The 213,196-nt window shown below is 32.8% G+C and overlaps 4 protein-coding genes across 7 annotated transcripts; 3 read left to right on the top strand and 1 right to left on the bottom strand.

The window, feature by feature from the left end:
- Positions 1-6,208: 6,208 nt before the first annotated feature.
- LOC149900216 (uncharacterized) lies at positions 6,209-18,212 on the top strand. Of its 3 annotated transcripts, XM_090112842.1 has the most exons (8): positions 6,209-6,483; positions 8,771-8,898; positions 9,909-10,149; positions 10,276-10,322; positions 11,273-11,309; positions 12,289-13,647; positions 13,891-14,019; positions 15,124-18,212. In XM_090112842.1, exons 2-8 carry the CDS (start codon positions 8,893-8,895, stop codon positions 15,195-15,197), a joined length of 1,893 nt encoding a protein of 630 aa, XP_089968968.1. In that variant the 5' UTR covers positions 6,209-6,483; positions 8,771-8,892; the 3' UTR covers positions 15,198-18,212. The 3 variants fall into 3 exon arrangements, with proteins under 3 accessions (XP_089968968.1, XP_089968969.1, XP_089968967.1); XM_090112843.1 differs by lacking the exon at positions 8,771-8,898; XM_090112841.1 differs by lacking the exon at positions 6,209-6,483 and having other exon boundaries at positions 8,065-8,898.
- A 1,124-nt stretch (positions 18,213-19,336) lies between these two features.
- On the bottom strand, positions 19,337-128,880 carry LOC149900213 (elongation factor-like GTPase 1). The gene is made up of 11 exons (XM_090112832.1): positions 128,396-128,880; positions 127,937-128,176; positions 127,238-127,418; positions 126,237-127,122; positions 126,006-126,079; positions 125,633-125,788; positions 125,241-125,358; positions 124,096-124,820; positions 123,669-123,782; positions 22,715-22,899; positions 19,337-20,073 (listed from the first exon to the last, which is right to left on the bottom strand). The coding sequence occupies exons 1-11, from the start codon at positions 128,741-128,743 to the stop codon at positions 19,885-19,887; spliced, it is 3,216 nt and encodes a 1,071-aa protein (XP_089968958.1). The 5' UTR covers positions 128,744-128,880; the 3' UTR covers positions 19,337-19,884.
- Positions 40,317-57,440, top strand: aos (protein argos). Of its 2 annotated transcripts, none has more exons than XM_090113275.1 (4): positions 40,317-40,567; positions 54,065-54,189; positions 55,464-55,731; positions 56,044-57,440. In XM_090113275.1, exons 1-4 carry the CDS (start codon positions 40,379-40,381, stop codon positions 56,290-56,292), a joined length of 831 nt encoding a protein of 276 aa, XP_089969401.1. In that variant the 5' UTR covers positions 40,317-40,378; the 3' UTR covers positions 56,293-57,440. The 2 variants fall into 2 exon arrangements, with proteins under 2 accessions (XP_089969401.1, XP_089969400.1); XM_090113274.1 differs by having other exon boundaries at positions 40,317-40,576.
- On the top strand, positions 65,349-123,402 carry dsx-c73A (doublesex cognate 73A). The gene is made up of 6 exons (XM_090112831.1): positions 65,349-66,229; positions 118,931-119,041; positions 119,461-119,601; positions 120,522-120,684; positions 121,825-121,923; positions 122,151-123,402. Exons 1-6 carry the CDS (start codon positions 65,438-65,440, stop codon positions 122,390-122,392), a joined length of 1,548 nt encoding a protein of 515 aa, XP_089968957.1. The 5' UTR covers positions 65,349-65,437; the 3' UTR covers positions 122,393-123,402.
- Positions 128,881-213,196: the final 84,316 nt, after the last annotated feature.

Raw genomic sequence — 213,196 nt, 5'->3', positions numbered from 1 at the left:
ATCAATTATTGTCGTTGCGACGCATAAGGGTCATAGGTATTTACACGTATCAGCACTGCAGCGATGACCTTAATGTTTATGTTTTCTTATTTATATTATTAACTAGATTTCCGCCCGCGGCTTCGCCCGCACAGTCAAAGAAAAGCCCTCATAGTTCCCGTTCCTGTGGGATTTCCGGGATTGCGTCATTTTCTCGAGATGGCCTATGTCCTTCCTCGGGTATCAAATATCTCCATACCAAATTTCATGAAAATTGGTTCAGTAGTTTAGGCGTGATTGAGTAACAGACAGACAGACAGAGTTACTATCGCATTTATAATATTAGTATGGATAGTGATTGAGTCAACAATTGAATAACAAGTGTAAAGTACTATTTTATTCAATAATAATGAACAATTAATAAATATTTCTACTGTCAATCATCATCAAAGTATTGAATTGGTATTAATAATTGAATTTGAATTTCTGTTTACTATAAGAAAAATTAATATGCACTTTTTATTTCAGGGTGTGAAGGGATTCTGTCAAGGAGTTTTAAATTATTGAAGAGTGGTAATTATTTAGAAGTAGGGTTCGCGAAAAAAATTGAGCCCTACTTTTATATAATCACCTGAAAATTTTTCACTAGAGTATAATTAATAATTCTTTATAATTATATAAAGAATTATTTTTGACAATAGGTTTTACATAAAAATTTTACTTATTACATAAATTAATTATTGAGTTTCATCTAGCAAAAGTTGAAAGAAACAGATATTATTATGTATTTAAAATCATTCTTATCATAGGTATATTTATAAACATTTCCCTACCCATCCCTAAACTCGCATATTACGTTTATTCGTATTATTAAAACTTCAAGTAATTTTTAATTAATTTGTGTTTCAGTCGCTTGTTTCATCTTTCGGTGTCAAGTTGCTATCGTTTGCGGGAACTATGCGGGTTTTCCTTTGAAAACGCGGGCGAAGCGGCGGGCAGAAATCTAGTAAATAATATAAATAAGAAAACATAAACATTAAGGTCTACAGATATCGCTGCAGTGCTGATACATGTAAATATGGCCCTTATGCGTCGCAACAGCAATAATTGATGACGTCACAGCGCAGTAGTTTACTATGTAAACATAGTTTTTCAGTCAACTATTGTAAAAATTATCAAAATTAAATAATTTTTTTTTTGTAATTGATAGAGCAAATCGGGAGCAATTTTTTTGCAAAAAATTTTTTTATGAAAAGTGAATATTTTTCATTCTATAGGGAAATCAAGTTTTCAGTATTTGGATTTTTTTAAAAATTAATTATAAATAAACTAATAATTGTAGAAGTGGAGCAATTACAGATTCTGATGGAGCATTTAAGGAGCAATTTTTTGAGATATTAATAATTAAAAAAAATAAACTTTCCGCGCTAACTTCCTTCCGGTACAAATATATATTTATTTTTATAAATACTATATTTTTTTGCACTTCTTGCACTGTGTAACAGCTTTTTGTTTAAAATAAAAGTGTCAAGCTTTGTCACATTCAATTTTTAAATTAATATAAAGGAGATGTCCAAAAAATGACCCAGAATCGACAGGAATGAAATGTGTACCAATGGATTGATAATTAAATATAATATAATGTAGCAAAAGCGGTAATCTTGAAATCGTTATAGTATAGGAGCTAGGAGCAAAATAAAATAACTAAGAAATTCGTTTAAAAAATCAAAAAATAAGTTTACGTCATGTTGTAGCTTAATATGACGTTATAATAATGTTTTATCACTTGTAATATACATGATCATTATCATCAACACGTTTTAAAAGCAACAGCAACATAATAACATCATGTTCAATCACAACATAACTGACTAAAGATTTCGTTTTTAGTAGTTTTTATTTTGGTTCAAGATACTACAATTGCTATAGTACTGTGTGTATTATTGGTGCCTAATTCTGTGGCTAAGGATTGGAAATAAAAAATAATAATAGATATAGTATAGGAGTTAAAAGACAATAGAACTGAATAGAAAATCGTTTGAAAATTATTATGATGTGGATGAGATTATCGTTGTGATTATAATTTTAATTTTTAATAGATTAATTGCTTTTACTTGTACATTCATGTGTAACACAATTTGTTGTAGATTCGAATGTAGTTGTTATTATAGATAGGTAGATTATAATATCATTAAAACTTAACAAAATTAGACCTTATTATAAAAATAAATGAATAACAATGATATTCTAATACACAACATAACGAGTTTTTATTATTTTCAAACGATTTTTCACTTTGTTTTTTGGCTCTTAGCTCCTATACTATACAGTTTTTTTTTAATCTTTAGCCATAGAATTACCAATAATACATAATATAGTACTATATCAATCATAGTATCTATAAACTAAAAGAAAAAAACTACAAAATCGAGAGTTTTTGTTATGTTGTGCTTTAACGTTTTTGTTTCGTTGCTTGTAAAATATGATATTTATTATGTGTAACACAAGTGATAAAACATTATAACATCGTCATATTAAGCCACAACATAACTGAAACTTATGTATATTATATTTTTTAAGGAATTTCTTAGTTATTTTATTTTGCTTCTAGCTCCTATACTATAACGATTTCAGAGTTGCCCCCTTGGTAATATTATATTATACTTCAATGCCAATCCATAATTGGTACACGTTTCATTCCTGTCGATTCTGGGTTTTTGGTTCATACATTTTTGGACATGTCCTTTGATATAAATCAAAAGCTCATTTTTTATAAATGATACACTACTTCTGTTTCTTTCTTCTCGCCACTGGTATATGCGCAATAGGTTATAATATGACTTGGCCATCTTAACAATTAAAAGGCGCGTTCTTATTTTTTTTTAATGAAGGATTTGTTTGTAACATTTGTCGGTGTTGAAAATATAGTATTTTTGCGTACCTACTATATAATTATGTTTTCAACAGTATATAGTACGCAGACACGAAATATAGTACAATACTATATATTATAGTACGGTTGGCAACCCTAAGTGCAATAAAGGTTCATGATCATTATTAGATAATTTTAATAAGCATAATACTTTTTTTTGTTACTTTTATATAGCTTAAAAACGTCAGAGTCGTTTTCGCCCGCGATTTAATTCATTTGAACTCCGTGATGGATATGACAAAATTATTATTATTCAGGAATTATATTTATTTATTATCCAATAATAATTATTATCCTAAAGCAGCTGACAATGTGGATGTCGTAAGGTGTCACTGAAAATCAGTGTTAAGGTATTATGCCTCAGGTATCCTGAGTGGCTTCCTTTTTTAGCGCAAGCAACCATACATAAATTTATGTTTTCTATTACCTATTATTCATAATTTACAATGCTATTGTTGTGTGTTTGTGTGTATTGGAATAGATGGTTTCTTCCTTCTTTCTTTCTAAAAATAAAATGTCCCGTGTTCTCAACTAAAAACTACCGCTATTCGCATTCATATATTTTGAAAATAAAAGATAATATAGGTAATCATTGTAATTTTGAAACATTTTTTTTATGTAATTTATTTAATTAAAAATTTATCATTTATGTAACAAATGAATTTTTACAATATTATAAAAAATTATCTTATACAAGAATTTATATTAAAATTAAAACCTGACAGCTAATTAATTTATGTAGCCAACGTCACTTATACTACGGCCACACTACCGTGATATGCCAATAATTATTGCCAAATGCCACAACTTTAACAACACCTAGGTGTAACCACGACTTATGGCCATAATTCTACAATGCCAATCAATATGACAAATGGCGGTAGGCAATAGCTCCGGCGGCGGTATTCTTTCGCACATCAAAGAAGATTACAGCGGTAATTATTGCGTTTGCGGCCACACTACCGTTCGTCCAGTTTGCAATATGAGCTCACCGGCGACGCACGTATCGACCGACATGGAGTGGTCAAATGAAAAAGCGCTCGATGGCGCTAATTTTTGGAATTCTTGGAATTCTTCTCTTTGGGATATCCGACAGAAGAACTATAAATATCGCAATGTACACAATGATGCGTGGCGTCGGATCAAACAAAATTTATCATTTCCAAGTACAATAGATGATTTCAAAAAGAAAAAATCCTTTTGAAAACGAAAGAATCCTTGATGAATTATTACAGAAACCATATTATATATTAATTATTAACTAATATTTTTTTGCTGCGGTAAATGCCAATAATTACCGACATATCTAGGTAAACTCTAGTGTAACCACACCAGTTCATGCAGTAGTTTAGACGGTAATATAATGCCATAATTATTGCGGTAACAGCCCGGTAGACGGTAAGGTAGTGTGGCCGTAGCATAACACGACTACCATAATAATTCAGATGATTGCAATGTCACCTCATAAATCAAAATCGGTTCAGCGGTTTATACTGCAGGGCGAGCCTAATAAATATTATATGACCTATATACCAGAATCTGATGGCATATTTATATTTTAAAAATAAAAGATTTTCATGTGGCAACTTTATTTGACAACTATCAAATTGGTTGTCAAATTATTGTGTTGATGATTAATTTTTAGGCTCAGTTTTTAGGATTTTGTCTTCATAATCTTCGAAATGTCGATAAAACCGCTGCGACCACAAGCAAGAGGTGTTGTTTACAATGTGTATAGAAAAACATTCGATGAAGAAGGGTCAAACACATCACAATTTTCAATTTTAAAGCGCGTGAAAGATTTTATTGCTAAGTTGGACTTACCCGTTTTGATACTTTAAATTAAAAATGTTATAAATAGGTAACTATAATTTTGTTTGTTGATTAAAATATAATTTTATGAAAACTTATTACAGGAGTTTCCATTCTTGGCTATTTGTCAAGTCCAAGGTGTACAAGTCAATTTTATAATGTGTTAATACTTACGAAAATAAACATGTTTTATTTTATTATTGTTTTATTTTATAAAAAATTATAAACAATCGTTAATTAATATAGTAAATAAGTTTTGATCTGCATTATCATTACATCCATATTTTCACATGCCATAATGATATACATATATTCAAAATATATAGGTATGTGTAAATACATAATATTATGTATTACCTTTAGAAAAGTAATATGTATATTATACATGTAATAAGTACCTACATAATATTACGTGGATATCTCATTATTAAATACAGTATTATCCACTTGTTTAATGTGACTAATGATATTGAGGACAAAATAAAAATACGCAGTATCAAAATCGTTCAGTCCATTTTCCCTAGGGTTGCACACTCAAAATTTTGATTTCCCTAATTGCCATCAGATTCTGGTTTACCTATACATAAATACACTCGAAAAACATAACCCTCTTTCTTCCGTAGTCGGGGAAATTTTGGGAAAATTTTCAATATCTGGTAACATAACACCCCCATAGAAGCACCGTGTACGTATAGTGCAGCGGCGAAATGACAGCACACAGAGCTTTATGGAAATGACGATAGTCGATAAATTATTCGGTTTAGTTCGGCAACGCTCCATCTGTCTTTTATTTTGTAATCTGTCATTTATGATGAAATTTCTATGTTTAACAAACTAGAACCACAGCTAGAACACTGATATGTCTAATAAAACTCGAGAGTAGTTCCTTTTTGACTCAATAAGTGAGCTGTTGACAGAGAGCTTTCAATTGAAGCATCAATTTAATGATTAAATTACTTGTCTAGAAAAAGTGATAAATGACAAAGTATATTTGTCACGTACTTTACTTCTACAGCTGGAAGCACACGCATATATGACCTATAAATAATTGATGTAGTTTAGGTTGTTATCGTTTTGTGTGCAAGCTAATTAGAGCATTATTTTATTTTTGGTTGATAAAAAGGCCTGATTTAGTAGTCCTAATTAGAAAACGTAGTCATTAGTATGTAACAAGTTCCAGTTATGTTAATTAAGTAATTTCATAAACAGGAAAATCATTAATAGAAGAATCGTTGAACCATAATCAATTATAGTAAGCTACTATTTTCCTAGGAATTGTGCATTAACATTCAATTATAGTCTTAATGGATTCACTAAATGAATTGAATCAAGTGTGTTAGTTCATAATTCATAAACATCATGCAAACAACTATCAAATAAAAAGTTTAAATTTGTGGGCCTTTAACGTCAACAAATGTCGATTGCATCGTATTAATGACTAGCCCATTAGTATCGAATATCGATCGTACAGTCAGAGAGCGTGGACGTACCTATGACATTTTCCTAAGCATTTTCCCCCTCTTCCCGTCATGAGACGCACAGACATGTATCAAGATAGACTAAGCGAGTGTATGTACTTCCCGTGTCCAAACTAAGTTTATGAAACTTACTTGACGCTGGCCTACACTCAGTCCGCGCTTGCAGTTCGCCAAGGAAAGACGTGAAGCTGAATAAAGTAAAATGCCGAATTGCGCCGTTATAAACTGTAGAAACTCCACAGCTGTGAGTGGCCGAGTTAGCAGAGATGTTTCCTTCCACCCGTAAGTAATTTTCTAATCAGAATATGCACTATTTATTTTAAAATCAAATAAATAATATCTGTGGAAAACGATCGTGACAAACACGGATACCAAATCATACGAAATGATTCGGAATACATTGCGGCTTTTACTTGGTAAAGATCGCATCGTATGATAACAAGCAATGAATAGCGTCTTCTCATTTTTCTGTTCTCATTTTTCTGTCCAATTTTGTGGTTAGTGATGTTCATTTGATGCAACAGTTCTCGATTCTAATCGATTTTATAATCGAACAGAAAAATGATAATTTGAAGGAGCAATTTTTCAGAGAAAAAGGCATAGATTTTTTTTGTCATTTAATAGGACTTGACCTAGAACTTTTAAGTATTTTAATACAAAGGTACTAAAAATAAATATTATGACATGGACGCCATTAGTTAAAGTGTCATCTTGGGAGATTTTTAAGAAAACTCCTTATTGCTTAGACTATGTTTGTTTTTTCAGTTTTCTAAGTAACCCGAACATAAAAGAAAAATGGATCGATGCAACGGGACATAAAGATTGATTGATTGACAGTTTCATTACTTTCTTTCGATGGCCTCTCTAGTACGTAGTACATGGTAACTCAATGGGCATATGTAAGAAAAAGCTAAAACACATTAGTTTACTTGTTAGAATATTAAAAGGTTTATAACTTTATTTTATCATTCCTCTGTCTATGGTAATTATCATTTTTCGGTCTTGAATCGATTTATTAATCGATTACGATTCATTTATTTAACTCTTAGAAATAGATCTAGTTTGATCTGATTTCTTTCGATTTACTTCGATGGGATAGCCGATAGGACGATACTAGAATCGCCGCGCGAGTGGCGTCCTAATCGATTTAGCTTAAAATGAAATTACCATCACTAAAAAGCGCCCGTGACGTCATAACGCGTCAAGCCCAAGGTCAGAACAAAAAATATGACACGCTTGGTTTTCACTTTTCAATTTTTCATACAGATCGCGGTACTTGCGTTGTCTACATACATGTCTGTGCATGTTACTATAAATAAAAACGAACGGCGAAAATAGCTTGTAACTTGTTGTAAACATCACTCTGCCGATGTGGCAGACAAATGTGTCCTTTAAAAAATGAGTAAATTTACAAATACGACCAACGTAACTTGGCGGGCCTGAACATAGCCTCTACGAACTTTTGCGCATGTACACTCGTAAAAAAAAGTGTTATAGGCATTTATTTCTTTTAAACTGAAATTCGAATAAAAATTTCCTTATACAGAGACCAAGTACAAATAAAATAAATATCAAAACGCTATGAGACATAAAGCAATAAAAATAACCTAATGAATTCAGGATTCACTCAGCAACTCTTAAAAAAGCTTTGTCAACATTTTTTACGCCTTCTTCTTTTTCTTTTTTAAAATACTGCGTTAAATCGAATATTATTTTTCTCGCCTGGCGATTTAAAACCATATTATGCTTTGGTGGCATCTTTGTTCGCGAATAATACAAAATTCCAAGTAGAATATTCCAAATTATCACTAAAACAAACTTAAACACGAACAAATTTAAACTTAACACTCAACAATATAATAATAACAAATAATAACGATCAACTCAACGAAAACTTTTGTAACCGCCTGTACTCAAGACAGAGATAGCGATACGAACACGACACCAATGTTAACGTGTGACTGAGATACATAATTGCGTACCGAGAATTGCCGAATATGCACGAAGTTATACGACGTAAACAAAAAGGGATGTCCACTATGCGTGTCTGAGGATATTGATTAATCGATTTTTTTTTCAAATCGATTGAAATTGAATTGTGAAATATATTTATATTTAATTTTATAATAGGTTTCAAATATTCTCAATCAGTCCTTATTGTAGTGGTCGTTTATAAATAAATGATATTTAACTAAATCATGTCTTACAACCATGAAAATAAAATGTTATTAGTTTTTTTTTGCTATTAAACTCGAAATCTCTTTTACTAACGACAAAATTCAATAAGTTTGTAAAGCTATTTCGTTCAGTATCTCATATAAACAAAAATCAATAAATTTCAAATCGATAAAAATCGATTGCGATATTCGTTCAAATAAAAGGATGATTGTGTTTACATAGAGTCAATCCCTAGCCTAGATCTCCGCCCCGCGCACGCCGCCTCATGCCACCATTTCGTTCCTAAAAAACGTTCGTGCGCAGCCTTCTGCGCGAAGTTCAGGCCCGCCAAGTTACGTTGGCCGTAGTTGTAAATTCATTATCATTATTCATTTCATTCAAATATTTTCAGGAAGTTAAGTTGACATGTGTTGATTCATACTGCGTGTTATTGCCATCACAATAATTCACAGAGTACGTTATTATTACCTCCGAGATTATTACTGATTGCCAATAAGAGAAAGATACGATAAAATGGAGGTGAGAATTTCTTGTTTCCGTTGTAATAATCACATTTAATGTTTATCTAGCTGAGCGTTACTCAGAGGCCCTACAAAAAAGATAATTCAAGGCCATATAAATAAAGCAAACGTTGATGCGTAATTTGTTGGGACTCAATATGTTATTGATATTAAATACCTCTAAGTGTCATCAGTCATGTTGTCACATTTACTAATAAAGTAAACAGTATTAACTTTTCGTATCAAATTTCAAATATTATCGTAAGTCGTAAAGAATTCATACGAGATCTAGGGAAAGTTTATCATTTATCGATCATGTCGAATCTACTGTCAAAAAAGCCAATCAAAATTTAGGCTTTATATTACGAATCTTTTAAAAATAAAAATAGTGCCCTAATTCTTTATAAATCTCTGGTCCGTAGCACCCTTGAATATGGCTCCTCAGTGTGGTCTCCATTCTACAAACCACATAACGACAAGCTCGAATCGGTACAAAAACCATTTTTACGTTCTCTATGCAATCGTGAACACCTTAGAAGATCCTTGCCCACCTATGACATTCGAATAATTATTTCAATTTGGATTCTCTTGAAATGCGACGTAAATTCATTGATTTAACTTATATGTATTTCTTATAATAACCCAGTATATAGGTTATGCCGACTATATAACGAAATAGTTAATAGAGATAACACTATTAACATATTTTCAAATAGTCTAGCCAGTTTTCGTCGCTTAGTACTTACTGCTCTGCCTAGCACCTGAAGCATACGGATTTATGTCGAATCTTGTTAGCCTAAGTATATCTTTTATTGTATTTTTTTTTATTGCTGTGGTAACAGTATTTTTAATTGTTTTAACATCTTTCACACTCTAAACATTTGTGTATCCATAGAATAGGCTTATACATAGAACGTTATTAATTGTACTTGAATAATTTGTTTGTTATATTGTTGTATAAGCTGTTTGGAAACTAATAAAATAAAATAAAATAAAAATATTGTAAGGAGTATGTCCTTATTTTTCCAGGATGATATTGCCATTGGGTATCCATACGTAGTGGTCCAATTTTTGCAATTACCGTATGCAGATATTGACGACTACAGTTGTGTGCCTTACTCTTGGATACGAGGCCGCAGAGCAACAGATAGGAAGAGCCTAATTTTATATCCCGATGAACCTCCATCGATAACTAAAATGCGAATTATAAATAACGATAAACCTTCAGAAAAATGGAAACTCTACATGGCAATTATAAAACATGAATCACGTGAGTATTTTGTTAAATGGCCAACCGTAAATATATTGACTTATGAATAAATCACCATACTAAACTATAACATAGTTAGCAACTAGTTAATAGCCTGAATGAATAATAAAGTCGTATTTATTTTAGATTCATATGAGGATGCTTGTGAATTCATTATGGGAAAAATTCATAATAGACCGGACTCTCAGTGGAGTTTCGTTTGCAAAAATCGCGGACCTAAATCTGACTTCTGATATATATTGTATAGATCCCAGACATCCTATAGACAGATGTTGCCAACCAGTTTTGTGGTCCCCCTGCCCGCACCCCGGTAATTAAATATGGCATACAAAGAAAAAAAATAAAAATTTCCAAAACATGCCGTGTGGGGTATCAAATGAAAGAGCTTATTGAGTACATCACGAATATATAGCATACTATATACATTTCTTACACTTTCTCTAAGATTTTTTAGAAAATTTACGAAAATGGTCCATTTTTGAGTTAACTTTAAACCACTATAGATTGAAAACTCATGAATATATTTTTTAAATTATTATTTGAAATTATTAACAATAGTCCATTGTTTACGATTCAATATTTCGTACAGTGAAATAGTTGCATGGGGGAGTGGGAGGAGCATTCAAAGATGGCGAGTATATTTTCAAGTTCATATAGTATATAGTTATTTTCATCAAATCCACCACATAGCTCACTTATATTATATTACGAACTATTGAATCATAAACAATGGACTATTGCTAATTATTTAAAATAATAATTTAAAAAATATATTCATGAGTTTTCAATCTATAGTGGTTTAAAGTTAACTCAAAAATGGACCATTTTCGTAAATTTTCTAAAAAATCTTAGAGAAAGTGTAAGAAATGTATATAGTATGCTATATATTCGTGATCTACTCAATAAGCTCTTTCATTTGATACCGCACACGGCATGTTTTGGAAATTTTTATTTTTTTCTTTGTATGCCATATTTAATTACCGGGGTGCGGGCAGGGGGACCACAAAACTGGTTGGCAACATCTGTCTATAGGATGTCTGGGATCTATACAATATATATCAGAAGTCAGATTTAGGTCCGCGATTTTTGCAAACGAACATCTCCTTGGAGCCTGCTCTATAATGCTTCTAAGAATAGATATTCGGAGATAATGAGAATCGGTGAGTATTTGTACTGTTGGCAGGCGTATTTCCAAACTATACATAGCCAGAACGCAACCATAGGAAACTGCTCGTGTATACTTTGTAATGCTGTGTTTAAGTTTGTTATTACAATATATACACGAATTTTGCGTACTGATCGTGTATACTTTGTAACGCGGATGCTTGCTTCTTCGTTCCAAACTATACACGATCAGTACGCAAAATATAACTAAATATACCTAATACTGACTACACCACTTACGCTTGCGCGTAATAATAAATATATAGGTAATCAAAGACTTGTACAGCTATATCTATCTACTTTTATTCTTCTTCATTATTGATTCAGTAAAATATGGAATAAAAATATTATTAGGTAAGCTTAGGAAAATAAATAGGTAACAGATAAGGGTACCTATGGGTTCGGTTAGGTTCGTGTTTTTTTTTACTACACAAAAATAGGAGCCCCGCCTCGCGGGGCTCCGTCGCCTCGCAACCGTCTTCTTCTGGACTTATTAGATTCTTACATTTTAGCACTATTGTCAATTATTGTAAGTCGTGCTGCGTGCAGTATAGTCGGGAACGAAGACACAAGCATCCTCGATACAAAAAATATACGATCAGTACGCAACATTACATACACATGCATTGTAATAATAGATATTTTAAAAACAGCAATACAATAATATATAAACGCGAGCAATGGAAAGACGGCGCGCTTACTCCGAAACATACACGATTAGTCCGCATGTGTACTGGCGCTGTATATTTTGGAGCGCTATTCTTACTTACTTCACTACAAAGTATACACGAGTATTTGCGTACTACTGTTGTATAGATTGGAAGAACTTTGTAAAAAAGTTATTTCCAAACTATACGTGATTAGTTTCACACCGTTGCGTGCTGGCCTTGTATAGTTTGGAAAGACGCTGTTGGCAGCCATTCAAGTTTACTCTAATGATTTGCATCGGTAATGACAGTTAAACTATTTTTTCAGATTATAATCTTTCACCACCTACAACAACTAAACGATACAGTCCCCTACTGAGAACAAACAAGCTGTCAGACCCTCAATCTTTACTAGAACTGCCAGGCTTTGTTTCTTCTGAAAACACTGTCATTAAGGAAAATTGTGAAAAAGAACATCAAGATCAGACATTCTGTGATTTTCGATCAAGTTCTGATCACCTCTTACTCAGATATCCCTGTATCCAGCGGAAACCGGAAAAGAATAAAGGAATCCAAGTTAATAGTCCGGGGGCCGGCTATCGAAGCGCGGGAAAAACCCTTCATGCTTTAAAGTGCCCTCTAACACTTGTAAACCAAATCTGTGATTATCCGCTGAAACCAGAAGAAAACCAACTATTATCAATTCATCGTGAACATTTACATCAAATTGCATTGACTCAAGGAATACAAGACAGCAGGATTCCAAATCTACGAACCTTTACTCTTGATTTTCCAGAACCTCTGATCCAGGACCCACATATCGGATCAAATACTTCGTTTATCATTCAAAACCCTACTAACGAAGCTAACCAGTTCAGTCAACTAGAGATCCCAGAGTCATCGCTAGTTACTCAAGAGCATCCACTAGTTTTGCCGAAACAGAAGACACATGACCAATTCTCAGAAGTAGAGTGTGCTACTTCTGAACCTGCCGCCCATAGTAAGATGACGAGTGCTTCACATGCATCGCTCACCTGTACAAATTCATCAGAGCATCATGAGGCGAGCTGTATTGGGAATATCGTTTCTGGAACTAGTGCCGATAATGAATGCTCTGCTAATCCAAAAGCCCTGAAAGAGGCAAATTATTTAGGGCAGACCATAGACAGTTCTATGGAGGAAGGATCGCCGATGGTTGAAGCAGTTACGTCAAGTGGAATATCGTCGACGCAAGAGGTTCATAATGATAAGCAAAGTAACTCTTCAGATTTAACTTCAGACGAAATTATAATTACTAGTTCAAACTCTAAAGAACAAGAAAACCAATCAATTATTTCTGTATTGAACCAGGTAGATGTCTGGGCGGATCAATTATATGATCTTTTTCAAAAAATGAAAAGCAACTTTTCGGAAATCTGTCAGTTCGCTCATGATCTGCACGAATCATTAGTTCAGACCCAGAAAGTGATCGAATGTATAGCGAATGCATCAGAAAATTTGCGGACATTGAAGAAGAGCAAAGTTGCTGTAGTAACGTCTAAAGAGGTTACGGCAGAGATTCAACAAATAGCTGAAGTAAATCAAGCTGAGAAAAAAGGGGGAGGAAATCTTGATGTCAGTATGGAGGAAGACGAAAAGGAAAATAACGATGTGGACTCTAAAAGTAGCGGAAATAATGATGATTGTGGTGAGGACATCAAAGATGTGAAAGATCAGGATAGAGATAATGAGGTTCCGAAAACGATTCGTAGCCACATTCGAACCTTTATATTACCTCCGGAATACGATCCTCGGCGGCCTCCCGCCTCGTTCATTCGTTTTTTGAAATGTTTGATTTCGATATTGGTTGTTTTATAATCGGCGATACCGATATATCGACGTGACGACTATAGCGGGTGATATATCGGTAACGGTAACACGCCGGTTGCAGGACGCTACTGGGGGGCTGTCGGGCGAGGAGCTGTACGGCGAGCTGGTGCGGTGGCGCGCGAGGCTGCACGGCCGCGCGGCCAACGAGCTGCACGCCTTCCTCACCACCAACCTGCTGCTGCTCACCAAGGTATATCCTAAGGAATTCATTTTAAAGTAATATGACCGCCTCCTTGGTACAGTGGTTGACGCGTGAGCACAGAATACATCTGCTAAACGCTACAGAACGGACACTCTCCGCCTCCCGCCAAAATTAAACACTTACCTCACCCCGCACGATCAGTCTAAAAATGGTCCACATTTTTCTACAGGGACGATACGCAACGAAGATTGACAACATTAATCAAATTGACTTAAAGTAATTTTATTATTTTGGATTTGTGATTATCGTTTTTTTTCGTAGGAAATGGTTAGATATTGTGCTGTTTACGGATGTATTTCATCAGAAAAACGCCATTTTTTTTTACGCTAGTCACAAATGTGCCAACCATAAAGCGTTAACACACACATTTGCTGTCTCTACAGTGTGACTGTCAAAACGATAATTTTGTATGGAGTGTCCGGGGTGTGGCGTCAGGCGTGAGCATAACACCGAGGCGTCATGGGTTCGATTCCCGGTGGAGACGATGAAAAAAAAAATGTCTCGGTCTGGCAGGACATAGAAGGCTGATCACCTACTTGTCCCTAAAGAAAATCGATCAGTGAATCAGATGTATAATTCATCTGCCCCTTACCCCACTAGGGGACATGGGACTTCATTTTTTTCACTAAAGACTAATATAGGACTAACATTCGAATGACACAATTCGACTGACATTAAAAAAGGTTCAAAGTTAATTAAAACTAAAGTTATACCACTAACATTCCAATGATACAATTCTACTACGATTAAGAATGGTTAAAACCCAGCCGTATAACATTAACATTCGAGGAATACAATTTAACTGATATTAATAATAGTTCACATACTAACGTAATACCACTCACATTCTATTGACACTATTTATCCGACCCTAAACAATTATAACAGTAACTCAAACCAATAGTATACCACTACACACCGACTGACATTAATAAAAGTTCAAACTCATAACAAGATAGTATTCCTGCTACACAATTCGACTGACATTAATAACGTCAAACTCAAACCCCTATATAACTTTTACAAAAGTATGAGCAGTTAGTTATTTATGTTACTTTTATTTTTACTCATTCATATTTTATTATTTTTCAGGTCAGAGAATCCTTAGAAGCGCTGTCCGGTGTAATACTAACAGATATGGCGGAAGGCGGGGCCAACGTCAATGATGTGCCCAACGAGACGCTGTTCAGTTAGCGAGTGAGTGAGTGAGTGAGTGGGTGAGTGAATTAGTCAGTGAATGAGTGATTGACGGCCAGTGAGTGAGTGATCAGTGAGATTTAGTGATATTGAACGTACGACTCGATTCGTTTGGAGCTGATGGTACCTTTGAGTAAGTTTTTAAAAGCGTTAAGAAGTTTTAAAAGCGTCTAAGAAGTTTTTATATTATGTATATTATGATGGTTCAATATCTTTTGAACATGTTGTAAAAAATATTAAAATATGTTTTTAATTAAATATTTTTATTTTACATTAATGTTGCAGTTATAAGTCTACTAAATTACAAGTGTTTTTTTTATGTATTTATATTAATCGCTTATAATCAAAGGTATCAGCAGTGCACAGTTGAATTGCTGTGATCCAACAAGTTACATAGATTTCTATATTAGAATTTCATTTGATAACATTTATTTTTGTTTTAGCGTATCCAAAGAGCGGCTTTTGTGATTACTTTGTATATACCAGTTGATGCCTATGAGGCGATGCTAGGTCACAGTGTCAGACACGTATTAGTTAAGCGTTAAATAATATCAGTCTTTGAGAAATATTGCAATTTCTAACATTACTGAACAAAGGAAAAAGCACCCATAAGTCTATGTGTAAGGGTCGGTTTTAGTTTGACTCTTCGTTAAAATCCTCTATAAGATACAGTAAAATTAACGTACTTTTCATAACTATTAGTTTTAAAGAAATCATTAAAATAAGACGGTATCACATCATTTTTAATTTAGTAAAATTTGGATACATTGTAATTTAAAAGAGATTATGTAGCCAATGTGTAGTTAATACAATATTATAATTGCTTGCTTAATTTATTACGCATTTCCAAAAGTAGTTATAATTTTGTAGTTTCGTTTACATTCACGTGGAGTGATGTTGTGTGATAATTTCTAAATTGGTGCTAGTTGTTGTTAAGATCACGGAAACATTCCTCTGTTGAGATAGTACATGTTGAAGGTACATTTATTTTTATTGTAATCTGCGCAATGAAATAGAGATGAGATGTACTAAAATTGATTAAAACTGTTTGTGAAAGGGTTTGAAAAATGAAAATGCTTATAAATATTTTTACTATACTTCTAAATCAAATAACAATGACATACTAACATTATAACACATAGAGCGGGACTCTTTGATATATCTACATGAACTCGTAAATTTTCTGGCATCAATTATTGATTGTATGGAAAATAATAAAATCAATTATAGTGTTTATTTCATCTCTATTTCTTTGCAAAGAGAATGTTTTGTAGCAATGTACCTTAAGAGAGGATAAAATAAATATATCAACATTAATAAAGGTACGTCGCTACAATAAGGTACTTGCCAAAAACTTGATTTTATTTCAAGGCACTCAACATTTTCAATATTTCTGTTACACATAAAGTATCGCTAATAAATAACTATATTATGTTTTTTCGTGTATGTTGTAATTTATTATTCTAGTCTTTAGTAAAGCTCAAGTTGTCAATATGAAGTTATTTTGTGTACTTACACGTAAGTGGAGCTTTGATTAGTGAATAAAAAGTATCCGGCTACCTTATTTCAATTTGTTATAGTGCTATCTTTGTCTGATATTCTCTATTCGTAATATGTGCGACAGAGAGAACGCTAAAGATGGCCGATTTTATTTGTCAAAATATGTCGGATATTATTACCAAACTATATTTTTGGATTGAAGTAAGTTTTTATCGTATATTTCCTGGAGTGTTAGGATCCTCACTCTATGGATGTTGAATTATTATGTTTTAGTACAAATTGATATGGTATTAGCTATTCATTTTTAGCCCTCTTTCGACCTAATCTTATCATACCCTTCAAGGTTGTTTGATTAGGTTTATGTTTTAAACCTAAGTAAAAATACACCTTAATGTAATCCTATATAAATTAAAAAATATATATTAAATCACTGAAGTTGTAGGACTTAGAGTTTAGACCATATCAGTTTGAAGCTATCAAATGAGCAAAGTTTTATCCGAAAATAAGTTTGGTTAGTTTTACATTATAAGTGGGCTTTAAGGGAAATAAATATTCAGAGCTAGATTTATTTTTCAATGAACATAATGTTTATTTTTCTTTCGATAGTATATTTTTGTTGCAGAGTAAAATAATATATTTTTTGTTGGTTTTCATGAAATTGTGATGTGTATAATATGATTGTGTACAATTTTATAATCGCAATTTATGTAATGTGACAGTAACTGCATTTAGATAATATTCCAACGAGAGTTAGGTAAAAATTCACTTAGGGCAACGTTTTAAGAAATGTACATTAATTTGAGGCCAGTTTTAAGTCTCATGTGCTTTAGTTTTTCCATGTATTCAAATAGTTTATTTAAAATTGTAATGATTTAGGTATATTACACTGTTATTCTTGTGTTACTGTGACAACTATATATTGCTATGACCACGTTACCACTAGTGCCAAAGTGGTATTTATTTAGCTAGGCTGTGTAAACTATTTCCTAAGAACACAATAAATGTTATTGCCAAAGACAGCTAGACTATCATACTAGTTGATACATTCATCTTATATTTGGTGGATATTTAGCGCTATTTTGGTAAAATGTATATAAAACGGCATTCGTAAACTAAATGAAAACGTGTTTTATGTAAATGTTTGTATATCTTTTGTATACTTATTACAATGGCTGTAATCATGTGGAATCAACTGTACAATTATGTATTATATGGATTGTTGCATGTTTTTTGTTGAACAATTTTGAGAAACCCATTGTAGATGTGTATTGGGATCGATGAGTTTTTGTTTAGTTCACGATTGCCAATATTCGCTTAAGCCTGTTTTCGGTAATTGTAATTAAGGCGAATCGCGATGTATATTGGTCGGAGGATTTTTCTACAAATTGTTATGGGTTTTGTTGTAAATCGGTCATTTGTATATACGATTCAAAGGGTTCTGTTGTTATTTGATGTAAATAATAGATAGCGGATTTTATTGAAAACTGTGTTTTTATTTCATTACCTACCCCTGTAGCTCCATCTATACTATAATAAACTTGAAACAGGTCTTTAAATTAGAGATAAGGAAATCTTATACATATTATATTTCACCCGCCTAAAGAATTTTTCAAATCGGACCTGTTTCTGAGATTAGCGCGTTCAAACAAAGTCTTCAGCTTTATAATATTAGTACATATAGATTAAATAATAATACATTTTTAGATGGTACTCTACAATAAAAAATTCCATTTAAAAAATCTTTCTCTGATTTTCATTAAATCAATTATTTTCTCTAACTTCGAGATCATACTCGTGCAGTCAAAGAAAACTAACAGAAAGTATCACATTTTTAAAACAGCGCCATCTATTTATTCTATTGGAATTTATAAAGTTCGGAGTGTTTCAAAATTCAAATGCATATGCATAAATCTTTCAATGGTAAATGAGTATGGATATTTTGAGTGTGGAGACAATCGGTTCTACGACATAGTTGTTTGATATAGTTTCAATACAAAAAATCTTGTTTCTCTTAAGGCTTGTTGTGACTTATATTTCGAAGAAAAAGATCAGTATCTGTGATAGAATAATGAATGTAATGTGAATACGTAGAGAATAACTACAATATACTTGAGTGATAAAAGTATTTTTTAAATATCAATATTGCTGACACTAGCAACGTATGTATGTTTGTACTGCTTATCTGGTAATTGTACGATAATAAAAAAGGATTTTTGATATTGCAGAAGATAAGGTCAGCCCCCCTAGTCAAGTGGCTTTCTGTTAGCGTAGCGTTCAATAGAATAGACTACGAATGTATCAATCTCATACATTCGTACCTAGTCTATTCTATTGAACGCTACGCTAACAGAAAGCCACTTGACCAGGGGGGCTGGTCTTTAAAGACTCAGTAGTTGTGTCGGTCTTATATTTTATACATACAAATGTACGTAAAAATTATATTCTAAATATTGTTAGTGACAGAGGTAAAGTTTTGTTATAAGACATGGTGATTACGAGTTTTTATGAATCTGAATGAAGACGATAATTTAATATGTGTGACTTGTCTGATATTTTGCAATAATTAGGTGTAAATGATAGCAGTGGGAAACGAAATAAAATACAAAAATGTTGGAACAAATATATTTTATTGAACAATTACACATTTATACATTTAATAAATAATTAAATAAAATACTTTTCAGTATAAAATTTTAACCTCATAAAAAAGCTTGAATTATGATTCTCATTACGTTTATGCTATAAAAATCAAGTGGAAGTACACTGACAGTAATGGCTTTAATTCATCAATAATTTTGGGGGTTACTGCAACGATATTATTAATAAAAAGGTGTAGATAGGTTACCAACATAACATTCGATCTTCAAGAACGGCAAACTAACGAACACACAATAAGACGTCCAACTAAGATGGCATAATTCAACTATCGTGAGCGAAAAAGAGACAACTTGCTATTTTATTTATTTATTCTGGCTAATTAGCTACATTTCGACAGGAGCACAACCTATCTAAACCTTTTTTCTTATTCTTAGTTTACTGTTCGAGTTACTTCTTGACAATGTTCTTTTTCTCATAATTAGTTTTCCATCATTGGGTTCTCTTCGAGTTCACTTTTCAGACAATGCTTTCTATTCAGAATCACTTCTAACTTCGAGATTACTTCTTCTTAGACAAGGTCCTCTGTTTCTCCGCGTGTGTGACCAGCTGTCTGTCTGTGGCGAGTCCCTTGCGAGTGCGCACGGCGTCCATGTAAGCTTTGGCTCGGTTCACGCCATCCCACTTCTCGCCCCAGTGTAGGTACTCCTCTTCTGTGCGGGGACGCCAGAACGGGTCTATGTCTATCACCTGGAAATTAAATGTTTTGCGTTTAGATTACATTTGATATTACAATACAAATTATGTGTAGGATCGTCACTTCGGTACTTTCAATTAAATTTAGTACATATATTAACTTCCTAATTAGATACACAGGCAGACATCATCATACATCTTATAAGATTACTTTAATATTTAATTTTTATTTATTCTCTCATATAGAAACATGTTTGATGTTTTAGGCGCACCATTTAATAGATGACTGATAATAGGATAGGAAACCATAATACAATATTCTTATAAGACTTCTGTTTTATTTGGCACAACAAGACGCTAAGTTTAAACTCAGTATAAACTAAAAAAAAAACCCCAGCACACAGCTCTGGAAACCGACATATAGATGTCGGTTTTCATATACAGGGTGTAATCAATCGTTAAGTGCAGTGCACAGGCGATTATTCCGTTACTATTGCAGATATAAAAAAACTTTAAACTGATATCGAAAGCCCTTTACCTAATGAGTAAAATGACAACAATAACTTTTTAAAAATAAAACGGGAAATATCCAAAAAAATTACATCAAACACGCCCATACATTTGGTATGAGATATGGGTCATTTTCAAAATATTTGTACATCACGAAATTGTCAGTAAACTGTTTCGTTAGGAAATGTCAGGAAGTTGTAAAAGTAAGGCTGTATTCAGAATAAGGTAATATTACATATAAAAAAGTAAGAAGTCACTAGTTAAAAAAAAATATATTTTTAGTTACAAAATAATCAAGAAACAATCAATTTTTATAATTCTCTGTTTGGTTTTCCTTTTATTTTCTTCTATCATTAGCTTCTTTCCATTTTTGTCTTCGAGCTTCTTTTTCACTGTCATTAAGATCTGATATTTTTCTTTGTCTTTGTTTCACTTTCTCGAGGTGTTTTTTCCTTTTCTTTTCATATTTTTCAGGGATTTGCTTTTTTAGTTTTTCAATGTATTTTTTTGCCGTTCGGCACCGGTTAGCGGCATTCTGAAACTAAAAAAAGCTGTTGGATATATGTATTTTGAATAAAAATAAAAACAAAAGTAAGCATCACTCGTGTGGGTGGAAAAGCGATCAACACTAAATGCAATAAGGCAAGCGTTATCCCATCAGAAACCACTTGTAAAATTGGAGGCCAAGACTCACTGATCCGCTTTCACTATAAAAAAGTTATCAGATCCCAGGAAAAGTCAAGTCCCTAAGCCCGACTTTACTAACCCTACATCATGGTTTAAAAAAGTATGGCCTGTAGTTACAAAAAAATAATCTTGAGAGATTTATTGTTTTTCTCCTTTATTTTTATTCGTTACATTAATTTAACACACATTTTAATATCTTATTTTCATACTTTACACATGAGACCACAGCTTTACCGTCTACAATTTACTGACGTCAGTAAATGTCAAGAAATTGTTCGTCAGTAACATGTAAAAAATAACCTAAGAAATACTTTTACACAAAACATAATCACATTTACCATTAGATTGAAAGTGTAATCTATTACTCTAGTCATAATTTAAGTATATTACAATTGCGGTAGGTGAATTCTTCAAAATGTACTTACTTTTGTTGAGAATACGTCGTTAGGAAAATGTAACTAAATTTTTTGCACAGCACACTACAGGACTTCTTCCATGTCTGGACGACGAACAAAATGGCGGCGCGTTAATGTGACCTTACTTTTCGTGATATGACCAGTTTTGCCAATGATTAGAGTTAGATTCCTCTTCTTTGTGATACAAGAAGTTGGTTAATTATGTCAATAAATCAGTGTCACGAAATTGTAACGATTGATAGGGACATTTTATAATATGTCATTCTTCGTTTATTTAAGGTAATTTAAATAGTTTAATCTATCAGATATAACACTTCAAACATTGCTTTTTAATTATGATACAAAAAAATAGGAAGTTTCATACAAAAATTCTGATAAAAATATTGGTTTTCATTGTCGTCCACATAGGGGACAATAAAAAAATGTATGGAGCTTTTTTTGTTACTTTATTTTCACATTAAATTTATGTAAGAATTTGAATCGCAATTCATTGCTTTTCATCAGAAATGATATGCAGTATGCTTAAGTTTAGTCTGTAAAACGTTAACAATGATTTATTTCAGTCGTAACCATATTTTTTTCGAAGATTTTTTAGGGGGACAAACATTTTGTAGTAATGTACAATTATTTTGAAAACGACCCATATGACAATCCCCAACATGTAATATGAAAGGTTTTGGTTGTTTTTTTGGTTTTGTGCTTAAATTACTTCGCAAATTTTAATGAAAATTCATTAAGAAACTGTAAATGGAACTCGAGGTGGAATACAATGGTATTCCAAAACGAGGATGTCACTCCGAACATTTGCTTTGAATACAAAATGTATGGGAAATTAAATGTATGTGATTGATGTAATTTTTTGGATATTTCCCGTTTTATTTAAAAAAAGTTAGGTATTATTGTCATTTTACTCATTAGGCTTTCGATATCAATTTAAAGTTTTTTGATATCTGCAATAGTTACGGAATAATCGCCTATGCACACATAACGATTACACCCTGTATGATTTTCTTTGTCTAACGCTAACGCTCTCTAGCTAACGCTCCTATTTGACGAGAAAAAATACAAACCGAGATACATACCTCCCAATGACTGAACATCATTTGTGGCGCGGCCAGCCCCGAGGTGTGCGTGCGCAGCTCGAGCGCGAACCGAAAGCTCTCCGCGACGGGCATGAGCGCGCGCACGCGGAACGACGCCGAGCCGCTCTGCAGGTCGCTGGCTACCACGCGCCCGCTGCGCTTCCCTAGCGCTGCGTACAGCTTGCCTGGAAAATAATGTATACTTTTATAAAATCTCATAGAAGCAGTTTATAGAAAGGGTGACGCACCCTTTCTTCCCTAGCATTTAGGTAGTTTATAGAAAGGGTGCGTCGCCCTAGCGCTGCGTACAGCATGCCTGGAAATATAATATGTACATATAATAAACTAGCTATGACCTGTTAACAAACATACTTTCATATCGTCAACCAATATCAATCTTATATGGGCTCAATAAACGTCTATAAAAATAGTTTTTAAATCTTATTGAGAGAAAATTAACATGATTTTGATGGACAGAATATTGTTGAATATGAACACGTCATATTCAAACCCAATTAGTTTAAATGGGTCTCCATTAGTTTACTTTTGCTTCTTTTTATGTTCATTCTTATTGATAGTAGGTTTAAATTAAAACAAAAAGAGATAAAATATGCCTGTCTGACGAAACAGGTCACCTGAGTCTCGTTTTATAGATTTTAATCGCTAATAACATGCAAAATCTTGCTCTTATCAGCTTTATGTGGGCGTGTCTGTATTCTAAATAAGAATTGAGATCCTAAATTAGATCTTTGGTTGAGATAAAAGCAGACACTTATAGAAGGTTAACTAGTTGCCCACATTAATAATCATAATTGATTTCTGATTCATCAATGAGAGCCAAATATTGCAGAAAATATTTGTAATTATTCACTGCGCAGTAAAACTGTTAATCAATAGGTAGGAGTAGTCATTTTACCGTATACTACTAACATTGTTTGAATACTTTTATTATACTTCAATACAAATTATAATTTCATTTAATAAACATGACACCACACAAAACTCCCTAAAAACGCTCGCGCGCTTTGCTAAGCGCTCGATCTGCTGATCGTGTCTCATACGTTTTTGCGCCGAAGCAAGTCATCCGCTACGAGCGAATTCCCCGCGCAATGCCATAAGTTGACAAAATATTAAACGCCCAGTGACGTAGACACATTCCTCCAGTTTAACCTGATTCGATGTGGCCATTTCGATGTCTTCCGGTCGGCGGCGTGCGTCCGGTCCGCGCCGGCATTCGTCACGAGATGCAGCCTCCTTTACTAGTTTTTACTTGAATACTAGTTTTCGTTGTCTAGCGATGCTTTATATCCTTTAGAGGTTAAGATGTCAAAGTTTTAATATGATGTCGTGTGAAATTACGGATGACGAAAATTTCACGGCTATATAAGTGTCGTTAAAAACACAATGTTAGGATTTTTTGATAGTTCTGATTTAGAGGTATATTGTAGAAGGTTTTATAAGTGTTATAACTAATGATAATAATATATAGTATGTAGTTACTACTTGGTTAAATATAAATTGATATTGTTGCTTAAAAGCTTATATATTATTAGCTTATAAGCTTATATCAATGTATATTTAACCAAGTAAAAAAGTAAATAAAAATAAGCTTTAGAAATTTTTAAAAACAATCTTGTAATAGTATGCTGTACCTACCTATGACTATACTGAAGAAAGTATTGACTAAAGCTTCCTAAGTTCCAAAAACCTTTTCAACGATTTTTAATGCGTAGCAAAAACTGTTTTAAATTTAGGCACGCATGTTTGAGGTTTGACAAAACAAATGATTGGCCTATCAGTAGTTTAATGGACCACATTAAAGCTGGAACACAATAGTCTATTCATTGGAATATTTAAATATTTAAAACCTTTAACAATAATAAATAAAATAAGAATTAAAGATTAGAGTCTCATACTTGTGTATTTTGTTTACTTTTTAGTTTTATAGTTATATTCATACAAATTTCAGCATACAACGTAAAACTAATTAAATATATAGTAACGAATTAATTGAAAGTATATTAAAACAATTATTTTATTGTAAATGGAGCGGTCTACTATATTTTCAAATTTCAATATTACATTTCACGCAATCTACAAATCAGTAATTTGGATTTGGATCGGAAGTGTACATTTTATAGATAGAATAAAGTCATTTGAATATTACATTTAATATTTATTTTTCAAATGTGGAGATACGTGACCGTTGTCTGTGTCCGAATTCTACAGATATTATTTTGATTATGAATACCCCGTACCATGATTGTGCTTGTCATATTTTTATTTCAACAGAATCTTTATGATACAAGCAGTGCTTTAAAACTCTAGATCTCGATAGGCAACAAATTCTCCTATTCACCAGAAGCAAAGCAAGGCTGTATAGCTAAATTACAATAAAACTGCAGTAATGCTTATTGCTTTTATAGTGTAAACTAAGCATTTCTCCACTGTAATGACGCTGACGTAAGCTGCAATTCGACTCGGAAGACCATTACCTGTGGTTTCATTCGGTAAATTATAATTATACGTAGATATGGCTAGCCACGAACCGCGGTTTTTAATGAACACCGTGAAAGGAGATATTTTTTCCATTTTTAAACAGAAAATTTATTTTATTACGACTAGGGGGAGGGTGTTTCACAAAATGAGATACTTTATTATAAAAGTATATGTACTAACGGATACGTTTAAATATGTCATTTTCTGTGCTGACTTCTCTAGCTTATTGTAACGTATGAGTGGCGTGTATTGGTTTTGTTATCGATTCTGATAAAGGCGAATCCCATACAGACATAAACAGACCTTTCCAATAGCATGGAAATATATAATATATTGTATATAGTTTTATAATAAATACCTACAACGGTATACAATAAACAACGAGGAATGCGTTAAAAATGTGGCATGCCATAAAAAGTGGTTATACAATACATTCGCATACTACACCACGTTTCCGTAAAGTATTCCTTGCGAAACTAGTTTATCAATGAAGTTGACATTTATATTTACGACACCGTGCCCAGTTTCTGACTCTCCTATGATCGCAGCATGTTTGCTAAAACCATATTGGTCCATACTATAGCCGGTAGATATTTATATTATAAGTACCTATGTTTAAATATTAGGTACACAGAGATCAGACAAATAGACAAATAGTATGTCGTTTTGTAAATTGTAGTAATTGAGAATTAAGACGATACACAAAAAAAAATCCACTGCTTGGCGGGCGGAGTCTAATAGTTCGCTATCGCGAACGCGGGTGTGCACGAAGTCATTCTTGCAAACTCGACGCGCTGCCGCTGGCCGACTCGGGACAAACATGTATGGAGTCGTCATACAGTTATAATATTGTTATACATTTATTTAATTGTTGATTTATTGGTTTTATTTTCTTGCTTATAAACAAATAATCTTCTTTTTAACAACTACTTAGACATTATTAATAATTACATATTATTATTTCGTAACTAATGTTTACTTTATTACAAAATAATACAGGTTATAAATAATCTTTAAAATAACAAAAAATATTGTTACTCTGAAATAATGAAATGGTACTCAATAACGCGGACTACTGAATTGATTTAGATAGAATTTGATGCTGACGTAGATATTACATTATGCCCAGAAATGAAAGGTACTATTTCTGAAAGAAGTTATAAACCCTATTTCTTCTCAGTCAAAGTCAAGAGTGGAAGATATCACTAATACAGTAAAACTGATGCGAAACTTTGGATGTTAATTTGTATATTTTTTCCAATTGTAAGCAATCTTTTTCCTCCAACCTTTATGTTTCTTCTTCTTATTTTCTTTATTGTCCCCATTTGTCTCATTTTGTCTTATCGTGTTGTCACCCTTTTTTACGATTGCGCGAGCGACACAGGTTCCCCGTGTGACGGCCGTAGCGGGAATGACTCGTGCAGCGATCGGGGTAGGAAGGTACAGGGCGGCTCTCGCTATATTGGCTGGTCGCGCGCTAATTTCAAGTATTTCTTGTTTATTTCAAAACCATCGCATATTTCAAAATTCTAAATCGGTAGACGTATAGGTTGTATATTTTATAGTTAATATCCAAAAAGTCGTAACTTTACGTTTGTTATTTTGAAGATGCCAGAGATTAAAAAAAAATAACAATGACAACTTTGTATTTTTTTTCTATCGAGAAAATATCATGGAATCATGTTTCTAAAACGGTAAACGTATTGTGTTACTATTGAACTTTCTTGTCAAGAATTTTCATCACGATAACTTTAATAATATAAAAATTACGAAGGTTTAAAAAGGGCCGTAAATGTTAGAAAAATTAATTCATCACCTTAAAGCGAAAATTATCTTTATATGAAAATATATTAGCGTAATTTGTAATCAATCTTGTAAATCATCGTACCCTACATATAGGTTCTTACGCGATAAATGAATGAATGGAATACTCTAATTTATTACTAAACCTCTAGAGAGAGCCTCATTTAATGCTTCCTTATAGCTTCAATCATTACAGAATCTTCAATAACCTCCAAAAAATGATATCTAACTTCAAAAGTATCAAGTCCAAGACATTACGCGCCTACAAGAAACGCGGATATCAAAATATCACGACACGCGCGCACCGTTGTGTCCCATATCCCTATCCGTTAATAACGGAGATATGTTGTTCAGAGGACACCCGTCCCTCAGACACTGGATGTCAGACGAGCGAAGGCTGTGCGCTGTATATGGCATGGAATTCATACTCATCCGACGTGCCATGTCTTTATTTTTAACTAGCTTTCCGCCCGTGGATGCGCCCACTTTGTCTTAAACCTAATAAATTGTATACTAAAATATTCCTCTAGAATCACTCTATGTAGTAAAAAAACCGCATCAAAATCCGTTGCGTAGTTTTAAAGCATTAAGCATTCATAAGGGACATAGGGATATAGGGACAGAGATAGTGACTTTGTTTTATATTATGTAGTGATAGCATGTGATAGTTCGTAGTTGATCCATATAATTATGAGTGGTGTATATCCTGATGGTGAGACGAGTAACCCTAGTGGGTCACCTTCTACACAAATAATATAAAGCTTATAGTTTTTTGTTTGATTGTTTGGACGCATGAATCTTAGGAACTACTGTTGGGTATATACCCACACGATCACGTACATATGTACGTGATCCCTGAGTATTATATGCCCCTATCGTGTGGTCTGTATGTCAAGCCAGGTCTTAATCCGAACGGATTTTGAATTGTTATTAATATTTATAATATGTCAAATACTTTTTAAGGTAGTCGTGTTAATTAAGCAAGAAAATGTAGGTAAGAGGAGTCCAGTTTATTATGATAATATTGTAAGCAACAAATAATTTTCAGGTTATTTAAGAAATATGTAAATACTTCCGTACCTGTAATATTAAGTTACACCGTAAACTTAATAGCGTGATATTACGCAGTGTAATTTAAGACCTCCGTTTAATAAAATGTTTAAGTATGTAAAATATTGTATATTTAACGAAACAATTTTATTATTGTTTAATAAATTTTAAAGTAAAAGTAATGTAAAACATTAAAAAGAAAATTAATACAGATATCAATGTGAGGTGCTTCTTTTGTTTTTTAAAATGCAGTATTTATGTTTTTATGCATTCAAATTAAAACTTCTTATTGGACTGATGGACTCCTTATTATGGTGAAGTCGTAATTCTTACTGGAATCTTTATTATGGAGTAAACCATGTCACACGTGACACAATTAATTCCTTGTCACTGCTCAAAAAAATTCCTTAATAGTTTATTTGATTTGGATCAGATGAAACGTAATAAGTTCATTCAACTCATCAAAGTATTAATATTATATGTTATCTATCAAATAAGTTATAAAGAACTTTCCTCCATTCATATTTATACTACGCAGTAATTGATAGTAACAACTAACAATTTCAAGTAGGTTGTAGATTTATAGCCATATATTTAATTACAAGTCAACCATTTAAACGTTACATAAACATACCAGTTACTAAGCAATATCCTCGTTGAAAAGCCATTATAACTCATATTGTAACTTATTTACCGTATAATATTAAACTGATGGTGTTTATGAGATTGGTCACGTAATCAATTCACATTTTTATGGTAGGACAATTTATTACTATTTCCTATACAAACGTCTTTAAATGACGAATTTTCATTCATCAATAAGGCAAGTGGAATATTCTTAGCAGCTGACTAAAATCATCTGTGTTATGTTCGAGATCGAAAAATAAAATAGTATGTAACGCGCTCTTATCGTTTTGATTATGTACCCGGTACATAATCAAAACAATACCACGATACCGGGAGAGTGTGAAACTTTTCAAATAGTGTTCTGTTTCTATAATAAAATAGTTTAAAAAATAACAAACTATTATTTAACAACGCGCGAAGAGTTTGAACGTATCTTCTTAAATATATTTCTATTTCCAAGCGAACCAAACCTCCTTCTTTCTATCAGTAAAGTAAAGTGAAGTAATCCTACTAGAAATGCGTAAACCTAGATATTAAATAAGCAATAATTATATAAACTTGATTATCACACATATTTGGTAAGGGAATGCAACCCACGATACTTCGCACAGCTGACAGGGTCACTACCCACTGCGATAGTGCGTAAAGCTAAAAGCAATAAGTAATGAATCCCACTACAAATCGAACAGTTTGTAATAATTCAAAGATTTTACGATATGCATATTATTATTATGTTTATAGGAACATCATGCAATTTGAAACAATAATTTGCTAGACGTTAGAATACAATCTCTTCAATCAAACTCAAACATTTATTTATTCAATTAAAAGCACTTTTGAATCGTCTTTAACATTTACCACCAATTGAATATGATTTAGCAGCTAATAAAATAATAATATGTAGAATGCTTTTTAATTCAACACTTGAAAGTACGAGCAGTTCAACTTAAAAATATCAATATATCGTAACAAAAATGTTGCATTCCAAATAAATATTTATTATCATTCAGCTGGCATTCATTAATAGATTTCAACAAGTTTAAACAACAACCTTATTTAAAGTGGGGATATAATCTTAATCAAAACCCATCTCAACCAAACTACTCAACTTATAACAAGAAGTACACATATACACCAAAGGGATATCCATAATCCAGTAGGTATTAGCACAAAATAATTGTCCAACACAAAAAGCTTGGACCGCACGAAGGACGCGGGGCATTAGCCATAATTACCGGCCCATTTCTCCGCTTGATAACGCTCGCATCCGTTATCAAGAAAAACCAGCACAGATTATATACAACACATAATCGATGTAGCTCTATGACATTTGTCTGTGGCTGAAGAGAATCATTCCGAAATAAAGATACTCCAAAGCACACACTTACAGAATGCTAATTAATGCTTTCAACAACAGCCTATCGATAATAAGATGTTCATCAAAATAATAATCTTTATTTAAAAAAAAAATTGCATGTTGTTTTAATTAAATTATACATTTATGTTAATTCTTAGAAGCTAATTGTAAACTGAAAACTTTGAAAACAGAGTAAAAGGAAGTAGGTACGTATACGATTTACATCGAAACGTATGACGAACTTACTTATGTACTATTCTTAATTACAACAATATTGACTTCTGATTATAAACAGGAAGTTATATTGACAAATTACTGATTACTGTGAATTAATTCCTTCTAAGATTTCATTGGGCACCATGAAGCACGTGTACTTACACGTGCCGGGTTGCCGGCCACATTAGTAGGTACAATGAATTATTATTAGTAAACATGTTAAAAATACATACAGACGAACATAGAACCTCCTCCGTTTCGTGGAAATCGGTTAAAATAATTATTTTATTCCAATACAGGTTGTAAGTAAGAATGAATAAAACAGGCTTAGTTAATACTATCTATTTTAGTTTGCAGACACGACTAGGTCCTGAAGAAAACAAGTGTGAAAGAAAAATATACTCAAAAGCTAAATAAAAAATAATTTATAAACTCCAAGATATCATTTTGAAGATAGATTTATACCAGTAAAACATGGGAAATCAGGGCAATCATTAATGTTTATAGAAATCAAAAAATAAAGGATAACAGTGCTCCAAAATAAACAACATAATAAGCTCTCTTCCTTCCCCGATACATATAATAATAGGTTGTAATATAACAACAACAACAGGTTATAATAAATTTTACGAACGGTAGCAGTTCCGGTGTGAATCTTACATTTAAACAGTGTTTTTCAGCGGAAGTGCGCGCCTTGGGCTGTTATTATTGAACCATGGGTCTAATCTCAAATTTATATTCAGGGTTCCCTACGTAAATATACATTAGAACCTTTATTAAGGGACGATGAAGTTTAAAAAAACATTTTAGCTGATTTTGTACACAAATTACAAAATGTTTTAATATATTTACGCTTTAAACAAAGGGAGGATTTTGTATTGGCACGTACCTAATCGTTTTAATGTGTATAGATATAAGCTAGATAGGGATAATTTATGACTCTAGTTGCAATAATCATAACATAAGAAGGTACATCAGTGAACAATAAATGTATGTACATAATTCAAAATTCAATTTCAAAATTCTTTATTTGGAACAATAAAAACACAGATACAAAAACTTTATGAACGATGGCACCTATAAAAGCTTAAAAAAGCTGTGGCACAGGTGGAAACGCCCGCCTCCATACATTAGAAGTTCCAGTGACTAACATTTTTACATTAATATGTAATTCCAAAAGAAAAACACAAGAAAACAATAAAAGTAAGTAAGACGATTACACAAATTTAAAAAGACATAAATGTGCAGGTGTGTATATGTATGTGTGAGAGTGTGAGATAATAATAATATATAAATTTAAAGTTAGAAGGGTTAGCGAAGGAAGCAATTAAATAATTTTAAATTATACGGAACCTACGCTGTACGCGTTGACTGTCGCTATTAGGGGAAAATTACAAATGGATGCAGATTACCAACAGTTTCTAATTGCGACGGAAACAGATAATTTATCCATAAGCTTTTACAGCTAAATACAAGACATTATAATTTATAATATTATCATTATCATGTAAATACAATATTTATTATTTAGTTATTCACGGAAGTTGTTCAAACACATATTAGATTTTTACTATAATATGTCTAAGATCATTTATGTAACGTGACACTATGATTAATAGCAATAATGTATTGATGATTCGAAATATTTAGAGAGAAACGGACAGACAAGCAGATATTATCAAAGCTTTCTCACAAGTAAATCGATTTCGTATGCTTTCCTCTTGAAAACTTACCATGTGACAGCCTTGTGCAATGACTCATACATAATACGCTGAATTTCGACCATGGCGGTCAATTTTTACGAGAAACTAGCCAACTGTGAAAGAACATGTCAGATGGGACAGAAGGACCAATCTTGATTTCAAAAATTGCAGATTTTATTCAAATTTAGATAGCTATTCTCCTGCCAAAATTGGGACCTCGTGATCTGAGTAGAAACATACCCACCACAGGAACTACGAGAACTACATTAATTATTTAGCTGACTTACTAGATCTCGACATAAACGTATAGGTATGTAAAATTATTTTCCCAAATTATACTTGAAAATTACTTATTGAAGAAAGGATGAGGGACAGCTTACGTTTTAATAAATTAAATTTAAGTAGTCTTGACTATTAATAGCCTTTTCAAAATATTATTGCAGTGATGACAAATCCAATAAATCTAAATATAGGATAGCATCTAGTCACTGGTTTGACGCAAATAAAAAATTCTTATGATAATCTTAGGCGCGGGTCAAACACAAGCGGTGCGGGCGCGGGCGTGCCATAAGCGCGCCTCTTCAATCTGTTTTGCACCACATCCTTCTTATACATTTTGTATGAAAGAATTTTGGACAGGCGTCGAGGCGGCACGTCACCGTTGCGCCGCGGGCGTACCGCAGGCGTACCGCAGGCGCGCTTCCCCCATCGCATCCAAATAGAGGTCAATTCACGGTCATACACAATCAAAAACAAATCGGGTGGTAGGAGACGGTAGCCTGTCAGTCAAAAATGTGTTCTCTCTGTGTGGAATTATATAGAGCTGCTATTACATACCCTTCTTCGTTTTGTTTTTAAAGGTGAATTGAATTAATCGATGAAATGATTTACACAGGTGATGGCAGTAGGGAAAGTGAAAATGAAGAAGAGCATAATGAAAGTTCCCATGTATTTACAATGTCAGAAATAAAGATAATCCTGATTTTGATTGTGTTTTTTATTTATTTGTAATTGTAATAATATTGTGGAATGATCAGTACTGTAAATACTTTTGAACTGAGATTTTAATGATAAGATTTATATGGTTTAAATGTAAACCTGTGTTTGAAAACCATATTTTATCTATACTAATATTATAAAGAGGAAAGGTTTGTATGTATGTATGTATGTATGTATGTATGTATGTATGTATGTATGTATGTATGGTTTTCACGCATAAACTAGGTACTGGACCGATTTTGATGAAATTTGGCACAGATAATCTTTAGACCCTGAGAAAGAACATAGGCTACCTTTTATTGCGAAATATGTACCACGGGCGAAGCCGGGGCGGACCGCTAGTACAATATAAATTTTGTGTTATTTTAACCTTCTTTTCTTCCATCATTATACCAGTACTACTTTAAAATTACCTTAAAAGTACTATAAAATTTTCCAAGTAAATTCCAACATTTCCAACAAAGATATATTTGCAATCGTGGGGTTATCCTCGCTATTTACTTACAAGGAATTATCAAAACAAAATCGTTACTTTCAAATTAACGTTACTTTCAAATCTCTTTTAGCACAAAAAACATAATTTTACTAAATTATGCATGAAGAAAATGCATTTAACCACTCTATATAAATATCATTTTCGGACGCCAACAGCGCGCCGGCTGGCGCGCCCGCGGCGCGCCGGCTGGCGCGCCCGCGGTGCGCCCGATGCGCGCCGCGCCGCTTGTATATGTCCCGCGCCTTAGACAGCGGGAAGGCGCCATCGCCCATCATATAATATTATTGCAAGTTACATAAAGTTGTAAGCAATTATATACTAGGAAATGTTGGAAAAGGGAATTACAGATATGACACGCATAAAATAACTACATATATTTATTTTAAGTTAAAACATTATTTAATACCATAGGTACAGGATTTTAATAATGAACTGGCCTATATCTGGCTACCTTCTGCTATACGGGAACGAACTAAGAAAATCATTCAACATTCTTCCGCAAGCTCCATTCAAGACTATTCTCTAGCCATTGTTTAGTGTGATTTAGTAATGTCGTGAGCACAAATAAGTCGTGTTCGTGAGAGTAAAAAGTGTACAGCATCCGGTGTTCTCGCACTGCTAAGAACTTATATCCTGTGTCATTCGACACGCCCTGTACGTGGGAGTAGACCCGAAACTTCACTTGCAATCTGTTAATTGGTTTTGTTTTACTTTTAACCTTTCGTTTACGCTGTCGGCCTCTCGTGCGGTTGCGACGTCCGCCATTTTTTCGAACGCGTTTCAAGTGTGTAAGGTTTGGAGATAAGACGGATTTTATTATGGGTAGAATGCTGTTAGGTACTTTAAAATATTGCTATATATAGTCAGGATTTTTTTGTACCAATTGAGTTATGATAGAAATAATCTTAGAATTATATACGGAACGACAATATGCCTTTAAATGAATAGCGGTAATTGTTAATCAGTTACAGCAGGGTAGCAAAACATCACATACCTACCAGTTACACAATATATTACATAGTAAAGTATATTAAAATGTGCAACAATTTCCTTACACGTGTCCCATGCATTACAAATCAATTTCCTTTCATCGTTACACGCATTCATTACCCATAATACGAACATTTCAATGTCAATCAAGATACACATGTCTTCGTTAAAAATAAGTAAATTGCCGTGACCTTATGAACTAGAGTCGTAGGCGTTGTGGCGACTCGATTGCAATAAATAAATATATATTATATCTACTGTATTATGCACGGTACCAACGTCATCATGGAAAGTACGGGGCCTGTGGAGTACAGGGCAAGATACCTGGGGTCTCCCGGGTCCCCTGAAGCTTTGGGCAGCCCTCATAAGCTGCTCTGCTTCATGAGAAACTGAACAGTCTTAGGTAACTGGTTTCCCCACCTCTTTTTCTCTCTCTAGCTGATCCGACCTTCACGCAAACTGTTAAACGCGTGACGTTTAAATATTCGTTATGTTTTCTTAATTTTTATGCCTGACGCCAATTTCTTGAGTTTTTCTTTCATAAGATCATTCTCCTAACAAAACGAACAGATCAAAAAAAAAAAATTCGAAATCGAACCGCCCACGCGTAATGCCATGACCAAGGGAAATAGGGATTTTTATATATAGAAAGGTATTAATATATTATTTTGTATTGCAGCGGTTGGCAGTGTCATTACGTATCATTGTGTATCTATATTCGTTCGAATGGCGCCCTGCGACATTACAGGCTCCGCTCGTTGGGGCGGAGGCCTCCCGTGGGCAGGAGTGTTGCACGTGTATATGACCACGTATGCTATACAATTTGACAATATTTGTTTTAATTTTTTAAAGGACGAATATAGTTTCTTATTGCATAGTAGGTTACAAAAAGTAAACTACTTCATAATCTGACAATAATTGTACTCTAAAGAGATGAAATATAACGATATATTATATATAAGTAATGCTTAGGCAGAGCAGTCAGTTTTAAGGTTACCTACTTGGAAATATATCATGAATCTAAAACAGAAATATACATTACATAATTTTTTTGAAGTCATAAAGACAGATTTATAGAGCATCATAGCACGTAGGAACTGAACGAATGAATAATGAGAAGTGATTTGTGTTTCATTTTCATTTTCAACTTTCAAGTTTATATACCTACCTACAGTTAGTAATTCTTTATACGATATGTAACAAGTTTATTTAAATATAAAATACGTATAAAACTCTACTAAATGTTTTCTTAAAGAAACGATCCAGCTTATTAGGTTTATGAGTTTCTATTAGAAAATAAAACAAACTAGGTTTTTCAAATCACTTAACAAAATTGTCTGAAGTCCACGTACTACGTAGTATCTAAATGTGAAATGTCGATCGTGGGAATTTATATGAATAGCACAAAATTGCTCTTCACTAACCCTTACACGTGGTTTCGTATTTTACGTTCAAGTGCCTACTCGATGAAGAAATTTGATAAGCGAATAATGTACATTTATTCTCGAATTAATTCGATATTTTATTAAATATGATTTTTATGAAATTGTTGACTCGGCGACATTGTAAACATCCGGTAGTATAAATTAATTAATATAGATATTAAAATAGGCTGGCTAGTTAAATTGAATATCACTTTTATTTAACAAAACTATAAAACCTTTCATGCACTAATATACTTATAGAGGTACGTTTAAATATATGAATGAATGATTTTTAGGTAAAGGTATTTGTGAAACTTGCTTCTTTCCAATAGCTATTTATAGATTTCATATTTATTGAAAGTTAATCAAATATAAATACTTGCGTCTTTTCAAATTAAACTACTTACTTCTTAACTATACCTATATAAAATATACTGAATTGAATTTTAATATACTTCGTGTTTATATTTATAAAACTATCACAAAAATATTACATTAAAAGACCATAAAAGTCCCGCAAATGATGTCTATATAAATCATTTTACGGTTAGAGCTTAACTTAAGGGCTGGTCGTGCTATTTAATACGCAATTTAAATTCTGGTTTGTATAATATTTTTATATTTTACAAATAGAGGGCAACACGAGAAAGGCAAATTTGTAATAAATTACTTACACCTACCTAATTAATATCGCTGGCTATAAAACATTGTTTTTATTATTTTAACACTAATGGAAACATATTTCTTTTTTTGTGATTAAATTACATAAAGTAAAGTACTTTTTTATCGCATTTGGACCTTTAAAATGTTCAAATAATTAATGTATATTTCAAACTCAAGGTCAAGGAGGTTATGGTTAAAATTACCACACTATCAGATAGCAAAAGTTTTGTCGGCTTTAACATAGCGTGTGTCGAGCTATTAGAATACGAGCTAAAGTTATAACGATCTTTTTATCGTCCAAACTCTGCTTAATGAGTTTAACTTTGTTAATGCTTCTACAAAAGCTCTCTGAAATTTTGACACAAAATAGTGAAAGTTTATGATAGGTCTGTTACGTTAATTTACTGTATAAGTACATTGTTAAAAACAATTTATAGTTTTAAAACCTTTTCCTTTATTCTTTATGAGAATATTCACTAGTTTATATTCACCTCTTAAAACTTGCTTTAAATGCTTTAATATGTTTCCCATATATTTTATTTTACTCTTGTAATTAAGGCTTATGATCATGCAATATCGCGAAAATAATTCACCGTCTTATACATGGTTAAACAATCTTCATACATTGACAGCAGTAATCAGTTATTTTGTAGCACTATAGTAAGAAGTTTTAGATGCGTAATTTATCTTATATACGAATAATATAACGCGATCGCGTGCTATAAACTAATATATCTGATCAAGATAGGAGCGACAAAAATGTGTTAGCAAAGTGAGAACATTAATTATGCAAATTCGACTCTGGTTAACAAAACTCGTTTTGGTAAATAAATCTAGCTGAACGTTAGCGGTTAAAAACTTCCTTAATCATTTGTTACTGGAAATTGGAATATTATCTATATTTTTTATAATTCATTTTACAAGTATGGTTTCCTTTTAAACGGTTTTTGAAATTTAAGTTTAATAGCCTTCCTATAAACTGTTGAATTTTGACATTAACCAAAAAGCGAAGTTAAAGGCTTACAAGCTGAGGCTAATTGCAGATCATAGAATAATGTTTGAGACCAAATAAAAAGTAAATTTCTTCATTTTTGTGCTATAAAGATGAAACTATTGATATATTCATGACCTGATTTATAAAACTGGTCCATTTAATTTTCTCACGCATTCCGGGCGACATTTTAACAATATGCAACGGTAAGGCTTCATTGGAACAAAAAATCAGCACGCCTTACATTCCTAAAATGTAACTTGAAGCATATTCTTATAATACGGCAAATACGTTTTATTATTAAATAGCAGTGTTACGTTTTTTACTAAGATGCATCTTCTTAATATAATCATCTTAAAAAATACTACAACTCGCCACTATCTATTACAACTCTTATCTCATAAGCATATTAACATTGGCGATAAAGGAATTCGGCTAAGCCCGGATGTTTCACTTCTAAGTAAACCCGATACAAAGGGCTTCGAGTGCGCGTGCCAATAACGATTCTCTCAGAGACAATAAACAAAACAAAACAAAAAAAGAAAAAAAAAATACGTTACGGAGAGAAGCACCGTCGTTTTTGGGAATGTCGGTTAAAACTGACCACTCGAAGTCGAGTACCATTGTCCGGGACGAGGTACAAAACCGCTTTTACAGCTCTTTATCAGCTTAACACTTTATTTATTGGTACTTGAGAGTTTCCTCTAGAGATGACTTTGTATAAACACCAATAAATATGTTCGCATGCCAATCACGTTGGCCTTATTATTTTGTTATTGAAATATCTTCTATAGAGATGACGATCGCTATAAAATTTCTAACACGTTTGGCAGTGATAAGCTTACTTGACCAGAGACGAGTAAAAATTTGCATTCCTTTTTATTTATTTACTCGCAAGTAATAAAAATTCGTCCTAAATAAATCTTGAGTCTAATGAACTGATTGAATTAAACGTATTTATTGAAATTATTCCTAATACTACCTCCATTCAATTGATAGATACTTTTATTATCTCTATCTATTCTTGCATTACTTTTGCGGTTTTATTCTCAGTTTCTCGTATTCTTTATAGATATCAACTCATATATTGAATAAAGGAATAAAAGATAATCACATTATTATAAAGTGCTTCTCTTTATTTAAATATTTCATTACTTATAGAGATTTGTAAACTTTATTAAATACCAGTTAAACTGACAGAATTTGTAAGTATCTGTATAAAAGAAATATCGAAATCAATGGCTGATTAACTGACGGCAGTGAATAATTTAATAACTGCCAAAATCGATTCGATATTAATTTCATAATAAAACTGCCATCAGCCTTGTTACCTTATTCGAGCATACATTACTTAACCATCCATCCATACCTATACCTTACCTACCTACATAATTGTATAAACATGTAATCATTCATAACCGTTACGAAAAAGACGAAATACCATCGGACCACGTGCCGAACCTACCTACATAATATAATACGAAGCGATGACCACTTGAGACATATATATATATAGTACTAGTCCATTCATAAGAAACAGTTCATTCATGCGGGCTCGCTACTCGTGAATGGGAGCGAGCGGGACGGAAGATACCTAAGCTCGCGTTACAATGGTGAAACAATACATTCCTTGGAACTGCTCGGAACATGTTCCAGGAAATTCCGTTGTTTTTGGCCGATTGTACGGTGGCGTTCCCTTCAAGTGGTCATTGATCGAGGAGTGGGTTTAAGTGGAATTATCATAGATTTATTGTTCGTTACAATGGGGAATACTATGGATTGAAAACAATAGGTTTTTTCTTACTATCGATAATAAGGTTGTATTTAAGGCAGTTGTTTGAATCTGTCCGAATTTATAATAACATGTGCCATCATTACAATAATACCTGATAACCTTAATCATATAGGTAGGTATTGGTGTAGATTATATGTAAAACTAAAAAGTGGAATTTTAAAATAACCCGAAAGAAATACATTCTCATAACAAATTGTATGTTTTTGGGATTGAAATGATATTATTTTTTAAACGTTATTTTTTATGATCAAAAGTAAGTAAGAATTTGTCATTCTACGTCGTACCAATTACAATTTAACTTAAGGCGAAATTAAGTTTAATTATTATTATTACTTTGGATTAAGTGAAAACAACTTAACTTATTAAGTTAGCAGCTTTATAAACGCAGCTTTATGCTCAAGCAACAAGATTGTGTAAAAAAACATCGTCGGTGGAAGTCAAGCTTAGAGCGACACAACTATCTTGATACTCGAATGATTATTTATTTTTGTTTTTTTTCGATATTATGAATAAATTTGTGTGTTAAAATGGTTTCGTTAATTGTTAGACAAGGAAAAAATTTAAAGATTTTGTAACAAGACAGATTAATAATAATTCTAACTTCATTAAACAAAATAAACAAACTATACTTTTGAATTTGAATCAAATATAATTTTAATGATCTAAACATCAATTGTACTTCCAGCTTAAATAATATAAAGTTAGGGATAATATTTTAGCAGTCATATTATATCGTTAAACATTTTAATATAACGATAGATTTCATATTATTTTACCCTCCTTTTACACCGTGAACCAGCAGGTACGGTACAACTTGTTAACTTAAACTTTGCAATTGTACTAAAAAAGCTGACAGCTTTTAAAAAAACAGCCGCGCACTTCACAGCATTAAACATAAAAGCCTGCAAGTATCAAGACACTCCAATCGCGCGAAGGCGGCTACACTCGGCGCGTAGGCCAAGTCGTACCTGCGTTAGTCCGCCGTCCTCAGTGCTCGGCGACCCGACCTGCGAACAACCCGCACGCGCCCTTACACAGTGTGCCAGTGACCATGCATGTGCTAGCCACCATACTCCTAGCTTACCTCGCGAACGAGGTGCGAGCCGTCATACGGACGCCCCTGGAAGCCTTCCGACCTTCGGGAGAGATCCACATACGCAGACCCGACAAACTACCCTTCCTGCCGCACAGAAGAACTATGCAGCAGAAAAGCGGCCTGAGGATTCTGTATCAGACAGGCGTAAGTATTGTATGTGACACGAATTTAACATTATTATATTGTGAAGCTCAATTTTGGACACTTTCCAACGTCACTTGATCTACGTTTTCACTCTTAGTGAATATGCATGATACTAGAACGATCTTTCCTTGATTGCCTGTATCTCGACGGATGTTTAAGTTTATCGCAGTTTTCTAATACAGTGTATCATTTGTATAATAATAATTAAATGCATTAACGTGTCGCATGGTGAAAAATTTTCAAAATTAAGTACTTAAAAATTCTTAGCAAGATTGCTTTCTAATTCATTAACATATACTTTTACGAAAATGAAATCAGTGTGTGTGTTTTTGCAAATGCATCATATTGAAATATACCTCAGTGAAAATAATTAATTTATTAGGTATGTGACAGAAAACATAAACTATGTTTTCGACAGTATAACATAAATTGGCGGGAAAAGAACAAATCATAGTTTGATAGTAAGTTTTTATTAGTTAGGCTAATTTTCTGTACGTAAAACTATATAAAAACACTATACCTATTCAAAAGTTGAAACTTATTTTAAAGCCTTTATAGTTCTCTGAATTCACTATCCTAATTTACCGAATACTTATGTAGTTGAAAAGCTTAAAGGAAATTTAAAATGTAGACAGCTTACACGCGAATAACAAATTAACTAAACCAAAATAGAAAACTAAAAATAATCTAGGTTCTACATTACCTTAAGGGCGTTTGTCCACTACAAGGAATTTTACGGTCCGGCATTCCGATTTTTTACGGTCCGGTATGGCACGCAATGAATCTAAATACTAGCTTGTACACTATACGTAATTTTACTGTCCGACATTTTACTTTTCCCTATTCCGGATGGTTTTTTGAGTTTACGAGTCGCTGTAGGTATAATTATTGTTTTCGAGTGCCCACTTGCTTGGATTTTACTCTTTTTATTGCATATGCCAATTGAAAGCAAGCTCTTGTTTTACTTTCTTTTAGCTGGCAATGAGATTTGAGAAGTCGGTATCGTTATTAAAGTGAAACTTTTATTACATCGTCTCAAACTTTTTGGTCTGTGTAGCGCATGTCGCATGTATCGCGGCTAGCCGACCGACACGCGACATGCGCTACACAAAGCAGTGTTCGGAACCGTTCGAACAATTTCACTTTTACCGTGGTTTCATAAACCACACAACATTTTTTTATATATACATTGACCAAGCATTGACCTATAATTATTATCTAAGTACTTAAGTGTTGGTAAGTTAAAGTTCAAGTGAGAATAGATTTAGCTCCTCGTCACCGATTAAAATAAATTTAAGTGAAACACGCATTTTAAATCTCTTACGGAACTTTACTTTTTATTATAACGAAGTAATATAATATTTCACCTTCTATATTTTTACCCGTTTCTTGTAAAATGCAAAAACAATCATTTATGATAGCATTATACCGCCATACTTCCTTGAACTGTACCGCACTGATCCGAGTAAAGACGGACAGGTGCACAAGCAATTCATCGTTTTTTTCATGCCACACCGGACCGTAAAAAATCGGAATGCCGGACAGTAAAATTCCTTGTAGTGCACAAGCGCCCTAATGTCTTTAGGCGCTATTTAAGTAAATTGAAGGCGTTTTATTTGCAATGTTATTTTTGGATCTTGTTCTAACTTCTGTCGACATTTTTTGACATGTTTATTTATTTTAAAGAATGTTTAAATATATCGCATTTATAATTATTTTACAGTAGGTATTTATCAAGTTGATTGAGAAATGAACTGTAATTACTATTAAATAATTAAAAGTAAATTATTATCGTCTAATGTCCTCCATATCTGTAATAAAAGCTTTTACAATCCTCATTTATAACGCTATATTCTGTATTAGCATCAATAAATCTCACACAAATAATCTATTAAACATTCCACTCCATTCTAGTAGTAACTATCGCGATCGTTTTATCTTACTCAGAAGTCCACTCTATAAAGCCTCTTGGAAATAAACTAAAGGAAATTCTTCAAATTCGTACGAGCTTCTTCCAAGAGTTTGAGGAAACATCTGCTGCTCTTTGGGATACGTGGATTCGTCATGCGATGGTGTATGTGAGATTCCAGGAATACGCCTACAATTAGACCAATTAAAACCTCTATTGACCTTGCAAACGCCAAGCCCCGTATAATTGAACGGCAAGGAAAACGATTATCATACGAAATACACCAAATTAAATTAGAAACATTTACATTGAACCGAATTATAAAACGAAATTAAACTGTCACCAATTTCCCTCGAGCGGCCATGCGATCGACCGCAATAATTACATTGACTTTAATAAAAATAGAAAAGGAGTCACGGATATCAAGTTTTGTAAGTCATATTTTAAAAACAACGTTAATCATATTATTATGCCTAATTTTAAAGTCGATTCAAGAAGATAATCGTTCTAAGCTGTAAGTAATTACGTGTATTCGAAAAGCGATGTAGCTTTGGTTGTGTTCGTGGTGTAAAATGAGCTGTGTTATTTGTGCATTAGAATTGATAATGGGTTGAAGTTTTGTGCGTTTTTAAGGATGAATTTAAAGATAGTGTATCGTGCACGCTTGCGTAGGAGCATGCGTAACGCCGGTAGCGGCAGGTGTTCATTCACTCATTCTTATCTTGACAGCTTTGATGACTTACGATCGAGACTCCGACCAGTGTGTGCTATTTGAAAAAAAAAAACGTATCTTTTTCCCTTTTTATGTCACTGGCTATAAGCCCATTCGTAACGGTAACCTTTTCGGTCGTACGTCTCATTGTGGAATGGAATTCAAGAGATATCTCGTTGTTAATTCATATGCAATTCGTGTTTAAATCTTGACAGGCATGAATGGATTGGAAGGTCATATTATGTTGACTTTCATTTATTTTTGTGTACACTTAAATCGAGATATATTTTGCCCTTACGTGATATTAAGTTTAAGACATTGTTAACGTACTTCTTACATGATTGGTAAACTTTTTTAACTTGTCTTGTTAAAATGATGATAGAATTTACTAAAACTGAAAGCTCTTTTCATTCAAAATACATATAGATCGTTTTATTGAGAACAACTATCCTCCGAGGATTGAACAAATACTTCATTTAGTTAGAAGGAGGAAACCCGCGGCTCATTGCTTGTTCCTACAAACAAAAGAGTAACATTTGTATGACAAAACCGCAGGAGGGTGGATGGTACTGATCATCCGTTTTGTAACAGAAAACAATTGTGCATTTTGAAGAGTAGCGGCGAGCTTTTTCAAATGTACCGAATACCATTGATATAATCAAAGAAAAGATACGCTGGATTATAGCAACACACTGAAAGCATTGTTAATTGATTGTTTTCACGTTGTCATGGTAACGAAAACGATTTTCAAGATCTACTGTATACCTAGTGCAAACTACAAATAAAAAGACGGGGATATATACTCTTATCACAAGAATGAAATGTCTATACATAGATAGAAAATACAAGTAGGTAGGTAAGCAGCATCAACGTATAACGTACCTACGTCCTACATCTATATATATATATATATAAAACTCAAAGGTGCGACTGATATAGTGATCTATCAACGCACAGCCCAAACCACTGGACGTCGTCGTCGTCGTCGTCGTGTCAGCCGTGGGACGTCCACTGCTGGACAAAGGCCTCCCTCAGGGTTTTCCACTGGACGTATCGGGCTGAAATTTGGCATGCAGGTAGATGTTAGGACGTAGGCAATAGGCATCCGCTAAGAAATGATTTCCCAAAATTCTTGCGGGAACGGGGAAAAACGGGGATGTACGTACAAAGTCGTGGGCGGAAGCTAGTTCATATAATAAATTAGACAAATCTTTTCTATTGAGCCAGAGTGTCAATGTCACATCCTTTTTGGCAGGTGGCGACAGCTTAAATAGGATAATGGATAAGCAATTTTACCATTACCATGATAACAAGCATGTTTGATTGACTAGAGGCCATTCTGTACCGAAATTTAATACTATAATAGACTAGATTTTATTCTTATCCTTGTATAAAATACTATTATTCTTGTACAAGGATGTATAAGATTTATTTCGTTACACTCAAATGGTTTCTATTTTCGTAGATACATTTGTATTTTCAATAGGTATAATTAACATTCTAACTTATATTTATAACTTTTATAACGATTGAAACCAAGAAGGAAATACTACAGAGTCTCCAGAATATACATAGTGTCATATAACACTGCTAGGTAATAACACCTAAAACTATTCTCCAATCCAAAGTCAAATCAAACATCACTTAAATCATAGCCAAGTCACATCGCACATCAATTAAAGTCGTTTAATTAGTCGAAATGAAATCGTAATTTCCATGTGTCGTATAAATATCCGATAGGATGACAAGAAAGACGGAGGCGGACATAACGGCGGTCGCGCAAACACCCGCCGGACGCAGTGGAAAAAATATTTAATGCATAAAATTATCGCTTTCCACACAAATCGACGCATTTATATATTAATACATAAGCCTGATGATACGTTGGCTGATGCCATTCGAAACATACGGATACTCGTAACAGTAGACATGTATTTTGCATTAATAAACCTGAATGAAATGCCTAGTTTCCGATACATCTGAATGTAGCTCTTTTTGTAGTCGACATTAATACCTATCAATGCTGTTGTTTCAACTTAAACATGCTATTATTTGGAGCTTCATTATAATATTTAAAATGGTTTTCACGTTTTTATATTATTTTTAAGTTTATTTATATCATTTAATTTTTATGGGCTAGTATAAGGAAATTGAAAAATTATTTTCGACACAAACACGTATGAGATAGCAGGCAAAGCTATAGAAGAAGTAGGTATACATGCGTTTTCCGTAGTCTATTTATATTTGTATTTGAAAAACAATGCAACTCAAGTACAAATCAGCCATTTAGAGCACGTGATATTGACACTAAAATGTTATTTAAGACGAAATTGGAAGTCACAATAAATAAACGCAACCGTATAAAATGTCGTGCGTTTGAACACACTCAGTTAACTTATGCAATGAACCGAATAGCCATTGCTGCCTTCGTGATTGAATCTATGGGGAAAACGCCTTATTTGGCACCACCGCACATTACGGAAGCCACAGTATGTTTAATATTGTGTTCCAACTATTTACATAACATTTACATCCTAGCGGGGGAGGGAACGCGAATCAATGGTACCTACTGCGTGGACTGCGCTCCCAATATAGAAGTTGTAATGATAAGAATTTACTCAGAGATACGTTTGTCCTCTGCTTTTAAACTTTGAAATTCACACAACATATCTATACTCTACTCGAGTTTATCGAGAAATGCGACCAGCTTTCTTCAATGAAATAATTCCTTACTGCGTTAACTTTTACGTTCGTAACTGCCCTTGATATATTTACAAGTACGAGTTCTTACACAATAACTGGAAGCGGTTATGCGACATTTCATTCACTATTCGCGGAACGAATTGCGAGATTGTGTTAAATAAATTGTAGGTATAATAGTATAACAATTAAGGCTTCTTCATGGATGGAGAGATTCAAAGACACGAGTCAACAAAGAAAAGTGAAGGTAAAAAGCGACCTCAAGGGCGAGATCGAGCCACGTAAGGCGGGGATACAATGCTAGGAATGTTGTCCAAATGTTAGCCGCCTTGCTAACATAGATAATCATTTGTATACACCTATACTATTCGTTGGTATACTTTTATGTGCGTGGTTTTGTTTTATGGAACGCGTGCAGAAACATTTCACGAAAGGGAAGGGCAGAAAATTTTATTTAATAAAGTCAAATTTATTACAAACGTGAGTAAAGGATGAAACAATTATTAAACAAACATTTAACATACAAATTCATGCCTTTCTTTCGTGACCTATTAAAATCAGAATTGTAAAAGCTCATTTTAAATTTACGATAAAATATTTCAACTATATTCTCATACTATTGGATGTTCAATAGAAATATTAATTTTACCGATGCAGCTTAGTGAACTGTCCTTATGAACACAGTATAAGAAAATGTAAAGAAAAAGATCCAATAAGAGAACTGAGGTCGGGCACCTGCGTTACGCGACAAAAAATCTAATCTTTTTTGTTATCACAGTTCGAAAATAAACAAATCGACACGAGGGACCGGAAAGTTTTGATTTAATACGTTTTTACGTCCTATTATGTTTATTCGTTCTGGTTTTATAATTTCTTTTTTGGAATCGTCTCGTATATGAGGGATTGGAAATGCGGTTTGGTTATTTTGTTTTTTTACGTAGCTCTAATACATAATAGTATTTACGAATTCGTAATTGAAGTAGCGTGTTCAATTGTGATTTGTGACGTGCCTACAGCGCAAGCTTAACAACCCATATTTCATACACTACTATAATGTAAGTCCTTACAAATTCATATCAATAACTGAAGACATATCTCCGTGCTGCCGTCAACAAAATTTCGTCGTCTTTATGCTCATCCCTTTCAATGTGGCACACTTGAGCGTCGGAATGGGGTCCCCGTCTAAAGAGACACGTGCGTTATCAATACCCTCCGGATGCCGGCACAATAGTGTACGATGGCACCTTTGAAAGCCCGTCTGTACTGCGGGTTCTGTCTAGTGTTACTACTGTACTCTTCGAAGATTCTTAATATCTATATGTGTATATGTGCACGTTTACATTGTAAGGAGATTTAATTTTAAAAACAGACTATCCTCACTAACTTCTCACTAAGCTTTTGAAATTTGTTACAAGAGTTGTTATATTCTTTCTAAGTGGTATGGGTTGTATTTTATTTTTTAATTTTACTCCTACGGATGCATAGTATTAATTGGAATTAGTTCGTAATAACGATCTTCCCGGTCCAATCACCAATGTTAACGTAAATATTTAGACATAGTGGTATAAAATGCCCATATCTAAAACTAAAACTTTCTTTAGGTACTGTCGCAAGATTGTCAGTGATATTTTCTTATGTACGTTGGTTTAGAAGTCTTTAATTCGTTTTACACATCACTCATAATCAAATCCAATAAACCTTGCATAGCATGAATAAATCCCACAAATAATTCAACTGATTAATCAACCTACGGCCGTTTTAATCATTGTAATTAAAACGCAGGGCGTACTGACTACACAAGCTCACGTATACGTTAGTATACTAAGTATCGATGTTATTCCTGGTTATTGGACACCTAGCGCATACAATGAGGCTACGCGAGACGCTAATGCGAGCTAATTGAGGCGCGTGTGTGCGTTGCGCGCTTCCGGCGCCGTTGATGTCTTTTCAACGAACGTTGCTTGTGCGTGTTATATGCCAATGCAAAAGCTTTTATTTGTTAATTGTTTTGTAATTGCTTGGCTTTCATTACAATAACGTGTACTCGTTAAGGTTCAAATCAAAACGCTAATTTAGTCCTTATAATCCGTAGCAGTTACAATTTTCATGTGAACAGAAATTTGAAAGCGAGTAAAAGTCGGCTAAAATAATCAAAAAATGCATCGTTCTATTTGCTTAATAATTTTAGAGCAAGAATATTTGTATTAAACAGAGCAGAAGGCGGTAAATTATCCATAACATTGTTCCATAATTTTTAGGTAAGTTGCAATATTATTCGTTCATATAAAGTAAAATAGATGTGGAAAATATCTGTGCCATGGACTGCAACGTGACTCACTGTTTTATAATCAATACTCTTAACATTTAATATAATACTCTTTTTGCATGTTTACAATTAACATAACTCCTTTTATGTTAATTCTATTTTGTATTATTTGTTTAAATGATCATAATATGTTTTGAGTAAGCTTAATATATGTATACTACTAACCGCTCATGCTATATGTATATTATCTGTTTATTTTGTGTTTTCTAGTTTTCTTGCGACTGTATAATAATATCTAAACAAAATATCACAATCATCACATAAGTACAGTCAGAAGCATAAATATATTACCATTTGCAGATTAGCAATAATATCTGTCATAAGAACGGGTTCAATAATATCTGTCTGCCCGTATACAGCAAAAATATCTGACATTAGTAGGCAGCATAATAAAGTGGCATCAAAATTATGTGACGAAAATGTTACAGCAAATAATTGTGACAACCTCTCGAAGCATAAATATGTGACGTCACCTAGGAGGCAATAATATCTGACACAATTTTATATTTCTATATTGTAAAATATAATTGATTCCTCACAAAAAGCATAAATATGTGACACTAGCTTTCCGCCCGCGGCTTCGCTTGCGTTTTCACAGAAATACCGCATAGTTCCCGATCCCGTGGGAATTTTGGGATAAAACCTATCCTAAGTGTTAACCCAAGTTACCCTTTATTTGTCTGCTAAATTTTATTGTAATCGGTTCAGTAGTATTTGCGTGAAAGAGTAACAAACACACACACACACATACACATCCTCACAAACTTTCGCATTAATAATACTAGATTAGTAGGATAGGAAGTAGGATTATAGTAGGACTAGTAGGATAAGATAGGATAGGATTTTAAAAAGGCAAAACGTTATTTATTGAATTAGTGTTATGTAAGGTGTTATGTATTTTGCTGGGGTAAGAATATGAACAAAAGACACATTATATTTTGTAAATATTTTTTTTTAATAAAATTACGATAATATGATAACTTGCCATAATTTTCGATACTCAATAAAATAATAGCAATATTATAGGCTAATTATTATAGGTAAATGAAAATGAATAACGGAGCAATCGTGTCAAACGCCGCTAACGTCAAATATAACAAAACATGTGACAAAACAATTTCTAAATATGTAATACATGAAGGTTACACTGAACCTTCAAATAAAATAAATCTACCCAAGTGGGCATTCATATAAGTATATGAATACTTTAATTTTGTCATGATATGATATCCTTCTAATATTATAAATGCGAAAGTTCGTGAGTATCATGTAAGGATGTTTGTTACTCTTTCACACAAATAAAAGAGAAAATGAAATTTAGCACACACATAGAAGGTAACTTGGATTAACGCTTATGAGAGCTTTTATCCTGGAAATCCCACAGGAACGGAAACTATGCGGGTTTTTCTTTGAAAACGCGGGCGAAGCCGCGGGTGTTAAACTAGTAGGATATATGTAATATCTAGACATACAATATGTAGTACCTATACAACGACGGCACATATTAATTAATATGGTAATAATTAGACATCGGATTATATGCACTAACAAAATGCCAAAATATGCATGCAAATATGCACTAAAAAAGGCCGAAATATGCACTAAAAACGACTGATTTGCCTAAAATATGCACAATAGAAAATCGAAAAACCTTTATTATTTCTATATATTTTAATCAAAGATTGTACAAAAACAGCGAAATTTTCTTAAAATTAAATATAGTTTGTCACCCGCGAGCCCAGTGTTGCCACCTTAGACTATTACGGGCTAAATCTAGCCCTTTTTTGGAATTTAACCCGTGTTTTAAATTTTAAGCCCCAAAAGGGTAATCTAGCCCTATTTTGATGGCTCAAAATTAACTTAAAATGGAGCCCATTTTGTAATTTTTTGCCATTTTACCATGCCAAAATAGGGTTTGTTTACTTGCTGAGCGTTCTGATTGGCTAATAAAGGTTAGTCAACCAATCAAAACTCCCACTACTTAACGAAATATGCACGATTGGGGAAAAAGGCTAAAATATGCACTAACGCCGTAAATAGAGAGTTTTATGCATTTGCATATGCAAACATGCAAATGCATATAATCCGATGTCTAGTAATAATGTTTTAAAACAACGTAAGTAGTTAAAATAAAATTTACTTATTTTGTATTAATTCAATATTAAATTAAAAATAAAATTGTGTCAGATATTATTGCTTCCTAGTTGATGTCACATATTTATGCTTTTAGTGTGGAATCAACGCAAAATACAGAAATATAAAATTGTGTCAGATATTATTGCCACCTAGTCGGTGTCACATATTTATGCTTTGTGTGAGGAATCGATGCAAAATACAGAAATATGAAATTGTGTCAGATATTATTGCTTCCTAGTTGATGTCACATATTTATGCTTTTTGTGAGGAATCGATGCAAAATATAGAAATATGAAATTGTGTCAGATATTATTGCTTCCTAGTTGATGTCACATATTTATGCTTTTTGTGAGGAATCTATGCAAAATATAGAAATATGAAATTGTGTCAGATATTATTGCCACCTAGTTGATATCACATATTTTTTATTTGTATGAGGAATCTATGCAAAATACAGAAATATGAAATTGTGTCAGATATTATTGCTTCCTAGTTGATGTCACATATTTATGCCGTGAGAGGTTGTCACAATTATTTGCTGTAACATTTTCGTCACATAATTTTGATGCCACTTTATTATGCTGCCTACAAATGTCAGATATTTTTGCTGTATACGGGCAGACAGATATTATTGAATTAGTTCTAGTGACAGATATTTTTGCACATCGCCCCCTAGGCATATATTATTGCTCGTGACTGTACGCTTATATACAATACACCAACAGTTCTCTGCCTCATCGTCCAAAATTAAAAAAAAACCTACTCTATATTAATTCGCGCTCAAGGCGATGAGGCAACAAAAAGTCGATCTTTGACTAATTATAAATGTAATAAATAAAATATAGCTGCGGGGTTTTTGTCGTTTATTTGTAATACATATCAGCTACCTGAGTTCCCGCGTCCGGCGCCGCGGGCATCGCATACAATTATTGTACTTGATCGATTAATTACAACGTCTAAACAATGTTGTCGTATAATGATACGTATTCATATTTAGTGGAGATAGATCCGGCTATCACGGCTTAATCTCTTCCTATAAAAGATTTCTATCTGGGCTTTCAAAGTTGTTTCTATTTTCGCGTGTTGAACAAGGATTATAAGGTTTTCATATTAACCATTTAACCATTAGAAACGAAGATGTGCAATCGTTTCTATTTATAATATAAGAAATACATTTATAAACAAAAAGGGAAATCTAAACAGTTCTGCAGTTTAAAGAAACCTAAGGTACTTGGAACTCAGTCCCATCTAAAAGAAGGTAGATTAGTAGGAGGCATTACGCAAATCTCAAAAGTGAAACCTATTGTATTTTATGCATAGGTATGCATATGGGCAGTGTTGTTCGACCTTAAAGAAATGTAAATAAATAGAACGTTAAAACAACACTGATTGTTCAGCCTACCACACAAAAAATGGAAGACGGCGGAGGCGTGTGCCCACATAGGGCCGGTACTACAAAGGTTGCAGAAGGTCGTTTGGGCATAGATTAGTATAAGGTTATTTACACACTTGCGACTCAACATATAGTACTATCATATGAACGAAATTTAAATAAAATTTAATGAAATATAACAAAAATTGAACGTAGTGGAAGATAAATTAATTTATATCCTTTATATAAAAGTTAGAACATGATTAATAACACAGCAATAACTAAGCAATATCGAGCAACGTCGCATCTTGTATGAACAATCTCTTATAATAGGTGCGTCTCGCCACCTGTTCACACCGGATACCTCGCCCCGCGACCCCACAGCTCAATACTTAAGAAAAACACGAACATCTCCAGCGCTGCGCCACTGGAAAAGAAAACCTATTACATTTCACGAAAGCTCATTTTCATCACCGCACAGGTTTAAACGTAAACCTAAACTTCTTAACTGCTCCGAGATTTGCGCTTTGAGAAATGATCTCAATATACGCTTTATGCCTCTGTATTACGGTTCAAATCTTTATGATCGAAAATTTAATTTTCCTTACTAAAAGGACGAAATTTATACATGCTTAAAACTGTTGCTCGCGGCCAACGGTCAAGTCACGGGCGCTTCAAACAAATAATACAAAACGTTAAAAAACCTAACAGGCCTACACAAAAACTAATGTAAAACAGTTTAGTGAGACACGCGATAAAATATAATTTGATAACATCATATTATAATGAGTTACAAGCCCCATTATTTGATACCATTTGAATATCTGCTAAATTTGAATAAGTTCTCATCAAATGTATTATTTCGTATAAAACTATTATTAGTTTTACACAAGGAAACGGTATACCGCTAATAGAAAGCAATAAAAATAAAACAATGTTTCGCCCATCTAATTGAATATTCTACGTCGTCTAAATGGTGATTTTCTTACAAACTGCATTAGCATTCCGGCCGACGTGCAAGATCCGTTAAATAAAATTATGTTCACGGCACTACACGAGTAGGTACATAACAATTTGTCGTCTATAATTGATTTGTTTATGTTACGTCCGTTCGTATAGGCTGTCTATTGTTTTGCATTTTAATCCATTAAACGTTGAATTGGCAGGTGGTTGGGGCGAGTCAACAACCCAACAAAACCATACATTGTACACGGCCCGTAAGCTTTTTTTGTTGGCCGTACAAAAGGGCTATATCCGGCTTTTGTAAGATCCATCCAAGGCAGTTTCCGCGAAACACATCGCAATAGAGAAGAAACGGGAAGTGTATCCGGAACAAGTAAAAAAATGTTTTCACGCCTCTAATTTCTGTATAGGGCTGTCTAAACCTACAAAATGAAGAATAATAGTTTCGTTCATAAAAGCTCACATTAATTTTACGTGCTAGATAAAAAATAAAATTCACATCATTTATTAACATATGAATCCATATGTCAAACAGCGAACAATAAAAACTAATTTATGACGGTACTTAAAATGCCTATCAAAAATACGTCGAGACAAAAAACACAACAACCATTAAAAGTTATAATAAAGATCTATAATTATTATAAATGGCGTCCGCTCGAACTAGCCCTGAGATATGTTTGCGCAGAAAAAATGTTCCCACAGCCAACAGGTTGCCGAATGGAATGTCTTCCGGACGGAAGTAAGCCTAAGACCGATGGTCCTTAACCACGAAAAAAACCTGAATGGATTCGGAGAGCACATGTTCGTATGTGCCCAGTGAATAATTAAGATTACCATCTTTCGGACGTCATTATAACGATCTCCCGTCTCCCGTCCAGCCAGCGTTCCTTCAAAGGACGGCAGGTGCAGGACTGCGGGGCGAACACATTTCGAATCTCCCACGCGTTTGAAGACACAGTTTCCTTTGTATTTCAACCTTACAATTCGCCCCGTGCAAAATGTTTACTGCCGCGAGGATTTGCCGATGTATCAATGCAAAACTGATGGATGCGCGTTGAATTTATAAAATGTGTCGAATTGATTGTATATGCATGTCGATTGGGAAGTTTCTTGAATGACCCGCGTTGTGTGCCTTGCGAAATATTCAATTTGATACGTGTTATTCATGAATGAAATATGCGATTTTTTTATTTTTATTTATGGTGCTGATAGCGATGAACTTTCATAGTGTCTTAATCCGTTGAATATAGAATTTTAAAGCTTTTTTATAGTTATAACTTATACAAGGAAAGATCGTTCAAAATCGCAAATAATTATTAATATTCTTTGTTTATTATTTAAATATTAGTATTAATGAAATAATCCGTTAATTCCAGGTATCAGAGGAGGATCTACCGGACTGTAGAGCGCGGCAAGTGTGCAGTAAAGTGGATCTATACGATACAACGCAGCCCTGGATCGAGAGGAAATGCCGCTGTTTGGGACACAGGCCGTGTTCTAGGTGAATATCTTATTAAAAAAACCTTAATTTTTACTTAGATGTAATTACTAGCATAAATATAAAGTTTAATCTACTAACACAACAGTGACAATAGAGCAATAGCTCATTTGATTGAATTAAAAAACTTAAGCGTTATTCTAATCGCATCGATACCTTTCTAGAAATATTTTAGAATCAGTCTAATTATTATTGGTATTGTTAATATGACTATTAAGTAATTCTACGTTCAAAGATAAATTTTCATGTTAGTAAGGCAAAGTTCATTCTTTTCAAAATAATTAATTATTTTTTACAAATGTCTTTTAGTAATAGCATGTCAATCACAATAAATGTATTCTTTATTTTAAATTAGAATAATCAAAAGCTATTCATATTCAATTCATATGTGGTTTTTAAAAAGATCCGGAAAGCATTATATTACGATTATGTGGCCAACAATATAACGGTGTTAAAGTGGACATTTTACATTTCTAGCCATTACTTATGAGACTAACTACTCCATTAGCGAGTACCGGTATGACAATAAATATAATGAGATAAAATAAGTGAAATAACCCAGTTTTAGATCGGCTTGTCATACCTCCATCCTTGTGCGGACATTCAGTTGCATATTTGGACGACGGCTTTATTTTACAGATTTTATGATAGTTGTTTTATTTTATTTTATATTATGTTGCATAATACCGATCAGGGAAATATGTTAAGGACAGCATCGATTACCCAGTGCATTTAATTCAACAATAATATACGAATAATTTGGAAAATCCAAAAGTGCACGCCTCATAATTTTTTTTTAATAAATATTTATTAATTATTATTTTTGTTTATTTAATAACAATTAAACCACATCGAATCAGACCCTGAAAAATGAAAGGGTTCTATTCCTGAGCATACTCAAGCGTAAGAGAAAAAAAAAAGACTCGATTAATAAAGTATTTCGGTCGCTATCGTGTTAACAAGAAAAAGGATCCGCACATACAGACACACGGACGTCCAAGACAGAACTTTTTTAAACTGTTTTTTAACTAGTTTAAATAACAAAAATGACATCAAAAATATCATGAACGTTAAAAATAGTGTTTTTTCTTAATATGTGTGTGTATGTATTATCTTACAAGTGCAATGTATGATACATAAAGACATTTTAAGTTTGAAAAATCAGATGTTTTGCGCGAAGTGACAGTAGTACCCACCTCAACGCTTCGCTTATGAGGCGTGCAATAATTTAAAAATAAACATAAAACATTATCTAATTAATTTATTTTTAATTTCAGCGACCTATCAGCGGACGACAGCCACACGCTGGCCGACAAGACCACGCTTTACAAAACGTGCGAGCCCGTGAAGCGGTTACCCAAATGCCGATACTTCAAAGACGCCGCATGGACCATATTCTCTTTACCAGACAGTAACGCCACGCAGCAGATTGTCAATTGTCACTGCCCCAAGTCGTCCGTCACGTATCTGTTGAAGAAGCTGCCGTACACGACACCTAGCGGCGAACAGGGGAATCAGTACCAGTTCGCGTGCTCGCCGCAAAGCGTGAGTATTGAGCTTTTATAATTCCACTATACGCCGCTAGATGGCGCTGATATTTTGCGCTTAAATTTTGTTGTAGGTATGTTTATTAAAATATTTTTTGCTGATTTATAATGCATTTATTTAATCAAATAAAAATAAATATTTATTAGTACCAATTTAAATTTATAAACAGCTTACTAAGAACAAAAAATATCGAGAACTTGACTTAGATATTAATTTGAAATTTCATAATTCCTGAATTAGTTCTGTAACAATAACTTTAAACTTTCTAGTGACTTCAAACTTATTCTAATCATAATTTATATATTACAGAGGCTGAGGTGTTCCCGAAAAGAGCCTTGCCGGCTATTCAGTGCGCGCCGTCGCCACGAACAAATCGACGAAGTGAACGCAAGTACGATATGCCAATGTCCAAGAGATCACACGTGTCCCAAACACCACACAGAGCCTGGTGTACTGCCCGGCGTCACCTACGTAGCAGAGGACATCCGCACGTACCACGGCTACTGCATGCTCGAACCACCGCCCGACACCTACCGATTCGTAGGCGACAAAGACTGAAACGCGCCCCAAACGACTTGTCTTGTGATCACCTTACAACTTCGCGCTTTCTCACACCTGTTCAGTACAAAATTTTAGGCTATCGCGAAGACGCGTGTATCCTGCTTCTAGTTAGCGATTTCGAACGTTGACTGTTCGGAATATATGGTATTAACAAACGATAACAGGTAACGTTACTAATGAGAGCTAACCTCGTATATTTCTGGCCAGTTTACACGGACCCATAGACACTATGATGACCTCAGTGTAAATATAAACTTAGTCTCGATATCGGTATTACTTAGGTATTGTTTCTGTTATGTTTTGTAAATAATAATTTTAAGTGTAAGTAATCATTCCAAACGTTTAGTTTAAATTATTTTTTTCATATTTTAATACTTGCCATACTTACATAGTTGTTGCGAATTTGGTTAGTTAAAATATTTCATGAGGGCGAGGCAGGAATTTTATGTCCTACTAATATTAGATTTAATCTAGATACATTGTTCATTTTAAAATTTAACTTAATCAAACAGTTGAGATTTTAATAAAAAATACTATTAGGTATTTATACAATTCTCTTTTTTATTCGTTAATGTTTGCTTGTGAATTGTGATATACCATGACACGGTTATTTTAACATTTTGAATGCGAGTCATGAATATAAGTAATTTTATTTTTGTGACAACATCTATGAAAATGGGCATGAAATGTATCATCTCGCGTATAAAATTTCGTGAATGATATTTATATTTGTGTTAATATTCTGCCCGCCTCTGTGAGATAATATAACTTTACTCGTAATAAGACTGTTGCTGTGTTTCCATGTCTTCCAAACAAAGACAAATTTGTTTATTGTGTTTATTTGCGATTGTATGCTGTTTGTGTTAAAGAAAGCCATACTTTGGTTATATTTAAAATGCGATTATACACTAGGCATTTTAAAGAATATACTTATATGAATATAGATTGTTCGGTTGTTTTTTATTGAATAAATTTGTGTATGTATGCAATCTTGGCTAGAATCGCATTTATCATGTATTTATGTAAATATGAGAAAAGTGTTAATAAATGTATAATACCGACGGGCGGTATGTCTTCCTTGTTTTATGTATAGAGTATAAGTTAAATTATTGACACAAAAAAGATTAAATGTTTCAATATCATAACTATGTTTTTTATTAATATGTATTAAATAGGTTTATCTTCATAGAATTGAACTTGTGTTGTGAAATCAGTTATAAATGAATTTATTTAATTGACATGGAGTCATTAGTGTCTAGCTGAATGTAGGTAGTTCAGATTGCATTATTCATTAATTGAATGCACTACAATGTCGCAACATCCGTTCAATCGTTAGATTGAATCAACCGATTCAGAAGATACAGAAAAAACAATAATTAAATAAACAGACTAACATTTTTAAGTACTTTTCAAAAGGTACTAAGTTTAAATATTATACAGGCTAATATGATGGTTGTTGTGCAAACATTGTGCCCGTGCCACCCAATAGAATCAAACCTCGACTTTTCGGATTTTCGCTTACGCATAGACTCTACCACGACTCTACAAGACGAACGAAGTTATATTTACCCTCTGTTAGTTGATACATTTTACTCATATCGTTATAGCTTCAGTCCTTACAATATTCACAGTTCAACGACACTCCTTTAGTAGTCCTGGTCATGTAGTACAATGTTTATCCCACGGTTCGCGCTATTCATATAAATCTTTGCATCGAGTAGTTCGATGTTAGTAACAGCGGATCTCGGGTTTCAAGTCTATTCCCATAGGAAGTGCAATTTAAACGTTTAAAGGAGGTGCAGTAAAGTTTAAGTTGGGCAACAATGTAACAAATTAGTTATTTCGTCTTCCATTTTATGTTTATTTGAGGATGTTAAACTACAAGCTTTAACTGACAATAAATAAATGCCAATGATTTATTTATTCGTAGAAAGGTGTTGGATCCTCCCGTTTACTATTTTAGTAACAATGTTTTAAGCACTTAAATCGTACAAACATTCAAGCAATAAGATTATTAGATCAAAGAGAAACAACCGTTATTAATGTATTGACTAGTGAAAGGAAAACTGTCTAACAAATCGTTCTATCTAACTTGCGATCAAAAATACGAGCGATTCTTCTTCACATTATGTAACATACACTCTCAGTGCACGCAGGCCTTAGCTCACCTGGATTGCCTTGACTTTTAAACCAATTACAATTGCGCTGCGCGTCCATTTCCCGCAAAGAAAGGACATGCCCTGCTCCCGCGCATTACTCCCCGTGGCCAATCATTGATTGCAATCTAATAACGAGGGAAGGGCGAAAAAACTATTCGCTTTCCGTTAATACACGGCCGTAATAGAGTGGTTTGTAATCATCTGTTCATAAAAACGCACTTTTCTACACTACTGTACCGTGCGCTACAATTTACGTAAAGTTCGCTTTGTGCTGTATAATAAAGCTATTTATTTCTTTGTTGCTTTGATGTAATTACGTATTAAGTGCTTAATTATAAAATTTACTTACAAATTCACTGCGCTAAAAAGCTCTTATGAAATACGAGGTTAAAGGCGCAGGTGCGTATAGTTATAAAACCGTAGCGACAAATGAGCCGTAAAGTACAATAATAATTTTCAGAAGTCACAAACCTCGGTGAATGAACCCGAGAAGACATTAATAATTTCAGGTGGCAATTTACCAAAATCCGATATTCTCATCGAAGTACTGAATACTTCAAATAGTTACGACGAAATATTTTAGTTTAAGGTACATACATCGTACATACATCGCCTTAAAATTGCGAATGCATTATTTTATTATTACGTCGGGGTATTTTTTTATTATATTGTGTTTGTACATTGAAAATATTCATCACTTTGCGAAACATATTTAAACTCTGGAAGAAAGAAAAATACCCCAAAAACATATTTATAAAAATAGTGCATACGTATTTACGTTCAATCATTTTCCAAAAAGCTTGTTATACTGCTATATTAAAAATAATCAACGGTCCTGTTACTACAAGATATAATTCACAGCGACTCACGTTCAACAGCTCTTACAGACGAAATATTACAGTATTATTATAATATCTAGGTTTCTGGCGACGTTCGTAACAATCGGTACAGTTAGGACACCACGACTTTACTGAATTAAACTGTAATCCCACTAGCATCATTTCAATATTTCGTGATTTTCGTATCAAAACGCCACAGTCGTTATCATTTAACATTCTATAATGGCTCTTATGTCGAACGGGTCAAGAGTTAGTTACGATTAGTGTTTTTATTGAAATTTCAAGCCGTGTTTTCCTCGAAAGCAACATTTTATATTTCCTTATTAAAAAAATATTGTTGTAATGCATCTACATCGGGTCAATATTTATGAATGATGGAATTCGAATAATGAAATAATCATAAAGGATAAAGGAAGAAACCAATCAATCTAATAGAATTAAAAACATACCTATACATTCATAGCATTAAAGTTATTTTCTAACGGAAAAGTAACAAAACGAAGCTTCTCCATTAACAGAACAAATATTTGTTTCCCATGACCATACCTACTCTTATAATTTTAATTATAAGTAGGTACTATTTTAGTTATATCTATTTTTCAATAAATTTATTATCCGATTCTTATTAGAAGGTCAAATAATTGAATTAATTTGATCTATTAATAACTAACTGTAAGTCGTGTCCCTCGGTGTTACTTAAGTGAAAAGGTTTGTAAATACCCGGCGAGATTATATCCGGTAAACCGGAAAATGCACCTCGTTTACTCTTTAGAGTAAAGTGTTTATTAATCAGGGTTTAACTTATGTTTGTTTTAATAAAATCATTTCAGTACATTATATTCTGTCTGATCACGTTTTAAACGAGTGTCGAATGTGTGTGGAATAAATAGTTTAAATTGTAATAACACACAACTAAAATCATACAAGAAATTATAAAACTGCATCACAGTAGAGAAAATAAAAAAGTCATCTAACTTTGCTACTAACTTATACAATCTCGTACAATAACGCACGGTCAACCAATAAACTACATATACACATTATGCCGCGCCAAACAAAGACATCAACGGGTTAATTTTCAAGACGTTTGATGGTTTCTACGAAACGGATACGCCGTAAGCAATATGTTTGTGGTGAGAACTGTACGAGTGGAGCGGATTGCGGTTCAAAACTGGGATTCGTTAGCCGAGATTAATATTTAACCCAATTTCTCTTTGATTATTCAAATTCAGTTCCATAGTGCTTGCTCACGTGGAGATTTGTTTTCGTGCATTTTAAATATGAAATGTTTTACTAAAGAGGGCGAAATTTCTTGCTAAATAAGAGCGAGTAGTCCAGAATTCTTGTCCGAGATACAATCGCAACTAAGCACCAACGTTATTTTTTTATGCATTGCACTATAAAATGTTTTTAATTTACTTTACTAATTCGAATGTTTCACTATATTTATTATCAGTTCAGTAAGAACAAAAATTTCAACACATTTATGTAAATGGTTATAAGTTATAACTGCAACTACCGGATAGAACTGTCGCTTCCACGGACAAGCCTTCTCGCATAATGTCATCCGTAATAATTTGGACAAAAAAATCTTATCATTTCTCTTTGTAGAGGTAACGCATCCGCAGCATTGTCACCGGTCGAAGCTGTTCACAATGTTCCCACGTATATAAAAAAACACATTTACAGTCATATAACCTCAACGTTTTGAGTAAATTAAATGCACTTCGAGGAATCCATAAGAACGGAGGCTAGACAACGCAATAAACACGTAGGTAATGCAATCCTTGAAGCTTTGAAATATAAAGTGATTACGGGAATGAAATAAAAAAGTATTCCATTAAACGGCAGGCTATGGAGATTGTTTTCTCCGTCTATTTGCTGATCCACTGATTGAATCCTTAATTGGGACCACCCGGGAATCAATTTTGCCGTAGAAGCAACGCTACCGTGTTATAATATTGAAAAACTACTTTTTACCACCTTCTTAGTACTGGGCAAACAGGAATGTTAATTAAATTACGGGAAATATAGCATTACATCATAGTTGGCTGACAAATTGAGTGTGAATTAAACATCTTCTGTATATTCTCTTACATCAATCTCGTGACATGATGTTGGATGTCAGTCACACGGAAACTATGCAACTTATCGTCATAAAATCTGCGCTTGTCTGTTTGTTTGTTTACTACAATTTAACTCACAAAATCTCGACCGATTTTAATACACTTGAATTCCGAGTTCAAGTATCAGTAATTAGTCTATGCTTATTTTAATACGTATTTTAATACTTTTTGAATGAGATTAATCTTGCATATCAATAATAGAACAACAAAAAACGAAAACACAGGAATCCATCACACATTCAAATTTACTTTGTAATATTAATTGCTAAAAGCTCGAACGTACCACGCAACATATAGAAAATTAAATGATTTGCCTAACTTTACTCTTCACAAATAAGAAGCATAAAATAAACTAAACTAAAGCCATAGAGGAAACAATCTAAGTTTGTCCTTATATCCTGCCACATTGTGTCCCGAAATAGAGTGGGGTTAATTGGGTAATCAGCTTATCGCGAGTAAGCTCATTAATACAATATTGCAACTACGGGATTTGATTTTATGATTCATTTGCACAGTGAAGTTTCAAAGTGATAGTTTGTGTATTGCTTTTTATATTAATATTCATTTAAGTATAAGAGTTAATAACAATAAAAACAAATTACATAATTTGAAAGCTAGATGTGTGAATGAGCTTTCACAGATGTATAAGTTTTTAAATATTTTTGTTAGTTGTTATGATAAACAAAATACTTAACTATCACTACTATTTGCTAACTACCGGGCAATTCATATTTTTACATCTTAATTGTGTATATTCATTTTGTAATTCAATTTCTCATGGTCATCGAACCCTCAATTCCTACTCATCATTAATTCAGAAATAGATTTCCCCGACCTTATTGCACATTGAAAACTCATAATGCGATTTGATCAGCAATCACTTGATAATGACGGCACAGGAGAGGGTCAAGGGACTCAGACCATAAGGACAGAGGAACGAAATGATGTGTAAAAGTGTTTGCAGCATTCGCACGATTATCCCGGTACTGTAGAGCCTGTTATTAAGTTCAGTTATTCCTTGAGCTTCGCTATGAGAATCGGCCACGCTATACAAATAAATACGTACAATAAAATCTGCTGAGACCTGAAAGCGTCGGTTCAAATACGTGTCACAGTTGAAACCACATTGCTGATAAATAGATATTATATTAAACAATTTATTGTACAATAATCAAAAGAAATATTAAACGAATTTGATGTAATACAAGAAAAAGGTTACGTTAGGAAGAAAATATGCATGCTACCTATTGGTTATTCAAAAATTTGCGGTTGGCCTGAGTGCAAAATTTTATAATTGATCTGAGTATATTATGTGTTTCGTTTCTATTGTATAGTAACTGAAGATAATATAATGGTTCAAAAATTTCCGATACAGTTACAAAAAAACAAACATCCTATTGAGATATATACATTATACACACCGGTGCAGATGTATGTGCGAATAAAAACGCTAATTGAAAAATGCGATTCAATTGAATAAAGTTCAACATTCGGCCATTAACATTGGATAATATTATTTGTTGATAATAGTGTTCAGTAAAAAGCGCTCATAGATCGGTGGGAAATATTCAAGAGAATTTGCAAACAATACTCTCTTATTATGCATTGGTTTTAAAATCGTGCCTATGTTTATTCAATGCAAGGAGTCGTGATTAGTTCTATGACTTTAGCTAACCATCCTACAATGTATATGATCTTTTATACTAAAAGTCTGATTCTCGGAAACTATTTTCACCCACTAACACAAAAATACATAAGCAATTGACAGTTGAGTAAAATTCACATAATGCTTAAAGTGGACCTAAATTTCTAACTGATTGTCTTTTAAATCATTACTTTTGTCCTAACTCGAACCTCTCACAAGTCACAGTTGTCCAATTCTTTGGCCTTTTTGTCACGAAGCCACTTTTGCTTTTAACGATCATTCAATTACCTAAGAGAAACTGTGATTATAATACGATATATAGAGAAGATAATGGGATTCTTTTATGTTTGCCACTCGACGGCAATTGTGTGAATTCGACGTCTAATACTAATTTGCTGTACGTATATAATACAGTACTTTAATAGCAAATTAGCAATCATCCCATTTTTTTGGTAGAATAGCATTTGTAAAGATCTAATGTGATTGTTAAAATGTAATCAATATCGAACGGATAAAGTTATTTTTTAACTGAGTAAATATACATGATTTAGTTACTTGTTTTTATTGAAAACTATGGGTTCGGCCCGGTTTAAGTTTTCCCTCCATAAGAACCATCTTCGTACTTCAAGGCTTTTTATAAAAGCAAAATTAACGAAATCGGTTCATCCATTCTGGATTTTGGAATGTTTTAATTTTTTTTTTAACATGTATGTTATCGCGTACGACACAATAATAAAAAAATATGTTTACAAAGCTGGGAATAATAAAATGGAATGTTTGTATGTATCTATATCGTACTAGTGACATCTTAGTACAGTTTGTATGTCAATGTCAATGCATCGTATGTGGGTGGGTGTGGGAACAACTTACTGCTGTTGTTCTAACCGACTTCCGAAAAGAAGGTTGTTCTTTAGTGTTTTGTATGCCCTCCCACTGTTTAAATTGACTTCCGAAAATGTTTTCCATTATAAAGTATAAGTTTGATTGATTTGGAGTGTTACAAGTGCCCATTTTCTTATGTTAACAAGTAATACATGATTCGTTTCGTGTCTGATTAAATCATTAATATTAAATAAGATGCCATAAAATATACCATAGCTTCCTTTGGGCCAAGTTAAATTCGTATTATCTTGTATTTTGTATTCGTGTTGTATTCATCAATCATAATCATACGACTAATTTGATGGAAGATTAAAGCTTGACCCTTAAACTGCTCTCAGCTGATTCGGTTGAAATATATAATTTTACGTTACCTTTATGCATCTTATCCAAATAATTACAAAATTATAAGCAAAATATTTTCAGTTTCAATAACAAACATCCGTCCATAAGATACTTCATCCTACTCCGATGTGCATACAGAATCCCTAGCACAAACAGTTCGACTTTCACAGCAATATCCCTCTGTATTAACTCGTCATACGAAGTTCACATTTTCTCACCAGATAACTCTCTTATCGGATCCGAAACAATGCGACACACCAGTAGTGAATGCTTGTGGATCATTATCTGCCTACCTACTTAACTTTTTCTTCCGTTTCAGATTTAAACTAGCGTAGAGAATAGCATATAATTGACGCGTTCTACACGTTAATACCTGCTTGAAAAACTGATGATAAATTCATAAATAAAACGTATAGATTTTCAATACTGAGTTGAAAAATAAAGAAGGTTCAATACGTTATGCTATTTATTTTTCTAGTGCACACAAATGCTTAAATTCATTTAATTCATTAAGCATCTTAAACGTTACATCCACAAAATCTGGGACACGATAATGCATCGTGGGAGTTAAAAAAATGTAAATATAAATAAAGAGTTTAAATAGAGCGTGCAGAAGTGATCTGTGAACATTACACGGTTTGCGGTGACTCCGTTGGATTTTTATCAATTTTAGGTGGCAGACGTGGTTCAGCTCGGGCGTTTGGAAAATTAAACGCCTATGATTGGATAGCGGTAAAGTCATCATCTCTCATGAAATGCATTAGAATGTAATATATGTGATTCAACGTGCCCATGTTCTCATTCTTAGCATTATCAAAAATAAGTGTTAGGAAAATGCTGATTATTGAAATATAAACAAATTAAAATTGGAATGTTATAAATGCATTACCAAAGAAACAAGTTTAAATAGCTTCTTAGTTTTTGTTGAAGAAATCACATTCAACTATAATCACGCTGACTTTATTTCACATGTGACGTCCACTATCCTATTACCGAAAGGATTGCATTAACTTTCACGCGTATGCAATGCCCGCGTGCATTTGCAACGCGACCCCATGAAATGAGCCGGGTGAACGGTGGTGCGTTCGCTTGCCGTGCGCAGGCGCAGTCCCGCTCCGATCGTCACCGCGGCCGCACGCACGCCGCGACATGACTCGCCCACTGTACGTACTCATTGCGCTCGCCGCTCTCGCATCGGCCGTCGAACCGCCCAGGCCGCGGCTCATCGACTTCAACCCTTGGTCATGGATCCCGAACAACCGAAACAAATCTCCATCGATCATGGACTACTTCTTCCCACCGTCCCGAACCCCTAAACAATCTAATTTAGACCCACCCGCCGATAGACAGCCCCCGACCGTACAAACTACCATGGATGACGCGGCCACCATGACCACAATGAACGAACGTCCCACAACTATGGCTAGAAAATCGCATAACAGAATAAAAACCACCCTCCCAGCCCCTCGTCCTACCGCAACCATTCCGCCGAAGACAAAAAAGACATCGCACAGAACCACCCCAACGGAGACTGTCCCAACTGTTGAAACTAAAATAACGCAAACCATCAAAACCGAGTCTACAACCACCAAAGCGCCGGCTACCGTTCGGCCGACCAAACATTACTCTATCCGGCCAGTGCGAACGACAGAAACGCCAACAGTTCAGGATACAGCATCGACGTTGAACACGAATAGCGATAGCACAGAAACGATTGCTGTTGAGACGGCCGGGACTACCAATGAGGTTATGAAAGAAACGGTAGTTCCGACTCTCAGCACAGACCAGCATTCCACAGACGGACCTTCCACAATATCTATGGAATCTACGACGTTGACGGAGAGCACGACGGAACCAGCGGACAGCCGCGAGGGATATCTACCACTGCGAGACAAACCGCAACAGACGCATGTGAAGATCAACGATCAGACGAAAAAAGAGGTGAGTACTAAATCGATTTCTAGACAATTCTTAAAAACTCCATTTCACTTTGAAAAAAGAAAGATAAATTATGTCATTTAAAAGTAAAGTATGAAATAGAAGTTATTCCCTTTTCTACGTTTCAAGATAATATGTCGAAGGAAAGGTGTATCGTATTAATTACTTCATTTTATCGCGATGATTTGACTACAATAACACTTAGCTAATTACTCGATGCATTCCGCCGCTGCTAGTTGTTTAATTTTCAGTTTTTTATAAAGCATTGTGGCTTGCATAAGTGATCTGTATATAAAAGGTCAAATGTAATTACTGAAATAAATTAGCGAGTATTTTCAAGTGGACAGTACTCATATAAATTATTAATGCGTTGAATTCTATATTCTACAAGTTATATATCTATGTATAACTATCAATTATTGGTATAATGTTTAAAATGAATGCCACGCCAGTATTAAATAGAAATGCGTATACTTTGTAAACTTTTAGCATATTTAGAACGGTTCAATACAAACTGATTTGCATTTTCACATGGCTCTCGTTAAACAGAAGCTGCTATTGTCAGGAAGTTAAAAATCTCACTATACTCAATAAATATTCATTATTGGCAAGTTTTACACACATACAATTTCCGTGATTGAAACAAAAACTCGATGCTTCAGTGAGAATGGACTCCATTAGTTAAGTGCTATAAAAAGCGGAGTAATTATCGGTAAAATTTATCCACATTCAATCATTAACTGAAGCACATTTGCAAGCGCTGGACAAAAAGCGTGGAGCCTCACGAGAAATATTAATTTTCCGTGCAAGAAAAATGATAGATGAATACTTTTAAACAAGCACTTTCACTGTTATGACGAAATTAATAAAAGCTTTATTTAATTACGCTTTTAATTTCTCTCATATGTAAATGTCTTTTATTTTTACTTTTATAGCCCGTGATGATGATAGTTATAACTGAAATTAGTGCAGTAGTTACTCGAGCGAAAAACAATGGATTTAGGTGTGTGAATAATGTGTATCTTTATTTTATTACCCTGATAATGAAAAAGTAAGTTTTTTTTTTATTTCTATTTTATACACAAATTGGTATCATCAATTAAGCATGCTATTTAATGAAGATAATTTGAGATTAATAAGAAATTATGTGAATTTGATATGTACATCCTGATAAGCATAACATAATATGATCCTGAATTAAAATAATACAGATTATTCTACAATATAACGATGACTGAATTTTCTTGAATAAGTTTAGTTTTCTCTTGTCCGTAGATGTCACTGAATTATGACATTTGCGGTGTTAGTTTATGATTTCAAACATTTGCTCTTGAACTTTGTTTAGTTTACTCGACTACCGCGGTCTAGTTAGGAGCTTAACGGTTAGCTTGGGTTTAATTTTTTAAATTGTAGTACTATTATTTTAAATTGTGATAAGTTTGCAAAAGTTTTTTTCAATCTAGACTTATAAAATTATCATTAGAAATCTCGAGAATAACAAAAAGAGCTATTATTAAATATGATTTTTCTAAATTTATCCTGAATATTTGTCGTCAACTTTTAGAATTAAAACTTAAAAGGAAACTATCACAAATAGACACGAAATTGAAAAACCAAAGTCCAAGTAATAATAATTTGAGATGTCATTAATTTATATAACCCTACTTAACTGAAAACGAAAGAGCACCAGTAGCGAACAAAAGGTCAAAAAGCAAAGAAACGCAAGCCAAGCCAAGCGTCCAAGCCCCAACTTTCATCTCATTAACGCCAAGCCGCTTTACGGAACTCCAACTTAGGACAGAAAAATTTTACTTGGGAACAATATTCTTTTCACTTTCACCCGCATGAAACACACGATCATATTAAGCTTTTCTAAATGCCGATCATTCAAAACGCAACGTCACTAATACGTTTTAAATATACCATCGTTAGTTCTTTGCATTGTTAACGCGAGAAAGGCTTCAGTTCAAACAGTTTCATTTCGTTCGGATCGTAAAATTTTATGCGCAAATCTACATCATCGGATAATGTCCGACTGAGAATGTTAACTGCAAAAGCAAATATTAAAACATTAATAGTAAAGAATAAGTACGATATGGCTTTAGCGATTTGTGTGTAATGGTTTGGTTATGTTTATTTGGCGTTAAATGTTGGACTGTAAACGACAATGTCTATGAAAAGAGTTGGCAGCGAAGCGCTTCTACTAGATTATTTACTAAAAAGTAAAATAAATATCAAATTAAAATAAAATTTAAAACAAGTATCCTTACGTCATATCAGATATTTAAAATTTTCACCAAAAAGGCTAAAGATCCGATTTCACCAACATTCTTACGGTATCATTTAAGAATTTTGAAAACCAAAGTTGCGAGTGAAATTTGACTTTAAAGTATGAAAAAATCAAGTAGTATACGAGATTCTTAATCTACATAGGATATAATATCACAGTAATTACCAACTAAATGTAACCACAACATGATTGTAGATAATAGATACTTTAAACAGCTTATAAACTAGAATAAAGTTACAATAGTTCTTTAAAATGATAATTGATCGAAATGGTACGAATCGCAAAGATAATAGATTTAAAAATACTAATCGTAACTAATTAATCAGTACGCATTACGGATAGAAAGTCGATAGCCGTGTTTATATTACAGTTTGCAAGAGAAAGGGCGTACTTTAGTACTTTAGGTACGAAAGCAAATAACTAGGTTGTGAGCCGCGACCGAGTGTAAAGTGTTTTGTTAAATGTTCGATAAAATACTACAAGTGTAACTTTGAGAATGTCTGGTTACAATAGTTGTCAGTTATTTGAGTTTAAATGGTGGTTAAGGCTCCGCGGTTCGTGGATAAGATTTATAAGAAAAGTAGATCTTTATTTTACTTTACAAAATTCGTATAAAAATTAAACTTTCAAGCCCCGTAATATTTCAATTAATTAAAGATGGTTTTGTCATTTTGAAATTTTAACCTGATATGCACATATACCGTTGTGTTGAGTTAAATCAATTTTGTGTTGTGAATTAAATATTGATAAAAAAGAAAACAAAATTATTACAGATATATTAGCTACTGTAAAGACGTGCGTAACAAAACAATTAATTTTTGTGACATTGTCCAAATCAATTATAAGTTCTCAGCTTTCGTTTATGGTTTTTAAATGAATTGAATAATGTTTGCATAACTAACGATTCGAAATGGTATTATTTTACACTTTAAATGCATTAAAACTTTCTCATTTTAAAGAGTAGCATTTGGTCAATATTTCGCGTAACCATAAATATTATTAACTTAATATTTTTATTTGCTGTTTGTGAATATATTTAAGTTTCACTCATAAAAAAGGTGCTCATTGTAAAGCAGTCTTATCTGTTTTTAATTTAATACACTTTGTATACATGTACTATCCGATAACATTCAAATTACTGTAATCTATCAAACTGTATCTACTCTAGTTAAATCTTAACTACCATTTCAGCAAACTTCACGTCAATTTAACTGCACCAAGTTCTAATTACCCACTGACATTGGAATGGCCCGATAAAATTCCGCATCTAATAACGTTAGAGAATAATTTTTATAAACATTATCTTGCCAATTACATCGTGTACATGGCAATTTCGCGACATCCAGCCAAAGTTACGGTTATACGCTACGTGAGGAATTCTGGGACAGTATATGTATGTCTATAGATCAGGACAAAATGTGCTATCATAACCTGATTTACATTAGCTGTATCATTAAAGAAACGGTCGTATTGATATATGCATTTATGAATTAATTAAGGCTGTACGGATGCTCAAGTCTGGTATTAAGTGATGATTCTAGGATTAAGATTATATGGAGGATCTATTGACAACTTGATAATACAGTAGAACTCCAATTATCCGAACTCCGACTATCCGAATCGCCGATTATCCGAATCACAAAAATTGTTCATAAAAAGTCAAAGTGCGCTATTATTCTTCCCCCCGCGAAGCCAGTGTTTGCGCGTCAAGTCTTGACTTGACTTGTTGTGCTTACACTGACTTGAGATGTTTAAAAAACAATGATTTTTATTTCTAATCTTGTACATAAGTAGACCGTACATTTTATTTATATATTTAAAACATGTGAAAATTTCATGTTTCTTTCATTTAATTCAATAAAAATATAGTGCAATATCAAAACGTAGCTTTTATTCTATCCAATTGCAAATTTAAAAAAAAATCCGATTATCCGAATATTTGATTATCCGAATGGGTCCCGGTCCCCATTAATTCGGATAATTGGAGTTCTACTGTATATGTGTACATTGAAGGAAGGTCTGCTAAATTTGAGTGCTTTTATTACATGCTTTTCTACAGTAACACTATTTATTTATTTATTTAAAAAAGGCTTACCAACTAGATACATAATTTTTTGTTCAAACAATTCAAAATTAACTTAAAATAAACATAAGTATTTACGTATCTAAATTACAGGTAGGCACCGCTTTATAAGCCATGTAAATTTTGTGAGTTTATAGAATGTATGTAGATGCCCAAAATCTTTTGAAAAGTAGGAGCGTTATTTCAAATGGACGTTCTTATTGTTTGCTTTGCTTATGCCTCAATCAATAACAATTACTAGATCATAAAGATTTCATCACAGGATAAGATAAAACAATAATGAATAATTTACAAACAGACAATTAGTCAACCTAAAAAAGGAGAAATTCAAGAAGCCGCTACGACATCTATAACAACGTATATTAATTAAACGTTACCGATAGTAATGTGGATGTAAGCTAGCAACTAGTAATGACGGACGGGTTTCGTGCTCCACGCAATTTGTGCATCCGCCGCGTGCGACGACCGACTTTGACTTCTCAATTATTCGTTCAAGGCCATCTGTTATTGCATTATTGCATAATATCATTCGTTGCCACGTGGCCTATTGATATACATATATGTAGTACTAAGTGTAGTACTGTATAGTGATTTGGTATATGAGCCTTTTTAACACATTAGGTCTACTACTTATTATAAATGACTTGACTTAAAATTTAAGACGGTTGTAAGAGAATAATTCAAAGGTGAAGTAGGTAAAAACCTAAGATATAAAATAAGGATTGGATATTATTAGACTTTAACGAGAAGTTGTTAAGAGTAACAGAATATGTAATAATTTAGATGGGACAGTCATTACGCTATGATGAAGTTAATAAAGGGATAACGATGCAGCAATTCTTTAGTCATTTATTATTTTGTAATGGCGATGTTATTTTCGTATTTGTCATTTATAACTTTGTATTAAGCAATTTTAACGTTCACACCATAATTTCTCTATAACACTCAGGTTTAATGAAAATACTGCGTAATAATAAACTGTTATAAAATTACTATTACGCTATATGTGTCAATTAAATTATTCTGCAGAACAAGATTTATTTATGACTAGTGGTCCGCCCCGGCTTCGCCCGTGGTACATATTTCGCAATAAAAGGTAGCCTATGTCCTTTCTCGGGTATCAAAATATCTCCATACCAAATTTCATGCAAATTGGTTCAGTAGTTTAGGCGTGATTGAGTAACAGACAGACAGACAGACAGAGTTACTTTCGCATTTATAATATTAGTATGGATTTCAATCTGCAGATGTACGATGAGAAAACTTTTATTGCACGCCTCATAAGCGAAGCGTTGAGGTGGGTACTACTGTCACTTCGCGCAAAACATCTGATTTTTCAAACTTAAAATGTCTTTATGTATCATACATTGCACTTGTAAGATAATACATACACATACATATGCAGAAAAAACACTATTTTTAACATTCATGATATTTTTGATGTCATTTTTGTTATTTAAACTAGTTAAAAAACAGTTTAAAAAAGTTCTGTCTTGGACGTCCGTGTGTCTGTATGTGCGGAGGATTTTCTTGTTAACACGATAGCGACTGAAATACTTTACTAATCGAGTCTTTTTTTTTCTCTTACGCTTGAGTATGCTCAGGAATAGAACCCTTTCATTTTTCAGGGTCTGATTCGATGTGGTTTAATTGTTAAATAAACAAAAATAATAAACAAAAATAATAATTAATAAATAATTATTTAAAAAAAATTATGAGGCGTGCACTTTTGGATTTTCCAAACTATTTCATTTTATGCTCGGTTAATGTCATGTAATTTGTATGTCACGATCAGTCCGTCATTTATTCGCTTTTTACGTACATTCGTAATCGAGTTTTATAATTGTAAAATGTAATAAAAGTAGTGAAATAGAGTTCAATGGACGGAATCTATAAATATATTTGCGATTAAAATATGGATAATTTTCCTCTACCATTACTTCGAAAGTAGATTATTATTTTCTTGTCTTTATTTTACTGTCCTAACTTGATCGTATTTTGGTCGCAAATTGAATACAACTTTTCTCATATTTATACAAGTGTGTTATCTAAGACACATACACTTATCTGCTATTAAAATTCTAGATATTTCAAGCGTCTCTTAACAGAGCTCATTTATTATGTAACTTAACTGTTCTAGAATGCAAGAAATCTCACATTCCTAGTGTTAGTTAACTCCCACTAAGGGCGTATGAAAAACCTTTTGAATTGATGCACTCCATAAATATACCTTACGGTACTGAGGATGACACTAACAGGTTTGTATGAAACTCGTTGACACATATTTTTTCAAGCAAATACATAATCTAAGATAGATTTGTAGCGGCACAAGTCAGTGCGGAAACGGTTAAATAATGCGCATATATATCATCGCTGTACTGCAAACAAGTTCAGTTTTTATATAACGGTCACTCGTATATAAGCCAGATTATAAGAAAGCATTCTTCCTATATAAGGTAAAAAAAGTATTATGATTCCATCGGATAAAGACATGTGTATTGTGGAGCAAAAAGCTTAAATGCATTCTTCTTGTTAAGATCAGTAGTAACATTTTTGTATTATTTTAAACATTTATAGCGAATTTAAACTCCCAAATTATTGGCCTAATAACTTACATTTTAAATAACAGCAAGATATTATCTATTATAAGCAATTTTATTTTTGATTCATTTTTTTTAATAAATGGCTATATTTTATTTATTGGCTATGTATTTATTTTTATCACCGGGTCAAACTGAGCGGAACCGCAACACCAAGCCGCAAGTATATTAAACTTAGTTCATAAATACCAATTGTATATGAAGTTTTTTGCAATAAAAAATCAAGATACATTAAACAAATATGTTTCAAGAAAGCGAAACAAACAAATTAATTGTAGAAAGTGTACAGAATCAATTCATCTGCGTAATTCTCGATGAACTAAATAATCTATGGTGTTTGCTGTCTTACCGAAAGAATTTAAGTTCTTTTTGTTTACCACGGAATTAGACGAAACAGTTATAAGGTCAGCGCTTGAGTAGTTTAAAAGGTAAAAAGATTTCATTTAGCTATTATTTATTTAGCCAATGAACATTATTACTGTCACTTATTATACAAAAACGACATATATGAATGTAACCTGTGTTCCGTTTCTTTCACTAACAAGTTAATATACGTACGACACAAACAAATAAAGTAGTGAGAAAAGAGATAATTAAGATTTCACAACGGTTTCAAAACCCGAATTATTATTCTTATAATAATTTGATGACATGCGTCTTAGTCTTTAATATTAAACTACAAAAAACATAAAGTAAATATAAAATATTCAGGACCTTTCAACTTAAATATGAACCAAAAAGGTACAATAATTTTAAAAGAAATCGTATCTGACATAAAATTCCCATACGAGAACCGAGAGATTCACTAGAGAGCGGTGAAAAAAGAATAAACATGTTTTTGCTATTAAGATATCTTCACGATCGCTCCTGCGATCATGTCTCTACGTCTTACATAATGTTATTACGCACTGTAGACAAATTGCTGAAGACAGTTTAAGAAATGATTATGATTTTATTAAAATTCAGCTAGATTAAAGTTAAAGATAAACAATTAATTGCAACGTGCGTCGGACAAATTTGTTTATTTTTGACGTTTTTATTAATTTAAGCCAAAATCACGTACTTTAAGTCAGTTAGTAGTTCAGTAGATTTTTGATAAAATAAAGCCATGTTCCAACGATTTCTTTCGCTCGAAGACATCGTCATGTCAACATGTCAATACAAGCCTTACTCTATGCCTACAAATAGTCTAGACATAATGAAAAGTCAATTACCATTACATCGAAATCGTGACTCCTTGTAGTTAACGAAGCAAAACTAATCCAATTAAATAACAACTAGAAGGACAGGACTAAAACATTTTATGATGAGTCAGTGATACAGATTGAGCGGGACTCAGCCCGCTTCAGTAAAATTGTCCGTGATTGAGCGGTTTTTAATAATTACCTACGAGCCATGCTTGAATACTCTTTGTAATTGCCTAGCCATGAATGACAGGTAATTAAAGCCGAATGGGCTCCACATTGATACGACCGCAATGTTTGGAAGTTTACAACTCAATACAAATATCGATGCTATGACAGCTTTATTAGATAATGCTGGCGTGTGTTTAATGTTACATAATTTGTAAAGTGCGATCTCCAGTGATTTAATAATGAATTCGTTTTGGACATGGGTTTCTTTTAGCCATTAATTAGAATAAAGTAAGCTAAATCCTGTGATGGTCCTACGCTTTGAAAAGTGAGAGCAAAAAACAAATGAAATGACTGCCTTTAATATTTTAAATATTAAAGCAAAAAAATAATTCCTGTATTTAAAAAAAAAGCTAATCTACTTACGCACAGTTTATTGAAGTTTATATTTTATGACAATGTTAAAAAGGCTAGCACGGCAATTTATTATAAAATCAACATAAAACTGATAACCCTCACCGTTGTCTAATAATTGTATTAAAACTTCAAGGCTGCAGCCAGCTATTATATATCAATTTCAATAGCTAGAAAGTACACTCAACTATGTTAATTGAACGGCCGGAGTTAGAAAACATTTTCACTCTCGGCAAATTGTGAACAGTACCATTACCCATGTATTTGGAGCACCATAAAGCACTTGTGACAAACAGCTCGAATAAATGTTTACCGAATGTCCGTTACATTAACATTGTCAAGCCTCTGCTTTGAAAGGCTCTCGTACAGCGAAAAGACTAAAGACTTCGCCTAATATTTGAAGTATGAACGGATTCTGAATGGTTGTTCTTTTGTTCAAACAAATTGCGGCATTAAGCTTCTTGCGTTTTAATTAAATGCGATTATGTTCGGTGATAAAGTTTTAATTACAAGGATAGGAGTAGCTTATAAATGGTAGGAGCTATTTTTTAAATTATGTTCCGTGCCAAATTCAACATATTACTTTGGCTTATAAAGGCGATGTAATATTTACCTCGTTAATTTTACCTGACCATGTAATAATTTCATTGTAATTAAACAATTTGAAAAAATATTACACACGATGAACAAAGTTATGTAATCGTAAGCGATGGTTTAACATGGCAGCTCTCTTCTTATTTTAATTTGAACATCTCGAACGATCAATAAAAATAAATTAAATCAAAATTTACTATACATATGCTTATTCCCATTTACTTTCACGTGAGACGTATCTTGCTATGCATTTAACTTTCAGAAACACGGATCTGTCAAAAACGATCATTAGTGTAGCCCTTAGCGTCTTTTATAAGCTGGAAAATTATAGCAGGTGAAAGTAATAGGTATGTGTATTACGACAAGTGTCAATTTTGAATGATATTAATTGACCCGCGGTACGAAGCTTTTATACGAATATTAAAAATCAATGTTTTTTTAATAGAAACTGCAACTGCTTGTTAATATAAAAATGCCATCTAAATGATAACGAATAAAGAATATAGTCGGATAAATCTACCTTACCATATACATCACAGTAGGTACGTCCACTTTTTTTTTAAAACAGCCTTACCTGCAACAGAAAGGAACAATCAAATGACGTATTCAGAACATAATTCACAATAGAGTCATTACATTAATCAAAACTTCACATGCATCATTAGGTAATGTGGGCCTCGAGCAAAAAATATATTAGACCACCTGACCTCTTCATTCATTATAATCGAAAGTGAAATTAATTCACTGCTGAGATTGTTTGTTAGTCTCTCAACACATGTATTGACTATCTACTGTTAATTGATCTAACCAATCGATAGCTTGGTTACGTTACAAAGGTAATTAATGTTAAGTAACAAATTAACCATTTACTCTCGATCTTTGATAAGAGAAACGGGCATTTTCAATGAAGAATGTAACTCCCATTTTGACTAGGAAGATATCATATTCCCAGACTGATTGTGAAGTTGAAGGATTACTAACAATTAAGAAAAAGAGCCCGAGCCTTATAATAAGCTGCGTTTTAAAAATAAACGAAGTGCTCTTCGTTATGTCAATTACCTTGGAGCGATTACATAAAACTTTGTACCTACATACGTTATAATTACTTTTCCTGCATCCGGTAGCCTGGAGCACATCTCTTAGAGCCAATTTTAAACGCGTTTAGTTACAATTAAAATATATGAAGTGTGTGTTAAATGAAGCATCAACTAGTAGTAAGACGAGAGATGGAAAGTGTTCAATGATAGTCATCTTCATCATCATCTAGATTACTGAAGATGAAATAACGAGATGATTATTTTAAGTAGCGTAAATAAAACTTCTTTGAATGTGCTAATTTTACTTTGTATTTTTACAAAATAGCTTTATCTATCTATATACATATATAAAACTCAAAGGTGACTGATATAGTGATCTATCAACGCACAGCCCAAACCACTGGACGTATCGGGCTGAAATTTGGCATGCAGGTAGATGTTAGAACGTAGGCATCCGCTATGAAAGGATTTCCCGAAATTCTTGCGGGAACGGGGAAAAACGGGGATGCACGTACAAAGTCGTGGGCGGAAGCTAGTTGAAAATAAACATGAATAGATGTTAGCATGAGCAAAACAGGAAGTTGCAACTCGTATATATTATGACGTATAAAATTTGTAACAAACTTCAAGTTAGCATAAACAAACAACTGCTATAAGAGTATCTGTAACATTGCGAGCGCAAGCTTTCTGCGGAAGTGAGAGAAACGTAATATAAATCTTAATGGATTCAATGATGTCAGTACGCGCGATAGCTACGGTACATATACACGGACTGTGCGAATCTCCCTTTTACGGATGTCAAACGGGAAAAATTACATAAATGTCTAGTGGAGAAATTCTAGACCGATGGACTTATGGTTGTTCTAGGAAACTGAGAAGAGAAGGAGGTTAATGTTAGCCTGCAGTTGATATTTTTGGCACATCTAATGCGGTGTACTGCTACCTTTCTTGTATAACCGTTATGTTACAGTAAAGTACTTGAACCAGGGTCACATCGCGGATCATCTAAAGCTGTTTGAACTGCGATAACATCTATAGGCATTAGGCAGTGAACCGTCATAACACGCTTAGCAGAAATTCACAAACGCAATCTCTGGTTACGCATTGTAAAATTACAGAAAAGGATTGTATTGATATGAAAGGTGATATGACGTGAAGTGAAACTGGACTTTCTCTCAGTGATATCAGTAAAAGTGGATTAAGGATTTTATTGTCGTTGGTTAACGAATGACAAGTATGCAATAAAATGTTACGTTTTCGCTGAATTATGCTTAAAACAAATTTATTCGTTCTGAAAGTTAAATACTGCAAATGTTTCCAAGTAAATATATTTGAATCGTTGAACTCTCTAAAACGTTTTACATGTAACGTGTAACAGTAAATACTTTCAGTGTTACATTTTTATAAGGGCTTTATTTTCAGTTACACATTGTGTGTAAAGAGGTGTCACGTAAATTTAAACTTTAAAGATATTTCGCCTGCATAAGTAAAGTGGAGCTAAACCGTTAGCTATTTATGCTCGTATATAAAGTCATTATACGAGTTTAAACTGAATTTTCGAGTGTTATTCGTTTAGAGACGATTGCGCCGACCATTTTTGTATGCAAATATGTTAAAATTGAAAAGTAAATTACGGTAAGTAAAGTTGGTAAAAATAGCACAATGTCAAGTAAAATGGACAAACGTCAAACACATTGAAAGACAAATAGAGTGAATAATTATAAATTTCTAGCGACAATGACAAGGCATAACTTCTGCCGTCAAAGCTTGCAAAGTCACGCGCAATGTTAGTTTATATTTATTGTATATTTGTTTGGTCTGGGTCCTGGGACAAATCCTCCAAGATGAATGACTTTTGAAGCATTTATTATGTAAAATTGTTATTGTTAATTGTGCAAAGTAATCATGTCATGGCAATTTTTTTTTTATGTTTTGTAAATACAGGTTTGCAACTTTTTTTACTTTATCATAATTAGTTTATCTAAGCTTGTGTATGCAGTCAATATAAAAGATTTATTTAAATTGTCTGGTTTATGTTATGGGCGGAAAATAATCTGATTTAGAGGCGGCAAAACATTGTTTATACTTTAAAATGATTGAAATCTCAAGACATCAAAAAAAAAATCAATAGTCCAATAGTTATTATATGAATTGATATTTGAATGGAGTACAAATGTTTATTTTCAAGTCTATTTAGCCTGACACTGCGGCATCCAACGGAATAATGTTCAATAAACCACTGTGTCAACTAGCGGTATGCGCTTTTTTCCCTTTTCACGTCCAAACTGGCGTACTCTGATTCGTGATTCGATAAGCCTTTCTTAATCGAGATTAATAGATTCGGATCGTAACGAGTTTTTTTCGACATAATTAAAGGAATCTTCAAGAGCTGTGGGAACATTTTCGTACTGCAAATAAAATTTAGAAAGCAAGAGTAACAAAGTAGGATTACATGTACGTTGTAAAAAATCGAGATCACTTTTCGTTTCGTAGCTATAATGGTAGTGTCGGTGATAAATAGTGCGATCGGCCATCACAAAAAGTGGATGGTAGGCGCGTACTTAAATGGGCAGATCGCCTCTCACTACCGACTAACTGTGCTGAGGCGATTCCGGAGATGAAACAACACGCAAATTGTTGTAGCCCATCTCGAGGCGGATGTTTTATGCTTTTTGCAACATAAATATTTACTGCCCGATTTTCGTATGCAAATGCACTGCCCCACATATAATAAATTTGCATAAATAGACACAATGCCACTAAATTATCCGCCTCCGTTCCTGCTATATAACATCTACACGCCGAACGCTAACTAGAAAGTTCATTATTAAGTTGTAAATACATATATTGTAATACTCAATATAACGAAGAATCACGTCCGATTCAATGGAAACCTGCGATTAAATTCGAATGAAAGTTTCGCCAGAATTTGGAACAGATGACCGTGGGAAGGCGGTGGTTTCACGTACCTACATAATTAATATAACAAATGAAAAATTTGAATCTCGCAATATGGCTCCGGTTTCTATTACCGCAAATAATTATTGGGATGATCACGAAATCACGATACGAATGATCCGTGTTCCACATTTCCGGCTGATATCGGAAACGTGACCGTTGTTCTTATTTGCGTTGCGGTCTGAAATGAGAAGCCAACCCGCACCGGATCGAGCACGCGTGTATCGTTTGACTGACAATTTCCATGGTCCAATATCGTGTACAAATTACATCATGTCCAGTACGGATAATCAGGTGAAGTTTCCACCGATCGGAGATTGAATAGGGTCAATGTCGAGAAAGTAATCGCTATAGACGAGGAATAGTTTTCCATAATATTTGAAGACTATCCATGCCAGTGTGTTGTGGCCCGGAATGAATGTAAAGTTTGTCCGCGAATCGTTCGCTCTGCACGCCGATCACGTTTGGCGAAATTCGCACAATACCGACGCGTGCTATCGAGATCTTCGGCATGGTAATTGTTTGTTTATCTATCCGGAAAGGAAACACAATTACATCTTCGATGAGAACTTATTGTTTATTCTATGCTAACAAGAAATGTGTAATGAGAATGTGGATATTTGCATTGTATCTCGAGTGCTGACAAGCCACACTGAACGTAACATTTGTTTCCACATTGTATTCAATGAAGCGAACAACACACTCCTAACTATCCCAAGTGCAAACATTGAAAATGTAGCTATATGAATGAGCATTTTGTGAAGGAAGATTGATTTATGAATTTTTAATGATTAAAAAATATACCTAAGCAATTGTATATTTTTTAACACTTAACTAAAAGAAACTAACATTTTTAAAAGGTAATAATTAATAAAATATGCTCTAATGAAAGTTTAATTCCTATGTTTATCTTTATTATCTTTTCATATTAATGGTTTAAATACACTCACAGTACTCATAAAGTTAGCTATTTATAGGTTGTAATTTGCCATAATCACAGAAACCATTTATTTAATGAAACGAGAATAAACAATTAAACAGACAAAGGCAATGAGATCTTAAACTATTATTATGAGCAATAAAACCGTATTACTTAGCTAGCTAATTTTATTTATTTTATTTTCTATTCAAATGACTAGTAAATTGCAGAATGGTTGTAATTACTAAGGTATAAGTTATGTAGGAAGAAATGAACAAGATTGTATCTAAAATCTATGATCCATGTTACATATTCCTTGAGACAGGTCTATAAAATATATCTTGACTCTTGCCACTTGTATGATAGAAGCAACTATCGTTTACTTTATTTTGCTAAGTGATTAAAACAATTGAAACGATTCACTTATAATATTAGTAAGACAATTAAAAATCGTTTTTTTAGATATTCTCACAGTTTATTACCGCAAAAGTGAAATTATGTAAATGATCTTTGTTTTATGAGCATAGTTAGAGAAAAAATAAATTAATACAACTGTTTAACAATAAAATTTACCACACCTAATTATCTATGTAATAGTAGGTACAGTAGAAAAATAGTGTAGTATAGCTTGCATTTAAAAACATCTAATCTGCGAGAATAATAGATAAGTTTCTCCTATAGTGCGCAATGAACACGTAGCAGTATAAGTATAATTTAGTTCTTTTATACAAATATCAAGCATTATCTCCGTCCACTTAAGACAAATTATTATATCAAAAACACATTTCATAACCATATTAATATCCAATAATAATGAGTGAAAGCGAGCCATCATTCTGATAACCTTTGAAGCTGAACCGATCCGTCGCTTACAAAAATACAGACGAGATATGGTCTTCATTTGTCCAAATGAGTTAGCACTTGTAAAACATATTATGCTAGTAGCTTGATATTACAATTTGATGAGTCTCACACAATACACTTTCTCGCCTTTTGTATTCAACAAATACATGTACAATATCATTATGAGAGGATATTATTTGTCGTACTCTCATCAATTTTCTATGCATAATTGGGAATAATTTTGCGTTCGTTTAACGAGATTTCACCGAGCGCATCTAATTCTAACCGTTGTTTTTGTGGCTTATGATGCTCCGGGTTATTGATGTTACTGAAATTTATCCACCGAGTTTACATGTACGCTCAATTTCACGCGATTTATTGCGATCCTGTTTCAAAAACTTCGTCGAGAATAATTGCTGCAAAGTCCGGCTATGGATAGGAATATCGATCGTGCATAATTCAATCGAATATCACGTGCTATTAACCTTAACTATATTAGACTTCTATTCTTAATTAATGAGTATCAGTGATAGAAAATAATACTACTATACTTAACATATTTGAACTTTGTAATAACACAACCATGTAATCTTTACAGCATATCAATATATGCCAACTAGAACTTTCTTCGCAAAGGTCGAACCAGGATAAAGATATATGTGTTATCTACGGAATAAACCATGTGCTAAGTCCCGAAATTTAGTCCATAATTGCATAATTCAGCACATATATCTAAATATAAAACAGCCAACCGTTCAAACTTTCACAATAATATTAGCGGGAATAAAAGGAAACATAGTCTGTCACGATTCATTATATTATAACGCTAAGTCACGCTCTTACATAGCATCTGCAAGTCCTCACCTTAGACCCCATAAGCAAATACATACAATCACTACCCAGCTACTCTAATATGAATACATTAAATGTACTTTCTAAGTACTTCCACGTAACATTAACAGTTTTTATGTAAATTGTTCGCGGTTTCATTGCGGCTCCACAATCGAGGGTGAAGTAATTTCGATTTGAATGTCCAAGTACAATAAACCACAATAGAAATCATACAGAAAGTTTTATGGAATGAAGGCATTATATAAATATGCGCAATTTAAGAATATTAACTTTAACAAACAAAGTTAAAGTAGTAAGATCTATATAGCTTCCATACTTGCGAATTTAGAAATATTTAGCATTCATCCATCCACATTAACTCACAAAGAATCCCCAAAACAATATATAACATGATTTCTTAAAAAAACTAAGTGCAGGTCATCCGGTCCAGTTTGTGCGTGAAAACAGTAGAAAAGCACAAAAGTATTTTATTTTACAATATTAATTTAGATAGATATATTATTTTATAGATTTTATTATTAACCTGTTGTGTTGTCCCGAAGCCGGTGGAAGCGAGGTTTGACTAACAGCACGTTATAACCTTAGGTCGTGGGTTTAGAACGTGACGAGCGTGCAAATTAACTTTGTTATTTTACAATTTATACCCCACTATATATCAATATTGTTTATTAAGAAAAACGACAGAAACGCACCATAGTAAATAGAGCTGTGCTATATTTTATGGAACCAGTTATTAATTTAATTACACCCACCATAATATAATCCGTATTAGGTTCTGAACGCGTTGAACTTAAGGGTGTTAATAGAATGCACTTGTATGAAGTTATAGTATACAATTACTATGCATGTACCTATACTATTTGAACAATCCATACTAATATTATAAATGCGAAAGTAACTCTGTCTGTCCGTCTGTTACTCAATCACGCCTAAACTACTGAACCAATTTGCATGAAATTTGGTATGGAGATATTTTGATACCCGAGAAAGGACATAGGCTACCTTTTATTGCGAAATATGTACCACGGGCGAAGGCGGGGCGGACCTCTAGTAAATAATAAGTCACGATTGAGGGTGAACTATATTTTTTTTACAACTTATCGGAAGTTAAAACATTTACAATATCTAAAATTCAAATGTTCTCAATTTTTTTATATAAATGCATCATACACGATTCATTTGTCATGCAACTTAACAACATGTATTAATAACATTTTATTGGGTTAATGTTTTTCATAGTAAATAAAATGAATTTTAAATTTCTCAAAGAGATATTGATGTTTGAACTTATCCGTGAATAATTGATAGTCATTAATATTTATACGCATCTTACGTATTTACTGAATAAAAATGATACGTAATTAAAGAGGCATCATTAATATTGAGATTCATTCTTCGAGATTCTTTCATTCTTCATCCGAACCGCGAGGGACTGGAACATGCTTCCTGAGTATGTGTTCCCCGACGAGTACAATATGGGGGTCTTCAAGCGAAGAGTGAACGGGTACCTTCTAGGGAAGCGCGCTCCATCATAGGCCACATCTCAGCTTACCATCAGGCGAGATCGTGGTCAAGCGCTTCCCTATCACACAAAAAAAAAAAAAAAATATTGAGAGCATATATAATTAATTTTTTCACGTTTTTATGAATAAACATGTAGGTATATAAATGTGGTTAGGTATCTATTTTAAATACATCTATGGACAATCCAGTGTGCGTTTTCTAGATATTAACAGCGAGGATGAGTCACGATGAAGTTGAACGGAAGAAAATTAAATTAAATTAAATGGAATAATAATAATTTAATTCACAAATACATTTTTTTTAAATAAACTTCCGATTTAAAATACACAGTTAATTAACTTAAATCCAGCACAAAATTATAAATTTACTGCACATTACCGCTATCTCAGACCACATATCCACAAGTTTAAAGCCACGCTATGCCCCGTGTGCCCACGAACACCCAAGAATATATTCTTCATTTTATTTTCAAGAAATAGAAGAGCATCTCCCGTTAGCAATTTCGAATACAATAGAGCGCTGCATCGTAGAATTTCAATATTTATCAACGAAGGGCCCGTGTAAAAGCGCTGCAATGAGCGGACACTAACCTCGGCTTAATTGAAACCAGGTAAAAAGTGTAGGCAGGTGAAATGAACGAAATCGGTTACACTTTTTGTGTAAAGAAAACTACATTCCGGCAAGAATTGTTTGTATTACATGCGAGTTAGTCTATTAATGACCGTTTTATTATTGTGCTGTGATGCAATTTATCTGTAGCGAAGATGTTGTACGGAGCTCCCTTTTGATAGCGCGCGCTCAAACGTAAATAATGACACCACGTAATAAATAACAGATGAAAATGTCTAAAGTAAAATTAGAGTCTTAACTCGTCTGTCATACAAAATCTCGATGTATTTTATTACTATTCAATACGAATACACTCATTATTCCATGTACAATTGCGAAAGTATTGAGTGCGATTTATAATTTATTTCAGTCGCGTAATCTAAATAAAGTGTAAATCGCGGTATTGTTTTATCTTGAACATCTCCACTTGTAAGTGAATCGTGATAAGAAACGAAATGCGAACAAAAGAAATCGAAAATATCTACGAGTAGCTCGGAAAATCGATTTATTTTCTCGTCGATTCCTGCTGGCGGTTCCTTTTGTATAATTTTTTACTTAGAATTTTTAGATTATTTCTATTCGCCTACCTTTTCTGTATTGTTTTGAATGTAAAGAATGTTGAATGCGAGTTATTAACACGTAGAAGTTCCCTATTATTGTAAAAAGCATGAATAAAAAGGCGTTTATACGGGAAGAATACGCAAGGCGCTGCCTTAGAATGTTAACAGCGTGCTTGCATTATTATAGCGTCATCTTTATATACTATAACGGATTGTTTTTTAGGTACAACTGAGGCTAGAACCGTGGAAGATAAAAAATGTAGCCTAGTATGGCACAAATAGTTGTGAAGCTAATTTAAATTACGGAAGAAGTTTAGAAATATAGAAAAGAAAGAAAAGGTAAGGTTTCATCATCGTTATTTAAAGAGTAGCTTTTTCTAATATGTTCTGGTTAATAATTCGTAAGCAATAAGTTGATTGCAATCAATCTATTGCAAATTCGTATAGTATACGCGGAAATTAAGCGAAATACAAAACCATAACTATGAGCTTGAAGAATCACAATTTCCGCATAATTTCCTTCAAACAGTCCCTCAATATGATGATGATATTCCAGGCATGTAAATCATTGTAATAATGCAAGTCTAGGCGGACATGGGAACCGCCCGGGGCCCGCTTAATAACCCCGTCAGTCGTCACGAATGAACGCCCATCACTTAGTAAATGAATTTCGCACAATCTAAACTCTTATAGCGACAGCCAAGATAGGTGTTAATTGAATGTGTCAGTTATATGTGCCAAATACCTCGGGGAATGAAAGGGATCAGCTTTACACGCAACAAACAACTCTGAGGTACCTTTTGTACGATTAATGGACCATAATGGTGTATGTTTCTATTCAACTGTAGATGTGTGATCTTAGTTTGTGTCCATAAAGTTATTGAATGATAAAATGAAAGTAATAAATATTGCATAGAATAACATTTGCGCAGTTAAATTGATTAATTTTTAAATTCCCATTATTTTTCAATTTTTACCTTACTCAATTAAAATATACAAAAATTGTCTATTCTATAAGAGAAAAGCATCAAAAAAAGTTCGCCAACATCATCAATCAATTGGCTTTTAACTTTTAAGTAACCCCTTAACCCTTAAAACAAACCGTCTACATTAGTTGATGTACCATTAATTACAACAGAAAAAAAGATTCAGCACTGTTTCTATATTCAGCTATGACTCAATTCCTTACAATTAACGTTTATACCAGCACGTAAAGAACAGGACCAAGCATCATATAACTGAAACGCAATTACAATTAAAGTAAATATCTAGACACCACAGGTCAATTGCCACAAAGGGTCTGTAGGGAATCAATTTGGCACAGAAATCACAGTAACTATGTCAGAAGGTTATAGTAATCCGTTACTCGCGGTTCACGCGGCACCGTGAGATTACAAACCAATCACCGGCGGTTTCATCTCGACCTTATATGGCTGGAAATACAGTGGAAACTGTTATTGTGCACCTAATGACATCGGCTAGAGTGAAAACTTCGTCTGTTTCACGGAATATGATAGCAATTTGCATTGCATTTGACGCTGCTGGTGCAAAATGCAGATGTTAAAACTGACCTTTGTATTGTGCACGACGCTGTTCGCTTGTTTAGATAATACGATAAACTAATTTTGAATATCTTGCTGAAAATTGTAACCATTATTTTCATAATATTTTTAAAGATGAAATTGTGTTTAGCAATAATACCTACGGCTGCTTATGCGTATGAATATGCATGCGTATGCGGCAAACTATTCCATGCTAAAACGATTTTTAATATCAAAGATGCCAAGCGATGATTTCCAATATTATTAGCAGATAATGTTAATCATTGATACGTAGGGAATGCAAATCCGTTTACTTTACAAAATCCGGATTTTGAAAAACGGTTTTATACAATAATCCGGAGAATCCGGATTTAGCGGATTTTTAATGAAAAATTTAACTTTTCCGTTTGAAACGTTTATTATTATGTAAAATCAATAAAAAAACATGAATCTTAGTTAAATCAAATGTATTTATATTTTTCAATACCTAGAAATTAACTAGACAAACTCTAAAATTCTAATAAAATAAAAACTTTTACTTTTACTTCACTTTGGTAAAGAAAAAACATAAAGCAGACTCCTTGTCACATCCATCAGACATAAACATTATAACAAAACATTTAATATTTTCTTAGATAATAGAAACAACATAAATTGCAAACATATAAAACGAAACAGCTTCAATTTTCTAAATCAGTAAGCAAAATCCTATTTTGCTTTTTCATTCTTTATTAGTAATGATGACAGTCTTTCCATCAGAGTTCTTATTTTTATCAAAATCAGTAATAACAAAATTCAAATTTTCATGAACACAACGAGCAAACAGATTATTACTAAGAGCTAGCGCGCACGAGCAACTTTGTCTCCGCAACTATTTTGTCTCTCCCATCAATTGTATGGGGAGTTGCGATCCTACGTGCGCGCACTTTCATACTAGCCCATGGGTTGAGAGACAAAATAGTTGCGGAGACAAAGTTGCTCGTGCGCGCTAGCTTAAAATATAATCTAAAATTACTTTTGTTTTTGAGACATAAAATGAGACCTCAAAAATGACAATGCGTCTAATGTAGTGTCATTTAACCGGCTGCAAATTCGGTTACAGATGATTCCTGCTGCGGAAAAAGCTCGCTCTGATTCAACGCTTGTTGGTGGGATGCATAAAAGATGTTTGTAGGCGGCCTCCAAGTATCGGCCTCGCGAACCACTTTCCTCAAATAATGCCATTTCTACCCGCACTAAGCTGAGTATGTCAGTTTCTGGCTGCCGTCTGGGTACATTTTCTTCCCCAACTCCAATCATTTTTATTTTTGTTAATTCCAGATCCAATTTGTCTCTATAACTAAGATGCTGAGATTCAGTCAATTCGCGTTGTCTCGATGTTGTTGTCGACGATTCGACTGTATTAGCCTCAGACTCAGACACTTGAAGATTATTTCGGCTTTCCAAGTCCACAGTTTTACAAATTACTTCTTCTATTTCTCAGCGTAAGCTGAAATACGTTCCAGTCGACGCTTCAAATGGTGATAAATTGTTGTAAACAAAAGTCAACAGTAATGCAATGTGATAAGATCTAAATTCAAACGTATTATTTCTAGGCCCGCTTCGCGATGTGTCGCGATTCGCGCCAAATTCGACTGCTTGCGCGGGAACGGGATGCACTTACAGTGCCATCTATCGTCTAACGCAAGAAACATTAGAACCTATAAATATTGTAATACTGTGCTAATATGTTCGAAAAATCCGGATTCCATTCTTTAAATCCGGATTTAAAAGCCTATTTAAATTCGAGCAACATCCGGATTTATCGGATTTCGGGTAATCCGGATTGCATTCCCTATTGATACGTACTGAACGTCGTCCATTAATGTGGAAAAGTCAATTATAATAAAATATAACATCGCATGATCAGGTGCACTGATATCTCTGATTTTGCAGTATCTATCTCCATTTATCACAATTTATGGTCATTAAATAATATTACAAATGTCAGATATTAATGGCACTTACATGAATCTGAGCCAAATGAGAAACGATAGTAAAAAGTTAAACAGTAGTTAGATTTTCAAAGGCAATCACCAATAGTCCTTAGTCATTATTGCATCATACAAAAAGCGCATGTAATGATCGTCATTATTGTCATTCCCTATGCAATATAGCTTGTGTTCAGTTATATGTTATATTTATACATAATATAGAGTAAATGCAATCGGTTTAGAAGATAATCTCGTAACGGGACGCGGCAGGTGAGGACATCAACCATCCGTGTCGGAAACACGGAAAGCTATTTTAGACGGGGAGCTTGGCTATACAATTTTCCTATAATTTGTACCGGTTAGTGAAGAAAAATATCAACGTGCAATTAGGAGGTAAACAGATCCGGTGCGGTTAAAGAATAATCTTGAAATGCATATTTTAAAATCGATTGAAATAATCATTGCGTCTGGAGAGTTGTAATTATTGATCAGTTGGAAAAAAGCTTCCTGGCTTTTCTACTTTCTTGTGTATTGAAGCTTATCAATTAAGACGCATATTTTTTTTAAAATATAGAACTTAGAACTTCAAGTTTATAAATGCCGTAGATTATAATAAACCACGTGTCGGTAAATTTAAAGCTCTTATTTCAGATAGCGTTTTTAGTAGTCAACATGTCCGAAACTTAGGGCGAAATAATGAATCATTTTATCTTTGTACATGTCCTTAATTTGATTTACAACGACAAGTACATTCGCCTAAAACCGTAATTGCGATTCCCCTAATCCTGCTAACAACTCCCTTTCCCATCGACCTTTAGCTCTCCGTCTACCAAACACGACACGGCTCACACCGGTGATTCTGCGGTGCAGCTTTGACACCGAACGCTAACGGCCAGCTCAGCCCACTTCAAATTTGTACGCAACCGCAACATTTCGCACTTGACTCAGTCGCCGGGTTTATTGGCCGTTAACTCAATACTGCACCGACTGAACCGACTGAACTTTACGATCTCTTCATAGCCAACAACTTTGTAACGTACTTGAGACGTGATCGGCGAATGCTAAACGTTAATTAAACGTTTACGTGACCGCCTGATACCTTTTGTGTTGGGTGCCGATGGAACATTGGCTGATTTCCAATGTGGCCACAAGGCGATACTTAAACTTTTTATGCTATATTTGCTAACTAATTGTATGCATCGATGAGTATTAATACATGCACAGATAATCTTAAATATTTTGTATCAATAGTCTATACCAGATACACTTACTAATTCAACGGATAAAAAATAATATTAACGTGACAGACAAATAAAGCAAACTGCGGCGACCTTGCATTTAGGTCAGTGTCGTGTCACAAAAATCCTACTTTACTCACAAATCCATTACATCGCTTCTGGTAATACCGTTTCGAGTACCGTCATTATAAAGAAAAAATAAAAAAATCGCAAGATACCAATTCACTATAACTGCCCATTGTCAAAGTGCGACAGTTGAAAATTTCGTGAATGATATCTTAATATCTCGCAGTCGAGTTTTTGATTCGTTATGGGTCTTTAGTATTGAGTTTGAAGACTTTATTATATTGTTTAGGTTGTAATAAAAAATAATAAACCGGATCTACACATAGAACATTAGTGTATAAGTGTATTGATTTAGATTTCATTTTGGAATGAAGTTCTATATTGTATATAGGTATTGTCCACTCGAGGTAAATGTGCTTTACCTATGTGTCTTTGTGTGGCAAGCGTAAGTAAAATTATTATGCATTTGTAGAATATATTTGTAAAATTATTTTATCGAGTATTCAAAGCGCCCTCTTATTCTTTTGTTTTATGATCTAATCAGTACCAATTTTCTCATCAGCATCTTCGATTACAAAGCCAATTTATTCTAGGATTTAATTCTCTATTCTGAACCAATTGTAAATAATTTGCGTTAGATTTGCTCTAGGCCCCAAACGAGCCTATTATTCTTTGAAAAACAATTGGAAGATAACGGGAACTTAAATTTGAATATAACCGTGAACTTTACGTAATACCCATAGGCTTGAAATTGTTTTTTACCATCAAACGATAGTGATAAAAAATGAATCACATTAATTGTCTACGGAAAAATAAATACAAAAAGCAAACTAAATAAGAACTCGATAATAGAATCAGCTTTGTAAATTTGCATGTTTGAAGTAGTTATTTACTTTTAGTTTATTTGCTTCATAGTCAGTAGGTACCTAAGTTATTAAACGAAAACACAGGTTTATTGATGCAGACTAAACACACGACATGTTTGACAAATGCAGCTATAAAATCAATTAATACACTTCCACGCTTGGCTTGGCTTCCACTATGATAGAAATCGAATGACGTAACAGATATAAGTTTACATGCACGTGGAAAGCCCTTACTTTCCCTAGAAAATGAGAAGTTGAAACTAAAGGTTAGACGGATATTGCGAAGCATGTAGACCGTATCGCCAGAGCAGCCGACAAAACGGCCCGTCATGCCCAAGTACGCTACCGAACATTGAAAATATAAGGACAATTTTGTTAATACAATATATTAATATAAAAAAAAACTACCCGCAATACCGTAATCCGAATAATAAAATATTATTTATAATATTTACTATTTTACTATTTTATTATTATATTTATTTATAACTAGCGGTCCGCCCCGGCTTCGCCCGTGGTACATATTTACGTTTTCTCTACATAAAAACCATCCTCGTACTTCAAGGAATATAATAAAAAAAGAATTATCGAAATCGGTTCAGCCGTTCTCGAGTTATGCGCTTACCAACACATTTTGCGATTCATTTTTATATATAAGAGAAGATAATAAAATAGTAGATACTATTCATACGTGGAAAGGAAAGGAAGATTTTTGACAGAGAGCTATGGAAATTTTAACGTAGAGGGCGTTTTTATTCGTCCGCTACCATTCTCCTGCCTAATCTTATCCTCCGAAGTCAATAACACTGCCACATAGACCTTCTATTACAATAGCCGATAGACCAATCCACATTTTCCGGGTAACAATAATTCGGCTAAGACGCGCGGTAGTGACCCAGTTACCTCACTATCCATTTGCTGACCGCGTCTGTTGAACCGTGACTACCTTTGTTCCGATTTACGAATCTATATAATACTTTTCTTTATCCAATACAAAGAGTTGCTTGGCTTTGTTTTGTTTATCATTTGCTTGTATCGGGTCATCAATCATACGAGCGCCATTTCAAAAACTTTCTGTGGCGAAGGTAATGTAATTCATTGCAGGTTATTTTGCTTTATGGTAAACTATAAAAGCTGATTGTATAGAAGTGTACACACTTGGTTGGCGTGGCTGGTTGAGTGGTTGTATAAAACGCAAGGCTTTGCATATACATAAGAATTGCGAAGATATCTATTCATTAATGACATTCGTTTAATGAATAAATGAAGTAGAAAATAGATTAATAAATGAAGTAGAAATTGTCTAAATTTCATGTTTATAAATCGACGTACAAAAAATTATTTTCATCACGAATAGAAAGAGACACTGCGCCACAAACAAAAGCAAAAGATGAAAGTAAGACTATCACCGTAATCGCAATTCGAATTAGAGAGCAATAAATCAGATGTTAGTAAATGATGAGAAAACAATACCTCCGATATCTATCGACGTGCAAATGTAACTAAACAGCTGACAAGAGAGCTCGATCCAATCTCAATGGTATCGCAAATACAGGGTAATTACTCTTTAAATACAATGGACATAATAGCGTCGTAGAATAAGATTGAAAGAAAACGTCACATTATATAAACGTGCAATCGATAAAGTTATAATTATAAGCCTATCTGTACAATGTAGCTTAAGTATATAATTAGAATGTCCTTGTGTCTTTTGTATCATCAGGGGCCGTAATATGAACATTTCCAGACAGATTACGCCGCGCCGTCAATTGAACTGACTGTCAAATTCAAATTATGATCGCAATAACCAGCCATGGTTAATTAAATTATTATATGAATTATAGTCCGGGATCCATCGCCCATTTTTGCAAGTGATTACTATCAAGCTAATTTTTCGTGAGTAGCTTAATTATTTTGATGAGATGCCCAATAATTTCATGTACGAAACTCTCGATTGTGGTAGGTAACAGAGGAAACAAGGATAAAATATTTTGATTTGATGGTTCTCAAATATTAATTACTAACTGAATGTTTTTTTTTGTTCAATCTCAAGATAATTATCTAAATTATTCGAAAAAATATTTGTCCTACAAAATCTATGGTTTGATCAAAGAGTCCCCCTTTCCAATGTGTATCGATAACGAGGTCATCATAAGTGATTACTAACCAGCTGATTTTTTTATTTTCACTTATTTAATACTTATATAATTCAACAGACATATTGTCCTACAAATTGCGTAATAAATATTTGAGAACCGTCAAATCAAAAATTTTTATCCGTGTTACCTCTGTAAGCTACCACAATCGAGAGTTTCGTACATGAAATTATTGGGCATCTCATCAAAATAAAGCTACTCACGAAAAATTAGCTTGATAGTAATCACTTGCAAAAATGGGCGATGGATCCCGGACTATTAGCCAGTCAGTTCAATTCATGGCGTAAACTGACTGGAAATAAGAGGTATATATTCATAATACGGCCCCTGCATATAATTTCACTAAAAAATCAATCAAGATAAAGATAAAATAAAATGCATCTATACAACTTATTTGTGCTACGTGCTTTTATTTTGCCTTTTACAGTAATAGCGTACAGAACATGTGAATACTTCTAATTGCGATTATAAATAAGAAGTATACGTTAATAGTCAATAATTAATAAAGCAAACACGGCATGCATATAAATAGTTCATTGCAGTTATTAAGGATTTAAATAAACGTTAAATTACGTGTTTTCAGAGACCCAACTAACGTGACTTGTGAATATTTTATAAATAGTAGATATTAATTTCTAGTGCAAATAATTCTTTGAAATAAAAAAAAAAAAACATTTATTTATCGAAGTACTTACATATTAACAATAGATTCATTTTAACAATAGATAATCATATAATTTCGACATCAAAACCACCTCAAAGTAATCCACACGTATCATAATTTGATTAGAATGTAATCCCATTGAAACACCAAATGACTATAGGTTATAATGTGTAACAGTAGTAATAATTCGAGTTCCAATTGTGAACAGAAAGGTGAGAATTGTGAAGTACAAATTATCTTATCTGTAATCTATAATTTCAATGGTCGAGATGTGGAAAATCTTCGCAACGGCATCGTGTTCAGAATCTTTGTTCTCACAGCCGAGATCGTTGGTTATAATTACTAGATATTTGCTGAGATGCTCTGATAAAATATAAATCTAATGGATCATAGCGAATTGTATCGCGGTAACAAGGGTAAGCAATTTACTTAAATCGTGTATCAGCTTCCGTATTTGTGCCATTAAATGTAATAATTAATAAACGTGAAACAAGATATCATGAACTAAGATGTCGCAGAAAGTATTGTTAATTTAATAAATAATAAATCGTTCTTAATAAAAGTGGTTAAATAAATAAAAAATATAATCTTCTTCAACTTTCAAGGCCTATAAAGTCTTCTCATTAATATCGTTTAAAATATCGCAATTATAGTGCTTGTATACCTAATTAAGGTTCTTAATTAAGGCTCTTCAGTGTTGATTAAATACAATTAGATCGTTCTATTTCCCAAACATTATTCATACAAAACAATACACGCTGTTACTCTGACGTTAGCGATAATATAATAAACCTTTTCTTATTAAGTGAGATCTTATAAAAATCCTTTATCCAGCGCAAGCATATTATCAGTGCCTAATCAGTAAACGGAACAATTATTAAAATTCCAATTAGCTTCAATTAGCGGGACATCATCAAAGGGTAAAATTCGCAATTAAGTGAACATCAAAGCGAGGAAATATTAAATTCGCCAATCATTTTGATTATTATATTCATGTTTCGTCCCCGTTGATTTATTTACAATCAGTATTTTATTTGATAACGTATTTTAATTTATTGCGCTGTTTCAGAGATCTGCGAAACGGTTGCACGCAATGAGCAATGCTTTATAAGTACACAATATACTTAATGGTCTCATTTATGACTCTTAATTGTTTAAAGAAAGTTTCATTTGGATATTTAATAATGCCACTTAAAGAAGGAATGTTTAAATTTCTTCTAATGAATTCATAAAAGCAACAAATCAAGCGAACAACTTTTAAAATTGATTAAAATAAACATTATTCAAAAGACCCCTTGTAAAATGTTTGTAAATATTAGATTCCACGTCATAATACATTCCCGATATTACACACTAGCCGCTTAAAATAATTTATTATTGAATACACAAACCAATCATCTCCGCTGAGACAAATGCATGAAAGTGCAACGATGCACCGTCCCATTAACCTACAACACCGACCCACATGACAGAAACTCACTTTACTCACTACGAGTCCCAACTTCGTTGATGACCTTTACGATATATGCAAATGTGTTTAAGTAGCTTGGGAAAATATATAAGGGTCAATTAGGTGACAATGACGGAACATTGCACGTTGTTGCGTCGTTAATTTGGCGTTAAATGAATTGTTTAAATGGGATGTGTCGCGTGTGGAATATAATTAATGGATTATGAAGACTTAGGATGGGTAGTTTTGTTTACGTATTGTTTTTTTAGATCTTAATACATAACACTTTTACGACTACTACTTTCAGTACCATTTTGAAAAGTATACATTTAAATATTGCACGACTCTATATATCTCTCTTTAAACACTCTTTGGAGTAAATCCAAAAATAAAAAAAAATATTTAAGAAAAGTAATAAGAAATAGTACAAATCTTCAGTATTGACTTACTAAACAATTTCTTATAACTTTTCTATTACAATCTTTTTGTTTTTGCGAAAATTGTTCGTAATAGGGTCAGCGAAGCAAAAAGCGCTGGATGCCAAGCGGATAATTGCGATAATATGCAGAAAGTTTACAAAAAGACGATAATAGAAGCGCGAAAACCGCGTTATTTAACTACAAAAGAAAAGTATTGTAATATGTATCTTAAAGATCTTCATATAGATGTATTATAAATATAAGACAGTTATAAAAGAGTAAAGAGTATAATTTTAGACGAATGTTGCATATAATATTACGCTCATTATCTGATGGTAACAATTATTTTCAAAGGGGGCTTGTAAACAAAACACATATGAACTATATTCATACGTTCGACTATTATTGCTTTGACCGCAACATAATAGTAGTATGTTAGTATCATAAAGAAACATGCATCATAAAATTGGCGATGCAGCTAGTATTCCGCACTACTTCATGTATAAAAACGGACAATTTCATAGAATCTATATATAACCACATATAACCATGCAGTACACACAGAAAATTACTACGCAAAGACCATAATATTCATATTATGTTATTAACCGATTGCAAATTGAGCAAAACGAAATTACCTCTCATGTAAATTGGTTAAGAAAAAGTCGTCGCACAGCGTTGCCGTGTAAAAACCAAGTTCATTGTACTAGGTCTAGCTTCCCACAAGTCCCTATAATAAATACTTAGTTACAATGAGCATTCAATAATAACTTTATAGTGTTTGAGCACGAAATCAAACGGTAAATGATGGAGACTTTAGTGCAAGTGTTTATCGCTTGAAGCCTGTAGATTTATAATGTCGCGATTCGCGAATAACTGTAGTTACATTGCGAGAATTCTATAAAATATCTTTATCTATTTAATTTAGATCGACACTAAATGTCTGTTGATTGAATAATAAAGCATTTGATTGGAACTTAATCACGACATTTTTTAATTCGTAGAAGTATACTTCGACTAATATTACAGATTCAATGTTATACAGTTTACTCAATTCATAACTTTTTCTGGATCACGATTGTCCTAGAAATAGATTGCCGATCGTGATTCGTAATAAAGCAAATTATATAACAATGAATGAAACAATTAAATAAAACTACGCCTCACTAATTTATTGGACGTATTTGTTTGTTCTCTACTATATCTAGTTTTGATCCATCATAAACTAAAATATTCTTGCAGAAATAATAATGAATATTATCTTTAGCTTTTAATAATGGTGAAGACTGAAGATCAAAATAAAAATTTAACTATAGCTACTCTACTACGCCTACTATAGGGTGTCTCAGCGCCGATTTTAAATTTGGAGCAGTTGAAGACTAAAATAACGACAGAAGTGAGAGCCATTTCAGCGGACATCCTTCGGCGCGTCTCGGCAAATTTGCGTGTCCGATTTGAAGAGTGCATTCACCATGATGGAAGACATCTTGACCGTGTAATATTCTGTACATAAAATCCGCACTAATACACTTTAATTTACTACAGTAAAAATATTATGAATACAATTTGTTTTTTTTATACAAATTTTCAAAGTTTAAAATCGGCGCTGAGACACCCTGTATAATGTTTCGTCGATTAAATATTATGTTTGTTCCGCCCATTTCTAATATGCCCATCTCATTTTAATAATAACCTGTTTAGATGTTTCTACACAACATAACTATCCTAACAAAAAGTAAATTAATACGATAAACTTTAAAACTTAATGGAAAAAGCTAATGTTTGATATGTCCTGCAAAAGAGGACATAAGAAATAGACACTAATTTCTCCTTTTAAAGCATTTATTCATACAAATACTGCTTTCCGAATTGGTGGTAATTGTTAAAAATATGTAATGACGATTCAAAAGTGTTTCTAAAAGAAGTCTAATTGAATAAATAAAGGTTTGAGTTTGAAAATGATTTCTGAGTTTGCAAAAAAAAGCTTCAAGAATTGAGAGTGCTTATACAGAGGCAGTAACAATTACGCTATAGTTAGCGTGAATCGTGATATCTTTAATCATAGAAAATTATTGTCTTGTACATGCAAATTGAAAAGCTAAAACACAAAAGTGAATATTATTTTTAAAACGATTCGTGTTTAGGCTTGGAAAGGTGATGATTAAACTGCTTTCTACAACAAGTGTGGTAAAATTAAATGATCTTGATTTCATTCTAATAGGTCGACTTAAAGATAATAATAGTGGTTGGGGACGAACTACATGTTTAAAGAACACAAAATTGATTCTTAAGTGTAGAAAAACGCGCAGGATACTAAAGAAGTACCTAATATTATATTTTAAATAGATAAACCCTAACAATATTTTCTATATAGTTTTATAATGTCGACGATACATATTTTAAATACTAGATGCAAAATTTCCCACACTCACATAATTTCTGTAAAAACTACGCAAAAACCACAAACGGTAAATTAAACACATTAGCATATAACTCAAAAGGGAAACTTTTTTAAGCAGCCATCAATTAAGCTCCATTATAAAGCAATTTGTCATAAATTATTATTGATGACAACTGCCATTCAAAGTTTTGAGGATTAACGCGCGGACTCCTGGACTGAAATAATAATTAATTATTTTCTGAATTAAAATCAATGTATAATTAAATTTGGAAATGTAAATAAAGATTTACTTTATTAATTCGTTCTTTCTGATTTTTTTATAATATTGTATACTTTGTAAATACAATTAGGTACATGCTTTACAATGTTAAACTTTCAAATTTAGCACTACCGTCAAATACTCATGTCAAATAATAATGCCACTATTAAAACTTCGCAACAAAATAATAAATAATACGTTAGTATACGTTGTGTGTTTTAAGAAATATACTGTATAATTTTCAAAGCCCATAATTTAAATTCGAAATCATAGAAAATTGTGCGAGCTGTTACGATCGACCACGTTTTTCAACTTATTGTATCAATTCAGTAATTTTAAACTGCCCTTTCTCCGCCAACTTTCCTTTGTAGTTTCGGTTTTTGATTCTATGATTACCGTATTTCTTTTGGTGTTTGTCTATTGTTTTTATGTTGGTATAAGTTCCGTTGTGGTTCAATCATAAAATCAACAAATTCAATTTGGTTTTTTGGCACCAACATTTCACTAGTCCATTACAAACACTCTATTTGCACAACATGACATACCTACATAAAAACAAATATAATGCATATTAAAGCAGTAGTTGAATCAACCAAATAGTGAGTCACAAAGCTCCGTATTCGTTCAATAATTCACGTTTGTGTATTCAAGTCTAGAACCAAAAAATGCTTTTAAATCTAGAACGAATTCCGCCACGTCACGGCCGCGGTATACAAGTGGGTCAGCCGAAACTGCCGAGCGCCTGATAGAGTACACCAACGTAAACACGTACGAGCTACGTGCCGCAGTCTCCATTATAAGGGATAGAAAGATACTTAGAAAGTAAACATTCCCTTTTAATAGCAATTAACTTTTGTAAAAACGTTATTTACACAATTGAAACACCATTGTAGCCAGCTAATCGAAACGATGAAAGTGTTGTGCATGCAATAAAACCAAATCAACGATCGTTGTTTACATTAAATTATGGTTATGATGGTAAACAAAAAGTCTTGAGCTTTTCTTGTTGGAATGATATTGTGTTTCGTATTTTCGTCAGATACGATAAGTAGGTACTCTATTTACGCCAGCTTGTAGTGTCAATAGTAATAAAAAACTGTATATATTTACATTACGATTGCGAAACTTCCTCACGTGCCTACTTGCGGAAAGCGCTTAAGAAGGAGATACGTCTTGCCTTTTGAGGCGAACGTCTGCAAATCGTGCGCCTACATTGCCTCCTAAGGCACCCTCGCAATGTCGGTTCACCGTTATTACTATTGTACCTCTTTATGTACTATAATAGTCTTAGAAAAAAATGATACACATATTCGTTCCAAGTAATATAAAATCGATAGATGGAGTTTAACGGCTGTCGGGATTTAAAAGTAAATCATTAAAACTGCAAAAATAAAAAACTATTACATTTAAATTTTTCATTAACATCCATAATAATCAACAACAGCGCAGTTGAGCATCTTTAATTGGAATCAAGGAACAAGATCGAGATAGGAGCTAAAATATCTCCGTACACAGAATGCATTTTAGCGCCAATTTCCTCATCTATTAGAAACTAATTGGGCTTTTGTTCTCGTACTAAAGCCGAGTCTAATTCTATAAACATTCGGTCCAGAAGAAATAATTAAATTAAAACGTTCGCAATGGAAAAGAAACAAAATGGCGTATTTCCGCGCTCACTGGGACCTCGTTACCGATAAGGCTGTCTTTATAAAGTCTCTTCCCGATACAATCAACAAGTACGGCTTAATTTAATAACGAAGACGCCAGCAGATACGAGATTACAGTGTGAATTACAGCTGGAAAGTCTCTGCATAAACACATCTACTGAATCTTGATTTTAAGTATTAGAATATGCGTCGAGGATAGGATGCGTATAGTTTCTGCGCTCACTAAGGGCGTGGAAGGACGCGACGCCTACCATCGTAACCACATAGGTATAATTGTACGGTGTTCATACCGTAGCATAGGATTATAATCATAGTAATAAGATAAGGCCTTTTTAATTCATTTAATCACACGCTAATAAAATAAATTTAACACGTTACGGTTTTGTTAAGACGCCACACACGCCGCGCAAAAACTCTAATACATTGTCGAGGCAATTAGTCTTTACTCCGCAGATGGCCGTACAATTATAGAATTATCATTAAACGACATCCATTTATTGTCTGCTTGTTTTTACCAGCAGCTTTGAACAAGTTATCTATATTTAATTTGATTTATATCTAAATGCTAACGCAAAAAACGAATAAGTGTAAATTACCAGTCTATGCTGCAACTATGATACAACGTTAGATTAACATTATCCTGGCGAGTAAGCTCGTAACAACAACAATTTTATAAGTAACCGCCTACTAATAAATCAATTTAGACAGCTCCACGGAAGGCTGCCGAGAAAATAGTTATAGGCACAAATGACTGAGACAGAGAAGGTACTGGACTCGTTAATCACAAGGAGGCAAGCACGAAAGTATCAATTGTCTTAAAAATATTTCTTTGGGCCGATGCGGAAGCCGTGGTAGTATTATTTCAACAGACATTAGCCGCGGTAATCATTGATAGCCATAATTTCATAGACTTTGCTAACTTTAAGCACGAGATGAGCCAGGAATTAGAAATTGCGAGGGAAAAGTTGCGGTCTTGGTCGATGCTAACAACTAAATAAATCAACGCTGCCATGTTTATGGTTACGTGTGCATTCTGTTTGTTTTGGAGGCTTGAATTACAGCGTAATTAGTTAAACTGCACAGTCGTGATAGGGAATTGCAAATGACTCACATTTTGGGTTAGAAGTACATTTATCAGAACAAATTGTTTATGCGCATTTGTTGGTATTTAAATGCGACATGATAACGAAATCATTTCATTTTAGAATAAGCAGACGGTAAGAATGCCACAAGTTAGTTAAATGTATCAATTATAAAAATACATAAGGAGATAAGAGAAGTGAGGTAAAATATATCTTTGTAAATAATGAGGCTCCGTTAGATAAATAAAAAAGTTCGTAAAAGAATAATTTCTTGCAATGCCAATCGATCCACCGGGAGCTATGATACTCGCAAAGTATTTTATTATAGCAATATATTATCAAGAAACGGTTGTTCGCTTTCCTACCATCAATTAATAAGGGCGTTTGCACTAAATGTCCAATGAAAATGGTTTAACCACCTATTAAAGACGAAACAGGTACTATTGCAATCGTTATACAATAGTACAGTTATCGAAGAAATATTACATACAGAGAAATCATTAAATTTGAGATAATAAATGCTTCCGGAGCTAAGCTCGGTCTTAGTCTAACGGACTTCTGTATTGGTAATTCAATGAAACAGTTTATGTGGGATGATGCAATTTTATGTATATGGATTTATAGTCATAATAAAGTATAGTAGTAATGATTAATAGAAAATATATGCCTATCATAAATCTTATAAGTCAGGACTTTTATTTCATTAAGTGTTTTATTGATGACAAGTTAATGCCTTAAGGCTGCAGTCTAGCAAAATTGCGTTTTCAACAAGTTATTTGACAATTTTTTCCCGGCTAATGAAATGATAAACTGAATTTTTTTTTTCTTGTTTATCAATTAGTGTTATATACGCAATGCGCGTGAATTTTTTCACATTTATAAAGTTACTTTATGTTACCTTAATCAGGCCTTCAAGATAAGTCTCTTTCCCCCAAAATCATTTCGAGCTAAGTTTGTGCACTCACTACGTTGCAACCGATTACAATTTACACAATCTGATCAGCGCATTATTATCCTTATATAGTCGTTATTAAAAACTGCTGAATACAATTGCCGAAAAACTTATGATTTTCTTAATTAGAGCGTTATAAATTCATTAAATTTCCCATTTTTTGCCTTACAAAATCGATTGATAAATACTGCTAAAAGTTATTTTTTCCATTAATTTATTCGAGTTGGTTGAAGACCAATGAGTATTAATCCTTTAAAATTTTTTTTTTTGAATTTTGATAATTCTTTAAATATTAAAAAAATATTTAAAATAATAAGGAAAAATCCTAGCGAATTTCTTTAGTCGCGCTCCTTGGGCCGGAGCGTTCTGACGTGTGCTCTACGCTCGATTTTCCTTCATACCGAAGTGAAAGTTGCTCTACTTCATTAAATTTAATATTTTTGTTAATTGATTATTTTTATCTTAGTTTTGTGCAAATATTCGTATTTTTAAACATTTGATTTCGATATGGAAAATAAACGAAAAAAATACGTGTGTAACTACTAGAAAAAAAATTATCTTCGAACATAAAGTTAATGAAACCAAATAGATTGCAAAGGTGATTGGCAACAATTTCTTTATTTTACGGGGTGTCAGTAAAGGGATGTATATTTCTTTAAAACTAAAGTAAGCTCATAAATTTTCTTATAATAAGTATAATTTTTTTGAAGTTCCAAAAATGTTTATTTTTCGTTTGAGAAATACGAAATATAATATAAACTTGTATTGAGAACTTGAACTTCCCAAGTTCATCCGGGGAAATCCCCATACGGGGAAAATGATTTGTTTACTCCAAAATTGATCCGAGGTGTTTTAATTTTTTCTTCTAGTCATTTTCAACGTAGCGGCATGTTGTTTGATTATTAATTTTGTAACTTAAATACAGGATGTTGGTTTTATATTCTGATCTTACAGACGCGCTGACAAATTTAGTCCACCATTTCTAGTTTAGTCTACCAACTCTAAGTACCAATATTAAAACGAATGGATTATCATCACATCATCAAAATTCAGTGGGGTTGAGAACTAAACAAACAGAAGTAACAGAGACGCGAAGAATAAAAAAAGAGGACGAAAACGATAATTCGTTGATGCTTTCCCTTTTCGTTAGGGTACATCACCAATCTGCAAAAAACAAAACTGATGATTCCCAATTGCTGATTAAAAATGAAAAACAAATAATCGACAACAGTGGTGAAAATTTGCTGATCACAATGAAACATCCTTCAGTGGTAGCAGATTTACTCATTTAAAATGTATCGGTGAACAGCGTAAAGGAGAGGAGGACAGGAAAACATTATGAATGTGGATGGTGGATTGTATACAGGGTGTAATCGATAAGTATGTGCAGGCGATTATGACGTTATTATTGCAGGTATCAAAAAACTTAAAACTGATATCGAAATTACTTTACCTAATGAGCAAAATGACAATGATAACTTTTTAAAAGTATAACGAGAAATATCTAAAAAATTTACTTTATACACTCCCATATCAAAAAGGGAAAATGGGACTAGTAGAAGTTAAATGTCTAATTCCGGCAAATGACATGAATGCGGAAGATGCGGTTAAAAAAAATTTAATATTTGAAATACAATGCAAAAAATAACACTTTTGTCATAGATAAGAATCATGACTATTTTTTCCAAATTCAGGGACAACTAAACGTTGCAGAAGCAGAAGTCTGCTTATTTGCTGTTTGGACTGGAGTGAATCATTCGTTAAAAATAGAATATATAAAATAGAATATATAAAAAAGTATGTAACGTTTAGGCAAAATAAAATGATGGACCATTATTGGATTTTACATAAATTGCCTACTGTCAGAATTGATTGATTCGAGACTTCAGCATTCGATGCCCATCAAGGACCCATCCTATATCATTCAAGCGATTGAAAAAAGAGAGATAAATCCAGTGCAACCGATAAAGCATCAGAATGCTAGCAAAAGATTTATTAGGTTTATCAATATAAATCTATATATTATACATAATATAATAAATCTGTAGAAGACGCGAAGACTGACATCCGCGCGGACGGAGTCGCGGGCGGAAGCTAGTCAGAAATAAATATCTTTTGTTTTCATTTGCGTATTTTTCTATTTTATAATTTTTTAACACAAACATTACATTTTTTTTATTAAATACAAAATTTGTTTATCCGTTTTATTAGTTAAACTGAACAACTTTCACTAAGAAACTTAGGTCGAAAAAAATGTATAGAGTTATGAATTTTGTATGAAAAGCTTATTTTTTTTTATATTTCGTCCAAATTTCTTTGTAAAAGTTGATCAGTTATATAAACATGAAGTTGAAGATATCAATAGAAAGTATTCGCAAATTTTGTGTACTGATAAAAAAAAATCACCCGGTGTAATTTTCACGAAAATTGTTTCAAATTGTCATTTTTGGTAGGGGAGCAAGGGGCTAGTTGTAACAGGGGTAAGTAGTAACAGACCTTTTTCAATAGCAATGTAAACCTTATTGACGTCTTTTTTTACTGAATCTTACGATTATAGCTGGCCACACCGCTTCATCACAGCCAGTGTCCTGCCAGCCAGATGATTAGCTAGATGTGAGCAAGGGCTTCATGGGCGCCAGTTAACGTATTATTTCACTTTCGTAATTTTTTGGTTGGCTTTACTATTTACGACTAATTAGAGTTGTATATATTTTATTTGATGATAGAATATAACTATAAATGATGTTCTGTAATTGTTTTTAAAATTACTAAGTTGATTTAATAGTTATCTTGATAAATATTAAAAATTATACCTAGGGGCTAGTTGTAACAAAATCTCGGGGTTAGTAGTAACATGTTACAACTTGCCCCCAGATTGCTGTGAGTTCCACCATACAGGACATACCATACAGGACATACCATATTTGTTTTGATTTAGAATGAAAGAGTATAAGAGAAAGACAGAGCGGGCAATACTAAGAAGAAGAAGAGCAATGAAAGTCCAAAAGTAGGTTATGTCAAGCCTAAAATGTATACTTAAGTGTGCCGAAATATACTTTGGATTACTTCCTATCGAAATAAGGAAACTAGCTTACTAGTTAAAAACTTAAATCGTTAATTTGTTGATTAAGTATATAAAAAGTATGTTTCAGTTAATTATTTAATGAGAAAATACATATTTTAGAAGTACTTAGTTAGTTATTGTTATAAACAAAGCAAAATAATTAGATATGTGAAAAAAATAAATGATTGAAGGTGTCACATTTTTGTTTTTAATTGATGTTACTACTTGCCCTAATAGATGTTACAACTAACCCCAAGCACGGGGTACGTTGTAACACTTCCCTTTTTTAAATAAAACAGTAATTGCGGAAAAGTTATCTGGATTTTTGATATTTTTTCGATTAAACATAATAGAAGAATAGTTATAGTTTCAATCAAAGTTTAGTTGATGATAAGTTAGCCAAGATATCGCGAGATATAAAAGTATTTTTGAAAATTGTTACAACTAGCCCCTCGCTCCCCTACTTATTACGAATATTAAATTATACGAATGATTTAATTTTTAAAAATTAAGTGGAGCAACTTTCCCTTAGTACATTTGTATTATTTACATATAGGATGACAGGATGCATTTGTTTGCACTACTAGACCAAGCCCTTAACGCCGGTTTTACCGCTTGCTGATAGGCTTGTACCTGCTGAGTGTCTCCAATAGCCTGTTGACGCTATTTAACTGTATATATTTCTACACATATTTGTCATTTTAACTGACAGATAGCGAAACCGGCCATTAATGTTAAAAAATATTTTTCTTATCTACAATCTGAGACATTTTATCCTCGTATTAAAACCCGACATTTTAAAAGAATTAACGACAATTACATCAATTCTTCGAAACTGCACAATCGTAAAGCTCTCTGCCTTTCCATTTCAAACCCAACTCATTGTTGGGGCACTTCTAAGTAATCAGATGGAACAGTTATCCAGAAATCACGATGTTTCGAGACGCACACGAGCATGTAACCCGAGACAGACGTCGAGACACTCGCCTATCCTTAGAATCTCGGGACTTGCCTTGACTTACCCTACAATACACCGCCACCCACATATCGCAGGATTCATACTGGAATTGTTAGATAGTAATCTCGTCCAATCATTACATATTATGGAAGCCGGCAATAGAATAAATACTTGTACGTGCGAGCATTCTCCGTAACGATGCGCGTTGTAAAATGTTCGAGATGTGGCGTTAAATAATAACGAATAAATCGCGTGTTATTCATTTGTCGATGCCAAATTATCTTGTACACGTCCAAGAAAAACAGTGTATAGCATAATGTTATTATGTCTTTTCACGCATCTAAAGTATTTAATGAAAAAAATGTTCTTATTACTAGTTAGTGAGGAAGTTGGAAATTCTAACAGCTATATGTCTTATTTTGTAAGCATGTTTCGTGTTATCACTTACGTTATCCCTTTATCGTATATTGAACAAGCTAATGGCCTTCTCAGCTATTTATAAATTTAAAGTGTGCGAGGCTGAGGTGTGGCCCATCATTTAGAATATCTTTAATGCCAAGTGATAACATCACTAACTGCAGCTATGCCGTATAAAATCCTATTGGACGCTGGCAAAACATGAATATGATTGATTGTGGAGTCCGCAACTATAAATAATATTTAATAGAATGTCTGGTTTTATGGAACCTACGTTAACCGTGAAGAAACGAACGTCCTTGTTTATTTATGCTTCACGCAATATTTCCAATTAAGATATATTGTGTAAGCTTAGGATTCCATTTATAAATAGAAAGGATTATTTAGGGCATTCATTCTATTATAGTAAGGTTTTAAAAACAGTGCTAAAAATATATTCTAAAAGTACCAACATACGCGTATAAGCATCTTACAATTGCAAAAGTAGGTAAGAAATGGGTCTTCTTTATCAAGAAGCAACCAAAGTATAAATTAACAGCAAACTATCAGTGAACAGCACGTGTGAAACCTCGACGTATCCAGCCTTCAATTACGTGAGCGCGAGTTATCGACAACACTTTATGGGCCAACTCCAGTCCACATTAGATAGGGTTCGCTACGCACGATCTCCCATTAGAGCCTTACACGTGCCATACTGATCAGTTCGAGATACGCAGATCGAAGGAAGTGCGGTAATAGCCGAGATACGAACGGTTATTGCAATTAAGGCGTTACCCGGCAATTCCCGGCAATTTCGACTATGTTCAACCTCTATAAAGTCTGGTACAACATAAAGCACAATACCGAAAAAAATATATAAAATAGGATGGTCTTTGATCTTTAATTGCTCGCGAGGACTTTTTTCCAAAGTTAATAGATTTCTAGAAAAAAAATGTGCCGTGGTCATCGATTTTTCCGCAAATACTCTATAAACTTCGTAACCTACTGACTTAGAGCTCTGAAAATTTTATGTTTAATAAATTATCAGTTACACAACAGTCCCTGACGAGGATTTTTTGTTTCACTGATTGGTATCTTTTTAAATACAAAATGCGAGGAAAAAAGAAGGTGCAGCGGGAGAGGTTTGAGATCCGTCAAGTATGGTCAAGGTTATTAGCGCATGTATAAGCCTTAATGACACGTTGACGTTGAGTTACACCGTGAAAGGCAAGGATACCGAGCCGCTAAACCGTTATGTTTTGTATGTATCTGGATTTATAATCAGCGGGACTTCCTTCATTAAAGTTTCTTGCGCCTATGTTTAGTGCTCGCACTTCCAACTAATACATCCTTGACACATTAATTATTTATTGGAGATAGATACAAAAGAGAGGCATAGGTAACTTTATAATTTGTACTGGCCAAAACAAACAATTTTAAACAGTACTACGACTAACAATAGCAATAAATAACTTGCATCACTGCAACGTTTCAACAAAATGCACGTTTCGCGACATATCTATACATATATAATATATGCAGAATTACATCAAGTGAAATTCAAAGGAAATAAAGTACCTTGAAAATACTTTCTAACAATACACGACTGTTGCCAAGATGCGCGCACCATTATAGAAGTTGAATGAGAGAAATTCCATACTAAGATCCGATGGCAATGTAAAAACAATGCTTACTATCGCGAAATGTTCGTTCAGACAATTTATGGGAGCGACTGCGATGAGAGGAAAGTAAATGTAAATTCCAATGACTATTTTGCCTAGAAATCTATTTAAAGCTTAGGCACGATATGGAACTGATTAAAGATATATTCTCGAAATATACGTGGAACGTGACGATTTCTATCGATATTATTCTCACAACGATTGTCATAGCGTTGAAATATGTTGGGTTCGTTCGCTCGGAGCTATAGTTGTTATTGCATTCTTAGATAAACTTATTTCGCTCATGTCGTTTATCAAAAGATCTTCATAATATTAATGCATAATATTTTAAGCTACAAGACGATGAAGATGTTTATCAAGTAAAGGAGCCCCAAAAAATGTAAAAGCAAAAACATGCCTACTTACTTTTAAACTAAGTACATAAAAAAGTTGCGTTCTTGTAAACTTTTTTCCAGCTTTTAATTATTGGCATCAAAGTAAATATCAAAAAACGCCTAATTGAGGCTATCTAAGTACCGAGACGAGCATAACGACACCGATTACGGTAAGACTTGTTAAAACGGGACCGTTTTATATCTACCCTATTCGACCTACAGCAAATACGGCATCGATTGAAGCCGACGCAAAAAAATACAACGCGGTATTCTGTAGGCATTATTTTTTATACAATAAATACCTCGACGCTCTTAATTTACTAAAATGAGAACAAAAAATGTTTAATCCAACATTTACAATACAAATACAGTTTGCATTACGGTCATTTTCAAAAATAATTTAATATTAAATGCGCCAAAGACGTAGCTAAAAATATAAACCATACATTCATAACAATAGGACTATGAGCTGCTTCGGCAAATATGTTTAAAATAGAAATGAAAGACCTTTGATTTTAGATAAACTCGCTGAAGCCTTAACGATATATTCTCTACAAAGCTAAGCAATAAAATATCCTAACCATAACCTTTGAGTAATGATTTATGTGAAAATACATGATCTTTTCACACCAGAGAATTCATTTTCAATGATAGATTTGTATAGAATTTACAACAAAAGCATTGAATTCCATTACGCTTGGAACTCGAGGATTTATAATTGTCTATCGTATCGCTAGAGACCTACGGAGGTATTCCAGGAAGGCAATTGATCGTATTCATAACATAGGGGAATCCGAGCACAATCTGAAGGTGCGGCGAATCTAAGCGTGACATAGGATCAGTTCTGCCTTATCGAACCCGCCATACCACACGCGCCCGCATACTCGGATGATCCAAGATATCGGAGAAGTTAGAACAAACCAGATACACATTCTTACTTAATGTTATAATTTGAGGGACAAATAAAAATTTGTTTGTATTTTTTAATACGAAATTTTGTTCTTAGGTTTGTTTGTCTTTCTTTCACGTCGCAAGTGCCGTACCCGAGCGATCTTTTGAGGCTGCTTTTTACTGTGGTGAAAAATTTCATTCCCATGGGAATTGCTTCAGACTACACAGGCGAAGCGCGAGCGGAATGCTAGTAAGGCTATATGGATACTGCATAGTTGATCTCTGCTCAGTTTCACTGCCCCTCATTGTTTTGTTTTAATATATACAATTGAATCGAATTTCACTGACTTTCAATCTTGATGTATTGGTTTTAACAATAGCACATCATCTGCATATTACGTTTTGCAGAGCAGATTGGCTATAAAATACTAATTGTTTGGCAGTTATTAATTTAATATAACAGCGCACATGCCGCACATGACTTCAAAGATCTATGTTGGACTTTATTCTTAAACAGGATATACACAAACATTTTTGAAAGAAAGACTAGCGTGAAACGAATTCAAACAATCGACCATAAAATGGTTATTTATTGTTTATCTTCCCATAGTTTTGTATTACCTTTCGCTCGATCTAAAATTAAAACGTTTACAAGAAATCCATATTACATGACTACATTCTAGGAGGACAAATACCATCTCAAGTGGAAGAAGTTTTTGTATAATTTTATACGTTTTGTAACATTGCTTCCAGTAAGTTTGTATTCCTTACACTGCACACGACTGCACCTTTTTGCAAAGCCGATTAGTAAACAATAGAATATCTTAGCTTTAGTACGGCATTATCGGATTATAATTTATGGCTAAACCTTATGGCGTTCATAGATTTAGTATATCGGGTATAATCTATCTTATTAGAGTCCATTTATTGAGGGAGATGTAATGTCGTCCACGCGTGGGACGCTCTTTGGTCGCAGTATGTAGTTTTGGTCCTATCTATTCACCTACGCATTGAATTATAGGCACGGCCTGATATAAGAACATTTGTTTGTAAATTCAAACATATTTTATGGACGCGGATGTATCAAGGGTTAACATCGATCTTGATATTTTGTATCGCTATTGTTCTGTACAAAATTTTCATCCAGTGAATTTACATCTACTAAGGTCAGGTGGGGTAAGAGGGTCACTGGGGGAAGAGGGCCTAGAGACCATAACTAGTAAACCGAAGCGTTTATGACTATGTACTTTCCGTCGATAAAAAAGTGAAGGCGAATTAGTTTGAGCGGTTTTGAGTAGATGTCGCTACGTAGCACAGACATCACAAAAAATGTAAACAAATTTGACAGTTGCGAATTCGGCTAACACCAAGTTGGCTCGTTTTTTTGCGAACCCATATTTTAGTGATAAAAGTGTGCTAGAAATATTTTAAATACCCTGATACACGGAGAAAACTGTAAGTATTTCTTTTATTAATCATTTTAGTTAAGAAACAACTAAATATTGTGAGTTTCTTTCGCTTGAAAATCCTAGACTTCAAAAACAATAGCTGGGGTAAGAGGCTCACTATTGACGGTGAAAGAGGAACATATGTTTCTCTTCCCCCGTGTGAGGGGTGACCAACATTTTGATTAATTTATAATTATATGTGGATAAAATGAAAAGAAGTGACTGACTGTTCTGTACCTATTACAATTTTAAATTATAACTAAAAATTTCTCGCTCATGTGTTTTTTTTATATTTTTTTATTTATTTAATAGGCGGGCAAACGAGCATACGGATCACCTGATGTTAAGCGATTTCCGCCGCCCATGGACATTCGCAACTCCAGAGGAGTCACAAGTGCGTTGCTGGCCTAAAGGATTATGCCTCCTGTGCCAGTAATTACTTCAGGGCCTCATTTCACCACAAAACCGGAACACAGTGATGCAAGCACCACTATTCGCCAAGTTTCGCTAAGTTCGCCTGTCTCAAAATTCCAGAAATTCCAAAGAATTTCTTTTGGATCAAGAAGATCATTTATATTTTTAACTGACTTCTTAAAAAGGAGAAGGTTCTTAATAGATGAATTAAAATACTGATTCGCAATATTGATCTCATCACATAGTGCCATTGTTATTTTTAAAGAGTAACTAACTAGGAAAACTAGTTAGGGACAGACTGTTTACCATTACTATGTATGATTAAATAAAAATAGAATTATAACTAGTCGACTTCTTTTTAGTTTGCCACCCCTGATCGAACCTGTATGTCCCTCTTACCCCGAATTGATGTATTCTTGTTTTTTATTCCAAATTATACCTTATTTCATCGACATTAAGATCTAATATTGACCAAAGACATTCTATCTACAAATTAACGAACATTTAGCAACGAATATTTTAATTCAAACTCCAATCTTAGGAAATACAATGACTGTCCCTCTTACCCCTTGTAAGGGGGAAGAGGAACGATTACTCAATCTTGACAGTAATGTCAATATCTTCGTAAGAACTGTTATTAGAGTAATGACATTTAGCCTACGGGAAGCTAATACATAAAGGTAAGTTCTGTGTGTTTCAAAGATCTTAAAAAGCTATAAATGTTGTTCCTAGCAGTCAAAATATTTTACTGAAAATGAAATATGTTCCTCTTACCCCACCTGACCTTAGTAAATTTATTTATAATCTGAACTTTTACTGTAATCCCTTTCCCAACTTTTACAACAAATCTATTGGCTGACCTTAATTAAATAAATAAATAAACTTTGGTTTTGTTTTTACTATAGATTAGATATTAATAATTACAAGGTGTGTATGTAATTTAATTCTACAATATTCTATTCGATGCAGTAAATAATAATAAGTAATTAATGTACACGGATCATAAATTGATCTCTAAATAAAGGAGAGGTTTGGATACAGAAAATTTAAAATTTAATAATAATCTATGTTTAATATAAAATACTTGTAAGTATAAATAAAATGTATAATGTGTATACCTGTATATCTTAATGTTGAATTTATTTCTTATTTTTCTGTTCGATTAATTTATAATTAATCTATTGTATTAAATATTTTGATACAAAATCAGTAAGAACAAAAAGATATAAATTTCTTATATTGAATTGGTCTCCGTAACAAATAACAATCCAATCAAAGGCAGCACTGTTAGTAATATATAAGATCAATATCTAGATTTCACAAACAATCACGACAAACGAACTTTTCCCTGGCTTAATCGATATAACAATATTCCTGAACACAATAAACGTAATTGAATAAAATAAAAGTATAAGAAGTAATTTATTTGAATCACAATACAATTAAACTGTTTCAATAAAAACTTAGACTTCGACGATAGAAATATTAAAGTTTTCTTTCAAGAAAAGAATATAAATATTCAAAGCGTTATACTTAAGAATAAGTACCTGTAGTAAATAGGTATGCATTGTCTTTATATTAGTTATTTTATGCTAGTGAGATAATATTACGGTAGAAAGCAACATGCTAAAATCCAAAGTTGAAAATTTATGGTCTCCGTAGATGTTAACCACACATATTTTCATTAGTATTTTATGTTTCTAAATTAAACGCAGTGGATAATGTTAAATTTACAACTTCGGTGAACCTAGTATAATTTATATTCCATATTGAGGACTAAAATAACGTATGAAAGCTCATTACATTCTGGCATTGCCGGTAAATGAGCATGGGTTTTGAACATTTCACCGTTAACCAAACACGCATATAAGGTATTTAACGAGCAAGTCACATCACAATAACCGTTCCCTTTGTATGTGAAACGGCATTATTAGGAACCCTGCCGGTCAGAGGCTACAAGTCGTGACCAGATAGATATCAAAGCCTTAAGAGGACTGCTTCTATTACCGGACACAATTACTAGGTATCGGAGCTATGTGAATGCAAAGTGAATGTGTATTGCTTTTTAGTAGCAAGCGAACTTCCTAACTCAGATTACGTATTATTCTGAGTTGATGCACTTAGCGTGATGTAACGATCGAGTGTTTGCATCACTTATCGTCTTGTTATATGTGTTGGATGCCTCTTTAAACTTTGTCATAGAATACCAGACATCAAAGATTTAAATGTACCACAATTATTGTTTAATTGAAAATTTTAAAGCATATTATAATTATAATTTGTGTCATTATATCTTCCTACAATGCTTATAATTTCCTTGTCAATAACTCGCGCCTTTTATTCAACTCACTCGAATATTATAGTCCACAATGCAGTGCGTTTGAAACTATAGTACACAAATTACACAAACAAATTATATTACAAATTATATTTTCAGATTTGCAAAAGCACGCAACACACACTCATTACAATCACTGTCACTTGTAAACGCTTGGCATTCGAACATTAGTCGCAATTTCCTGACTTCATTAGGATTCCCACAAGTTCTATCAGTTAATAATTAATTGGCGCGATTCAACGGTAGTCACAATCTTGACTAACTTCGGCGTCTCGTTTAAATCATTTACGGTAGAGCTATCTGTTTTAATTACGGTAGGAATTGGGTTATGTTAATGTTTCATTTTCCTATTTGGTGATATCAGATATGCTAGATACATGTTGCTTATCTAAATATTTTCTGCTTATGTAGTTAACATAGTGCAATGTAATTCCAACTTGTCTTAAACTACATTTTCTCAAGCAACTACTTTTATTACGGTTTAAGACATTTCAATTAATTTAATCTACGAGTACATCAATATAATTTAAAATCAATATGGCACATACTCTATGAGGATCGAATGAAAATAATTCATTTCAATTGCATTGTATTCGCAACTTTATTCTAAATATAGAAACATTTAGAATCAGAAGTAGTGTCGTAGAATAAGAGAGCATTGAAGCATTAACAAAACTATTAGTCCGAATAGTCAAACCAAAGTAAGCAAGTTTCGTTTCTTAGTCTCACTGAAACTAGAATAGAATTAAAACAATTAACAGATAGCATTGTTAAGTCCCTAATCCTTTAAATGCTACTAATTAGGGGAAAGAACACAGAGCAATTATTATCAGAGGCATCAGCTAAACCGTAGTTGTGTATTTCCTCGTCCAGTATAGAGTTCAACAGGTTTCTCTATAGCGGTTCTGTAATTCAATAGTGCAGGATCTTGTTCCGGACTATTTGTAATACTTTCATCGCGTAAAATTTGTTATATATATAGCTATGAGGTTATAGTACCTACGTGAGTTTGTTGGAGACAATTATAGTGTACCTATGTAATAATTGATAATTATTTTTTTTTAATAGAGCGATTATATTGAACGATAAACATTATTGTCTTACTTTAGTACTTTTTCCGTCAATATGGATTTACACCATCTCACGAATTTATGAAGCTATTTAATAATAAAAATAATGAAAAATGTCAATAGCGCGATGGCATAATTACCGTCAGTGAATAAGAGAATTCTCGCACACATTTTTCGTTTCGAAGGAATTTCTGATGATGCTAAAATATTAATACCAGGAAGAGGGCTATCACGTATCACCGGTTATTACGCAAAAGGAGTATACACGGTGCCTTCCGTACAAGGAACTTGTACCGTCGCCTAAACAACTGGTTTTTGATGCATAAATCTAATATTTCGACACGTGCATTCTGTTCGAGATTACTGTAGTATTGTTTATGTGCTTTGAGTCAAAATACAAATATACAAAATACTAAAACGTAAATATTTGTAATACATTTAAAAGATCTCTTTAAGAAGGAATATGTTAATTTTAATATTCCTTCTTATACAGATATATAAGATATTAAGATCGAAACATAATAAAGAAGATAAGGTGAATGACATGCAAAAAAATCAATAGATGCAGATAGATGCCGTCACGCAGCTTATAACTATTATAACACCAGTCCAACTAAAAACAATCACCATACAATTATCTTCACAAATCACAATACTTCTATTTCCCATCAAACTAGCATACCTGCATACCTGCATAGCATGCGATGTAATTACTGCACAAATGTCGGAAGCAATCATCCGGTTATCGCAAACCTGAACTTGCGTGTGCGCAACCAAACGCTTGTTTATGTGCTGTGTTGTATTAGTGTCAACTGGCTTCATAATTCATTGGATTCGCAATTTCATAATATTTTTTAATTACGATTTATAATACGCACTGCATGCACTGTTAAAGACTGCATTATTTTGTGTTAAATGAGATTTTAGGCATTTTTATTATTACACCCTGCTCGCATTTGACCGCCTATTCGCCTGATGTAAGCGTAGATGCGGTCTTTCGGGTTAGAAACCAAATTTGATGAAAAAAAATTAGAAATCTTATTCATCTTTATAGCGTTTATTACTATGTTTTTAACCTGATACAATCGCAATTTTATATTTATTTATATTCAAATTATGAATGAATTTATTGAAAATTTATTTGTTAAAAACACACATAATATTTGTATCTATATTTATGCAGCTGCATTCCATAAAATAAGTATGAAAATGATCCTAAAGCCAAGCTCTGTGCTTGCCTATTAACCTCAACGATTATTAACACCTATTACTGATACGCAAGTAAATGCTTATAATTGCTTGGTTAAATAATAAATCTTAGATTTTTCTAATGACATAACGTTACAACTTTTTATTAAATACTTAACGGTGATGCAAGCATAAAACACCCGTATCATTTTATTAAGTAATAAACTTGTTTAAAAGTATTATACAGCCTGCTATTAACATCGACGATTATAATTCGTCTCGTATAATTAGTTGTAAATAAATTATTTACGTCATATCACAATTCACATAGCTAATATTGATGTTATCATATATCTAAACTTGTTGATGATGCTTTCAAAAAACTCGATGGTAATGATCCTATGAAACATAGTAAAAAACACAAGTTTGTAAGGTGAGAAAAGCCATTAAAAAGCTCTAATATAATATCCACTTTACCTATTCTTCATTCTATGGATAACAGTGATACATATATTATCAAGACAATTAACATTAAAACGGGTTCACACTATAAAACACACAAAAACAGCTTCACATATAACAATGACGAGAACGCGTACAAAACACATTACTACTGTATGCCATAGGATGATATATGACTTGACCAGTATCGTATGCAAATACATCAACATGTCGGAAGTGATTATAGTGTATAAATAAGTTTGAACTTGAGGTAGGTCCGGTTAGACATGCCGCATAGTGAACATGCTAATATACATAATAATAGATGGATCGAATATGTTGTACGGAAGGTGTTGAAGATTTTTGAAGTGAAACTTTTTTAGGCGCGTTGAGAGTATTTATTATTTAAGTAAGTGTTTAAATCAAAAAATGCTAACCCATTTTTTAATTCATGTTCTTTGGATTACTGAAGCGCGTGCTCTTAATTCTGATGGTGATGAATCTTCTCTAAAATACATACCTGCTTAGATAATAAAAACTTTTGGTGTTGGCATTCTTTGAATTAGTTACATAATATGTTTGGAATATTGAAGTGTCTACTCTTGATTTTGATTGGATTCAAAAATCTTCTCTAAACTACATGAATTATGAAATAACAATCTTTATCCCTATTATGCTACTTAATATTACGCATCAAAAAATCGAACCAAAAAATATTTTAAAAACAGTTTTATTTTTAATACGTAGGTACTAATTATCCATTGAGGTGTTTCTTTTTGAAAATAACTAACCTATCTATTTAAAACATTATAAAAAATGTGGGAAGTTTATTTACGCCGATCGAAGAAGATTGCACTCGTTAATTAGCATTCACTCGTTAGATTATAATTAAACTCGATCGAGATCTTTTCAGGTTCATTGAATATAACTATGGTGTTTTGGTTTATTTCTGTTTCTAAAATGATCGTTAAAATAACTACAGCGTAAATTATAACCAGATAATTAATTTTATCAAGAATACTTATAAGCGAGGCTATGAAAATACCTGGTAATTAATATAATTAATACCGATTCTCATACATAATAAATACTCATTTCATTTATCTCAAAGAGCACCTTAAGAGACAATATTTAGCGTTAGTGATAACTTTTATTCAATTGTTCAGAAAATTTTAATAAGCACTTAGAGCATTAAAATCAATCACAATCAGTTTATATCGTTAAAAGGATAATAAATGCTATTAGAAAACAATTTCGCATACCAATTCAATATTACCATCATTGAAGCTGCATACAATATCAGCGTCTGTCTAATTTAATAAGTAAAATTAAAAATTCAATTTCAATCTATAAAGAGTTATCATCAAACGCCATCAACCGCATAAAAGTACTAATAAATAGTTAGTTAGGCAGACAATACAGTACAATGAACCTTGTTATCGCGATTTACTATTGCAGGTTGCACGAAGTTCAAATCATGTCAAGATCGCGATTCGAGATTAACATTTTAGGTAAACATATCGTGCGATCTGACTCCATCCCGGTTGACCTTGCTTTACGTAACGGGTCTCGTGGCGAATCGATTTATATCGATCTATAGTTAGAACAAAAACTCATAATTGTAAACATGCCGTGTTACGATACGCATTCAAATCATGTTACGAGGCGTCGATCAAATTGTCCAATCGATTACCTAAATCACCGAGTCGACATCGATCATTCAACTCGATGGAACGTGACGTCCGGTGGCCTCCCTTGTCCTCCTATTTCTTCGCCCTTATTTTGTCTCAATGAACAAAATAAAACTACAAGAACCGTAATCGAAAAAAGCCAACGTCGACGCTATCACTTTAATTGTAAAATTTTTAATACTAACTCACCGTCAACTGTTCCAGTTTAAGCTCGATTTACTAAATTAATTGCTATGCGAAGTAATAAATTAATAAGCGTCGGATGTTGATTAAAATATAACTCGGACGCTGCGGGGAAAATCATAAGCATCGCGTTGTCTATAGCTATAAGTTTAATAGTAAAAGTTAATCAGAACAAGCAATGACAAAAAAAAAACAATTCAATGAGGCGATTTGCAGATGCGAGCGAAATAAAAATGGAATAAAACTATCATTGTCATAGGTAACGGTCGTGTTTCTCGGAAACAACTATTCCCAAATACTAAGTAATCTACGGCAATTGTGTTTAAGCAGGGTTTTACAAACTAGATTTGATTATCACTTTCCAAATTCATTACTCGCCTCGTATAGGCGTATTAAAAAGTCGTTCGGAAAAAAATAGCGGAGCACGTACAATGAGGTCTTTGTTGTGAACGAGCAAGGCGTCAAGATACGGGTCACTAGAGCAGATGCTGCGATGGCAAGACGTAGATAGATTTTTATCAAAATTAAACATCGCAGCGGGTAAACGCAGTAATTGCTGCACAATGTAAACCGACTAGAGAGTTGTTATATCCGTTACGCTTCACTCCCTCGACGACATTCTGCAGTGCTGGCATTAACACGTGCAGCGATTGTATTCAACATCTATGGAGATAGTGATCGTAAATTGTAATTGCGTGATGGTGATTTATCTGCTATTTTAAGAACGCTATTTCTACTTTACCGTATGAATATTCAACGACATCAGATTATCTTATTGGTTGCTTACAAACATTTGGATAGTATGTAGCCAATTAAAATTGTTGTCCATAACGTGTTTTGACGTAAATCGTTCCAAATTAACATTTGACCTTTTATTGCACCAATATGTTATCACTGATACGTATTGCAAATTGCACGCAACAAGACATAAGTTGTCAAGCGCAGCACATCAAAGAGATAAAGTTCAATAGGAGGACATACTTCGGAACATTCTCAGAGGGGAGATGAATGGGACCTTGTTCGGAGCCGACCTCACGTCTTTCTCATCATTGTGTCAGTAATTAATAACACGGCTCGAGCTTCCGATGACTCTATACATTTTTCCAACATCATTTACTATACCGACAAAAGCAACGATGTTATTTCTTAGAATAAATTATCCCTAAGTGATATTAATCATTCAAACGTTCGTTTCAGACGGTGCCTTTGCCAGCCGGCTCCACTTCTGTATTGGCGAAACCGACGAAGTACCACTATTATCCTCACAATCAACACATTTATTTGCTTCCCGAATGTGCCATTCAACAGGTAAGCTTATTCAAATGTTTCCTGATTTGTTTCTGGCGCAATTGACATTTAGTGAGATGCTAAAGTCAGTACGTGAAATGTCAATTGATTTCCAATGCTCTAAATACGTTTGTATTTCCTCAGCAATATTTTAATTAAATATAAGAAATACGACAAAAAGGATTCTTCATTGAATAAAAGAAAAGCTTTCCAGTCTGTTTAATTAATTAATTATTTACCTTTCATAACGAGAGCAGCATCTGGGTTCCTAGAATTTTCCGGTTCAATTATTGTTTCAAAATCGCGAGCACAAAACCAAATAAGTAAAAGCGATATTCGTTTATCTTCGATTAGCCAACCGTGCAGCAAATAAACATTAGAACTAACTAACGTAGACTATGTTTATTTGTGAGATCAGTGTACATATTGCAATTTTCCAGGTGTGTAATGCGGTGTACGTCCGTTTAAATTACACCCAACCGCTGTGTGCGTGCCCGGCGCGTTACCGAGACCCCTGTTCTGCGAGCCTCAACGCCGACGACCTGCATACCACGCGGCTCACCACAGATTCCAAAAAGAAGGTAAATTATCCATAGCTTTTCTATTCAAAAACGATAAGCAAAGATTGCTGTACGTGCCCGTGTACGTTTTTTGGAATAAGATAGATTTGAAAAGCGAACGTTTACGAAGAAGTCTATAAACATAGGTACAGAGATTTAGATAGCTACGACCAGTCCTACGCTAAACTGGGTATGTGAGATTACGTTATCGACTGCAGGCAATTTATAAGGATGGCCGTTGCGATATATAACCCGTAGGCACGCTTCTAAAACATGCGAAATACATTTACAATCTTTAGGTCACCCGACTTCATGAGATGGCATCACAACTATATGCTTTTATAACGGTTTCTTTTGAAGCATCGTTCCATAACATTGTAAACTTGTCTAACAGTTATAAATGCATCACCGAGTAACGTATTTGCTGCAACGATTTTTCATCGTTATAGAATTGATGTTGTGGGATCATGACATCGATTTCACCATGTTGTTACCTATCGGAAAACTGTTACCTCATTTAACCTTATTTCCAATAAAGATATTAATTATATGCTTCGTGATTCTTGTACCATATTTCATAATCACGAATAGAGGTATATTTTTGCTCTTGAATTAAATTACGTGGTGCAGTCTACAGAAATGGCACGGTAATATGAAACATCAGCTCTTATTAACGCTCACAAGATTGTAACTATATTGGTTAAGCTGAAAATAAAATATTTTACTGTGTGGATCAATAATTTTTTATAAGAAGCCCCTCACTTTTACGATGACAATTCTACGATGTGAGAGTGCTTTTTTGTATCATAATACATCGTAGAGCGTAAAAAATAAAAATATAGACATTGTCATACCCTCTATACATAATTTTACTTACTTTTGACTATATAACATAGTATATAGCATACAATATACATAAATTTAATACATATTTGTTGCAGTACGCAAAGAAAGCGGTGACACTAGTGAAAACTTGCGAAGCTGTCTCCGAGATGAGAGAGTGCAGAGCGCCGCGGGATTGGTCGTTATTGGCCTTACAGAACATAAGGACTGGCAAATCGCACTATTTGGTTATCTGTAGATGCCCTGATACGCATATATTAGGTAAATATAGTTATTTATTTGAATACTCCTAAATAGGTAAAAATTGGTGTTAAAGATTTCGTGCTCAAATATAAATCAAATATACAATAAGAACAATAATTTTATTGTGTAGAATTATAGATATTTAACTTTACGGTATTTAACAATTAATAAATTTACAAAAAAATATTATTTCAATATACTTCGGGTAGTTGTTTTATACGAAACATATCTATTTCGATGTGTCGTCCTAAACAATAGCGTGCCTTTGCATTAATTCCCTAATCATTGTTTGTTTTGATCGTCATATAGAGATAATCACTACTGTATGCTATAATGTGCGTATGGCGTTAGTTTTTTTTTATGTTAAACACGTGGAAGAATAAAATAAGAAAATTGGGAATGAATTGAACTTGTATTTTTTGCAATTCAATTCACTTTTGAAAAATGACAATTCCTATTTTTTTAATTCTGAATTGTTTCATTTGAATTCATAAAATAGATAAATTATAACAAGGCAATTAAAGTATCAAGATTTATGTGCCCAAGTTCACGTTCAGTTCAATCCTCATATACCTTTAATCTCATTACATCGAATGGCACATAAATTATGAACAACCGTTACGAATAGATTATGCAAGGTTATGTATCCTTCTTAACTAAACTATAATTAGTCAGGAAGTGATAGCAGAATGTAAGATGCTAATACAACGGTTAAGTTATCAACGATTGAACGAGATTGTAACCGGATCCTTGGTTATCAAATTGATTTTCATAAACCATCATTTTCAATTACGGAGGCTATGATATGAGGATAAAAATTTAAACGTTTATTAATTTATTTATGGATGTTATAATTTTTGCTCAGTTGTAAATTCAAATTTATGTGTACTTTGAAACTGTTTCGATCGTTGAACTGTTTTACCTTTCAAAAAGCGTAGAATAACATAATGCATGATACATGTATATAGAATAATGAAATGAAACATTTTTATTTTGATTTTTTTTATAAACTCGACTATCGGAAGGTTCTCTTATTTTTTATGTAATCAAGCTGTGATCTATATCTTTATCTAGATCGCAGCTTTCCACAACACGAAATATTTAGCGAATTAAACTAATTTGCATATTATTATAATGTTATTTTATTCACGCTTACAGAAGGGCCTATGTCTCACGACCAACCGACGTACGCTTCCGTACCGGGCATCAGGGTGTATGGAATGATGTGCGTTCGGCCTACTACTGCTTATCATTCCAGTAAGTATATTTATTGACGTCTTTTTTACTTAATATGTAAAATATTGGAACAGTAAATGTTGTGCATTGTTATTGTTAAACAAGTACAAAATCTATCTTGTAAATTATAGTGCTTAAAATATAATGTTTTATTTCCAAATTAACACTTAATTCACTGTATTACGAAGCAACATAAAAATTTTTATTAGGATAAAAAAATCTAATAATAAATATCTTGTGTTTTGCAGCGTTCACCAACCGATTCCCAGGCGGAGTACAAAGCACGACCAGCTCGTACAAGGTGGACTATTCTCAAGCGCACTCGTACGACAAGCCGGTGTACAACCGATATCACACGAACAGCTACCTAGACAACTTCTACAACCGGCGAACCAGGGCCGCTCGCGTGAGGCGAACGACCACAGAATACCCCCCGTTCCCATGGTACAAAGTCATAGAATTGGCGCGATCGTTACATTGGATCAATTAAGAGAAAACTATTGTTTCAAAAGTATGTTGGGTTCAAGTAGGCCTTGTTATCGTATAAGTGAAATCCGCCTCATTGAATTCAACGAAAACTTTAGTTAGTGTAATGTATTATCTCATTAAGGCGGATGAATTGTGGTTTTCATAACAATGCTACACTATTGTAATGTGTAGTTAATTATTTGTCTCGCTAACAGATTGCAATCTATGTGAGCATCTTTTTTCCATTTCTTTTATTCGTTTCAGTAACTTAAAACAATACCTAAAGGTGAAAGTTACATTCAAAAAGGTGAAAAATGAAATTTTACATAACACATATTATGTGTTCAAATGAAAAAATCCTGTATTCAATATTTCGGGTTCTTATTTGCTTTACAAATAGATTTATTAAAACTACAGTTCAACCGTCTACATGAGACAGGAATACGATATATAATATCAAAACGCTTCAGCTTTCATGTACCAGTATAAAGTAGACATTAATCTGAGTATTACTTTAATTCTGTGAATACTCAATCCTGTACTGCATTTAATAGTACTTAATATTATCTATCTTAATCAGTACTTAAAGTATTATCGCAAGTTGATAATATACATAGCATACCTACAGTAGTTATGTTTTAATTCTAAAACAAGGTCTATGTATATTTTCAATTAAATAAGTATTTACTGTTTGCCAGAATATTAGAAATAACTGGACCTAATTTAAGTAAATTCAATTCACGAGATTGCCAATTAAAAAAATAATCGATTTAATTATAAGATTAAAAATGTACACAAAACAATGTGATAAGTGTTCAGTGCATTTCAGTGTAATTCGATGCATTTATAGACTTCTAAGTTAGTTATAAAATTATTTATATTAATCGTAATATGATATGATGTAGACAATTGCCGTGTAAATAGTAGTGATAATTACAATATTTGTAATTACGGACGATTAAAATTTATAACAAAATTTTAAAGTGTGTTTTTGTTTAGCAATCGATAAATTCTGACTTCGATGCTTGATAGATGCTACCTCTGGTGCATTAATAAATAATAGAAATCGTAAATTAATTAATTAATTTATCATTTTACAAGTAAGTGGCATTTAAATCAAAGTTCTGCCACATAACAACGCGTGTAATATGCGCATGCCTTAAGTTTCACACATGCAATTTGCAAGTTAAACGATTAAAAATTTACATCCTAATATTAATATTTTTTAATATTATTAATCCAAATATATCAAATATTTTATTACCTTTAAAATAAAGCATATTTAATAAATAATTTACCTAACACTTTCTGGTCGACGACGATATCGCAAGAGTACATAGCCGCCATGAGCCTCTGCGGCTGCACTTGGAAGGCTCTCCTGCAACCTTCTTTCACCGCTGACATTATTTGACCTGAGTGAATTAATAAATAATTAAATACTGAGGAATGTTATTAAAAATAGGCATTTAATACAGGGAAATTTATATGCAAGGAAAGTTTGTGTGAAATGTTCTAAATAATAAGAGAAATGTTTCACTATTGAAGTAATATAATAAAGTAAATAGAAATAGACGCTTCATAAATACCAAGACATTTTGATTTAACTGGGGAAAGAATCTTCTTTAAAAACGGTTTTCTGAATGGTATAAATTAGAAAATAAATAAAAATAAAACTAGTACATGTGTGTTATTTAATTATTTGCACTAACATTTAATGTGACATACCTGACAAAGGTCCAAAGGAATGCGTCGAATCATCACTCTCATTCTTTTCCAAGGTCCATTCTTCCACACAAAACGCTACACCCATCATTGGCTCCTCGCACAACGGACCAGCCAAAGTCGCCAATTGAAAACCATTCACGAAACTACTCTCATATTCAAACCTTGCATCTTCCAAAATAACCTTCTGATGATGTAAAAACTTAGTCTCATAATCTGCCGTTTGATTCAACAGCAAATTTGGCCCACAATTCCTTGGACCTACAGACCAAATTTGCTTGACCACATCCTGCCACTCCGGTCCTAACTTCGTGCATATACTCTGCAATTCATTTATAAATGTTTCTACCAATTTCAGCATTCTGTCCGATAGCTGATATTTCGTTTCGCCATTGATTTGTAGATCATCTAATTTATTTTCTAATCTCTCATTTGATATGCCTTGCAGCGTTTTAATATGCTGTGAAATTGCTTTTAGTAAGTCGGACGATTTTTCTAAAAGATCTGTAATTTCATTTGGCAAGGGTTTGGCTCTGATTTTGATTCGACTTTGTTTGTTATTCGTATAGATAGTGATGACGGGGTCTTGCTCGTTATCATTTCCTTTATCTAAATTTTGTGAGTCTATTTCTTCGTTCGCCATGTCAATTTTGGGCGGTTCTATTATCGTTTCCTTGAATGGTACTATAGGTTCAGACACTGATATTGGTATTTTTGCGTAAATATTTCTGTAAGAAAGAATAGTATTAAACGACCGCACTCTTTTAAATTAAAAAAAATGTGTGCGTGTACTAGTGTACACACGCAAGAAGTGAAACTTCTTTATGACATTATTTTTCAAAAAATAATTTACTAATAAAAAATAATATGCAACTTTACAGAAATAAGTCGAATCACGCGTGGTAGGGATAAGAAAAAGATGGCGCGTAACGGAAAAATGTCACGCGTAACGAAAAATAACACTAAATTTTTTTCCAACCCCGATAAAGAAGTTTCACTTCAATTATAAGCTATAAAAAAGGCCAAGGGATAATAAATTAACTTTTTAATTTAATTACATATTAAAAATCATTGGGCAATATTTAAATACAAAATTACATTAAAGAACTGTTTATATGGTTACTGATTATAATTAAATATAGACTTACTTAAGATCTTCAAGACACCTCTGCAAGTGGACCTCACCTGCAGTCACCAGCACATGTTCTCCAGTTTCTTGTAACAATACTTGGACACAAGAATCTGATTGATTTAATAGTTTTAATCCTGCAAAACAGTAAATATATCAATAAATAAAATAAATTGAATGTACAGAAAATACATATTGTTCACTTTACTTGATTATTCTCAATTTAACTATTTAACCAATATAACACAGAACTTGTTTTAAAACACTGAGAGACATTGTAACTACCCTCAATAATTGATAAATTAAATATTTAATATTACCAATTTAATATTTCTTATTACTTCATAATAATTTTAAATGTATCTACTCGATTAACTATTAGATAAACATATATATCACATAAAATATTACCTTTAACTAATTGAGACAAATCCGAGGGATGCGTTGGTTCAACAGCTACCCTTAATATGGGAACTGCGGCATACTGAATCTCGCTAAAGGGTGGACAAGCGAGGGTACTACTTAAGATAGCCGTTTTAAGTACATACTCTTCTAAACCTCCAATACCTGGAAACAAAATAAATAAATAAATGTAAACAAAGAATCACAAATACAAATACTCCTTGAATTTTCGCAGTCTAAATACTTGACTATTCTATAAAAAAAATTACTTTCAATTTAGAAACTTTTTCGCTGAATTTCTTTTAGATTATATTTCACTACAAATTATACAAGTAAAGTTTATTAATTACAGATAATTATCATACAATAGTATGTCACTCACCAATTATATTTCCACTGACTGCTTCATCAATCTCTTCTAGTTCTCTGCCCATTAAAATGTACAAAGATTTTATCCTGAAAAGAAACATGATTATTGATCAAATATAGCCAGAAGCTGTTTTTTTTTAATATAAAATTATTCTGCAGTAACAATTTTTGAATTGAAAAACTATTTTGCAATGAAGAAGTTCAGTGTCTCAAAAAAGATAAAATTATAAAAAGTGTAACTTACTCTGTACAAGTAATGTGTTCATTACTAAGTAAGTCCTTTAGTTTCTTATTAGGATCCACTTTAAAATCTGGTATACTCAGAGCTTGCGATGGATCATGTTTAGGTCCTAATACATAAACTTTATCCCCTTTTCTTACTTTACCACTAAATATTCTGGCAAAGGCAATGAATGCTGTCTCGCTCTGTTCTTCCTTTTCTTCATCTTCCTTCCCTTTCTCGTCTTCCGTACATTTTTCTGGACTATCACTAGCCATTTCTTTAGTCATTGGAATGGCTTCTGTATTCGTACTATTTTTTAATTCTTCACGCATCTGTCTTGCTTTTTCTCTCCTTAAAGCCATTTCTTCAGCTGTCAATGCCTTTGGCTTATTCTCCGGTAGAGAGCTTCGTTCAATACTAAACATTTTAGATATAAAAATAATTAACGGTCTATTGTTGCTACTATCACAGGCTAGGAAGTCATCTTTAAGTTTCTTAGTTTCATCGAGATAAGACTCAAAATCGCGTATACGAGAGCACATGAGTTTTTCAACTTTTTCTGGCAAAATATCTTTTGGCGAAGGTAGTTTTACACACACCATATCAAGAACTGTTTGTGACAACGGTAGCCATTGCATCATAAGTGATTGCAATTGAACTCTACTATCCGTATGTCGTAAATCTCTCGCTGTTAATTTTATACCAAGTTTCTCACAAATAACTGGCACTTTCTCTTTATCATTCCTCAAGATGATAGTTTCATAAATATTCCATAGATTATCAAAAATAACTTGTACAAAAAGTGGTTTTTTGGCCTTCTCTTGAGCACCTTTCATGAATCTTTTTGTTTTGGAGTTCAAATAAAAATCACCCCATAAAACTTTTTTTAATAATTCTTCTTTAACACCTGTAAAACAATTTGCGTATTAATATACATAGTGTGTGATTCAAACTCAAATCATTTTTTTTTTGCAAAAAATACTGACAATATTTAACTTAATAATAAATAAAAGACAAATTACCTAATTTTGCAGAGAAAAGTTTGGCAAAAGTATGAGTTGTAAAACCCCAACCATCAATTGCACTCGCAAACACAACATTCCCTTGATCCGGGGAAAAATAAAGATTTGAATCATCTGCGTCTTCTAATGCTGAAGTCCAATCATAGAAGTTTTGATCTTCTTTATGTGGAGGCTTTTGTTGCTACCGTAAAAATGTTATATTAAAAAAGTTGGATTAATAAGTATTAATATGATATTTGAAAACTTAATAGATGTTTGAAAACATTACATAATACATGAAAACATGTGTATTTTTAAATCACTACATAGTATAAAACAAAGGCGCTTTCTCTGTCCCTATTTTCCTTTGTATGCTTTAATCTTTAAAATTACGCAACAGATTTTGATGCGTTTTTTTTAATAGATAGAGTGATTCAAGAGGAAGGTTTTAGTATATAATTTATTAGGTTTTAGACAATGCGGGCGAAGCCGCGGGCGGTAAGATAGTGAGCGATAAACCTAAAACCATATTAAATATATTATCATATCAAATGTTTTTATAGATATTTTACTTTGGAATTATATCTTAATACAGAAATATATTACTATCACGGGTTAGCACATGCTTGTTCATTGAACTTTCTCTGTTACACAATTTATTGCAATCAATATTACTCAACCGAATTTTGAAATTAAATAACAGTAAAATAATCATTAAACCTGCTTATCAATAGTGTTTTCTTCATTTTCCAATACTCCAGAAGCAAACAGCTCACCCATTACTGCATTAATTTGCTCTAGCACTTGGTTTATATGAACATATGCATCCAGCGCTGTCATTTTCATTTCAACAATGAGTCTGTCAATTTTATTAAGAACCAATACTGGGTGAATATTCTCTGAATATGCTTGCTTTAATACCAATCTTGTTTGTGGGCATACTCCTTCAACAACATCTACCTAGAATCATAATATATATTGAGTCATGTATTTAATAGGTGTTTAGTTTTTGCAGATAATTATAAATTCTAATAAGAAAATTTTTACATTTAAGTATTTGGTATTAAAGGCATGTAAATATTAATAGCACATAGAACTTTTTCAATGTTATGAAATATTCAGTAGTCATGAATCATGTTTTTAATAATATTTATTTTATGTTTATAAGAAATGACTTACAACTACAATGGCGCCATCGCATAATCTGACTGCCGTAGACACTTCGCTTGAGAAATCAATGTGCCCTGGAGAGTCGATTAAGTTTACAAGATATTCTGCCTGATCCACAGCATGATACAACGCTATACTGCTGCTTTTCATAGTAATTCCTCTCTCTTGTTCGTCTGGCCTGCTGTCCATGTAACGAAGCTTTCCTGACATCCTCTGGGAAATAATGCCATTGCTGGATATTAAGGCATCAGCTAAAGTTGTTTTCCCATGGTCCACGTGTGCCACAATACAAATATTTCGAATATTTGTAGGTTTGTTCTGAAGTTCAAATAACTTCTTTGAATCTACCAAACGCATGTTGGATAAGATTACGCACACACCCTGGATGAAATTTTACTTTGAAAGTACAGCGTATAAATTTGAAATTAATATACAAAACACGTAATTTATCGAATAAATTCTCTAAAGAAAAATTGCACAATGTGAGCGAAACATTGAATGTTGACAAATTTGACATTCATGACAATTGACATTCATCGCATTGACATTTACAGTGACAGTTTCGTTCAGGAATATAATTTTTGATGAGTTTAAAGGTATTAATAATAGCTCTATTTAACTTTAATATTTTAATTATTATAACAGTAATTAAAGCTCTATTTAACTATATATTATAGATAACTTAATACACAAAGCTAATTATTATCTCCAAAAATTCAATGATACTATTATTAATAATTATTATTGTATTTTTTTTTAATTACTGAACAGGTTACAGGAGTCAGGAAATGTAAGAGGAATCAGGAAATGAGAAGTGTCATGTTGACGTCAGTTGTACTTATTTTTTTGTTCATTTTTTTTCTGTTTTTAGGAGGCAACGGAGGCAATTTTTTTTAACGAGCTAAGTACATATTCATTGAAAGAATGAAAGTATCATCGTTGGTTGAATATTTGAGTCAATGGCCTCGAACTACCCTCCAACCTTTACTAGCCATCTACTTCTCTGCAAGTGAGTAATTTTAATGCTAATTATCTTGTAGACCATTTAATAATCCTGGCGTAGTTATAAGATTATTATTTTATTTAGGTTATCATTAAAAAAAAAGTTATTTGAAAATATATATAAATCATTTGGACGTCAGTTAGACTGTATGGATGTAAACATGATATCTTACGAAAAACTCAACTTATTACTTTGATTTTTATATTGGAGGTAACTATTAGTTTTTAAGGGGAGGTAGTCGGTAGAGTCAAGGTGACCGAGGAAGAGCAAATCAATTATAGTGTCGCTTAAATAGGTAGGTCTAATTTTAATTAAAACATGTAAACAGAAATGGTTTCAGGTATTGACTGCCTTTACGATGTGGTGCCTTCATAATGCATCGAGTTTGTGATGTGAAGACAGAAACCAGAACCACACGCGGACGGAACAAGCTTTTTTGGACACGCGTCGCGGTCCCGCAATTCACAACTTTTTCTCAAAGTATAAAGATCATATTATTATTGAAATAAATGTTTATTTTTACTTAAAGTTGGTAACTAACTAAATAATAATATTACGCGATTAAGGCAAATCGTCAGTGTTCTTGTTTATATTTTAATAGACTTTAATAGATACCTACTACCCTTAAAATTGGCCTTGTTGCTGTAATAATATTAAAATTGTTACCTAATTTATTTATCGTGTATAAAGTTAATACATAACTTGAAAATGTCAAATTAAGGGACGCGTTCTCGAACTTTGTCCGATACGCCATAATTTATTTAGTTATGTGCGCTCATGGTCATGGTGGACTGAGAAGTAATAGCTGTAGTAATAGTTTAATGAATTTTAATCCCTCGGTAAACAAAATATTTGCGACAAGCTTTTAGGAAATGTTTCGGGAAAGTGAGATAAGTTATACCTACGTAGCAAAATACCTACTTGTATTAGGAAACTACTTAATTAGTATGTTTTTTTTTGAGTTTGTTCTTCCTTCAATTCGGCTATTTATATATTTATCAGTTGATAAAAGGTAATTTTGCATTCTAAGAAGCTTTGTCTCTGTACAGCTTTTCTACTCATCTGATTTATAATATTATGTTTCTCTCTGTACCTATCTCATAAAATAAATAAATATAAATAAAATAAAAAAGGTGGAGAAAATTACTGTTTACCATTATTAATGTTTACTGCGTAAAAGTTTATATTAGAAGTATCTCTGATATAGAATAACAGTATCGAGCCACAGCGCTATACGATGCTGCATCATTACGAAGTTTTGCACAACTCTTTTCTTGCTGCATGAATATTCATCGGGGCGTCGTTAATGTCGGATACTTGAGAGTTGGCTGGTTTCCCTCTTAACTAACTCGTAGTTGTGCTTCAATAAAAAGCGTAATTTCGCAGGGCTTTAAAAACTTAACCTTGACCCGAGACTCGAGTTCCATTATAATTAACGGTCTATGAATCGAAATTGCAGTCTCGACATTAATTGGTTCTTTTAGCTGGCCGACTTTTCTGTGGTGTATTAAGTGATTTATCGTTGTACGTACAAAGATTTACATCGTGGCGATAAAACTACATTATCAAACACTAGCAAGGCGGTAAAATAAACAAGTGAAGTGGAAGGGGAGGAAGCAATTTTTCCAAGGAATACCATTATTCTTACCACGTCTGGCACGCAATTAGTTCAGGCGTTGAGTTCGCATTACGGCGCATATAAATCTGGCCACATTGCCGAACACGAAACCGAATACGAGCTCGCGAATTTAGATGTTCATAAATACGTTTAAATTATTAATTAAATAAAGAAGCTGTTATAAACTCTAATAAAGATAACGTTCGAACGTAACGAAGTCCATTACGTAAATGGTCAAAAGGAGAATAATTCAATGAGTAAATTGAAAAAAGCAAAGAAAATGTAGAACGGTAATAAGTAGGTACAATCATAAACCAATCAATAACGATTAAACTTAATATAATTTAATGCATGACATTAAAAAAGTACCTTCTTTAGGAATTATTGTGGCACGTATGATTGAGTTCATACTACTTTGAATATTACCAGGTTTTCATTTACCACCGTCTAGCCACTACCGCCGCGGTTTTCTTCATACCGCTTAATGCAGAAGGCGTGTCTAATTCAACATCAAGTGTTTTCTAAAAGCTTTTACCTTTTCAATACCATAGGGAATTAAATGGCTATCAAGATCGTCAATACTGATTAGCCATTCCCTTTTGCTTGGACAAACGGCGACCCTCGACCATCAGGTACAAGTTCGTTTAAATTAATGTTGTGGACATTAAATTTCCGTCTCATTGCGAAATCCAACATCATAATATTATTTCAAAGTTATTTCAGTTATTAATTTTAGTTGTCAACGCTGTGAATACCAGTATGGATGGAACTGTGGATGGAACAATGCGTCCCGTTTTTATAGCGCTATTGTCAAATTAAACAAAATATTGTGAGAGCGAACGTGCCAGCATTTTGATATTTTTGTATCCTTATTGAAGTTAGAATTTCGTTGTTTCGGTAATTATTCATTCAAGTCAAATGTAATAAGAGTTAATTAGTTATCGTCCATAACATCTATCTATCATCAATAAATAAATCTAATTTTTTTTTTATTATGTGTGTGGTGTTAAATAAACTTTTCTTTCTTTCTTACTTTCTTTCTTTAATTCCCATTGCTTAGCTGGCCAAGTAACTACGGATTGAAAGCTGAGGCTTGTCGAGTTATGTTAAAAGTAATTACTTTAATGAAATCAAGCGATGTTTTTTTTAAATATTATTTTAGTTACATCATTTTATTTTACAGAAATTCAATTCAAAATATTTCAGAACGTACACAGAAATGAATTCCTCATATTAATATTGCACTAATATTTGCCACATTGAAAATCGGAATGTACCTACGTCATCGCTTATTTCCACGGAAATCTGTGATATTAAATGTTACCAATGTGAAGGTATTTGTTACACTTCCGAATTGCTTTAATTTCTTGTATATTTGTTTTTTCTGTCTCAGTTTATCAATAAATTCTAGAATATTTCATACTTCTCAAATATAAAGTTCGACGATTAATTAGAAATACACTGATGGTTTAAAAATATAGTTTATTAAAACGAAGCAATTAACCTTGTCCAACATGTTGGGATGTAGGTGTCAACTATGTAAAGTATTTCTAAATATTCTGACCATTTTTTACTGTTATTACAACCTTAGTAGTAATAATACCTATCTGGTTTCTGTCTTTAAAAAAAAAACACATTACATTACAAAGTTTTTATGGATTTCATTGACTCACGAATTGGGAAAAGTTCAAATTTTTCCATAGGCAGTTTAATAAGTCGTGTATTTGACAGGCTATCCATATTTAAATCATAATAATATGATTTTCTGGAAATTTCTCCATCTACTTACACTAATCACAAAGTTAGAAGTGGACTGAAGTTGATGAATGTACGAGCGCAGTTTTTCTTCAGCTACGAAGAATTACAGCTTTCAAAAGTTCGTGGTAATAATTACCCTTCAGACGCAAAAGTTATTCATATAATGCATAGAATTTAATTGCAAACTGTATAAAACCAGAGATTGTTTATAAATGTCATGTGCAATCGATGTATTTCATTATTTGAGATACCTACTCGAACAAAGAATACTTAAAATAACATTATTCATTTTATTTCATGCAAGTCACATTTTAAGCTCGATCTAAAGAGAATATACAAAGAAATAGGTAAACAAAATTCAACATCAACAAATAGGTATTCCTAAAGTTAAACAATAAACATGTTACTGTTCTCTCTTGCTGTTGCTGACTTGTCTATCATTTTTTTTTCAATTTGTACTACGTGAACATGAACCGGATAATTCTTCTATTTCCAAAAAGTTCAACTTGTTTATTAAAAAAGATCATCAAATTTGTAAGAATTTCCATTTAAAAAATATTGTAATGAAGTTTTTTTGTTAAGCTTTTGTAATTCTTTATATCAAGAATTTCGTAATCCTATAAACCGCAATAAATAAGTTTTATGATTATATTTTAAAAATGTTGATATAAGAAACATGGAAAGTAAAATATTTTACAATATTTTACGTTGAATTTAAAACGTTATTACAATTTGTTCAAGTCATAAAACCTTACCCTCCTCACTATAATGAAGCAGTATCACTTTAAAAATGAGGTGTTCAATAAAACATACAAGAAGAAGTTTCTTTAAAATCTTGCGTTGAATTTCCACAACTTATTTGTAGTGTTAACTAAGTGGCAACATGAGAAACAAGTGTAGCAACACTTGGTACAAAAAGATAATTCCATGGTCGTTAGATCCACGCTTGATAAAAAGCTCTGAGTTTCCGCAGGCTGCCGCATCGTTACCGCATGACCTACAATCTAGAATCTAAGCAAATTAACTATTTTTGGTAGTAATTAAACTATTTTGGGCTTTAGTTACAATACGAAGTAGCGGGCTGAAGTACTCTCGGCTTGTGAATATTTAATGACTTCCTGACCTTAGAATCTTGCTCTACCAGATGTTAGTAATCTTTAAACTATTGTTTCCAAATACTAATTGAAGAAATAGCTGAATGATCGAATCGTTATCATACCAATTGTATGAATGCTTCATAGAGACTTAAATAATGAATTTCATTAATGTATAAATCACTTTATGGAAATTTCTGAGGTAAACCGTAATCCATACCTCATATTGAGCAAGTAAACGAATTAAATGGAAAATACCTAGTGATTCATTTTTTTTTGTATAAAAAGTTTAGTTTGCGAATTAATAATTCGAATAAGATGTTTATATTTCAGCAAGTATTTTTTTTGGTAATATTAGACATGTTAAATATACCTAACCTATTATATTTTATTGATACTGACTTATAAAACAATTATGATATTTGCTTTTTATACCAATGTTTTAAAGATAATTTTAATAAAACACGCGATCTTTCTAAAAAAGAGCCAAAACTCTATTAAAAAGGCTTATTTTATAATAAGGTTAAGATTAACTCATAATTACTACGTAGAGGAAAGTAACCAAATATGGAATACCATTTTGTTTTTGGGATATAAAAATAAAACTTTGCATAAATTAAATCAGTTTATTGTTTTTACTGGTCAGTCATACATCTATAAGTAATAATTAATAGCATTTAACGAAATATATCAGTAATCAAATTAAAATTTTACACAAAAAACAAAATCCCAAATGAGTAACCAAATATGGAATAGGTACCCATATATGGAATATAAGCATAAATCAACATAACAATAACAAAAATGTAATGAATATCTTTGAGATCAATTAAATGAATGTAACATATTGTGATAAATGGAAGAAGTTACGTAATTACTTGCAAAAGTCACAAATCCAGATCCATCTGGACCAGCACATCATAATGTGTTCAGAGCCCATACATCAAGCATTTAATTCAACTTTCTCCACTTTCATCCATGGAAAAAAGTCTTGAACAGAACCTCCTGATCCTCTGCTGATGCATGCATGTTACATTCTGCATCTGCAGAGTCAGAAGGCACTTGGTCCATCAACTCATCATGTTCCACTTCCTTCATCAAACTGGATAGCGTCTAGTTACTAGACTCTAGTTCCTCAGAGTCTTTCTTCTCCACTATCATCCTTATTTTTCTTCGATTGTTTGTTTCTCTTAATAAAGTTAATAACGTTGAAAGAAGAAATAGAAATATAATGATGAAATAAAGTTGTCCTAGGGACTTGGAGATCCTGTGCCGCTTTCAAATACCCCATTTTCTTTTCTCGGACGAATTTTATAGATTGTGCCGTTTTTTCTTCATCCCAGATTTTTCGTTAGGTTGATTGTGAACCGGACATTCTAAAAACAAACATTACATACAGTTTTTAAAAAAATAATAGCAAGTTTATAGTATTCCATAATTAGACACCGACGACTGTCCATATTTGGATTTTTATACTCGTTCAAACTCTTCTAAATATTTTTTCAATTCACAGTATTTTAAAGACAAAAGATCACAAAATGGTGAAATAAACATAATACCGATATACTAAATAGTATAACACTTATGTAAACAAACATAATAGCCGGTAAATACTCATTTATTACTTACCTTAAAAAATTTCTGCATGGCAACAAAACAAAACACCCCTGCCACACGGAAACCGTTCACGCAACTAACTCGATGGTGTTAGTGCGATAATTAGTACACCAAATGAAACAGAAGATGGTCGAATGTTGCGATTCATACTTATAGTATTAGAGAAAAGAAGGAATTCCATATTAGGATACTATTCCATATTTGGTGACTTTCCTCTAACAATTAAACGAATTTAAACACCGGATCGTATTTCAATTGACATTGAGACTAAGGATTTGCCCGACCTTTGCTGTAAATTCAACGTAAACATAATTTCAAATATCTATTTGCTCAAACGTTGCTTCATTTAGTTTTGACTTTTGAATCAAGTTCTGTTCAAAATACATCAAATATTCTTCCAATGGCTGCTTCAAGTTTGTAATCAAATACAAATTAAACGCGTCACACTTCTATGGAACAATTGTTTGAAAGTTTATTGAGAAATGTTTTAGTGTTAGAACTAATACCTCTTATAAAATGGCATGAAAGGTCACATGACTTTAATGATAAAGACTTTTGGTGTTTCTTATAGTATGTAATGGATGAAGATTGAAGATTAAAACTTAATTAGAAGTAAGCTCGCTCTGTGATACTTCTAAGAAATACTTAATATTATTTGTGCCGTTCAGAATCACTAGCATACATTTGTCGTACCTAGACAGATAGGTAGTTATCGTTGTAATTGCAAGCTATTAAAATGTTGTATTATCATATTAATTCAAATAAAATACATAACATGCATATAGTAGTATTCTTTTATGCTTTTTTCTTTTGTGCTATCCCATAAACTTCTTACATTTCCTTTCCTACCAGGTAGCCTGGCAGAGATTGCTGTCTAGCAATAAGGCCGCTTTTGTAGAAAATATTTGTAGATATTTAATTTATTTGTAAAGGTTTACTTATATAAAGTACATATTATAGATAAATTAATTAATAAATAAACCATAATATAATCTAATCATAAAAAGGTATCATATGTTCATTCAAGGCTATGTTCTTACTCTTACTATAGAGAGTCACTCATGCCATCAAAGGTTGTTAGAACATCATTGACAGGCAAGATTCATAATTAATTCTATGACATTCTATTATATTCAATACTTATATTCAATAATCAAGGGCATTTCTGGGAAACGAAAATATGTAAATTAGGAAGCTTATGAACGAAAATTTGTACCGGATAGTGTGATTGCAAAATAATACAGAACTATCTAGTATAGAATTTATTGTCCGTGAAATAATGTAACATCTGTATATAAAATGAAACGATGTCTTACTTCGCTTAAAACTGAAGATTAAGTCGTTATTATACGTCCAGAGTCGAGACAGATCTGATTCAGTTTTGAAGTAGAACTTTTCACTCGTCTTTTCTTAAGTAATTCAATTTACAAATGACTTTTCGTCTGCTCCAGGGCTATTATTGAGAATTGTTTCTATTTTGGAGCAAAATATAATATTCGGGAATTGACTACTAATATCTGTATATTTGTAATTCCCTATGATATGTGAATGCAATATATTTTTTTTCGATACCTATACTTTATATACTAGAGTAGATAATTTTTGAAACAAAAAAAAATCGCAGTCGGATGAAACCCATTAGAAAAGGAGGGGAATACGATAAAAATGTAAGGAAAAATAAATTACGGTCAATCCGAGTTCGGGAAGCGGGAGGGGGGAGCTTTTAAGAGAAAAAAATGGTTTCTCTCAATTTCCGACAAAACTACAAGTCCTGTAGAAAAAAGTTCAATGGCAAAGCTGTAGGTAATTAAAAGTTCTACAACTTTTGTATTCACAATTTTTTCACATAACCTAAAAATTTAGGTGAAAAATTCAAAAAACCAAGTTTTTGGTCTTTTATTTCTATTTACTTCAAAATATATTTTTTTTCTACGAAATTTGGTGGAAACTTACTTTATTATGTCCCAAATACACTGTAATTTATTTGATTGAAAATATTTATTTTTTCGCCTTATTTTGAATTAATACCAAAAAAACAACCTAATTTTCAATCGAAAAGTCACCCGTCAAAATATCAGTTTTTTTCAAAAACTTGGGGTGCCTTTTATTCATTGAAATTTCTACTTTCATATGGTGTAAAAAAAATAAACACCACCATAGTAAATGTTCTCAGGAAATGCATACAAACAGTGTGAAAATTAGCTTTTACTAAATCAGGCACACTTCTCGAACTACCTGAAATGTTTTTATCGACATCATTTTGCTTTTGAATATGCTGTAAAATATTAAACTTAGAACAGATAATTATTTTTCTTTTGAAATATTACCGAAAAGCCGATACAAGAGAAGATATAGAGTTCAAGAATTGTGCCTGATTTAGTAAAAGCTAATTTTCAGACTGTTTGTATGCATTTCCTGAGAACATTTACTATGGTGGTGTTTATTTTTTTTACACCATATGAAAGTAGAGATTTCAATGAATAAAAGGCACCCCAAGTTTTTGAAAAAAGCTGATATTTTGACGGGTGACTTTTCGATTGAAAATTAGGTTGTTTTTTTGGTATTAATTCAAAATAAGGCGAAAAAATAAATATTTTCAATCAAATAAATTACAGTGTATTTGGGACATAATAAAGTAAGTTTCCACCAAATTTCGTAGAAAAAAAATAAATTTTGAAGTAGATAGAAATAAAAGACCAAAAACTTGGTTTTTTGAATTTTTCACCTAAATTTTTAGGTTATGTGAAAAAATTGTGAATACAAAAGTTGTAGAACTTTTAATTACCTACAACTTTGCCATTGAACTTTTTTCTATAGGACTTGTAGTTTTGTCGGAAATTGAGAGAAACCATTTTTTTCTCTTAAAAGCTCCCCCCTCCCGCTTCCCGAACTCGGATTGACCGTAATTTATTTTTCCTTACATTTTTATCATATTCCCCTCCTTCTCTAATGGGTTTCATCCGACTGCGATTTTTTTTATCTTTTCATTATTTTCAAAGGCTTCTACCCCAGTCTATTATGGTTGAAGTTATATATTTTCTAATTAATGTAATTAAAAATATAACATGCTCTTTAGTCTATATATACTGTTGTGCACTCTGTCAATACTTTGAAGCTAATTGCATCCAAGTTTTATCACAAAGCACTCAAATCTACCACTTACATTACCTTAGTATTATTATAGAGCTAATACTAACATTTGCGATAGCATCTGTATTGTGTTTATATTAAAACATTCTATTCAAAATTTACACTGGTTCACCTTCTATGACAGTCTGACAGTGTCCCTTATCACTCATAGGGCTTCGCAGCCAGATGTGATTAGGAACTTCACAATTTTGTTATAGTATTCGTAATAGATATAAATGTCTGAAACAGAGGCACTTTTGAAATTCAATTTTTACGCATTTGTTGTTGTGTATCACACACATGAAAACAACACTTTTTCGCCTGTTGTTTTTACTAATCTGTTTAGGTATCAGGTAAGTATAAATGGTGTGAAAATTTTGTGAATTGTGAAAAATGTGAATAATGCTTATTTATTTTTAAGACGTTCTTAAATAATGTTATTGAATTATGTTGAAGTATTCAATTGTATAAATACAATGTAATATGTCATAAACTACTGAATTTTCAGGAGATTCTTAATTCTTAGGGCCCTAAATTACCTAGGTATAGAACACAGTGTTTATTCGTAAACCAAAATCTAATACGTAAAATCTGATAACAGCTTTCTACAAAGTGCTAATCTTACCTATTATCGAGTGAGCTCCAAAACAAGATTTTAAAACGTAAAGGGCGCGACATAAAACGCGGGCATCCAGGCATGAAATTAAACAGCTTGCACTAAGTTGTTAATCGTCTGGAGTTTTGCCAACGCCCAATTTGAAGAAAATGCTGACGATTCGGCCAAGTTTCACCAGACTCAACTAATTGAATATGGCGCCCACGGCTAACAATCCGCGAACTGAAAAATAATCGCTGTTAAATATTGATGTTGACTTTATTGTAAAGTTTCACCCTCTTAAATATTATACGGCTGGGTTGTTGATAGAAACGACGTTGGTAGCAACGTTTATATTTTAAAATATCGGGTTTTAATAGACTTGTAAAATATATTATTGTTTTCATATTAAAGCCGAGAGAGTTTGCGCATGTTACAAGTTTTATATTATGAGACTTAACACTGCATATAGTGCAGTATACGAAAAATTACACGCGCATTGGTTTTTACATTGAAATGTACTTTTAATAAAATCTTCTATAAGAAATACCTATGCAATTCCTACTTGAAAAAATTAACTAGAGGTAAAAACAGACAAAATAAAAAGCACCTAGTGCTGACCGAGGTAAGGTATGAGGCATTTCCCATCTACAATTTTCATTTAGAACGTTAACATTTGACTTATATTTATCTATTTATTCATCTACTGATTAGTCAACTGCAGTCATGATTCCTTGGGACATTTTTTTTATTCTTATTTAAACTCAAACATTCATAAAAAATAATGAAATAACGTACAAAATATATGGATACTGACTGTTATCCCTATATTTCACAGTATTTAGCCCAAGAACAATGTCTACAGGACAATGCGTTCAGATTTGTCAGTCAATCACTGCGCCGGGAACACAATATGTCGTCAGCATGTCGTGATCCCGTCGTATCATTCATTGCTTTAAGAGCTTTGGCTACTGTATAGCCATAGTACATGAACATAGTTTGCTCGTTTATGGAATTATTCATTTATTCAAAGATAGACTTATCAACTAAAAAATAAACAAACAATAACATAAAAAATAACATATAAAATTAAAATGAAATAATCATTAATACTCACCCATCCAAATTACAATTACAGCTTTAAAAATACAAATAACCTCATAATATTATGTGAAACATATTATGTACATAATAATTGATAAATTATCTAGAATTAATAACAAAATACAAAGCGCGCATGGAAGGAAGATAAGTAATTAATATTTATAACTAGTAAATGCAAAATATTTTAATTCACAATTTTACAAATAACCAAAAGAAATTACTGATCTTGGACCTAATAGCAATATTTTTTTATTGAGATACTTCCAAGAATTTGTTGCTTATTTCACTATTGAATGATTATATCAAAAGAAATCCATTTGTGTAGTATTATACAGATATTGATAGTAGATGGATTTAATATTAAAATAAATATTTGTTCTTGACTGTTATTGGAATGAACTGTTGAATTTTCAGAAAAAGGATGTAAGTAGGTACTTGATGTTATTTTGTTTACAGCTTTTCGTTATTTAATGTTGACAAAGACAACATTTTCTTTAATAAACTTGCAATATGCTCGTACAATAGCAACCCATTAAAAATACTTTATATTAATAATTATAGAAATAGAACATCTTTTAATCTAAAAATTATAATACTATATTCAAGATTACATTACTTAGCTCTCAGCAGTTATGAATAAACAAAGGTGTTCAGAGCTCTGCACAATGTTTTAATAATTCAAGTCATTTCACAAACACATTTGTTTGTCAAGCCCTCGTCCACTTCCTCGGCATGTAGTTGGTATGAATGAAAATAACATTCCAACTAAATCCTTCGTAGCATACAGACGTCCAAATGTTTGTGCTGTGGCATGGCTCGCCTCTCCTTAAGTTATGTGTTACACAAATGTCCAACTATGCTGACATATTTCCTACGCATGCCATAAGCCGTGAATGTATAGGGCATGCAGCCGCTTTCATAAATGATATTGCTTGTGCCAAATACAATGGATCAAAAATGGCGCCAAATATATTTCCCGCGTTCTGTTTAGTGTGTTTATTAATTGATGAAACTCACACCCTATTATAATTTTCACACTATAATGTTACATAATTAACGAACTACGCTTTGATAAATTAAACATTAGTGAATTTTGGTTATTTTTATAGTTATGGCACAGAATGTGAGGCTGAAAGTGAAACTGCTTTTCTAGGAAAGTATGATTAATCAACTAGTCTTACATATAGATTATGCGCTGTATAAAATTATTCGTGGAACGTGTTCGACTCTTCACTCTGCTGATCGAATAGTTTTTGAACATTCGATATCTTTACTGAGACGTTATTACAGTTCGTCTTGCTCTAGCAACCACTTTAGCTCTTACACAAAACTAATTTTCCACTTATCAAAAACTTACCAAATTATATTTAAAACTGTACTTCAAGAAGCACACTCCATCCATTGGTGAAAATCTACTAAAAATGTGTGTAGTAGTTTTTTGTGTTAATCGTAATCAAACGGGCAAACAGACACACGGATGTTACTTTTAGAATATTTAGTAATAAAAAAAATCTTTAAAAATTTATTTATGTCATTTAGAAATTTAACACGTGGTCACGGGAGACCCCGGGAGACCCCGTGACCACGCTCGCTGTAAAGTGTTCGAAACGTCGTCGGGAAAATAATATAATGAATAAATCGCGTTTAAAATTTTATTTACCGTTAAAAAGTCTTTATTTTCTAAATGTATAGTATAATACTCGCGTAAAATCAAACACTAGAAAATTTATTTATGTCATATTTCATCACGCCGTAGCATCACGCCGTAGCATCACGCCGTAGCATCATGCCGTAGTGTCATGCCGTAGCATCATGCCATAGCATCATGCAGTAGCATCACGCCGTGCCGTAGCATCACGCCGTAGCATCACGCCGTAGGATCACGCAGTAACATTACGCTGTAGCATCATGCCGTAGCATCATTACGGTGTAGCATCATGCCATAGCATCATTACGGTGTAGCATCATGCCGTAGCATCATGCCGTAGCATCATGCCGTAGCATCATGCCGTAGCATAACGTCGTAGCATCACGTCGTAGCATCACGTCGTAGCATCACGTCGTAGCATTATGTCTTAGCATCACGTTAAGCCGGGTCCACATTTGTATCAAGTAATCGTATCCGTATCAGGCGTATCGTATCGAGTATGCGTATCCTAAGTGTGGACGCCCATTTTGACCATACCGTACCTTTTATCGCGTGAGCCATGGTTCGGCCAATAACCACGTCCACACTTACTTGATCACGTATCCTCTCGCCGATCATCGTATCGATCTCATGATTCACACACACGGGAATGCAAACTTGTCTAATCACGCACACACGGGAATGAAAACTTGTCATGTGTTGGCATTGCGTATCGCTTTTGATGATCGGGGAAAAACCGCCTTGAGATGGATCGCGGCGTATCACGTATCAAATGACATACGCGTATCCGATACGACGTATCAGATACGCGGTTAATAGCGATCGGGGTGTATCATGATACGAAGTGCATCACGATCGCGATAATTTTGCGTCCACACTAGCAAATATAATACGCGTCGATGCTACGCGACGGAGATGTGATACGCGAAAATGATCAAGTGTGGACCCACCTTAACATTGCTACGGCGTCAAGTGTGTTTTTCAGTTTCTTTTATTATTTAATCCATTTTAAAAACTTTTTTGTAATAAAAATATAATAATGCTTACTATATTGCTATTATTTATTACTAGATTTCCGCCCGCGGCTTCGCCCGCGTTTTCAAAGGAAACCCCGCATAGTTCCCGTTCCCGTGGGATTTCCGGGATAAAACCTATCCTATGTGTTAATCCAAGTTACCATCTATATGTGTGCTAAATTTCATTGTAATCGGTTCAGTAGTTTTTACGTGAAAGAGTAACAAACATCAATACATCCATACATCTATACAAACTTTCGCATTTATAATAGTATTAAGATTACGATATTAATACTACATAAAATTATGTAGTATTACAATAGTGACACGCGGCGACAAAACTTACCTCAAGATGATTATAACTGCTTCACACGTAACATAGAGAAATGTTTTAAATTTAAAGTACAAATACGAGCGTTGTTCTAAGTTTCTACAAAAGAAGGTAATCCGAAATGTGCACATACCGCTTGTTACGTAAAATACGAAAGACCCGTCTGGACTTTGCGGAAGCTCCGTTTAATTTTTTTTCATTCACATTAGCTACTTATTTTTATGCAGTTATAAATTTTGTTAATTATAAATTTTCGGTATGAAGTTGGATTTTAAACTTAAACTAAACATGTAATAAGTAGTTATAGGTATATAGGTATTTGCAATGAAATAACTTAAACTTGATTGTATTAGAACAAATTATAGTTATTTCAATTCGGACTAGTCTCATTTCCAATAATTAATTATTATTAGTTAAGTGACCTCTGTTTATAATGAAGCTAATTGAATAGTAATTAATTCAATCATGTTTAAGAGATTAGGACCCGTTTAACTTGGGTAATTAAAAAAAATGCTTATAATAGTAATTATATTTATGAGGAACCCATGTTGCATAATTAATACGAGGCTTCAGCAATCTTGTTGAGGTCTATTGCACGCCTCATAAGCGAAGCGTTGAGGTGGGTACTACTGTCACTTCGCGCAAAACATCTGATTTTTCAAACTTAAAATGTCTTTATGTATCATACATTGCACTTGTAAGATAATTTGGAAAATCCAAAAGTGCACGCCTCATAATTTTTTTTTAATAAATATTTATTAATTATTATTTTTGTTTATTTAATAACAATTAAACCACATCGAATCAGACCCTGAAAAATGAAAGGGTTCTATTCCTGAGCATACTCAAGCGTAAGAGAAAAAAAAAGACTCGATTAGTAAAGTATTTCGGTCGCTATCGTGTTAACAAGAAAAAGGATCCGCACATACAGACACACGGACGTCCAAGACAGAACTTTTTTAAACTGTTTTTTAACTAGTTTAAATAACAAAAATGACATCAAAAATATCATGAACGTTAAAAATAGTGTTTTTTCTTAATATGTGTGTGTATGTATTATCTTACAAGTGCAATGTATGATACATAAAGACATTTTAAGTTTGAAAAATCAGATGTTTTGCGCGAAGTGACAGTAGTACCCACCTCAACGCTTCGCTTATGAGGCGTGCAATAATACATACACACACATATTAAGAAAAAACACTATTTTTAACGTTCATGATATTTTTGATGTCATTTTTGTTATTTAAACTAGTTAAAAAACAGTTTAAAAAAGTTCTGTCTTGGACGTCCGTGTGTCTGTATGTGCGGATCCTTTTTCTTGTTAACACGATAGCGACCGAAATACTTTACTAATCGAGTCTTTTTTTTTCTCTTACGCTTGAGTATGCTCAGGAATAGAACCCTTTCATTTTTCAGGGTCTGATTCGATGTGGTTTAATTGTTATTAAATAAACAAAAATAATAATTAATAAATATTTATTAAAAAAAATTATGAGGCGTGCACTTTTGGATTTTCCAAATTATTTTTAAATATTCTTTTCATCATAAAAGAATTGCTTTTCACATTTTTATTTCATACCGCAATATCATGCAGTGGTTTAATCGGGAATGGACATGGTTAAATTTGATACTAAAATGTAGATATATTTATACCTATGTATCTATTGTAAAAACTTGATTGAAAGGATGGGAATTTCATTTTGATGGAAATGATATTTATAATATCTTTATTAAGTTAAAAGAATAAATATTTAATGTGCACGCATATTATATTTACACATCTACTGCATTCCATTTGTTTAAGCACGCGTATTATAATTAAGTGGTGATTGCGCATTGCATATCTAGGCCCTTGTAAATTTAGGCTATATACCAAGAGCTCTATAAGCAATGTAGAGTAAGTTTTGTGGCTCTTTGAACAGGTCTAATATTATTGTGGAAGGGCAGTCAGGTATTGGGATATACACAAGAAAAAGAGAAGAAGCCCCAAATTATTAAGTGCTATGTATGTGTGTATGTGAAAAATTCCACACGGTCTCAAAAGTGTGAAAAAAGTAAGTCAAATATACTTGAATGTCAAATTGAAGCGCTCTAACAGCGCTCAAACGTTAACACGGAATCAAATTTAACGATTTACAATGTTGTCGGGAGCGCGCCGTTCGGAACTCGATTACAGGGGTTGTCAAAGCAAACAAGACTGACCTTCCAAATTAATTGAATGTTTCTCCTTGTCCTACCAATTGAACGCAAACGAAAGTTTTTTATTAGTTCCGACTTACCCAATAGTCGACAAAGCTATCAGCCCATAGCCGTTTCGTTGATCTCATCTATTTTGAATTCTCTAATTTTGTTTTACCGAAAGATTCCTTCCTTTCGTTTATTGTTTGAGTTTTAGCTTGTCAATTTTCTCGTTCTTGGAAACGTAGTTAGTAGCAAGTTTAATATAACAAAACATTGAATGTTTCCGTTTGCTCGAGAATGACTTGTTATTCTTTATGTTATTATAGAAATATTATTGCTTCTTTTAACTATTATAATTAATAGTTCGTATTCATTGCGCAGTAGGTGTATTATGTGTACAGATAATGTCCTAAGCGATAGCTATTTTAATTGGGAGCGCCAAAAACATTTCATTAATCGCGAAGACTGGACGTGACACTCAGAAAACTTCAACTGATTGAGTGCTCCTTAAGATATTTCTGGCGGAACCACGATCGGGTTACTTATAAGTCTTGAGGAGTTTACTTAATTGCTAATGACACTTGTATTATTTGTGCAAGAATTTTAGAAAGCATGATATTTAGGTATAAATAGATTAAAATTTTCCTACATTCCAATGAAGGTATAGTTATGTCAATATAATTTTCAATACGGTATATTTTCTTTGGATTTTCAAGAATTTATGAAATAGGATCGGCGATCCCCATCATAATATTATATTTTTAAGGCTTTGCAAATGCTGGTGTCATAAATAAGCTATTGCTCGTTTGGCTCGTACTTATAATATTATGCTGTCAAAGCCTATTCCTTCTTTATAATCGCCCATGGGACCAAGTACTTTCTAGTGTTTTCTTTGAATGGTATTTTTAATCTATATTATTATATTATCGGTATGAAAAGGATCACATGAGTTATTTGAAAAAATATACCATTGGTTGCAAAATATTTGTTAATTGAAAAGCATATCATGAAATTACATCATATTTTATAAGTAAGTATTAATTAAATTAATTAATTATTGCAAAATAGTTTAAAATTTATGTTTTATAAACTAATAAATTTCTCCAAAATAGATAAATTTTAACAAAATGTTTGTAATTCACGACGCTTACTTTTCCAAAGGGCTTTTCAAAGTTTTGATGAAAATTTCGGAGTAAATCGAATTTACTTCATTAATTATGATTTTGTTTGAATTAGTTCTTTGCGGTTGAAGTATGGCAGATAATTACTCTCGGCATTTTTATTTTTATTCTGATACAACTAAGAGCTAATTATTACTACAAAACAAGTTAAGCGTGTAATAATATAATACAATTTCAAACTCAGCTGAAACTATCTATAGGTACTTATGACATGACATCAAAGTATCTAAATATACCAAAGATGGAACGTGAAACAATTCCGCGCTTATTTTTCACACCTTGTAATAATAGCACTGCCATTTCTTTCAGTGAGAATATTTGCAATTTAAAGAAACTATAAAGCTATATTTCAGCCGTTTGATAGCGGAGCGCAAAAGCACAATTTACAAGAATTAAAATGATTGAAGTGAAAACACCAATTGGCTCGCTCTTTTGTTCGCTATTCACATTACGCGTATTTCGAGAGATATTTTAAACGAAGGCTCAAGAATAAAATATTAAATTCTCTGTGGGTGGAACAATATTGACGTCGCAACGCACGGCCAGTCCGATCATAATCCGCAATGCGGGTAGATTTAGAAAACGGGACATGATAGTTACACATGCATGAAGCCATAAATTAATTTCCCGAGTACTTCAGCCTGTGTCAGACATTATAAAACTAGATTGCATTTTCGGTTTCCCGGCAAATGACTTGCTGCGGTAGATATTCGGGGAACTGGTTAATTAAAACGTTAACATTGTAATTTTATAGTCGTTTCCACTTCCAAGTATGGCGACAAGCTGATTTTGATGTATTTTAAAATGAACCCGATTCTTGTGTTAATTATCCATCTGACATTTCTTCGTATTACTCATCTGCCACCTTGATGTGAAATGCTAACGGAGCTTGTACGAGTAGTTCTAAGAATTCCAATATGAGATTATCATTCATTTATTAAAATATCGTTTTCTTTACATTCGTATTTGTAAACTATTAATTAATTTGGTTCTAGAACCGTGGAAGCAAATTAATTAATTTGCTTCTTTGGTTTGTTTTTCTTCTTTTCTAAAAAAAAAGAATTAGAATAGAAGTCCTTCTTAACCGCATATTATAGTTTGAGGATCTCTAATTATTCCGAAACCACCAATTATAATTGAATATCTACTACTCGAAACTCGAAATGTCAACGACACTGTACGTTTAAATTATAATAATTTTAAACCGTTCAATGGAAATAGTTCTATTATTTATAGACGCGTCGCATAGATAAGTGAGATTATACAGATTTAAAATAACGATCGGAAATTGAATGAGATTACTATTCAGAATGAAGTCTGTAAACAGAGCGCTTGCAACCCTTTAAATGTGATATCGTACTTAGTAAGAGGCACGATACGTGACCGGCATAATTTTGCTTCGCGCTTATTTTAAAAGGATTTTTGCATTTCGGAGGCTGGCGTGTATGCAAAACGCATTCTGTACAAAAACTAGTCTCGTGGTGTTTGTGTTTTATTAGAGGGAAATGTTTTTAATGTTATATGATTTTATAGCATGAATTTTAATGACGTTAACGTGACTATTATATTAAGAAGTTCTGCGAATTTATGTTTTGCTGCATTTTAAATTTTCTCGTGTTTATAATTAAGTTGATTATTGTATTCGAGGCATACGGTTTTTCTGCTTTTAGTGTAGTCTGTATTATAAAATATTGTTAATGAGCAAGCATTGTCAATGTTTACACTTTTAGTATTTTAAATCATATTTTTACTTGATTTAGTATATGCTCGTAAAAAGATGTATTGCTTGGCATCAGGTTGAGCTGATGTTTAAATTTATTAAGAAAATCAAGGATGATTGCAAATCGCTTCATATAGAGTTATTCGTAAAAGCACTTGTCGGGCTAAGTGCCAAGGTGACGTTACCTTGGCACAGGTAATAAGGTGTAGTATTATTAATTATACATCCGGGATAAAAACATAAAAAAATATATCCTATGTCACCAAGGCATCACGTTGTATGTCTTTTTGCTTGTGTTTGCATTGTTTTAATTGGTACAGTCAGTAGCTTTGAGTTAGTCGTTAAAAAAATGAGAAACCCCACTCTTTACAACATAAAAGATCTCATGCCACAATACTTTAGTACAATTTTGTTTTTTTTTTTATTTGATCTAACAAAGCGTACATTTTCAGTAATGAAATCAGTAAGCAGATAACTTCGGAAGTGGATAAGAGGACCCACGTCATAGGAACCTAATCTCTAACATATAAATCACATGGCTCGTTTTCTATAATTACCTTCTGGCCGGTTGATTCGCGGCTATCGCTGTTTTTGATGATAGTATTTTTTCCGTAATGGAACTTATCTAGATTAGTTATCTTTTAATTTATTATCGAACGTAACGATTAATGTATGGTTTACCAGGTTGTTTTTGGATTGTCTCTTTATTTAGTAAAAATACAGGGAGGTTAATAAAAGTTTTCTAAAGTTTTTTAATCTTAGAATTTATTAGTTTCTGAGTTGTCTAGGGCCACACTGTTCAACACTATTTTTTTCGATCTACCTACATCTGTTTTACTAATAGATTATTCTTTATGGAATACTTTATGATGTTCACTAGTTCCCTGCACTGGAACCGGGCCTTTTTATTAGTCTTATGGGAACAGATCCTCTCTCCATGCTTGCCTATCTAATGGAAATACAATTTCAAAAGTAAAAACAAATGCATAAACTTACATACAATTCTAGTTAGTGATATTCTAGAACCAAGCAATACTTGTACAACCTACAGAAGTAATTTTTGTAAAATAACACTCAAAAACTAGAATAATACATAATTATTATACATCTAGAGGTTAGGTATATATTTTAATAGCGAGGTCATTAATACCATCGCCATTAAGATCATAACAATGCTGGAATAAATAAATTTGAACTATGAATTGTAATAATTGTGTATGAATAAGTAAGTATAATTAATAATATTATGTGATAATATAGCGTAGCTGCGTAGGTACGTGTCTAGACTTATCGTAGGACAAAAATATTTTAAGACAGTCGTCTGCAACTAGTTACATCTCAATCTGAGATAAAGTATTAAAATATCCTTCTACGAATAAATAATACGATAAATAAAGCTAATGTAATTTGCTATTTTAATCCGTAGTAAAATTGGAATTGAAATGGCGAATGAATTATTATTTTATTTAAATCCTTTTACGATGAAATATAAATAAACAAAAAGTGTGTAACCTTTTAATATGCGGCAAACGATAGAATAAATACGGAATTTAAGATGTGATATCAATTTTAGCTATAATCGACTGTGTCACGAGCAGCTGACCGTAAGTTTTGTTCTGTGAGCCGATCAATTCGCTTTGGCGGTGTTTTGGACTTAAAATATTAACAAGGCATTTTTGCGGCCTTTATAGTATTAATGTGAAAAATTTTCTCTACACTGATGATTTTGGCACTGATTTTAATGAAATTTGGAATTAAATTAGCAAGATTTTGTAGTCAAATATAACGATAGACGTTTTTCTACGACGATGTGACGTTACGACGAAACTTTTTTTTTTTAATCAATCCAGCTTGCATTTATCTACTCACTAGCTGTGCCCCGCGGTTTTACCAGCATTGCTCCGCTCCTGTTGGTCTTAGCGTGATGTGAAAAAACAAACAAACTCTTCAACAAGCTTTATAATATTAGTTTTGACTAACCGTGAAACAGCGTATAATAATAAACTTAAGTATAATTTTAATTTGGGTCAGAAGCTATGAAGTATGACCTTGATTACAGACATAAATGATTTTAGTACTCCTCAGAAACCAATTTAAATTTTACGAGCTTGTCCTCCAACTAATAAAAGTCATGAAGTTTTATTATTAATACTTTTGATTTATATTTTATTTGATACAATTCTTTGGAATTCAATTATATTATTTTCCTACTAAACTATAAAATTAGCCAGCAGCGCAAAAATGCGTACCTACTGAAAGTAGATCTAGGTGTCTATTCTTTAATTTTTATTATGTTCTTATATTATCTTGTCGCATATTCAGTCATTTGTTGTCCAAACAAATATCCGCCTATTTCAACCACCGGTTCTATCTCTATACATACCTAACAAAAATTAATAATTATATAAAAATCTGTTTAAACGATTCGATTAATAAAGTAGGAAAACAAGACGATACAATCTTTATAAAGATAGAATATAGTATGGATCGACAATATAATTATGGAAGTCGTAGGTGTAATAAAATATTAATCTTCCTAGATTGATTTGATGTTCGGAATAAAAAATGATATAAGTCACGCAAAACAAAATGCATAACAGAAATATTTTAATAGAGCTCCAGCTATGTTAAAATATTTCAGAACATACGTCCAAATATCATTTTTGATTTTTCGATGCGAGAGCTGCTGCTGCTTTATTTGTCATTTTTGATAGAATCGTTTTGATATGAATAATTATTATGTTGTAGCCAATTCTTTTATAAGTATTTTACTACAAGTACATTTATTGAATATAAACGAAACGAGAATCAAAACAAAGAAAAGAAAAACCAAAGAAATATTGTTACAGATTTTAAATGAATAAATATGAAAAAAAATAACTCTATATTTTAATTCATAAATAAATAACAACACATTTAGTTTAGCCGTTCATCAAATATCGTCATACCATACATTTGCAGAGAATGACCAAGATATTCTTGCAAAGGGGGACATCATAAAAATGTATTGCATGAACCGTGGGATTAAACGCGCGTAACGAGGGGTTACCTTAATGCGGCGAATATTTACCCGTACTATAAATTAAAGGGGATTCTGATATTTGTGAACGTATTTCCTTTGTTAATAGCTATTGTAAAAAGATATAGCTTCAATAGATAGTTTTTGGAGATGTTAGAGTTTAATTTTGATGTAATTTAATGAAAACAAATTAATGATATTTTATTATAGATTTTATGATGTAGTACACACGGATAATATTCTTACTTTGTGCTATTATGTAATTGTAGAGTCTTTATCTCTGTTAAAAATGTTTCCCCCTATGAAATTATAACATGACCAAATTCTTTATTGCAGTAGAATTAAATAGGTACACGAAAGGTAATACAGAACTAAGTAAACTTATGTAAAACCAATAATACTATCACACACGTAAACTCTCAAATACAAACATTTTAATTTTGACTCGGAGATTTTTTACATTTGTAGAATGGTATTGTTAATCGTAGTTCCTGAACATAATATAATCGGAAAATAACATTCAGCAAAGATTGTTATAATTGATAATATAACTTGTTTATTAAATATTATTATTCCCATTTTAGTTTCAGCACGTTGTAACTAAGACACTTATCCTAATAAATAAAAATGAGTAGTTATGTTGTTAATTGAATTTCGGTAGTTCGGTAGAAACATTCGTTTTATCGATGTTGTTAATAGCCAATAAATTTACCATTAGGGATCTATACGCCTATCAGCGAGGGTTCGTAGGGAGTGAGTTTATAGGAAAAGCAGTTTTCGTATTATTAAGCGTGTAAAGGATCGCTGTTTTTATCTGGGTTAATTTCTTTAAGGATGAATTCATTCGTTAATTTATAAATTAAAAGAAGATGTCAACTGTCTTTCTAAGTAGGGAATTCTTGCATAGATAGACACCCACGGACCCCTGTAAAGATGTCACCTGTAAAATGTCGAAAATCGGGTAATAGAAGCAAAGATTTTCGCTTTAAACATAAGTTGAGAAAACATTTTTGAAGTGGTAGATAAAAATATACATTCGATGCGTAAATCAAGGAAGAAAAATAACCCCCGAGTATTTTGCCCGTTCTCCTATAAAAAATATTATAATAATAGAGTAAGTATATTATCGGTAACCTTTTTGGGAGCCCATCGACCGAACTGGCGAGTCACCGTCTGCCATAATTTTCAATTTTTAATATTGAAAAGGCAGACGTCCATAGTCCCCATAGAACCAATATACCAGTCCATCTAACACCCCCTTCCATAACCCAGTTTTATTCATTCCATTTTTCTGCAATAGTCCTACATTGGCCGCGGACTGCCCAGGGCTGTATCTCTATAGTGCAGTCATGGGCAGGCTGCGGCTGGTGTCCCACAACACAGTAAAATTCTCTAAAGGGCCTCTGCGTGTTGGACCTGTGTCCCCACGTAAGCCTTCCAAAGGACCGGGTATCTTCCTTCTGGTGGTACCCGTGTATTATGGAGAGAGTAAGTATATTATAGTAATAGAATAAGTATGCCACTAAAATGATCTGGAAAAATAAAACATTTATAAGCACATTGGATGATACTTGGAAATCAATGGTGAGCTTATTTCGAAATTAATGAATTCATCCTTGCTTCTGAAAACAGGTAGGTTCGAAGAATTTGTCAAAAGGTGAGGTAATTTTGTATTTATTCGTAAATGCTGTATGTGTGACATATACTATTTAGTCGTTATTTTTTTTTCTAAGAAATAAAAGTGTTATAAATATGCTAATTATAATATTCCGTCCCAAGAACGGACACTTCCAAACGGATATGTGATATGAGATATCCTTTATTATAATTTATATATACACAAAAAGTTGAAAACAATTTTTTGTGTATATTCAGTAGGTCTAATAATATTTCGAAAACTATTTTTTTAACCTAGCGATTAGGGTATCCTATCAGAATTACGTTTCCCATCTAGGTTTTAACTATGTTTTTGTTTTCTATTCAATCACAGACACATAAACAACATACGAGTAGCCACGCCAAGTTTCCATTATTACGGCTTACGAGAATTAAATTGTTGTTCCAACCACAAGTTTCCAAAATAGTTATTGTAACATGAGGGTCTATTTACTTAATCATATAGTGTGAACTCCGACCCTCAACACGCCCTTCTAGTATTTGTGCTCGACCTTTGTTAGTCTTAGTTAAATACGATTCGGTAATTGCTAACTTTTTATACCATTGCGTGTACGATTTAGTTCCCAGTTTTGTTATAAGCCACATGCTATTTCTACCGTAAACTTGTTAAACCTAGTTTAAGTTTAATTCGGGTTAGAATTTGTTGGAATACTTTTGTAGGTTTTTGTGTGCCGTGTTTACTTTTATTGGAGCTTAAATGCGCTGCGCTTAGAAAGTTTTTTCTGTTGCTAGACGTTAGTACATAATGCTGTATTTAAGGAATAAATTATTCAAGGTTTATGTTTCCTGTGTCATATAGGTACATTCTGGTACATTATACAGTATTCCATTATCCTTTTGATTCACATTTTATTTTCACAGCACAAATTGAATACCGTAATAAATTATGTTTATTTGTTCTCAATACATTATATCGATACGCTTTACATTGTATTCAGCGATCAATCGCAAAATCAATCAGGAGTAAAACATGTCACGGGCTGACGAGGAAATACGTCCCCGTTTTAGATTTATGAGCACTTCGTATTGAAATGGAAGTATTTGTATTGCGGACCTCACAAAGTGGGACAATATGAACCACTATATTTTGTGTAAAAACGCCCATCCAATGTGAATTTATTTCGCGAGATGGATTTGTCACGTCATGTGTCATCCCCTCGTCGCGCCCACCGGCTCGGCATTGTGTGAAAGTTACAATTTGTACCGAGTGCTTTATATGAACAAATGCTTCCGAGAGCCGTATTCAAGCTGCAGCTTTTTATTAATTGTTCGCGAAATAATCTCTCCAAAACGAATTTTTCATGAACAAAAACAACGGTGTGAAAGCGTTTTGACCAAGAAATTGTTAATTACATTGTGACGACACAATCACAATGTAATCATGGTTTTGAAGCTTTTATGTCTCTTTGTTTGAAGTATTTTGAAGTAAATGAGACAGCAATATTGTGTGATAGCTGAATTTTATGTCAAAGTGATGTTTAATAATTTTATGTCTGCGCTATCGGATATTAAATAGCGGAGATGAATCGGACAGTGGTAATTTACATCAAAGTAGTAAAGATGGCTTTGTACGAAAAGTACTTAAGAATGCCCTAAATAGGAGTAGATTTATTTCGTGTTACAGAATGAATCACAATAATTCAACTTTATATCACTAGCTTTTCACCCGCAGCTTCATAGACTAGAGTAGATAATTTTTGAAACAAAAGAAAATCGCAGTCGGATGAAACCCATTAGAAAAGGAGGGGAATATGATAAAAATGTAAGGAAAAATAAATTACGGTCAATCCGAGTTCGGGAAGCTGGAGGGGGGAGCTTTTAAGAGAAAAAAATGGTTTCTCTCGATTTCCGACAAAACTACAAGTCCTATAGAAAAAAGTTCAATGGCAAAGTTGTAGGTAATTAAAAGTTCTACAACTTTTGTATTCACAATTTTTTCACATAACCTCAAAATTTAGGTGAAAAATTTAAAAAACCAAGATTTTAGTCTTTTATTTTTATCTACTTCAAAATTTATTTTTTTTTCTACGAAATTTGGTGGAAACTTACTTTATTATATCCCAAATACACTGTAATTTATTTGATTGAAAATATTTATTTTTTCGCCTTATTTTGAATTAATACCAAAAAAACAACCTAATTTTCAATCGAAAAGTCACCCGTCAAAATATCAGCTTTTTTCAAAAACTTGGGGTGCCTTTTATTCACTGAAATCTCTACTTTCATATGGTGTAAAAAAAATAAACACCACCATAGTAAATGTTCTCAGGAAATGCATACAAACAGTGTGAAATGTGCTTTTACTAAATCAGGCACACTTCTCGAACTACCTGAAATGTTTTTATCGACATCATTTTGCTTTTAAATATGCTGTAAAATATTAAACTTAGACAAGATAATTATTTTTCTTTTGAAATATTACCGAAAAGCCGATACAAGAGAAGATATAGAGTTCAAGAAGTGTGCCTGATTTAGTAAAAGCTAATTTTCACACTGTTTGTATGCATTTCCTGAGAACATTTACTATGGTGGTGTTTATTTTTTTTTACACCATATGAAAGTAGAGATTTCAATGAATAAAAGGCACCCCAAGTTTTTGAAAAAAGCTGATATTTTGACGGGTGACTTTTCGATTGAAAATTAGGTTGTTTTTTTGGTAATAATTCAAAATAAGGCGAAAAAATAAATATTTTCAATCAAATAAATTACAGTGTATTTGGGACATAATAAAGTAAGTTTCCACCAAATTTCGTAGAAAAAAAATAAATTTTGAAGTAGATAAAAATAAAAGACCAAAAACTTGGTTTTTTGAATTTTTCACCTAAATTTTGAGGTTATGTGAAAAAATTGTGAATACAAAAGTTGTAGAACTTTTAATTACCTACAACTTTGCCATTGAACTTTTTTCTATAGGACTTGTAGTTTTGTCGGAAATCGAGAGAAACCATTTTTTTCTCTTAAAAGCTCCCCCCTCCCGCTTCCCGAACTCGGATTGACCGTAATTTATTTTTCCTTACATTTTTATCATATTCCCCTCCTTTTCTAATGGGTTTCATCCGACTGCGATTTTTTTATCTTTTCATTATTTTTAAAGGCTTCTACCCCAGTCTATCACCCGCGTAGTCAAAGAAAAACCCGCATAGCAAACATACCGCATTTAATATTATAAATGCGGTATGTTTGCTATAGTAGGATAACATGGAATTCATATTATTCAATTGATATTAACAACTTAGCATCATATTGGCCTATATTATTTTTAAGTCTTTTGCGAACCGCGGAATGGCTTCACATGAGAGTAAGAGGCTTAACTTCATCAAAGGTTAATCAAATCGATCAATCTTCGTGTCATTGGAATAATAATGTGAGGGTTGTACTTGATTCTACTGACTTATTTTTAGACGAAGACTTTTTATAACTCGTGTATGCGTTATTTGCTGACCATAAAAAATGTGTGCGTGTACTAATGTACACACGTAAGAAGTCAAACTTCTTTGTGACCTTATTTAAAAAAAAATAATTTACTATATATGCAAACTTTACAGAAATACGTCGAATCACGAGTGGTAGGAGAAAAAGATGGCGCGTAACGGAAAATGTCACGCGTATCGAAAAAATGTTACACTACATTTTATTCCAACCCCGATAAAGAAGATTCACTTTAAAAATGCAAATTTTGAATTCATCCTAATTATCCAAATACGTTGGTAAAACGAACACACAAATTTCAATATAATTTAATTAAGCAAGTTAGATAACTCTGTGAATATTTTCCCTGACTGACGGATTAACCATAACAGATGACGATAACAAGACTTAAAATGCTTGAAAAATGTATTTCGGATAAATTATTTCATATTCGTATGAGAGTAATAAATCACAACGATCACCGATAAAGGAACATTAACTTTTATTAATAGATGTTCCCACAGCCTTAAGTGTATTAAATCGAAAGAAAATGGAGAGGAAAATCAAAGTCGTCCTTTGTTTAGTATCGATCTGTTGGTTGTGAATAAATTCAATTAGATTCTCTCTAGACGTTGACTCCAGAGGGTCCATCAAAGCGTATTATACCTAGCTATCTTCTAATCCGTTCCTATTTGCTCATTCCACAGTTTGTTTAAAAAATCTACACGCAAATGGAAATGTTTTTATTTTTTTGCCGGTTTACGAAGTTTTGAGACAAATGACGATAATAAAGAATGACAAAAGTTTCGAACGGTTCTCTGAACTTAAACATTTTGACACTGAATATCTCCTAAGGGATAGACCGGGAATTTTATCATTCTTTCATAATGGAAGAATATTTTTATTATGGCCTATTTATCCTTGCTATGGAAGAGGCAGCGCAATTTATTTCAATTATATGATATCACTTTAAGCTGATTTATGAACGTGATATCAAATTTTGAATATGAAAATTATCTTGTTTATGTTATAAGTTAAACATTAGGTATTATAACTGCTAGCGCCTAAAAGAAAATTAACTAGTTAAGTATTTTATTAAATTAACATTTTGTTTAGCCGTTGGGATGAAATTTGTTTGTTGGCTGAGTATTTTAATAAAGGGAGAATAATAGAATTTATAAATATTTCGAATTTGTCTTTCGTTAAAGGAAATAATTTACTAAATTGGTTACTATATATACAGAAATGTTAGGCATATGTAGAGCCTTTCTCAGTGAGTTGGTTAAAGTCTATTGCGATTATTAAATTAATGTTATGAGCTTACTTTATTCTTTTTAATTATTTGCCACTGTCAAGATTTATATTTTTTTATATTTTTAACTTTTTATACATTTAAGATTTTATTTCAGAAATTACAAGACAACGGATTTAAAGAAATATATAAATATTAATTTACTTTAATTGATACGCTATTTACCATCACAGTAATTAATAATAATCTAACTCACCATACCTCAAAGATGCTTCGCAAGTTTAGCACTTTTTCAAACTAACATACGCTGTTAATCCAATACATTTTAATTGAAACATATACGCCCCAGTTAAACCTATTAAAATCAGTGTCATTGAATTTGAAATTCGTCAATATAATCCTGAATATGCTTTTGAATTCGCAGATTCAGAGGATTGAGATTTTATTTATATATTCATCACTTGTGAATTCAATTCATTGTAATAATTCATTAATAAATGTTTTAATATTCAAGAAAGCTTTTAGAACAAGCTTTAACACGTTCACTGCGGCATGTCCAGTATCGGGCCATCAGCGACTACACCACAGTGCGGCGCCCAAAATCGCAGTTTTCACCGTGGTGCGGCGAGGTTTTTTATATGTTAATCAATGACTAGAAAAGAGACAAATATATTTTTGTGATCACAGTTTGAAGTAGGACTCAATTTCGTTTAAAAATCGTATGGCAAAATATTGGACACACGCATAGAAAAGAAACCGTTTCTTTTGTGTGCGGCATGTCAAATATTTTGCCATGGACAAGCACCTCATGCCGCACTGTACTGCGAGCGCGCCGCGTGTCAATCTCGCATAGTGATGTACCAGGACCGCACGCGTCGTTATCAAATTTTTAAATGACAATGATAGGTACCTTAGAGGCTTTAGTTTTTTTACTTTCTTTTATTTCGTAGCATAAATGCAAAAATGTGATGACAGTTGTGAAAATAATATAAAACATTAAAACAAAAGTTACTGAACAAATTAAAACAAAAGTTACTGAACAATTTCCTGATAGTACTCTATCAAGTACCTTGTTTTATATGTGTTTTTTTTTGTATCGACGATCTCGTTATCTGTTAACAAACAGACTGAAATATACAAAATTGATTTATATCGATATCGATGTTTTATTTTACAGTGTTTCCCATCGCTATTACTGTAAACATGCCGTATCAACGCAGTGCGGGATGGCAAATAATTTTTCACAAAATCAGGGGTTTACATTTTCCCTCATATCTTTTAAACTATTGAGTCAAACTAAAAGCTATTTATGCGGTATATACAAGACTATATATACTATTATCCGAAAAATAATTTTTTGAAATATCTTGAAATTTCATGAAATTATTAACCTTCAAAGTCAGTAGGTGCGATGTGATAAAAATGGCTCATGACGCACAGTGGTGAACTTGCCGATGTGAAGTATTGAAGACATGCCGCAACAACGGTAAGTTTGGCATTTTAGGTGCCGCAGTGAACGTGTTAAACAAGAAAATCGATTTATAAACTCCAAATTTGATAAATATGTTTTACAATCTACATTTATTTTGTTGTTCTGAACTTCCTCTTCCAATTAGAACCTGATGAGAAATGAATTTAATAACGTTTTTGTTAACAAAATGTTTATTACAATTATAAAGACAATATTGTTTCTTATTTAATTTAAGACGTTTTATTAGAATAGAAACACGAGTTATAGTCCGGGATACATCGCCCATTTTTGCAAGTGATTACTATCAAGCTAATTTTTCGTGAGTAGCTTTATTTTGATGAGATGCCCAATAATTTCATGTACGAAACTCTCGATTGTGGTAGCTTACAGAGGTAACAAAGATTAAAATTTTTTGATTTGACGGTCCTCAAATATTTATTACGCAATTTGTAGGACAATATGTCTGTTGAATTATATAAGTATTAAATAAGTGAAAATAAAAAAATCAGCTGGTTAGTAATCATTTATGATGACTTCGTTATCGATACAAATTGGAAAGGGGGACTCTTTGATCAAACCATAGATTTTGTAGGACAAATATTTTTTCGAATAATTTAGATAATTATCTTGAGATTGAACAAAAAAAAACATTCAGTTAGTAATTAATATTTGAGAACCATCAAATCAAAATATTTTATTCTTGTTTCCTCTGGTAGCTACCACAATCGAGAGTTTCGTACATGAATTTATTGGGCATCTCATCAAAATAAAGCTACTCACGAAAAATTACCTTGATAGTAATCACTTGCAAAAATGGGCGATGTATCTCGGACTATTACGAAGTTTCATTAAAATACAAACTTGAGCATTTAGACAAACTGAATTCATAAACAGATGAAAATTAATACTTAGACGTTCACTTGATCAAAGTAACGGCATTCATTTATACAGGTAAGTTATGAACCAATCTAATATGTTAGTAGTACATAGTTCTGCATGCATTGGAATAAAAAAAAATTGAATACCATATAAATAAAACCTATAAAAGCGGAATACGTATCATAAAGATTGGATAAATAGTTCCGGAGTTACAATTCTCGCACAATGCCAAACAGCATTCTATATAGCACCTACTTTTGGATGTTCCACTTTCCTTCATTGTTTGGTCTTATTGTTTACTAGTCAATACAAATGATCACATGAATGTTAACACGAGATTCGTATGAATACATTTTTCACTTTTAATACTTCCGCAAGTTATAATACAATGTGTTGGCACCAGTAATAACATTGGACTGTTTGTTTTAACGACCGCCGTTATTTTGATTCACGAAACAGATATATAGGTATTTTATTTCTGAACGGTTTATTGAAAACACAGAATGAATGAAATGTGAATAAATAAATAGAATTATTTTTAAACAGACATTTCAAACTTCATCGAACTCCCCGACACAATTTTACAACTATCAGAAAAAGTTTTTGTACCGGTGAAGCTTGCACTTCATAAAATAATACTTTCCATAAATACATCAAGTCTAGTTAGTAGTTACTGATAAGTACGTTATTTAGTTCTAAAAGGAATAGATTGTATGAGGAAAAACAAAACATCAGTTTATAATATATTATTTTCATGACAGGCTTCTTTGAGCAGGGTCTTTTCCCATTTCTCTAGATATGAAACAAGAGTAACTATTATAAAAATGATTCTGCATTTTGCGTGCTTTATTTGCATATACCATTATCTGTCATAATTGGCTGGTACTTTCTCATTATTTGTTATTCATTATAAGTTAAATTTGCTATGATTATTAGAACTATACATACACAATATTTTAGCAGACCTATGATTACGGTGTCTCCCTATAAAACTTCAAAATGCTTTCTTTCTACATGAAGATTTTAGTTACTTCCATGTTATATGTTAAACGTGGGCCAGTAAATTTGCATTATCTGATTAATACAAGCCACAATAAACACGTAGTTAGCGTAACTCGAGAATGTTTTACATAAATATTTTCATTATACTTATTTAACTTTCATATTTAGATTTTAGGTAATGTGCAGTGTTTGCACAGCGTGTTTAGATTAAAATACACATTTTAAGAGGAATAATGATAATTATTACGGTCACATATATTTAATATTATAAAGCCGAAGAGTTTGTTTGCTTGTTTGAACGAGCTAATCTTAGGAACTACTGGTCCGATTTGAAAAATTCTTTCAGTGTTAGATAGCCCATTTAACGAGGAATATAATAATAAATATCATCACGCTAAGACCAACAGGAGTGGAGTACTGCGTGTAAAACCGCAGTGCACAGCTAGTTTTTTATAAAAGGCGAGAAAGCATAAGTTATTATAAGCACGAACGTTATTTATCAGTAAAATGTATCTTACAGTTCTCTGAATGTATTAAAAATATATGTAAAAATCGATAAAATATGTACATACAAGGTAATTGTGGTGTTAAGCTTATTAGAATCGTGTGTGACATTTATGTGCGTGTGTTGAATAATGACCCCTACAGATGAATATTCTAAGACATTACATGTAACAATCGTTAACTTAAAGCTCGTGCTTAAGAGTCGGTTATTGTTGGCAACTTGTTAAGAAACTTTACACTTGTCTACAAATTCAACATCACTTTACTGTCTTCGGCAATTGAAACAGGTGTCTTATATGGCTTAGTACATGAAGCCTTGAGATTACTGATATTATCAAAGGGATTCTGATTATAGTTACGTATAATTACTTTACCAACATATTGTGCAAATTGAGAATTTAATTTCACGCTTAAATAAATTTTAAAATTGTTGGATCCTTTAACGTTGACTTGATTTAATTACCTACACGCTATAAACATATTCTATGAACATATTTGCGATGTATAAGTTTAAAAAGCATTTTGGACAGAACTGAAAGAAGTGTGTGAATTAAATCTTGAAATATACTCGAATATCTCATTTTATATGCGTTGAACTTTAAGTGGTATATACGTTTTCCCTCTTGTATCTATTTTTATTTGGGAACGCCACAGATGGCGAATCCAAGCCTTATGTATGAATGTTACTAAAAATCTAAATGAGGTAGAGTGTGTTATATAGGGTTGTAAATGCCAGAGCATTCAAATAAAGTGAATATATGTATGTTCATTTGTACACTAGAGTGATTTTATTATATTGAAGTGGCCTAACCCACGTGTTATATTAACTGTGTTATTAATACGATTATACATTATTAACGCTTTAAACGTTACGCAATCGAGTAAATAAGAAATTTCTCATATGTATATATTTATAAGAGTGTCTTGGTATATCCCTAATTCTGTTCTATTACTATAGAACGGTATATTCTTCGAACTTTGACACTCTATAATTTGAAAGTGCACAAAACAAAAACGTTAATATCGAACGATAATTGAGAACATCCCATCAATTCCCGTCCTACGATTTTCCGGTATCCATTGTTAGCGGCATCATTCATGTTATCCGTTTCACACTTCATTGAATCACTCTACGACAAATATTCCTATTGTAGACGCAGATAACTGGAAGTGGCATTAGGCATTCTGTGGAAGTGGTTTATGTATGTTGCTGATTTGTTTTGTATGGGTTAGAAAACTTGTGCAGCAAAGACGTTACAATTTTTTATGCGTCCTCGGTGCTAGGTACTGTTTATGTATGAAACGGGTGTGATTATAGCTTTTAAGGAGGGAAGTGATTTTCAATATTATAATCTAATTTTGATAATATAAAATAAAATATCTGTACTACTTTTTCTTGCAGCGTTGCCATCGTGAATTAGTGTTTGTAGTCAATTCTTTGTACTGAAATCTGAAAGAAAAAAAAAGCGTATCGTTTATTCAACAGCCCGCTTCTCCAAAAGGATATAACTGAACAGAAGTTTGCAGTCTGGAAATCAGCGGTAACAAGGGTCATAGATTATTATCAAACATGCATTTAAAAGTTTTCATGTATGGATTTAAAAATAAAATATTTAAATATAAAAATATTTCGTACTTCAAAACGACCCGTGTACAACGAGCCTGTTGTGGGAGAGAGTATTATAAATCACCCTATATGCAGCCCGTGCTTTTAGTCTACGTAAAAATAAGCCCCGAAAAATTGTTCACTTAATTTTTATATTGGAGGATCTTATCTTATTGGTTTTCGGCGTTAATGATATGTAAATATTGTATAATGAAGAAGACTGAATGAAGATCGTAAAACAAATATATATTTCGTGTACCAAGGCAAGATTAGGAAAGTAGGCATGTTCGAAAGAGTTCATAATTATTAAGTTTTAAATTATTAGAAATGTTTGGTTATATTTTGTAATCCGACTACATGCGACCCAAAGCAAAATAATTAGTCGTTTAATTTTTTTTAATTTTCCAAAAATAATTTGAAGAAATTCCTAACGTTTATTTTCACAATAGAAATATTTTTTCATACCGAATTTTCGGCGTTAGTTTTTATACCGTACCTACGTAGTCCCAACCCTTGTTACGTGTTTTTCACGTACGAAATAAGCTCTCTTTTCAGGCTCTACATGTCAAAATGTTACACGACTAGCCTGACATGGCTACGTACTCTTGAAAAAGATTTACCTACTATGTACATCCGCATAAATGCACCTTTGTAACATAGCATGAAATATAATAACTGTAGATATAATATGTGATTGTTTAAAGCCCTATGAGAGATGATATTTTTAAATAACTGCATCATTTATTATGCGTATAGTGACTAGGTGTATTGTAGGGTATCGTAGGATTCCAAGCAATGAATCTATTGTAGTTGAAAGTTATGTTGAGGTATTATATTATTTTCTATTATTCAGCTGTGTTATGCATTTCTTACGTTTATAATTTTTATAATTTCTTTGACAAATTTTTATCTAATTATAGATTTATTTGAATCATAATGATTTAATATCTATGTGAATAGTTATACTATCTCATTGTAACTTTCAATACCGATAATAATTTATTATTTAGCTCGATGAAGTTGGATCATAACATTATAGGTACATCCATAAATCGAAGATTAAATTTACACCATATGCTGCACCCTTTTAATATAATACGCATGTTCAATTAGATAGGTTTAATAGGATTTGTGTATCGGACTAAACTATCATGAAATCGGTTTTTGGGGTTGAATCGACTAAATTATACATACATTGTTTGTTGATTGAATTTAGAAATACTGTAAATTGCTTTTACGCAGTGCAGGTCGCTATGTTTGAGTTAATTTATAAGCTTAGCTTTTGTTCAATACAATGGTTTTGCTATGCTAATTATCACCTGAAATTCAGATTTATAAAAGTATAATAGGATACTGAAGTTTTATTTGCTTTCTTCCTCAAGTTGTTATTTTTCCTTCCTTAGCTATTTCTAAAAATGAGAAGGTTATACTCAAACGCAAAAAAAAAACTTTTGCGCACAGTTGTCCCAATGAACAAGGAACAGTGTTAAAATTTGTTTATTTCATCTTGTGTAAATTTACGTTATGTGTATATGTCTAACAATGTGTATATGTCTATTTAGCCACCATTACTCACTCGTATTTATACGAAACATTTTATTCAAAATATACTATTGTGTACTTGAAGTACTCGAGAGAGTAAGTAAATGGATTTGTGACACAAAAAATAATTGTTACACATGCAGATGTTGAAGATAAATGGAAACGAGGAACGTGTTTGTAAATTGTTTCCATCCGAGTGGAGGGCTGTTGTAAGCTTGCTACAATTTTACTAACGATATTTGAGATTTTTGTTTATTGTGTCTGATAAGAGTATGTGATAAGACGGGTATTGACTATTGAGTTGCTCAAATTAGAAAAAAAGTGAGTTCTTTTGAGTAATTTTATGTGATGTGAAATTTGGTAAGTTTTATATATTTTGTTTCATGTGACCAATTATAAACGAGGAACGAACGAGAAACGAGGAACGTGTTTGTAAATTGTTTCCAAGTGAAGGGCTGTTGTATGCTTGCTACAATTTTCCTAACAATATCTGAGATTTTTATTCATATGCCTGATTGGAGTATGCGATAGGAAGGGTATTGAGTTACTCAAATTAGGGTAAATGGTACTTTTGGTAATTTAATGTGATGTGAAATTTGGTAAGTTTTGTATATTTTATTGTATGTGACCAATTATAGCATAGAGAGTATCTTATAAAATTTGTATTTGCAGTATGTAAAGATAGAAAATAAAAAGAATAACATAAATATTATAGTGTAATAAAACAAAAAGTAAATACAATAAAAGTTCCGTATAATGTAAATCTTTCTCTAAAAACATCATTGAAACAATTACACCTCTGGGATTAGAATTGCGGTACTTTAGAGGTAAATATTTCTAGGAATACGATATGAAATTACAGTATCGAAGTTAAATCGGGTTGGATACTGATGTCCAAAATTGTACTGTGTTAGCTGAAATCTTGTTAACTAAATCTATAAATATATTGTATGTAAAGCTTGCTTAATCACAAGGCTTCGCTCGCCTTGTAACCGGGAAAAAGTACCGTACGTGTTAATCAAGACTGAAACCTATCTTTCAATCTAACTACTTTTCCTTATGCTATTTTTTCATGATAAATACATTCTGCTTAAATATTGACATAGATTTTTATAATTACCTCTATTATTTTTATGTTTTTCCGGAAAAACAACTGACCATAAATAATTCAATTTAGGAAATATAAAATATTTGTGTTTCAGGTATATTTCCTTGAAACCAGAGTTTTGTTGGAATGCCAAATAGCTGTTTTATTTTTCCAATTTGTTCACAACACTTCAACTTATATGGCCACTTGGGAAATATGCAAACGACATTAAAAGTACTTACCGTGAAAGCGGACTGGAAAAAGCTGGACGAGCTTTTGGTCATACATCCAAATGTACTAAGCTGGAGTGGTCTCCGCAGAGGCCAGTCTCCAACTTCCTATTTCGTTAAAACAAATCAAGCGCGAAAACTCTAAACTAAAAAGTGGTTAGTAGTACATCGTTTAAATCCGAGCGAGTGAACTTCCAACTAATAGAAATAACTCCTTTTTCAAGTGGGATTCATCGGATCAGTTCGCCGAGTACTTTTTCTAGTTGACTTTCCTGCGGCGCTCCATTTTGAGCTTAAGTTTTTATAACAATTTAAATGAGGAGAGCTGTTTGCTGTGCAAATTTGTTTGAGAAATAATGCTTTAGATAAATATTTTTCTTTAATCCGCGTTGATAGTGAGGAGAGTGTTTATAGAAGTTAATTAACAGTGTTTTTAATCTCCTAGATATTAGATAAATAAATAGTTATGAAACTATGTATATGAAGTTCTAAACAAATTGGCGAATATTTATAGCGAGAAAACGAATAATATTAGTTAATTGTGGGAAAGTGACTAACATTTATCAAAATTTGGTTCAATGAAACAATAGGATAATTAATTAACTAAATAAATTATTATGGTATTTTAATAATGGCACAACTTCACTCAACATTCTTCAAAACAAATGTGTATGCAACTAACAGACTTACTAACGAGGTAAAATCCAAGTACATATGTACAAACCTTTTGTCATAAAATAAATAGAATTTCCCAGACATATCGAAATACATTGTTATGCTAGCCATTATTCGTCCAAGAAAATGCAAAACCTAAAGCCAATTGCCCTCAGAACTATGTGGCTGTATGAACAGCCGTACCATATCTTAAAGCAGTATTCTTTCCAGAGTGGGAAAACGACAGCGCTATATAGGTCGTCTAGCGCCATCACGCTCGCACACTAGAAATAATACTGCTATAAGACGTCATTGTTCCAGATCGTAGAATAAACGAGTGCTATAGTAACGTTAACAACGGATCCGGCTTGACTTTCCTATGTGTACTTAAGCATTAACTCGCCAGACCGACCGCAGGTCACGTAGGGGAAATGGGAAAAGCGACTTTTCTAGCATTTATTTTCCCTTGTCTAACGAAGGCATCTATCGGACAGATAAACAATGTCCAAGCTTATTCGTTAATGATGACGCAGTTTGTATAAGAATTCACTGCATTGTATGGATTATCTGTATCTGTTAATATTATTATATAATTATTATACTTAGTTAATAATATAATTATAGGAAGTAGGAATATATATGCATGAAATGTTAATTTGTGTCAATTATGAGTGAATTTAATAGAGTTGTGTATGAGTAATTAGTATATTAAATAAAAAAAAAAAAAAACTTTTAGCTTTTTTTGAACAATACAAACACCATAATTAAATCGATTTATTCATATCTTTACAAAGAAATACCTTAATATTTTTAAAATTCCTTTTAAGAATTTGCAATGGTGAGTATTTTGAGTCCTGCAAGCGTCGGGCTCGCCAATTACCCTATCAGCAGCAGATAATAAAGTTGCCGAACTAGAAAACACATTAAATCCATTAACCAGCAAGCAATATGAACTTTTGCTTTTGCCTCCGCTCTAGCAATTTCTCAGAATAGCTAAAGTGTATTTATTACAAACATTTAACTAAATTTTAATAAAATGTATATAAGTTTATTAAAACTAGTTATTCTGTTTAGTTTTGTATCATGATAATTTAGTTCAGACTTTGTTAATTTTAAATAAATTTATGAAGCGTAAAGTGTTAATATCTAATCGTTTTAACATGAATTCATTGCATATTATAAATGTCTATAACAGTTATAAAATTAACAATAGCAACAATAAAGGCAATTAAATTCAAAACAAATATTATAAGCCTTTTTCGAGCAAATAACATTACTTCAACAGTTTTAAAACTGTACCAATATTTTTGGACAGCACGACCTCATTCTGTCAGATAGATTCAAGTTATTCATTCAATTCTTGCATCGTTTGAAATCAATTGGAGTCTAAAACCGAAAAGTCATTAAGTCTAGCAATTTCATACCAAAACTGAATTTACGATTACGTTCCCAGCGCTTGTGTCCACTTCCTATATGGATTTACCATATACTACACTATTCTGCTTGTTTAAAGAACTAGTTTTGCTCGCGGTTTGACTCGCGAAAACCATGCAAAAACTTTTATTTCATATTAAGAGTTTTTGTGGATGATTTATAGTAAGTAGGTACTGAAGGTAGGCCCTTCTCTGTAGACACTGCTTTTCGAACCGATGATGCTTCTAGAACATGTCCCATAAAATAAATTAATGTTCGAGTTTGAGTAGAGGTAGTAACCTATGTAGTAAGTAGTAGCAGTAGGTGTAGCATTTGTAAAGTAACTGTTTTGTAGTAGGTATCGATGTTTTGATATTACGAAAATATGTTTTATAAGGACTTGTTTGACTTGGTATTACAGTTGTTACAGGCAAATAAAGTTCAGAAACATGTTGCCAAGAGATAAATAATTTTACGAACAGCCCACGCTTCATTTATTATAGGCGTTACATCCTCATACATCCTATAAAGCTTTTACGTAAAGTATCTTTATCAGCAATTATTATAATGGATTTCTTTTAGAGATTTTAGCTAATGCTAAATAAATAGTATTAAACACTTGACCGTAATTTGAAGCTTACTTCATTGAGAAGGTACCTAGCTTTTTCCGCCTATTTTTCCCTCTCTTTCCGTTGTATATATGCTATCTCTCTCGCACACCTCTCCACCAGGTGGCGGGGCGCACGATAATGTCGGGCGCTGGATGTTTTTCATTGGCGTCTAGCTTCCGCCGCGAGAAGGTTGTCTACAAGACTACAACCTTGGTGCTATTAAGTATTAAGTATTGCTTAAAGCAAGTGCTAAAAGTGTTAAAAAGTGTATCCCGTCGGATCGGTACAGTGAGTTATTTTTACATCTATTCTAATAATATTTTACTTAAAAATGAGTAAAAATCTTTAAAGTCAACGGTATAATCGTTGGACTTTATTTAAAATGCTGAGGTTTTTAATGAATCCTTCAGCAATAGTTTATTTTTCAATATGCTTAAATACTTAATAGCATGAATAAAGATATTTAAAATTAACGATACAACCATTTTACTTGAAATAGTAACTTTTCTTTTGAAATATTTCATTATGCAATATGTACTAATTAATATTTGAATTTTTAATACTGTGAGTAAAGCTATTTTAACGGTGTTACCGTTCGGCTTTACTCGAATCGTTAATATTACTTTTGTGATTATTTGATATTACTAGATATATCAAATACCCTCTCTTGTATATAGATATTTTTAATATTTTATTTCATTTTTAATAATGTGTTTTTATTACAAGGGTACAAGTGAATTTTTCGTGGAAAAATTACAATTAATACTTAGTATGGATATGAGCCAACTCAAAGCTTTACAGGCATACAATCCATTGCTACGACTTTATTACATTGTCGTTATCGCTAGGAACGGTTCGGAATTCCTATCATAGTTTATTACTAAAAATTATCGTACGAGATGAGTCAGCTCCAAGAAGTCACGACATGTCAGAACATGTTGTGATATTATTTTATAAATCGTACGGGAGTTACCGCTCAACTGAATAATGATGGAATTCGCTCATGTATAGTAGATACGTACCATGAATGTTCCACACATTCAAAACTATCCGTAGTCTATACGTGTCCTTTTATGAGTATTATTCTGATCCGTTTTTATGTGAAAATAGACATATTACACACGGCTAATTTGATTGAAAATTACGTTTCCTATGTTCAAATGATGCAACTTTTTTGTTAAAACGAGTAAGTACCAAAATTTTACAATTAAATTCTTTGGTTTACTGAACTTGTGCTGAAAGGGTTATCGTATAATAATTATCGAGATATCTTAATATAAATTAGATTTAGATACACTTATTTCAAAGGATTTACAATTCACTTCTAACGTTTTAGAATAATATTATAAATTTGTACACCTTGACAAAAAGTAAAAAATTGCGGGTGAGTGGAGATTATTTTGTGTAATTAAATATAACGTCCTACGACGGTATGTATGGTTGCGTTCGTAAGGAATGTTAACGGATATAAAGCAACTAAATGTTACATCGATTGCATGAACAAAAATAAATATGAATCGAAGTTCATTTTAAAATTTAGTGAATTGATTTGAATTATGCATTTATTAAATGTCGCTAACATTGGAAAATAAGTTAAAGGACCTTGTTAATTGCTATATTATTTAAATGATTATTTACTGCTATTTTTATATTAGCACTAAGGTGTATTCTTGCTCGAAGCAGAATACATAAATGTGGCCACTACTCCTCGCAGGGGTTAGCCAGGTCAAATTCACCCTCGCAGGGTGTCTCTTAAGCATTTTTTGGCAGGCCCTACTTATTTCTAGTTACAAACATCCCTCACGCAGCTGTCGCTCGCAGGGAAATGGTGCAAATATATATCGGCCCTCGCGGGGCTTTGATTACAATCGTCCCTCACGGAAAAGATGGTGCGAATATATATCAGACCTCGCGGGGCTTTGATTACAACCGTCCCTCATGGAGAAATGGTGCAAATATATATCAGCCCTCGCGGGGCTTTGATTACAACAGTACCTCACGGAGACATGGTGCAAATATATATCAGCCTTCGCGGGGCTTTGATAACAACCGTCCCCACGGGGAAATGGTGCAAATATATATCAGCCCTCGCGGGGCTTTAATGGCGATTGGTGCAAATATACAAAGGATTGATCATTAAAATGATCATAGATATTTGCTTTTGTCAACGAGGACCCACGAAAGAAGTTTTGGATATGACCGTATCGGATCTTCACTCTTCTAAGGTAGGTAGAAAAAGGTTTTGAAATCTACTTCACAGTGGGCAGTATAGTAAATGACCTAATAAATACAATAAAGGTTAGATACGTCAAATAATAAGCGCATGAAATTGATACTTCGTATCCTAAAAGTTTACGCTTCAGGAATCAGGAAACCACCATTGGTTTACCAATTATGGAAATTGGAATTGAACAAATTGTATTTACCAATGCAAAGCCTAATCACAACAAAGGAAGGCGAGTCGGATCAAATATCATCTCGCAGATGATTTGTGGCGGTGGTTTCGAGGATTGTCACCAAGCCTTGTGTCAACGGTATGTTTGGTATCGTAATTAAATAGCACTAGCCGACCAATTTTCATATACAAACATCGGAAGAGATGTTAGATTTCGCAAAGCGATTGAATGTAACAAATGACGATTGATTACGTATAGTTGACCTCTCATAGGCCTATTTTAGTTGCCCGGTCTTGTAGGCAATTTATTTGACTCGTTTTTCAACCCATTTGACCTCATTATTGCACCCATGAGATTTTTCTTCGGGGCTCAAACAATAAATCGCTGAGGGATTAGGATAATCGTTTGTTAGACAAGTTTTTTGTCATCCCACCAGGATTATTATATTGTATAATAAAGTTATATACAACTATTAACGTAAAACGTTTAAGTACTCAACGAATGCTGAGAATACTGACTGTTGAGTTACATGGGATAGAGGATAAATAACGGAAAGTCAATCTTTCCAAACAAAAGCCTCTTATCATTAGATATTACTTGGAACCCCTACCCTTAACGAGAAAGCTCTGCCAAATGACTTCTCATTTCTTTGCTTTGAGGGGGGAGGGGCAATAAATGAAATGTACAGGCTATACGGCTTTTAAAATATAAGTCTGGTAAGCGAACTAAACTTTGCTGGTTTAGTTCTTGCTATATCGCTATCCGTGCCTGCTTCTCGTGTTTACGGGTGAATTAAGTTTATTAATAGTCATAAATGCAATGCTATTCAGAGGATATACTGCATTTAAAACATGACAAAGTCTGGTAAGCGAACTAAACTTTGCTAGTTTAGTTCTTGCTATATCGCTGTCCGTGGCTGCCTCGCGTGTTTACGGATGAATAAAGTAATGTCCTGTCTTCGCATCCACAGCTAACTGTCCTATACTGTCATAATCTTAACACAGATTCATTCGACATAGCTCCCCACGAGCTCAGTTCTTCATTTTTGCACTCGCACAACTGCGGACAACACAAGAGCAATGCCTCCATTGGTAGCAGTTACAATCAAGGGATAACTAACCTTAGGCTAGCCATATTACGGATGTTGGAACAACCGACTATATTCAGGGCAATTTTTCTTTGTTCAGTGTAACGTTTAGACTGTCGTAGCATTCCTACGGAACAAAGATGGGATCAGATCTGCATCCTTAATGCAGTTAATCGAAAGGAGATACTTTCAGACGACGATAGTATTCAAAACCCACCATATTCCTTAACATAATAATGCATAGTTAAGCTTATAATCTCTCTTGCCATTATCCTGCAGCAGAATTCCTTGGCGATAATTTATCCTCGTTAGAACGAGCGAGGGTTGTTACGATAATATGAGAAATCCTAGTCAGTTAGAGACCTGAACGACGCGATAGAGTACCGCTATTTCAGTAGTAGTAACACCTAGTGAAGGTATTCTGGAAAGCGGAACTGAAGGCCCGGTCAGCAGCATCAGCCACCTAATAGACAGTGTTCAGTGCTGCACCACTATAATCTGCAAAATGACTCTGACGGTATGAAAATGTGGAGTACATTTTCAAAATATCAAATGATATAGTTGGAATAAAAATCCTATTTGCCTCCGTCTATCCAAAAGACATACAGAGTAGCTAGTAGTAGTTGGTTGAATTAGAATAAAGTAACTATAGTTAAAATCCTTTGTTACTGACTGGATAAATTTGGCTCTTTTCCTATCTGACGTTCATATAGCTGTTGACTGCCTAGTGTTGTGCACAAACACTATTATTATAAACTAGCGGTCCGCCCCGGCTTCGCTCGTGGTACTTACGTTTTCTCTACATAAAAACCATCCTCGTACTTCAAGGAATAGAATTATCGAAATCGGTTCAGCCGTTCTCGAGTTATGCGCTTACCAACACTTTTTGCGATTCATTTTTATATATAAGAAGATAAGTCACGTTATGTAGTCCCGAGGCTTTCGGTATATAAGTTCTGATGTAAATCATAATTATATCTTAAAACCGAATTGATTAAAAGTAACGTACTTGGCTGTAGTAATTGCAGTTTTGGGACACAGATAAGCTCCTTATCATTTTAGTCTCTTAAGTTCAGTATATTTGTTTCCAGTACAGAGTTTATGACCTATCAGTTTTAAATAAATAATTCATGCATTGTACTGAAAGTACTAGCCATGTTTAGATTATGATTGGTGGCGTTGGCTCTAAACATTAATAGATACCGCACGGTTTGGTTGGATGTTAAAAATCTGTATTATAATTAAAACCGTTTACCTGTTTTGATATTTTATTGCCTTATTCAAGGGGTGACCTTTTAAATTTATTTCTGACCCCAAAAGTAAGGACCAAGTTCTCTTCTTGTCCGCTTGTAGCAGGTTGGGTTAAAACTGTGTGAGTTGAGACAGGTGGTAATTCTATGTTAAGATGATTCAATTGTGCTTCTACAGAGTTCTAATTGAATAAATAAAGGTTTGAGTTTGAGGTATTTTTGCCTCGTCGGGATCAGCTGTTGCTTCATTTTGTAAGTAACATCTAAATGCGTAATTGAAAGTCGTTACTGGCGCTTTCGCAGATTTACGCTAAAGATAGTGAAAATTGTAGTAACTTTAACTTTTCAAGCCCTAAGGTACGCTTGAACCAATCTCATAAGTTCTAATACTTTTAATCATTATGATTAACTTTTTGGTTCTTATTTGATTAACTTTTCATCTGGGATTGTTAATATATTATATAATATAAAAATTTGTGTGATTTATTGGTAGGTATACTATCTGCACACCTTACTCTTTCAAATAAAGAAATAAGTAATTACTTATGTATTCAAATTCACATTGGCGTCCATATATTGTACACCAGGTGGGTAACAAACGGGTCTCAATGAAGTAAGCTTCAAATTACGGTCAAGTGTTTAATAGCTGTGTTTTACCTGAAAATAAAACACATATTAAATACTTACCTATATTTGAAGCTTACACTTAACGTCCACCTGTTGTGGATTTCGACTCAATGAAAAACATCCAGCGCCCGACATTATCGTGCGCCCCGCCACCTGGTGGAGAGGTGTGCGAGAGAGATAGCATATATACAACGGAAAGAGAGGGAAAAATAGGCGGAAAAAGCTAGGTACCTTCTCAATGAAGTAAGCTTCAAATATAGGTAAGTATTTAATATGTGTTTTATTTTCAGGTAAAACACAGCTATTAAACAACTTTCAATTAAATTAATTAATTTTCAAGATCGAAACGGGGCTTTAGAACTAGAGTTAAACAAAAACTAAAAGATAGCATTAGGAATAGGTTCGTAATTGAAAATATTGGTTCTATCACATCTTCTCATTTCTCATTCAGATTGTGATACTCTTTATTCGGTCATAATCGTTTTGTAATAATGAGCTTTAAGCTTAGCACTTGCATATTGGTAAAGAAACTCAAACAAAATGTTTCTTTTAAATATTAAAAATGCAAAAAACAGTTACATAAAATATATTCACAATGCCTTAACAAAACCAACGAAAATTGGGTTAAGAATAATGGATGAACAAATGTCACTTTTTATTTAAATAAGGATATAACGCTGCGAGCACGTGAATGGAAACTGTCAATACAATTATTACATTGAAATTAACCAAGCATATTCGATGATTACATTTCGAATCAATGCACAGTCGAATATCGACTCTACAGTTACTGAATATTATTTTATTGTGTATGAGATGTTCTTATAAGGCTGTAAATTCTTAGGAAAAAATATAAAAAGATTAACGCAATTCAAGAGAAATATTCTATTTTGGGTGTTAAGATGTCATTACATTTTTTTTGTAATGAGATTTGCTTGCCTTAAATCTTGTTAAACTTAAATCTAGATCTTATCTTTATGAGATTTTTTTTGCGAAATATTTGCTCAGGCCAGATCACGATTCACGGGTGAGATTACGCCCCGGAATGGCAGAAAGACGTAGGTTCGAATCCTGCCTCTATAATTCAAGCAATTGCATTTGAATGTTATAAAACTAAATATAAAATTCAACAAAAATGTTAACAATGTTGTTACAGCAAGAAACAAAAAGCAAAAATATCAGAAAACATAAAGTAACTGTCAATAATTATTGGAGTTGAAAAGTGAGAAATTGTTGAACTAGCTTCGAGTTAAACCAAAATTGGATTTCGATTATCGAAAAGCACACAAAATGCACGTACGCAAAACACCCTCTGATTGAATTAGTCTCTGTCGCGTGAACTCTGCGAATAAGGTTTATTCAGAATTAAGTTATTAGCTACGATACATTGTATCTATTGAGATAAGATTTAATACGTTTTTAGTACGATTTTATTATGCGATCTTTTAACATTTTGTTATAAAATTGTGTTCTTGCCAATAACCATTAGTTTTCTAGTCTGATGAAAAAGTTATTTTTAGTATTTTTCAAAATGAAAATGCAGTTTTATATTAGTGTATTGAGAAATGTCTGTCAGAATAAATAAAATGATTACATAATATGTTTTTTCTCAATTAACTTAAAAGTACTAAACTATTTAATTACACGAAGAAAGTTTCGTTTCTTGACTTTAGCTTAATTTTGGGAGTCGAGATCTATATACTTTGTGAATTCGTACTAAGTAATGCTTAAAAGCTCCGAGTAAGAATATGAATAGCGATGTGAAGTTAAACAAAATTGAAAATTATTGTTTCATGATCAAATGTTTAATTTCTTATAAAATTATACCACATTATATTATCTTAGTAACTATTTCTTTAAATGTGTTTTATCATTTTTTCGCACATATACAGTTACATATACACTTTTTGTTACATAGCTAACTAAGAGATAGTTGGCTGCTTTATTGATATCTACTTTTTAACCCAACTTATGTTGTGTACATAGGAAATAGAAACTGCTCGAGCGGTCCGTGTACGGCCGCCCTAATTGCTAGATATAAATAATATAAATCATTTTCTATGCCTAGAAAAGCAAATGACACCCAACTATACGTTCCAATATTCTAAGCATTGATTCCAGTTTTTCTATTAATAGATCTATCATCAGACTTACAACCTTACAAAAGTCTATAACACAGAGAGAACAACCAGCTATCAACGTTTGGAAAAGCCTTTGACAAATCACAGCACGCGGCTCCAATAAGGAGGATTGCGGCCGCATGTCCCCTCGAACCAATATACGAGATAACAAAACAAACATGAAAAACTATTATGAAACGCTATAAAGCGCAATACATTCTGATAGAGATGTTTTACGTTGACTCAGTTGTAAAGAGAGATTGTTTCTAATATGGTACCGCACGCGTAGAGTTTGTATGATCAGACATTTGATATATTTTTTTCATTATAAGGTAGGTAATTTAAATTAATCAGATTAATAAAAAAAAAACATCAAATACTAACAAATAAAAATTATTATTTTGATACAATTAAGAAACTGTAACCTTTTTCACAAATTGTGATTGCGTTAAAACAAAAACCTTTAATTTCACACATAGTTATGATATTAGGTTATTTCAAATGTCAAGGAATTTATAAGCATAAATCCAAAACGTACCTCTAGTTACCATAATACAAAATTTATGTTTATTTACCATTACCTAATTACAATTCCAATTTAGTACCAATGTTTGCGTTTCATTAAACGCCTAATTAGAAGCGGGAAGTCAAATTCATTTTGCCCTGTAAAAATTTTCAAGAAAATTTGTTTCTCAACGAGCACCGTTTACTATACTATAGCATCAAATTCACTTTGGAGGGCAATAAAATGTTCTCTTAAAGAAATACCACGAAAGTGGTTTGCGCTCAGCGGGAAGCCTTGGAAGTGTTGAATGGAAACAGAAAATGAAAAAGCACACGGTTTAACACGTGATTTCCTCGATCTTAACTTAGTTTTAATTTGTTTTTAGTGTCATCCGTAATCATGCTTTTGTTTTGAGAACTAAGTCATGGCTCGGCTAAGTAATGATTTATTGATTTTTAAACAATAACTTAAAATAAACGCGTAATATTACCTAAATGGTCAGGAGCGCATCTATATAACGATCGACATATTAACGTCATTAATTTACGACGCAATTTAATGACGTAATCGCTGTTCAGTCTACACAAAACGAACAAACGTAAATGATCATAAATTTAATGTAAGCGCAACCGTCCCCGGCCGTTAGGGCGCTTGTGCACTACAAGGAATTTTACTGTCCGGCATTCCGATTTTTTACGGTCCGGTGTGGCATAAAAAAACCGATGAATTGCTTGTGCACCTGTCCGTCTTTACTCGGATCAGTGCGGTACAGTTCAAGGAAGTATGGCGATATAATGCTATCATAAATGATTGTTTTCGCATTTTACAAGAAACGAGTAAAAATATAGAAGGTGAAATATTATATTACTTCGTTATAATAAAAAGTAAAGTTCCGTAAGAGATTTAAAATGCGTGTTTCACTTATTTATTTTAATCGGTGACGAGGAGCTAAATCTATTCCCACCTGAACTTTAACTTACCAACACTTACTTAGATAATAATTATAGGTCAATGCTTGGTCAATGTATATAAAATAACAATACCGACTTCTCAAATCTCATTGCCAGCTAAAAGAAAGTAAAACAAGAGCTTGCTTTCAATTGGCATATTATGCAATAAAAAGAGTAAAATCCAAGCAAGTGGGCACTCGAAAACAATTATACCTACAGTGACTCGTAAACTCAAAAAACCATCCGGAATAGGGAAAAGTAAAATGTCGGACAGTAAAATTACGTATAGTGCACAAGCTAGTATTTAGATTAATTGCGTGCCATACCGGACCGTAAAAAATCGGAATGCCGGACCGTAAAATTCCTTGTAGTGGACAAACGCCCTTACTCGTTTGCCGCTCATTAAATGTTTCATAAACGTGCTTAATGTCAAACCAAGTTTATTCGCATAAGTCCGAGCGCATACCGAATATAAAATATAGCTCATAATTTGGCACTGCGGTTAGGAGTCGAACAACTGTGCTGTGTTTTAAGTAGTATAAACTTGGTTTGTTATAAATCGCAGAATTAGAATGTTTATGTGAGTTCATTCAGTTTGGGGTCAGTTTTTTGGGTCAAGCTCGTACTAGATACCGAAATTATGATGTTAAAACCGTTGTATGTTCAATGTAGCTTTAGGTTTATACTTTGGTTGTTGGAATCGGCCCTTCCGAGAGGAAACCTATCAAGTAATCAAATACAAAAGCTCAATACGTGATGTGACTCGCTAATAAGCGACAAATTCCTAGTAGGATTATCAGAGAATATGCATTATAATCCCCATCCCCATAATTTATAATCCCCTCCTACCTACAGGAATATATAGGTATAACTAAAAATAACTTTATGTCAGATAAATTCACAATAACCCAACTATCAACAAACATCCTATATCTATAGATATTAATTCAAAGAAATCATCTCCGACAAAAGATTATAATGTTACATACACAATAACAAACTATGATCTTTCAAATAAGGCTACTAAAGCCAGGATGAAAGAACCTTATAAGTCAACTCACGCTTTACTTTACATAAGCACTTTTAGCTAGAACTAGCATCGAGATAACCTTGTAGAAGGTCGTTCTTTCCTGCGATTACAAGAATAACAAGAAAGGCTATTATGCAATAGGGTCACCACAGAATATTTTCTTACCCTGTTTGTCCAACCCTACACAACAACTTACCGTAAAATCAAAGAAAAATTCACAGTAAATGCGTCAACACATCTCGTTTCCGCTCCCATTCGGGTGCCCGTACAAATGTTTGCAAATTCAACTTCTAGTCCTAACAAATCACAAAGCCGGTAGCAGTTTTGAAGTTTCCATTTTAACGTAAACATTCAACAAATGTACGTAATGCGAAAAGAAAATGTTTGTGGGATACAAGTGCAACAAAACTGGGATGGAATTGGAGAGGTGCCAGTGTGCACGGCAATCAAACTTGCAAACATTACATCCCCATGCATACACCGATGTAAGCTGTCATACACGATAGGCTTATATTATTTTATGTGACAATTAGCTCATGAATTAAAAAAAAGTATAATAATATGGTTAGTGGACATTGACATTGGACATGCCTAAATTGCTAGGCGTTATCGCGTGAAAACAGATCAGATTTAAAAAAATATTTTGACAATTCCAGACAATTATTAACAAATAAAAATAGTTTATCTAAGAGTTTATCTACTGTATCTCCGTCTCCGGGGCCAACTCGCAACTTCCCAGGCTATCCAAAATTGTAAATAAATACAGTGATAAAATCGACATCTTCTTCCATACACCGAACAAGCTCTATATTATAGTGAAGGATATACAAAAATTAAAACCTTAAATTGTTGTCATCATCATAATTAAATAATTATTCTTATTCTTTTAATAATAACAATAACAAGTATCCTACTTTTAAGAAATAGCTCTGTATAATTGGCGCATGCTGTGTTAACCTCTAATTATTTGTTACTTTATCGCAAGAACTATATGTTATGTAATATTTATATTTAAGAATCATTGTAACCAAATGTTGGTTGACCAAAAAAAAAAGTATGTATTTACTAAAAATGCAAACAAAATCCGACAATGCAATGAAAATCCGATATCGTGAAGTAAACGGAGTTTATAGAAAATCATTGTTTTTTAGATACCCTGAAAGTGGAGGATAACGAGAGGATTGAACTCCTTTTATTATCAATGAAATCCTTGCATTTCATTAAAATATAAGCAAAAAAGATGCTCTAGATTCTCTTTCGAAAAATGTTTGTTCCGCAAATTAATTAAACGATGAAAAAATAACCGTACCGGAAAATATAGGTATTTAATATTTTAATCAGAACCTACTATTAAGTTTGAGCTGAATATATTTTCATTCTCCGAGATATAGTGAACGGGAATTTTAATAATTAAATTTGTAGAAGGTAATTTTGAAGTTGTTGATTTTGTTTTTCGTTTCTGCGAATAAAGCGTAAAGCGCGTCACACACGGTGAAGATACTATAATATTTACCCACAAAATTTCGGGTCATTTGTAACAGGATGGCGGTTCTACAGGGGTCTAAGTACGCAATGACAAAAATAAAAATGATGGTCAGAATGCTGATACGGGATACCTTAAGATACTGTGATATAAAATATTACAGTATCTTAAGATAAAATATTATAGTATCTTCACCGTGTGTGACGCACTTAATACATAGACAGCATAATTATATAAGAACTAGGAAAAATACACTAATGAAGTAATCTAATCTACACTAGCTGCTTTATAAACATGAAAGATTTCTGTTTTAAACTTAATGAATAACCTCAAAAATTACTTTTTAAAATGTACCATTAACATACTACATAAATGGTTTACATAAAGGATTTCGGGCTATTATAATTTAACATAGAATCGAAACAAAATATCCACATTGCCAAGTTTGAGACTCAAACAATTATTCTAACGTGAGAAACAAACCAATCGAACCGCTTTGCGCTAAACACTTTATACAATGAAAACAATGCGAGCTAATCGAAGTATAAACCGGCCACTCGATATGACGCCCCAGATAGCTTCCACGACCTTAATTAAAGAGGGCACTTCACAGCGGACGTGTTATACTCGGGAAGACAACGTCAAGAGAGCAAATTGTCAAAGCGAGTGGAATAAAAAGAGGAGAGAGTGCACTGAAGTATACGCGCCTGTGATTTGTGAAACATTTTTCGGTGGAAGCACAAATTACATAGCGGAGGCATTCATTTCGATTTCGTTTTGCTTGAAGAAATTAGTGCTGAACAATTTTTATAGGCAATTGGGCGCAATTTAACTAGATGTTCTTTTTCTATTTTTAAATGTAATGTTCAATGGGCTTGTAATGAATTGAAACAATAACGATGTTAATAAGGAGATGTTTTAATAATGATTGTTGACTATTTGCAATAGCTTTACAAAAAGAAATTGATAAATGTGTAACTATTTTCATATAAAACGTAAATAATATTTACAAAGAAGGAAAATCTTTATCGTGAGGCGATATTCGGGCCCGCGTCTTTCGCTTTCTTTAACGACGCCTAAGCCACTAGGCCACTCTCACAAACGTAGTCGCCTCAGTGATCGAATTTATTCTAATCTTTCTATTGCACGCCTCATAAGCGAAGCGTTGAGGTGGGTACTACTGTCACTTCGCGCAAAACATCTGATTTTTCAAACTTAAAATGTCTTTATGTATCATACATTGCACTTGTAAGATAATACATACACACACATATTAAGAAAAAACACTATTTTTAACGTTCATGATATTTTTGATGTCATTTTTGTTATTTAAACTAGTTAAAAAACAGTTTAAAAAAGTTCTGTCTTGGACGTCCGTGTGTCTGTATGTGCGGATCCTTTTTCTTGTTAACACGATAGCGACCGAAATACTTTACTAATCGAGTGTTTTTTTTTCTCTTACGCTTGAGTATGCTCAGGAATAGAACCCTTTCATTTTTCAGGGTCTGATTCGATGTGGTTTAATTGTTATTAAATAAACAAAAATAATAATTATTAAATATTTATTAAAAAAAAATTATGAGGCGTGCACTTTTGGATTTTCCAAATTATTTTGAGAATCGTTTGTATTTTTTATTATCTAGAGTTTGGTGAAACTTTCTAAATATAATATGGTGATGATATGATGAAAGATGCATTAAATTAGTACTATTAGTTAGCCACTAGTTATTATTCTTTGGTACTATGAAATAAAAACTTTATTACTTAGCTCAACCTATAAAAAGTTTGGTACAGAAATACTGACTTCAATGTGATAACATGTCAAGTTGTGATGGCATTCAAAGCAGAAACTGCTGTATTAACATTATCATAAGCATTCTATGTAAGGTTTATGATGATATTTGTACAAACAGTTTTCTATTTGAACATTCAGACAACTAAATCCATCTTCTTCCAGCAAAGAAATGTATCCATCGCAGTTTAGAAAAAACAAATTTATCTAGTACGTGATAGCTTCTAAATCTCGAATGTATTCTACATAAGTCAGATACGTAAATGGAAGGTAGAAGAAATGCAGATGTAAAAAATAAAGGCGCACAGCATTCTAAATACAATGCGTACGTGACACAGTTCTAGAAATAATTCTCTTTTGCTTGGGAAGGGAACTATGCGTGTTCTGGACTTTTCCTTGTTTGAGGATTGCTTTTATGTACTGGTACTGACACTAGAAGTATTTATGATGCTGGAGAAACTAATTGTTTTGATGTTTGACTCAAATTGATAGACATTGTTGTATTGACCTTTTTTGGTAGATATTATATAAATTTATAAACTTTTTTGGTACATTTATACTGATTATTTACTACGTGTATTTTAATATAAACTTTTGAAGCTCTTTAACGAGATGTTATTTTTGATAACTTTATTAGGTCTTTGCTTCAGAATATTTTTATTTTATCAAATTTTGATGAAAATTTTATTATACTAAATATTTATATGGAATTACGTAAATAAAATAAAATGGGCCAATGATATTATTAAAATTCAAAGTACTTATCATATTAACTTAAAATAATAAAATAGTATATTAGAGGAAGAGTAGAAAAAATTAAAGAGAGGACTTCGATATGCTTCAATAGAATAATATGTGAGATTCATTTCATTAAAACAGTGGATTTAATTTAAAAGAAATCGTACATATTTGGTTAACATTGATGATGCATATTCATGAAATTTTACCAAAATTATTTCATAGTTTAAGATTTAATCGAAATAAAGTTAATTTTGGGATAATGATTTATAAAATGTGAATTAATTGACATGTTGACCATTTTATTTTTTTTTTTTTTTTTTTTTTTTTTTTTTATGTCAGAGCAAGCAAAGGAGCAGATGGGCCACCTGATGTTAAGTGGTCACCACCGCCCATAAACACTTGTAACACTAGGAGTGTTACAGGTGCTTTGCCGGCCTTTTATGGACAAATAAGCTCTTTTCTTGAAGGCCCCAATGTCGTAGTTGTTCGGGAACACCGCAGGTGGCAAATCGTTCCACAGTTTCACCGTACGCGGAAGGAAGTTGCGGGTGAAGCGGACAGTGGTGGAGCGCCAACCATCCAGATGGTGCGGATGGAACTGGTTTTTACGGCGTGTGGTCCGGTGGTGGAACTGTGCGGCTGGTAGTAGGTGGAACAATTCCTCAGAGCACTCCCCATAGTAGATTCTGTACAGTATACAGAGAGACGCAACGTCTCTTCGCACTGACAGAGGATCGAGCCTATCGGAAAGCCTACGGTCATCGACAATTCGAGCTGCTCGACGTTGGATGCGGTCAAGAGGAAGGAGTTGATACTGTGGGGCTCCGGCCCAGAGATGAGAACAGTACTCCATATGCGGTCGCACCTGAGCCTTGTACAGCTGAAGTCGGTGGGCCGGCTTGAAGTACTGTCTCGATCTACTGAGCACACCAAGTTTTTTAGAGGCTAATTTAGCCTTCGCTTCCAAATGACTGCGGAATTGAACGTCACTCGAGATTTCGACTCCGAGGATTCCGATTTTCGGCGATATACTAAGGGGAGTACTCTTAAACCGAGGTTCTACGACAAATGGGGTCTTTTTAGCGGTGAACGCGCAAACCTGTGTCTTTAGAGGATTGAACTCGACAAGATTAAGTTCGCCCCAATCCGAGACTTCTTGGAGAGAAGACTCGACTTCAGACACAAGTTTGTTTCGACTCTCATTGAGGCTTTCCTTTGAGGTGTTTGCACGGCCGGGATAAAGAGCATCCCCCGTACTGTCGTCTGCATAGCAATGAATATTACTGATTTGTAACAAATCATTGATATGCAGAAGAAACAGTGTAGGAGATAGCACGCAGCCTTGTGGGACACCAGCATTCACATGAAGAGGCTTAGAGCAAGAACCGTCGATAACGACCTTAATGCTCCTCTCTTCCAGGAAGCTGGCAACCCAATCGCATAACCTCGCAGGAAGTCCGAAAGATGGTAATTTCGCTAGAAGTGCCTTGTGCCAGACCCGATCGAAGGCTTTCGCTACATCCAAACTTACAGCCAATGCCTCCCCTTTACTCTCAACCGCCTCCGCCCATCTGTGAGTGAGGTACACCAGAAGATCACCAGTCGAGCGACCACTACGGAAACCGTATTGCCGGTCGCTTAACAGCTGGTTCTCCTCCAGGTACCTCATGAGCTGGCAGTTAATAATGGATTCCATTATTTTGGAGAGTAAAGAAGTGATGGCGATCGGTCTGTAGTTAGACGGATTTGAGCGATCGCCTTTTTTAGGGATTGGGTGGACAAGAGCAGTCTTCCACGAATTCGGAACAATGCCTTTGGCGTAAGAAAGCCGAAAAAGACGCGTTACAACCGGTGCCAACTCAGGAGCACATGTCCTAAGCACAATAGGGGAGACTCCATCCGGCCCTGACGACTTATGGATGTCAAGGGAAAAGAGAGCATTTCGAACGGCACGTTGTGTGAAACGTATATCCGCCATTGAATGGTTACACCGCGGGATGGTCGGCGGTGTCTTTCCCCTGTCATCAAGAGTCGAGTTCCTAGCAAAGAGAGCGCCCAAGAGTTCGGCTTTCTCTTTAGCGGAATGGGCCAGAGAGTCTTCGTCCTTGTGCAAAGGTGGAAAGGATGAACGACAGAAGTTACCTTGGATGGCCTTGGCGAGGGACCAAAACGCCCGTGTTCCCGAGGGAAGTCGCGTCAGTCTATCGCCAAGTGCACCAATGTAACTAGATTTAGCCCTAGCGATTTCTCTCTTGTAGGATCTGGAGGCAGAGTTGTACTTCTTCCTGATGAGACCAACGCATGGATCGCGACACGCCGTTGCTGCAACCCAGGCTTGAAAAAGTTCCTGTTTCTGGCGAGACGTCATGTTACAGGAACGTCCAAACCAAGGCTTGGATCTGCCACCGACGGGCACAACAGAGTATGGCACAAATAGTTCCATACCCTGCAGCACCACGTCAGTGACAGACTCAGCACAAGCGTTGGGATCTTCCGAGGAGAAGCAAACAGGCCCCCATGGGTAGGAAGCGAAAAAACCACGCATTCCGTCCCAGTCTGCCGACCTGTAGTGCCACACACGGCGTCGAGCTGCAGGTGTCTGCTGTTTCGAACCCATAAGTGGCACCACACTCCGTATCAGGCAATGGTCTGATGACCCCAGTGGGGCCACGACGGAGACCTGATAGTTTTCGGGGTGTGTGGTCAGCAGAAGATCCAGAAGAGAGGGAGTATGGCCCTCCACATCCGGTATTCGCGTAGGCGATGAAACCAGCTGTGTTAGGCCATAGGCTAGAGCAAAATCGTGCACAGTTCGTCCCGCATGGTCAGTTGTACGCGACCCGAGCCATTCAACGTGGTGGGCATTGAAATCGCCTAAAACCACAAGCTCTGCAGAAGGGAACTGTACAAGCAAAGTGTCGATCATCTCTTGGATGTGCTCGAATAAACGGTCGGTACCAGTATTCCCGCTGTGGGATCTGTACAGGCAAGCATAGACGCGAGGGTGGTCGCCGCAGTCAATATGCAGCCAGATAATGGACAGATCCTCACCTTCAAGGGTGCCAAGACGTCGACAACAGATATCCTCCCTAACGTATGCGCATACCCCGGCACGCGGTGCAAAAGTATGCTCCAGCTTAAAACCAGGGTATGTGAGATAAGATACGTCGGCCGGAGTTGATATCTGAGTCTCAGTCAGGAAGAGCAAGGCCGGCTTAGCCGTCTCAAGATGGTAGTGGACGGCGTTTAAATTAGTGTGCAGACCCCGGATGTTACAAAAGTCCACCGTGAGAGTGGAGGGGGGTGATTTTCTTCGCTTGCTCTGCGAACCCCTTGGCACATGACCGAGCGGAATTATGCCCGCCCCAGAATACGACGGGCTGCCGCAGCGCAGGCGCTGCGGGAGGGATTCTCCGGCACCGCAGGTGCCGGTACCCTCCTGGGGTATTCTGCCTGATAATACCGCGTTCATATTTGGGGGTTGTTTTTGGGCCTCCGGACCCCTCACTCACCGTACGAAACACGGTAGCATACTGTTAATATGCCACCATTTCACGCCGGTTTTCTGTGAGGGTGTGGTAACTTCCCCGGTGCGAGCTTGACCCATTTCGTGCCGAAGCAATGCTCGACTCCCACTAAAAACTTATTAACTGAATGAAGAAGAAATTAATATGAATATAACTTTATTAGTGTAGTAACTATGTGAAAACTGAAAACCTATTAAAAGAATAACCATCGCTGCCAGTGATAAGGCCGCCTACTGTACATTGATTAATTTATTGTTAAGTTTATAAAATGTATCCTATATTGTGTACAATAAATAATTTTTCATTCATTCATTCATCATAATTATTTTAAATAGCAGGTAATAAGATAACTAAGAACACAACAATTTATGTGAAACATCCATTATCCTCTATCAATAACGAAGGGTTATTTATAATTTCGCTTACAAATAAATCCCTTGGGTATCCCCTTTAGTAATTAGACCCCAATCAAAATCTTAAAAATAGCCTATCGAATTTCCTTCCGTACTTTTAAACGGTTTCACAATCTACTATACTGCTATTACTATAGTATCTTTATACTATGGTACTTTTTTATTGTCGATAGGGAAGCGCTTGACCACAATCTTGGCTGAGATGTGGTCTAAGATGGTACGCGCTTCCCTAGAAGGTACCTGTTCACTCTACGCTTGTATACCCCCATATTGTACTCGTCGGGAAACACAGACTCAGGAAGCATGTTCCAGTCCCTCGCGGTTCGGATAAAGAAAAAAGTATAGTATCTTTATACTATGGTGTAGTTCCATAGTATAAAGATAGTATACTACTGTAGAACATGGGTAGAACATAGGTACTCAGTATTGTACCATTTGTACTCTAATTGGAAATGCAGTAGGTTCAATAACATGGAAATAATCCCCTCGTCATACTGACGCTGCACTGAAGTGTGGCCGGAAGTGTTAGGAAGCCTTTCATATCGGTGAATTCTAAATTCAAAATCAAATATCGAAGCTGCGTTGCGTAATCGTAATTGAAGTTTAGGCTGGGTACTCATTGGTTGGTACTGTAAATGGTCAATTATGTGTTCCGGGATTTACACTCGTATTTCGTTTGAGTGACATCTTAGATCAACAATTTACAAAAAAAAATTGTGTCGGCAAATAAGAGCGCAATACTCAAGAAGTCGTAACTGCTGAATCATGTCTTCAGGCATTTATTGTCTATTTTCATTATATTTTGTAGCATCTTCGATCAACAATAGCAACTAGATATCGTGTCAGTGCAAAAAATCGTCTCTGCAAATAAAAGCGTACTTGAGAAGTGTATTTTATTTTGTAATAATCGTAACATTTTTAAGATTGATAACTTCATTCTTAATTTTAAAACATTTCTGTCTGAAAAATCAAATGTAGCTGTTTGTGTTTATAATTGCGGAAAATGCGGAGTATTTAGTTTTCATTTTAACTGTTAACTAGTTAGTATTGTTGATCGAAGCGTTGATAAACAACTTTGGTGATATTTAATGATTGCATTGATGTCAATTTGAAACATTTCAACCTAATGAAATTCAAACGTTCACATGTTCTGAAATGACATTTCTGTGTCTAAAGTTGCTAACAAATCTTAATTCTAAGGAATAGGAGTTCTCGGAATCGATGCTTTCATCTAACTAGAACGCACTAAGCTGAGTATTTGCAAGCTATAACTATAATCTTTGCTTAATACTATTTGCAATACGCTTTTAGAATTAATAATGAAACACGTTTAAAATGTATTTTATAATTAACTTGAAATTATAATGATTCAGTGAAAATAAGTTAATAAAACAATAATTACTACTAAAATATAATCAATTATTGTTTAAACTTTACGCTCAAAACTTTACTTTACGGTTTGTTTATATTCACATATAATTTCATCTATTTTTTTTACAAACTTGGTTGCTTATTAATAATGTACCTATCTAGTGAATACACGGCTTTATCTGCACCAGAAGCCAAAGGAATTTCGGCCATTAGCACTCCTGTACCGAGAACAGGAATGGAAACAAAAGGGTCATAACGTCATGCCTTTACACCAGTGTTTAATTATATTTTTTTCAATGAAGTCATGTAAGGAAAGAGAGACTTATCTCTGTTTAGTAAAGCTTACTTTACTCTCACAATTACTTAATGTTTTTCACCAGACTTCTAAAATTGAGGAGATTAAGTTGATTTTTTGTATGTGTATAGTCCGCGAAATGTAGACCAATTTTCATTTTTAAAGGACACTAGTTGTGCCTCGGTTTTGAGGCTCCACTCCTATTGGTCATAGCGTGATGATATAATAATAATAGCCTTTTAGCCTTCCTCTATAAATAGGCTATCTAACACCGAAATAATTTTTCAAATCGGACCAGTAGTTCCTGAGATTAGCGCGTTCAAACAAACTCTTTAGCTTAATAATTTTAAGTACCTATAGGTAATTTGTTATAGAATATTGCTTCACAGATGTTTCTTTTTATAAAAATCATTAATAATCAAATTGCTATACATTTATTTATTCTGCGATTCGTTGAAATTCTGCAAAGAACTAATTATAAAGCTTTAGATGAATAAAAGATGTTTTAATCTGAGGAAGCGTTATGGAGTAAAACCGATACAAAATATGCTTTAGCTTTTAAGTATTATGCAAATGTATGAAAAGCGTAATGTAAGAGCCGGGTTTATGAATATTCATGAGATCTTTGTAACAAAAGTTCTATTTTTTCTTAAGTTAATAATTATGTGTACAGTGGATTAATTTACTTAAGCTTATACAATTTTCGAGGACATCTACAGATATCGCGCGTAATTTAATTAAAATTTATTTAGGAAAGAAGCTCTGCTAATTAATGTGTTAGTCTGTATTTTATGTTAATGTAATAAGTGTATTATTAATCCAATTCCATATATTCGCAGTGTATTTAAACATCATATTTTAGGTTTATTTTATAAAGAAAACAGCTCATTTTAAAAAATCTCAATTCATTTTAGAATGATTAATTAATTCCTGGAAAAGGTGCATCATTATAACTGGTATAAATTCTTATAGAAAAGTGCATGATCTACAATTCTCTGTGCTATTTTTATCATAAAACTTACCGCTTGACTGAAGAATGTGAAAGTTATTTTTGGAACTTTGACCTTAAACGTTCTTTTTTGCATACGCGGAACTTTTTATGATGATGTTCCGGCATTCCACAATTATGGAATTTATGCAACCTTGAGCGTTCTTTGATCGGATCAATGGGAACACGCCATTTGACGACATCTTTAAAATTTCTGTCGGGGACTATTTTGAGGAGAGATGAAATTGAATTAGCGATTGATTCTTGTAAATGCCTTTCTTCTTTGCAGAAGTTAAAAATAAATATTAAGTACAAAGTGCTGTTTTATTTTATCATAAATTTCCTTTCATTCACGCAGAGTTGACTCATGTGTACCTTACTATATAAAGAATATTTAAACAGTATCAAATAAACACAAAAGCTTTTACCACGATCATAGTACTTGAAAGAAATTTGAAGTACTAGGGTCGAAGCATTTCAGGGCATTATACTCTCTCAATATAATCGGTCGGACTCAGCATGAGGTCCATTTACAGTGATTGAAATAGTTCGTAAACTAAAGCCTTCGTTATAGAATATTGAAAACGTCAAATTAAGTTCTGAAGCGATGCAAGTTTTTAATCGAACTGCGATTCAGGTTATTAATTAAAGTAAGCAGCATCTTATTTGTATATGTATTATAATCTAAAAATTAATTGCAATTTTGAGCAGTATAAATTACTTATTGATGTCCATAATCAGTTCAGTACATGTTCGTTTAGGTGTACTAATCAAGAGGACATATGTTCGTCAATTTAACAGAGATGAAAGTAGGTACTGCAATAAAAAAAATTATATTATTTTTTCATTTATTCATTGGAAATATTATGTCGATCAGGAATTATGCCTTTTAGCGAAATATTGCAAAATAATCAAATCTTTCTTCATAATATCACTAGTGTAGAAATCAAGCAGACATAATAAAATGTTACACTAAAGATTAACAAAGACTAAAATATGCAAATAGCCGTAAAACTCGGAAGCTGTAGTTCCCTCAGCGGTGTACCGAGGTTCGTAGCTTGCACATTTGTAACTGCGTTGAGAACTTTTCAACTTTATGCGTAATTGAGATGAAATCTTGATTATGTGCTGAGTATTTTGTTCTATTTTTAACATGGTACTTTGATGAACGACTGTAACCGTTTTTATGTGTAGAAAAAAAATATGAACAAAGCGTTATTGTGCATGTTTTTCACTTAAAGTATGAAACTCTTCATAGTTACGAGACATTTAGAATCCAAAAATCTAAAATATTTTCAATGTTAGAGCACATTATTTAGGTGACTCATTAATTACGCTTTCAGGGAAACGAGGATAAATTACAAAGTATAATGTATAAGTTTTTGCGAATAATTTAAAAGATTACAGAAAAATGTCTCAGGGAGGTATTCGACTGGAATGGAGCAAAAGTAAACAAATTTCCAAACTGTTATCTGTTTTTGGGGAACAATTACGTCACAGATTTTAATGACCCAAGGAACTTGAATATTCTTGTTCCGTGTCCTCAAACTTGGAAACTTTACCGTACAATTGTTTACCAATTTAGTCAAAACAAATCTTGCTTTTATTTCGAATCCATTAACTGTTTATGAATATTAAACAGATTCTCCCCTTTTTAATAAAAACATTCTAAAGCTTCTTTATTCTACTGGGAGTTATAAGTCGTTTACTTTCGGAATTTTAATGTTCGGTTTATAATTCGACTCAATTTTGTTTTATCTTATTGGTATCATTTGGGTCGAGTTTCGAGTTTTTTGCTTTTTGAGGACCTAATAATAATAAAAGATTATTAAATTGTTTATTGCTTCGAACAAAAGTAAAATATTTAATTTGGTATACAAATGTTTGTACCTTTTGTAGGTTATATGGATAGAATTATCATAAATAAATACAATTTTCTAAAGCGAAATTAGTTTCACTTGTACATACTTTTATATAGAAATTATTAGTCTTAAAGCGTTTTAATGATCCACTTTTATACAATTTTCCCTCTCGACATTAAGAGATGAAAATATTTACGACCAATTTCCTTCAGAAGAAATGCTTTCCTAGAAGATAATGTTAAGACGTAATCGGCTATAAATAAATAAGGGTATTAATAAAGATTAACTTAATCCATTCAATAATTAGTCGAAGCTATTGAAGATTATATGATTAGTAAATGATAAATTGAATATCTATTACATATCTAATATAATTTTCAAACGGAAACAGTAAAAATATTTTTTTTTCTAATTAGGTACCTTACTTACCAAGTACCAAAATAATAATAATAAATAATAAATAATAAATGTACGTAATATGTTATGTACGTATAATATTACGTACATAATTGTGTTTGCGGTCAGCCGGACGGCTACCCGCAATGCGGCTACCCGCATAGTGCGTATACGCTCTAACGCGACATTCCTTTTGGCTAGATTAAAAAACTATTAAGGGCCGATTTTTCAATGCTTGGATAAAACTTATCCGTCCAATAAAGTATTACACGATAATATTGTCACGTAAACTGTCAAATACGGGCAATTAGAATACGTTTTTAAAATGGTAGTTTTATACATTATTCGAATAAGTTTTAACCAAGGATTGAAAAATCAACCCCAGTTAAAGTCCTTTTAATATCCTATTAATAGCAACATACATTGTATTAATAGCAACATACCAAACAGAAAAAGAATACAGCAAATATGTTTTCTAATAATTTTTCTTAACTTTATTTCTAGGCATCTGAGAGTATTAGGTATATTTCATTTTTATTGTAAATATAATAAAAACAACGAAAATTATTAAAGCTTCAGGTCAATAGACCTATGCCAACCGGGGACCATCCTCATCCTGAAAAATAAAGAAGGTATGTATAGTTAAAATAATTTGTGTTTTTAACTAAACTTAACCTCTTGATCTTTCAGTTCAGTTCAGTTCGGTCTCTTTAGTGCTTTTTTAAGTAAAGCATTTCTTTAACTACTATTTTTTATTTCACTAGTTAATGATTAATTTTAATTTCTACTACATACCTATAACATCTTATAATGTCATTAATTTTCATGTAAAATTGGATAAACTTTAAACTTTAATATTTTACAAAGTAAGTTCGTACTTGGCAGTGATGTAATTAGTCGTAATTAAATCCATTTTAATATTCATATCAATTACGAATAAAAATAAGTGTAACTAATTAAGTGAAGTGTTTTGGTAGTGGCCCAGCAGTACAGAAATACCATGTAACTTGTAAGTTAATTAGACAACATTTTATAAAATAATATCAAACGGAATATCGTGTTTATGAAACAGTGGAATCCTTTTCTAATTCTTTGTAATCTGTATACTTAGTTTTTTCTAAATAAAAGAGTATGTTATACATATAACATAGTCAGACTTATAAATTTATAAATATAAATTTATAAAGATAGTCAGACTTATTTAACTAACTTGTCAAACGTTATTTTATGTAGTGTGTTTTGTGTGTCTATGTGTTATATTTTTATGTTCATAACCGTTTTTTTAATATATAATTAATTGGTGCACTTGATATGTTAAATTGTAAGTATTCTCTTTGTATGATTATAATTATTAGTGTTAACAATTGTTATCCTATCCTATGTAATAAATAAACTCTTACACTGCGAAAACATCACACCACTTGATACAATTCCAGATCGCTTAATTGAAACAGTTACCAGTTTGTATTTATCCATTGCTTCAGATAGCTAAAAAGTTTAATTCAAGCGTACGTACTATTGAACAAAGACTTGAACTAGAACTAGGCACTATGCACTCCGTTCGCTTTAATTAGTGGCAACCTGCAGGGAAACGCCGGCAGCAGCACGCTCCCATTTGGTTTACCGATTTCTACCAAACAACAATTACTTGGTAATAACATTCGAGTACATGTAATCAATTGGTGATTAGGGAATGGTCAGTTTTCTAAACGTCGAAAAGGGAACGGATTTTTGTTTTGTTATTTTGTACCTAGTGAGGTGACTCTACTTAGACATATTAATATTATGCTCCTAATATCGTAGGCATGTAACATACGAGCGATTTCTCTCCTTTGTATTGAGAACAATGTGTTTTATTGAGTTAATAAGAAGAACAAGTGACGATCGAGTTTCTTCAAAATGACGCTTTTTTCGATAAAAACATAATCTATTGTCATTTATTATAAATTCATACATTAGCTATACAATATGCTATAGTTGACCCAAATTAGCATTACCACGTCCAAATTTCTTTTCACATCAAATCAATCGTGTTCACGTAGAAATAAAACCTGTAAAAGCAGAGGAAAAAAGAGCAAGTTCTCAAAACTTCATTGTACGGGTTAGCTGTTACCGAATTCACAGCTCCACTGATTAAAGATTACACGATGTTTCAGTTTTGGGCACTTTCAAGTTTCAACATCAAATGGATTAACACATTCACTGCACTCGAATTTCAGCCGTGGAGCATTTTTGGCGGGAAATGTGCTCTTACTTTTTTTCTTTTTTTTTTAAAAGCTGCGTGTCTATAGTTCAAAAATTAACATAGTTTTGCGATTGTACGACTATGAAACATCATTGCAATCGTGTAATGTTCTAAGCCACTATTAACATTTTATTTTAATGTCATAAACTTTAAAATTATATAAGAGTTCATTTCAACAAATATACAAACAATCTAATAAATTTCAAACCTTTTTCTATGTTGCAGTCGAAATTGTTCATTTAGACATTTATTAATTAGTTATTTTTAGTAAGAACTGTCAACGACTTGTAACAATTTTGTTCTTCAATAAAAATATCGAGAACGATATACTTTTAAAGTTGAAGTACTTATAAAGAATTCATTGCTAACAAGAATTACCATTTCTGCTCAATACATTTTGTCTCAAAAAGAAAATATTGGGATAAAGTAAAAGTAGGATAACTGTCTAATGGTCGCGGAAGAATTCCAACAAATACCCGCGGCCCCATCATTAAAGCGGCTCGACGGAACACAGTGGGGTTTTAGTCGGTAAGAATCCGACATAACCCACGGCTCCTTCCCCGGGGGCCGTGGGTATCTTTGGAAGATTTCCCCACTATAAAAAAAAAAAAAAAAAAAAAGGATAACTGTCTAATCATGTTTTTACAACGCCTCGTTTCTTCTAAGTACGGCTGTGAGACTCCAAACTTGAGAGTAATATTTAAATACTTTATTTTTATTAATGGAGTAAAAATTGTCAAAATGTTTTCTTAAAAATATTTCATGGGATTCCTTTAACTCGTAATATTATTTACTAATTTAAGTTTAATGATTTAAAAGGTTGTTAACGCTGTTTCTAAAATGTTATAATGTTATGTGATATCTGTACGTTTTAGGTTGATTTATTTCAATGGAACGATAATAATAAAATTATCAAATCTATTAAAATTTAAAATTTTATTAGAATTTTCCAAACAAATACAAACTTATCATTTAAAGTGCTACAGAGATCCATCGGGACTTATTTTTTCAATCCTTTCATCGCATCCATTTCATTATAAGAATATCTGCTAAAAATGTTTTTTTTTTCTCCAACAAATACCTATACCTTTTGGTTTTAGTTGAGTCTACATTTAATATTTTATACCCCAAATTTATAGTTCGGGTGTCATGGCGGATTAATTTTACCGTTATCTATTTACAGCTAAGAATAAAAACATAATTACACAATCTTTTATGACTTGTACCGATTCCTTGATATTTCCAAACGACACCATCGAAAATATATAGTTTATATACCAGCACTTTAGTCGCAACAAAATTACATATTAAACACCAGAGCTTTGTCACCCGATCACCTTGAATATACCCTTCGATAACAACCAAGTTTTAAAGTTTACGGATGATATCCCCTAATCCATCTCATGCATAAATGAGAATGGTTAGTTGTGAGCCGCGATATGTATAGACATAAGTGAATAACTAATTTGGGCGTTACATTATTCAAAGATCCCTCAGTTCGGTAAACTCATAAAGAATTTATAACCTTCTGAATTGTGTGCTTAAGTAAGTACATCACTTGGAATCCTGATAAAAGTACGTCTTAATAAAGTGAACATGAACGTTTCTTTTGTTTTTATTTTGTATAGAAGTAGTTGCGGAGTTCAACGGTATGCTCTAAATAATTTGCACAGTAAATTTTGTAGTTAGAGCTATGGATAAAATATCTAGGTAATGGAAATAATGTCATTTATCAAAATTGTCACGCATTTAGAGTTAAAGTTTTTTCGGTTAGGTGCGATGAAACTAATGCTTTTTGAATGAAAAAACTTTTGAAAAAGCGTAGCAAAAAATATGATTTATACAAAATGAATTTACTAATTCATGAAAAATTATAAATCTAATAGATAACGTAGAATTCAAATTTACATCGATTTAGAATATTCAAAACTGCTAAATTATGATTTGGTGCGATTAGTATAACATCGATAAATGAATTCAAATTTTGGAGCTAAATTCACAAATAATTTCTAACTAGCACTCACGGGACCAGTAATTTATTCGAGATTATAGAATAATTATTTTCTAAAAGCTGCGGACTAAAATTTGTAACGCGTAGGTAGAGTTTATTATTAACGCGAAACAATATATTATATTGTATAATGAAATTTCTTATATTGAGAGTATCTATAAAAAGAAGTTTAAATTAGATTACCTAAACATTGACTATGATAAAATCTGTTTAATGTATATACCTATAATTATAACATTGGTTTATTTCAATTATAATATGTACTGAAGGATCACATTCGCGACTCAATTCATCCGATCTCTGCCTTCACTTTACGACCGAATCCAACCAACCATTAATTGAAGTTTATTGTAACGATTAACAATTCTAAAGCCATTAGTATTACAGGTTCGTTAAATAGTGAATTGTGTCTGAAATCCGATGATTCGATGGGTCGCTTTGTGCACAGAAACCACATTTCATAACCCCGTATTGCACAAAGGCATTCGACGCACGTGAAATCTCGACTCTACATCAATTTAATTGTTCCAGAACATTGTTTAAAGGGACAATACTTTGAGCTGAGTATTGTTATCTTTATAATTGATATAAAAGTTGTTTGAGTTACGCCATTCGTAACTAAAGAGTAGCTTGGAAGAACACTATTTATAAAACTGGAACTTCACCAAAATCAGGCAAAAAATGGTTGATTTGATTGGACTTGGAATAAATATTTATCATATTACATTATACTCAAATTAACTGTAATATTTTGAAGCTATTTAAACGTTAAATATATTGAAACTGATACTGAGGAATCCTTATTGTTCAATTAATATAATTAATGAGTAGACAAATGCGTGGGAGGCTCTATTATTTAAAATAAACTGATTCGGAAATCATGTTACTGACGGCTGAATATAATTTTTGATCATTTTTGTTATTTTTTCTAGTTTTTGTGACAAATATTTACTTAGTCATAATTATCTTATCTTTTATAACATGTACCTACTGCACCTACCTTAAACTTTTTTACTTAATTTGACTTTATTGATTATTGTTTCCACTATCAATTATAGGATTTATAACCCAAAGCATTCAAACGCAACATATTAATCTAAAAATACTAGTTACAAAGTTGGCCCGTCGCCTAATACCTATTTGCCTCAAATTTGCGTCATCATTTTGAGACCGTTGCGTCCAATTTACGATATTGCAATATTTATGACCTCAACTTCTCGGATCTTCAAGTTTAAATGCAGTTTCGGCTGTGATATGAATTGCAAATGTATTCAATCCGTCGATGGATGACTGATTCCTTGATATATATTTTGTTTGTAGAAATTGACGTTTTTGCTTTAAAAAGGGATACAGTGTAGGGTGGCAATTTTGGTGTGTATTGTAGAGGATTGTTTGAATGAGGATTGCTTAAATATATAAACATGATTTTTTTACAGTACTTACAACTTTCGAATATTTATTACAATTACCAATTCATACAAAGCATTCCCTAAGACCCTTGATAGATAAGATAAATATTTTGTAATAAATGCATGCATTGGGAAGTTACAGGCTAACTACTTAAATAGCCTTATTAAAGTTCATGAAAAGAACATTCTTTTGAGAGGCAAAAAGAGTAGCCTTTAGATTCCTATCACTTATAAAATTATATTGATATAAAAATTCTATAACAATTGGATTGAACATTATTATCTGGATTATGATTCATGAAAATAGAAAATGAAAATAGCATGGCATAGCATGGCAAAGGCATATTATATAGTCACAAATCCTAAAACACATTTCAAAGAACGCACATAATATAATAATTATGCAAATTATTTTAAAATTACAGTTCATACAATTAGCGAGCATTATTTATGTTAACGACCAACGCGTGTGGTCTGTTAAATTTGCTAAGCACTTTTTTAGTCGTGTTAATGGTACCGAGTCGTGTGTGCTAAGTAATAAATGTTCTGCAGGCAACTGTGAAAATATACAATTCCTGATTTCGAAACGACGTGACTGAGATATTTTTAATGACCTCTTGTTGTTTTGGGATTTTAATTTGAGTCTTTCTAGTTTCTGTTAATTGGACTTATTTTTCCAATTTTTTACAACATAATAAAACAAAAATCTGTGAAAGAAGGTTAAACTTTATTAGAGATCGTCTGTCTAGGCTTGCAAATTTAGAGAAATAAGCGGATCGATAAATATATAACAGTTGAGAGAGGTATCTTGATAAATTTTATATAGGTAAATCTAAATATATAGGTCTCTTTTTTGACAATAATTTGAAGCGTTTGACGACAATATCGCCTGATGGTAAGCTAATATGTAGCCTAACATGGTACGAGCTTCCGTAGAACGCGCTACGTTACCCGTTCACTCTACGCTTATTACTTCTAAAAATAATTAAGAACGTTAAATTTCCACCTTAATCATCCGAAACAATAATCCGAGCGTTGTCAAACATTTGGCTAAAATATGCAACATAAATCTCAGGTCGGGATAGCGTATAATTTCGTACCTTACATTAACTGGCGCAGTATTTCAACGGCATATATTTCGACGCAGTGTCGTTTTATCCCTAACTCATCGCGTAATTAAGGTTGATACATCACTGCTGATATTTGTAAGGTGATTTCGCTTCTAATTAGTTGATGTTATTGTGTTATTTCTTGGATTTGAGGCTTAATAAGTAGGTCAACTATATTGTACCACTAATGTACATTGCTTTTATGGAGAAGTAGGTTATGTATGAATCAAATTACCTGTATTGAGGTTAATTTATGGGATATGTTGTTATTAAAAATAAAAAAATATGTACCTATTTTGATTTTCATAATTTTACAATTGCTTGATAAAATTAATATTTTGTATCAGTCAAGTATAAGGTAGCAATCATTAGTACTTGTTATAAATTGCGTATCACTTTCGTCAATGTTTATGTATTCACTGTATAGGTTTCTTATTACTTACGAATAAACGAAATCTCTTCAATAAAGTTTAACATTCGGATTTAGCAATGAACTCAGCAATGCTGTTAAAATACAAACATAACTTAAACTGAAACACTTAAATTTCTCCCCGTCAAAAACAGTTGCGTCAGTTTATTAATGTTTACCCAAGAATATAAACTATTTAGGTTTCTTATTAAATTTTATAACGAGTCGTAAACACTCAGTAATAATCGAAGCATACAATAATCTGTCTAATATTATCTCAGACAATGACATTTATTATACTGACAACATCTGTGAGCTTTTCTATAGTTTAATTAATTACTATCGTATAAAATTAGCTTGTTTTGATTCGTTTCAAACTTAAGATTAAATTATTGTTACAGAATTTATGTTCGTAGAGAATCAGTACAAAATGTTTAATTTTGACTATGTATTGTTATAAAATTAAAAGACAAAATTACACCACTAATGTTTTTAACTATCGTTAAATACTGAATACATACTTATTAATTTTAAACATTTATCTATTGCAATCTATCCTATATTTTACACAGTTTAATACTTCCTTTAATATCTTTAGAGCACAGAATTCAGTAGATTTCCCATCTGACATCGTGTTTCGTAAGCACAGAGAACAGAGTTAACAGGAGTCCCAAAGTGGCGTCTTTAATTAAGTTTGAGTTGACATTCACAGGTTGTGTGCTGATGTCCAGGAGGCTACTGCAATATTTCTTCGCTAGGGTTCCGTAGATGTAAATAACGAAATAAAATGATGAGTTTTATTTGTCAATTTTTGAGCATTCAAAAGTATATTCAAAACTTAAATATGTAAATCTTTTTTTATATAAAGCTGATAAAAATATCGCCATCGTTTACATGACTGTTTACATCATAAAAATTATTCAAATCTATAGCTGAAGAGTTTGTTTGTTTGAACGCGCTAATCTCAGGAACTACTGATCCGATTTGAAAAATTCTTTCGGTGTTAGATAGCCCATACATTGAGGAAGGCTAGGCATTATCATCACGCTAAGACCAACAGAAGCGGAGCCACGCGGGTGAAACCACGGATCGCAACTAGTAAACGATATAAGTATAGGTAAACAATTTATGAGTACTCAATGAATAATTTTCACTTGAACATACAGACAGCTGAGTCTGAATTATCTATATTTATTATTTAACCCATTGACCACCGAGCGGCCCGATCGGGCCGAGACACAATAGATTTTCTATTGTGTCTGTGATCCGAGGACTGACGGAATAATAAACTCTAAAAGTATTTTCAAATCTCTTTGTCAAGCTTAACAGCCGGAGACATAAACTTGCTATTGTTACTTCCTCAGAATTGTCATTCCTTGACGTTTCACTGTAACTACATTTTAGTGGATTCCACATTGCTGCGTTAAGCCGGGATAAAAGAATTCACTGGTTTATTGGAATAGTAAATATGTGTGAGCGGTTTTATTCACTAATATTATACATTCGGTTGAACATTGAACTGATAAGGCAAGTTTGTAATACAAATAAAGTTGATTGTAATCCTTCATAGAGTGAAGTAAATGCTTATCCCTGGTGCAAACGAGTTAAAACATAATGTCCTATATTTTGTTAATACAACTGTTAATCTATAAAATTCATCGTTACTTTCTTGTTAGAGTACCTACTTAACAATTATCGGAACAAATTCATACAATTAGCCAAGTCTAGACATTTTTAAATCTCTTTTTCTTGCAAATATCAGTATTGACTATGGAGTTATATTCATAAAGTTATCATTCCATGCTGTGTTTGAGTGCAATTGGTTGTAATTATTTCCAATCACAAAGCTCTTCATTGCGTGGGTCACACTTCATCAACTGTTGATGAAGTATTTTTTATAAAAGAAGAAGAACATAACCATTTTATCAGATATTTAAGCGTATTAATATTCTGTAAATATCACCTTTCTTCGTCGTCGTTTCAGCCGTGGGCGTCATCCACCGCTGGACAAAGACCTCGCTCAAGAATTTCCACCACGACCAGTCACCGCGGCCATTATTATAGAATATAGCAGTATAATTATCATTTCCTCAAATTCTTATTATCAAAATAATATTTTAATTCACAGAGCGTCAAGATACAGTACTTATAATAGCAATTGAGTTTAAAATACCTATTCAATTAAGATCTTATAAGTAATTAACTAAAAGATACGTTTGTATTTATTGGGCATTAGTTACACCTCAATATTTTAATCAGCAGTGTCTCGGGGAACTAAAGCCTCCAACTTCCGAGGGATTTATTAGACTTCTACGTATTATCGTGGATTAAAACCAGGAGCTTAATACTTGTAGAAGAAAACTAAATTAACTAAGCTACAGTCCCGCCAGAGCTGCTTTAATTTGAAATGCATTAGCGCAAGGATTTTTCACACAATGCACCTTTTTTGGTTATGATATAGTGTTTCTAACATAAGGATGCACTCTTATAGCACAAGATTGTAATAAATATTTATTTTTGGTAACTAGAGCAATTATTAACGGATAAGTATAAAAATATCATTTATTTGATTAACAAAAAATATCATCAAACCATGCTACAATACCCCGGGGCTCTTGCAATAACAAAAGCAATTCCAGCCTTGACCGAGCTCTTTCGAAATCCAGAATAGTTTTATGTCAAGAGGATGTATAATGAACTAGCGGTCCGCCCCGGCTTCGCCCGTGGTACATATTTACGTTTTCTCTACATAAAAACCATCCTCGTACTTCAAGGAATATAATAAAAAAAGAATTATCGAAATCGGTTCAGCCGTTCTCGAGTTATGCGCTTACCAACACATTTTGCGATTCATTTTTATATATAAGAAGATATACGGTAGACGATCAACAGCTTATTCAATTTTACATGGGAATGACGTAGTACGGTACGTTGATAACCGGTAAATATCGCTCGAACAAGAAAATTATTATAAGAAGGTGCATCAAGCCTGCATTTTAATGAATATAAGTGCCTTACCTATTCTCGATGCAAAGTTTAATTATTCTATGTTAATAAGTTTGTAATAATAAAGCAATTAAATGCGTTAATACAGCTTTTGTTTTGAGTGCTGTTTATGTCAATTTTTGTTGCCAATTTTCAATTTTAGAAAAAAAGAAAATACAATTTAAAATCTTCAATTGTTATTCATCTCTCGCATCCGTGCATTGCCTTGACCTTTCGCCCACCACCGCTGTATATCAAAAATGGCTAATTTTCATTAATTCATATAAATAAAAATGAAAATGTAGACCATAATGTTAATTCATTCCATATTTCGTAAACGTAGTTTATATTTATTCAGTAAGTAACAAAGAACCAATAAGACGTTCACATCACGTATAAACTCAATCGTAATAAAGAAATCGTACCCCAGAGCAGTACAGGATAATCATTTGTTATAATTTTTCCTATATTAGCCCCTAACGAGCACAGATCGTGTCAACGGCTTCTAAACGAACTAGCTGGCACCAGCCCAGTTTCCGACCACGCTTTTATATTTCACTTGTTCACTGCAAACATTTCCTTTTTTGGAGAGCGTTTTAGATTGAAAACCATTGTCTTACTCTATTATAATGACGTAATGAATGTTATTACATTTGTCTTCTGGTTCTAGAACGTAGTTTGAATTTATAACTGTAAAATATATAAAAATGAAACCCGTTTTCCTTGGTCACGGCATTACGCGTGAATGGGAGACCGATTTCGATAATTCTTTTTCAAAAGATTTTGGGCATCTACATACATTCTATAAACTCACAAAAACATGCCTTATAAAGCGGTGCCTACCTGTAATTTAGATACGTAAATACTAATGTTTATTTTAAGTTAATTTTATTTTTATAATATTCCCTGAAGTATGAGGATAGTTTTTATGGAAAGAAAACATAAACATGTACCACGGGCGAAGCCGGGGCGGACCGCTAGTTTAAAATAAAATAAAATTTTTGTCTTTGACGGTTCAAGTTTCTTTACAGAGGCATATTCTATAACATTATTTTTTATTACTATTGGTTTTCTATCTCATTATTGTAGCACTGTATTTCCTAATAATTAATATAAGAGTAAATAGTTACGGAACACGTGCCGCTTATCTTTCAGGTGGGAAATGACAGTTACATTAAATGCTCGTTTTCCTTCCTTTCATATAAAAATAAATCGAAATCATTATTAAGGTTCCGTAATAAAATTATTTTGGAAAAGTCTCTGCATACCATATTGAATACCTTAGCGCTGTAGTTGTTGCAAACAGCTAAGTATCAAATTCAAGCTCTCTTTCTCAAGCTCCATGTAATATTTAAAAAGATTCTTTACAAATTTCTAGAACACTCTAGAACAATTCACTTAAACAGCTTGTGTTAAATAGCAGTTCTTTGTTTATTGTATAAAATTTAAATTAAAGAAGTCTAGGAGAAGGAGCTGAAGCATAACTGTAAATGGCTATCTACGTTGGAAGTATTTACTCATGCACTTAAGAATTTTCATTTTATAAATGGTTGAATAGACTTACACTGTTTTACAAAAGTTTTTCGTTTCTACCTAATTAAATATTCGTATTATTAGAAGCACATTTAGCCTTTTCTGTATAATGACTTTGAATGTGACAGAAATACGACGATAATTTTGTAGAGATTATGATTTTATTCCAATAGATAGGTACTATTCTCCATCTACAGCTGCTGTCTAGACGAACATCTGCAAATCTGTCATTAATTAGGTATTTCATTCCCAACTGAAATCATTATTAAATTGAAAATTACAATAAAACATTAGAACACCAAAAATACGATTTATAAGAAATATGGACGTCTAGAAGTAACCATAACATAACCAGAGGATAGCTTGATGGATTTATTCAACCGTAAATAGTTAGTAAACTGAAATATGCCATATATTATGAACACCGCCGGTATGCCAGCATAGTGGGAACCGATTATCGGCGTCGGTTTGATGTTAAATTTATGATTATTTGGCTTTGACAGGGAACGTTTATAGCGTTGAAATTTGTATGTGAAGTGTTAGACAGCTATTTGTAATAACATTTAAACCACATTTAAACTGAGATTATCATTTGTCAGGTTTAACCACTGTGGCAAACGTTTGATTGCGTGTTTTCACTTTTTTATTTAATTTGCATCCAGCGCTATACTTATCTATATAATAAATAACGCATCGGAATTGAATATTAGGTAGATGCTTTAAATGCAATATTACCTATAAAATAAACAATCTTCAAGGATATTGTACATCTTATAGTCGATTATTCCTCAAACAAAGAAAATGTACATTTTTATGGAAATTGAAAGATACCTCTATAAAACTAACATAATTTTAAACATACAATAACATATCAAAACCTAAGATTATATGCTTACATTTTCAAAACAGAAAAGCTTTAAGAGACAGTAGCCTAAGTAGTACAAAAGTTTATTATATTCCAAATACCTATACGTTTTATTAAATTTTAGCAGAAATAGTGTATTTTATTAATTGATAAAAGGTCTCTTACTAGTGACGTTAAAAACTTACTGCAATACTTAGATGACGAGTCATTCACCGAGTACCATTGTTCGTAACACCGCACTGCGTCAGTGGATCTCAAGTAATTATGTACACAAATATCAAATTTACTTCTATATACGCATAAAACTTTTATATACCTATAGGTGGTTTATTTATCTATTTATTTTATTTTAACTTAGGTCAGTGATTCCTTAGAAATACTCATAATAAATTGAGCTATCCTATTTAAATAAATTGTCTCAAATATTTAACAGCCAATAAATTTTAAGATTAAACACATAAAAAAGATTTAAAAATATACAAACGTGTAAATAAAGTGAAAGTTATTTTTATAAAGAAACACAACAAGATACGCTCTCCATGTGAAAAGATCTAACTTTTTCGTGACTGAAAATCTTGAAGCACTCGTGTCTTAACAGTTCGGAAATAATGACGTTTTTATGTTTTTGCGGTTAAAAATTACAAAAGAGGCTGGATTTTTTTGGTATATTTTCCAAACGTTATTTTATATGTCTTAAATTCAAATAATTATTTTCCATTTTATTATTGGCTAAGCGCGAGTTAAATAGTTGTTTTCATTTAACGAGATTTGTGTTAATCAGTTTCATTCGTAAAAAATACCTTAAACTTCCAATCAACATTCGAACGTATTGAAGACCGTTTAATTTACTGTATACAGGGTGTCCCACTATTGGTATACTAAGCGCGAAGGAACTTGTAGTTTTGCATACACTGATCACGTAAAAAATACATAAACAACAAAATTACGTTAAATTTTTTTTGATATTTTTTTCCTGAAAATCCATGTTTTCTTCTCTAGCTTCGCGCAGCCGTCATATACCGCTTCTCTAATGTGAGCATTTTGTCTATGAAAACATAATCTTAAACGATAGCTCACGTGCAAGTGGCAAAAATGGGCGGGTTGCTTGACCCGTTGAACGACCGTTGAAAGACACTTTTATGGGCCAATTAATCGGCCAACCTTGTAATGCGACTCGATTAGCCGGATCACGGAGAGGCAGACTGTCGCGAGCGGTAGACTGTAGTCCTGTACAACTATAATATGCGTATGTTTTAATACATGCTAGTTCACGTTCAGCCCGTGCCGAATTGCGTAATTTGTATTTGTATTGCAAAGCTAACTAGCAAATATTGTAACAACTTGTTTTGCTTTATGATCTATGAATTATTCATAACATCCTTTGTTGGTTTGAATTTATGTTTCTATGAAAGTAATAGGGGTTGGTTGTTTCGTCTAGCGGATTATTGGTGGACCATTCTGTTTAAATCTTGCACAAATCTTAAGAATTGTTTTATATTAGGGTAGGTCGCTCTAATACCATTTAACACCCCACAATAGTTTGGCAGAAATAGGATCGTATTCTGTGTGTATCAATTAACAATAACAAACAAAATTAAACAATCTATCCAAATTATCAATTTATATTGTGGTATAATTATGAATTAATATAGCGTAAAGAAACAAATTTAAAAATTACCAAACGAATTATAAATGCATTAGGTACCTGCACTCTTAAAAAACGCTCTACAATTGGAAAAATTTAAATGCACTTTGCCATAATGTTGTTCCGCGTTCGAATTTCTAATTCCCCGAACAAAGTTGTCAAATGCCTGTCATAGCTGAGCACAGAAAGCAGTTCAATTGCAACACTCCCGGACCAACTCCCTGGTTCCCGGGCAACCCATTTATTCGGAATCGCGCCAAAACGTTTGTCCATTTATGACTAGAACATGCTAGAACTTTCCATGTTTACGTGCGCTCACTGCTCGCTGTTTTTAATCTAATTTCAGGAACTGTTAAGTGGAAAATTGATGGTTAATTTTTAACATTTCAATAAATTTCATTTTCAAAAGACTGTATTTAAAAAATTTGCTTTTATTTTTATTTTATAATAATAAATCAGTTAAAATAATATAATTGGATGATTAAAACAAGCTCCAAATATTAAAACTGAATCTGAAACACGCTACACTTATAAAATATATTTTATTAAGTGTAGGCTACATTTTCACCTAAAAATACTTATATAAAACATTCACTTTGTGTTCTTGTCATTTTCTATTAATTACGTCGTGTTTTCTTTGTCCCTTTACTAATTGATTTTTTCTAACAGGACCTAACCTTTGTGACGATCTGAATTGTAGTCTAATTGTAGTCTCTAAATATGGGAGATGTCTCCCATATTTTCTTACTACTAGCTCAAAGTTGCCTATCCAAAACCTTTACCTACTTAGAAGTTGAGCGTTAAACTGCAATAAATTAGACTCGGAGACAATGGGACCAATACTTAGCATACAATAAATCTCCTTTCTAAATGCTGGCCAACTAAGAGTCGGCATGATTTGTGTTCGTAAAGGTTATGTCTAGACTACGCTAGTCGTAATTTTAAAATATTCATACGTCTGAGTAACTGGAGGGATGGATAAAAAAGCTTTTTGTTAATGCTGCGAAGAGCTCACAAACAAGTTTCATGTACGGCAAATTACAAAAACTCATTACTACCGAAAAGTATTCCAGTTTATCACTCTTTCGTAAAATAATAAAATAAACTTAAACAGTTTTTGCCCTTTCATATATTGAACACGTACCTATGTAAAAAATAAAAACGCTATCGGAACTCTATTTTTGCAAGTGAATACCTACAGTAATATACAAAAACCGAGCACTTAGTCCTTAAATATCTGAAGTGTCAAAAATGTGACACCTAAATAACCCGCAACTGAAAATTACATATCACGGTATATTTGAGCGGATTGTAGCCGCGCTTGTGACGGGTTGAACGCCGCAAATTGAATTGTAGGGGGTCGATGTGACCACCCCCTGCTGCCGACAGTTGCCCGTTCTCATTTCTCACTAATTTGTACCGAATTATGTCGGATACTCGAAATTGTAATCTATTTGATAACAATGTCAAAGATTTAAAGTGAGATTCGTATAATAGGTATGCGTTTCATGCATACGCCACTAAATTTGGTACAATTAGTTTCGTATTATTCAGGATTGTCAGTTATAATGAATAGCCATTTACATTATCAAAATATCACTGTATCAAAGCTTCAAAGACCTGAATAGAGGTTAATTTATCCAACTATGATATTATGAATTGGAGTATTCGTATTATTTTTGGGTATTTGTGCCTAGTCACAGTAGTATAAATGTTAGTTATACTTACCTTTGGTATTTCGCTTCCAAATAAGCTAGGATAAGTGTTTAGTTATTTTTATGTAAAAAAATATGCTTCTTATTATAATTAATCTATCTTTATAAAACCAGCGAAATCGATAACCTCTTCAAACGAGATTAGAATTATCCCTTTCATAAATAACATGTTTAATCTTATTTCAACTAGTCAGTAAACAAATGTTTCTCTATCAGGCAATATAACTTGTATTTCATGTAATAACAATGTACGTTTCAGAGACAAGATGTCTCTGGCGATACATCGATAAGTTTAATATCAATAACATAATATTGTTATGTTTGAACATAATACACGTATCGAGATAATTTATTGTTGTTTAATTCTAACAGAGACGGATTATACGCGCGAAGGTAACATTATTATTTTATTGATAATAATTTTATGTACATATGAAATATTAGCATATTGTTATTGGATATTTAAAAAAGCATTAGATACATCTTTAATATTATGATAATGACTAGAATTTGCCTAAAAATTGCATAAAACATGATAATGAACAACACATTGGCACATTTAGTCTTTAAATTGTCTTTTTTATCTACTGTACTTTAAATGTAAATTTAACAAATCTTTCGTTCATTAACACTGTATTCACGTATTCATTGGATTTCTAATTATAGCGTTCGGAAATTCAACCTGAGAGTTATGTGATCGCATTTCATAGAACGAATAGGACGAACGCCGGGGGCCGGTATCACTAATCTTGCTTTCTCTTGTTAAATTCAATTTGAAGCCGAAACTCAAAGATATTCCATTGTTACATCTTAGGAATTACATTATTTAACTTGCAATCATATCTTTGGAATAAGTTCAATTTTTAGGGTTCCGTATCCACAGGGTAAAACGGGTCTCTACCATCTCTACTACTGAGATTTCGGTATCTGTCTGTCTGTCTGTACGTCCATCTATCAGGCAGGATGTCTCAGGGACCGTTCAGAGATTATGTATTTATGTTGACGTTATAACAACTTATAAAAAATCGAGGTTTGCCATGGTCATAAATGGGATGGGAGACCCTTTTTTACAGTTACTTTTAAGCGATTTTCTTCGACATTCTACGGAATAATTTTTTACTTTTGACTAATACGTTACTGTGGCCTTGATACATTGTGATCATAAGTACAAACAGAGTCAGATTAGATGTCCTAAATGAAGCTTAAAAGAATAATCTTATAGTAAATAATTATTCAGCCTTCATTAGACGACGAATAATGGATGAGCTCCCTTTGTTTTACTTGGAGAAAAAGGAACGGAATATTAATGGGAAAATACACTAGAGACCTATATTTCCTTGGTTTTTATTCGATATTGCTTATATAGCGGCTTCAAATATAAATAAAACGCAAATTACAATAAACAGACCTACAAGCGAGGTTGCTAGAGTCTAGATTAGATTTATCAATAATAGTCGGTTTAGATTACTTTACTGTTTCGGATTTGAATTTAAATTTGCTTAATCCGGACCCTACATCAATACATAGCCAAAAATTGTCTTCCCATTAATAATTACCTAGTAAATTATGCATCCGCTCATCAATACGAGGAGTTGATTAATTACGAGCATCGGGTCGCATCGGTCGTGTCTGATTGCAGCAAACATTTGTCACTAATGGATGAAACGCTTATTCCTATTACTACGTTGATATGACAATGTTCTATCATCTGTTATCTCATTGGGAGGGAATATTTTAAGCGGTTTTGTTGGTTGCTTTGCTGGAAAAGTATGGAGGAGATTAGGTATATCCTACATAATATTATAATAGTCCTACATATCGCTTATATACTTTACTACAGTAGAGTCGTAATAATTCTGTATTTAAGTACGTCCGAATGGGAATATTCTATTTCATATTACTTATATTTTGGAATTTATTTACCATGCATTTTATTGACATAAAATTCTGTGATTATTATTTTTAATCGCGTACCCAAATGTAAAGTAATATTTACAAAATAAATAAATAAAAACAACATATTTTATACAGCGACAAAAATTTCGACACAACATCTGTGCACAAAAAAGGCACACGTATATTCTCAATGTATCAATATGTATTGCCGTTTGAAATGATTTTAAATTTGGGATTACCTCATGTTCAATTTGACGGTTTTGTTAATATGTAGTTTCATAATATGAAACTAGCTGCTGCAGCTAATTCATAGCTGTGAATGTTTCCTTTTTTTTGTAAATATTATATGATTGTAAAATTTGTAATGGTACATAAAATTGTTAAATAAATAAAATAAATAAATAAAATAAATTTTTGCTTTTGGGTGGGATCGTCATTAATATTCTTCCATTTTTAATTAAAAGAGAATCATAAAATGAAATATTTATTCGCCCCAAATATTGGTAGAGGCGTACCTACATAATATTAAAATATAAAATTATATTAATCGACTATCTTATAATCCTTAGGATCGTTCAGGGTTAATAAAAAATAAATAATGTCTCCGTTGAATGCTCAGAACTCAGAAGGCTAATCACCTACTTAAAGAGAGAAACAGAGGTGAAATAATATTTATGTATTAATTATTTTTTGGAGTAAGGAATACTTTTTCTTACTCCAAAAAATAATTACGGCATTCTGATTAATTATTTCTTCTTGGATGTACAATGTACATAGTAATACATAGAGCATTTGAATAAGACTGCTATACTAAATTGGTGCTCTTAAAGCTGATTTAAAAATGTCTTGACTTGCACCTTGAAACTTTTAACCACCGTTACAAGCTTGCAAAATTATTTCAATTTATTATGTTAATTTTCTTCGGAGTCAGAAGTTGGAATTTTGCGTTTTCCTGTTGATTATTGTTAAGATTTGAGTGATTTAAATTTGAATATGATATTTATTCTTAATTCAGTTACTTGTGAAACCATGCAAAAAATAAAAATAGAACGTGTGTGCCGAGCACATGTGTCAGAAGTTTCACTTCTTCGGCCAGATTCAAAGATACCAAAATCGTCGCCTCATCCATGACGTGACGCTATTGTCATGACGCAACCTTGAAAATTTACTCTCAACGCGACTAAAGAAGTTTCATTCAAAAAAAACAATTCAAAGGCCGTTGAAAGTGTGGTAAAAGTTAAAAATGGTATTTTTATGAAGTCTAACCCCAATAACTAACAGCGGGTAGCGACTTTAGCGCTATACGTGTTAATCTAACGTTACATTTCTTAATTCAATTACATACCTACTTAAATTCTCACAACGCTTCGTGGACTCGTAATGTGCTAGAACTTTTAACTAATTGAATTTCAGTTAAAATACTTTGTAAAATTCTGCTCAAGCCTTTGCAAAACGTTATTATGGAAAATACTTATAAATATATTTATTAGTTTAGTAGTATTATATCTTAGAATTTTTAAATATATAAATTCATGTCTGATATTTTTTTGTAAATAAAAGTAAAAAAATGATAAAAATAGGTTAATAGTGTGAATCGATATATTCATATTGAATAAAATAATTTTAAAATAAATTACTTTGGATATTTCTATTTTTACATGGAGAAAGCTATTCGCTTACAAATAACGCTTCTGCGTAACAATTTATTCTAGTCCCAAGTGTAAACGCATGTTTTTTCATCTTTACCTCATTTGAAATAATCATATTTTACACGAGATTCATACTTAAAAATATATTATTTTCATATTCCTAATATTTCACTTCTCATATAAATAACTTCGAAACGATAGAAAGGTTATAAGAAGGGCAAATGTATAATTTAAAATTGATCCCTGCCAGACAATTATTAATCGAAGAGATTAAAGAAAAGACAGCGGGATAGAACCCTACATTACTATTACAATAGTAAGTGTAGTGCATTATCTATGGTATTTCTTCTTATACCTAACACCATTATTTAACAATAACACCAACAGCACATTTCTTAAAAAAATCAAGTTATATTGAAACCTATACTATAGGTTTCAATATAACTTGATTTTTTATATATAAACCTATACTATACTACGTTTTTGGGTAATTTTAAATTAATAGTTTTGACATTTTATTGTTTAATTTAATTTTAATTTATTAAGAATGTTTTAAATAAATATTGATGAACATAGTCAAAAATGTCTAATATGTCTAAGTCTATTAATAGCTGCCTATTAAGAGCTCGTCAGTCAACAAAAACGAGACAGATCTTTTAAACTGATCTTCCACCACTATAAATCCAATTTTTATTTCTACAAGCGTATATAAACTTTATAAAACACGTACTGAATTAAAAATAGGTATAGGCTATAGGGTGAGTGAACTTATTTCTAACTACTTGGCGCGAACACGCACTGCTCTGGGGAAATGTGAAGTGTACACGATTTTAGATAAAAATACACCGATATCGTTACTAGAAAACATATTTCTTTGCCAGCAGTTAAAATGTGTATACAAATAGATTTTTTAACCGTCAAAGAGTATTGAATTATATTTTATAATATTATAGATTTATAATAAATTATAATAACTCGTAGATAGATGTGTATTATGAAAGGATATAAAAGCTATATGTATTATAATATTATCGAGACGTTCGTATTATATTACGTAATTCATGTAGTATTCGTATTAGGCCAGTATCGCATATAGATTAGATAGGTAGGTATATCAAAGCTTTAATACCTTGATACCATATCGAAGTTTATCAATAATATATGCTGTGAGATAGTATTAAATGTTATCCATACTAATATTATAAATGTGAAAGTAACTCTGTCTGTCTGTCTGTTACTCAATCACGCCTTAACTACTGAACCACTTTGCATGAAATTTGGTATAGAGATATTTTGATACCCGAGAAAGGACATAGGCTACTACCCCGGGAAATAGGATAGGTTTTATCCCAGAAATCCCACGGGAACGGGAACTATGCGACTTTTTCTTTGACTGCGCGGGCGAAGCTGCGGGTGGAAAGCTAGTATCTATATAAAAGATAGGTATAACATAGGATTTTCTCTATTAGTTATATCACTGCAGTCACCAACTACCACTAGTTATATACACGGGAAAGCTCAACGGATTGTTAAATTTTGATTATTAATCTTTGAAATAACTACTTAAAAAAACTGTTTACCCGGACAAAGCCGAGGCAAGCAGCTAGTTTGAAAGAAACTAAAATAATTCGATCCTTTATGTAGCTTCGGTGTATTATGTTTAAATACAAAAGAAAATGCCGAAGGGACGTCGTAGTCGAGTGATGAAGCATTTTGGAGGAAGAATTTTTATGAATAGAATCCGGCGAAGATGTGTAGGCGGCGGTTGAGACGAATGTCAAGAAATTAATTTCTTTATTATTATATTTTTTATGCTTACAAATCAAAGGCATGTTTACATGCTTACAAGTTTTATTAAACTATGGGTAAACTTTATTTGTTTGCCTAAAGAAAAATAGTAAAGTAATAAAAATGTTGAATCAAATATTGAATTTATCGTAGTTTATGGCCGTTGTTACTTGTTATAATTTGAAATGTTAAAAATACAAAATAATTCAGAATGTATATGTGCGATGTCTTTAAAATATATATTTTTTTAACTACTTTGCTAGATTCTTTCTGAGGAACAAACTACAAAGACTGATAAAAAGGTTATAACAATTTTGAAAGGAGAAGAAAGCATCCTGTTCAGGTTATTTAGGTCTTGAGACTAA

This window comes from Colias eurytheme, chromosome 19 (genome assembly GCF_061535395.1).
Source record: "Colias eurytheme isolate Ceu_HAF_F1 chromosome 19, ilColEury1 Martin Lab GWU primary, whole genome shotgun sequence".
Classification (NCBI taxonomy): domain Eukaryota; kingdom Metazoa; phylum Arthropoda; class Insecta; order Lepidoptera; family Pieridae; genus Colias; species Colias eurytheme.
This window is presented reverse-complemented; position numbering and strand designations above follow the sequence as displayed.

Bases quoted from the DNA above. Each gene is read 5' to 3' on its own strand.
- LOC149900216 (XM_090112842.1), top strand. The intron at 10,323-11,272 runs AGACCGGACTCT...CTGCTCTATAAT, and splicing joins TTATGGGAAAAATTCATAAT to GCTTCTAAGAATAGATATTC. The intron at 13,648-13,890 runs GTGAGGACATCA...CGCCGGTTGCAG, and splicing joins CGGAAATAATGATGATTGTG to GACGCTACTGGGGGGCTGTC.
- aos (XM_090113274.1), top strand. From the start codon at position 40,379: ATGCATGTGCTAGCCACCATACTCCTAGCTTACCTCGCGAACGAGGTG. The intron at 54,190-55,463 runs GTGAATATCTTA...TTTTAATTTCAG, and splicing joins GGACACAGGCCGTGTTCTAG to CGACCTATCAGCGGACGACA. The intron at 55,732-56,043 runs GTGAGTATTGAG...TATATATTACAG, and splicing joins TCGCGTGCTCGCCGCAAAGC to AGGCTGAGGTGTTCCCGAAA.
- dsx-c73A (XM_090112831.1), top strand. From the start codon at position 65,438: ATGACTCGCCCACTGTACGTACTCATTGCGCTCGCCGCTCTCGCATCG. The intron at 119,042-119,460 runs GTAAGCTTATTC...GCAATTTTCCAG, and splicing joins CCGAATGTGCCATTCAACAG to GTGTGTAATGCGGTGTACGT. The intron at 121,924-122,150 runs GTAAGTATATTT...TGTGTTTTGCAG, and splicing joins TACTACTGCTTATCATTCCA to CGTTCACCAACCGATTCCCA.
- LOC149900213 (XM_090112832.1), bottom strand. From the start codon at position 128,743: ATGCGTTTGGTAGATTCAAAGAAGTTATTTGAACTTCAGAACAAACCT. The intron at 128,177-128,395 runs GTAAGTCATTTC...TTATGATTCTAG, and splicing joins GCGATGGCGCCATTGTAGTT to GTAGATGTTGTTGAAGGAGT. The intron at 125,359-125,632 runs GTAATATTTTAT...ACTGTTTTGCAG, and splicing joins TTTGTCTCAATTAGTTAAAG to GATTAAAACTATTAAATCAA.